Source organism: Labrus mixtus, chromosome 15 (assembly GCF_963584025.1).
Source record: "Labrus mixtus chromosome 15, fLabMix1.1, whole genome shotgun sequence".
Classification (NCBI taxonomy): domain Eukaryota; kingdom Metazoa; phylum Chordata; class Actinopteri; order Labriformes; family Labridae; genus Labrus; species Labrus mixtus.
This window is the reverse complement of record NC_083626.1, coordinates 21,164,935-21,451,097: the sequence shown is the minus strand read 5'-3', so window position 1 is coordinate 21,451,097 and position 286,163 is coordinate 21,164,935. Positions and strand designations below refer to the sequence as shown.

At 39.8% G+C, this 286,163-nt stretch overlaps 16 protein-coding genes and 1 long non-coding RNA gene across 34 annotated transcripts; 11 read left to right on the top strand and 6 right to left on the bottom strand.

Moving 5' to 3' along the window:
* The first annotated feature begins 23,273 nt into the window (after positions 1-23,273).
* LOC132990096 (immunoglobulin-like and fibronectin type III domain-containing protein 1) lies at positions 23,274-40,307 on the top strand. Its single transcript, XM_061058159.1, has 26 exons — positions 23,274-23,441; positions 24,622-24,692; positions 26,032-26,091; positions 27,264-27,386; positions 27,541-27,680; positions 27,863-27,962; positions 28,193-28,235; positions 28,581-28,758; positions 29,215-29,371; positions 29,552-29,824; positions 29,973-30,383; positions 30,977-31,078; positions 31,503-31,625; positions 31,716-31,835; positions 32,399-32,523; positions 33,189-33,330; positions 33,483-33,776; positions 34,389-34,685; positions 37,344-37,523; positions 37,607-37,735; positions 37,863-38,171; positions 38,850-38,935; positions 39,071-39,263; positions 39,372-39,668; positions 39,749-40,075; positions 40,174-40,307. The coding sequence occupies exons 2-26, from the start codon at positions 24,653-24,655 to the stop codon at positions 40,176-40,178; spliced, it is 4,254 nt and encodes a 1,417-aa protein (XP_060914142.1). The 5' UTR covers positions 23,274-23,441; positions 24,622-24,652; the 3' UTR covers positions 40,179-40,307.
* A 2,454-nt stretch (positions 40,308-42,761) lies between these two features.
* On the top strand, positions 42,762-48,997 carry LOC132989705 (surface protein-like). Of its 2 annotated transcripts, none has more exons than XM_061057480.1 (5): positions 42,762-43,292; positions 44,739-45,223; positions 45,705-45,867; positions 46,350-46,932; positions 47,049-48,997. In XM_061057480.1, coding segments are annotated over exons 1-5 (1,512 nt in total). In that variant the 5' UTR covers positions 42,762-43,013; the 3' UTR covers positions 47,051-48,997. The 2 variants fall into 2 exon arrangements, with proteins under 2 accessions (XP_060913463.1, XP_060913464.1); XM_061057481.1 differs by having other exon boundaries at positions 42,763-43,292; positions 45,705-45,771.
* A 1,388-nt stretch (positions 48,998-50,385) lies between these two features.
* Positions 50,386-53,614, top strand: LOC132989579 (protein phosphatase 1 regulatory subunit 12B-like). Its single transcript, XM_061057274.1, has 6 exons — positions 50,386-50,472; positions 52,278-52,368; positions 52,467-52,667; positions 52,769-52,883; positions 53,305-53,435; positions 53,606-53,614. Exons 1-6 carry the CDS (start codon positions 50,453-50,455, stop codon positions 53,612-53,614), a joined length of 567 nt encoding a protein of 188 aa, XP_060913257.1. The 5' UTR covers positions 50,386-50,452.
* A 3,656-nt stretch (positions 53,615-57,270) lies between these two features.
* Positions 57,271-73,299, top strand: LOC132989699 (protein phosphatase 1 regulatory subunit 12B-like). 5 transcript variants are annotated; one of them, XM_061057474.1, is made up of 8 exons: positions 57,275-57,911; positions 63,367-63,383; positions 63,502-63,631; positions 64,104-64,208; positions 64,411-64,461; positions 64,647-64,697; positions 65,480-65,548; positions 70,257-73,299. In XM_061057474.1, the coding sequence occupies exons 1-7, from the start codon at positions 57,810-57,812 to the stop codon at positions 65,516-65,518; spliced, it is 495 nt and encodes a 164-aa protein (XP_060913457.1). In that variant the 5' UTR covers positions 57,275-57,809; the 3' UTR covers positions 65,519-65,548; positions 70,257-73,299. The 5 variants fall into 5 exon arrangements, with proteins under 5 accessions (XP_060913453.1, XP_060913457.1, XP_060913455.1 ...); XM_061057472.1 differs by having other exon boundaries at positions 65,477-65,548; XM_061057473.1 differs by having other exon boundaries at positions 65,477-65,542; positions 70,257-70,337.
* A 92-nt stretch (positions 73,300-73,391) lies between these two features.
* On the bottom strand, positions 73,392-140,408 carry LOC132989698 (synaptotagmin-2-like). 4 transcript variants are annotated; one of them, XM_061057466.1, is made up of 11 exons: positions 140,252-140,407; positions 140,092-140,155; positions 110,049-110,115; positions 90,567-90,776; positions 90,071-90,231; positions 85,828-85,965; positions 84,517-84,684; positions 83,870-84,037; positions 81,912-82,029; positions 81,438-81,571; positions 73,392-79,700 (listed from the first exon to the last, which is right to left on the bottom strand). In XM_061057466.1, the coding sequence occupies exons 4-11, from the start codon at positions 90,754-90,756 to the stop codon at positions 79,485-79,487; spliced, it is 1,293 nt and encodes a 430-aa protein (XP_060913449.1). In that variant the 5' UTR covers positions 90,757-90,776; positions 110,049-110,115; positions 140,092-140,155; positions 140,252-140,407; the 3' UTR covers positions 73,392-79,484. The 4 variants fall into 4 exon arrangements, with proteins under 4 accessions (XP_060913449.1, XP_060913452.1, XP_060913451.1 ...); XM_061057469.1 differs by having other exon boundaries at positions 85,828-85,956; XM_061057468.1 differs by lacking the exon at positions 110,049-110,115 and having other exon boundaries at positions 140,252-140,408.
* A 1,491-nt stretch (positions 140,409-141,899) lies between these two features.
* Positions 141,900-143,610, bottom strand: oard1 (O-acyl-ADP-ribose deacylase 1). Of its 2 annotated transcripts, none has more exons than XM_061057452.1 (5): positions 143,367-143,610; positions 143,060-143,292; positions 142,509-142,567; positions 142,305-142,417; positions 141,900-142,168 (listed from the first exon to the last, which is right to left on the bottom strand). In XM_061057452.1, the coding sequence occupies exons 2-5, from the start codon at positions 143,244-143,246 to the stop codon at positions 142,021-142,023; spliced, it is 507 nt and encodes a 168-aa protein (XP_060913435.1). In that variant the 5' UTR covers positions 143,247-143,292; positions 143,367-143,610; the 3' UTR covers positions 141,900-142,020. The 2 variants fall into 2 exon arrangements, with proteins under 2 accessions (XP_060913435.1, XP_060913434.1); XM_061057451.1 differs by having other exon boundaries at positions 143,060-143,225; positions 143,367-143,608.
* Positions 143,611-144,007: 397 nt separating this feature from the next.
* Positions 144,008-146,605, bottom strand: guca1b (guanylate cyclase activator 1B). Of its 2 annotated transcripts, XM_061057450.1 has the most exons (5): positions 146,456-146,601; positions 146,136-146,371; positions 145,370-145,519; positions 144,868-144,982; positions 144,008-144,697 (listed from the first exon to the last, which is right to left on the bottom strand). In XM_061057450.1, the coding sequence occupies exons 2-5, from the start codon at positions 146,337-146,339 to the stop codon at positions 144,573-144,575; spliced, it is 594 nt and encodes a 197-aa protein (XP_060913433.1). In that variant the 5' UTR covers positions 146,340-146,371; positions 146,456-146,601; the 3' UTR covers positions 144,008-144,572. The 2 variants fall into 2 exon arrangements, with proteins under 2 accessions (XP_060913433.1, XP_060913432.1); XM_061057449.1 differs by having other exon boundaries at positions 144,009-144,697; positions 146,136-146,605.
* Positions 146,606-148,893: 2,288 nt separating this feature from the next.
* On the bottom strand, positions 148,894-155,684 carry ppp4r2a (protein phosphatase 4, regulatory subunit 2a). 2 transcript variants are annotated; one of them, XM_061057445.1, is made up of 9 exons: positions 155,277-155,682; positions 154,590-154,671; positions 154,132-154,302; positions 152,546-152,639; positions 152,382-152,419; positions 152,133-152,207; positions 151,768-151,917; positions 151,282-151,577; positions 148,894-150,057 (listed from the first exon to the last, which is right to left on the bottom strand). In XM_061057445.1, the coding sequence occupies exons 1-9, from the start codon at positions 155,308-155,310 to the stop codon at positions 149,759-149,761; spliced, it is 1,239 nt and encodes a 412-aa protein (XP_060913428.1). In that variant the 5' UTR covers positions 155,311-155,682; the 3' UTR covers positions 148,894-149,758. The 2 variants fall into 2 exon arrangements, with proteins under 2 accessions (XP_060913428.1, XP_060913429.1); XM_061057446.1 differs by lacking the exon at positions 152,133-152,207 and having other exon boundaries at positions 155,277-155,684.
* Positions 155,685-155,911: 227 nt separating this feature from the next.
* On the top strand, positions 155,912-160,957 carry eif4e3 (eukaryotic translation initiation factor 4E family member 3). The gene is made up of 7 exons (XM_061057447.1): positions 155,912-156,362; positions 157,285-157,357; positions 158,552-158,646; positions 158,734-158,794; positions 158,875-158,941; positions 159,063-159,218; positions 159,314-160,957. Exons 1-7 carry the CDS (start codon positions 156,202-156,204, stop codon positions 159,358-159,360), a joined length of 660 nt encoding a protein of 219 aa, XP_060913430.1. The 5' UTR covers positions 155,912-156,201; the 3' UTR covers positions 159,361-160,957.
* Positions 157,390-158,202, top strand: LOC132989688 (uncharacterized). The gene is made up of 2 exons (XR_009675934.1): positions 157,390-157,811; positions 158,091-158,202. It is a non-coding gene; the product is annotated as an uncharacterized LOC132989688 (long non-coding RNA).
* Positions 160,958-161,682: 725 nt separating the features above from the next.
* Positions 161,683-175,993, top strand: LOC132989685 (forkhead box protein P1-B-like). The gene is made up of 16 exons (XM_061057444.1): positions 161,683-161,792; positions 164,260-164,400; positions 168,649-168,780; positions 168,879-168,968; positions 170,142-170,262; positions 170,930-171,035; positions 171,172-171,279; positions 171,795-171,882; positions 172,279-172,356; positions 172,471-172,666; positions 172,762-172,838; positions 173,034-173,135; positions 173,292-173,419; positions 174,601-174,655; positions 174,840-175,006; positions 175,132-175,993. Exons 2-16 carry the CDS (start codon positions 164,275-164,277, stop codon positions 175,292-175,294), a joined length of 1,737 nt encoding a protein of 578 aa, XP_060913427.1. The 5' UTR covers positions 161,683-161,792; positions 164,260-164,274; the 3' UTR covers positions 175,295-175,993.
* Positions 175,994-178,048: 2,055 nt separating this feature from the next.
* LOC132989701 (myoD family inhibitor domain-containing protein 2-like) lies at positions 178,049-183,050 on the top strand. 2 transcript variants are annotated; one of them, XM_061057477.1, is made up of 4 exons: positions 178,049-178,116; positions 178,306-178,384; positions 178,795-179,040; positions 181,859-183,050. In XM_061057477.1, exons 2-4 carry the CDS (start codon positions 178,306-178,308, stop codon positions 182,122-182,124), a joined length of 591 nt encoding a protein of 196 aa, XP_060913460.1. In that variant the 5' UTR covers positions 178,049-178,116; the 3' UTR covers positions 182,125-183,050. The 2 variants fall into 2 exon arrangements, with proteins under 2 accessions (XP_060913460.1, XP_060913458.1); XM_061057475.1 differs by lacking the exon at positions 178,049-178,116 and having other exon boundaries at positions 178,161-178,384.
* Positions 183,051-187,396: 4,346 nt separating this feature from the next.
* On the bottom strand, positions 187,397-228,006 carry LOC132989697 (microphthalmia-associated transcription factor-like). 2 transcript variants are annotated; one of them, XM_061057464.1, is made up of 10 exons: positions 227,759-228,006; positions 208,171-208,414; positions 197,250-197,465; positions 197,042-197,137; positions 196,114-196,231; positions 195,029-195,121; positions 194,883-194,933; positions 194,651-194,726; positions 192,356-192,503; positions 187,397-191,345 (listed from the first exon to the last, which is right to left on the bottom strand). In XM_061057464.1, exons 1-10 carry the CDS (start codon positions 227,860-227,862, stop codon positions 190,950-190,952), a joined length of 1,542 nt encoding a protein of 513 aa, XP_060913447.1. In that variant the 5' UTR covers positions 227,863-228,006; the 3' UTR covers positions 187,397-190,949. The 2 variants fall into 2 exon arrangements, with proteins under 2 accessions (XP_060913447.1, XP_060913448.1); XM_061057465.1 differs by lacking the exon at positions 227,759-228,006 and adding an exon at positions 214,442-214,567.
* A 4,588-nt stretch (positions 228,007-232,594) lies between these two features.
* frmd4bb (FERM domain containing 4Bb) lies at positions 232,595-256,324 on the top strand. Of its 3 annotated transcripts, XM_061057432.1 has the most exons (24): positions 232,597-232,815; positions 241,334-241,399; positions 243,586-243,680; positions 243,832-243,924; positions 244,229-244,313; positions 244,667-244,723; positions 244,821-244,843; positions 245,848-245,931; positions 246,319-246,384; positions 246,701-246,758; positions 246,840-246,926; positions 248,487-248,563; positions 248,774-248,912; positions 249,002-249,143; positions 249,375-249,508; positions 249,702-249,818; positions 250,583-250,811; positions 250,903-250,956; positions 251,060-251,207; positions 251,465-251,632; positions 251,809-252,593; positions 253,955-254,081; positions 254,289-254,408; positions 255,484-256,324. In XM_061057432.1, exons 2-23 carry the CDS (start codon positions 241,334-241,336, stop codon positions 254,404-254,406), a joined length of 2,952 nt encoding a protein of 983 aa, XP_060913415.1. In that variant the 5' UTR covers positions 232,597-232,815; the 3' UTR covers positions 254,407-254,408; positions 255,484-256,324. The 3 variants fall into 3 exon arrangements, with proteins under 3 accessions (XP_060913417.1, XP_060913415.1, XP_060913416.1); XM_061057434.1 differs by lacking the exon at positions 251,465-251,632 and having other exon boundaries at positions 232,595-232,815; XM_061057433.1 differs by lacking the exon at positions 254,289-254,408.
* Positions 256,325-257,145: 821 nt separating this feature from the next.
* lmod3 (leiomodin 3 (fetal)) lies at positions 257,146-260,409 on the top strand. The gene is made up of 3 exons (XM_061057463.1): positions 257,146-257,657; positions 257,818-259,416; positions 260,150-260,409. The coding sequence occupies exons 1-3, from the start codon at positions 257,370-257,372 to the stop codon at positions 260,195-260,197; spliced, it is 1,935 nt and encodes a 644-aa protein (XP_060913446.1). The 5' UTR covers positions 257,146-257,369; the 3' UTR covers positions 260,198-260,409.
* A 424-nt stretch (positions 260,410-260,833) lies between these two features.
* LOC132989702 (PRA1 family protein 3-like) lies at positions 260,834-264,129 on the bottom strand. The gene is made up of 3 exons (XM_061057478.1): positions 263,859-264,129; positions 263,075-263,292; positions 260,834-261,963 (listed from the first exon to the last, which is right to left on the bottom strand). The coding sequence occupies exons 1-3, from the start codon at positions 264,038-264,040 to the stop codon at positions 261,788-261,790; spliced, it is 576 nt and encodes a 191-aa protein (XP_060913461.1). The 5' UTR covers positions 264,041-264,129; the 3' UTR covers positions 260,834-261,787.
* Positions 264,130-264,864: 735 nt separating this feature from the next.
* LOC132989672 (NEDD8-activating enzyme E1 catalytic subunit) lies at positions 264,865-270,795 on the top strand. 3 transcript variants are annotated; one of them, XM_061057421.1, is made up of 18 exons: positions 264,865-264,969; positions 265,072-265,110; positions 266,218-266,341; positions 266,502-266,582; positions 266,691-266,773; positions 267,050-267,130; positions 267,237-267,280; positions 267,362-267,426; positions 267,549-267,704; positions 268,206-268,308; positions 268,440-268,550; positions 268,696-268,749; positions 269,577-269,613; positions 269,715-269,796; positions 269,889-269,989; positions 270,091-270,154; positions 270,251-270,305; positions 270,406-270,795. In XM_061057421.1, exons 1-18 carry the CDS (start codon positions 264,950-264,952, stop codon positions 270,492-270,494), a joined length of 1,389 nt encoding a protein of 462 aa, XP_060913404.1. In that variant the 5' UTR covers positions 264,865-264,949; the 3' UTR covers positions 270,495-270,795. The 3 variants fall into 3 exon arrangements, with proteins under 3 accessions (XP_060913404.1, XP_060913405.1, XP_060913403.1); XM_061057420.1 differs by having other exon boundaries at positions 264,935-264,969; positions 266,209-266,341; XM_061057422.1 differs by lacking the exon at positions 265,072-265,110 and having other exon boundaries at positions 264,929-264,969.
* Positions 270,796-286,163: the final 15,368 nt, after the last annotated feature.

The following is a 286,163-nucleotide window of genomic DNA, read 5'->3' as shown; positions in this document are numbered from 1 at the left end:
CTCTCTCTTTCTCTCTCTCTCTTGTTCCAATAAACAGCCAATAATACTACACCATTCCTCAGCAGAGCATCTGCTGCCACGGCTGCCCATTTGTCTTTATGGATAGTAATTCATTTTCTGAGGGGAGCAGTGTATGGCTCAAACTTTCATCAGCAGAAGTGTGGTTTTTCATTTGAGAGTAAATGAAATGAACATAATGAAAAAGGCAAGAAATAAAATGGAACAAAAAGAAAAATGAAAAACTCCTGATGGCACACCACAGAAACTGCTCCCGGAGTGCTGTTGTAAACCAAAAGAATGGCTTCGAGGATGGAGCTGTTACTCACTGTCACGATGCAACAGCTTGAGTGGAAGTTGCGTGGCTGAGATCCAATGAAACAGTTTGCATTCCTGTCTACCACCTGTCCTTTCTGTGCTATGCTGACATATCTATTAGAAGAATATAACACTGCCCTGGAGATTATTTCTCAATGCAATTTGGAATCTACAGTGAGAGTAAAACTGCTGTAATCACCATGTTGTGTCAACACACAGAACACAGAGACTGGCCTTCATTCTGCTGACTAAACCACACTTTAAATCTCCTCAAAGAACTTACCTCTTGTCTAAATGCCATCCAGTTAAGGTTTGTATCTTGTTGTAGCTGTACAACAATTATGGTGAAAAAGAGCTTCAGGAGGGTGATCAGTAATGGTGGTATGATACAATGGAGACCTGCATTCTCTCTCTCTCTCTCTCTCTCTCTCTCTCTCTCTCTCTCTCTCTCTCTCTCTCTCTCTCTCTCTCTCTCTCTCTCTCTCTCTCTCTCTCTCTCTCTCTCTCTCTCTCTCTCTCTCTCTCTCTCTCTCTCTCTCTCTCTCTCTCTCTCTCTCTCTCTCTCTCTCTCTCTCTCATTTTATTTCAATTAATTTTACCCCAAACAATATTCACATTGCAGACAAGATAGTGCCAACAACAGTAACACACATCTTTAAAATATCTTTCAGCGACACCATACTGCCATTCACAGTCGCCCCCCCCCCTATCCCCGGCCCAGTGCAAGGCAACATCTGGATGTCACCACAATTCATGTAGACAAAAAAAATAATGAAATACAAAGAAAATAGAATAAATAAAGCACACACAACAACAATAAAAAAAACACACCAATAAAAAAAAAAAATAATAATAATAATAATAGTAACAATTAAATAAAATTAGGATTCTCTCCTCAGTCTCGGACTCTATCCACTGTCCTATCTCTAAAATAAAGGCCTAAAAAGCCCCACAATAAATCTTTAAAAAAAAGAACTACAAAGATTAAAAGAGAGGAAATATGACACAGATTGCTCTCGCAATCTGTCATCAGCAACTTTGCTTAAGCCTTTACTATCTAAGGAAACAGTACACCAGTTCTACACATTTGGTATCACATTTGGTAGGCTATAAAAAATAATCCTATTGTAATTAAAGATCGCTATTTCCGGCGTAAACTTCATCAACATGCAACGTGTCCAAATTTGACAGGCTGACCAGTATAGAGCTGTTAGTGGTTCCGACAATAAACCACTGTAGAAGTAGAGTTCATGGTGTCATTATGAGGTCTTTAGATACCTTTCTCAAATAAGGAGCTCTTCACTTATGAATAAGCCTATTTAATGTGATGAACCATCTATTTTTAGTGACTTCATTAGGGACATTTGAAAATAGTAATCTTCTCTACAGGCTTCACAAGCAGGAGAGATAAAGTGACATTATTCTGACGCTTCTCAGCACGACACAAGCTGCCAATGAGTAATGTGTGCTACCTCTTTATATTGGAACTGCACACATTGACAAAAGCAATCCTTGAGAAAAAGATCCATGTCCCTTTTCAATTTCATGCTGATAAACGCCAACCTAATCCTTTAAACAGTTGATAAAAGGAAAAATGACTTCTCATGGCAACATAACCTTCGACTCACAGCAGGATATGAGACATTTTCGAGGCTTTCAAATTGAAATATGTTGACAAAACAACTAAAATAAATATGAACTTCTCAATGACCTTCGTCTAAACTGTTTCCAAATTGCTACTTGGCTATTTCTTATTATTTGAACAACAAAATATTTGTTTCTTTAAGGTATAGTCCAAAGGTTAAGGGCTCTCAAAGATGGCCATGACAAAAGAGCAGGATTGTGAAAATGAGTGATGGGCTCCAGTTACAATTGATCATTTATTTTTATCATGATGATATGCCTGTAACAAATGTGTTAATAAGTAGGGCCAGATCAATATGGGATTTTACTGTCTGAAACTGATATTGATATTAGGGAGAGAAAAAATCCCATATATCGGCCGATATCTTTCTGAGATCATTCTTCGATCTGTAGAGATAAATACAGATAAATACATTTATAGTGTTGATCCCTTGAATGCGGTAATTAAACTCCTCGTAGAAAAGATATATAATGAATACGAGATGGTCACTCATGGTCATTCTTAAAGTATACATTTGCATTTCAATTCAATTCTAATTAGCTAGTCTTTTTAGATTCCGTGATTTAGTTTTCCTGGGTAAATTTATTGTGCCATAAGATGTATCCTGTGCAATAAAAGCTAAAGTCTACACTTCATATTCACTCAGCATCTAGTTGGAAACAATTCACCAATAAATCACACAACTTAATGTGGAAAGAAAAAAGGTGATTCTCCAGATGTTGCATGTAACAAGACAACCTGTTGATTAGAAATTAATTATTAAAAGAAAAATTAAGTGGAAATAAAAGCGGAGGTGTACTTGGTAGTTTTCAAGAATGCCATATCTGGACTGAGAGGGAACATGAATATTTATTGTTGTTCAAAAAGATATACGTATGAGGGATCAAGAGGCTTTATAATCCATTGTGTAGCTGCTGGTGGATTAGAGTGTGTTTGCAAAGACAGTCTTGGCCCTGAACTCCAGGAAAGAAGAGCAGATGAGATGTCTCACCACATGTAGCAAAATCAAATACAACTGACAACGGCACACAAGAGAACTCCCACCTGGGGCTTAAGACAGCACAGCAATAAATGAAGACACACATGCTACCTACAGCTAAGCACACAGCAGCTTGAAATCTACTGTTAAATCAACAGAGAATAGACTTGCTTGACACAGCTCATTTCACTGGTTAGAATCCTGCACACTAATCTATGTTAAAAATATATACATTTATTTTCATCTATGGCCTTCATTCATCCCTGACTACTCAAATTAACGTGATGTTGCTTTTTTTTACATTTTGGAAACTATGATTCAGCCTGACTGTTCTGATATTTTATGTATAGAAATGTAATCAGCAAAAATGACAAAAAACATGTCTAAGCATGTTCTAGCAGTACTGTTTCATTTCTTTAATGCATGATCAGGTCACAAATACTGTACTATTTTGAGCCAAATGAACATGTGAAGACTTAACCCAACATACCACAGTAGAAGTATTCCTTTTCATCAAAATGCATGAAGGGCAGGGTTAAATAAATGTACTACTTCATTTTTTTACACATGTGGTTTACGTTCGTTGGTTGGAGTGCTTAGGGCTTGTTTGGAGCAAGGTCTTCTTTTAGATTGAATAATGGTTTTCAGCACAGGGAAAGATTCCAAGTCCTGCCAATAAAGTGGGGGTGGTATATCATGGTCCTCATTAAGCCAAGCTATTATGAACCTGCTGGTGCACAGTGCAACAAGACAGGTTGAAAAACTGTCTCTCTGGGCTTCCATTTCTCTGCCCTGGGTGAACAATGCAGCTATCCTCTTCTCCCTTTGATATTTTTTCAGCAGCACCAATAATAAAAGGGTTGTATAGTCAAGCTGTGACATTGTTTAGCCATAAACCATCTGCTCCAGGTTTCTGTAGATTTATGTATTTAGAGAAGCACAAGGGAGGACTTCCTGCTTTTGAATTGATCTTCATTATCACATTTCAATGGAGGCACTTTATTTTCTCAATACACAGAGAAAACCACTGCATTTTGTTTTGTTTCCAATTTTTCAAACCAATGAAAGCATGTTATGTAAATTTTCATTTCTAAAATGTGCAAAATACAACTGGAATTGATTTTGATGTATTTGCCGCAGGTTGTATCTATTTTGTTCATTACATCCCAGTAAATAAAAAAATCTATTGAGCCATGCACTTAACTTAGCTTACATGCAATACATATAACTGAATAATGTGAAAGCTCATCCTCTTAGTTATATGTCTGGAGCAACTTAGAAAAAAAGGTACAGTACATACTTTACATTTTTCGGAAACTTTTGACATTTTTAGCCAGAGGCCCATATGGACACATGTATCTAAATAACTGTCCCTTGACATGCCAATGTATCTTAGTAACAAGCGATAATACACAATGATACACTTTATAATGATTCACAAAAGAGACTTGTGGAAAAAAACTCACTCTTTGGTTAAGACCGTGAATAAAGGTAGCAGAAACATCATAGATTGAAAAGGCTCATATAGCAGCTTACCACGGACGTTTGTTACTATTGTTTCATGAGGGTCAAGAATAGACTCATAACATTACTAGCCTGTCACACCACCCATTTCCCTTTGTATTTCTAGAAATAGAATCCTTTTATTCCTTATAATGTGTATCAATGCTCTCAGTCATCAACATCAACAGGGACTGATATGGTGGTGGATAACCAGATGGTGATGGAAGAGATAAGACGAAGCTCAACAGTGGTGGAGTAGAAGTGAACAATCATAATATTTGATAAGGATGATAGCCTGATAGGAACAAGTGGCACTGAGTTTTTATTAGTAATCCAACATAAGCTCTTTTAAGTGTTGAGTTATAAAAAACGTTCTCATTGAAGCAGCTTAATCTGCATAGATCTGATGATCCAAATGCTGCTGGTGTCATCTGCAAACTTGAATCTCAATGGGCTTATGAGGAGAAGAGGAAAAATAATGACACATGGCTTGAGGAGACCAAGTCTGAGATGTATTTTTCCCGGCTAAAATAGTTTGGTAAAGGATGCGGTGAAGTGCAATATTTCTGCAACTCAACAGACCTATGAATGTTGGTCTTCATGGCTCTGTGAAATGACCGCACGAGGGGTTCAAATTCAGGGCTCTGAGGTTAGTCCACATCATCATGTAGAACTCCAACAAGTCCAGTTACCTTATGATTAAACTTGTAATTAACATGACCTGTATGATTGAGAACCTACATAGACATCAAGGATAGACCTTATTCTGTGCAGTTTGGTATACAATATACTCTGTATATCTGAGTACTGATTTAGATGCCCTGCATTCCCAGATCTAATAATACCCTGTAGACGTGTCTCTGATATGTGGAACAGTCTATTTGTCATCTTTCTTTGGGTTGTGTAACAAAGCAGTCAGGAAGGAAAAATAGTTACACATTTTCATCACAAATATTGGTGACCTTTTGCTGCAGGGACCTGTCTTTGTGCGTGCGATACAAAAAAAGTCAAACAAGAATAGAATCTGTTTGTTTAACTCAATAATAAATAATTATTTTCACTGTCTCAGCTGTGAGTTTTTAAGCCTTTTCCAAATATTTGAAACCAAGAAATGATCAGTTAGTGTACAAGATTTTTTTTTGCCCTTGCATCTGCTCCCATAATCCCATTTTAGTAATGAAGCTGGGGTGTGTATATTTTTGTATAGCTCTATATAAATGCTGAGCACAAAATTCTCCTGTAATCAATATTTCAGGACATCAACATTGCTCTCTCTCTCGAGGTCACATTAATATGAATAATATTGTTGCATAATTTGGTTTCAAGTAAGGAAAAACAGAAAGAAATATCGTGTGCTGATGAGAGTTCAGCGCTGTTTGCAATCACTGCATTAAAACCGGCTGAGGTCCTGTAAAGTCACAGTAGTTAAAATGACAGAAAACTGTAGCCTCTGGTATCGGCATGACTTTGTCCCTTGTGACCTATTCCTAAATAGGACTTTCCCCCCATTTTGGCTTTATTCTCCTACCCTTTGAAAGTGCCACAGAAAGATTATGGCTTTTCTAGGTGTGTTTGCTTTGTCCAGCTCTCCAAGGTTTCACAGTCCACATCAGTTAATGTGTGACTGACAGACTGACTGAACCCACAGCATTTATTCTTCACATAACTATTCTCTGACAGAAAGCTCTATCCAGTCCATCCTTAGGAGGAATATAAGCTTTGATACTGAAAATGGAGAAGTCAAACAGCTTCATACTTTTTCTCCAGTTACCATACAATGGCACTGAGTAGCTAAACGTAAAAACAAGAGATTGCAAAATGTTCAGCAGTTCAAAGTCAAATATTTACAAGATCCATAGAGACACAAGTCAACAGCCAACAAATCTCTGTTAAAACGCACTTAGACTTAGTGGTACTTTGACACAAATGTTAATATCAACATTCTAGTATACTAGTTAATATCCTGTTTGGAGTACATAAACGTCATAACCACTTCCCACTGGCCCATGGTGAGTTTTCCGGAATATTAGCAGGTGTGTTCTCAGATCGGGTTACCTCGACCTCATACGGACAATTTTCTCTTGGGAGCAGAAAAATACTCTGGGTAAAGTCAGAGTGAAAAATGTGTCTGTTGCATTCACAAATGAATGCAACAGACACAAAAGCTCTGGAGTTTTGTGCAAATGTGAAAGCATCATGAGAGTTTACTATCAGGTCTACTATCCTGCAAAAAAATTCAATTTCCTCTACAAAGTAACTGCTGTAACAAGTGAGGATAAAAAAAAAGGAACAAAATGCATGCATCATTGTCAACATGGCTGACTGTAAAGAAATATTCTTATCTAAAATCCCTGTCGACATCAATGTTTGCTCTATAGCATGTCTAAATTAAAGTCTATACATTGTGGCTATAAACAGCCCCTATGATCTCCCAACCACTATGATATATGAGGATTAAAACACTCCATGCTCCTCACGGCCAATAAACTGCGAGGAGGAGCATGGCTGAAATGCAAATGAGGGTTTATCAACAGTTGCCATCATGCTTGATACAGATTCAAACAAGTCTGAAAAGGCAGATTACAGGGTTAAATGTATTTGTTACAATGCACTAAAGCCCAAACGAAATATCCAATTTAATATGGATCGACACTAGGGCTGGTTGATAATATCGATTCATCAATGCATTGTAATTATTATTCTGTCATCTTTGCGTATTATTAAATCGGTGTCGAGGCATATTGATCAATATTGAATCGAATCGTGACCCAAAGAATGGAAATTTTATTTAATTGTGAGGTTGTGGACAATACCCAGCTCTAATAGAAACATTTGTTTAATAAACTGTGCAGCCAATTCAATTAATTGAATGTTGTCCTCACATTGTTTTTTGGCTATAGCTACTTTCAATTCCGTACAAAGGCATGTGTATGTAAAAAAATTGATGCAACTTTCGGACTATAAGTTAGAAAATTGTTTATTTTTTGCAAGGTGATGATGTGTCTTCTTCTCCAATAAGCAATCAAAAGTATGGTTTCCCCTTTTTTCAGATTAAAGACACATGGATGCTACATCTCCCATGATAACTGTGCTTCACAAGTATGTATACTTGCACCACTTATTGTACTATATCATAGATTTACTTAATTATCATTCTGATACATTATTACTGATTTTATGTTGTTGTTGTTGGCTAGTTGAACCAGCACCAAATAAAAATTCAGTTAATTATTGGCCTCATTAAGATCAAGACAGAGCTTCCAGTCCAGAAAATATGAGTCATACCTCTGTCTGGATTTGAATCCATTGTGGGCAGAATAAAAAATTGGCATTTCTTTGCATAATATATTCAAGTGCATTCTCTTCAAATACAGTTATTAAACACTGGTAAAATAAAAAAGTCCCTGGTCTATTATTTTGCTCAGTAATATACCTGATAGCATTTTTTTTTTTTTTTTTTTACTAATTATTGTTTAATAAAAGAAATAAATCACAACTTGCATATCTCCAATATGACTCAAATCTATAAGCTCCTTTCCCTTTTCTACAAAAAACCTGAAGATTAAACAATTTACTATTAATTCACTTAGAGCAGAGGTTTGAAATGAAAGCATGAAGGGTGTCATGAATAGAAGGTAAGAAAGAAAAACCAACCAACAAACCATCATCTTCATGGATTCCACACACAGTGATAGTGAGTGCTGCTTTACTGGTATATTGAATTGTTGAGGAGACCACAGAGGACTCATCAGGGGAACGCAGTGAATTAACAAGCCATGGGACTGTAATAGCTGAGAGCACCATAGATAGATAGATAGATAGATTGATAGATAGATAGATACTTTATTGATCCTGAGGGAAATTCAAAATTTCAATGAAGTGGTAGACTGGTTAAAATGTCTCAAATTACTTGTTGGTAATCTAAGAATATTGATTGATTCAAGACTGGCCCCTATTGAATCATTTCAAATCAGTTTATGACGATCATATACATTTTTAATAAACTTCACTGGTACAGTACAGTACAAATGAGTCAGCATTAAACACAAAGGACTAAAGTTACTGATTCTGCTGAAACTAGGCCTGCAGTCAAACCCATCATACCAATATTAGGGGTAAATGGGCTGTAGAAGAGGCACAACTCTAAGTGACAGGGAGGCCACAAAACACTTTCTCCTGGTGCTTCTGAGATGCTCTCGCAGACTGGCAGCAGCATGTAATTTCTGTCGATTTATTCTGAAGGATGTGTTCTCCTGACCCACAGATGGGGGCATTTGTCTGCCGGTCAGAGGACTGCAATCAGAATTCATTCTACCTCCACTCGAGGAATCCAACGTGCCATATATTAAATGTGGAGAGAACTTACTGTTGAACTCAACTATGACTCACTGAGTCACAATTACTATTCTGTTCAATCCTGTCACAATCAACTCGCAGACTCATTCACTGTCTTTGAGCAGAGTTTTTTTTTTTTTTTTTTTAAATAAACCTCCTGTTTTGTGGCTGTGTTTGTTTAAAAGAAAGACACTCTGCTTACTCTGGCATACACTGAAAACAAAACAAACTTTTGAGGTTCTTTTGTTTTAGACAGTAAGCCGTCCAACAAGCATTCATTCATGTTTACTACTTTTTAAAACAAAGCTGAAATCTGGGCTAAGAGTTTCATCCTTGTTTTGATCATATTCCAGGTATGGCATTTACAGGGAACATAAGAAACCTACTTATTCATATCCCTGACATATATCAATCACTTTCTCACAAGCAGGGGTGCTTAAAGAGTAAACCTCTCATACGCTTTTCTAACAGCAGACCATGTTTAGACACCTGGATGAAGATATTATGTGCCAAAGTGTCCTAGTTTTCTTCAGGACACTAGCATATCAAGGTTTCTCAAAACCAGCATAAACATCTGTAAAGCAAATCCTGTCACTTGCAAAGTGGAGGTCATAAACAAAACCAATTGTGAGAGAGCTGTGGTGTAATCAGTGTAATCTGTAACTGGTGGATTCCACAGGATCTGTGTGCGCAGCACTAAGTCTATGGTGCGTTTTTTTCTCCATTCTGTGGTGCGCGCCCAACCCCATCAGGACCGTTTCTGGAGCCTGAGTGCAGACATAAGCAGCTGGACTAAAGGGCTCACAAGATCATATAGGAGAACTACAAGATCACAACGGAAAAGGGAGATCAACGTGCAAACAACAGGTTACTCTGACGTTCCAAGCTTGGTTTGCTCTACGTTTGATATAATGTTAATTAAGTGATGAAATATACAATCTGGACTCTGTGTATTGTGTTTTATTCTGAAATTAGCTGGATGTTTTGTGCATTCTCATATCTGACTTCCTGTCAGGGTTGATCTGATCTGTTCAGCTTGAGGCATGCTTGCAGCGGGCTCTATCGAAAATTGACTTGGTGCATATTTGGAGCGGAGCGGAGCGGTGTGGTGCTGCTGGCACGTGCAGGAGACAGGCTACGGTGCGTGCAATGGAAACAAGAGCATTTACTAGAGAGGAAGCACTCGGCTCCGTAGCTGACTGAATGTGACATATCCTGTGGAAACAAGCAGTAAGAATCCAAGCGTACCAGTATACTGCTCCACTATTTGTTCAGTATGAGGGTGGTAACTATGAGTTCTATTTAGATCCAATTTAAAACAATTATTGTCAATAAGCTATTATTATCTGAATATAAATGTCTTAATAAACAACCCGTTATGTGCCAATTCCTAATTGGTCTCCAGTTTGAAGGGAAAGACTTCAGAGACCTCCAGGAACACATCACCTTATGGGTACTTTTTCTCGTTTTTAATTTGCAACTGTGATCAGCAGTGCACACCAGAGGTGTCTCATGGGGTTAAAACCTGGGTATCCATTCAGTTCATAAATTGCTTTTCAACAGCAGGTAATCTGCTGGAGTGGTCCCAGATGATGGCCCCAGTCTTGTGAAAACGGTGTACAAACCACTTGAACTTAATGGCCTCTGGAAATTAATATTGAACAATACCTCTATTAGTCAACGAATGACTGACTGAATAGTATTGCTCTCATACAGGGACCCTGACAACAGAATGAGTACTTTGATTTCATGAAAAAGAAAATAACACAACAGTCAATACAGATTAAGCATTGACATCCGTCACCATTCTCAAAAGTTTTATGATCTCACAACCCCATGGGTAAGATTTTTTTATTTATTTTTTTTTGTGTGTTTTTTTGCTCACATTGTGTGTTTGGATAACCTGCTGCTGTAACGCCACAATTTCCCAGTTTGGGATCAATAAAGTAATTATATTCTATTCTATTTAAACACAGAGACAACTCTCCGAGCAGCTGGAAGTAACAGGGAACAAACAGTGGCCTTGAATATCTGGTGTTTTGTTTACCCAGCTTAACCTCCTCTCTTTGCAGACTTTATAACACTACAATTGTTCCTCCTTTGCTTCTCATGGACCAGAGTAATAGCTACAGTGCTGTTGTAGGGAGACATGAAAAGAAACTCTGAAATGACTGATGCTCTGTTTTTTCTTGGGAGGAAAATAAAGTTTTGTTCTTAATCTTTTCTCAGCTTGGATATCCTCATTTTTACCTGACCTTTACGATACCTGGTTTAAAAGCTGACAATAACCTAGCTGCTTGATTAGAGTTGCAAATTCTAATAGGGGGTCAACATAATGACCTCAAGTCTCTGAAAAATGAACCTGTGTTTATAATCACAGCAAAAGAAAACACTGTATGTACTGTATGACCAGCTGTTTCTGTGAAAGCAGGACTTGTGTAAAATCTCATGAAGGGTCAGCGGCTGTGGTGGGCCGATAGTTATGGTCTGTTTCAGAAACACCGCATTGTCACACAGTCGCCTTTACTGCACATCTGCTAAATGCACGTGCGTATTAGTTCAGTGTTGAGGAAAGGAGAGAAAAGGCGCTGGTTCGCCAAAGATCATTCCAAGCTTATCTTGTTCATTCTCATGCTGTGTTTCCCACCGGTCTGTACTACACTCAACCAAGCAACCTTTTGCAGTGTGACATATGGGGGATTGTAAAAATCAATGTAAATATATTAATTCCTGTATTATGAGAGTCATATTTGCACATTTCCTGGAATCCTGCACCAAACTTCAGGAGCTTCAGTATAAAGATTGTAATTAATGTAATTAGTTTTCATCAAGGACAGACATCATAATAATCCTCCTTACTGCCTGAAAAGTCAACTGTTTCCTCAAAACCCAGCTCTCAACAGCTCTCAACTGTGAGTACTGATCATAAGTGGCTCAATTATTTATTTCATTAATAAATCAAGTTAATTAAATCAACCAAAAAAATGAAAGCACTATTTATGGCCAGTCATTTTTCAGAACTACAGTTACAACCCGTACATCAAATATGACTTTCTAAGTACATATTGTATATGTAATAAAAAACTGTTCAGTCTTGTATAAGGTATTGTCTACAATGACTACATTTCTGCAGATTAAGCCCAAGCAGCGTGGGCTCTGTATTGGGCACAATTGGGCATTATTTTTGCAGACTTGTAAGCTATATGGAGAAACAGAGAGTGTGGGGTTGTGGAAGCTTCCTGGGTAATTGTGAATTAAAGTGAGGACTTTCTTGTATTTTTCTTCCCTGTTCTTGCAATGTTTGAATCTATGTAAGTCATGGCAGGAAACGTGAGGAAATGTCACTTCTTGGATCAGACTTTGTGGTGATCTGCATCATGGTGTACGTACTGTATGTGCTTAGTTAATTGCAAGCAATAAACATAAATTATGGGGGGGACAACAATGTGGTCGGGGAAATCATTGATTCACATTAGGATTGAAAACCTCTCTAATTTTCATTCTTCATTGATCCATGCAAAGTGGTGTTTTTGTACATTGATAATTCATGCTCAAAACATTGGAGGTATAACACCACAGGGTAGCACTTACCTTAATTTTAGCTTCATCAGTTTCTGTCTTTCTAAAATATTTGATGTTAGTATTTCGTAAATGCTTCTCTAAAAAATCTTCCTTTCATTCATTCATTAGTAGTTTTCTTGACTCTCACCCATGTCGTCCTAGAGGATTGGGGGCTCTAGGACAATGTGGCTGACTTGTTAATCATTGTTGGGCAAGTCGCTGAAAATGAGTAACTATTTACAGTTACTAGTTACATCTATCAACAAGTAACTGAGTTACTACTTTATAAAAGTAACAAGTTTCTTGGGAAACTAACTTTAATGTTACTGTTTTTGCTTCAGTTTACACACAATTGACCCTTTGTTGGCCCTCTGACCACCAATCAGAGAGCTCCCTCTTATAGCAACCACGACTTTATATCTCCACGCATGCTAATGTTATGACATTAGCGAAACCCCACCCACCGAAGCTGTGTCAATAAACCTTAGCCTTGTGTTGTTGTCGGGTGTTTCACTCAAGGAGTGACACATTCTTTTAAATGTCAGTATTTGTAACGCCGATATTGGATCTGAAAAGTAATTAGATAAACTACTAGTTACTGCAAATAGTAGTGGTGTTAGTCCCAACACTGATGAAGACAAGAACAACCTACATGCCACTCCATCTAGGAATAAGAATCACATTTCTAACAATCACGTCATTCTAAGTAACAGACAGATGATTGTAAAGAGTGCTTCTCACTATTTCTAGCAGTGTAAGTGGATAAAATGAAAGATTTGACAAGGCAAAAGATAAGCTACTTGCTAATAGTTAAACTTCAAGCTTTATTGTACATCAGCCTGGGCTCTGTTTCAGCCAGCCATTATGAGACGTGCAATTACCTATTCCCAGATTCACACCCGTGATTTATTCTGATGTCTGCAGATTTTACGTGGGATGAAAACGAGCAAGGAGTTTAATAGTCAATATAATTCTCAGCTGTGATTCTGCCACACAACATTTGAGAATAGTCCAAAGTTCCACGAAAGTTATTACTCTGCATTGTTTGACCCTTTTTCTTTTGAAGATGAATGACTATGGAGACTCTGTTAATATCTCACTGCCTCAAATTATGTGTGTATGTAGGTGGTGGTTTGGGTGATAATGATACATCATTTACCTGCATGGGATTGAAACCTCAAAACTAAAAATCAGGAGAATAGTATTCATATCCCACGGATATATCTCAAGTACGGTCGATAGTGACACATTAAACATAATTACATATTTTTTTCTGGCAGGCCAGAAATTTCCCACGGCGGCCCCACACAAAATAAATCCTTAGTTGCTAATGGAGGCTCTGTTGTTTAATAAAATGAAAGCTTAAAAAGGTATTTTTTTACGAGAGTTTTTTTCATTACCGTTGAGGAGAAAAGGCCCATTATTATCGCAGGATTATTTGTTGCCATCATTCCCCAGCATTGCCTACTTAAAGCACGGGTTGTAAAGAAGAGCTATGTTCTCTAAAGGGGGAGATATACCGCAAGCAGGGCCTCACATGACAAATGAGGAGCTTGGCCCACACTTATTTATGGCTACTTAAAGCTGTCAGTTGGAGATGATAAAGGGTGACCGCTTGATTAGAAACTGTTAGATCGGTCCAGTTCTTGTGACCCATGACAGGACCAGATGAGCAGGGGGAAAGGTGGTGATAGCACCGGGGAAAGTGTTTCATTCCTGACAGCTTCACGTGTTTGGGATTTTGGCAGACATGAAAAGAATGACTGAAGAGGATATGGATGTCAGGTTGTTTCTTTTTGAGAGGTGCGCCTGTGTCAGCTTTTTTATTCAATCTAACCTACTTTTACTTTGATTGACATCAACTGAGGTGCAGAATTGGGTTTCATTCTTTCAAAAGTCATTGTCAAGTTCAATGATTTTTTGGGGGGGGGAAGTTAAAAAAAACAGGAATTGTAAGATGAAAGGAAAGACAGCAGAGAGCAATGGCATTGTGACTGTAGCTCTCATGGGTGATAGGTGGAGAAATGGATCTGAAAAAGATCAATTTGCAATCACCTTTATTACTTTATCATGACCTTTACTTGGACATTCCAAGGTGGTCCTGTAAGCATGTGAGAGGTTAGGGTGGGGGTGAAGTTTCTCTAGCTTTTGTTTTCATCAAAATCAATGAAATAAGGTGAAAAATGGCAATCAAAAAATCTATTTTAAGTGCTTAATTCACAGTTAGTACCTTTTTATCGACATGCTTTTTCTCATCTTCCTCTACGTTTACAGAAGATTTAAATTTACAGGTCAATCCTTTCAAAAATGAATGCAATGCATTTTGTTATAACTTCAGTGACAAAAGATGGTCAAACAGTAGTGCTTTTAGATGTTCTACTTGCGGCCTCAGACTTCAGATTTCGTATCTGCCATCTTCTGTATTAAGCGAATCTTCTACTGCTATGCAGAAAAGCAGTAGTTCAAAGACTGGTGGGCCCTTTTTTTTTCTAAATTGCGTCTGCTGTGCCATCTTGTTAAGTGGGTGGTTAAGTACCACGGTCTCGCTGAAGCATGTTCTGTTGGGCGATGGACCAGAATTTGCTGAAAGATAGAGAGCCGAAATCAACTCCAACAATCTTACCAGTTTGATCACAACTCAAAATGCCATGGGTCTTCACTTAGGCCATAAAACGTGTTGTCTTTTCATCTTTTTGTTGTGGGGATACCCGTTCAAACTGATATTTTCAGAGTGTTAAAACAATTATATTTGACTTTGCCTGCAGTTGATTAGAAGTCTTGAAAAAACAACATCCCATGCTAACATTTAGGAACAGTAAAAAAGTCACAAGAGGAAAGTGGATGACTTTCTGCCCTCCTAATTAATAGGCTATTTAAATGGGTTGCATTTAATCATCATTTAAAGTTCATAGCCTTTTTCCTGATGAGCTTACATTAAATTGATAATGTGCCTTAATAGTTTTCATTAACCTAAAACAACCTCTACCATAAAAGACTTGTCTGTTTGTTTTATTTACCTACTTAGTGGACTCATGTTTAACTTTCCTTTCAAGATGATTGACAAGAGGGAACTAAGAGGTAAGAGGTAGATTAGTCAAGCCCCCTACAGGTCACCTTTGAAAAACATAAAGCTGTGAGTATTCATCAGGGAGGATTACTAGTGATAAACTACTTCTGTGGCTAGTATGAGGCAGATCATGTTTATGTGTACAGTGTTTTTTTTTTGCTTGTGGAACTGAAACTTCTCTGTCACTCCTGGTATCTGCAGATTTCATGGTGTTTCATATGCAATAATTTAACAGCGGTCCTGTTATTTTCTTACCGGATGTATCATTTTACCTCGACCGGCCACCATCACAGTGGTGGTATTCTTTATTACGGGACATAAAACATTCAAAATTATTCTATCTCTTTGAGCCTTTAGGATCTGTTGTTATTAATTAGGTCGCAATTTTAATTTTACTCAAAAATATAAAAATTTTGGTGAATACAATGTTAGAAAATAAAAGCTTATGCACGGCGTTTCCTTGCAGTCAACATTGTCACTTGTGTTGGTTTGTGCAGACAGAGGTGGATAGTAAAGCATGAAGAGACCTGATGTTTATATAATAGACGCCTGAAACTGTTTTGTTTTCTGCTGTCTTCTGTTTTTGCTTGATAAGACTAAAACTTTATCAAACCATTTCTCTTTATCTTTTGTAGTGAGACTATAATGTAATTTATCAAATGTACAGCATATCTCTTTTTTTTTGTCATTTACTCCAAAAATCTGTCAGAATGATGAACAACATCTGCTTGGGTGGGAATTTTAGGTAAAAGTTGGTTATGCTCATTGTCACAAAGCTGAAGCTGTTTAAACACAGAAGAAAGTCAATGTCAGTTTATATATGAATAATGCTAATCATGTTGACAACTGTGAGTTCAATGCTGGTGGTCATAAATACAATGCAGATGTCACAAAACCAGAGCTTTAAAATTAACACAAAGTGAAAGCCCCTTTATGCTAACTTCTAGGAATACATAATGTTTATTTGATTGGAGTTGACCCATTATGAGCCGGTTCCATCAGAAGACACTGGCAGTGTGACAATGACAGGGTCGTGATCAATCGTCTTGGAGCCTCATTACACTTTGCTGGGTAACAGTCATAGACTTAACAAACAAATGCTTCTCGATAAAGACAGATTTTGAGAATCTGATTGTAATGTCTTGCAGGTGTAACCATGAAGATTTCTTTATTATCTTTGGATTAGCTTAATTATTTACATTTACCTTTTTTGCATTTTCATTTCAGGTGGTACAGAGGGCAAAAACAAAGTCCTCCCAATTCTAATTGTCGCTGGCCATTTATCCACTCTTTTCAGTCATTCCCCAGCTTCTTTGGTGTTGTTGCAGCCCAATGTCAATGGACCTGCACTATGTTCATTTGGGCCGTTTACCCTTTGGATTTGATGGAAGGCAACTGTTGAAACTGCTGTAATTTCTATTCGGATCAATGTCCAAAACAGATCCACCTGTGTAATGCTGTATGCATTTTATCTCCGTGAGTGACTCTGAAAAGGTTGTAGGTGATGTTTGTCCAGAAGACGTTGGTTTTACTCACTTTTAATGTCTAAGTAAGTTCAAGCACTCTTGCCACAATAAAGGTGTTGTTGGTTAGAAACTGGTTTTCTATGAACAGGTGAAACAGTTGAAGAAATGTTCCCAACACTCTCAGGACAAATATATCATCTTTTAATATGAAATACTGAATATCTGAGGTGGTTTGAGGGTTTTTGGCCAGGTCTTTACATTTCCTGAGTCACAATAATGAATGACAGTCTAACTTTTCTACCAGGGGGCTTTTCATTTATCTCACTGAGATAGCCTTGCCATATCATCTTATACTGCCTATCTCACATCCAGCCAAATGAAAAAGCTGTTCAGTGGCTCAAACATTGCCTGAAATCCAATGAAGAAAATTACTGAATTAAATCTTCATTGAATTAAAGGTAATAAAATGTTTTTCTCCTTTTAACAACCTCCTTTTTTTGCAGTGGTCTTTTTCAATATACTTTCAGTTTCATCTGGTGAAGTAAAATGCACTGAACCTACTCGTGAAAGAAAATAGATTTTACTACAACACATACATCAAAAAAGCCTTCTGTCAGGAGAATTCTGAACGGTAAACGGATAACCACACAATACAATGTTCACCTAAGACATGCCCCCTCAGAAACTAATGTTGTAAAAAGTATCAGAGGGTTCATTTACATGTTGTCTTCTTAAATAGGTTGAAATCCCACTGAAACTGCAAATAAAGGAAATCTACTGCCACCTTGTGGAATCTTACGAGAAAGAACACCAATCTGGTTATGATGGTTCGAGTCTAACAGTATCATTCAAATGATTTATATTATAGGGCAAAAGTTATCTTGGAAACCAAAGGGAACATGCTGGAAGGATTTCATTTCTGCCGTGTGAGCTACACAGAGAAGTAACAGAGACTAAGCATTTTACAGAGTATCTTTAAATAGGTACAACAAATCTTGACGTTGTGCATGTCATAAAATGATCTCTTTCTGAACCATGTAAAATTCACATTAGTCACCAAATTTGCATATTCTGTTGCAGTCATGTAATATTTACAGGGCTCACAACATAGATTTAGAATGACGGCTGGTAAACAGATTGGACAGCAAGTTCTACTTTAGGAAAGTAATTTGTGAAGAGGCAGCTGCAGACATTTATAAAAGAAAACGCATGTCTAGAGATATTGTGAAAATCCAGACTGAATTGTGTTGTGAGAGTCCAAGATCAAAATTGTATGTGATGTTGAAGACTGTGCCATGATGTTATCAGTCCCTGGCTCTTTGATATCACTGTGGCATGGTGTTGATCCTGGCTGGATGAACAGCAAGGCCACTTCTTAGACAAGCCCCTTAAAAATGCTAACATGTTTGCAAAAGGGAATTGCACTGAAATGCCATTTAGCCTAATAAAAGCTCTCACTTAATGTTTTGCTGGTTGTGATTGGTCAGCTTTTGAGTACACTTTTCAAATGTAACTGTATCCAGGGAACATTCAGGCAACAATCAGAGGGTCGGACTCTGAGTGTTAAAAGCACACAGATTATTTGCCAGCGAGGAGAATTAATCATGCATGTAGCCTTAGGAGCTGTGAGTAATGAGGATGGAGATGGGCCACCAAGAGGATGTGATGTGGATTTAAAATGCAATTCACAACAGGGAAGGACCCTATCTCAAAGAGAAAGATGAATTTTTCTCTTTGCTTTCTTGCCAGTTGACAGAGACTTTTAAGTCATATCCCTTTACCCTCAGATTTATCAAAAAGAAGATCTTGAATGTTAAATGAGTTCTCTTACAATGCCTTTAAATGTGTTGAAAATAGAATATGACAGGAATAAAAACTATTTGGTGTTTATTATCAGTATGTATATGAAACACTGTATCTGATGTAATATATTTAAAAAAATGTTTATGTTCTGTGTACAATAACCACTTGTTAATAGAATCAAATGTAAAGAAACAAGGCTGGCTGTCATGTAGATTTAAACATTTTAAGTCAAGGCAAAAAGATTACAGAAATATTACATGATTTAACGCTGAATCAACTTATTAGCTGACATTACAGCCGTGCTTTTAACCATCTTCAGAGTGTTCTGACGTTAGCCATACATGAGCTTGTATGTGAAAAATTAGCTGAATGTTATATTGAAAGGTAAATATGTCATTGCTGTAACCTTTGTTTGTTTTTCAATAAAGGACTATCGTATTCAGGCAAAAGCAGAATATCCAGATTCTCTTTTTTTAATCTGGTACAATTTTTTCCAATCATTTCTAATTTGGAACCAAGCTTCTTCAACTACCAACCCCATTTTTAAAAACTAGAATCAAATTTGTGAATCCACAACTGATACATTATGCACAAGTCTTTGCATGTCAAATACCCATTCTCAACTACATGAGCCCTTCATTTCAAAGCAGCTTTGTACTGCCTTTAAAGTTGTAGATACCAGCTCACATCTGGTCATAGCAACTTCATTAAAAATGATTTTTCATCTGTGAGCACAGATGCCTGGCTTTTCTGGTCTGAAGCCAAGAATTCAGGGAACCACAATACCTGCATATTTCACCCACTGCCTTTCTAAGCTTACACCTAAAAATGGCATCCACCATCCATATAGCAATTCATATCTCAAGAAGTCTAAGTGTCACATCAAAGCACCTTCATCGCTTTTTGCAAGTGTTTTGCCATGAGTTCAATGTGATTTGTAGGCACCAGTGGTCCATCAGCATTGGCGTGGCCATCTGAGAGGCATCCGCTGTATGAAAGCAATCATAGCTCTTTGAGTGGACATGCTCTATTACCATGATGAAAGAGTGACAGCATAACAGTATAATATATGATGAAGTGTCAGGCAGCTGCAACAAGATCAGAGTGCTGAAACACTAATGAGACTCAAGACTGTGTAGATTGGACTGCACAGCAGTAAAATCATCTCAAACATTTATTTCTTAAGAGCTGGAAAAATGTCAGATCCCAATGAATCTGTTCACAGAAATTAGAATAAACAATCTGAAAACAAATTTCAAAACGTCAACTCACAAGCTCAGTCAGACATGTGCAGTCAGAACAGCAGCGCAGTAAAATAATTGCCTTTAAGTGATCCTTCAAAGTAGGCTTGGGCAGTATTAAGGTATACCACGGTATTTAGCGATCCCGATGGTATGACTTTTAATACCGTCGAAAATACAAACGCTTCTTTTTCCGTTACCATGGCCACTATCACTGCATTTACAAAGGGACAAAAAGGGAGGTCGAGACAGAGCTGATAGCCCTGGGAAGGTTAACGGGCCAAGCTAACATCAGAGTGTAGGAGGGAGACTTTTTCACATCTTTTCTTCCTCATGATGTCATAATCATGCATTTACAAAACACGCTGGTATATTGTTCCGTAAATAAACCTTGTCGAGTGCTCTTTTGATTGAAAGAGTCCTATATTAAAGTTAAAGAGTGACCAGCGCAGTCAGGCAGAGAGCTCGCAAGCTAGGGGTCTGTGCTTCACAACTTTCCCCACAGGCTGACAGCTCAACTAGCGTACTGCTGCTAGTAGGAGTGCAAAATAAAAGAGCGGCACAGCTGCACAGAAACTGCACAGAAACTGCACGTTGTTGACGTTACGGATCACTATAGAAATCGTCACGCAAGAAGACAGTTTAAACTGTGACAGATGTGACAGATCTGAGTAAAGTATGTTGTATGGGTGCCTGAATTTTTCCCTCAGGATCTAAAGGGGTCTGTTTGACCCAAATTCTTGATGTGAAACAAGAGGCGTTGAAATTACCTTTTCTCTCGTTCGTTATGTTCCTTATTTAATAAAGACAGATATCCCTGAATTCCTGGCTTTATGATTAACCCTGGAAAAAGCAGAGCATTCATGGTTTGGTTTGACTACTAGGAATTACGTTTTGTTTTAATGGCATGGCTGGAATTGCTTGATTTGTAGGTTAGAACTTCACTGATGTTACGGATTTTCCAGCACAGAAACTATGGAACAAAGCTTGAAAAAAAGAAAAAGGTAGGAGCACTTCAATGGCAATATCACATTGGACCATAAATTTAACTCCAACAGATTCTGAAACAAAGCCTTTGACAGGCAGTATTTCTTTTTTTTTTTGTCCTTCCTCTATTCAGAGACAATTAATCCTGTTTTTTGGAGGAATTGCATGCCTTACTTATATTCCTGTGTGTAGCAAGGATGTGTCCTTATGTGGTCTTTTTTGAAGAGCAACTGTGTCTCTGTTAGGAAGATTAGTTTGTTTACTCATCCAGTGTATGTGCATTTAAATGCCAACAAAAAACGCTGAAAACTATTGCATTGATATATTCATAAAGAAACCAAATCCCAAACAAAAATAGGCTTCCTCCTAAAAGTGTGAAACTGTAAAAATGTTTTCAACAAACCCTTCTTGACTATTTTTACTGCAAACCATGACCACAATCCTCACGGTGCTAAAAAAAAAAAAAAAAAAGCCAGGATTCTTTTTGAGGTAAGTTATTTTGACACATTTGTAGACAAGGCTTTACTCTTGAGTTCACCTAGTGTAGCCCAATTAAGAATATATTCACTCCTTGTTGAAGAGTGAGTGACAAGGCCTCACCTGATGTACTGTTGAGGTTTCCCTCAGAAGAGCAATCTACTCTACAGAGAGGCAGGCCAGGCTGTCTAGTTAGCACCTCAGCGGCTCTCTGTGGTTCCTCATGACTGGAATGAAAGCTATGCAGCATGACATTTCATCAATATAAGCAGGGTAGGCGGAGGGGGTTTAATTCCTAATCCAGCAGGTTTATGTGGGCTCAGGCCTACTCAAGAGTCTATTCACATGCATTAGAGGTACTGCACATGGAAGGACAAGCTTGATAGGACACTGGCATGACTTGGACCTTGGGCTTGTGGATACTATGAATGTCCTGGTGAGACCAACCAGTCCAAGGTGTTAGAAGTCTGTTTTTCCATGCATCATTCACTCGACAAGCAGTTTTTCAAAGTGTGCAATTGCACTGAAGAAAAATTGGAGGAACTGTCATGTATGTTTACTTAAAAATCAGGATAGAGTACAGTGATGTACTTTTAAATTGGGGTTTATCAAATGACACCAGACTAGAAGTGCACACAACCATGGACAAAGTTCTCCAGCATTTGAATTCTGGTACTATTAGTTTCTGCTGCACTTTAGTTTAAATGTAAATCAGCATGCTAGCTGGTTTATGTTGAGTGTTATGGTACCATGGTGACATGTTTTAAGAGTCCCATGGATGTCTGTTTCACACTTGGCAATTACATACATTTTGTAAGTTGTCTATCTAGAAGAAAAGGGGTGGACTGACAGAGGGACAGACTCAACAGCATTCCCATTTCTAGAGCCACGCTGCTAATGTGGCAAAAAAAAACAAATTGGTTTCCATGGAGAGAACATAACAGGAATTAAGTATGGAAGGAAATTAGATCAGCAACAAAAACAAAGTGTGTTAAAGTCAGCCGTTGATGTTTATCACCTGCTGTAGAGACATCTGTTTTGTCAATATTTTCTTCTAAAGGCAGAACATCCAGTACATACAGTTCAATCATCTGTTATGGACAGACTGTGATGGAGATTCTAGGATTTGACCTTCAGACAATTAATGCCTTGTTCTTAATTTGATCCTCCTTTTCCAAAAGGCACAACTGCCTCAAAGCCACGACAAGATGAGATTATACCTCATTAATGCCATAACCTTGATTATGTAAAGTATTGTAATACAAGAAGAACACAGCAGACAAGGGAAATGAGTACCCTCTTTACAATGTGGGACTGTTGATGAGCTTAACAGTCCAAATTAAATGCAATGCCTGTCTGTGTCAAGTTTCCTGCTGCACACCACCAAGGTCACCGTTAAATTAACATAGTTTAGGCAACATTTAAATGTGCATACTTAAAAAACAACCCAGCGTGACAGCTAAAAGTCTCATCTTAATCTTGTAAAAAACTAAGCCACTGGCCTATTATTATAGCAATTAACAAAAACTGAATGCCCTAAGGAACAAACTGTGGCCTCTATCTTTTCCCTATGATATTAAAATATGCATGCTATCTGTAATGTGGTATCAGTATGACAAAATGAGATACCACACAAACAAAATAAACACAGCAGTCACTTTCTTGTCAGCAACTGTCTGTGAAAGATGAGCATGCTGTCATCAGTAATTACTACACCAGGAGATAACTTCACCACTAACTTGTCATTGGTAGCCCTTCCCTCTCCTTCTATTTACCTCTCTTTACCTCATCCAGAACCCCACCACCCCACCCACTGTGCCCTCCCCCCTCCCCCTCCCAATAATACCCCACACACTTTGAGCATCCATCTGCTCCATCTGCTTTAACAGGGGAACCCTCTCCTTGACAGTCTCAGTCCAGGCACAAGCTTCCAGGCAGAAAAATCAGACATGTTTCCCCAAAGGATTTAATATCCAGTAAAATCCAGGAGGGTGCAAGTCCATACCACCTCCATAAACCATTCTCCGAGTCTCTGTGGGAGTAAGGACGGAGCTGTAGACAGGTAAACAACTCTTACCCTCTGTTTGTTTGTGACTGTGTAGTGACCAAGTCTATATCCTTACCAAAGGTCAGCCCCTATTTTGTTATATCCAAGTAGGGGTCTACAGGATGAAAGGAATGTGAAGTTTGTCCTTAAAGGAAGAGTTAGCCAACAGTGTTTTTTAAATCATAGATGGTCTAGTGGATTGCTTCTTTTAATTACCTAGAATATCAGTCTAAACTGGTTGACAATTATAGTCGTCACTTTAATAAAAAGGGATCAATTAAATGTTCTGTTATAGCATTAAATTGCCCCTATAAAGATATATTTTTCATTGTTATACTTAAACTCAAGTTTAGAAGTCAAACATAGAGTCAAAAACATTTAGTACATTGATGTACTGTATAAGGGGAATCTTATTCAAGGCATTTTACTATTTAAAAATGACATTTCATAGCAGCAGTAGCAAACAGTCCAGCTTCATCAAACTATATGAAGTAATACAGGGTCACAGCTAACTATAGCTTAGGAGCTTTGGAGCTGTGCACCATCAGTGTTTGTCCTCCACGTGATATTGACCTCTCACTGACCACTGTCTTTAAAGTTCTAAGCCTTCTAAGCAGTCCTGAATATAAATAAAATGAATCATCTTTCTTGTTAAATAAATATTTCCCCTACTTTGAAAAGAGTGTATTGGCATACACAGCTTTCCAGTAAAGGGCGAATTGCAGAAACTGGTTGAATCTCCCCAAAAATTGGACCCCTATGCATAGATAGGGTCTGTGTATTTCTTACTGTGTGTTATGCCCAAAAGAACTAATAAGCATAAAGTCACAATGAACACAACAGGTTGACATTCTGACTCTGCTGTACAAAGAATGCAGGTAGACACGGGTAGGTCAAGTTTTGTACAGATGTTTTTTGAAGTTATATATCAAAACAACTGAAGGCAACATACAAAGATCAGACTACAGAGTCAAATTTAAGCAGCATGAAGGTGTTGTGGATGAAAGTGGGTATATCTGGATAAGTGGCTTCTCAGTGTCGCCTCCTTTTATGATGTGAAAAAAGTTAGAAGTAAGTATACGTACTGCACAGCAAGAAAACCAAACCTATTAAGCAAATACTTTACATTGAAAAGACACACTTATGTTGGGTCTTACCATTGGTACTAATAGTTATTGTTGCATTCTGTTTACAGGTCTCTCTTTTGACAGTCATCCCTCGCCAAAATGTGGAAAAGTGGAAAAAGCCCGGGTTCTAGGAGACAATGTAAAGTACAATTCAAAAATTCCCTTATTTCACTAAATTATGGTCAAATGATGTGTTGGTTTCAATCTATTGCAAAAAATAATTAGAGACAAACAGACAGAATCAAAAAGACTAAGAGATGGTATTGAAAATGTTACATGTTTCCAGAGATTAGACAGTTTATAATGTTCTTTTTTTATTTTTAAATTACTTTTTTTATTTGACAAGATTCAGTCAAGTTTCTGATATTTATCATTTGAATAAGCAATCCTTTTATTTTCATTTATGTTAAAGATTTCTATTATTATAATTTATGTGGTCTCACTGTCATTTTGGTTCTGATTAAGTGTAATGTTAGACTGCATTTTTCTTTCGTACAGAAATTCTTTTTTTAGTTACTATCCTATGTACATTTGAACAATTTCACTGAGCTTTACGAAGAGTTCAGCTTGTTGTTTTGCTGCCAGGTGCAACATTAATGTACACTAAAGCTCTCATAGTCATGTACAACCTGAGACAGACTCTCTTGGCTACTATCTGGTGAATATTTAGCTGATAAAGAGCTAGCTATTTCTCTCAGGCAGCAGTGGAGTCTAAACACAGAGCGAAGCTTCATCAACTTAAAGGTGACAACATATCAATGTTGTTTTAAAAACTGAATTATGCTGCCCTCACGTGGCCAACAATCAGTTATTGCAGACTTAAAGATACTACTTTGATTTTCTCCAACAAATGAGTTCACATCGGGTCCTTCCGAGACAATAAAATGAGAAAACATTCACTCCCACAAGAGGGTATGCGATCTCTACTGTATGTTAAGTGTGCAAGTTGGAGTTTTGCCAAACTGGCAGGCCCTTTAACATCCAGTTGATTAAAGGTCTTTTCTCTCAGGCTTCAGTGTTAAAGTGAGGATGAGAAGAAAACATCCCTGGATTAAGGTTGCCTGCCTCCTGCCCTTCATGGTGACCCTCTCAGGGCTTTAGTTTATTCAGGCCTGTGTAAGCTTTCCTTTTCCACATTATGCCTGACTGACTCTTCACTTCTCCGCCCACTGTTTACTTTGGTCTTTGAACCTCTTACCCGCCATACTTCCCTATGTTTTATCAACGCTTCCATACATCATCTATCCACCCATGAGTCCATCCATCACTTATACCTAGAAGCATAGACAAATAAATGCTTCACCTGGTTTAGATAAACATTTCCACAAATACAAGACAATTCCTGCAACAACAACAAAAATGTATAATATATATATTCTATATACACAATCAAATATATAATGTTTAATATCTTACAGCAAAGGCTTAGCATTTACTCATGTGCTTGTAACTGATGTGATGTTGTTTCTTCCACCCAGGTTTCTCCATCGTTCATCAATACATTCAACATTTTAATGAGGTGTCTGGCAACAAGTCAGGTGAAATCAAAGAATGGTTGATGTAGAGTTTGAGTACAATGTTGATCTACATCCTTTCTTATAAATAACAGAAGATTATTGAATAATACATTAGGTATTATTGAAGAGTGTGTCTACCTGATCTGCCTGTCATTGTGGTGTTAACCTTAACTTAAATATCTATTTACTATCTTATCAAGTCAGGCGCCCTCTTTGACACGTTTGACTGGGGGACAGCTCTCCAAATTCAGCCCTTGACTTAATGATCATTAATCCCTGAATCAATTTTGTTCCTCATTGACTTTTGTTTTATCCTCTATCTTGGCATTTCAAAAGCCTGATAAGAAATACTCCACAAAACAGCAAAAAAAAGAAGATCATGGTGTGAATCTTGTGCACTGCTGTTTGAAGACTGAGTTATTTTGACTATAGACTTTTCATTAATCTTACCGGAACAACTAAAGTACAACTGAAATGACTAGTCAATTCTTCCAATAGTTCATCTACTGAAAATCAATCTGAAAATGTTTTGATAATCAATTTCATACCAATTTGTTGCATTTCAGAGCAAACTATCCAGACAATTGACTATTCAATATAAGCATTTGTTGATCGTAGCCCTTATGTGTAACTGTACATTCTCTACTGTGTAGTATTACAGTGTACATGATGATGAGCTTTTACTGGTCTTTGAGAAGATGTTGAAAGTACACTCTCAAACAGAGCGTTTATGAGCAACAGAAGGTTGCATAATAATAAACTGAGTGTTTAAAAATTTACAAAATAGATACAGGATCATCAGCAGATCATCTTTCATGTTTCAGTTGTACCTTCTGCTCTACGGATCTACTATACATTTAACAAATGTGTGGAGCACTTCATGTTTGTTTAACCATCATCAAGCTATTATGTCAGTAAAAATACAAACATGAGCAAGCTGTCTCCGTAAAAACACACACATCCACACAAGTCATCACTGTGAAAACTTTTGACATTCCTGACATCTGCTGGTGGAAAGGAAATCGGTTCAGTTCTACCAAATGCAACACTTTCCATTTGGTCTGACGATTTATTTTAAGTTACTGTGTTTACTTACTATGCTGAAGTGATTTTTGGTTTGTTTTTAATTTTAACCATCATAGTTAATTTATTTTTCATTTATTTTAAATAATGTTTTTGCTTACTTTGTTTAGCTGCCATCAGGAGAAGATCCAAGACTCCTGGAGTGATGATCACTCAGTATATAGTGAACCTGCCAGAAGGGAAAACCACCCCAGATTTCCAGTCTAAACCTATGCCAGTAGAAGTTAAAGAAGGTGGGTTACATTTTAACAAAGCCCTAAAATATACTTCTGCAATTCAGTCAAGTCAAATTAATTAGATGCACCAATGCACTGGTCAATGGAGACTACAGGAAACTAGAACGCTTACATTTTAAAGCACTCAACATCTATTCTATTCATCATTTAGGACAACTAGCTGTTTTCAAGGCCATAGTGACGGGGGATCCAAAACCAGAGGTTTCATGGAGAAGAACTAAAGGGAATATTTTAGACAAGAACAAATTTCTGAGTAAATATGATGAATCAACTGGAGAGCACATATTGGAGGTAAGTTACTAAATGATTAAAAAAACATAGCAGAAAACAAACCTTTGACTATTTACCGATCAGGCTGTGTTTTTATTAGTCAAGTAAAGCACATTACTATCTTGGCATAATTACAATATATTAGATAAACTCAATCTTGTCATCTAATAACTGAAAGTGCAGAATGTTATTTATATTTCGAGATTCGCAAAGTAACTACCGAGGAAGCAGATACATACAAGTGCTTGGCTGTGAATGAATTTGGCAAAGCTGTCTGCACGACAACGCTCAACCTGACTGAAGGTAAGAGTTGTTCCAATAACGCAGTCCCAGATGTGATTGGTCATTTTCTGTTGTGATTGTGCAAGTTACAGAGTTGATCAATCTGGCTGGTATTATCATTTCCATTATTTGACGTCTCATCAATTGCTGGTTCTTCTTGCTTTTAATTTAAAAAATAATAATAATTTTGTTCTCATAGTAGTTTATAGTTTTCATAACAACTCACTGTGATCTGCATTTGCTGCTTTCAGATTTGAAAAATCCAGCAGATTTCAGAAAATTGTTGAGGAGAAGGTAAGAATTAAAATACTATGGTATCAAAATCTTTAAATTATAATAAGGCTTGGGGGAGCATTAAGGGTGAGTGAATGTGAGTGTGTGTGTTTGTGGTGTGGGTGTCTCTGTGTTTAAATGTTTGGTATTATGTTTTGGATTTACCTTTTATTTTGATTTTGTATTATGATGATTAATTTATGTTTTGTAAGGACCCCCTTGAAAATGAGATGATGCATCTCAAGGGGCTATCCTTGAAATAAATTACAAAACATTACAAATAAGATATGTCTGCACATGGGTGGGATTTATCATCGATCCTTGTCTGGTCATATGTAGTGTTTAATATTTGCCTTGTACCATTAGCAAAGCAGGAAAGAAAACACCAAATGGGGAATCTGATGACAAATTCTGGGAAGCAATGCTGAATGCTGACAGGAGTGACTATGAGAGAATTTGTGCTGAGTTCGGCATTACAGACATACAGTCGATCGTCAAGCAACTGGCAGAGAAGAAGAAGGAGAGAAAGCAAAAAAACAGTACGGTACGAAATCTGTCAAGTAAAAACAATATCATCAGCTTGCTAACATACCTCTTAACAACTATGATGGATTCTCATCTGACTGTATTTATATTGGGCTCAATATATAGTACAACATATTACCACTATTTTGGACATCATGAGCCCAAATGCAATATTTTTACCCTGCCTTTTTATTTGCTCATCCGGACACTAGATGTGGATTTAAATACAGTATAGTTCCCTCAAATAATGCAAACAGTTTAAGTTATACATAGCTGAATGCTTAAACACAAGTGTATCAATGGACTTGATCTGTTAACAGATTGAAAGTGCAGATTTTGCAGAAAGTGTTATATCTGATGCCATCAGAGCTATCCATTGACATTTAAATATGCACAATTTACATCAGTGATGTTATCTTTCCCCAGTCAGAATATGACTTTTCTGTCTTGTTTTCAATCCCTTTGTCTTTGTTAGGATGGTGAGATACCATACGATGAAGATTTATCAGAGAAAAATGGCATTAAGAGTCGTAGGAGGACAAAGGATTATGGTATCAATGGCCCAATGCAAAAAGATGCATGGCAGAATAAAGTGGATGAAGAGGTCAACCGCCTGTTTTCAGAGTTAAAATGTAGGTATATTTAAATCATGTTAAAGATGACCATATTGGGTTTGAGATTATATGAATACATATAGATATAACTGGTTCAAAGGTGACACACTTCACATACAAAGACACAAACTTAACTGGAGTCCATTTGTGTAACAAACTGACGTCTGGTTCACTGACTTCATTGTGTTTCTTTTACAGTCGCCAAATTGGACTTTGTGATCAAAATTCAGGAGATTAAAGCTGAAGAAAACGATGATGCCCTCTTTGAGTGTGTCCTGACACACCCATTACCCAAGATATCATGGATGGGCAAGGGCAGCGAGCTGGAGGATGGGGAAAAATACAGCATAACCGTGTCAGACCACCAACTGATCCACAGCTTGCTGATCAAGGACTGCACTCTGTTGGACAAAGGCATCTATTCAGTTGTGGCTGGCAATGCGTCCTGCAGTGCCTGGCTGGTTGTAGAAGGTAGCCTTAATGTATATTGTACTTGAATTCAAATGTTGAATGTATGCTGAAGTGATCCTCATTGCTGCTAATGGAAATTATTTGTGATGACAATCACAAATAAATGGCTCATGTGTTATGTACGATGTATTTTGCATCTTTTAAACAGAGAGGGACCCTGCATCTACTGGGAAGAAGACAGTCCGTTCAGGTACCTTGAATGGTGGAGGACGGATCGACCTTGAAAAGCTGGCAAAAGAGCAGCAATTAAAAAACCAAGAAGAGATGGAGAAGATTTTAGCGGCTGTAAAAGAAAAGTACAAGGAAGAACTACTGAAAGATGAGAAGATATTAGCCGCTGGGAGTGACGGTGAAATAAGTGAGGACACTGGACCGGGCAAAAACAGCGAAGAGATAAAGTCTAAGTCAAAAGGGAAGAAAGGAAAAGTAAAGTTCAAAATCTCAGGAGAAAATGGCACAGAAACAGAATTAGATGATTCAGACGGGCAACTAACAGGAGATGACCCAAGGCACCAAAAATGCACCCGATCTGGTCAAATGGATTTTGACAAGGTAACAGGTAAAGTCGATCGATGCCTGACAATTCATTTTCACTACCACAACTGTTAAGTTTATGATGAAAACATGCTTCTACATAGTAAATATGACATTGGCGGAAAAAATGGGCATTGACATGTAATGCTTAGGTTAAATGTAACATACTGAAAAGTCGCCTTACTGTACTTCTAACAAAATGATTACCGGGCTTTTTTAAGCCCTAAATTTACTATGGTGCATCAAATAAGTTATTGCGGGACAACCACAATTTCGCATCTATTATACGCTTACTTTTTAGCACACCAAGTACAAAAAAAAATGGTTCACCTAAAAATATGATAACCGACCCCACCAGGTATCTGGTCAAAAAAAGTCTGAATAATTCAGCATAACTATAACAACAATAAAAAACTGATATAACAATGACAGTGGACAATTTCAATACAATGTTGTTGTGCTACTCTTATGGACTTCCATCTTTTTGTAAATCATTTTTTTTGTGCTTTAAAACTATTTTCCACACTTGATTCTTTTCAGTTGAAGTCTTTATTTATTTCGAGTCCATGTGCAAAAATGTTGAAGTAGAGTTTAATTGGGTTCAATTATTTTCCTAAGGTGAAAATGAAGATGCTGATTCAGAAGTAAATAAAGACTCTACTGGGTCTACAAGCCGTCCAGGGCACAAAAAGAAGGCCCAGCGGAAACAACGCACATCTGGTAAGAGACAAGAAGAAACATACTAACTCCTGAACTGAAACAAATGTACTGCAAGTTATCTTTTAAGATGTGTCATAGATATATTGTATTGTAAAGTATGGGTAGAGGAAATGTTAGTCGTGAAAATGACCAGGTAGAAGCTCTTGTTAGCACTTTGGATTCACAGTATATTCATTTTATCTGTTATGTAACATCATTGGCGTATTGTATGCAATACCTTAGTTGAAAGTTTTTAAATTATTGAAAGTGTGCAAGACAGTGTGATCATCTGGACCAATCCTTACATTTCAATGTCATTTTACACATTCATATATAAGTCACCCCAATGGTGGAGATGTTCTAAAATTACAAAACAAAAGTGTTCCGACAAAATAAAAAAACTCATTGAGTTTGTACTACCTTAAGTCTATGACTATTACACCAGATCAAAATGAACTTGAAAGTGAAAATGAAGAAAGTGATAGTGATGACTGCGAGGACTCTACTGGCCAAGTCAAGCATTCAAGCAGTTCGAAGAAACGTCAACGTTCAAAGAAAGCAATGAATGGTAAGAGACAATATGGGAAACTTTTGTAAAGGTAAAATAATTTCATCACCTTTGTGGTAAAAGTTCACCATTAACTACTATGCTTTTTAGAAGGTGAAAGTGTAGGTCCTGAAGACACAGAGTGTGAAGATACAGAAGATGCAACTGGCTCTGTTACAAAATCAAGGCGTAAAAAAAGACAGGGCCCACTGATAGAAGACACAGTAATTGGTAAGTAACCTTAAAGGGATCGTGTTTGTCCAGCAATCAAATAATTAGTTCATTCAATAATCATTAATGTAATACACAACAAAAGACCACGTTCCTTTTAGGAAGGAGTCAAGTGGATTATCACCTACATTAAAATAAGTTCCTCTGAAAATGATAATGGTATACTTTGGTACCTTTATCCGTCTTTGTCATATTAAGAGGCTCCACATGTTACTCTACATGTTTGTAATATTGACAGATAAGGGACACTCACCATTTGCATAACTAAGCTGCACAGAAAATTGTTTGGTTTTCATTTGCTTAATTTAAGGAGTTTTACTGACAGATCTGCATTCCCCCCTTTTAACAAACTATTTCAAACTGAATAATATGTCTTGAATAAGATTCGTTTAAAAAAAATATATATTTTAAGAGATGTTGAACCTGATTTAAAAGTAACTAAAATTGTGTACTATTAATATATTCAATGCACCGTATGTAAAAAGATTAAAAACATCAGGTTTGCTTTTGAATGCATATTACAATAATCGTGGTATCTAACAGTTTCCCTGTTTGCATGCTAGATCCAGGGGTTCATTTCGTCTGTGGTCTGTCTGATGTCAGCGCTATCATCCATGAAACTGCTGAGTTAACATGTAGGCTCAGCAGTGAAGACTGTGATGGAGTCTGGTACAGAGACGGCAAGAAGGTTAGTCATGAAGGTCAAACTCATCATTTCCTGGGGAACTCTGGTCATGTCAGTCAAGAGAGTCAAGAGAGTGTGTTACAGTGGCCTGGTGATCCAAAGTTGCTTTCCCAGCAGCAGACACCTTTTTGTCTTGCAGTCAGAATGCGTTTCATGCTTACACTGACTTTTAATGAGACAAGGCCATACCAGCATTGAATTGGAAGTATTGGAGCTGATTATGTTCTTTTTAATTTATTTAACCAATGTGTTTTTTTTTTATACTTAATTCAATATCCATCATGTGATCAAGTTACAAAATGTATAACATTATGTTATTTATAACACTACTTGATACTGTTTAACTTTGGAGACTGCATTCCTCAAACAGACACATTTCATATTACTTGGCAGTTTTGGTTTCTTGGCATTATGACCGTCATGAACCCATAAAATCAAATTCTGGTGGCTGAGAGAAAGAACTGCAGTTCCATATAGCTTAATGAGATTATGCATCTTTTCCGGTGTCATAAGGACCAACCAAGACAAAAAAACATCATGATTAGTATAAGTACCATGATACACCTGTGTTTGAACAGCAATCTCCCTAGTTGATAGTCAAAGAGCCTTTTTTGATAAACGTATGTTTTGTCATAGCTCTGTTTATTTTCTGTCTCTTCTCCCAACAGATTTCCCCAGATGACAATTTCACTATCAGTAAGGATGGTGCAATCCATAAATTAGTCATTATCAGCTGCACGGAAGAGCACTCTGGGAAATATCGTTTTGAGGCAGACGGTCGCAAAACAGAGGCGATGATCAACGTCAAAGGTTTAAGGATTCTAATGACGTCAATGATTGTTATTTTGATGATAAAGCTGAAGTGAAAAAGATTACAAATGTTTCTATAAACACATCTTAGAGACTGATCATAGTCAAATACAATATGAGTGCTGAAATGACCCAGATGTGTTTTGTTTAAGATCCCCCAAGGTTTGACCCTGAAGACCTCAGAGCATTCATTGAGCCATTGACAGTTAAAACAGGGCACAACGCCATCTTCAAGCTGCATTTCGTTGGCCACGAACCCATAAAAATTCAGTGGTACAAAGAGGGAGACGAGCTCCAAGGTGACAACAATACAAGGATAGAGAAATCTGCAAGTCACAGCCGCTTGCTGCTGAGCAGGTGCCAAAGGAAAGACACAGGAGAGATCAAGATCAAGCTGAAGAACGAACACGGCTTCATCGAGGCAATTTCACAGCTAACTGTGCTTGGTGAGTGAATGAAGGACAATGCAGAAAAACAGGAAATCTCTCATCGCTCTGTTTTTTTCTTAGCTCTTCATGTAACACGATAAAAAATGGCAGATGAATTAAAGAGACATCTTTGATATTCAAAGTCTTCAAGATAATTCTTATCTTTATGGATGCCAAAAGAAGTAATTTGGGAGGCAAGCTGTGCTTTCAAGATGTTTTCTCTTCCAAAGATCTTACAAACAGAAAGTAGAAGTGTCCTTAAATGAATCAAAACTACATCCACATTATCTTTAATTCCAGGCCAGTGTTTTCTCTGTGAGAAGAAGGGCTCAACTTTCACTGAGCCTATTTGTGACAGGACAGATTTAGATGTTTTTATTTTTTTTTGCTCTGTATTGAAAATATTGTATTTTGTTCCCTCTAGAAGAGAATGCCAGTTTCAGCTAACATTAGGGGTTATACGATGTGTTTTGCATACATTTCAGACAGGAGTTTTTTTTTTTTAAACCACTGCTTTATCTTAAACTACTGCACGAATTAAAACTTTAAAATGTTTTGTGACTATTTCTCAATCACAGACTTTTCAGGAAAGGGATTTCAAACGGGAAATTTTACTTTTTAATCTTTCAGACAAACCCACTCCACCTCAGGGTCCTGCGGAGGTCACAGAAAGTTCAGCTATGTGTATTGAATTTCGATGGAGACCTCCTAAGGATGATGGTGGCTCACCAGTGATAAACTACGTACTGGAACGACAGCAAGTGGGACGAAACACCTGGAAGAAGTTAGGGGAAATCCCAGGTGTGCCAAGCTATCGGGACAATGACGTGGACCATGGCCGGAAATACTGTTACCACATCCGAGCAGTAACTGCTGAGGGTTTAAGTGACATTATGGAGACTGATGACATGCAAGCCGGGACTCTAGGTGAGCCAATATGATATTTGTTTTTTATCTTTCAGATCAGTTTTTCCAACTAATTCAACTCAAGAACTAAACAAGAGATACACTGCAGCTACTTTTCAATTTTTAACTGCCAATTAATCTTTAACCCACCAATAATACCAAAATGATTACAGTGACTGAACCTTACTATTCCAGTTCAAACGGCCAAACATCCATTTGTCCATTTCATTCTGCTATCTAGGATAGGGTTGCAGTGACAGCAGGCTAAGAACTCTAAATAAGCTGACCCAGTTATACCTCTCCAGGGTACTGTATTCCAGCTCAACTGGCTCCTTTCATTGCAAAGGAGTAGGAGCTCTACTCTGTTCTCTATCCAGATGTCTGAGCTCCAAGGCTGAGACCAGCTATCCTTCAGAGCAACGTCATTTCGGCCGCTTACCAGCAATCTTGTTCTTTCGGTCATGGGTAAAACGGGTGAAGGTCAGCTCCCTCTTTGTCGTGATGGACCGGAACAACGCTTGCGTTATTTTGGATAACGCACCAAGTTGCCTGTCAATCTCATGATCCATTTTACATGTACTTGTACACGAGATACTGAGACACTTGAACTCACAGTCCTAAAACAACTTTTTGACTCACCAGGCAAGGTAGATGAAAAAATTAATCGGCCAAGCATCCCAACTATTTGGGACTCGGCTGCAAACCAGGTAATTCATCAAAGCAACCAGAAAAGGCACAGAGTTATATCAAGCATCACAACACAACAGCAGTAGCCCACAACACACAATGAGGAAACCATCAAGTATAACACAAGCACAATGTTAAAAAAAAAAAAAAAAGTTTTGCACTTACTTTTTGAGGTCTTCTTGAAAAAACACCACCCCCTGGTCTTTCTTTATGAAGTCTGCGTGTGGAACAAGGTTTTCATCCTACTGGTCTGTAAGGCTCCACGTAAATAGTGACTTGAGGTGAAGTCTGGAAAAAGTCCAATCCATGAAAGATGTAGTTCATTTCCAGAGCTGATGAAAAACAGTCGATTTATGTTTGGATGGAGTTAACCTCTATTTACGGCTGCTATATTTAACCACCCAACCCAACTACCTACTTAACCACATGTGTCTAAAGATAAACAAAAAAAAGTGTAGGTGTGTAAGTTAATTAGTAATTAATGCATTTTACAATCAAACATGTGGGAGACTAACTTTAGTAAAACTATTTTAAGACTTTACTTAACACTGCAAGAAATTCACACATATACTTCATACAGTAAATACGGTACTTCTGGTTTTCTATTCTGCCACCATTAACCCGATATATCTCATGGCATATTTCTACACGGTAGTAAAATTATATATTAGGGGTATTTTTGGACTGATAATATTGTAGCGTGCTTGAGTAACCAAGCGTCGACATGTTTTTACCGACATTTAAAGCTGGCGAACGTAACACAATGAATATGGTTTATATTTTTCTATCCTATTCCTGTCTTGTCACTTACCATTCTTGTTTCAACACATTTTCGATTCCTCAGAGACTGTATGCCCACTTTCATCGAAAATGACACTTTTGTTTTCAGTAAAGACGGGTTTTTTTCTTCAAAACTCCAAAACACGACTACACAACTTCAGTATTGGGTGGGCGGAGCTTATCAGTACCTAAAAGAAGAAATAAACAAGTGTGACGTAGGCCAATTAACTCAGGGCGTGTTCAGCAATAACTACAGAAAAAAAAATGCTTTCACATTGGTCTGATACCAATTTGGTTAAGTTGTGATTCTAAAATGTTAAAACTGTAAAAGCTTCTTAATAAAATTCACATTTACAGGCCAGGTAAGCCAATAAGACTTATTTCTATTTCCACTTAATTGGCCTTTTTTTTTACTGCAGATATTTGTCATATTAAAAAAATACAGGTGTTACTTATAACATTAAAGATGTTGCAATTCTATAATAGTAACCATGACAGTGGGACAATAAGTCACCAGGATTGTAAGTTCAGCCAGCATTAATTTGTTTTCTTTATTATGACATGAAAATATACTTAGGTTTAAATTAACATAACCTTTTGATCATCTCCACTCAACTCAGTTTTGTTTAAAAAGCACATTTCATACATATAAAAAAAACTTGCATCCTTCACAAAGGAACAGACACAACATGAAAGTGAAAGCAATGTTTCATTGCAATAAGCAAGATTATGAAGAGATTAAAAAGGAAGGTAATACAATAATTTAAAAAGATAAACATAAAAATACAGTGAAAAAAACAGCAATCAACACACATTTTTAAAGATGGTAAAAACGTTGATAAACATCGTTTCAAAAAACAGAGATAAAACAATGATAACATTTCTTGCACATGGTTGTAAAGTTACTCCTAATTAAAAGCAAGATTCAAAAGATAGGTCTTAAATTGACTTCATCATTTAAACCAATGTCCTTACTGCCCCCTGCTGTTCCCCAGTGTGTGTAAACCATAGGTCTAAACACACAGCATAGATCTGTTTACAAAGCGGTTGGCTTCATTTATAACATGACGACAATATTACTGAAAATAAAATGAAACATTAGCATTCATCTATGATGCCTTGTCTTTAACTGCAGAAGAACATTTCAGTCCCTCTCTCTGAGTTCAACCTTTTCTAACATTACCTACCATGTGCTTTTCTGCATTTCTTCAGCTTTTCCCGGCCCTCCTTCGCCTCCAAAAGTGATCAGCGCTTATGATGACTGCATCAACATTTCCTGGGATTCCCCAAGTAATAAAGGAGGTTCACGAATCCTTGGCTATATTTTGGAGAAACGGAAGAAGGGGAGTAATCTGTGGACTGTTGTTAATGCCTTGGATGAACTAATAAAAGGTCTGCATTTTTATTCCCATTTAGTTCAGTCTGGCATTGAAGCCCACAACACTGAAGTTTTGTCTTTCTGAAATTACTTCTAGAGAAGAAATATGCGGTGAAAGATGTAGTGGCAGGAATGGAGTATGAATTCAGGGTTACTGCCATAAACCTCTCGGGAGCCGGTGAAAACAGCAGCCCATCTGAGTTTGTTTTCGCAAGAGATCCCAAGAGTAAGTGTTGCAACAGATTTGTATGCTACACCCAAAAGTCTCCAGTAGTTTGCTGAATATAAATTCACATTTTGCATCTTTAAATTATGATTTTAAAACTTTTACTTTGACATTTTGTGAACCTCAGAGCCTCCCGGAAAAGTTTTAAACCTGAAGGTGACAGAAACTTCTTACTCACACATCGCTCTGACTTGGACCAAACCTGAGGATAAACCAGAAATACAGGACGAAGCAAAGGGGTATTTTGTTGAGATCCGTCCTGCTGAAGACATTGAATGGTCCCGCTGTAATACCACCATCCTCATCACGACTTCCTACAGTGTGAAAGGCCTGAAATCCATGGGCATGTATTGGCTGAGAGTGATTGCGACTAATGATGGTGGAGATAGCACTCCTGCCGAGCTGGCCAAATATGTCCTTGCTATGCCCTCGCCCGGTATGTAGTCTTGTTTGAAATTTAAAACGGAAGATGTTGCTGTTTAGTTGCACCTATGCATACAATGAGCAATCAGTCAATATTCATTTATAGTCTAGAGATCAATAAGAAGCACTTACTTTGACATACTATGTTGCTGTGACACTAACAAAAACCAATGAAAGAAAAACAACAAAAAGATGTAAGAAGTAGAGAACACAAAACGCTTAATGTGACAATCTAATGTAACTACATTTTCTGAAAAAGAGAAATAGTTGCATAGATGAATAAAGGAAATTTAATGTAAGATTAAATACAGGAATGTAAAAAAAAAACAATCAATCCCATCCAATATGATGAATGATTTAGTAGATTGAAAAAAGTAATTGAAATTTAAAAATGCAGTTTGTGTAAAACAATTCCTGAATGTAATTTATGAGGTAAAGCTTCCAAAATGTCTTCTCTTTCTTCTTGCGCGGTAAGAGCTCTATGCTTCTCTATATGATCTGTATCTCAGGGTACTGAACCACTGATCTGCTACTTCATCATAACTGTATAATGAAGAAAATGTATAACTCTGGGGAAGAATGCTATAGGAATCACAGCTGTGCATGTTTGACAAATGTGCCTTACGTAAAAAACCATCTTAAGTTAAATATTGTCCAAAGCACTTTTCATTGTTTTTGCTCAATATTCTAGTGAGGCCAAAGTTCACAAACCACAAGATGAAGAGTTTCATAGTGGTGAGGGCAGGAAACTCAGTCAGGATCACAGTCAACTTTGAGGTAAGATTTCAACTTCGGAGACTGGTGCTGTGCAAACAATGGCTTTACAAAATGAAACAACATGGAAACCCAAGTATATACTCTACTAGGCGCTGTGTGTTACACATGAAATAATACTCAAGATATCTTTTACAGGCCTCCCCGCAGCCTAAAATAATCTGGCTGAAGGACAATGTGCCTGTTACAAAGCGAGTTACAGTCAGTAACTCTGATGGCACATCACAGCTGCTGATCCCCTCCTCAGAGCGCTCCGATACTGGCATCTACTCCATTTTGGTGAAAAATCTTGCAGGACAGGAGACATTCAGTACAGAGGTCAGGGTCACAGGTAAAGCAGATATCAAGATAGACCTTTTTTTTTTTTTTTTTTGCAATATCGTTTTAAAAAAAGAAGACATGTTAAAGGTTCATCAATAAAATTAGATTGTGGTTACAGATGATCCAAAGCCTCCTGGGACTGTGGAACTGGAGGAAAACGTGCCAGGTACAATCACAGTGATCTGGGAGCCTTCTCCTGATGAGAAGCGCGACGATCGCCTCCACTACATAGTGTCCAAACTGGACTCCACCAAACGCACATGGACCACAGTGGCAGAGAGGCTTTTTAATAACAAGTTTACAGTTTGCAACATCATGCTTGGAAGGGAATATAATTTCCGGATCTACGCTAAAAACGACATGGGTGTGTCTGCACCGTCAGAGTCTCCTACCTGGGGGATGGAGCGGAAGAAAGGTGTGTTCATGCACAGTCAAGAAACTCAAAAGCCTCAAGGTGGAAAACTGTAATCTTACTGTTTTTTCCTTTCCTTGTAGAAAAGTTTGTGGTGAACATACCGACCAGAGAGGACCGTGATTTGCGTTGCGCTCCGACCTTCCTTGTGCCTCTGAAGCTTCACACTGCACCAAAAGGCTACGAGTGCTACATGAGCTGCGCAGTGAAGGGAGATCCCAAACCTCGCATCACGTGGTATCGGAATTACATCAGCCTGAACACAAACACCAACTATTACATCTCTGACACCTGCGGAGTCTGCTCCATGCTGATTCTCCGCGTAGGCCCCAAAGACATGGGCGAGTACACCATCAGTGCAGAGAACGCCCTCGGACGGGCTGAATGCTCCACCGTGCTCAGCGTCAGAGGTGAGGGAGGAACACACCCGCAATTGAAATCAGAGCATTCACTTTGCTTTAAAGGAACAGAGTTGATTAAACCATTCCCCTCTCTCTTTTCCACACAGAGTGAAGAAATGAAATGCATCATGAAGCAATATCTATTTGAATACTTGGTTGTGTCTGAAATCATTTACTACTCCCTATATCTCTACTACAGAGTTAAACTGTATGTACAGGACTCTGAAGTGATCTCTCATTGACAAAAATTTTCTGTGCTGTTTAAAGTATAAAGTGCTGTGTTAGTGGCTGTATACTACTTTTAACTATGCATTGTGGGATATTTGGGTTAACTATATATATATATTTAGATGTTCAGTAAACATTCAGAGATTATAACAGAGATATTCCTTATATAGTGGAATATATAGTCACACTGTATAGACAGTGATTTCAGGCAAAGCCAAAATGTTTGGAGTGAAGTGATGCTTGGATGTAATACACCAAATAGAAAAAAAATATTTGACATTATATCTAGTGGACTGACACTGAAATAAAGAATACACATACCTTCTCAAATACGTACCGTTATTATTGTTGTTTTAATGGTTATTTCACTGTGTCTTTTGGCTTCACGTCACAACATCAGTGTAGAACATGAACATCATCTTTGTCATCGCAGACATTTGGACTTTTGTCAGGACAGCACAGGTTTTACTGACAACATTAACAATGATCTCATCTGTTCAACTGGCTAACATGCACGGACAGAACAAGGATCCTGAAACCAAGGAAGGGAGCTAAAGGAAATTCAGCCGTCATTCATTGGATAATTCACACTGGTGCTTTTCATACTGGGACATGTCGTAATGTGTTCTGGAGGTAATGCCAATATCTAGGTGGAGGCTGGGTGGAGCAATACTGGAGTGATTCTGTCATGTAATTGACCTTCATGTGATACTTCAGGTACAGCTATATTACACTTCAGTATTGCAAATATTTGCTCTTTATTTTGGTTACATCAGTTGAGGCCCACCCAACTGTTTTCTGTGTGATCCCCAGAGCACTCAGGTACAGAGTTCACCTTTGTTTAAAATGTACAGGGAGGTTTTTCCAATCAGCGCATTTATACTGACGCAACTAGAAAAAGGAGAAGTTCATTATTTTACTGTTGTTTCACTTTATATAGTATAGAATTTCAGGGCTCAACTTTTACACAAAAGCTAGATCTGTGTGTGTGTGTGCGTGTGTGTGTAGGTGTGTGTGTGTGTGTGTGTGTGTGTGTGTGTGTGGACCATGAATAAGAATTATCATGCCAGACGTGCTTAATATCACTGTCAGTAGCCTGCAGGGCAGATTAGTTTAGTTTCAAAGCAGCGCTGTGGGACAGTGGTTAACACCATCATCTCACACCAAGGTTCTGGATCCTCCTCCTGCCTCTGCAGGTGTTATAGTCAGTCATGTGAAGCATTAGCAACTTGTCCTGTGTAATAGAATAGAATAGGACTTTATTTGTCCACAAAGTGGAAAATTGTCTTTGGCTTCACAAGAACAAGACAGAAAAAAAAAATTGGGTACTGTTAAATATCCAATGTCAGTTTGGATATGCTTCAGTAAGTGCTGTGACCTTTTAATTTGACAAACAAAGAGCCAATGCAGAGCTTTCTCAAACCTGCTACTTGTCTGATGGGAAAGGGGACACTGCACTGTTAATAATTAAGAAACAGAGCCTTAGTAAACATTTTCAAACGAGTTAATGGTCCAGATAGTTTGTTTAAAGTCTTCTTAAACACACCATAATGCTCATTTTGTTAATTGTGCTGCTGTTTAGAGCAAAATTGACAATAAAATATGTTGCTCTTCAGGATGCAGCTACGTGATTGACAAGTTGCTATAACAGCATCCTCGAAACCAGGACAGAGATGTGACGATGTCCATCCTAATGTCTAACTGTGGTTCCAAAAAAAAAAAGACTGCAATCATGTGAGTCTTCCTGCGGAGTAGTGCCTATTACTACAAGACACTCCTACCACAAGACACGCATCAAGACACGCCTCTGTAGAGAAAGGTTTTTTAGTGAAGTGGGGTTTTTTTTCCACTTTGAGTTTCAAAAAGGAAGCTCCAAAACAATAGGTTACATCACTGTGGCTACTTCCACTCTCTATAGTTAATGCCAACTACCATGGAAGAGAAAATATCCAAATTCTCCAAAATAAAACCACATTAAAACAGACAACCCAAGCGTAAGAATGAATGATTTGGTCTTTGTACAGGAGATTTAAGCTCAACACTTGATGGGATTTAGGGAATTAAGGTCAAAAATTAATATCTTAAAAGTTGAAAATAGGACTTTAAGAGACATGTGACCTTTTTACAGTGTGAGTGATCACGCACATTTTAAAGGGACGCTGCAATATGAGCACAACGGAGAAAGTTAAAGGGCTCATTGATTGATAAGGACAATAAAATCAGCCACATAGCTTTCTTAAGAGTCCGGCCTCGTCACGTCTTATAAAAAACCCCATGCTGGCTTGTGGCAGAGGTGTGTTAAAGCTGCAGGGTGCATGCAGCTCTGCACGGACCTCAGCAGCTGTTTTAAAAAAAATAGCAGCTCGGTCGTGTAGATTTTCCATTAGATGACAGCAGCGCACATGGTGTTGGAGGCTCAGCCCCTCACCCCGCTCACCCCTCCCTCCTCTTCCTGAATGGATGATCGCGCTGCTTGCGGTCCACGCCTCCCTGCCTCATCTTCTCCTCTCTACCTCTTCTCCACCAGGAACTCGCTGCTGCAGCTTCTCGGTACTTTATTGCGCGGTGATAGAATCCGGGTCGATTTTGTGCAGCGCCGATTAAAAAAAAAAAAAAAAGCCACCCGTGCACACTGTGATCCACGCGTTTGAGACCCGCCGGCTTCTTGAAAACCACCTCCCTGCCTTGCCAGAACATTGTGTCCTTTGCTGCTGAGAAAATGACTGCCAAGCATCGGAAAGGGAAGAACAACCACAAACATGAAGATAACTTTTTCAAAAGCGACAACACGGAGACAGAAGTTCGCGCAGGAGCCAGTAACAACGCTCTTGTCTTGGTTTTATTCCTGATGATCGTAATAGGCGGTGCTTCTGGCGCATGGTTCTGTTTCCAGCAGCACCAAACTTTAACCTACTTAACAGACAATCTCATGGGCATGCAGATGAAAATAGTAAAGCTTCAGTCCTCCCACGAAGAACTGCGGCAGTCAAGTAGCAAGGTAAGGCACACAAACCTTCCCTGTGAGGTTAGTATTCGTCTCCTGGGTTTGCACTGCACAAGACGCCCACCCCCCACCCCCCTTTTCGTGGCCTATCCCCTTTTTATGAATACCCTTTCAGAGCTTTTAACACTTTAAAAAAAATAAATAGTAAAGGCCTCACCCCACGCACACACAGTCCACGTTGCCACCTACAAGTAAGGAAAGTTGGGAGCTGCGGGCCTCTTATCAGATTTCCAAATGCCAAGAGCCTCACTGGAGTGAGCACAAAACGCTGCTATTTCTAACATCCACACAGACAGCTGCTGACACTTGTACCTAGGATTATTCTTGACCTGCTACAGCAGGGACACTGACTTTGTCATTATACCAAAAGTATTAAATCTTATCAGTATCAAAAGTTCTCTGCGGAAAAGTGTGTGTGTAGTATAATATTAGTGGAGAACATGCTTCCAGGGCTGTGGGGGAGGATGCTGCCAAAATAATAATACACAAGGCTGTGTAGTGTGCCAGGGCTAAATTTAGTCTGATACCTAACACTAGTTTAGAGGTTGTTTTCAGTCCATCCAAAGATTCTCATACAAATCAAAGCTATATGTCTAATCTGTATTTTTGCAATGGCTCTAAACTTGTAAATACTCTAGGCACTACTTTTTTTTTTTCAGAAAATCTCTGAAGTTTTGCGTCAGCTCGGATAAAGTAACCCTGTTATGTCACTGCCAAAACTGGCGTTCATGGCGACATTCATGGCCGCCTTGAGCACAGCCTTCTCTACCTGTGAAGCCCACAGAAATTTCAGCTATTTCTAAGTTGCTGCAGGCCACTCCAGGAAGACAAGCAGGATTTTTTTTTTTTCTTTTCTAACTTATCTAAAACAAAGACATGCCCTCGTCACTCCTCCTTTTCATGCAAGTCCACATTAGGTGCGGGCAAGCATGTAATGTGGCAGAAAACTCTGCATGGGAACAGCTCTGCCAGCTCAGTCTTGTTAACAGAAATATTTCCCGTTCAAGCAGTTAACTCATAAACTCGCCTTCTGCAGTTGCAAAAACATTTTATAGGTTGGTTGACTATCCCTGAGTCTGACTCCTGGTAAACACACAGTAAACATTGATTGAGTGGAATGCTTACTTAGGCAAATGGAATTTGTTTTTATGTAACATCACTGAGCTGTCCATGCATTATCAGATGTGCCCTGATATTAGTATGACTATGAAGACTCTGCTCCACAATAGGAGATCTTTTTTTTCCTTTACTGATATAGTTTGAACAAATTCTACTAAAATCATTAAAAAAATTAACATCCATGATCAAAACAAGCGATAAAAATTGTTTAGTTTTTTTACAATTTTAGGAGTTTGGCTTCCATTTAAACAGATTTTAAATAGAAGATGAAATCATTCAGCTCTATGAGAATGATCCCTGCTGTGTTTCTCGTTGCTGCAGCCTGTTTCAGAGGGGTTGGAGACCCGCCTGAATGCCCTGGAGGAGTCTTACACCCTGGCCCAGAAGCAGGTGGGAATGGCACTGGCTACTGCAGAACAGCTCAGGACGTCCGACCTCCCCGCTCAGGTGCTGTCGCTCCACACCGAGATGAAAACCCGCATGGCTGAGATGCAGCAAGCCACCGTGTCTCTGGAGCAGCTTGGCCAGCTGCAGAGCATGCTGAAGGGGAAGAGCGAGGAGTTTGAAGTCGTGAGGATTCAGGTGGAGGGCCTGGCCACGCTGCGCACCGAGCTGTCTGAGAAGGTCGAGGTCCTGACGGGCAGCCTGGGGGAGGCCGAGTCAAAGCTGGAGGACAAAGAGGAACAGGTCGGCGCGCTGAGTGCCACCCTGGACGGACAGGCGGCAGAGGTGCTCAGGTTGAAGGAGCAGCTGGTTGCCTATGAGGCTCGGCTGGTGGAAAGCACGCAAGAGATGGCTACTGTCAGGTAGGTCGTGGAAAAAGCAGCAGGTTTGGGAGCTTTGGAGGGAAATAGCTCACCTCCTCTGACCCATAACTTAATGTTGACTTTGCCAAAGCCGGACTGGCTGCCACTGTCTGTGTGTTACTCTGGGAGGGCGCTGGTAGGCCTCATATTCACATTGGAAGATTGCCCCGATCTGTGTAAACATTTCTATTGTACTGATGATTTTCAAAGCTTTCTTTGTCTGTAAGTCGGCACTCTTTCAAGCTTATACCAACATACAAATGTGGTTCACAGGCTATGTTGCATATCAGACTCAAAGAAGGCAAAGTAATGAGAACATTTCTTACAGTACTTTAACTGTAGGGGTCCAGGCTTCATGTTTCTACAGAATTGATGTTCCATTAAATTCCCTACACTTAATATCTGCAAAAAAAAAACAACTAGTTTTTAAACTAGGACTTTCAAAAAGAAACTCTCACCTTGATTGCCTCCTGTCTTTCAGAGAGCTGCTTGAGAGTGAGGAGGCCCGGCGGGTGCAGCAGGCCAGCGTGGAGGAGCAGCTCAATACGGTACGTCAGAGTCTGCAGGATCAGAACTCAGCGGCCCACAGTCTGCACTCTGGACTCGGGGCTCAGCTGGAGAACATAAAGGAGCAGGTTACCAAGGTAACCAACACACAAGGCGGATATAGAGTAGAGTACTAAATTGCTGTTTGGTTTCACTTCATTCATTGATCAAAGTCAAATTCACTTAACATATAACTAGACTTTATAAAAAAATAAATAAAGAGGTCACAGCATACAACAGACTCGATAGATATCCAAGTTTTAGGAGGTTTGTGTCATTAGATTATGCTTGAACTACAATGGCAGAACATGCCTGACATGCCTTATCACATAAAATCAGCACACATGATCTCATTACTATTTCTGTTCCCTGTGTGCCTTAAGGGAGCCGTAAGATTTTCTTGTCATTAATTTGAAGGAGCTAATTACCTCGCATGGATTTTCTGATGGATTTTCATGCACTCTCCCCTTACAATTATCCAGATACAGTAACTTATTGTTCCTTTTCTGTCGCATGGCAGACATATGGATGGTCTGCCTGCTATGAAATTATCTAAATTGTTTTATTGCTTTTATCTTAGTTGGTGGGAGAAGCTCAACCTCCCGCTGAGCCTGAGATACAGCCCGAGGAAGAAACGGCTCCAGCAGCTGATGAAGAGGCAGCTGCAGCAACAGAAGAAGAAACCGTAGAAACGGAAGGAGAAACCGTAGAGAAGGAGGCACTTCCTGCTGCTGAAACTGCTCCTTCTGAGGAGGTCGAGGCAGAGGGAGAACAAGAGGCAGCCAACCAAGACAAGGCAGAGGCAGATGAAGGAGCAGAAGCAGCTGCACAGGAAGAAGCTCCTGTCGCGCAGGAAGAAGCTCCTGTCGCGCAGGAAGAAGCTCCTGTCGCGCAGGAAGAAGCTCCTGTCGCGCAGGAGGACTCCGTGACAGATGAAACCGCTCCTTCAGAAGATGAGGCAGAGGATACGATACAGACAGGAGAAGAAGAACAAAGTGTAGAGGAGAAGGCAACTGAAGACGAGGAAGTTCAGGAGGAGGTAATACCTGAGGAGGAGAAACTTAATGTGGAGGAGAAAGTGTTAGAAGAGGAAGAAGATGTAGCAGCTGAAGAGGTGGAAGGTGATGAGCCATTAGAAAACAGTGATATACCAGAGGATGAATGTAAGTATGGATATATTGAGAACACAAATAAGGTTCATTTTTGAAATGATGCACTGGATAAACAAAATAAATGATAAGTCTCTCTCCTAATATTCTTGTTTTGTTGTGTTTCACAGAGCGCATTGGAATCTATCCCACCATGGACAAACTTTCACACACACAGAATGGGACATTTCTCCACCTAATGACACACTCTACAATAAGACAAACGCTTATTAGGGAGGCACTATTGATTGCTGTTGTTTCGGTGCAGTATTCATTATATGGTTGCTCTTTTGAAAGGCAGAAGAAATAGGTCACTATGCTGAAGTCTTTACCTCACATTACAAGATGGCTGTTATGTTGCTAAATAAGTACTTCAGGGTTCACCTGCCAATAACAACCTCAGAAGCCTTAACGCACAAACTGTCTTTCTACAGAGCCTTTTCCGCTCTTCATAAGTCTGTGCTAAACTGGAAAACTAAAGGCCAAGGACATGACAAGAAGCCAATGCATACACTGTTTTTTTTAATGCACTTGAAGCCATAAGTAATGCCTGTTTTGGTGACATTAAAATGTTTCTTTTTCTAACTGCCTGAAATGCATTTTGAGACTATTTCAGAAGAAAAGAAAACCGTAACTTAACGTGTCTGAGTTGTTTACACGGGCGAAACTGCCAACTGAAGAGCTAGCAAAAGAAACGGCTAATCTTTGAGATAAACAAGAGATTCCTGAATGTATAAGACAAACTGTAGTTGATAGTACTTTTTTATTTACTTTTCTAAGTACTTGCTGTGGTTCAGTACTTAAAATAATGAACGTTTGGTTGATGAAGTATGGCTTATTGTGTTTTTTTGCACTCGCTACAGGTGTAGTATTGTAAAATACAGTGGTCTAAAAGTCTGACATCTCTACCAAGAACTGTTTGATCAGCATTATCCTGCTGCATTCAATGCGTTTTGCCATTATCATCGAGTCCGATCAGACGTTGCCTCAACAACAATAGCGGAAATTCTAACTTGCATAACTTTAACTACTAACAATATCTTTGTCCCTAACTTCAAGAAAAGGCTTTTTGGAGAATCTCAGGGACAAATTATTCTTCAAGAGGGCAAAATATTAAAGCACTGAAGACCTGCAGTTCAATATTTTTGTTTTTTGGGAGGTATTTAAATGCTAGCTGAGGGATACTCATGGCCATGTAATCTCCATCCAAAGCATCAATTAGACCACCATTACAAATATGACACAATACTGACAAATAATGTTTGTTTTGTAGATCATCACAGCTTAAATCGTAAAACTAGTTTTTGACTTTTGTCAATCTCGGAAAAAAGTTGTGAATTCAAATAAATCAAGAAATTGAACTCTACAGTTCCAAATTTCAGCCAATTGAGAGTTTAGAGCAAGAGTTAATAAATCCAGATTGAATGCAAACATATAAATCAAATAGAAGGACAAATTCATGCTCATGTAAATTAGCATTATAGCTAACGCTGTCCCAGCAGATGTGTTTGTTGTGCATAGTCCCTGTCGAATGCTGCAGCCTAATGTCAGACTTCCTAGTTTTCTACTTTCCCGAGCAGGACACTGACCCTTAACAAAGGTGGAAGTCATGCCTGGACTGTGAAATCTGAAGGTGGAACGAAGAGTTGTTATCTCTACAGTCAGCAGATCTCAGCCCTCCTGGACATGTCTGGGAACATGAGAGAGAAAAAAGAAAAAAACACAGGGTCACATAATAAGTTTCCTTTTCTGAGATGCTCTTAAAACAACTGGAATAATGTGAATTATGAAACAAGGCTCTGCTATTCAGAGTGGAAGCTGTGATTAGAGCGTAGACTTAACATATCAAACATATTTATCTGAAAAAGGTCCCCCTTTGGGGAGATGACTAATATTTGTATGGTCAGTCTTCAAAATGTGAAATAATTTATGTTAGTTCTTGGTAGTAGGCTAAAGCAAGGCTTTTGGACATCACTGTACCTACATTTTTACTAAAATAGGAAAATGCACTGCCAAGGATTTGGTTACTGTCCACTTCTCACGTTGTCCTTTTTAAAATAAACTGCTTATTTCACTTATATTCTGCTGTGTCGTTATTCTATTGGATGACATTACATGATCAGTGCTTGGATATAATTAGCTGCCTCATTTCCTTTCTAATTGGATTCAGCAATCGGATAACTTGCCCATCCTATTTCCACATATTGTCAAAAGTTTTTCTTTTACTGTCAGCTGAATCGACTGTTTATAGAGTCTTATCATGCATGTCTTGTCAAGGATACATCTTTAATGTAGGCTACTTTATTACTCAGTCATCAAAAAAATACCAAGATTAAAATGAACATATTCAGTTTGAACTGATTCACTATATTCTCATTACAGCACTGTGAGGAGTAGCTCAGGGTGAGTAAATCAAATGCTGATAACATTTTTGCACATAGCCTACATGTTTGAATCTAATGACAAAAAGCAATCATAACACCACTTGTTTATGCACCTGAAAAGACCATGGATAGGGAACACCTGGAGGAATATCGTGTCAGAAAAAGGTAAAACACCTGACCACTTGTTAGCTGACCTAACACAACAGAGCTGTTGTTAGCATTTAACAAATTCCAAGCTAAATTTCGTTTTTTTGATACACTCCTTTGCAAGGAATTAGTTGGCCGAATGCTAACATTATTCTAGTTGTTGTGTTTTCATAACTTTTGGCACCTAGGCCTAATGGGTTTTCAAATTTGTTTTACCTCGAAATTTAACTTGAAGTAATTTAACTATCCTGTGGCACATTGGTGGCTGTTTCAAAACTTTAAAGAGACAATTATTTGTCAATTTCTGTAGATTCAAACGATTCAATACAAGCTTTTTTTTTTATTGAAGAGGCTTGCTTGATAAACGTATTCAATTATTATACATTGCTTCATAATATTTTATAGACTACCATATAGTTCGTTTCTGTGATAAGTAACACTATTCATATATCTTCAGGATAAAAAATGGAAATAAAAAAGTTTATAAGGTTTTTAGCTGTTCCCAAATAGAGTGTGACGTCAGAGGCGCTCTTGCCCAAGAGCCAAAGAAAGATATTTTTCTGCTTTAGTCATCTAAAGCAGTCCTGGTGTATGCAGGGACATATTTAATGCTATAGTTAATGAATGCATACATTTATTAATAGTTGGACACTGTTTAGGACTGCAGCATCCGGATAAAGATATATCCATACATTTGATCAGTAGGTTGTTCGTTGTGCTTTTAAAAAAGGATCCAGAAATGTGTTTGCTGCACACATGTTTAGCCGCAATGAAGCATGAATAGACTTGCTTACATCAGACTTAGGTAGACAGAAAGTCTGAATTGATTATTTGTACATCATCCACATGGGGCAAGCCTCTCTCTCTCTCTCTCTCTCTCTCGCTCCCTCTCTCTCCCCATCACTCCACTCTTGCCGGTAACAGAGTCATTTGGTCCAGCCTCTGCACTCAGCATCACTGCTGCAGTGTCTCAACGCCTCACTCTCTGACCTTTCACGGGGACCATGCAGGCATTTGTTCCCAGGTAAGTTTCACAGAGACTTAGCAGTGCTGTTCTATTCCTGGATTGTTGTTTCACCAATTATTTATTTTCACTCTGACAAGCCTCTAGTTTGGCAAAGCTCCTGGTCCTGTGTGTGATCTTAATGTGGTATAACTGTGCCCTGTTCAGGTGCTGCAGGCCCTGTTTGAACTAATGTAATGTGAGCTTTTAGTTTGTTGCTTTTGGGACTGAGAATGTGCTCTTTGATCTCAGGATTAGCTTTTTATGTAGGCTACATAATTATTTGCTGAAGGGTATTATTCTTAGCAAATGTTTTTGGTTGATTTATTATTTACATTGTTGTGTTGACTAAAGAGGATAATTCAGCTGCATGTGGTTTGCACATTTTGTGATTTTATGTTTGTTGGTGCATAAAGTCTAAACTAAACTCATGTCTGTGATTATTCAAGTTAATGCATACAGCTTGCACTAACTTGTTTTGTGGTTTGCTACCACACTGTTTCCTCTGTGGCATCAGCCTTTTAAAGTGTGCACAGTCATGGAGCCCATTTCCTATGCTTTGTTCACTATACAGTAGAGCGTGCTGCTACCCAGCCCACTAACTCTCAGTGAGGATTCAGGGTGACTCCACAACAGAGAGATCAATACCGGTAAAAGCGTAGCAAAGGAGGGGCAGCTCTCTGGGTAAAACATGAGCCTCTCCTCGGACGCTTGCTCAGCTCTTTCTGTGTCTCTGTAAATCAGTGGCAGAAATCATGCTCGGCTCTTAAAGTCATGATGCAAATGCAGGGATTTAATCCAATATTTAAATTATTTCTAGTGAAAGAGGAGGAAAATTTTAAGTTGTAAATCAGCGCAACGTTACACCTGCTGATGCAACCTGCAGGACCCCATGAGTAATGTAGCTTTGAACACATGTTTTATTAGATACAAAAAGGACAAATGTAATTACCATTTATTAATTGTTGCAATCCACAAAAGCTTAACTAACACCACGATATGATTGGAAACTGCTAAAAGACACTTACTAGTGTTTGGTACTTTTGAATACGATTGATTATTAGTATAACGGAGATTGTATCATTTTAAAACAGGTGGTGTAGAAAATGATCAAAGTATTGAAAGTGGTGTCAAAGTAATCAAGTCAACACAGACACACATTAGATGTAGACTCAGGTGTTTTTATAGCAGGTCACAGTATGTGTGTGTGACGGTTGGGCTGTGTGTGAATGGGAAGGGTTGTATTGAATGGGGGTCAAAGGTTGCCTTAAATGTTGATTCAACCAAACTGTTCACACTCGTAGAACTTGTACATGCCCTTTGCTATTTGTAGGATGTTTATAATTCAGTAGACGTCCTGTGTTTATACCACTCCTCCTATTACTATGGCAGCAGATGTGTATTTGTGGTTCTTTGTGTAAAATATAGAAATCATATCGACTGTAATTGTGAATAGACTGGTAAGATATCACTTGTGGATCTTTCTCTCCATCTAAAAGTCTAAACTCAAAATGGTGAAAAGAATGATAACTGATGAGTCTCTGCTGAGTTACAACCTTTGAAGCAGCAGAAGTGCACAAAATATAAACTCTACCATGTTTCAGATTGTGTTTGACTGTTGGCCTTTTTTATTCAGGTCTGACTGGTTTCTTTCAAAACCTTTTCTCTTGCCATTAGACTTGAAATCTGATATCCTTGAATAATTTCCATTGCCCTCAGTCTACATATCTGTGCCAATGTCCTGTTTTAGCCCCCTTATATCAAATTACTAATGTGTAATAATACTGTGTGTGCAGTTTATTTTTTTGTTCTTTCTACTGATCCAGGTCCTATCTGACCCCGGTCAGGGATGAAGAAGCAGAGTCTCAGAGGAAAGCAAAGTCTCGTCATGCCAGACAGACCCGCAGGTCGACACAGGTGACAGACGAACAGCTGACAGAATTTCAGATTTGATTTGATTGAGAGGTGACAGTTTGGCAGGTATGAAGCTGTATGGGCTGTATGTAATCCTGCAGGGTGTGACTCTGACAGACCTGAAAGAGGCTCAGAAGACCATCAGTCTGTCTCTTCAGGACAGACAGACAGAGGATGGAGACACTCCGGATGAAAGGTCCTGTCTGAGTAAAAGCTCGACGGATGACAGGAGAGTTAGAATTGGCCTGACAGAGTCGGAGGAATCATCAGAGATCAGTCCAAAGTGGAGCAAAATGGACGAGGTTAGGAAGACACATTTATCCAGAAATCCGATAATGCGGATGTTTCATCACAATGGAATATTTTGAATTCATCTGAAAATGTCTCTTTTCTGTATCTACAGCAGGGAAACATTGAACACAAGTTAGAAACCCTCACTGAGTGTCCGGTACAAAATCTTTCATTTTCTTCAACTGCTGGATCCTGTGGCCTTCTTTTCTGCAACAACACCTCACAAGGTCAGAGTGACATGAACACCTTTTGTGTGTGTGTGTGTGTGTGTGTGTGTGTGTGTGTGTGTCTGTTTGATTGGATGTTGTCTTTTCAACTTCGTCTTCAATTCCTCGTGTTTCAGGTCAAACTGACCCCACTGCATTAGTCATATTGTCCTCTCTTCTTGACCCAATTACAGCTCCATATGTAGAGAAATATAGACGTATTGAACCCTTCGCTTTGCCATTAAAGGGTTTACACACAACTTTATGATAATAGAGAAATTACAGTCAAGCAATTTATAACACCGAATAGGGTAACTAGCTAATGTTTAAACTTTCATTTAATTTTTGGTGGTGCAAGTGTGCCGAGTATGAATTTTGTGCTATTAGAAAAAAAGTTGTGACTAGATAAACTAACCTGAAATATTCCCTTTTTATGATGCAGTCGGGGAAAGATGGCGGAGAGATGAAAATGAGAACCCTGTTGAAGATACAGCTTGTTCCACCTTTACTACAAAGCAGCAACAGAGGCGACGCTGCTGTGATGTCGAAGGTTCACACTTTAATACTTCACAGGTAGGTGGAAAACTTCGACAATCATAACGGGGAAAAAATGATCAGAGACTCTTTACTTGATAAAAGTTTTTTTTATTTTTTTCCTGTTGTTTCATTTTGTTGCCACTAGATGGAGCCAAAAGATATTCATTTTGTGGTTTGTCATACCTTGTTGTTCCATGTGTTTACAGTTCATTTGATGAAAAGCGCTGACAAATGATTCAAATGAGTTCCCTTGAGAGTAATTGTAAACATTGAAGCGTGTAAAGGCCATACTTTGGTTATCGGGGGGGGAAAAAAAGGTAAAAAGGATGTTTATGAAAAATGCATCTAGATTTGAAGTATTTTACGAGTCAGACTCTTGTGCCACCATCATTTAACTGTTCAATCTTCAATAGCGTCATTATTTCATATTCACAGCCTGCTTCCCCCCTCGCCTAAAGCCTAAGTTATGCTTCAAAGGCAGCTGAGCTCAGATCTCTGATGCAATATTTTGAGCTGTACGGCAATCGTGGATGTGAAGCATGTGTTCGGGGATTCTTTTAAGTAGAAGTGCTGGTTAATGTCTCACAGAAAGGCGCTCCAGCCCCCTCACCCTCAACAACCCACCCTTCTTTTCTCCCTCTAAGTCGCTTTGCTTCTTCACATCACATGGCGGAGGTGTCTCAGCATTCCATACCTTATTGGGCAAAAGTGAGGCGCTCTCCGCTCAGTCTTAGCCTTGGATTCAGAGGGATTGACTTTCTTTCCCTCTTCCACTGATACTGCTCTCCCTCCACCTGCTTGCTGCATGTGAAAAACGACGACCCTGATCTTCTGCCCTAATTCCTCCTCCCATGTGCAACCTGACAATTCACACAGAGGATATTCAATTTGTTTGTGTCTCCAAAAATAAGATAAAAATAGAGGACACGCAGGATCAGGAAGCAGAGGTGACGCAGGGATGATAAGGCAGCCAGGGGTGACTTTTACAAGATAATACAATACAGTATGAAAGGAAATTGGTTTCCCTGTGAGCCGACTCAAGGCCATCGGTTCAGCTGTCCCCCCGTGGTGGAATCTGACACAGAGATCTGTTAGTAACATGAGAGTCTCTCAGAGTTACAGAGAGGACTATATCGGTCTGTGATAATCATACCAAGCAGCCAGGTTTCATCAGACTCATGACAGGCGGCACATCATGGAGGCCGACCTCTGCGTGACTCCATGATGATCGGAGCAGATTTTCCACGTCGATTCTCAGCGATGGAAAGAAAGACAGGTGTAGAGAAGAGCAGTTCAGACATTTTGTTACTTTTGAGGTGAATCAGAGTGAACAAGACTTTCTTAACAGCTGTTTTTTTTTTTTTTTTTTGACTGAGTGTCCTTTATCTAGAGCGGATCAGTATTTCAATTCTGCTCGTAAGGCATTCCTGCTTCACCAGATTTGCTGTCAAAATCAAATAAACTCACGAGTGTATTTTTATGTTTTCATGAAATGCATCCAAATAAAACAAGGAGGAAGGGTAAGACAGGGGAAACCCCGGCTTGGATCAACTCTAAATAAAATGCGCCAACAGAGCCAGAGAGGTTCAACTACAACAAGTCACACTCTGCAGATTGTCCCCAGAGAACATGTATTACAAATATATTTTGTAAACAAGATGGGTACTGTTACAGATTCCAGTTGATGTCAAACTGTAAGACAAAAGCCCTAACAGTAACAGACAAAAACAGTAGTTTGAATGTAAAATGAATGAAGTCAAACCTTTTATTTAATAGCTTAAGGGGCAGGTAAGGCACTTCAGAGTAAATTAACACATCTTTGTGATTGTTTGGATGGTGCAGAGGGTAGTCTAGTTGCACTAAAATGAATCTTTTATTAACAACCATCCTTCCCTTATTTCTGTTTCACTCTCTTTCATAACTGCTCCATCTTTCCTCTGTGTTTTTTGCTTAATTCTTCTCACTTCCATTTCTTTTTGGTGTCTTTTCGCCCTGGGCATGAATGAGGGAGTTTAGGAACACTAGGGCGCTGCAAACCTCACTATAAAAGGAAGATGGCATGAGCCAGCTTGTGCCGACAATGGCAAGAAAGTAAAAGTTGCAGAGTTGTTAAAAGGTTCATTTCAACAATTTGGGAATAATGCTTATTTTCTTGTTGAGAGTTAGATGACGCGATTTGCAATACTTTGTCAGGTCTGCATTAATATTATGAAATTACCCCCAGTATTGGGTGACCATATTTTCCAACCTCCAAATCGGGACACTTTAAATTGACCACAAACCCTCATGTATGGTCCTGCACTGCTGACACAAGGTGTCCTCCTTGAGCAGCCTGTTTAAGCTCGTTGTCAACTGCGTTTGCCTCACTGAAGAAGGTTGCAACAACGCTACTTCCAGCCGCTTCCCACCGTTTGTGTTTGCTCGTTTAATATGGCTTTGAATGTCGGCGTATGACTGAAAAAAAACACAGCTTATTATTCATTGCCTGGTACTTCATGAAGTAAGCTGTAACTCTCCTGGAGCTCTTTGGGAAAAGCTGACTTCCTTGTTGGCATGACAGCAAGCCTACCTGTGGTTACGCAACAGGTCCTGTTAGCATGATGAGCTAGGCTAGCTAAGCAACAGTCAACTGAATCAGTTTTTAACAGTCCCTTGCGGCGCATTATTTGTGTTTTCCTATTTGTTAAAACAGCATTGGCAACAACACTGTTAGACATATACACAGACAAATCAGCGTTGTAAGCATAGTGTATTATTTTTGGTTGTTCAACACCGGGACAGGGACTGTTCAAAACCAGGACATATTAGGGTTTAATAGATATAGATATCGATAACAAATGCCTGAAGTTGACCCCTTTACACACGAATTAAAGACCCTGTTTTTGCAGTATTGTGAACTTTCTTTCTGTGGCCACATTCCTCAGAGAAACAAACTTCATCCGACTTCCAGGTGAAGCTGCGTACTGCTTTTGACAGTCTGTGCTAGCTTTTCCAGAAAACGAACCTACCATGGACGAATGAACAGCGAAAAGATTGATGAATCCAGATGATTAAACTTCCACAACAATAAAAGAACTGGAAGGAAAACAACAAAAGACAAGTGGACGTTAGAGGACGTACAACTAACAACAAATGTCAAGATTGCTACTTTACTTTACGGTAACCTTCAGGTGTAAAAAGAAAAAAACTTGCTAGAGATTTATAGGTTATGTTCGATGCTATGCTTGGATTGGTACATTAAAAAAAAACCCTGTGAGTGTTTTCATACAAATTAAAAAGGCAAAATATATGTCAATATATCAGAACATCTGGACCTAATCATTAGTTTCCCACTGTTTTATGATGTGCATGTGTGGAATCCATCTCAGTGCCCCCAATATGTTCCCCTCTTTTAAAAGGCATTCAAAAAAAAAACATCTTTTGACAAACTCCATTAGGTTGCATAATGAGCTGGGAGGCTAAAATGAGATACTGATTCACCATCATTTTGTTCAGGGGAATAGTGGCACAAGTGCTCTGTGTTAGCACTGGCACTAACAGCACTCCTCTCCGTCACACTGCAGGGTGTACACAGTTACTTGACACCTCTCGGGTTGATGACGGCTCCTCAGGTAATACCGCGTGTTGACCTTTCACGACACAAACCGCTGCAGCTCTTCCCCTGCGCTCTGGCTTTGTGCTCCACCTCCCCTTATCCCCCGTCCACATCAGTGGACAATTTTAGCCCTCGGTGCCGAGTGCTGCCATAGCAGAGCCTCTGGCAGGTTGCCAGAGCTGAAGACAGGAGGGAGAAGAGAGCGTGTGAGGGGGAGGGGGGACTGCGAGGGCGACCAAGCAGTGAGAGGAGAGGGAGAGAGATGGAGAGAGAGAGAGAGAGGGAGAGAGAGAGAGAGAGAGAGAGTGTATAACTTTGGGAAACATTGGAAGAGGCAGCATCGGGAACAAACTTTTCTCTCTTGGCTGCTTGCTTTTGGACTTTTCACATTTCATCAGAGACTTGAGTGTTGACAGAGCGGAAAAAACAAGATGATCATGTGTTTGCTTTAGTTTCACAATCTTTTTCTCTGTTCTTGTGATCAACAGAACTAGTTTTTTTGTTTAGTTTTCTTTGCTCATTATTGCTCCTCTGTCTGAGCTTTGAAGAAAATCCTTCCAAACTTCGCTTTCCAAGAGTGCGAAGCTGGACTGAAGAACACACACATATACACACACACACACACACACACACACACACACACACTCTTTAACACACACCTGTTGTCGCTGAGGATTCCCCGGGAGTGCTGTCATGGGCATCTGCGTCACTCTTGCTTGAGGGAATCTGTGCGTCGGTGCAGCTGTCATCTGGCCGTGGCCTCGGTGAATGTTACAGTAGAAGTTGGCCTGCCAGGCGAGGGGTAGAGGAGGGAGATGTCAACGTACTACCCGCGCACCAAGGACCTGACTCGCACCAGGAAGTCACTGACAGAGTCCCCGCCGTCCTCTCCGTCCCCCACAGACAAAAACTACAGAGTAAGATCGGGATGTTTTCTTATACAGACTTTACAATTTCCAAATCTTTATCTCACTTTGTATGAATCATTTTAAAATGCTGTTTAAATCATCGATTCGCGTAGAATATATATTTGATTAAGTTAACAGTAATTGACTCTGTACTCTGTTCATTTAAGTTTAAGAGAACACCTTTTTCCCTAGAATAAAAGTGATCCATAAAGCAGATAACATTTTCTGGATTGAGACTGTTACTGCTATTCATTTACACATTGATTACCATTGATTCCATTGAATGCAGATTTATCTGTGGCTATTCAATTATTCTTTTTTAATTTCAAAGCACAAAAACAAAATATTCTTTCATTTCAGCCTCTTAAGCTTTAGAAACCGCCTCTAATATTTGTCACTTAGTTTCAGAAATGAAATATGTTTACAGTTTATGATAAAAAAAAACATCAAACAAAAGTAAAACTACACAATGCATTCTATCTCATGACATTATTCGACGTAGTTATGAATTGAGAAAATCCAGGCCGATGAATGTATACCTGAAATGATGTGTAAGCTGCAGCCTAACAAAGCATTTTTGTATTTGGACATGTTTAGATTTCTGTTTTACAAGCAGAAATTCAAACATTTAATTAACAACAATTACTTAACAGTTACATTAATAATATGCATTTTCTTAACTAGTCAACCTCTCCTGATTTACTCATTTAGTTTATCAAAGTGATCTAATAATCTGTGATCTATGTATCTTATTTGGTGACTTATTTGAAGCCCTGAGAGTCTGACTCAAGTTCCTGGAAAAAGATTTTTTTGGATTGAAAACATTCCTTCTGTAATTTCCTGTCATGTTTGTTTTTCTGTCTTAAGTGTTTTATTCTCATGGGCGTTGTTTGACTGTTGTGTTTATGTCCCACTGAGCTGACAGATACATTTAAAGGGACAGAAAAGAGTAGTAGTCATTTTGCTGCACACATTTTCTCATGTGATGTCATGCTGTCCTTCAGACAGTGAATGATACCAGTGGATGCTGTCATGTTTCTGTTATTTTCTTACTGACGCCTCAGTGCTCTGTATCCATGGTGAAACTCAGGAATTCATTTTTCCATGATTTCAGCCCAAATCAGATTGGGTTTGGTTTTTTTTTTCATGGGAGAGAAGATATGATGCAGAGGGGGCGTGGACTCAGATTGAGGGAGTATTTTTAGACTCACCACAATGTTTTGATGAGAGCAAACCTGGTCCTCTTTCGTGAAACACAATCTGTGTTACAGCTGTGAACCACAGGAGGAAGTATAAACAGGAACCAATCTGCATAATTGGACGACACTCATCTTTTGGCAGATTTTAAAAGTGATGGCGCTTCAACCAAGTCTATTCACTCAAGAACTGTAAAATTGAGGTTCTTGAACTCTACTTCCATCGGATGCTACTTTATACTCCTACATTGCCACCTTTTACTTTGAAATTATTTTTACCACAAGGACATGTGTGTAATATTGACAGCTAAAGCTAGTAGATAATTATCAAGTTTGTTAGCAGCCTCCAAAAACTACACTCTAAAACATAATTGTCAAAAGTAACACAACACGTGTTAATTTTTAGCACATCCGAGTGTTGAATTTGTGACAAATCTTGTTGTGTTACCTCTAACACAATCAATGTATAAGCAAATGAAACACACACACTGTGTTACATGTGCAAAGTGTGTTCACTTTAACGTGTCAGATGGTTTGATTTAGACTGTTTAAGTCCTAAACATAATCATAAAAAACAAAGATTAGAGAGAAATAATGAAAAAAAGGTATTTACCAAGGAGGTTTAATTAAGGGTTTTCTTCTTTTTGTGCCCGAATACTCATCTAACTACCATTCATATTTTGCTTGTGATTGGCAACCATGGACTACACCATCACTTCCACTCTGACTAGCCACAGCTGTAAAATGTACACATCTTAATTGAACTTAAATTGGATTTTATTTTTAAAGAACAGGGCAGTATAGTTTACCATTGTGGTATTAACACCTTTACATAAGCAAACAATCTCATTACTTCTTCCAAAGTGAGGCATGTTGAGTCTGTGCTCTTTAAAAAGAAGACGATGCTCACAGTGGCAGGTCAGCCTCAGACTTACAGTTAAGGGTTAACAGCAAAGGGAGGAGGGCTAAAGTGAGAGAAGGTGAGTGAATGTGGAAGAAACGTCTTTTATGGTCGTGATCCTTGTGTCAGTCCCAGTGGTTGGAGTGAAGTGTGTGTGTGTGAGAGAGAACGTTTTTTTGTGTTTGTGTATGTGGCTCAGATTTTCCGACTGCATAATCCAGTCAGCTCTAAAGCGGTGATGCTTTGACAGGAAGGGCAGGGAAGACACTCCAGAGATGAGAGAATGTGTTAAAAGTCTCCTAAGGATGATTTCAGCCGCAGCTCTTTCATTCTACTGTTAACATTATCAGGCAAGGATGCTGTATCTCTGAGCTCATGCAACCCCCCCCCCCCCCCCCCACCATCATGAAACCTAGAAGCCGCTGTGCTTACAGAGCGCCCGTGGTTCAAGCCTGCACCCGTTTGGAGGCTGTTTCCATCAGTCTGACACCCTGTTGTTTTTTCTCCCCCTCCAGTTGATATTCTCCTCCTGCGTCGGCTCTGCCTCACATACTTTGCTGAGCCTCAAAGGCCACACTGACTCCTCTGTTTTCTCCTAACAAGGGAATCACTCTGGTGCGGCTGCTATCAGACGTAGAATTTCAACTATGGTTCAGTTTCTGGCTTTGGCTGGATTTTGAATTAACATGACGCAGACATACATGTGAGAGCATGCGTGACAGTTTGCATCCCTTCTTTTAGTAAGCTCACTGTGGATTTCTCGGGGAGTATACGTTTTAATAAACGCATTTCACCGATTCGCTAATCCTGTAGTGTGAAATGGGTTTGGGAACTTGTAAACTTGAAAGAGTTTAGTGGGAGACGATTGAGTAACAGTTCCTCAAAAAAGCAGACTCTGTGATGATTTATTCATGAAAACTAGGCAGCCAATCAGCCCGGCTGATTAATGCATTTCTACCAAATCTTGCACAGGAATCTCCTCTGCATTGCCGAGAGGTTGGAGTAAGACAACTCCTCTTACCTCCATCCTTGGCCCTTTTTCTATCGAGGTCATGGAGGTCTGTTTTTTCCTGGATAGCTCTGCGAAAGCACATGACCACATAAGGACAAGCAGTGCTGGCTCAGTTATGTAAACACTTGCTCCTTTGCCGCTGCATGAAATATTCCCCCCAACTAGTCAAATAAGAGAGCACGAATAACTGTGAGCTCTTTTCCTTTTGACATCAATTGTCCTCGTATAAAGCGCATTACGCACCTACATCTGCTTCTTGTCTCCGACATCTTGGACAACCACACAAGATGTTTATTGCAAAGCTGTTTCCAAAAAAGGTGTTTAAAGCCCCGCTCCTCATGGCAGAAAGCAGCTCTTAGTATTGAAATTTATGAGAACAGTTTGTGAGACTGCATCAGATACTGCGAAGACATCATGGACCATTCTTTCCTCATATTACCATCATCTCTGTTTCTCTGTTCTGGTCTGTTCCTGATAGAAAATAGACACTTCAATCCATTGATTCCAAAACCTAGAAAAGAGTTGTGGTGGAAACTCTCTTTTACCTGTGCTTTTACAAAGGCCTAATAAAACAAATGAATTCTTCTTTTAAGACATTTACTATTTACCAAGTATGAATGTCGTCTGAAAGTTTTAATTGTTGTAAGGCCTGGCTTAGTAGCCGAGCTTGTTTCCAGTGAAACAAGATAACCAGCTAAGCTAACATATTCTGTAGCTCAGCTAGCATCCAGTCCCTTTGACTGCGTTCATCTGGAAAAAAGTGCGGGGAAAACTAAGATTTCATATTAGAAACTGCTTTGTTTTGGGATTTAAAGGTTTATTTATCGTGATTTCACTTTAAAAAAAAAAAATCTGGCTCAAAAACATGTGATTTGGGGGGGAAATTACTTACTTAGATAATTACTTATCTGGCTAAAGTAGTTGCTGGTGGTAGCCATAATCTATTATTACAATACAAGGATGCTTTTCTGGAGGAGCAGTTTCAAGTGCACTGCAAAAACTCAAATCTAAGCAAGTGTATTTTTTTAACTTAAAGAAATCTATAGTACACTTCTTTTAAAACACATTCAACTGACCTGCAGATAAAAAAATATATATTTCAAGACTTTTAAAGGAATACATTTGGCCTACATTTTTTATAATAAATAAATAAATAAAAATCCACCAATGTGGGACAAGATACCTTCACTTGTTGAGTGTCTTGAAGTAAGATGTACTGATTAATTTAGATGATTCATCTCATTTCAAGACACTCAACAAATACATTTTTCTTGCCCCATTGGCAGATTTAAAAGAAATCGTATTCCTATAAAAAGAAGCCTTATTATTTTTACTTTTCATATCTTGAGATAAGACGTTTATATGGACTTGGCAGATAAGTGTGGGTTATAATTAGCGTAATTCAGGGCTGTGTTTAAGATTGTTCTGATAATGGTGAACAGGGAGGATCTGTACTGGAGGACACTTTTATGTGTCATGCTCATATGCGCATCATTTATCAACCAGCAATAGTGAGTTATTTTTATTTGCAGAAACAGGTCTTGCAAAAGATCTTCATCAATACCTTTAGAATCAGAGAACCTTTTAAAACAACTTATTCAGTGTATGACAAATTTCCCCAAGTGGACAAGAAAGTGTATCGTGTCATGTGACTTGTTTTAGCATATCAAGGTCGTGGACGTACACTTTTGTACTACAAGTTCTGTGCCAATCATTTAATCACATCTATGAGTTAGTGGGATTTCTAAAAACACAGACGCTCGAAATACAAAAATAATCTCCTCCGATTTTAGCACAGACTCCTCGGTGAAATGGAAAACAAATTCTGATCACAACAGGCAGCTTGGCAGCCATGTATACTGGGCTAGTCATTGCAAAAAAAAAAAAAAAACCTGCCAGGACAGTCTGCTATCAGTCTGTTGTCTGGGGTCAGACGTCAACCAGCCACACAGGAGATACTTAGCTTCTGATGTCATGATGTCATCTTTATGCTGCAGGCTTTTGCGTGGCTGCCGCCTGTTCTGAGAGATTAACCGGGCTCACATGGAAGGTTTGACCTGTGTGAACCCTGTCGCTGCAGTGTTGGGGTGAATTATATCTCAGTTCTTCATGCAGTTCTTCCCTCTGGGACTTCAGGTCTCTGAGCACGCTGTGATAATTCACTTGGAAGTTTTGTTTTTGTTCTCTGTAGTCTCAAAATGGAAAATATTTCACTGCCAAGCCTCTGTTGGGTCTTATCAAGCAAATAAATCTTGATCCAACCGTCACAGAACATTTTTTTCCCACTGTGTTGTTCCCATGCTGTGGTGCAGAATGATCAAACTAACAAGGTTTTTGTCTTTGTTTTTTTTTCAGCATGAAAGATTGTCAAGGTAAGGATTTAGCATTGTTTTCGTTCTCCTGTGATACATACCTGTATTTCCTGACAACAACAAAAAAAACTGCTGCCCTTCATACAGCAGCATTGTGCGCTGAATGTGTTGCTCTTAGGTATGACTCCAGTGGTGAGAGTGCAACAGACAAACCACTGGGCCGCACCAGCTCTTACTCACGGAGAGAGACGAGGCTGGGTGCTTTGAACAGACAGGAGCAAGACGCCACCACCAAAGACTATAAGAAGGTAGTAACTTCTACCTGACTCTTAAACAAGCACAATACCTCTGGAAGGATTCATGTGATGGAGAAAACTTGGGTTCATGCCACAGTGTGCCTGTTGGATAACCAACCAGATCTTTCTATTTGTAACTGTTCAATAAGGGCAAGCACCTGGATATTTGAAATGACATTATTTAAAGGCTAATGTATATATATATATATATATATATAATAATATGCGACATTCTGAATATTAATACAGCAAAATCCAAAATACCCTATGTAAATATATTTTGGAGTAATGACTTCCTAAAAAGAGAGTAAAGTCAAACTCCCTCTGGATTTGTTGTTCTGAACTCTGTGTTCATGGACCGGATGGCGCTACCCTTCAATCATCGTATGTTTTTGGATGTTTTTTGGATGTTTTCGTATGTTTATGGATTTTTTTTCCCCCGAGTGAACCCTCTCCAAGCTCCAATATTTGTTTTAATTTTCAGATGTATGCAGAAGCTTTGCATGAGAATGAGAGGCTCAAATCCAGGTTGCAGGACAGTAAACAAGAACTTGTCAAGATACGCTCCCAGCTGGAGAAAGTTACCCAGGTACAGAGCAAAAAAAAAAAAAAAAAAAAAGAATGTGAAAATGGTTAATTCAGTCATATTTTTACCATAGTACCTTTTCCATTGAGGTGCCAACGGGAGGAGTTAGCTGATTTCTTAATGAAATCATGTTCATAAGATTATTATTATTTTTGCGATATTTTCTGCCAATACTTTGTAATAACATCCTCATTCTAACTCCTAGAGGCAAGACAGAATGTCAGAGAGATCTTCAGCACTTGTTTCGGAGAAAAGGGTAAGTGTCATGGCAACCTTTTGGCATTTTGGTCTTTGCTTTGTTCATGTTCTCCTGCGCTATCATAATGGATAAACACCCATTTCTATCTTGAGCTTTCTTGGTTGTTTTTTTTTTTTTGTTCACATTGGGTTTCCAAAGGACCATTGATGTATTTATTTTTAGTGTTTTATCTTCATTTACAGGAAAAACAAGCTCTTGAGAAAAGAGTATCAAACATGGAGGATGACTTAAAGGTCAGTGAATGCAAAATAAACTGTGCTAACACACCTTGGCAAGTTACATGTAGTTTATTCAGCAATGTTTTTGCAGACAACATAAAAACACTAACAGTTTTTGAAGATATACACCTTGCAGCCAGGCCCATCTCACTCGTGCTAAATCAAGCAGACTTAAAGTGTTTTCACAGAGCAAACACACACACACACACACACACACACACACACACACACACACACACACACACACACACACACACACACGTAGCCTAGTCCAGGGCTTTTGGTTAGCCAGGTGGATTTGGAGTCAAGGAGAGGGAAGGTTAATGCTTCAGGCTCATTACCCACACTGTTCTGCTGGGCCACTTCCTGCCAGGCTAAGGAGGAGCCTGTGCTGCTGCTCCTCTGCTCCACTTATCCCACTGTTGGGGTGAACATTGTGACCTAGTTCCAGCTGAATACCGGACCCCGTCCAAGAGCAAAAGACCTGCTTTTGTGAGACATTCCTGCACTGTGTGTTTTCTGCCTCACAGAGAAACACGGGGCAGAGCAGCAAAGAGACGTCAGGCCTGAGTAAACGTGAACTGTACTTTGTTTTCAGAAAGCAGTCACACATTAACAAGATTATAATTTGATTGTTAGAGGGAATTACAGCAACATTGTTGTACCGTAATCATGGCTCCGGTCTGAGAAAGCACAATATGCAGCCAATGATGACATCTTTAAAAATAGGACACATGAAGAAGTGTGGTGTGCCAGAAACAGATGTTTGTTGTTTGTTGTCGTGGTTCCCTCAGCAGGACGCCCCAATGCGGTTCCGCTGTGGGTACCAGCCCTGAGAGCAGGCTGTCTCAGGGGGAGGGGGGATGGTGAGTGCTCGCAAAGAAGTTTAGGAGTGATTGACACTTGCCTGTCACCCCACTATATTCTGTTCTGACAGAGATTCAGGCATGTGCACACGTGTGAACACATCACGGGATGAACTTAAAAATAGGAGTTTTAGATTCAAGGCACTCACTCACAAAGTCACTTATTCACAATAGCTAAGTTACAGATGCTCCACAAGGGGGAGCTGCTAAGTCAATGTCAGATTGTTGCTAGCACGCTATCTGCTAGAGAGGAAACTGGAAGACAATTTAAGACTCTCAGATGTGAAAATGTCAGTGTTGTCTTCTTTGGGCAAGCAGCCGTTGAGAGTGTGAAGTTATTCAGAATATGCACATTTGACATTCTGACGGTTACATAAGCATCAAAACTGCAGAAGCTTTTACTCATTAAGTTGACATTATCACCCGGGCGCAGGTTGTACTGTAACAACAAACTGTATCTAAGAAATGGAAATACACACATCACTGTGACGTCATCTGCTGGTTTGTAAGTACTGTTTGAAGCCTGAAGTCTGGCATTTCCATGTAGTCATCTTGATATTTTTGGAGCCAGATCTAATAATAGAGAATGAAGAGAGGAGCTCGGTTTTAGCATACAGGAGCTAATGCTTAAGCTAGCCTGGTTAGCAAATCGAAATGTGTTTTCTACAGAGGCTGTGATATCATCAGGACACTAGTTAAGGCAGGCAAAAACAAGAACAAGAAGAAATGAAGAAACAAGCAGCTGAATCGATGAGCTTTTTAAACGGAAGTGAAGAAGACATTTTAAGCTTACAGTGTTAGAAACATGTCAATCATGGTGGCTATGCCGTTAAGCACACCCACAATGATTGATCTTTTTCTCTAAAAAGAAAAATACTTTCATGTTCATACATCATGTTTATTTAAAGAACACTTAACCAAATACTTTTTTTTCTACTATATTGACTGTATAAAACATGGATGTAGTCTAAGTGACATCACCATTTCAGAAGGAGAGATGTGAAGCCAAAAGATGGTAATCGCCTATTGGACATGCTTTCTCCACCTAATTTACGATCAGTCTAGAAACAGGGAAAGAGTTGGAGCTGATGCGGGCCTTAAGCCTACTGGCAAACAGCTACAATCTCACCTGTCAGTCAACTCAGACACACCCCTAATAGTGCAAATATATCTTATGTTTAAAATCAGAATGAATGAGTGGTAACTTTACCCTCGTACAGTTTTATTTTTACCAATAAAGAAATGAGCTATAGAGTTTTTGCGCTTTCAGCTGGACATTTGAGTGACTGCTTTTTTTTTTGTTGCACTTCCTGATTGGCTTCATTTCAACTCTGGAGGTTGCTGCTTGTTTGCAACCAGTGAAGACATCCCTCTGTCCTTTAACAAGAATGAAGGTTTCAGTCACTTAAACACCGCTTTCCTTTTCTACGTCCATTCTTTTAAATACAGTCTATGAATAGTCGAAACCCTTCTGGCACTGCGCCTATATACTGCATAGCTGACTGGTTTCCAATGTAGGTGTTTCACATCACAAAGGCACTTTGTCTCCTGCTTTCTGCTTTGAAATATAATCGATTTACTAATGTGATATTACTTTGCAGGGCGTTACATTTCTTACAGAGACGCTGAATTATTCTCGACAGCCTCTGAAACGTAATTAATAGCAAACGTGTTGAATTATCTGCAGGACTTGAGAGTGCGGTCGGATCTAATTTCATATCAGAGGGCTCAATATTAAGAAAGTCTAATAAAGGATACTGATCATTATGTATTCTAGCCTCATTCTGCTGTTCTCTTCCTTCTAGACAAGGGCACCTCTCCAGAAACTGATCAGATTTATTCTGTATGCATGAACTGTCAAATCCAGAACACAGCCCGGCTTTAGTCAATGTTTTTAGTGTTGCGAGAACCAGCTGGATGTACTCCTTAAATCATATCCATGGCCATATTCAAATCTGTAAAAGTGTGTTTGGTTAGCCTGAAACACTACGAAATGTGTGTGTGAGTGTGTGTTCTGTGGTTTACCCTCAGGAATGGCGTCAAACCACAGATGTTTCAATCCAACCACATGGAGGTTTGCCTCAAAACGTTTGGCAAATAGGAGGGGGGAATGAATCTTTTCTTTTCCTTATTCCAAACCAGAGCTCTCTGCAAAGTCTGAAATAGTAGAGTGAATTCCTATGAATTTTATATACCCTCTATTTTGCAACTCTATGCATAAAATAGCATTTCATCAGCCCACCACTTTCCATATACTCCCAAACTCAAAGAGAAAAAGCTTCTTTATTTTCTTTGTCTGTTGCAGCTTTTGCTATTTCTTCTCAAAATCTCCCTCTTGTATAAATACTGGTTTATATAAGTTCCTCTGATCTGTTATTGTTTCATCTGTCTGTGTGGCTGTGTGGGCACTTGTATGAGTGGATATGTCTGAGTCTTTCTCTCTGCACATGGCCTGCCCCCCCAACACTCCCCCTGCATGCTTTATGTCTGCCCCTCTCTGTATCTCTCTCCTCCTCTGTGCAGGCTTTCCCTGCTCTGGCTCAGGTCCAGAGCTTGCGGAGGGTGAATGAGTGTCTCCTGGCTGAGAATAGAGCCATGCTGCGCGTCCTCGCCCGCCTCTCTGAGACGGCGTCCATGCCGGAGACGGAGGACCTCTGATCCTCTGACATCATCTGTCCTCCTTCCTCCTCCCCCCACCCCTCCCTCCTCTCCCCCTCCTCAGCCACATAACTTCTACACTCCTCTCTCCTCCTGGTGCCTCTTCAGCCCCCTCGTCCTCTGCTGTGTTCCTCTCAGGCAGGTCCTGCACCTTCCCCATGCTCACTCCCCCCAATTGCAATGCATCTCTTTCTGCACCCTTTTAACCCAGTCCTCTTTATGGCCATCATGGGCCAACACAGCTGACCCCTTCCCCTTTTAAAAAAAAATCATCATATGCTTCTTTTAAAGTGCATTTTTATTTATATTTTCCTTTCACAGGGCTTGACACAAACATTGCATTACATTTTTTTGGGGGTTCTCATCTAATTTAAACATTCACATGAGAAGTCGGCATCATCTAAAACAAATGTGTTTTTAATGTTAATAGAGTTAGCCTAATGTTTCGCATGGAAATAGCCATGCTAGTCAATTTCCCAGAGGAAATGAAATGTGTCGGCGCAATGGCCTCAAAATGAACAAGATGTGTGCCACCGACTGAGATGAAAATGTTGATATTACGTTTTGGTTTATGAACCTTGTCAGAGAAGAAAAAGACAAATACGATACTTAAAGGCTCTTATGTCTGTATGCTAAATATGAAGCTTTAGCCAGGAAACACTTCTCTTAGATTAGCATAAATGAAGATAGAAACAGTATGTAAAATGTAAAAGTATGCCCAAAAGCACATGTCAAGCTAACTCGTAAATTTGTTAAATAAAAAACGAAAACAATTTGGCAACCGCATGGTCATGACATAGCTTCAGGAGGTAAATACATCTGGCCTAGTAATAGCCCGAAGTTCCAGCACACAACCTCTCATAAACCATTTAAATCACTGTTGATTTCTTTGGCATGTTAAACATACTGTACATTGTGTTGATGAGTTCACCCCAGAGGCCCTGTTTAGAGAGATTTGTTAGATTTAAACACAGACTAGTTAGCTTTCCACTCCTGTTTCTAGCTTCATGCTAAGCTATGCTAACAAGCTGATGTCATTTCACATTGTTGTTTTTTTTATTCTTTACTTTTGTATTTGAACTGCAGTTTACATTACAGAGCACCTGTACTTTGACAAATCTATATTTTATTAAAAAAAAAAATAATGTGGTTAACTGCTAGTATGCCTTTTACTGATTTATGAGATTCTACCCAGAAGTGTTTTTTTCACTGGGAACTGTGAGATATGCTAGTGGTTAACCTGAAATATGCACTGTCTCCAACATTTAGCTTCCCTTTCTGCAAAAGAGTCCTTAAAACATGAAACATGAGAGTTGTATCAATAATCTCACCTGACTCCGATGAAGAGCTATAAAGCCATACGCCCCAAAATGTTTTGCTATTCCTTTTATTGCATTTAAAACCTGCATTAACATAATTACACATGAAATTAACTTTAATTTTGGGCTATGTAATCCTAGGGAGTGACAGAGTAAAAGAAAACAGAGAAGGGTCTCCAAACCTGTGATTTTCCACAGGTTCTGAACACGTTGATCCTCATTTGCTCCTTTGCTCACTCACCAGTTTTGGGTGATATGTCACAGCTAGCCTCGAGCTGAGGGTTATTGTTTGTCTCTAGTAGAGGGGAAATACTTTGGCAAAGAGGCTGGATATTTTTAGTCATTGCTCCTCATGAGAGACATGACCTAGATTTTAGAAATTGACCCTCTCTCTCAGTTTTCTCTCTTTCTGACGTTTTTCTGTTTCACCTTCCATATAAAGGCCATATCGTCAAAGTCACTCCTCACTTGCATGAAGTAACGTAAAGCATGTCATCATTGCTTGGCCTCAAACTTTACAGAGGGACAAGTTTCAGTGATTTTTTTTTTTGTGTAGTGACAGAACATATTTTATCATTTTAGTGGATATAGTCCTGGTGAATTGTGTCATCTTACCACCTGAAGCTAAAAACTTCACAGTATCCACAAACCATTTAACATATATCTCTGTGTGCATAACTGTGATGATGATATCATTTTCTAATTAAATTTCTTTCCCTCTGCTGTCCCAGATCTTAACAGAGCTCAAGTCAGACAATCAGCGGCTAAAGGATGAGAACGGGGCTCTCATTCGCGTCATCAGCAAACTGTCCAAATGAAAGCATGTCTGAAGCTCCTGTTCTGTGTTTGTGGACGCTCAATCCCTGATATGAACGTTTTAAGTACCCGTGATGTGACTCCTGTCATGTGAGCTACAGTGCCAGCCAGATTTAAATTCCTTTTGGGACGTGGTAAACATCTAAGGAGAAGTGTTTAGATGTTTCAGGCAAATTTGAGTCACTGCGTTGACAGAGTTACAACAGTTTGAACTTAAATATGTTACATCGTAAGGTTTTTCCACATGAACGAAACTGGGACCAATAATACTGTTTGAATGAGGCCCAGTTGAACAAATCCAGGGGGTTTGCATGAAGGTATTGTTTATAATATTATTATACATAATCATCACACTGAGACTTCACGTTTGCTGAGACATCATGCACTGCAGAAAAGTATTTTAATAGTTTTTCCTAGTTGTGAAAAGGTGAGAAGCTTATTACGTCAGTCATTTCTTGTCATAGCACTTACCGGTATGTCAATTTCTTGGCATGACAATAGATTTAAAATCTTTCTAAAGTTAACAAATTCATTAATGTATTCTTAATATATGCCTGTGCAGGTAAAATACAGTCTATCTTTACAACTTAAAGGTCACATATTATGCAAAATACACTTCACCATGTTTTCCTAACACTAATATGTGCCTCTATTTTCCTATAAAACCCCCCATTATGAGAAAAGTCCATCCTCTTCGTCTTTGGCCTGCTTCACTTTTCAGAAAATGTGTTCTCAAACAGACCGTTTGGAAAATGTTTCTTCATGACATCACAAAGGGCAGTAACCCCCGCCCCCAGGTGGGTGACACTGCCAAAGCTAGGTGTTTGCTCTGCCCTCTGAGTCTGCCTTCTCATCCCCCATTTGCATTTAAAGCTACAGACACAGAAACAGCCTGTTGTGAGCAGGGCTGAATATAGTCATGCTAAAATACAGGATTAGAGTGGATTTATAACGGGAAACTTCCCAGGCATGTTTAAGGGAGACTTATTTAAACTGGTTGAAAAGGAGGATAATACGTGACCTTTAAGGGCACCTGAGTAGCAACAAACATGGAACCAAGCTGCTATGAGGTGTACTTTTCAACTTTTCACTAAAAGAAAAATCTTCAGCCTCTACCACACATTTTGAAGCCTTCAGCTGTTTTCACAAATTACATTTTTACTTCATTATAACCATAAAATATGCCTCAGGTTTGTTAGTGAGCTGTTCCCACTCACTCCCCTGAACACTTGATGCAAAATTCTGAAATGTTTTTTTATCCAAATCAATAGAAAAAACATCCATATTATTTTTAAGCCGCCCAAGTGAGAGAGCCCTGGGATAATTCTTATGTATTACATAAATGAAGCAATTTGCAAAACATTTCCAGCTGTTTTTTCTATATTCCAGTCAAGTCTTGATGACTTCTAAAATTGCCTTCTTTTTAAATAAATTGATGTTATATATGATGTCCTCTGTGTATTTGGTAGCCAAAGAGGACCACATATTAGCCCAAAAAGCCAGGGCCAAGGTTATGCACTTCAATAGTACACATAGTCAGTGCTGCTCTTGGGCATCACTAGAAGAATGTCATGTAATTTAGTGTCAGCTGGATTCTCTTTATTAGTTGTTTGGGTAGCTTCCGCAGCCATTCTTCGGTCTCTTTAGCGTAGGACGTTATTGAAGATTCTTTTATCAACTGACCAAGCTTAAAAAACAAAACGACGACAGAGGAGGCCATCTGTGAGTGTGTGTGTGTGGGTGTGTGTGTGGGAAAGGAAATACCTGTGTTATGTTGTATTAAAGAGATCTATTTATTTATTTATGCATTTCTTAGTTAAAAATCTTTATACTTAGATATATTTCCTTTCATGCATATTTGTTTTTGAACTGTTGTCAATCTTTCTTTTAGGTGATGAAAACACAAATGCCAAAATCATCCACAAATAGATGCACAGGAAAAAAAATCACTGCTGACATCTTATCCTGCACAATATTGTGTGATCTTATTAAGCACAATCCAATGTTCTATGAAATACCCTGTTGCTGGCCCTTTATATTAAAAATGGTGCAGATTACTTACAGTTTTACTTGATGGTGTTAAGCTACTACAGCCACTCAATTAAATCCTAACTTCATTAAACCTATCAGCTTTCTGTTCAGATCCTTTTCAAGACCCCATGTAGCCTACATTAAATTCACTGTGCATGGTGCTGCATTTAATAGAAATCATTCGACAAAATATCTTGTCATGATAAATCAGAAAATAAATCCATGGAGCCTTATGGAGGTTCTTTATGAAGCTAGAGGAGTGCCCTCAACTGTACTATAGTCCTCATTTCAATATGTTCCACTTTTCTACTTTTGTTTCTTGAACTTGAATGAAACCTTAAGATGGCTAATTTGCTCCAGATTTTTTCCATTATATTTTTACTTCTCCTCCTGGTTCCCTTTTTTGTGTGCATTATCATGGTGTCGTGAAAGCCTGTTTTTGGCAGGGCACATTTCTTTTTTAAATGCGTGACACAATAATCTAAGTAATTTAATTAATCAAACAATCTATCTAATCCACAAAGAATTAGACGGATAAATGTATCTCTAGAACAAAATGTGCTTTTTTTCTGTATCTTATCTCATTGGATGCATTAGACAAAAAAAATAATTTGGCTGTAGATTTTATAAGTGATAAACGGTGTGATGGGAATGATTTTGGCATTTGTCTTTTCTTCACTTACAGGATGAAATGTTCCTATTGTTTTATGTGTTTCTTTGAAGACGTGATGCTTCTGGAGTCCAAACAGAGCAGCGTGCTGTAACATCAGTGTTATATTTGGTCACATTTACACTAAAGATAGAACACATTGTATGCTGCAGAAATCTTGAACTATGCAATATATTGTTTTGAACTGTGCTGATGATAGCTTAATACACATACAGCGGTTTACTCACTTTGCTTAATAAACTGTAAAGGAAAGATAATGTTTCTCTGTGTGGCATTAATGAATTATGAATCCAAAATGATTGGGAGCCAGCTGAGCTGAACACACTGCATATCAAACACAAACAAGTCATGGTAATTAAAAGGCCTTTATTTCCTATTTGTCTTTTTTTTACAGAACTGGTAACACATATGATAAATTTGTAATAAGTTATTTGGTTCCCTTGATAACTTTAGAAGGATCCCCAACGTTTGTCCACATAAGGGTCAAGAGGAGTTTGTGAGCAACGTTTGTGTCCAGTCAAGGGCTAAAGCATGCGATCCACAGTAGGCACAAGTACTGACATGAACACGCGCACCACAACACTAGACACGAAGAAACACAGCTAGAGGACACAACCTGACCGTCCTCCCACGCTTTTAAAAGATGATGAAGAAGAGAAAGAGGCGGGAGAAAAGAAAAGGAAAAAAGAGTCTTGAGAGTACAGTTGCATCAGGGATGAGGCATGGAGGACTAAGCGCTCAAGGGGGGAGTTTGGTACGGTCCTGCATGTTTGGCAGTATACAGTATGTCCATGTTGTAAACATGAAGGCCGGCTTTCTTTACGCTCAGCAGAAGCAGATTCCGTGGAGAAATCAGTGAGCCTGCTTCCTATCGACTCTGATGGAACATAGCTGGTTACATTTAAACAGGACACAGACGCAAACAGAAAGCAAATGTGACTCTTGCATTGATTCCAATACAGACCTACATTCTACATTAACAGCATACATCACAACGAAAAAAAAAAAAAAAAAGGACAGAAAGGAGTGATTACACACTAAGAATACAAAGAAGAAATACAGCGAGTAATAGAGGAGACAAGACAACATGTTCTTTTTTAAAGTGGTGGCTGAGAGGCTTCTCAACACATTTTGACAAGGTGGTAAAATGATCTAATGAACTTTTGGAAGCTTTCCCTTTTTAAATCCCAGCGTTTGTTCAAAATAAGACAAAAAAAAAAAGAAAGAACAGCGTGAACGGTGCTTATTGAACGGTCTGTGCACAGCTGAAACAGCAGTCAGTTTCAGATGCAGTTGTGCATAAGGTATTGTACATCTACACAGAGCAGAAAAAAACCTATATCTAAAACTTAACTGAGATCATTTGAGTGTTACGGTCATATACACACACACACATGTACATTTTAGGAATGAGTAATGGGTCCCATACATGCAGACCTGTACTGTATATTCTATTTGTATATTTGACTGTTGTTGTTTTTTTTGCACTGTTTCTGCTAGAGGGCCTTCACTTTAAATATTTATCTGACACATAGCCTACAAGCACACACAGCTCCCACTCCCAGTTTCTGTCCCCCATAGAACTCAGGTGGTCAAGTGACTGTGGTGACCCAAGCAGAAAAAGCAAGAAGTAAAGAAATCGATTGAATGTGCTATAAGTTTACCTGAAATCACAGTTGCCCCATCGGTCACTTGATGCGATCTGTTTGCCTCTGCATGAATTGTTATTTTGGCTTTGCCGATTCAAACATTGTTGACGAATGCTGGCAGCTGTGATCTAGTACTGGCAGTATTTCTGAAACACACTGAAATCTTATTTGTGAATTGTCCTCAGTGCATTATTTGGTCACAGTCAATAGCATTTACTGGACAGTGAATAACTATAATATTGCATTAGATAATGTGTCTTATAACACGACACATTGGCGATTGTTGCTAGAAGGGATCAATGGCAGTACTTCATAAAAAAATCAGCAAATGAGGTCAACCTAAAGGGACAGGAAAATGAATATTTTAGGAAATATTTGCCTTCTCACCTCTCAGAGTTTTTACGAGAAGAAGAGCGAGGATTGATACACCTGTTCCAGCTTTGAAGTAAAAGGCTGTAGCTAGGTGACTGCTAGCTTAGCTAAGCTTAGAGCGGAGGCTGGAAACAGGGAGGAAAAGCTTGTTCAGCTCTATACAAAGATAAAAAAGATACCTAACAGCACCTCAAACGCTCACTCTTTTACACATCTCATGTAGTTTGTCTGTACACTGTTAAACAACACTGGGTGATTTATCAGACTATTTCTTGACGCAGAGCAGTGACAATGGATTATTTTTTATTCTCCAGGAGGTTATAAAAAGTCCAGAGAGCTTTAAAAATTCTGACAGATGGATTTAGTTTCTTTTGGACTGAGCTAGGCTAACTTTTAGCTTCTGTTCTCAGCTTTTTTGCCTTAGCTAGTCTAAGCTAGGCTAAACTTGCATTCTGCTAGCTCTGGCTTTATATTTACTGCGCGAACACAAGAGGTATCACTTTTTTAATCTCTTGGCAAAGAAGATAATAATTTAATTTCAACAATTACGTCTTTGATTTCACGTCATGTGCTTGACATGATTTTCTTTTCTACGTAGGCTATTTCTGTTCATTAAAATCATAGCTCAGTGCATAGTTCTCTGGAAGTAATTCAGGCCTAAAACTTGGGTGCCACATTTGTAAGTTCCTTTTTGTTTGTTTGTTTGTTTCAGTTCTTTTGGATTTCCATATTGTTTTGTCACTTAAGAAATATGCTTAAGAAGCTAACAAAAAACAATCAGCGTGAGCAGTAAATAACCAGCAGTGTGTTATTGATTGTACATGTTTTTACGAGTACCTTCTGCAGCTAAACTGGAAGAAGAGAAACTGTGAAGAGTGGAATAGTTTGGTTCTTAAATTGCACTCAGCCCAAAGAATAGTACACACTCTCATATACTATATATCTATATATGTATATATAAATTTAGTTGTATTATTGAGAACCTATTGTGATATTAGATCTATTATTTATACTATCAAAACAAGGCATATACATTACTAATCACAATACTGTAAAATCAGCTACCTCTATGAAACAAGGACATCAACAGCTCAGAAAGTAGAAAAAGACACACTCACTCTACTAAACTCACAACTTTTCTCAATGCTCACATATACAGTAAAATGGATTTCGCCCTCTTGATGAACAAAAGACCTCTGAACGGAATGTAATTAAGAGAAACACTGGCCAAGGAAACCGAAGACATGTTGGGTTTTTTTTTCTTCATCATAAATAAACTCTAGCTACTCAGCTGAGCTCTAAAGAGTTAGTGCTTGAGTTTTATGGCTTTAGTTTTATCTTATTCATTTATCTTGTATACACATACACGTATTGTATAATAAACACAGTAAAAGAGACACAGCCGTGAAGGGTTTCAGGTCATTTAAATAGAAGTGGAAATAAAATAAAAAACTTCCAAGTGAAGAACGAGAGAAGAAGGGATTCCAAGTCATTTGTGTTCACTGGAATGGGAGGACTCATAATTTGGCCCCTGGAAATACATTTTCATACAAAGATATGGTCCAACAGACTTGATTCCGTATCAGAACTGGCATTAATATTGACTCCTACATCCACCTACAGATTGCTGAATTATTCAATCTACTTTAATGTGATTTTTCTGAATAAATCCATGCCAAATCTGTCACATAAAATTAAATGTTCTCTAGACTTGGAGGCCCCTCCATCCATCCCAAGCATTTAAAAATTCAACACATATCTTTTTAAAAAGTAATAAAATTCAGAAAAAACATTGGCCTTCAGATAAGTGCTGTAACAAAAAAAAAAAGTATGGCATAAAAATGGCATCAAAATAAGATTTTGGATCACAAGGAATTAGATAGCAAGCATGCGGCTACATTTTCATCCTACATGAACTCACACACAGTACTGGACGACACACTTGCTTAAGAATTTCAGGCGTGGAAAGGTTCTTATTAGCAGTAGTACTCTAATATTTGTATGACATTCTCTCCAATGACCCTCATGGAAAATAAATACACATTTGTTTCATTTAGAAAATATACAGTGCATCTTTTTTTTTTCCCTTCGTCGTGTTATTAAAATGACAAATGACACCCATTTACGTACACGAGATATTTTTGCTTCGTCTCTAAAACATGCTCTTATGTACAGTATTTTTGTATAAACATGCAGTATCAACGTGTATGAACTATGTATATAGGCAAAACTACACACCAATGGGTTGCTTGATTGCTTCCATGTTGCCATTTTCTTTAGTGCTGCTTCATTTAACAGAAGAACAAAACATCATGTGAGATGTGAAACATAAATCTAAACATGGTCTATGTTGGTTATACAAAAATAAAAAGTCACATTTTCCAACAGAGAAAGATACAAGAGCCAACATTCATCAAATTACCCCAAAGAATTGCGGTAATGTCTACATTGACTTTGCATTTTCTGGCACAGTCAACGGGCATTACTGATTTGAATAATTACCTTGGCACTGACTCATGTCAGGATTTTAATTATGCTTTTAACAATTTATTCAGAGCTGATTCATTTTAAATTTGTCTCGAGCTCATCCTTCATTTTTCTGTAACAGAATATTGATTAAAAAGGACGCAGCATTGAAACCTGTCTCTTTTTCATCTGAGGATTCCATTTACACGAGGAGAACCATCTGGCATGTTACATGAGCCACAGAAAACTTCCATCTCACAACATTTGATCAATAAATAAAAAAAACACAGATCAGAGAACAGCGTCAAATTACCACAGAACAGAATAATTAATACCCAGTAGTGCAATTAAATTCAACAGTTTGGTAAGCTGTGTAATATATACACATGGATCAGTGCCTCCTTCCAGACCGTGTCCTTGCAATCAAGTGAGAAATGTAATATTCAAACAATCCAAACACATACATTAAAAGCAACGGCGAAAAAAATAAAATAAAAATGCTTACAAAATGTACTCCCTTGCTCTTTATTTTAACCAGCAGTTATTCTTAAAATAAATAATTAAAGCTCTGGTTTCTGAGGGTACTTAAACACAACATTTGGATTTAAAGTGCTTGAGGAATAAAAGTGTTTGGAGTAAAAAATTAACAAAAAGGAGAAAAAAAAGCTAATGAGAACGGAAGAAATGAAGAGAACAACACCGCTTAACTGGAAGGCGTCCCTGGTAGTTGAAAATTGCTTATTTTGTTACTTTGAAGGCTTGTCTCCTTTATGACTGTAAGACGGTTATAGGGATCTTCTTTGAAGTAAAACCCTTGTGTCAAGTCCATGACTAATGGCAGTAGCACTGAACAAGTGAGATACAGAATCAGAGGCGTTGGGAGGGGAGGTGGTAGACTGCAGGCAGTACTCAACACCTTGTAAATATCATGTCATTGGTGGGTGGAATCAGTCTCTGTTGAACCTGCTCTGATATTTCCTCGCTTCTTTGTTGTTCGGATGACACTCGCAGTCAAAATATACACAAACGCTTTTTTATTTTTTCCTAACTGAAAATCCCTCCCTCCCTGTTCCCTGACATACCATTTCACGGATAAACTGAGCCTTACGTCAACCCAAAAAAAACAAGCGCTCAAGCTTTTTTTTTTTTTTTTTAGAATCCAACAATTTCCCATTTCTTGGAATATTTGAATGATAACAACCCATTTAGAGAAAAAAGGCATGGAGTTTCAGTTCCCTCTCAGTTTTCCTGAGACGACGGGTGGAAGGTTAACCAATCGAAAAAAGGCAGTGTGTTTGTGGGTAACCGGATATGTGCCTATCCCTACTCGCTACCCAACTCTAGGAATGTACGTCAAACTAACATAATCATCTAGAATGATTACTGGCAGGTGTGGAACATGGTGCACAATAAATACACCTAAGGAATGGACCTGCTTGTGTTATTTCTCTATCATATATGGCAGTATAAAGCATTTTATTATTATTATTATTATTAAGCACTATTTCTAAGCAAACTGTGTCACTAAAGGGAAAGGGTGAGAAGTACAACATGAGTGAATGTATGTGTTATCCCCTCTATCACCAGATCCCCATTTAAGACTCGTACTGTTCTTCATAGTCTACTCTGTATTCTTATTAATGGAACCACAACCCCAATACAAAAATAGATCTAAAGGAAATCAACGGAGTATCTGTCCATCCTGTGACTTGTCTTCTTTTTTCAATGACATGATTTCTTTTAACATGATGCTTTTTTTTTAAACTATATATCCCATCATGTTGAATGGTATTCATGGATCTTTTGAAAGGTGGCGGAGGGAGAGGAAGAGGAAGGAGGAGGGGGTGGAGGGAGCAGATGTACAGTTGGAGTGTTCTTCTGGAATATACACTGATATGTGGGACCCGGGGAAGATGGTGGGAAATGTATGGGTAGGTAAGGTGGAGGTGGGATTTTTACTTCTTGGCATTCAGGGCTGCGAGGGAAGCATCCACCTCCTCTTCTGGCTGCAGTGGATGCCACTGGGCGATGGGGCGACGGGGGTTGGCCAGCATGTCGGACCAGTGTTTCAGGCCAGCCCCTGTGGACTTGCTTCCCACCCAGATCTTCCCGATGGCGTCGTTCTTGCCAATCTTGTCATAATCCAGCACTGTGATCACAGCTTGGATTTTCTGAGGGAACGGAGCGAAAAACATTAGAACAACGATCTTAAAGGCACGATGGGTACATGAATAGGAGGGTGGAAAATAAGCGGTTTAATGTAAATTCCAACATCACTTCTACTGCTTTCTATGACACTCTTTTGATGCAGAACATTACTAAAGTAAAATGTTGTGTCTGAGTTGATGCTTTATATTGCCTCATGCATCAGTGTGCATTATGGTGGTTGGCGTCAGCGCCCTCAGGGATCTCTGCTTTACGGCGGTGTCATGATTTACCTTTCTTCTTGGTTGTTAGTTCCTTGTTTTGTTGCCTAACCGTGATTTCCTATTTGATTTATTTTCTCTATTTCCTGTGTGTATTTTTGCTGTTATATTCTTAAGTCCACTGTGTGTCTTAAGTGTTTCCTGTACTTTTTGTAGTTCTTGTCCCCAGTGTTTCTTCTCTTGCGTTACTTCCTCCCATTGTGGGTTTCCTTCCCTTTTGATTGCACTCAATCAGTTTCACCTGTGTCTTGTTTCTCACACCTGGTTTTGATTAGCTCCTGTGTATTTAGTCCCTGTGTACCTTCCCTCTTGTTGTCACTTCACACATCTTCTTAACTCCTGTGTGTATTTTTCCTGGTGGCTTTTGTTTGTTTTTTGTTGGACTTTTGATCAAGTTAAATGTAAGCCTTATTTTGCCTTTTGTCCTTTTTGTTTTGTACTTTTGTTACCTGCACTTGGGTCCTCCTCTTTGTGCACATTGTGACATAGGGAGACTGGAACTTGAAATAAACTTGGTATATGAAAATGTAAATGTTCAGTGTCCTTCTTGAAGATTTTTTTGTTAATTCATGTTTGATGTACTGTATGCCTAACACTGCAGGAAGTCCAACACAGGAGAGGAAAACAATGAATGCCTCTCTGTTGAATTAAGTGAAGGTGTCTACTTGTCGCTTTTATCTGCTAGTAATAAATAGCGGTTTGCCCAAAAGCTTTTGTGCATAAAGCATAAAGAACCAATTAGTCAGTTTTCATAAATATCAGAGAAGCCAATGTTGGTAAAACTGGCATTGACATAACTATTAGCACAGATGGAAATATGTCCATGAATCCAGCTGAACATTGGTAACATTGGCAGCTGGTTGGACCACCTCAAATGAGACTGTAGCAGCAAAACAGCTGGGTGTATATCAAACTTAGGACAGGTGTGTTTTGCTGCTAATGGATTCAACTTGTTCTCGGAGAGTTATTTTGTGTTTTTGTTTTAATTGTGGCCGCACTTGCTGATGTGATGCTAATGTGAGTAGCATGGGAAGTGTGTGTGTTAACGGCCATGAATTGAAGAGCTGGTCTATATTGTCCCCCCCAAGCACTTCCTAATTATCTAATTAGCGAGTGATGAGGTCACAACTGATTGCAAATGGCTCATAAATAAGTGATTATCCTTAGATTTACGTCTAAATGACCATCTGTTGTATAAACTTTGTCAGTGTGGTTCACTTAGAATGAAGGATTTAAAATAGTGTTTGTGTGTCTTTTCTGTGCATAAAATTACATCTCTGCCATAATTGAATGTTTCCCTGCCTGATTGCTTTGTTGATACTACAACTGAACAAGGCCTTTAAGCAGTAATTATTCATTTGTTTTCTTGATTGGATACAGTGCTTTCATACACTTGTATTTCTTCAGAACAACTGTTTTATTTCTTAATATACATGGTACTCTTTCTTCCTCTCAAAGAGCTTAAACAGTCCAAGACCATACCTGCATCTGCTCAAGAGGAATCTCAAAGCTGAAGGACTCGTTGTAGTACGGATTCAAAGTGTTCTTCTTCACTGTTGTCTTCTTCTTCTTCAGCCTCTTCCCATTCTGCAGCAGGTTAATTTTCACATAGGGATCTGAAAACAGAGGGAAGGCAAAATCACGGCGAGGCTGTTGAAATTGCCTTTGCACATGCATGTTTGGGGCTGCAATGCTGTGATGCACCAACAGATGGGGCCCATGCTGAAGCCAGAGGGAGCGTGAGCTGGTGCATGGTAAGCACTGCAGCGTCAGCACGTGAGCAGAGCAGGACCGACCTAATGGCTGTGCTCACAGGCACGCTGCTTTGTTCACCGCAGTCCCGCTGCAAGCATCCACATTTCACATGAAGCGCACCGAAAGGTCAGAAGAAACAGTGTCAGGCATAAGAGTGTGATAATAAAATGTAATATCTCATTCTCAGCTCCGCTTATATACCTGACAGTCCTCCCACGTCCATTTTCTTCAGGTTCTTGGCCTCCAGAATACAGATGGTAAGTTTTCCAGCAGTGGGGACGTAACGCAGAGAGATGCAAATGTCACCCAGCTTCTCCGGCTGTGAGGAGGTGGGACAGGGAGAAAGTTAAGGCAGGTCTGAGGGAGGTTTTTCATTATCTCTTATTCACAATACGTATTTATACACAAACTGCCCCTTTGAAGTTTAATTCTAGACAAAAACACCATTAGGAATAATTCCTGAGCCGTTCTTAATTAATTATAGTTGATCTTTTGAGAATAAATAATATATTTGAGCCCGCAGGCAACTGTAGAATCAGTAAGTCTTTGTACATGGCTCTTGGGAGGCTAAATTGATTACATACTGTTTTTCATATTCAGGTGGTGCACAATGATTAAAAAAACACATAACAGGCTGCACAAATACAGAGCATTTGGTAAGAAACACACACAACAGTGTTTCTTTCAGCCCTCTGAATCACACTGGTGCACAGACAAAGTTGACACCTTGGTTATTTTTGTACTATGTCATCAGCTGAGTCAGCTGGTCAGGTTGCTCGCTGTGGAAAAGTGTTTTCTGCTCCGAGTTTCTTTAAAATGTACTCCAGTTTACATAAAACTTCTCTTTTTAAGTTGCATTCGAAGTATTCTATCATCTATACTGCTTTTTCCTGTTGGGGGTTGAGTGGTGCTGGAGCTGATCCCAGCTGTCACTGAGTGAGAGGCAGGGTACATCCTGGACTGTTCGCCAGTCAATCCCAGGGCTGACATATAGAGAGGGACAACCGGCCACACTCACATTCACACCTACAGGCAATTTAGAGTCACCAATTGACCTAACATGCATGTCTTTGGACTTTGGGAGGAAGCCGGAGTATCTGGAGAGAACCCACACATGCACGGAGAGAACATGAAACTCTGCAAAGTGCAGCCTTCTGCAGTCTATATACCATATAATATGTTTGACAAAAGAATAACCAAAAAAGATATTCTCAAGATTGTGAAGTGTCGCCTTTATAAACAGAGAGCACTGACACATTTGCTTTAAAACTGTCGCTTACAGTTTCCATTTTGGAACTGAGCAGGTGGTGGACGGTGGATTTAAAACATTCTGAAAGCTGAACAAAGCTTCCTTTTGCATTTGAGATTTATGCTTAAAGGGGATGCAAAATCCACTTTTACAGTGTTTTTGAACATGTATTTGGGTAACCTGAGAGTCTACTGACCCACAAAGTGTGAAATAAATCCATCCAGTCCTTTGTTTGTGGTCTGCATAACTCTTACAACACAGGGAAAAATGCTCCATTTCAAATTTGCTCTCGTTGTGATGTCACAGTGGGATTCTGGTAAAAAGAAAATACCCTCCCCTCCCCTGGTATCGCCACCCATGGACTCCACCCCCAGCCTAGAGCAAACCTGGGCAGGTCCGCCATTTTTATTCTCGATAGTGAAGGAGTGATGTCTACCAGGAAAACTCAGGGGGAGGGGGGGCTCATTTCATTTAAAGAGACACACACATCTGAGAGAGCTGGTTTATACAGGGTCACAAACCTCCTCTGGTGCTTGATTCATATTATATTTTGAACCACAGCAGTAAAGCTGAAGGATGGACAGCTAAAAATGATCTGGAACGCACTACAGTATGAAGCTCCATAAAGCTGAGGGGAGTAGCGGAATCAGGTGAAAAAGAAAATGTTTTGCAGTAAAAATATCTAACGTAGCCTCTTCAGCTGGTTCTAATTATACATACGTGTTGATATGGGAGAATACGTACAGTATGTTGATAATGGATCCTTACATACATTCACAACTCTCAAATATCAATATCTTAACGGTTATCTGCCTCATCAATACAGCTCCTGAGCCCACATCAGAAAAAGTCATGGAGCAAAACAAAAGTGTGGAAAGAACAATTCAACTCTCCGCCGCATGACTCTTACCTCCTCTTGATCTGCGCTGTCCAGGTCTCTCCACTCTTCGACCGGCTTTGCCAGGTCAAGAGCCATCATGGGTATCTTAATCTCCCCGATGACATCATGTTTAGAGAAGCGGTCAAAGTCGTACACGCACATCACCAGAGTCTTTCCTCCCATCTCTTGGAACGGGATCTGGAAAACAGAAAACGGATCCTCTGTCACTCATCTGCAGGAGGCTTTGTGACATACGGTATCCAACACTTCAAGCACAGCTCACGTCAAAGAACACAGTAGTAGTGCAGGTTGTGACTTTGACCTGAAGCTTAAACATGCAGCTTCAGCAGAACGAGCCTGACTTTGAGCAGGGAAATCTGTTTGAATTGTGTTTTATAGAGCTGTGTCAGCAGGCGTGGTGCACCAGAGGTGGCCCTCTCCTTTAATTTGATTCTCTACCACTTTCTCCTTGTCAGACACCTTCAATATGTCTGCTCCTTTTTATCTCTGCTGGACTGAAGACTGTGTGAAAAAGATACAAGAATCTCAGGCGAGACAAAAGACAAGAGGGGAACGTTTCACCCTCTAACGAGCCCGTCTACAAATCAAACAGCATGACGTGCATGTTATTTTAATAAGTAATAACTAAAGGGTGTCTGAGAGTTGTTCCGGCTTACCTTGAAGGTAAAGGTCTCGTTGAAGACGGGATTGAGTGTTTTCTTGTGGACCTTTGTGTCGTACTTCTTCTTCTTGTCTGGGAGGACAAAGACCTTGACGTAGGGGTCAGAGGTGCCGCCGCTGTCCATGGAGAGGAGGTCAGCTGCTTGCAGGATCCCCACAGTCAGCTGGGGGAGAGAGCAGAGAGGCAGTACGAGATTAAATAGTGAGAGTTTCTCCAGCTCGGGTACTGCAATCCCTCAACAGATTTCAGGTCTTATCAGACCTTTTAACAGCTGTTATCAGGTGAAATCTGTAGCATAGATATGAGGTGGTAGTGCACTTCTCTACCTCCTGGTCTGCCGAATAGGCCTTTATCATAAATCATAAAGTGTAGTGTGTGATGCTGAATGTGTTAGTGGAGCTACTTTAGTGTTGTATGCAACCAGTAACTATGAATTATGCATCACAATAGGAGCTATATGTGCTTCAGATAGTAAAATGCCTCTGTGTTCTTTGTGTTCATGTCTTAAGCATTATTATCAAGCCACTAGAACCACTTTGTGCACAGCTTGTTGGTGCAGCCCAGCTTCGAGCTCTCAAACCCTCAACATGATTTCAGAGGAAACTGATTGCCATGTAAGTACGGTCAATACCAGCTCTGGTTTTGTATAATGAGTCCACTTGTCAAAAACCTGCATTCCAGAAACAAGGACTCAAGCTGTCACTGCTAGAATATTAAACAACAATGTAAATAGTTCAATCCACACTTTTACACCAACAAGTTTACGGTTGAAATTTCAGTTTTTTTTTTTTTAATTTTTTTTTAAAGATGTATTTTTGGGCTTTTTGGGTCTTTAATGGCGAGATAGGAGAGTGGATAGAGTTGGGAAGTCAGGGAGAGAGAGAGAGTGGGGAATGACATGTGGGAAAGGTGCCACAGGCGGGATTCGAACCTGGGCCGCCTGCTTGGAAGACCATAGCCTTAAAAAAAGAAGTTATTAAAAGAAGATTCCAAACTAATCAATCCTGTTTAACACGGACAGAGCTGCAATTTCTTCTGTTTTTGTTTTAAACACATCTGAATTCTCTACTACATGACCACAACTAAAACCACAAAGAAACTGTCACCTATTAAGGTTTATCCAATATGACCCAGTTTCCATTTGTAGTGTTTTCAGAGATTAACAACAAACAAAAAAAGGAAAAAGTCTGTAAACTACTTAAGCTTCTTTGCAAATATGGATGTATGTGAACTATACCTGCAAGCTGCTGCAAAATGACATTCAGCTAGTAGTTCTAAAATAATGTCAAATCTTTAAAGGGCTTGCCTTGTTCTCCTGGAAGTCATAGTCAATGGAGTACTGCAGCTTCCCGAGCTTCTCTTTCTCCTTCACTTCTTCCTCTTTCTCGTCTCCGGTCAGTCCGGGTTCCACGTCATCTTCTTCGTCATCGTCATCCTGTTGTTTCTGCAGGGACACAAAAAAGGGAGGCAGGCGGCAGGAGAAGGCGTAAGAGGACGAGTGTGAGCTGGTGGCTGTGCTGAACTCTAAACCCAGGGCATCAGCAGTCGGGTTAGTCACAGCACCTACCTGCCACTTACCCCACTCTCACCCCGGTGCTACTAGTGCAATCTGTTCATCGATGACCACGGTTGCAACCTGACTTGATTTCACTATTTCTTGGGTGACACCATTTGCTGTTTTCCTTTACTTAATTAAGTTTGACACGTGTATTCAAATCTGCCTTACACAGAGGGGGGGGTTTTCTCTTTGACTACAACATGCTGAAGAAATGTCTTTAGAACTGTTAGAATAGTTTATTGTGCAAAGAGTGGAGAGAGACAGAAAGAAAGAGTGAGGAAAAAGTGAGAAACAAGAGAATAAAAAAACGGTCAAAATACAAGGGGTGGACAGAAAAACAGGATCACCTTACAGTATATCGCAATCTAATACAACAGCCATGCAGAAACCTCTGGAAGCTCTTCTGACTGGTAAAAAAATAAAACCTGTGATTCTGAGACCTTTATTACATCATTACAGCTAACTGTTTTGTATTTTTTGCACATCAATATATGTGGCTTGTGTAGGTGCCTGTAATTGTGATATTACAGGGGATGGATAAAGTACTTGGAGCATAACAGGAAAAAAGGGATTTCAACTTTGAGGGGACTGCAATGCAGTTACACAAGCAACAACACAGGCAACTACACAAATCCCAGATATGACTAATCCCAAGTGAGTCATGTTAAGTTGGTTATAAAAAAAAGTCTAAAAAATCGTGACGGCATATCCCACACAGCAGAGAGCTGTATCAGCAAAGATGAGCCAATGTGACAAGTGAACAGGCTGAGGGATATTATGGGTTATATTCTCAGAAAAACACAGCAAAGTTCTCTCATTTTGAAGAGGAAGTGGACCGTTCCGACTGGTATGCTTTGCAGAGACATCGCAACGCATTGCGCTATAATGCAAGGTGTTCTTGTTTGTTTTCTCCACCTTGTGTGCAGGGTTTCAAGTACTGGGCTGTCGCGAGCAGCAGAGCGTCCTTACTGAGACGTACTGAAGGACGCAGCTACAGAGAGGGGATGTGATTTGATCAAACCACCGACGCAGTGATTCCTGACACTTTACTCTCCAACTGGCTAAAACTGCAGCTGAAAATCCTCACACTGATGTGTAAGCCGCTCTAAAAACTGGTCTACTTCAAGCCAGACAATACGAGTGTTTGCCTTTTTATCTCCTCCTGACATCCCAAAGTCTCATTAATGTGTTTACACTAGTATAGCTGATGGGATTTTGCCAGGATTAGTCTGCTGGCCTCATTGCTGAAGCTAACTGAATAACGGTTTTATTTAATGGTTTATTCCACACTCATACTCTAAGGCAAACTATTGCCCCTCTTTTTCTACCTTAGAACAAAATCCATCGGTTTACAGATGGCTAACTGCTCCTGAAAATGTGTTCTGCACGAAGAAGATAAATCAAGTGGTCTGCTATCGGCCATCTTTCTTTACCATCACACCCGATGACTCTTCAGTCTTTTGGTGCCGTTAGAGGAGGAGACGTCTAAGGGATCGAGAGCACTTTGCTCTGATGTGAATATTAAAGCAAAACTTTCATTCTGGACGTCATACAAAGCTGGATAATATCTTAGTATGGCCTACTTTCCTATGGCTGTCTTCTTGAAAAAACACTGATGTCTTCGTAAGACTGGAGGGTCCAGCTACTCACTGATGAGCTGGAAGAGGAACAAGGCACACACACACACACACAGATAATACACACTATCACACCCATCACACACCATACTGTACTGCACACCCCCGCATGTACTCGCACACACATTTTCTTCCATGCAGGCTCTCATGCATGCTTAAAATCTCACTCAAACTGTCTTACATTCTCACACAATATCCTTACAGTACATGTGGCATTCTCTATCTTTGTTGTGCTAAATGCTTTTCATTCAGGCATGCCAGGCCACACAATGCAGGGTCCGAGTTTCTTACTGATGGAAAATGTAAATGTATCACCTTACCTAAAAGTCTTTTAAACCTCTGGGACAAATTTTTTTGTGAACTCCAAAAATGTCTTTACAGATTTTCTGAGTGAAATGTACACATCCATGGAGGGGGTCATGCTAAATTGGAAATGTCTAGATGTTCTCAAACTTCCAGTGGGGGGGTTCAAAGATAAAGACCTGGTGTGTCTGAATGCGTTGCCCTTTGCTCAACTCAGTGGGCTGAACTGTGCCCTCAGGACCAATGTATTGTTCAGCAAAATACGTGTAAAAAAAATAAAAAAATAAAGCCAATTTATTGTTGGTTTAACTTTGGATTTATGGAGACTGCAAACGTAGGCAAACATTCTGGCCCACCATTTCTCCTCAGTGAGACCCGAGTGCTTCAAGGAGGAGAGGGCGTCAATGACTGTCACCTAGTATGTCAGCAGCATGGGTCATCCAGGAAAGTTACTCTCAAGTCAAGTTGTGGCCATTCAATGGTACCTACTGCAAGGGCATATGCTGGTCTTTGTCAAGAGATACAAACAGCTTTATCTGTTGTGGAACTTGGAGCGTGTTTGCACGGGGTGTCTCCGTATGGCTCAGTGTATGACTTTTAAACCCACGTTAATGTATCCCTTTAGAGAAAAATGTGTGCATGACGTCAATTGTTTTGGTTGTGTGTTCACAATGGAGGCCCGTCATGGTGGAAACATGCTCAAAGCTCTCAGTTAGGTAAAGTTCCAGCTATTATTTGACAAATACCCAGCTTACCCCTTGCACATGCATGTTAGTGATCTCTAGTGAGTTGCTGAGTGCACTCGTCATTCAAGGGCTCAACCATAGGATGAGTTTCATGTTCATTTCAAACCATAGACACTTAAACACATCTCTGCTTTGTTGTTCTTGTTTTTTTTTTTTTGTAAAACAAATAGCAAACTCTGATTTTCAAGACATAGCAGTTGGTGCGGCATATCATTTCAGTGGGGTTTGCGAAGCAGCTTAATCGCTCCCATAGATTCCTCAAGCACCCGCAGCACCTAAGCTTGCATAAAAAACTAAGGAAGCCATAGCACTCATTGTCATCAACATTGCAATCCAAAACCCTACCCCTCTCAAGCCCCGCCCCACCACCCACAATCCACCACCACCACCACCACCACCACCACCTCTCCCCCCACCCCGCCCTGGTCTGCGCTTACACAGAGCGGCCAGAGAGGGGCACCGCGTGCTGTCAGACCTACCGTAGGCAGAGAAGTCCACCACAGTCAAGATACACGGAGCACACATAAGACACAAAGCAGGAAGGAGGAGAGCAGAGACAAAGGCAGAGATTGAACTCACAGCAGACACCAAAAGAAGGGTCATCACAGCAAATGCAGTCAGCTACACTGTACGGGAGCGAGGAAAATGACAGATAGAGGGGCCTACTCATTAGCACAATCATATCTTGCGCAGCAAGGCGGCTGGGATTTAAAAATAGCTCCACTTTAAGATGCTTTCTTATTGTATTCGGCCAAATCATCAGTCATGTATGTGAAAAAATTATAATTATAGGACGAAAAAACAACCGCATTGTGCTATCCTCTAATTTTCATAATTACTCTTTCATGAATGGGGAAACAATAGTTGGGCTGAAGACATAAGAGTCCTGTCATTTTCCACTCAAATCCCAAAAAGCACTTGTGAGAGAAAGAGCAACAATAACATTAATGACAAATACTTTAAGTAATTGAAATAAAAGGAGAAAAAAGAACGGGTAAAGACTGTTATTAAAACCTGTGGAGAGTAAACGGCGTTAGAAAGCCATCAAAGAGTTAAACAGTAAACAGAAATGATATGTAATATAACACATACTGGACTAAAAAGGTGTTACTACAGTTTGTTATATAATTAGCTGAGTCAAATGTAGCTCTACATGCATGTTTTCTCTGTATTTCAGCACAGTGTGATACTGTAAGCCCCACAGCTGTTACATAATAGGCTCACAATCAGGCTCCTGATTCATCTACAGTGTACGTGTATAGATTCCCCCTTGGCCGGGATGCAACCTCCCGCGGTGGAACATACCTCTCCCCCTTTGAGATTCTTCATTCCCATGTCACCCTTCCCCTTCTTGCCCTTCTTGTTCTTCTTCTTCTTGCAGCAGCATTTCTTGATGATGCAGAAGCAGCATGTTAGAATGAGTAAAGCAGCGACCACAGCGATGGCAATGATGGCCCAGGACGGCACTGAAGAGGACATACAGATCAACACAGAGATCCAAAATCCACACATGGAAAGAGAAGAAAAAGAAGCAAATACTTTGACATTTAACCAAGCAATCATTTAGCCCTCTTCATGTCATGTCCTAGGCCAAACATATTTAGTGAGAGGTGCTAGGTTAGCAATTAGATTGGGTGTAAATTAGATTCCTTTGCCATTAGGAAGGGCAGCCAGTGATCAATAGTGAATAAAGACATTATGAGGCTGCCGATGCCTGAAGCTAAAGAGAGAATCTAATTCAAAAATCATTGCTCAGAGTCACATCAGTACAAAGTCGGCGGGGTCTTTGTCTGGCACTCACGTGGGATCTTGTCGATTTCATTCAGGAACTTGTTCTTGATCTCGTCGAAGGCATCGTTCTTGTCGACCGGCTCGGTGGAGTTATCAGCGGAGACTAATGCGACGGGGGCTGGAGTCACAGTCAAGGCACTGGCCCCCGTTGGCTTGGCAGCGACCATGGGCGTTGTCTGCTTTAACAAGTTCCACTTCATTTAGGCTGCACACACAGTCCCTGAGACACAGAATGAAAACAACCGTCATTAGGAGAGAGAGGAGGAAATGTGAGTATCCAACCATCATTGGCTTGTCTCCCCCCCCCCCCCCACTCATGCCCATTATGTTTAACTACTATGTCAAAATTCCCATGTAGCAAGTCAGAGGGGCTCATTTAACCAATTTTCACATTTTTGGAAACATTAAAATCAGAGGAACCCCATGCAGAGTTCCTGTTTGTTGTGCAATTTTGTATTTCACAAAATAATTCATGCATAAAGGTGATAACACACTAGCTTTTATAGTAATGTATTAAGTCAGCAGAAGAGAAATCAAAAGGGAATGTTTCTCAGCTATGGTTTAACTTGTCTCACTAAACAGATTGATAAGGTGCGATGCATAGAATGTTCTACAAGCTGTTTAAAGACATGATTCTTCACTGAACATCATGCAGTCTTCAGAAAATGTCCAAATAATGAAACAAGTGTTGCTATCTCTCAGGTGGAGAGGGCCAGTTGTTGAAAGATCAGTCGTTAAATCCCTGCCAACATGTAGAAGTGTCCTGTAGGAAAACTATGAAAACCAAATTAATGTGTATGCATGGGAGAAAAATCTAGCTGGATAAAATAACAAATAAACGCCCATGTCATATTATTTAGGAACACACTTGCATAACGTGAATGTCAGACTAGATAGGAAGGAATTGATTGAACTGTTTTTCCCTGCAGTTGCTGATAGGATTGAGAGAGAAGAGTGTCTTCAAAAGATCCACGCCTGAGCCTTTTTTTTCTTTTCTACATCTGCCACGAGAGCAAACACAAACTGGTTCTGCTGGATTTTCTGATGAGTTCAATGGATGCAGATGACAAATAGAATCATAAAAAGACAATCCATTCCCAACAAAGCAGCCCTCACATCGAGTCAACCTTATGAAATATTCAAAAGTATTCCTTTAAAGTATAACTTTAGGTATTTAAAAGTAAAATATTGTTGCTGTCCATTCACAAACTTTACTTTACTGTACACTTTATTTCAGACCCATAGATCCATGTGAAACCTTAAGTAAGCACAAGAAACATAAATACAGGGGCGCTGGTAGCCTAGTGGTTATTGTGCGTGCATGGAGGCTATAGTACTTAAGAGGCCCGGGTTCAAATCCTTTTCCCCCATGTCGTTCCCTACTCTCTCTCTCTCCAATCTCTGACTCTATCCACTGTCCTATCTCTATATAAAGGCCCAAAATAAACCTCCAATCACAAGGTTTTTGTTACATGAATGTGAATGAAATAATTTCCAAATCAAGTTGGTGCACATTGGCTCATCGTTTTTTTAGTTTAACAACAAAAGCACATTTAGTACCCAAGGATCAAATCATAATTATCACAATCAAGTTATATTTTTGTCTTTGCCAAAGGCCTCTTTGTCCATCAAATTAAAAGTATCCACGCCAAAACAAATTAAGAACAAAGGCAGCTGGAAGCACCTTGTGAAAAATTAAATGATCTATTTAAGCCCCTGATTGACACGTGTCACCCTTAAGCCCACAAAGTGTTTGGTTGAAAAAAAAAAAAAATGTAATAAGGCAATTCCAACCGAGTGCAAATAAATGAATTTGATGACTCTAGCCAGACTCATTATGCTCAGACTTGAAAAAGGTCATTTTACCTTCTTTACATTAAGGTCACATTGGTATGACACAGCAGTATAACTCCTAAATATACATCCAAATAATGACAACAATCTTTTGATTCATCAATCCATCCATCCATTATAATATAAGACTAAATAATACAGCGAGTGAAAAACAACTGGGACAACATTTCAAACATGTGACAACTTAACTGATCCAAGTTCTTAAGCTTTTGGCTTTCTAACATTCGATCCATTTTTTCTGAGAGGTAATTAACCTTTATTTTGTATAATGAATAACTATAACAGTCAACACCGTAGTCTCTCATTTCCCTTTATATCTGACAGTGTTATGCGGTCAGTGGACAACGACTTGAGACCATTTACCCACGATATATTCACAAGAAATAACTATCATTTCACATTTGTTTTGTCCTGTGTCTGCCCTGTAGTCAAGCCAACAGAGCCTGGCCAGGGGAGGTGTTTCACCAAAGAAACTAAATGAACATCTACAGGCTGTTGTAACTACAGGCCAAACAAATGTTCAATCAGAGCTCTTATCGGTTCCAGAAGTCACACTGTGACAAGTGCAGCTGAGAGCGGCCTGTCGCCAGAGTGATGAGTGATCGAGCAAGACCTGGATCCATAGAAAGATGACGAGCATAACAAGAGGTGACTTCTGACGTTGATTTTATTAACGTCATGGTGATACGGGCAAAAAGAGGAGGAATTTCCCATTTCTCGACTGTCACTTCTCCCAGTCGGTGCCTGAGATTCTGCTTCTATTTATTGCCACGTATAAATTATTCAAATTCAGACTGACAGCGGGAAGGATAAGCTCATATTATTCACAGGCCAAGAACCATTTATACATCTTAAAATATACGTCTCTGAAAAGATTGGTGCAGCCTTTATGTACGCTGAGGTACGAATAGCCGTCGTCTTGTTATAATATACTGAGATGGGAACTAGGTTATTGGGAAAATTGAGAAAATGACTCAGAATCACTATAACCCATCACATATTTGAAAATGAGAGTGTTGCTCAGTCAGACAGCAATCACAGGAATCACTTTCTCTTCTGTATCGTCCATTACTTTAGATATTGTGTTAAAAGCATCCACTTGCATCTGTGGTTTATGCTCATTTCACCCTGTTTGTCCCTCACATCCGACCAGTTAAATTAACATTCATGGATATGAGCTCAAGCTGTTTTATCTCCCACACTTTGAGGGCGACAGTGAAGAGAGACAGAGAGGACACAGACGTGCATGTTTCTGTTTTATGACCATTAGTCCAAGTTAAGTGAAGCTTTTAAGACTCAATCCATGACAATTTTTTTTTTACATGAATACGGATGTCATGTATCCTCTTTAATCTATAACAAGATTGTCGGGTTTAAGAAAGATAAGATTTGAGAAAGCCAATAAACTTCATCCGTTTAATAACAACTAGATCTGAATAATCCATCTGGCTGTTTTAACCCAGAGCAGCATCTCTTCATGCTAGCAGCTCTGTGAGACTGCACCTCAGCACAGCAGTGACCTGAGCTAAATGCTAATGACAGCATGTTGACATGCTCCCAATGACAGGGCTAACATGATGATAACTGATGTTAGCATGCTCACATTTGCTAACACTTGCGACAGACTGAGGAAAGCTAGGGCGTCGTAAAAGTCAGAAGTGTTTGGGTTTTGAAAAAATGATCAGACAAAAAGACATTTTCCTAAAGCATGTTTTTATTTTAATTGTTGTTATTCTTGTCTGTTACTTTTGAATGCTTTGTTTCTGCAATGTTCAGCACTTTGGATCAATCAATGTTGTGTTTAAAGTGCTATATAAATAAAGTTGATTTGATTGTGATTTGATTTGATGTTCACTGATCCTGTGGGAAGCACAAATTTATGCACCAAAACTCAAGGCAATCCATCAAACAGTTGTTGAGATATTTCGGTTTGGCCCCACGCAGTTCACCAGCTAACAGAAACAGTCAATCCTAAAGCCACTGTAGAGGCATGGCAAAATATCAGACAGACGTGGACTGCGCTACTCTAAATTACTAAGATGATAAATGGATGCAGCGGCAACAAACTTTAAGCAAAAATCTACAATTAAGTTATGTTTCCTTGAAAGAGGCACGTTGGAGATTCAATCTCTGGAGCAACTATTACATTTTGGAAAGGAAGTAATAGAGCACCACATGCCTCTTGCTCATTAACATCACTGAGATGCCCTTGAGTCAGGCTCTTAACCTCCACCTGCTCCAGTGGAGCCACACTGAGAGCAGATCAGACTATGGTTTTTCTGGGCAGCATCCAGGTGACAACCTGTGTTAACGAGTGAGCACGGAGCCGGCCGTTTTGTTGGATTCCTTCCCTGGATGAATAAAAAAGTTAAAAATAGACCTCTTATCCAATACGTATTCCATATTATTCTCAATTACTCAATCGTGTGGGAGTTTTTAGCTCCATCTCCCAATGTACGTCTCATTTCGTTAGCGTTTGAGTCATCAGAATTAGTGAAAACAAAATGGCTCTGCTCCACGGCCCAGAGCAGAGCAGCTACGGGCATGATCCGGCCCTTATCACTAAACACACTGCTCTGAGTTGGAGGGGGATCAAGCACTTTTATCTTTAGTACACAAACAAATACCGTGTAGAAAACCCACGTATGAACACGGCAGTAGAATTAAAAAGTGAAACTGTGTTACAACAAGGTTATATGTGTCTATTAAAATATAGCATCCTAAACATATGGGAAGGGGAAAAGGCTATGATAACTGTGGAAAACATGATTTCATACTGTGAGGGGTTGTATGGAATCTGGGGGAGCTGTGTGCTTGTTTCATTTCACAAGAAATAAAAAAACACATTTTTAACAAACACAACAAGTCTTCTTCTGTTATAGAAATAAAAAAGCTTTACATTTCCATTTAATAACAGACAACCAGAGTCTGAATAAGAATAACTTCATGCATTATAAGGATGCATCAGAAGAAGATTTGCTATAGCGTGGCTGACAGCGTCATAATGAATGTCACCTTTGTTGGTTATTGCATTATAGAGGACATCAGTGTAAAGAGCTTAATGTATTATTATATAACATTCTTTGCCTTCTCTGAACCGTCTTCTTCAGGATTTATAGTGCAGATAAAACAACAGAAATCCATAGAACATAATGACTTTGACCCTGAATGTTACATACAGGGAATATCTGGTTTTGATTTAAATGCACCTTTAAAAAAAAAAAATCAAGGCACTTCTATGCCAGAAAGGAAACAAATGGAAAAGGGTTAGGGTTAGGGTAAGGTGAAGCGATATGCAACGAAGTTCCCTAGCAAGACTTGTATCAGGCATCTTAACCCCCTTAAGCTACTGGGTTGCAACCCGAGGTATATTCAATGAGCCTCACTTTGTGTGTTTTAGGATTCTTAATAGTACAAGACATAAATATGTCTTATACTCTTATGAGTACAACACGATGAACACTAGAAGACTATCAAATCATACGCATCACATGTTGTCTTCATCAGCACTATGCGTCACTAAGAAACACTCAAAGACGCCTACAGGCTAAATGCTTTTACTTAATTACCTCCCACCCGGTAAACACACATCTCCTTATTTTCATGTATAGTATAAAAGCACATGACCAGGGAATGTCTTAGTTGATCTGACGTCATGCGTGTGATGACCTACTGACCACATAGTGTGACATCCTCCCAAGTGACAGGAAAGCCCAGCCTGGGGATAAGACAACTCGCGAGGGGAGATGGTTGTGTTTATGGAGGGCCTATTAGCACCCAGGTCAGATCTAGGAGAAAACAACCCAAGGAGAGCGGGCTAAAGTCAGGCAGCTGTTTCATTACACGAGAACAAGTAACCTGAAAAGCAATTAATTATTAACCCAGAGCCAGGCAGCCAAGTCCTTCATTTCCCAGTGGCCCTTACAACTCTCCTGTAGCGCAGCTAACACAGCTGTCTGCCAGTAACTGCTTTATATATATGTGTGTGTTTTTGAGTTACATTTCCATCCATATTTTCTTATTAAATGCAGCACATGTTTCAAATCCTTTCAAACGTCTTAAAATGGCTTCTGTTGTGAAAGCAGAAAAGAAATGGTCACGGGGTCATGAGACTCCAGCTCGGGGCAACAGTCAGAAGCAGTGGGGCGGCAAATTAAGTATTGAATATTAGGTGCTGTGAAAAGGTCGGCGAATTCAAAGAGAAACCAATGAGCAATGTCTGTTCGCTCGTCACATGCCCAACAGACGACCTGAGTCCTCAAAGACAGAATTATACGACACCAATGAAATGATTCAGCCCCCACCGAGGCCCTCTGCCATCTGTGACATTACGGGTTATGCGTGGGTGGGTGGAGTGCTTGGCCTCCAGCCGAAGTAGCTGAGCATCCTGTGCAGCTTCATTTCCTCTAAGTCTCAGTAATATGATTTCTACTGTAGGCTGGGTTGGGTTATTTAAAAATGTAGCAGAAGTAGTAGGGAGACTGTTAATTGGATAATTTCAGATTTAGGCTGATGCAACTTGCATGCAAATTGGAATTTCTTAAACAGCGGGGCAGATTATCTCCTACTGAGGAAATGCACGTATGTGTGTGAATGTGTGTGTGTGTGTGCGCGCGCGTGTGTGTGTGTGCTCCAACTCTCTATTTTCTACTGCTCATGCTGAGTGACTCTTTCATCTGATCCCACTGAGCTATTTTAGGTAGTGAGCCGACTTGCCAAGATATGGAGGATATTATTCAAAGGGTAATTGTTCAAAGACATGCATCTTGAATTTATGATAAACACACTTGAAGATACGGGGAAGCGAATATTGCCTCAACATCGACGGAGTCACGTCTGACCTCTGATCCGCCTGGACTCCATTTCAGCTAAAAAAAAAATGTGTACAGGAACATTTCGAGAAAAAGGGGCACGGTATTTTATTAGATCCATCAGACGGAGCATTACTACAGTCAGAGAGCTCAGCAGAGATGGTGGAGTTGTTTCAATTAGAGATAATGTGCAGCTTTGTTCCTGAACTCTTGCTACTCTATGGTAATTTACCCCTGCTGAAATGGACTTGTGGCTCCCGCAGTCATAATGGTCTCTTTTTGGCCAAGTTTTAATAGGATTACAGAGGGGATACTGATGGCTGCTTTGCTTGTTATTTACCACTGATGGATGAGACAGTGCGTGGAGCTTGGCCTGAGTCCAACCGACGAACAAAATAAGTTATATATGCGGAAACATTCATTATGAAGAAACAATCACAGCAAATGTTTTTGTACTACCGTAAATTTAATTGACTGGTTGAAACAGTTACCTCAGTGGAAATCAAAATATTGAGATTTTAGAAAACTTTTATTCGAAATTTTAAAGAGAAATTTAGAAAAAAAAAACCTTCCTTGGGAATTTTTTGTTGCATTGCGTCAGACATTTTCAAGAATTTGTCAGGAACTTTTGGTTGAAATTTTGGTGATTGTCAGATTTTTCCTTCTGAAATTTGATAGTTACTTCATGCTCCCTTCAGGTTTAACACTGTATTGCAAAAGTCTGGATAAACAATGAGAGAAACCTACAGTTGGACATTTGTTTAAAGGTCTTTCCAACTGTCTAGTCATGACACAACGGACCTTTTAGTAACTTAAAGGAAAAGCTTTTTTAGAATATTGTAACAATTTATCAAATATATCAAAAGTTATCTACCAAAATGTATCGATACTTGAGAATATGATGTAATGCATAAATATAATGTAACATAATTCAGCATCATTATACATACATTTGTGTGTGTGTAGATGTGTTGTTATTCTAAAAAAGCTTGATACATGTAATCCTGAAAACAGAGACACAGTTACTGCTCCTGCTACCCCTCTTTTAACAGCCAAAAATATCACTCACTATGAGTCTGTACCAGGAAACAGTGCAATGTAACTAACTTAGTCTGACACCTACCCAGCAAGAGCTGTTCGAGGGTTTAAAAATCGTTATTTAGAAATAGTCAGTCTTGTCAATTATTGTCTTTTAAGCTTTTGATGGTCATGTACAGATATGGGTCAAAATTTCAGGCTGCTTCATTACAGAGGCAAACTCCTAACAGGAGCCTTAAAGTAAAAAAAAAAAATATTGTTCACAGATATATTGAGAAAGACCGAATCTGTCAGAAAATAGCAATTACTTTTTCAAGTGACTTATTTTTTTCCATGGCTGTAAATTTTCCACTGGAAATACATTAGCTGAAAACTGCTAGGAAAGGTCGAGTAGTTGCATCCTGTACTCTTCCATTTCCCTTCCATTGCTCTTCTGAACCACTCAGCACAAAGCTGTCGCTTCTTCATCTTTTGTGCATGTTGGTCAGAGTACAGTCCTGCAGCTGAACACATCTCAGCTGGCTTGCCCAGTCAGACACTGTAAATGCCAAGTGGCTGGCAGCGACATATATCTGCAAGGTAGCTTTTAGTCGTTACAAAAACACTCGATCTTTTGTCATTTCATGGTGGAGAGCCAAGAGCCTGACAAAGGGCTCGGGCAAACCCAAAATCCCAGCTCGTGGTGTAAAACATATGCCAGAGCCAGATTCTGAAACTCGAAACCAAGAGCCTTCAATTCTCCTGCCACAATGCATAGATAGGAACGTGCCAAGCAACTGTCAGGACGTTGCAATGTGACTTAAACAGTAATTAAGCAATTACATTCAACTAACAAGGCAGTGATATTAATTATCAGCAATACCCTGCCAACTGTCCTGCTTTTCAAGTTGTGTATGTCCCTTTGTTTGGGTTCATTTTGGACAATTAGCATAAAACTATAATTAGCTAAGTGTTAATGGTGGCTTTAAGTTGTACCAAATCTTGCTATTTTAAAAGCTATTCATACATCAACATTGCTTTTTGTTTCTTCCTTAACTGATGAATGGGTGTTCTTTTAGGCCTACAGGCCTTAAACTGCCTCTAACCTTTAAATAATGAAGTGCCAAAGAGAAAAACAGGGCAAAAGACATACACACATTCACTCAGCAGCTCCTCTGCAAAAAAAAGGTCAGTAGAATTGCTTATGCAACCATCCAGGGCGGAAGTTTACAAAGGTATCAGACCCCTGTGTTTAGCCTTCAGGGCTGCACAAACGCTCTGAATACAAACATGCACAATACAAGCATCCACAAGAGAAGACCGTGACCATCAATCAGAGATGTCAACGGGGCAATTACACGTTTATGTCAACTAATCGCAAGTGCATCAGGAAATCCTGCCGGTTGCCACTGCTCATCTGAGGGCAGCTGCAGAGATAAGGATGTCAAAAAGCCTCGCGCATCATCTCAGAGAAGAGCCTCTCCCTCATATAACTCATTGTGTGCCGAACCCGAAAGACTGGTCCAGAGGGGCTTATTTACAAACCTGCTCGTGTAGATAAAACAATGCTTATTCTCACCTGCAGCTGAATGTGACTCAGCTATTATCAGGAGGGATGCTATAAAGGGAGGTGGGAGGCGCCAGGGTTTGAATGCAGAGCTTGGGAGCTGCAGGGATCATTTACACCCAGTTGCCATACATCCTCCCTCTCCGTCTCAGCACAGCCCCTTTCCCTGTCCCCTGATAGGTCGATTAATCATTCTGTCACGCAGAGAGTGACCCAATCTGCATGTAAAGCCGAGAGGAGAAAATGTGGAAGAGGAGAGGGCTTCTGCAGCACTGCAGATAGGCCTGATCTATTGACATTAAAAAAGGAAAATGTGTAGAAAGAGACTCAGGAAGTGCTTAACCTCATCCGATATAACTGCATTATGGGTATCTTTTTTTTTAGAAATCTACTTTGTAGCTTTCTAGTGGATAGTTCGATTAAAAGATTGACACCACTTGCATTCAAACTACCATTAAACATGAAGCTCTAACCAGTTAGCTTAGCAAAAAGATTGGAAACTTGGAAAACAGCTAGCCCGGCTCAGTCAAAAGGTAAGATTATAAATCTGCAAACCAGTACCTTTAAAATATACTTAATTACAAATGAAATACTATTTGTTTGATTCTTAATGATCAACGGTATTTGGATGAAAATAGCCAAGAACTTGTCGTTTTAACGTTCTAGTTTTTGTATTAATCAAACTGGTAGATTTTTCTTCTTTTTTAACGGGGCAACTACAGAAACATTCCCTCTGCTGCAAGTCTTTGTGCTGTGCTAAGCTAAGCTATCCAGTTGCTGTTTAATATCAAGCTGCAAGCTAAAAGATCCCAAACATGGGGAAACAAATAGCCTATCTGTCCAACAAAGGGAAAAAAGGAAAAAGTGTGTAGAAATGTGGACATATCACTGTTTTACGTGGGTCGTGTGCTGGCCTATTTCTTAGCTTTAATCATTTGCTTGGAAGTTGCTGTTGCTCGCCAGAAAATAGACTTGTCGTTTTAACACTACGTTTTTTTTTTTTTTTTTTTGTACAGATTTGAAAAAGAACAGATAAAAAAAAAGTGTTAGTTTCTGAGCTGAAGCTGGTTCATGAACTTTGTTTGAGTGTAACAGAGCTGCTTTTTGCATAATAATACACCCCTAATATGACAACTATCTGTTGTTGCAGTCGGGTATTTGGTTCAACTAAACAAGAAAAAAAAAGATTAATTTGCAAGCTTTGGTTGGCAGGCATTTTCATGTAATTTAACAGAGCAACTCTGGCAGATCCCCCCTACTTTTTTCGGCCTATGTGTGTGTTCATTTTCATTTAACAGAGTGTAAAACCGAATTCCCCCTGGCAGGATTAATAAAGTATAAATTACACTTCTAGAATCTGGGCTAAGCTAAGCTAACCACCTGCTTGTTGTACATTTATTAGAGCTGTAGCGATCTGCTCATCTTATTCTTCCACAAAAAACAAATAGATGAGTTTCCCCAAACTATTTTTTAAACAAACAACTGACTACTTGTGGTAAATTTTAAGGATGAATTTAAGATTTGACACCAACATTGCCTGTGTTACACAAACATCTCTCGTATGATGAAACACATAGCAATTGATTCCTCTTACTCTCCACAGCAAAGTGGTACCCTGCTCCACGGTACACTCTCTCTGACCGTCACAAATATTCTCTTCCAAGTGGAAAGAAAATGCTGCCAGAGGTCTCACAACAGAAATTGGCATATTTTCTTCCGTCTAAAGATTAAAGAGTGGTGAAAATGCTGCCATCAGCCCAGTAGGAGGTCGTGACTGGTGACAGCATCTGAACGTTTAACACCGAAGCTCTCTGCAATCGCCTGCCAGCAACACGCCATCAAATGGGCCAGGGCCAGGACTGGGAAGGCTCAGCTTCTCACCTGGAGTGAGAAACTGACAGCAGCAGAGCAATTGCAACGATAATGTGACAAAGAGAAAACCACTGACTCATCTCGCAGACCAATATGGGTGGCTTTTTTTTAATTTTATTTTGACCATGCTGGAATAGCCATCTAATGAATGGTAAATGGTAAATGGACTTGAGGTTGTGTAGTGCTTCTCTAGTCTTCTGACTATTTAAAGCACTTTAACACCGCAGGCCACACAAACCCATTCACACACTGAGGGCAGAGGCTGCCATGTAAAGTGGCAGCAACCAATCACATTCATACACATTTACAAGCCTCTGCTGAAGCAGCAGAAGCAACCTGGAGTTTCTTGCCCAGGAACACGTCGGATATGTGGCTAAAGGAGCTGGGGATCGAACCCCCGACCGTCCGGTTGATCGATGACCAACTCTACTAACTGAGCCACAGCTGCTCCCAGAATCAGCAGGAAACAGAAACACAAGAGTGAAGTGGGTGCAAGAGGGGACAGCCATTCAAGCAAATCACCCTACGTGGCTGAATAGTTAGAGTAAGCCTCTTCTCTTATTCCTCTTCTTTGAGCAGTTCCAGCTTTGGGCACCAGCTGCCTTCTTGGAGGGAGCACACAGAGAGAATGAAAAAGAAAAAAAAAGTAATAAGATTGGTGAACTTCAAAGCATCCTCTCATTTTTCTGGTTATGTATGAGAGTTTCAGAGAGTATTTCTCAGTGTGGGAGCCAATAGGAGCGGCCGCCTGAGGTACGGACTTAATGAGCCTGCATGAATGTTTCAGAGCCTGACAGAAAGAGAAAACCTTCAGAGCATGCTCGGCATCTTTTTGTCTCCTGTACTGTGGGTATTGGAGGAGTAAGCATGTACGCAGGTACAGTATACACCTAGCTGTAGATCCCTCAGATCCTGCTTTTGTGTTTGTTTACTACACTCCTGAAACCTGAGTGATCATGTGACCTCTCCCAATAAAAAAAACCCCACTGATAATTACAAATGTTAGACTCTGGAGGGGGAAATAAAAACCAGGTTTGTGTTTCAGGATGTTACTTCAGGACTCCAAGCGCTTTGAAGACAGAATAATAAATAATTCTCTTTGAGCATGATGTGAAAATTTGTAATATTTGTTTTGAAGTTGCAGAGGTTCAAACGTCTAAAAAAAAACAAAAAAAAAAACCACCTCAAAAACAAAACCCTATTTGCTCACAGTCAGTTTATTTTAATTAACTGTAATTAAATTACATCTAATGAAACTCGTGTTCTAATAAAGAGCCTGCTGCAGAAAGGCAGGGTAAAGAGGTACAAGAAGCCAGAGATAGGTTTTGTCCTTGGTTCTGTCACCTCAGTGCTGCCTGTGTTGTATGTCCCATGAGAGACAGCAGAAAAAAAAAAGCATCCTGCAGCACTTTATAAAAAATCCCCACCCTCTATTCTGTATACTCCTCAGCACAACTGTCAGCCCCTTTTTATGCCTGACTTCTCACTCTCCAAAGGTAAAGAGCACCCTGGCTTGTGTTTGTTTTGTTAGATTGAAGGTACAACACAACGGACCTGAATTATATCAGTGTGATGTTTTTTTTCTCTTTTAGCTCCACTTGTTTGTTTTTTTTTGTTTTTTTGCAGTGCTCAGGGAAGTCGTGAGAGAAGCCGGTGTGGCTACAGGGGTAAGCAAAGCATCTGTCAGCAGGGCAGCCTCCTGGACACTCTCCAGGAAAGAGGTACTACACCCACCAGGCTCAGCTAAATGAGGCATGATCAATGAGAATAATCTAGATCCAGAGCTGCAAACTGTTCCTGATGTGGAACCATAACAGATTGCACACATATTGCACGAAGACAAGATTCATCGTTGGATGCTTGGGGGAAGATTAGGACCCAAAGGATCTTCAGCATTTCCCACACAATGAATTATGAAAGTTTTGTAGCGCATGCATCAGGAAGTAACATGCACACACAGCACCTGCAAATACGGGAACAAAAAGGAAAGCAGATACAGTCTGTAAAATGCTCAACTACGGCAGCAACCCCCAGCTTTAGACGCCTCGAACTCTATTCCAGAAACATCAAAGGAAGTGTTGAAGCAAGGCTGAGAAGAGAGTCGAAATACACCCTTACCAGCACTACCGTAATTCCGTAATCCTGCTGTCCACAACTAGCTAACCCATTCACCAAACAGGCATTGAGGGTTAATGTTACAAAGCCTTAATAACGTCCCTCGACCGCTCTCCCATCAGCACCAGAAACTGCAGTCCTCTACGCACTGTTTCCACTGCAGCACTACTTGTTCTCCCATACACATGCACACACACGCTCACTCATTCTGTCGGTGACTACCCCCACCTCTGTTTCTCTCAATCCCCTCCTCCTCTTTCCCTTTCTATCTCTGTCACTGAAAGGATCCCCCTCCTCCCCTCCCCTCTCCTCTCTTTCCCCCCCCCCGCTTCGCTTTTTCTCCGTCTTCCATCTCTCCCCTCCACTCCAGCCCTCAGTACTCAGCCGGCTGATTTGCGATGCTGCTCACAAGGTGCCTTATGCAGCAATATGTGCCCCGGTCCAACGCGTGAGGGGCAATCCAAGAGTGTCCATATGCTCTATCGGCCGACAGGCACCCACCCACGCAAACCCCTCGTTTCAAACTGCAGCGCCGCTCAGGGACTCCATGGGTTTCAGCCGTCTTCCTGTGATTACAAGGCTGCGAGGCGTGGAAAAAAAAGAGTGATTGTAAATAAGTAAACAAGGGAAAAAAACAACATACTGTAGAAGAGACCTTTAGATAATCGGACAAAGACAAGCTGTCATTTGCTTACCGCAGCAGTAGTCTGCTGCTGAGTCTCTTTTTGCTCTTGCCATCTCTATCCATTTGTCCAAATTATGACTTTGGAATTGCACCACTCCCACAGCCATCAAGGAAAAATGTAATCCATGAAAAACAGCACAAAGACAAGCCTGGTATGGTGTATACAAACAAAGATATCTAAGAAGGGGTTTCTTTAGAGATTGAAAAACCTTTTGCAGGCCAACTGTTTTTTCCTTTCTCACTGTCTCATATGAACATTAAAAGTCCAATGGAGAGGGTTTTGGGTATACAGATCACAAAAAGGTTTGAAAATAAAAAAAATACTTATTTCCTCAATAATTAGCAATACCACCCAGCACCCTCAGCATGAGATGCGTCACAATCCCCTTAAATCTGCTGGTTTAATGACGAGATGTGACGCACCCTTTTCGCTTAACACCGACCCTGGACCAGACATTTTGGAGCCCTTCGGGTATTACTGTGTGTCACTGTGAATTATCATGGTCCCCCTAAGTGAATCACCCTCCTTATTGGCCGGCAATGGACGCTTGAACAAGAAATCAATACGGTCTCAATCTGTTAAAAATGGAAGGGGGAGAGAGATGGCTTCTTGTAATTTCAAAACATACAACTGGAGGGAGAGTGTAATTTGTTCGCTGTCTGTTGCAGTGCCATTTCTCAGCATTGGTTCAATGCAGTAATGTAGGGCTGCTGGTTTTGGAATTGGTAGTGATCAGGTATTTATAGGGAGGTAAAGCTGTCCCTGTAGTACTCACACAAAGAAAAATGACTCAGTCACAGCCTTGGAACTTGAATGGATATGGTCGGCTGTGTTCTATTTATTTTTCCCAACAAATCCCATGAAAGCATCAAAAACACATTTGTGACAAAACGTAACTCCATCCCTGTCAGTTCCATGAAGCATTAAGCTCATATCTACTTACTACTGACATAAGTCTATAAAAACTAGTCACTAGGACTGACTCAACCACCAGCTTGCCGACTAGCAATGTTTTGGCTCTCTGATGTGTTTTCTAAAGCTGATTTTTGGACAACAATGAAACTCTACCACACACAGAGGTTTGAGCTAGGCTTCACAGTCAGTACTTGTTTGCATGATCAATTCATTTTTGGGTTTGGTTTTTCTAATGGATTCTTGATAATTAGAAAAAAAAAACAAAAAAAAAGAAACTGCTTGAAGGTTAACAGACAACCAAACTTTGAAGATGGCTGCTTCAGCTCTCCTAGCTTACGTCTGCCTCCATATTGTTTTGTGTGTGAGGTGAGAGTAAAATGGCAGCTGCTCTGACTAAATAGAACCCGATAGTTTCTGTTTCCTCGCTTTCAATGATGTGGAATGACATTAAGGTCTTGTTATTGAATCTGTGAGAGCTGGTCGAGCCTGTATTCCTTTGTGCACTCTTTCTTTTTTTTCCACATTGGATGAGCTACCTTACAGCCCAGCGCCCTGAAACCCGGGCGGGGTCTGACTCAATGTCTGAGTGGGAACGGGATATTGATCCAACTGAGATTCATAGCATGCTGGGTAAGTCCATGATGAGCAACACTGGCACATGTCCCATGAGACATGGAACGCAGAGGCATATCACCAGAATGACGAGCATGAATGCTCTTACCATAGTATTTTTATACTACAAGTTTTCTGTCTGCTGCATGTCTACAGCAGACAGAAAATATGATAATAATCTAGTAATAATCAGCATAATTTCATTGAGGAGAAAAACTCCATCATCAGACCTTACTTTGAACTAAGCAGGCCAAGGCTCCAGAGAGATTCATTGCAACTTAGAATACATATTTAATAAGGCGTGCGTGTTGTGGAGACTAACTGCACGGAGCTCGCAGCCACACATTAAAGCCAGTGAGTCAATGACTATAGGAAGCCATTAAGATGCATTGCTTTACCCAGCTGCTACCATAAAATCACATGTAACAGCCTTACATGTTTGTTTTCTGTGCATTGATTTCAGTCACATGGCTGTTTTAACAAGGTGACTGTTTTCCAGAGACAGACACGACATTTACCAGAGCCTCGATGGAAATAAAAGGAAGTAGAAACGCTAGCATGAGATGTAAGAAAAAAAAAAAAAAAAAAAAAATACAACAAACGCAACAGCATACGACAACATCTTTTTCCTTCTATCACAAGGTTTTTGTTGGTGATAACTCTTAACATGAAGTAGAGAAGCAATGATCTCCAGATCTGTTTAAGTAAATGCTGCCTTCATGGATGTGTGGCAAATATGAAACTGTCAAGGATTAGATCTGGTTCTGTGCCTGTGCTGGGATGTGGTGCTGCAGATGTGAGGAGGTTGCAACAATGCGATTCTTTGTGTTTCATTGTGTTGGCCTATTTTAGATCTGGCAGAGTGAGAAAGAGAGAAACCATCCATAATGTGTCTTCGCACTGCTGTTTAGAAGCTGCAACAATATGTGTTTTTATAACTAAAGATGGCCAGGGTACTGCATATAAAACACAATTTTACAAAATGCACATTTTATTTTCACTCCACCTGTTTCTATAGCACCAGTCATTTCAAAGGGCTTAAACCACATGTGAATGCATTAGTGGATGAATAAAATATTTTCCTGTTAGTATAATGAAGACCATTGTCTTGTATGAGTATAAAATGGTGATGCCAGGAGCAAATTTTTGAATAAATCAGAAAGAAATTATTTCATATTTGAACAACGGTTTGTATCTTTATGAAGCAAACATACCAGACAATTTTCTGCCTTTTCCATTTCATATAGAGGAAACATTTACCTCAGTGGTTTGGATGTGCTCAGACTAAAATGCAATTGGTAGGTCCATTCGATCTCCGGAGTCCCTTTGCACCTTTAAGAAAAAGCTAAAGACCCAGCTCTTTCATGAACACCTATTTAATGATATTATTGATGATGATGATGATGGTTTTGATGTTGACTATATTTAGGATGATTTTGATCTGATTGGAACTCTCAGGAATAGCTGCTGATGTTGTTGATACATTAACTTAAAAAAACAAAGGAAGTGTTTTGCCTCTGTGCACTGCCTGTCAGCACCTGTGTGTCCGATCGGATTTAAAGCTGTTTGTTTGCACTCACTGACGTTGTTTCCTCCTTTCTAGACCCTTGCTTGTGTTGTAGTTATTCTCTGATTTATGTCGCTTTGGATAAAAGCATCTGCTAAATGACCTGTAGAATTGTAGCATGATAGAGGTCAGCATCGGCTCTAGGGAATTGTGATAGACATTTTCCAACTATGCAGGACATTGAAGACCAACATTTAGTGTAGAAAAAAATACATAGTTTATACTAGTTCATACTTTAGATGTGTACAAAGCAATGATAATGTATATTTAAAGTGATATTATTTGAAAATATGCTGTTGTGTGGATAGATTTTTTGAATTGTACTTTTTGTAATGTATAATTTCAGTTGTAATATGAATCTGCATCTGGATTGAACAATGAACAGATTTTTAATGGAATTAATTGAATCACTTTCGTCTTAAGGTTATTGGTTTGGTTGATTTTAATGCCTTCCTTTGGCATAGCAGTCAGTTGTTTTGGGTAATAATGTTTGAGAAAGCCACCAGGCTATACTACGTGAGCACACAACAGCGGCATGGTTAGCTACTTTCTGGTAAACTTAGGCAAGCGTTTAGCTACTTAAAGGGATACTTCACCCGTTGAAACATGAATCTGTATTGACATTGGGTCATATATGTAGTTGAAATGTGAAATAAATTCTTGGCAGACAGGCCGGTCTTGTTGGCCTGGCGGCAAGTGGCTAGCGGCCCCGGCGGCTAGTGGCTAGCGGCCCCGGCGGCCAGCAGCGGCGGCCCCGGCGGCCAGTAGCCGCAGCAGCCAAAACACAAGACCGGCCTGTCGGCAGCAGTCATCTCGCCGCTATATTTAGATTTGTTCGCCATTATCAGCTTTCTCCATAGAGCCTGTTAGCATAGCTTCCAAGCTATATGGCGGACGTTAAGTTTCGATTCTGGGAGTGAGTTCCCACCCACTGATCTGTGATTGGTCTGTAGCTTCAATGGTCGAAAATATGAGGAACTGGCGTTGTAGTTGCACCCCGCTAACCGCAACAGCTTCCAGTGATGCAAAAATCGTCATTTTGCGTCACTGGAAGCTCCTTTTCAAACTTAGAAATACAAAGATTTCCCATCTCAGGGGAAAATGAGGGCGGGATGCACGACCATTCAAAAATACTACCAGGTTTCTAATGATACAAAGCTTAATGCAAATGGGTGAAGTATCCCTTTAATCAGTAATTTCTTTCCCTCACGAGTTAAAGGGCAACCAAAAGCAAACGTTCCTTAAGTGACCAAAACACAACCGCAACTTCAAATCTGCTGTTGAATGTGTTCAAAGGCTGTCGTTTGTTAGGACATTCATCCATCAGAGGTGCCTTGCTCCAGGCTGAGAGATAAGGATGAATCTATGAGCGCTTCTCCACTTACTTTGGAAAAACATCACTCTTCAAAAAACGAATTTTCCCCCCACAGGTCCCTGGAGTATGAATTTTCATTCAGTAGATGTTGAGCTGATCAATGTTAATAACGATGAGGCTGACACAGGGCAGTGAGAGCTGAATAACGGCAGATGGCTTTAGAAACAGAGTCGGTGTAAAGGCAGCGGCCAGTAACCATCCCTCCAGGTGTGGCTATTGTCCGCTGGGCTTTATTAGCTTTCTGTAGCCCCTGAGGCACTGGAGCTTTCCATCACTCATGGAAATGACTCTGATTAATCAGCTGAGTGCTGGAGTGTGCAGGGTATGATGGAGACGGGCGCACAAGGAGCCAATCCTACAGTAAATCATGCTTGTTCACAGTGGGCTGCACCTTCATCCTCACCACGCCTTCCAGGCTCGCTACACACTGCAGCGGGCCCCCTCCTCCCTGGCACAGGCCAAGCTTTTCTAGGAACAGATGGGGGAGCAGGGAAAACCCAACACACAAGATTTCATGCTGACATCTAGTGGAGTCTAAACATGTGATTACGCAAGACTCACATGTATTTACACATTCTGTAACACTGCAGTGATTTTATTATTCAGTTCTACTATTTATACCCTGCTAAAATAATTTGGTATGAGGTAGAAATAACTCCGGCAGAATTCATATACCAAGCGATTAATGGTAATACACAGAATTCTCCTCCCTTCACCCCACAGCTCATCAGAGTGTTATATTAGCAGACAGTTTCAGAGAGCACCCAGCCATAGACAGGCCGCCATCTGGGCCATGCCTTCAGTGGACAGTACTGGAGCGGAGGCAGGGCTGCATTCCTCCAATGACGAGGAATGAGTGATATTCCAGAGGGGAGACGCAGAGGATGGAGGCATCTCGCAATGTGCAGTGATCTGTCTCCTCTAAAGAGGACGGTCACCGCAATGACACCGGACTGCTCTGATGAAGTGGAGATTCTCCTCCCCCCCCCCCCCCCCCCCCCCCTTCTCATTCTCTCTTTATCACACAACCTTTAAGTTCATGGTATCGGCTCGGAGCCTGGACTCCAGCTCATAATATCATCGTGGGAATGAGATACTTACAGCAAAATCTCGGATATCGAGAGTGTCGGGAGGTAATCACAGTGAGGATATTGTCAGTCAGAAACTCCTGAAAGAGAAAAATAAGGTGAATTCAGAGAGGCATAACTCACTCTTTTAGTCAAAGAAACATCTGTCTCGTTGTTTTTTTTTGGAAGCTTCATTGTCTTCATTACTGACTGGATTAAAATTCCTGTGTAAGATTTGGCAAATTTGAAGTTGACTTTAAAGTTTTGCTGCAGCCTTATCCTCACTTATTATGCAAATGACTGTTTGACTGCTGTGTGAGTACCATTTCAAGATAATCCACGCCATTAAATCCCCCTCCACGTACACCTGCTACGATTAGCATTCCTGAATTCAAAAGATAAAATAAGGCAAAACGAATGAAACTTTCAATTTAATCACTACATAATGTTATCGCAAAGAAAAAAGGATCGTGAGTGACAAGAGAGGAATATTGATAGCTGTCTCCCTCTCACAAAAACAAGCTGATATATGCCCTAGGCCGACCATTGGGATCCACAAAGCTGCAGGATGAATTAATTATCACTGACAGCTATCCATTGTACACCATGGTTTGCCAATTATTGAATTCATTTATTGTCATTACAGTAGTACCACTGTAATGAACGTCTCTGGGAAAACTGGCCGTGAATCAAAGAGAACAGCCTTTCTAACCTCTACACAGAGTTCAAAGAACTGTGAGTTGAATCAATCGAACCCTGAAATATGATAGATTTGGTCTCTCATTTGGAACAAATTCTATCACTGAGATGCTCTCTCTGTTGATACTCTCTCTCCACTGGATTTTTTTCAAGGATTATTTGATTAGGCATTTCAAAATATTTAAGCATATTGAGGGGTTTTATTGATTAATACATGCTGGACGTGCTAACAGAAAAGTTAAACCACAAGTAAGACTACTTTAGACAGATCCTAGAATCTAATCAAAATGCATGTTACAGAATCCTTAAGGTTGAAATAAATTCAGGAAGAACGAAATATTGTAAGTAAGAAGTTCAAGACATGGATTTAATGATCAATGTACCAATTTAGGACCAAGGCTTATTATTTGAAGACATATTTATAGTACAACTAATACACATTTTGGAATCCCATCAATGACAGTACAAAGATGTAATCAAATGCAAGAAGAGGTTCAACACTTTGGGAAATGACTTCTCCTAACATCAATGATGTCATAGTTCACAGGTGTCCAAAGCCCAAGAAGCCCCATTAACACCCATGTTAAAAATCCCCTTTCTACAGCAGACATTAACATGTTTACAGCCCAAAAGACCCCAAAATGTTAGATCTGAAGAGCTCATGTCTTTATTGGTTCACACTTGTGGGGGAAACATTTGTTTTGATTATCTTAAGAGATTTATGTAATTTTTATGGGCGCGTTGTCGCTATTTGCAAGGAGGCTAAATTCCTGCCTTAGCTTTACCTCTTTGCTAGTTTCTAGGTTGACCGAAAGGTAATTTGAGACAGAGTTTCCACGATAGTTAGTGCCACCATTGGGCTGACGTCACTGGGACCAAGTCCATGTTTTAGACTCTTTTAGACAGCTGATATGTTTTTAAACTTTGAAGCGACCTAAGCTAGCTGTTGTTCTCTGCTTAAAGTGCTTTTCCGATGACAAGTTAACCACAAGTTAAAAAAAAAAACCTTTAAGGACAACAGGGCGGTGATCCACTTGGTCCTTAAATAGTCAAAACTCTGACGAGATGATTAAAGAACTCCGTAATACTCAGTCAAAGTCTGTCCGTGTTCTTAGGCAGACCTTTGAGCATTTTCTTTTTGTGGACCAATTTCCTTCACCTATTTTGGCAAAACAATCCATTTCATGACTCACTGGACTTAATTGCTTTATTGTAATTGTATCATGAAAGAATCCACAGGGAGCGATAACAAACTTCAATTTGGGCTCTTCAGTGAAGGAAAATAGTTCATACAGTTTAAATATGCCATCACCAAAACAGCTTTTGAGGATTTCTTAACATTTTTAAAACAGTCATTTTCCTAATTTAAGCTGTTATTCAAGTGAGTAAACCCCTTGAGATCAACCCATTGTTGACCTAGTTAATTCCTATAATCCAAGATAATAACAAACACCAAAACAGCATGGAACAATTCAAACATCAGGGCGCTGAAGAACAATCTCACGGCATATTAAGGAGTATAAACCAGGAACCCTTGCGGTCCTGCATGTTGAAATACCTGCAGCTGTCATAGAAACACTATGAGACTGTCAAAGTGAGTTGTTTGCAGCGAGCTGAGGGGCCGCAGTGACAGGGAGGAGAAAAGCAGGGCTTCAAAGCCGCTTCACACTGCAGCACTCCAACAATACAAGTGGCATTTTCTCTTTTGAAAATGAAAGGTCACGCGACAAGGACTGAATCCAAAATCAAAGAACAAAAACACTCACGCAGACCTGATGCGAATCGCAAACCTTTTAGTTTTGGCCTGACAAATACTTAGAGAACAACATAATCTCACAGCAGAAATAAACATTTGTTTCCTGTAAGGACAAATCGAAGGTCAATGGAAAAAAATAAACACCCTGAATGATCATAAATTGGCAAGCCGACAGAGGCGTCAGGCCCTGATGTGCTGATTCTCAGATACAATCACGTTAAAGGGAATTGCCTCTTGGTGAACATAATTGGATCTTTCCCACACCTATTTATGTCCCCAGGGGAGCAAACTATGCAGAGGGAAAGGGACATTTAATGGCGACTCTGTCCTTTGGTTTCATTACAAGTCCACTTCAGTGATCTGTGCTGGCAGTGGAGTCATGTCAAAATGAACAGTGATGAGCTAAATTATTTAAAATCACATGGTGTGAAAAAAAATCACCAGGCTTTCAGCGGGCCTAACTGGTCTAAAACAGTTGAAACATCTCACAGCGTGGCTCTGAATTTAATGAGCCATTCATTAGCCTAAAGCCTGTTTGTGTCAGAGACCTAGTTTATGAGATAAACTGAAATAATATCTTTCTACAATACACATATATCAGTCTAAACAACATCATCATGGCTCTTAACCTATTGTGCCCTTGTGATTCAGCTAAAAGGATATCCAAATGTTTAAAAAGGCCCATATGATACGAAAACCCTGTTTTCCTACTTTACTGTGTTTTTCTCAGTTTGAAAAAAGGGCATTTCTTGTACTGTACTACACCTGTATAGAGCTTGAAATGAACATGAACTTGGTTAAACTCAGCTTTGTTTTCAGAAGCTTGAAGTTATTCAGTGACCTGATTGGCCTCGCAAAGACACCAGTAACAATAAAGACTCTTGTGAATCATCTCATTTATCGGTGCAGGGGAGGGGGAAGTCATAGGTTGACTTATGTGCTAGCTGCCACCGTCACCCGCCCTCGGATATGCAGAAGACAATGGCTGAATGGATGGATGGATGAATCATCTAAAACATCTCATAGCCATATCCAAATTATTGTCCCACCACCAATATCACCAATATTGCTGTTGCAAAACGTTTTTTTTTATTCTGTCAACACTGATTCAAGCTTTCAGTACTTTCACAGCATTTATAATAAAAAGTATTCCTAAACACTGCAGGTCTGTGCTGGCTGTTTGTTTGTATCCACTCTGTACATGAGCTTGATGAAACCAGATTGTGGTAAGAGCCTTCTAATATTTTAAACTTCTAAAATCACACGGAGAGCCCAGGGGGAAAAAGATTTGACTGATTTGGATTGCCTCTTTTGAACCCCGTTTGTCTTCTGTTTGATAGAGAGCAGCACACAGTGAAAACGACTGGAAAAGTCTTTCAACACCAAACTACTGCTTTCCCCATTCTTTAACAATGTTACTGTGCAGCTTCACAGACAGCACTTATATTACTGAGCCCCCGAAGGATACCATGTTTTTCTTCTGCTATCTCTGAGTCTCTCATTCTTTCCGTCTGAGGCTGTCTCCAAGACACGTGGCTCTCCATGACTGTTGGCCCATCACTCATACAGAGGAAGCTGAGGGGTGTGTGTGTGTGTGGGGGGGGGGGGGGGGGGGGGGGGGGGGGTCGGTCATATGGGGCAAACGGAGCCTACAGGAGATTTTTGGGGGCTCTCCGCTGCCCTGCGCTCTCTGGAGCATAGAGTATGAAGACTTGGAGACATGCATGTGTGTGCAAGGAGCTTTCCACGCAGGGGGAATCTGGTCCAAATGTAATCCCTCTATTGTGAGGATGGAGGGTTAGAGGGAAGAAAAAAAAGGGCCGTGCCTGCTGAAATCCCACTGGCAGTGCTGCAATGCAGGGGTTTAACATGGAGCCAGAAGGCAGGCAAACACATTAAAGAAGTTGCCCTCTGATGACACACAGTACACACATTTTCATACTAACACAAGTGCAAGCAGATGGGAGAATGCTTGCATGCACACCCACAAAAGTCCATTTGATCTAAGATGCCAACGCAGGAGTGTTAGACAGGCAGTAAGGCGGGATTTGTACACCACAAGGTGATGTGACTTCATCGTATGAGTCTCAGCTCGCCACGCACAACAGACCCAGGCTCCACCTATGCAAGCCAGCCCCAGAAGTCACATACACACCATATTCAAAAAAGTCATTATTTACAGTAGAAATTAACATGTTTACAGCCTGGTACGAAAATCTAAATAAGTCTGATTATTTATTTTCCTCATGGGTACATGTGTCCGCAGCCCTCTGCTTTGGGGGCGGCAGTAGCTCAGTCTGTATTGACTTGGGTGGGGAACTGGAGGGTCGCCGGTTCAAGTCCCAGTGCGGACCAAATATGGAAGTTGGTCTGGTAGCTGGAGAGGTGCCAGATCACCTCCCGAGCACTGCAGAGGTGCCCTTGAGCAAGGCACCAAAGCCCCTCCCCACCATCAGCTCAGGAGCGCCCGCTGTGGGCAGCTCCGTCACTCTGACATCTCTCCATTAGTGCATGTCCATAGGATCCTGTTTCTGCACGTGTGTATATATACTTCAGCCTATGTGTGTGTTGCATGACTTACAGAGTGTAAAAACTGAAATTTCCCCTTGCTTGGGATCAATAAAGGTTAATCTTAATCTTAACAGATGGGTGACGTCACTCAGGCTTTGACCATTAATATTCGCAGTCTATGCACCCATCCCACCACATGGACACCATCACTCCCCCCAAAACCAACTCATGTATGTAGGCCAATAGGCAGCAAGAGCCAGGACACCACCAATCTGGAACCCCCAACACCATGATGTTATTGCACAACGTTCTTTGAGAAACATTATTTAAAATAATGCATGTGGCATGACACACCAGTGAGAAGATCACCAAGAAAGAAGGACAGTTTTCAATTGAGAGAACCACGACTGGTATAAGTTGGCAGAAGAATATCGTCTTCAAGTTTATTCAAACGATTCGTGTTTTTAAAGTTTGCTTCAGTGGTGCTTACTGTACCATTTGTTTGAATATAAATAAAACCGGAGGCTGCCGTGGGCTTCGCTGTTTAGTCCATACAGTTTCCCAGAGTGTGAGAGGTGAAGAGCGTGATGGGTGGATGCTTACATGACAGATTGCTGACTGTGGGAGTCTTTTCCAGTCAGCAGAAAAAAAAAGCAATTGATGACACTTGGGCTTCTTCACGCTCTGATACAGCCGCTACAGAGACAACAGAGCGAAAGTGAAACACTGTTGGACGTGAAAAAAAAAAAAAACCTCTAAGTCAACAAAAGCTTCTAAGGATTTAAGGGATAATGTACATTTAAAATGGTATCAAGAACATATCAGCATATGTTGACTCACAAAGTTGTGATTAGAGATGACTTCCACAAATGTTCTGACACCAGCAGTTGGTTTCACTTAAACGCAATCAGAACATTTCTTTGGCAGCTTAATTGACAGTGTTGAATTGACCAATTTTGTCTCTGTCAACAAAAGTTGACAGGCATCGTTATCTACTCTCCAAATGCCCTGATTTAAGCATTAGTCACAGTTATTCTATTTATCACAACTGGTTTGTCATTTTGTTGTGATTCATTGCAAATGATGAGCAACCAACTCACAATGCTAGCAAGTAAACTGGCTATCTGGAGCTACGGTACGGCATACTGTCCCTCATAATATCAGATTTGCCTTGTTGGATGGGTTGCTGGGTTGGGGTCTCAGGCGGTGGGACATAACGTTAAAAGGACGCTGCAGAAGTGAAAATGTAATGTTTTTAACGTATGCAAGATGGCAGACAAAGACACAGAGTCCAGTGCCATGAATACAGTGTTTGCCTTCAAATCACTTAATTGGAATATATATATATATATATATATATATATATATATATATATATATATATATATATATAATATAATTGGATGTATTCACAATGCAGACGGAGGCGTGCATAAGAACATACTGGCAAGCAGAAAAGAGTACACAAAGCAGCCTCTTTACATGCAAGAAGATCCCTTTGGCTTCTCATCAGTCGCATGAAATAAACATCACCAGCCCTGCTAGTGGAGAATTCTCCTGACTATTACCAGATGTGTTCACACATCGGCTCACCCCAGCTTCTTGCAGACTCGGGGGTGGCCAGGAAATGTTAGCTCCCACCCCCCCGACAATTTCGAGACATTTTCAGGAGTGCAGTAAAGGTGAAAGTGGCTTCAATTTACTTTATTAAATGGCAAAATGGCAGCTAGTTTAACCACCTTTATGCAACAACAAAAAAAACCTGCAAACAAATGTTCTAAGACTAGAGGTATGATAAATTGGTAGTGGATTATCTGATAGATCGAAGTGTTTCATTGTGCAAGTTAATTAGAGTTCAATCCAGCACCTTGTTCTTTGTCAACCGCTTGATGCAAAATGAGCAGGTGGCTTGCATCAATCTTGAAATATCTGGAGGCAGTATTCAATGTTACAAGGTAATTAGGATTTACAGCGTTTTGTTAAGTTTATACACTATCATTCTGTGAAAGGTTGTGTAATATTTATTAAATGAAAACTATTAAATGAAACGTCAGATCTTTTTGCTGTAGGGACAGATTTCTCCCCACAGCGGTTATTTTCATACCACTGTGCATATAGGGATTCAATGTTTTTATTTTCGAGTAATGCTTTTCCTCTTCTCCACATGATGAGGCACCAAAGCAAGCTGATCTATGCCTTTAAAGAATCAAGTTGACTTTCACAGTAGCAATACTTTTTTTGATACAATATCTCTCGTCTGGCTTTTGGGTTTTTACAGTTTCACAAATGCTTCCAGTAAACCTTCAAAGGCCATCTCCTGGCTCCATCTTGTATTGGAAGTGACTCTAACAGCATTGTGTTATATCTACATGTGCAGTGAGACCAGAAGGAATGACAAAGGACTGTGATCCACCACCATTTAGCATTGATTTAGCCTTGATGATTCAGGACAATCTTGTGTTAAGCCTTCCAGGGAGAGATCCTCTTCAATTTCAATCTGAGCTAAATTCAAAATGTCTCCATAAAATCAATCCCAATGTCCTGCCTGGCAGCATTTAAAAAGTCACTGCTCCATCATCCACATGACACAGCATAAACACCAACAAGAACGATTTAGCATTGGCGCCAATTCTTTTTTTTTCTTTTTCCCAGTCTTCACAGCTTTTAGGAAAACAATGATCTTACTTCACTTATATCAAGCAAGGGCTATTTTTCATCGAGCTACTGTCCATAAATCCTGGTGGAAGGCGCCTACTTCCCTCCGGTTACCTGCTCCTGCTTCGAGACAAGACCTGTGTTTATGTGCAGAAATAAGGCCATTTATCATCACCAGTCCCACAGAAATGGTCAACAGCAGGAACCAAACTGTGCACTATTCCAGATTAATTGCTTCCCTCCTTGGCTGCACAGTGAATGAAACATAGCACGACGAACCACACTAGACAAAGAATGAGGGATTACATATTATGAAGGAAAACAATGAAATTTATAAACGTACTCTCTGTTTAATCTAATATTGCACACCGTATTATCTCAATGGAAATAACTGGTTAACAATCAAAGAAGAGGACAATCTGTGCAAAAACAGAGTATCAGAGAAGTACTGAAAAGCCTCCAGACCTCAATGTCTCTGAATTACATGCTTCCTGAAACTAGTGTGATGTGTTAAAAATAAAAATAAACCTTTCAGGGGAAGAGCAAAACTCTAGCATGCTCTGTAAGCAGCTTTTTCTTTTGGCCCGTTGACTTAATAAACCACATTACCTACCAAGGTCTCTATTGGGAGATGTTAGTCTGATCTACTGTAGCAGAGATGGCCACATATCTGTTGAAACTAATACAAAAATACATATTCCCTTCATCTAATGATAGTATATATTTCGTTTTTTCAAAGCCAGAAATGGCTCAGACGTAAGAGTGCAGTAGTTTAAACCACAGTACGGACTTCATCCAGTGGTCAGAGGAGTTACTGGTGTCCTTTTTTGCTCCGTGTAATGCGGTCAGAGGTATTGTAGGGCAAACGACAGACAAGCCGCAAGTGGCCGACAGAGTGGCTGCTCATGGGGATCAGTCACCTTCCCAGCGTCAGTGAACTCCATTACAAGTCAGGCCCAAATCTTGAAAACTGCTGCGTCATTAGTCAAACACAGATTGAGTGTGACAGCTAACCTCTCATGATGATCTCTGTGCGCACCACAGAATAACTCCCTCTGGTTTCTCAAATATGTCTGACTGTGTAGTCGTGCTTGTAAGAAAAAAAAACAGGGGTACTTTTATGCCAACACAACATGTTCTTCAAAAATGACGCCATCCAATGTTACCAATATGTGAAATAAAAGAGAAAGTGAGGAACAAAGTCATTAGAAGACATATCAAACAGTTGATCCATGCAATTCTTAACTTAAAGCTACTGTGATAAACTAAATGTCTGAGTTGAATTTGGCGCCCCCTGTGGATACACCGGTACGTCTTATTTCGTTGCTTATCCTGTCCTGTACATCTAAGTCACATCCGCCTCCCTTTAAGGAGTTAAATGTGTCCCTCACTGTTGATTTTTTTCTGTGGAAAAAGTTAAAAAAAAGCTTCATCCAAATCTGAAACTGTGGCAGCGGAAACAGAGATAAAGATAAAACTTTCAAGAAATGACCTTTTCCTGACAGTCTGGAAATAAATATCATAAATTATAAAATAAGCAGCCTGCTTTATAACCAGTTAAAAACTCTGCACACAAGCTTTAAGTAAACACTCTTCACAGGATTCCCATTGTTGTTTCCTTCTATGGAGAGTTATCTTTGTCTGGGTCCACACCTTCCAATCCACTCCAATCCAACAAGTTTATTAATGGTTCTGGGATTGTGAAATAAAACAGCTGTCATTGATGTTAAAGGTATTCTGTCTAATGAGTGCTGCGGGGGGAACTAACGATGAGCCAATCAGCACAGCAGGTGGGAATAACACCTTTGTCAAGCTGTCGGCAAGCATTGTCGACAACAATAGCGACCCCCTATATATATATATATATATATATATATATATATATGTACATTAAGAGATGCATATTTAACACTGACTGCATGTACCATCTGTTGGCATGGCAATGTAGCTGTGTGGACTTTGATTCCTTTGCAGAACATTTCATCCACCTCCTCCAAATTGTTTAAGTGAAGTAATGGACTGCAGATGAAAAGAGTGGATTTGCAGCCCCTCTGTCTGTAATCTGGCAAACAAAGATCTCTGATATACAGTCTTTTATCTATACATCTCCTACATGAGTGAAATTAAAAACAGCTGTTTTAACAGTTCACTCTTCTCCTTAAGAAATACACAATTCTGCAAAAGGAGTGGTGTTACTTACTTTTCAAAATGAATGACATTACCTTTGAGGAAGTCTCTCATGTATTCAAAAAGAAACCGCCTCCAGCTGAACGGCGGAGAGATCTGACCTAAGAACATTGCGATATTTAACTGAGATCATCTGTAAAGTAGACGGAGAGTCGTTTTCAATTAAGCCCTCATTAAAAACTAAATTAGGCACTGACCTTCGAAACATACTAGCACAGGGAAGAGGAGAGAAAGGTAGATGTGCACTTTAACACACCCATCTCTGATTAAAGAAGAGATTTCTCAACGTTACGTTGAAAGGGTCTCTTATAAGCCACCTTCTCTCAAAAGACAGCAATTTGAAATCATGTTGGTCATGTGTTAGTCGCTGTCGCTAACTGTGCTTTGCAAAATATGCACATAGTTTAAGTTTTCTCTAAAAGAGACGCATGAAGTAATCAATCACATCAAGTGTTCTTAGTTGAATGTTCAGATTCTGTTCAATAAATATGTGAAGCTTTTAACTGCACAGCACCGAACTGAATGACCCTCTATTTATGCTTGTTTGATGCATTCATTTATTAATATTTAATAATATTTATGAGCAAATCTATGAAAAGAAAAGTCCTACAGCCTCAGACACAAAGGAGAGACAAGAAAACGTGCATTAGGAATGCTTCTGCAGACAGACAGTGGTGTATTATCACCTGTCCTCACATAGCCCTGTAATCTGAGAGCAGCATCAAGAATCAATGGAAGGAGGGAAAGTGAAGACAAGAGCAATCGATGCCTGTTAGAAACACTGTGATAATTGTGCACTACTCAGGTTGCAGTAGCTGACTCCGGTGAACTTTAGGAGCCTAAATTAGATGACCGTTCCAAATATAACACCCATAGGTTCACTTTCAAAACAGCCACACATGCCGTAACATTTTCAGCATGATGACAGATTTATTTTGCATGGATATTGATTCCCATGAAGTTGGAATAATTCCCATTTCCTTTTTGGGGTTTAGCATTCAGTGTGGTAAGAACACTTTCAAGAGTGAACTGAATCAATGCCAACATCAATCTATATCTATATATATAAAAAGCTGACCTCTTTACCAGTCGCTCTGTGTTCCTGTAAGCTCATCTTTCATACATACGAGGTCCCAAAGAAGCACAGGGAAGTGAAAACTAAATCAATTGTAACACTAGCAGGTGTGCCACCAGGTGCAAGTGAACAAACCTCACAGCTGCTGGAGAAAGTGTGAACAACCAAATTGGAACAACATTTTGTTCTAATGCAAAAAAAAACTAAAAAGAAGTAGCCATCCTGAAAAATAGAAATGCATTCAGGCACAGCAAAGCTTGAAGCTACATGCTAATAATGTATGCTACAATATTTAAATGTTACTGTTGCCATGACAATCTTGAGCATGTGAGGCCCACCATACTGTATCACCGTAGCTTGTTAACATTTGCTTTTTTGAAATTTTGCAGTTTTTTTCTGTCGATTTTTGGTAAAATTTTTGTCACGCTGGATGAAAAGTTCAAAAGACCACCAAAGTTTTATGATCCAACTTGAGAATAAATTATTAAAAAAAAAAAACAATCCAATAGTTGTGAAGATATTTAACCTTCAAAGCCATACATCTGTCAAATTGGTGCAAGAGAGACAGTCACTGGATCACCAAATATAACGGTCTGGACTCTGTGGACAACTTCTTTGAAATGCGTCTAATAATTGTTTGCCTTTTTTCACCAGGACAAAAAAAACAGACAAATCAATTGGAAGATGCAGTGAAGGACAAACAATTGCATCCATGACACCAAAATGAACACTCTCGGTACACTGTGGCACAAAAGTAATTGAAGGGTTGGACCCAAATGTTGTGCAACAATGGAGCCATCAGACTTGTTGGCAGTCGGAGTCAGCTGGCTACAAAGTATAAACAGTTTTGTTGCTCGGCCAGTAAACTCACAATTTGTTGGCCAAAATGCACAGTGAACAATCCAACGGGCCAAACAACCAAACATGGCTCTGTTTTATGACCCATCAAATTATTCATGCATGATTCTGTACTGGTAACATGGGAAGCAACAGCAGGTTTTTATGGGAGCCTCATTCACCAAGGAGCTCAATAAAGAAACAAATATGACCACTTCATATTGTGTTCTGTCAGAATAAAAAAAAAGTATTTCCAAATGAGGCTTTTAACCATGCAGTGTTTATGCATCTGCTATTTCCTGAAGCTTTCATTCTGGTGGGCTTGTGGTGTTCCCACAGTTTTTGTGCTGTAAGGTCTTTTTAATGCTTCAATAAAGATGTTTCAAGAATTTGAAATTATATAATCATCTTGTTTTATATAAAAGGGCCAGGAAACATTTCCTGGGTACAGATGTGTTAAGGAAGAGAAGCTTCTTTGAAAATGTTGATGTGTTCTTCTGTCTAATTTTGAATTAGGAGGTTTGCCTCTATGAATATGATTATTATGGACTGGATTTTACTGAGTACTTGTTTTGTTTTTAATTTCCATTATAAGTTATCCAAAGGTTGAACCAGGCATCATGTGTGTTTGCAGAAATTAGAATACTGGAGAAATAGTTCAGTGATGTGGGTGAGTAGCTGCGAGCTGTTCTGCTAAGCTTTAACGGATAAGCCAGCAACACTGCAGGTGTTATTCAAACTGTAGTAATATTGTTGACATTCAGGGGGTTTTTTTGCTGGCTTTTACAGAGTAAAATACTGTTTGTTTATAATTCTGATTCGTGGCGTATACTTTTGTGGTGATGTAGTTGCCAATTGGCAAATCCTTGCCTTGCATGGCTCCCAGTCTGACTGCAGCACAGCTAATGGTAAAGGCTCGTCAATCTGAGCAGGGTGTGGTGGTCTTAATGCAGGAGTTTTATCAACATTAAGCTGAGGTCGACTCAGAGGCCCAGCAACAAGCACACTATTAGACAAAAAAACAAACACTTAATGTTCAGTAGCTACGAAATGCGTTAATAAATAGGATAAATAAAAAGATCTGGAATTTGGAACAGCACAAATTTAACAAGGAGAAAACACTACAGACAAACGTCATTATCAAGTACTTCTGCTATACAAAAAAGAGTGAAAATGTATAAATCACCAAACTATACCAAGAGGTCTAATCCTCTACAAGGATATTTTAAGAATGCAATAAACAGCTTAGAAATTACACTGATTTTTATGAGCCAGTAGGCATTTTTGTTTTACTGATTTTAGTCAAAATGGAGTGAATAATATCAAGAAAATATCCAAATGTTTTTGATGTTCAATGTAGTCGAAACAACTACATCCTTGAGACAGACCAAGTACTCCTGTTCTAAGAGCCATGCCGTCGGTGCCTACATGTACCAGGATGCATTGCAGCAGAGCCTCTGCCTCATGCTGCTCCATTTTTCCGCTCCTCTTGGAAGAATTCATGCTTCTGAATATTTGCTTCGTGCAAAAACACTGTCAAAGGTTTCCACATCCTTGGTGTACTTGTGCTGATATATTTCTGGATGCCCTTTTCACTGGTAATAACACGGTTTTGATTGTTAGTTTGCAAAACAAGCAAAATAAGCGAATAGAAAATTAAGCTACGATTCCTCCTCCAGTATAACAACAATGTCAAAGCCTTGAAGAACTGCAGAGAAACAGAAGTAAATCACCATCAGCAGCAACTGCAGGGACTTTTCATATTACACAATGACAGATTGAGATAAGTTAGAAAAATAGCTGATCACTTCCACTCTTCTACAGTACAATGGCAAACAACTACTGTATTTGACCTTGCAGTGGAAGCCATCAAATCCACTCATAATGTCACTGAGTAAACAAGCTGAACGGTTCTTTGTTATCACGTCTGAACAATTCCAGGTTTTACAGGTAGCCCTCAGTTTGCACATTTCATTTAATTAGGTTTCAGCATAAAAATCACAATAATTCCTTCCTCTCATTGCACCCTAACAGATGCAAGCTAATGCCCCAACAATTAAAAACCAGAGAGCGTTGAAGAAACACATAACACCAGCCAAATCTTTCCACTCGATCACCAATATGTGAAATCCTACACAGCCAGCTGACAGAATTCTATCAATTATTCAGGAGGAAAAAAGGCTCACAAAAAGTACTGCACCCCCGGCTGTGCAGCAGTAAATCACTGTATAGTGCACACCATCTGCTGCTTGTCCAGGCAATGGCTGATGTGTGCATGGGAGTAAAGGCCTGTGTGATATTTTTGCATCAATTTCTCCTGTTTCACCTGAGCTAAAATATGATACTGTAAAAAAAAAAAAAACCTTCATTAAATATTGAGCGCCCACATGACGGGATGTAGGGATGATTTATCCTCTCGACTTTGGGTCCTTCACCCTCGTTGGTGTTTCAAAGCGTTCCTCCTCCAGAGACAAAATGTCCCGTATTCAGACTTCAATAATGCAACGCCTTCGTTCTCAAGGGCTAAGGGCGGCTACGCCTGACATCTGACTAATCACTGACAAAGTCATGAATTCAGTTTGCAGGCTTACTGTGCACTCAATATTTCTGGAAAAATAAACAACACAATCCTGTATAATTTTCACTAATTTGATATAAAGCAGCACTGGTTTAACTATTTTATAACAGCAGAAGTAAATGACCTTTAAAAATGTTTAACCTTTCACCTTCAGGTTTTCAGACTTCAGATTTTTCAAGTCGACAGTCATGATGATGATAGTCGAGTTGATGTTGACTAGTGTTGATGAAGTTATCAATAAAACCATGGGAGAAGGAAACGCTTTGCATCCAGCAAAAATAAAAAAAACTAATGTTGCTGAAAGCACAATAACACGTGTGCTGAAAGAAAGTCATACTTGGGAAAGAAAAAGACTCAGGTCCACATATTGTTTTTGTTTATTCACTGTCATAGTCCTGCTCAGTGACACTTTTAGACTTTCTATCCTGATAAGCTATTCATCGACATCAGACATAAAGGGTCATCACACAGCTGTAAAGTCGACTAGACGACAAGTCTCTGCAACCCCTATTTCACTTTGTTTCTCATGGTTCCTGTTTTTGTGAGTGGAATAACCAAAATAAGATCAAACATCATCCATTTTGTTCCAATCATAACTCAGCCATTTAAAAAAACTCAGTTAGAAGTTAGAAAACATGCAAACGTCACTAGGAAAATACAGCATTTATCCTCAACTGCAGTAATGCCAGGAGAACCGACTCACTGCTGGCTCTCATTATGTAAGTGATTATCAGTTATTCCGCACGTCAAACTCAATATTGTGTCTTGTCATTCAACCACTCTGTGAAAAAAACATCTAATTATTTTCTGTGTTTACATTTTCCTGGGGTTTCTGTGTGAGTGAATTTGACTGCATTTCTCCCATTTTCTCTCTACAGCCCATCTGTTGGTAAATAACTCAAGCAAAAACAGCTTAAAAATACAACTTATCAGAGGTGTAGACAACACAGTTTTTCAACCCATGATCATCACTTTAACTGATTATTTTTTGTTCTTGCTTAGTCCAAGAAAAAGGTCATTTTCAAATTTGTAAAGGTTACACATTATTCTGCTGCTTAACCAGTTTAAATAAGTCTCAGAGGTCCCCAAAACATGTCTGTGAAGTTTCTTGTTATAAATCCACTCTGATCCTGTATTTCATCATGACTATAAACCCCTCCATTTCAGCCCTGCTCAGAACAGGCTGTTTCTGTGTCTGTACCTTTAAATGTAAATGAGCTGTTTCTGACCACGCCTCTCTGGAACAGCATGGGTACCTCTGGCTTTCTCACTCAATGCCCTTATGTTTGCGGTGAGAGGGCAGACTCAGAGGGCAGAACAAACACCTAGCTGTAGGGGTGTCATCTACCTGGGGGAGGGGTTGCTGCCCTTTGTGATGTCATGAAGGGAAAATCTCCAAATGGCCACACATTTTCTGAAAAGTGAGGCAGGCAAAAGACAGAGAATACGGACTTTTCTCATAAGTGACCTTTAAAAGAGAACCATACCTTGAAAAATGTATATCAAGTTTATATTCCACATGATGCACCAAATGCAATACACCATGCACCAAGACTCGCTCTTAAGGTCATTGCAGAGTCTCATGTCTTCTATTTATATTGTTCAATACATATAGATGATTTTAAAGGCTTACAAAGTTAAAAGAGAACAATACCAGCTAGTAGTAAAACGATAATGATGAATGGCACTTATCAAAACCTGAACTACAAAGTGCTGCACACAAACAAATACTCCTATGTGATACAGAGTTAGGTAATACATCTTAGAGGTTTAAAGGTTATAGTAGAATATTTAATCAATTCTTCAACAAATGGGTGGCCAATGTCAGGCCATGAAAATGGGAATAATGTGTTCTCTTTTGCTGCTTTTTGTCGTGAGTCTGCTGCATTTTGCACAATTAGGAGTCTATCGATTTCTTAATTAAATGTGTTAAAGTAGCAATATACTGTAACTGCCCAGCCGTTGGCAGAAGAAGCATTGATGTTTTGTAGATATTGATTGAAAATTGATATTTTCAGTGTCTTTAAAACTCATCATCAATCACACCAGACACAGCAATAATCCTCAGGTGGTTATGACACGACCGGGCGACCTTGTTAGTGTAGTTCTTGAAAGTGAGGTTAGTGTTAAGGAAACAGCCAGGCTGCTGACATCACATCATCACATATTACTCTCCTTTTCAAGAAGTTTAAATACGTCTCAGAGCTCCACAAAACATGTCAGTGAAGTTTCTAAAAATCCACTCTGATCATGTATTGTAGCATGCCTATAAACTCTTCTATGTCAGAACAGTGTGTTTCAGTGTCTGTAGCTTTAAATGCAAATGAGCTGTGTTTGGCCATGCCCCTCTCTGAAAGGGCTTGGGTGGGCTTTCAGGCTTTCTCGTTCCATGCCTGATTATTAACGGTGAGAAGGCAGACTCAGAGGGCAGATCAAACACCTAGCTGTGGGAGTGTCACCCTCACGGGGGAGGGGTTACTGCCCTTTGTGATGTCATGAAGGGAAAATCTCCAATCAGCCTGTTTGAAAACACATTTTCTGAAAAGTAAAGCAGGCAAAAGACAGATAGGATTTCTCATTATTGGGGGGTTTGTAGACAGACTAGTGGCACATATAAGAGTTAAAAAAAACATGGAAAAATGTAAGTTGCATAATATGGGACCTTTAAAAATGGTTAGGAGATGATTGGAAACTGGGAAACAAGGGTATCTGTTTAATCTGCATTTCATTTCTGGATGAATGACTTAAATCTTTTTTTTTTTACATCTGCTTGTCTGTTTATAAGAATGGACTGTTTTTAAAAACTGGCTGATTTGTGGGTGGATTTGTCTGTGTGGACAATAAACAGCAGCAGGCATTTTAAAAAGATCAATTAAAAAAGGGATTTTTCCTCTGGGGGGAAAAAAACAAAATAATTTTAAACTGCAGCCTAAATCTGTCACTTTGTATCAATTATGCAAACTCGACACAATGCCTATGCTGCATAAATTAAGGGATGAGTTTTGCATTCACTAAAAGCTCAAACATTATGTCTGAGAAACCCTACAAGAAGAGTCCGTTCAGCTGGCAACACAAGCTGTTTCAAATGCGCACCATCACACAGTGCACAGTTGGTTTAACTTCCATGGCAGCTTAACTTTCCAATTTGCAGTCATTTCTTTTTCATAATATGAAAATGGTGAGGCTACAAAACTATGAGGAGGAGAAAAAAGACGTTTGTTAAGAGATTCTTTAACTTTTCAGCTGTGTGCCAACAACTAGATAAGGACAGAATGTCGATTTGAATTTGACTTTGTTTGACGATTCTGTCATGGCTAAGAGGAGCACAATCGGCTTGTCCCCCATAAGTCCATTTATTTCTCATGGAGAGGAGGCACCAGGGAAACCCAGTAAACATGGCGTTGGACAACAAGCTTGCCAGCTGAGATAGAGCCAAGCTGAGAAGTTGTCCTCTCTTCACAAAAAAGCAGTCGATCCTTGTTTTCTGAGTTAAGTTTGAGTTCATTTTAATCACAACAGCTCTGTTTGGAAACTGCAAAACAAAAAAGGAAGACATTCCAAGGCTCTGATCCTACAACATTAATGTGAAAGACTTCTGTAGTTAGTGATTCAGTTACATCCTTTGTAAGAATACAAGCTTCTTTTTTGCTCTTTAACTGATTCTAAAAATACTTCATTAGTTGTTTGTAATAAAACTTAAATAAGAATGATAATTTCTCCCTGTTGATATGCTGCTGTGAGGCACTCTCACATATGTAAATCTAAATCTTTAAATGACCCATGTTAGACAGAAAACATTTCAGAGACGACGACAAATAATCCAGCCCTGACGAGTTCAAAAACAATATCCGATATCACAACTTGCATCTTGAAGTTGCATCACACTTGAACCTTTTCGCCGTGCAGAAAACAAATGCTTGCACTGTGATACAAGCTCGTGATATATCAAGAGAGAGAAAATATGTCTGGGTTTAAGGCTGAGTTTAATAAGGAGTTCATATATTTGTACAGAACTTTAAAGAAGCATTTAATGAAATATGAAGAGGCTAGACTTGTTGGTGTTTACTAAAGAGTCCCAGCAGTCTTATCTTTAGCAGTAAACACAGCAATGAGTATACTCAATTTGTTTTCAACAGTAAATACTTTCTACATCTACATAAATAAATAAAAGGTTGTTTTGAAATACATCACGTTATCAGAGGTTTCAGTGATGGTATGAAAGAAGCTATACTCAACATTATAAAATGCAACATCGGCATTGATGCATCAGTATATGTTTTACATTATATTAATTGCATATCACGTACATTGGACTTTATTCTGTAGAACTAACACTTTCCCACAAAGTACATTTTGTTGATGGTACTTAGATAGACTTAGATACATTGCAATTATAAAAGAAGTGTGTTTATGATGGGATTTTTGGGGCCGATAACGATATCAATATTGGGGAGAAAAAAACTCTGATACCGATATATCGGCCGATATCTTTCTTAGATCTACGTTCGTTCTGTAGAGATAGATCGATATAGATATACACATTTATTGCGTTGATCCCTCAAAAGCAGTTATAAAACACTTGTGGAAACAATCTTCAGTGCAACGTAGACAAGATTACTGTTTTAGTATAATTTGCACATTTCACTGTGGATGAATTTAATGCCGTTGCACAGTGGTTATGTATTGTTGTGTGGATTCTTTTAGTGTATGTTTTGTTTCTTAACACACACGTTGTCTCTGAGTCCTGCCCAGAGTCTACACATGTAAATTAGCTCAGAGCTAACTCTGGTAGAGCTAATAGGCTGTACACTGTCCCCGTCAAAATAAACAAAACAAAAATCTGCGCATGCCTTCAATAAAATTTGCCGCTACTTATAGTCACTGGATATCATCGGCTGGCCTATTAATCGGTCGGGCCCTGCAGAAATGGTCATTTCTTTCATCTGTTAACAAAGTCCCCTTTTCTCCTCCAGTCACTTCACTGAGGATGTTGTAAACAGCAAAGTGCCTCCTCCATTACACATGTCGTGTATTCCCTCCTAAATTAATGCTACTTTTTGATTTGGTTCAATCCACGATTCTTGTAATCATTGCTCTTGCTATCTTGCTACCCAGGCCTTGTTAACCCATGTCTGTGCAGATCCTTCAGAATCATGGATAAGGATTCTCATTAACAGAGCAGATGGAACATTTATAACAGATAAAAATAGTAATAGCAAGATGGCACATTGTGTTCAGCTTTTGTTCACTTAGTACAGATTTCTGATTTCGACTCAAATTCACATGCCTCCTTGTAGCATCATGTGTAGAGTTAACCTACACAATCTCATAAATCATACATTTGTATAAACATGTATAATTCTTTTTATACTCAATGTCCAGTACTTTTGTAGAAACGTTTTGTTTTTGGTTAAAATGTTAAGAACGGTGCAAAATAAGAAAACCTCGAACTATATCGGTTCATTGTTGGTAGAATAAGTACATTTATGTTAGACACCAAAATGTTTTTATATATTCTCCAGATCCCGCCACACCCAAAGCATTCACCTCAATGAGGCAGAAACAAGAACATCATCCCGCACTGGCTTCCCACACAACAACAATACCAGTTTTATATTTAGAATACAGTCAGGTCTCAATAGTGGCAGTGAGTGTTTTGCTCCCACATCACCCATGAAATTTCTTGAGGCAGAACAGCTAACTGAATGATTGCCCTATTTGTCAGGGACATTTTTGTGGAAAAAAAAAAATAAATAAACAGAAAATAAACATTAGACAGAGTAAAAAGAAAAAAGAAATATCAAGCTCATTTTCACAGCCCCTTTGACGCATTTCTGTGAGGGGGCACACACCAGCCATGTCCTAGATAAACGGTACCCTGCACAGCATTGAGAGTCTCTCTACAGCAGTCAGGTTTACATAACAGCAGACAATACACGGGGAAGCACATCACTTCAAGAGCTCTGTATGAATAAATACAGGCTGAAACGCTGCCTGTTCTTCCAAATTAGAAGACAGAGACTATACGTTTTTTTAAATAAATAGGCTTTAAATAAGTCACGGTCAGAATTTAGGAATATTTTTGAGAAATAAGAGCGTTGAAGAATGATCTGGTTTACTTACTGCATTTTAATTATCATTGGAGGACAGTGATGTTATTAATTTCTCAATTGCATTGCTCTTTGAGTTCTTTCCCCAAAGGAGATCAGGTGGATTATACGACACCTTAAACAAATTTCACAAACTTTAGGCAATTGTTCATAGATTTAGAAGAGGCATACTTAAACAACAAAGTGCTCTTTCCCTTCTTTTGAATAATGCCATTGTCGTGGCTGTTGGCGTAAAGCTGCTCAGTCTTGTCAGTGTCCGCAGTGTCAGCTCACTAGAGAGTCAAGTATGACAGACCAGTGCTTGTAACCAGCAGTCAGAAAAGTAGAATCTGAGCAAAGGTCAGCCTAAAATTGAGAGACATTGAGATTGAGAGAAAATCTAGGCGAGCAGAGACAGCAGAGGATAAGGCTGAACACTGGTTTGAGCGTTTAGAGAGAGATGAAGACGGACAAAGGATTCCCGAGAGGCACAGAGGTTACTTGTTTCCTTTTTGGTGAGACTTGTGTTGGAATTTTCTAAATTATTATGTAAGTCTAGTCCATATCAGCTGTTTTAGGCAGTGAGGAAGCAAGGTAACTGATGGAAGACGAGGTATAAACCAGACTCATGAGCAAAATGTGTCGGATGATTATTGTGGACTTGCTACAACAACATGAGGAGGAAAATTAAACCCGGCAACAGTCGTGATTCACTAATGCTACGAATTAGCGCACAGCTCCCTGCAGCATGCGAGGCAACCACAGAGGAATCTTGGTATCCCCCCCTCCCCTTTTTCTTTACCTATTTTTCCTCCCTAGCTGTCAGATATTATACAACCACTCTCATGCAAGCTCTGGGCGATTAACACAGCCATGCTCTAATTCAAAAAGCATTCTCATTCACACAAAAGGAACAGGGTTGGTAGGAAAGAGGATGTGCAGTGTGAGTCTCTGTATCATGAGGCTTTGCGGAATGATTCAGAAGAGCTCTCCAGATGAGAAAAAAGATTGAAAAAAAAACATATTTACTACAGCTTTCCAGATAACAATGCAGTGATTGGGCTTTAACTGTACATGCGGACAAAAGGTTGGGAGCAATTATTTTAATCGATATAGTACAATGAATGTCGTGTCCTCCTTGCAAGCCTGACTATTACCAGCCCTATCATGGATGAAATAGATTTTGCAACCCTATCACGCTCTTAGAGACATGAACCAATTTCCTGTTAAGTCAATAATCTCTTTGGGCAAGATAAAATCTAAAGGATTTTGACAACTTGCAGCTGAAAACATACAAAAAAAGGGGTAAAACTTTACTCTTTCTTTTAAAATCCAAGAAAAGTTTGACCAGCAGGTGTGTGTTTTTGTGTTTGATACTGCCACTTTCGTTCAATGCAGTCGCACTCAAAACCAGTTTGCTGAGCACAAACATACACCAGGTTTGTATTCTGGGAATGGCAGCAGCACAATGGCCCGAACAGAGAATGAGTGAAGAGGATGGCTCCTGACTCCGTGGAGCCACTTCAGCTTCACAAAGCAACATAAGTGACCTGCCACTCACACAACTTCAGTTGTTCCTTCGAAAAGAAAAAAACAACCTGTGGTACGGCGCTGGAGAGCAATCCTTTTTGATGCATCTCAGTCTGATTTAAAAGTGCTGAGTCAGTGTCATGAAAGTCACTAATCAGAACAGTCAAAAAGCTGTATTTTTATATCGTTTAAAAACAACAACAAAGATGACCCTTTAATATACACAAGTAATGCTTCTCAGTTGCCCTCAATTAAAATGTTAACAAATGAATTCACTGCTTAGCTCCGAGCTATGAGTTGTCTTCATGATTAAACAACCACCAATGAGATAAAAATCTATCTGACACGACTCAGACAGAAATCGTCTTGATGGATGAGGTCATGTATTCAGGTTGTATTCACATTATGTTATTTCATGCTCATGCAATAACCACGAGTAAAATTAGCTAATGTAAGGTCAACTAGCTAACTGCTACTTTAGCTACTGTCAGGCTTAGGTAGCTGTTAGCATACATGATATTCAAGACTCAGACAACTTTTTGAGGATGACATAAACAAAGTTTTTTTTCACATTATGTAACTTCAGTATAAATAGCCACAAATATCGATAGCTAACAGCTACTTTAGCTTCTGTTGTGCTGTGTGTTCTGAGTTTGGGGCAGTGCAGACCTATTTTTCCTCAAACCCATTATTCGTAAATATCTACGAACATGTTGAAGGTTATTATTTTGCTCCATCACAAGACGGTTGAGATGAATGGTAACAGTTTGCAAAAATTCCTTCCTCACCCTCTGGGATTACTACAACATACATTGACCTCATGATCTGAAACTGTGCCCATGTTAAATGTGGCCATCTAGCATTGTAATAGTACAGCAGAGTTTTAAAATGGGGATCAGCATTATAGGTCGACGTTAAGGACAATAGGCTAAATAACAACTAGGCTTTACAAATAATTGCAAGACATTTTGATGAGGACATAAATGCTATAGGCCTACATGTAAAGGGGCTGACAAAGAAAACATGCTTAAACGCTCGTGAAACTAATTTGAATGTGACCATGCCCAGAACGAGCGTGAGAGCTTACAGGGGTTTTATTGTTTCTGAATCCTGTGTCCTTCGCCTGAACACCTGCTTCACAAAAACTCAAAGCGAAAAGAAGCGGCCTTCACGCTGAGCACCTACTCACAGAGCTATAAAGTCCTCACCCTCCTCCTCTCTTTCTCCCTTCCCCTTCTTTTCTCTTTCTCTGGCTGATATTGCTTTGCACAGTGTTCCTCTAATGAAAAACATATGTCCTCGTACCCCTCTGGTTTGTCAACAAACAAGTAGCATAGACCATAAAGGCTTGCAGCTTGCACTGAACGAATCTAAAAGGTAAGCCTGTCCCTGTAATTTCACAATATCATATCGTATGAAACACACTCGACAATCTCAAATCCTGACTATATTTTCCACCAGAGAGAAATGAAGCATTTTTTTCAAGGTTTTTGTTGATGTTTGCACTGCCCTGGGCGTTCTGAATGTCAGATGGGCAGATTCTCACTTGGCAGCGCTGAGAAATGGCAACTCAGCTCTCCAACTGCAAAACCCCATGAGACTGGAGAAAGAGAACCAAAACTGTCTTCTTGTTTCTTAGATTTCAGGGGACAGGAGAAAATATATTTAATGAGGCCCTGTGTTGTTTTTCTAACGCAAAAAAAAACCCATCAGATTCTGCTGCCAGATGCCTTTCGAAAAAGAATAAATACGAAACTCTTGAAGCACATTTTCCACACACTGAGACCCTGCAGGCATGTTTCTGAAGACAACTGTAGGCAGGCTATCACCTCAAGTAAATCACTGTTATTCAGACAAATTAAATCACTGCTTCTAAACAAGCTGGGTATTGCAGCTATAGGATGCACCTTACACCTCTTGGGGGCTTCTACCTTCAAGGTTCAATTGCATCTGCCTCTACCTGCACTTGATAATGTCGGGGGTTGTAATTTAAGTTTGATTTTTGTGGCTCTTCGGGGACCAGAATGAAACTGCAGTCATTACCGGCTTCCTCGCTGTGTATTGAGAGGCTCGGAGCCGACACAGGGTGCATTTCAAAAGCCTCTGTGCGATCCCTCAGCCCTTTCTGACAAGGACAGATCCCCACAGAAGCTTTTTTGGCAGACGCATCCCAACAAAGGCTGGCTCTGCTTTGAGTTAAAAATAAAAAAGGAAATAGAATAGATTCAATGCAGCATATGGATGGGACAGAAAAACACTTTGGTTCCATTTCACAAGCATGCAAAAGCTTTGGTGTTGAGCAGTGAGGGCATAAAGGATGGGCATGTTGCAGCAGAATAAATGTCAAGAACTCAGAATAGCTAAAATGACGATAAGGATTTATGACAGAGGTGCAAGCGGAGCAGTGTGGTAAGGATGTTATCACTGTCGGTAAACAGGCTCCTTGCTTACACATATATAAAGATATAGAAATAATAATCTACGTACATATACGTATTTAAGACTGCATGCATTTAAACATGCCTCCATAATCATTTATCTTTATCCAAGAGTGATCACCACACACCCTGACAGCATCTTCATCAGACACATGTGCATGCATGTGCACACCTTGTGCACAGTGCTTGTATGTGAGGCTGAGCAGGCAGACGCCTCTAATGCAGGGGAACCGTGTTTAAAAATAAAACAGAGCAGAGAATAAAAGAGATTGTCTCAGAAGAAAAAGAGGTTGAACACACAGCTAATCTCCGTTTTATCAGCAGTCACACAATCTCACCGCGCAGACAACAACCCAGATGACTAAATATAACAGCATCCTGCAGAATAAAAAAGCCACTCCTCCTCACTACTTCCTCATGGTCCAATTCAGACAGACCAGATGAGAGTTACACCAGATGTGTCATATAGGAAGCTGCTTTGCTACAAATTGGATGATTAACAGAGCCGTGCAGCCAGCAGTGAGACATTTGGCTGTGGTGCGCAGCTCGCTGGAGAGTGATTGGCTTTCAGGGCCGAGGGAGCAGATGGGACGGGGACACAGAGTTGGACCGGTGTGCCTCCTTGGTTTTGCATCAAAAGATCCCCTCCATATTCCCCAATCTTCAGCGATCGCCCACACACACACACACAGCAATGTAGCTCTATTTCAAGCAGCATGGCAGCGGGTTTCTTCTTCATGGCAAGTTATCTCCGCCTTTAGCTCCTCCCCCTCAACATTAATTATGCAGCTCAATGCAGCACTCCGAATCCCTGCTGCACCTCACCCACACTACAATACTCGTCCGCTCTCTCCCACTCTCTCTCCCACACACACAGACAAACACACGTGCCCAAGTATACTCAAAGACAGCATTTTCCTCCAAGCACCGCCTTTGAATAGTGTGCTCTTGCAAGGAAAAGAGAGAAGACTATTTTTCAGCAATGCACACAGGAATGAATATTCTCTTTCTTATTTCTCGAAACATCACCGCACATGTAAAATGTGGGTACCCAAGTAATAAATATGGACAGTTTCATCTAAGACTGCCATGCTACAACCACATTAGTTCAGAACATCTGATACATTTTATCTGAATGGATACATTTACAATGATTGCAGGTTGGATTACTATCTTTAGTTGCAGGGTGACTCACTATACCAGCACATACACTATGTGTGCCTTATCGTTATCAAAGCCTGCTGCTGATTTCTTTGCAAATCAGAAAGCACACACACAGTCTGATGTGCCGAGGCAAACACACTCTTAACAGCTCAAACACCTGTCTGGCGAGGTGTAATTGACTCGACTCCTCCTGAACACAGCCAGAGACACAATCAGAACTTGTCACCAGGAGCAGGGAGAGACCACACACACACACACACATACACACACACACACTATATGGAATGTGAATCAGCTACATCAGCAAAGAAGAGGAAGGGAAACGAAGGAACATACAAAGAGGGACACTCTCACGCTTCAGCCGTGCAGCCCCCGCAGGCAGGTAGTGGGATGGAAACTTAGCAACTGTTTACGGAAGCAGAAACAAGCTTTCTCTTTCTTTTCCTAGAGCAGTGAAATTAGTTTCACATCTGCATGCATGTGTTTATATCCTTCAGTGTTTGAGTGTGACACAGGGGGAAAGTATTTTGCATGCCTGGCCAAAAGCTGTATAATTAATCCAACGGAAGTGAAGTGTTAATCTACCATGTGGGAGTCATTCACACGTGCGTTACACTGCCTGACTTCGAGTCAAATAAATAGTGTTTTTCTTCAGCGTTAGCACACATCAAATGACGATCTTAGCAGCTATTTATGGGATCATTATTTCTTAGTAAGCGAACAGCATCATCAGCAAAATGTCAGACTATAGAAGCCATTTATGGTTATGTGTTTGTCTCCCTTTTGTTGCCTTTTCAATAGGTGCAATAAAGTCTGTGTGTGTTTGCAAAGATGCTAGCTGTGGAACAAAAGCAAACACAGAGGCAGATGTCCCTAATGAGGAAACCGCGGCTAGGGAAGGTGCTATCACCCAGCCGCTATTGGGTAAAGTGAATGTGTGTTGTGCTTACATAATCCAGGGGGAGCGTGAATTGGCTACTCCCCCTCTCTCTCACTCTCAACATGACAATGCGCTTGCAGGCGCAGGTCGCAATTTTTTCACATTAACACCGTGATTCCGTCCCTCTTTTTTTTTTTTTTAAATCTGTGCAGCGTCAGAAGTCCAAGATGCACAACAGCAGGTCAAAAAAAAAGAAGCTCTTTGTGAGGTTGCTGTTTGTCAGCAGGCAGCCCTCTGCACTGTGCAGCTCGGCTGCTGCAGGGGTCTTTTCAGTGCATGGAACCGGATGGTGAGCAGAGCACACAGCGGGGGCTGGGCACCGCAATGTACTGCAGTGCTCGTAGCTCTGCTATGCACACCCACTCTCTTCCATTCTTACTCTGCCTCTGACAATCTCTCAATCTCTCCCCACTATATCTCGCCCTCTCTCGCCCGTACTTATATCATTTGTCATGCCTTCCTGTCCTCACTTTCTCCTCATTAGTTTTGTCCTTTTCCTGCACATTCTTCTCCACACTTACAACTGGCTGCAACCCAAGTGCCTAACACATTCTCCTGTATTCTTCATTTCCTCTCCTGTCCTCTTTCACTCACATGCACACTCACATGCACATCGAGGAGCACGTTTACACAAACACATAACGCCGATCACATCCTGTACCCTTTCCCTGCAGAGTGTGATTAAGTGTTTGCTTCCTGGTTTCGGAGTAGGCACACTTAGACACTTAGTAACACGCTGTCCTTCGACACTTCACTGTATTCATCCCCGTGTCATTCCAGCATCCCCACGAGGGTCTCCTCAGCTTCAACATCTGCACTGTTACCATCTGTGCAACCCGAACCCCTACTGCTGCTTGTTTGGAGCTACTGCTGCTTCCTCCAGCACCTCTTCTCGTCCTGACACGGGGAGTTTGAGGACTGTTTGTAACTGTATTCTGTCACGGTGACAGCCGTTGTTGCTCCGCTATGTTGCCTACACCATCAGTTATGGGGGCACACTAAACGCCCGTGTAACACAGCCCGAGACAGAGGGTGTCATACACAGAGGATGAGCAATGACAAGACCAAACTGCTGCTCTCTTCCTCTTAAACCCCCAACTAGTCTTAGAAAGAGTTACAGTGCATACTTCATATATATATATATATATACAGTATATACTTGGGAATTCATACCTTGATAAACAACTTGCCTTTTCCCATAGGAATCCCCACCTGACATTGCACATGACCAGAGTGTTTATCATGTGATGCTGAAAAGCCTGATTCAAAAACAGCTATTACATCAAATTAGACTCAAGTTGATTCAGGTATCTGCCTTTAAACCAGCCATTCTATCTAATGACAATTTGCTCAATCTCCTCTATCTCTCGCTCTCTGCCTCTATCTCAAATTGAGATGCTGGCTAATTCCTACGAGCAGCGAGGGGTCTCATTTCCTCTTCCCATTAAGGAGCCGAGGTCTCTGATCATTGCTATTCGAATGAGATTCTCAGTTTGCCGGCTGCATCCTGCAGAGACACTTTCCTTGTTGCTCTCAACCATGACATGAAACAAAGCTCGGTGTGACAGCAGGTGCTGGAACTGTCCGGGTCGCGGTCATTACATGATTTCACGTTCACGGTGTTTTTAACATCCCCTTGATTATTTCTACATTGATTCATTGGAAACATAATGAGATACTAGTAACTTTTGGCAGACAAATCATGCAATTTATCCTATTCTAATAATTTCTTTTTTGAATGTGTGCTATTACCCAAACAGATTCTTACTACTTTAAAAAAAGATGATTAAACATTTGTGCTTTTGCAGCTGTATTCAGTTTCATCCCTCCGTTTGAGTTTTCTATTGTTTCAGTGAGAATAAAGGTCGAACAAAAGCTCAGTAGTGACACTCCCACCTGGAGAACACAGTTTAAACACAGATAGAGAACTACAATGAGGCTTTACATAGGAAACAGATGGAGAGGAGTTGTCAGCACATCTGCAGGAACATAGTTCTCTTTAAGATGGACTGTGTTCTAAAAAAAGACGAGGTGCATGAATAATGAAAAGTGTTTTCCCCATGCTTGAAGTGTAAAAGCAAGAAATGGTTGAGCATAGCGAACTGAAACGTGGAATAGAGCATTTGTTGTGAGGCGTTTCACGAGTTCATCTGAAAAGACACTCTTAAGATTAGCTTAGCCTTAAACTATCATCCAGTCCTCACAACTAATCACTGGTGTGCTTCAAACTATCTGAGAGAAGGGCTTATCGAAAGCCTGAGCTCTGAGCTCTATCCATGGTGCTGAAATGAGTTACATCTCCTCCCCAGCTCCCTCCTTATCCCTGCATATAACTCAGCGCTAAATAATTTAAGACGTAATTTAATACCAGTTACTGGGATCAGATATTCTGGTGGGGCTCGTGCATATTGTAGGCTTTTATCTACAATCTGAAGGTGAAATGTGTTAACCTTTTTTTGTTTGGTCTAAACATCAGTACATGCTGTACTCAGCATCCTGCTTTTCAGCGTGCCCACACAAAATACACTAAGTCCTTCCATATTTCCTCCCATGCTGCAGCAGGCCAGTGTCTCAGAGACATTATCAGCAGAGAAAACACACACTGCCCACTGCTGGACGGTATCATATCTCCATTCACAAATGATGAAGGTCAGACTTCCATGAAAAGGCAGTGGGTTGTAATGAATTAACTGTGAAAGCTGATAATGAATTCATACGGAGAAAACAAAACAAAGCTGTGTTAGGATGAATCACCTGTCCTTCACTATCATAACAAACAAAAACACCACTTTCATCTGTTGTTTGAGATTATTTTAAAACGATCAAATATACCTTTTTGTGAATAAAAAACGCTCCAGCGAAAACATATGAACCTGACAATACTATTTCTTTATGCTTTTTTAGTGCGCCTTAGTCACTAAGCCGAAATCACCCAATCAGAGAGCCTACTTTTGCTGCAGGCTCAGACTCAAAGGAAGTCCCAGAACAGCAGATAAACAACGCACAAAACTCATCACGAGGCTCAAACGCTATGAGGGGCCAATTCAATCTGTTATCTAAGCAGCCCCAATAGATACCCTGAACACAAAATGAGAGCACGCTCGACAAAACTAAAATGGTCTGCAGCCATCTCATTGCCACACTGAGCTTATCAGCTTGAATTTACAGTATCAGGGGCACAACTTTACTCTTATCCCAAGTAGGGATGATAAATAAGTTAAAAGATGGAGATTTGAGAAAAAGCTGGGAGATGATTTCACTCGCTCTGGCTGGATGCTGAGGCAGCTCCACTCAGGGATGTAATGGGATACTGCAGCACTAGAGAACCGTGTGCACAGAAACTTGCCTAGAAGCATCAGGGAGTCCCGCACTAACCTTCCCCCTCCCTCCCGTCCTCACTCTCTCTCTCCCATTGCCTCTCCCGCTGCTTTTCTGTCAAATCTTTCTAATGTGAGAAAACACACTAAAGTGTAATTACATTTGTCAATTTCAAGAGGTAATTTCATTAGAAAGATCAAAACGAGGGCAAGAAAAGCAAGAGCAGACACACACAAAAAACACACAAAAACAACTTCAGAAGTAAGAAAAAGCAAGCATGCCCGGAGTGTAGTAGCTTACCTTTAGTGCAGGTCGTTCTCCTCTGGAAGCAGAGCTCTCCCCGGTCTCCTCAGGCTCCGAGACACTTTGAGATAGAGAGAAAAAGAATAAAGCTTCTTTTACTTATTTCCAGTTTCAGAATGAACAAGTCAGGAGTCTAACACAGCCCTTCTAGACACACCTTCAACTCTGTCCTCCTGTAAACTCTGCCACATGTACACACACAGACACCCATTCAAATGCACCCCAAGACTGGAGTACACAAATTGATACAGATCTGCTCAGGGGAGGGATGAAAACTACACACACTCACACACACTGCAGTTTTTTTTTTTCCCCTTCCTCTTGCCCACTCGCTCTGCTGCTTTTTTCCTGCTGCCTCTGCCTGCACTGTGTCCTGATTGGCCGAGATGCTCTTCAATAACATAAGCTCTCTTCTTTAATTGGAAGGGGTGCCAGTTATGTGGTGCATCAGAAACCATCCCGCCCAGCTCATCCCTCTCCTTTTTTTCTTCTTCTTTTTTTTCCCTAAGTGCCTGTGGAGAATAATGCTGAGCTCTGCAATTTCATACGCATCAAAGAAAAAAAAAAGGGAATGGAGGACAGAGGGAGGAGGGTGGGAGGAGGATGTATGTAGGAGAAAAGAGGAGTGAGTGGGAATGGGGGAGAGCATCGGCGGAGAAACAGTGGACCGCAGTGGGACAAGCTGAAGCTGGAAGGGAACAAAGACAGCGACGGGGGGGAGGGGGGGGGGGTTATTCGGTGGAATGGAGGCAGATTTTGGAAGCAGCATGTTGAGGTGTGACAGCAGGTCAGCTGAAGGGAGATTTCCCTGCACTCACTGCAGCGCGGCTAGGTGGCTCTGCTGCAGTGTGGAGTCTAATTGCCAAGCAAGAAGGGGGGATGGGAAGGGAGTTGGAGGCAGAGGAGGAGGAGAGTGGGGGTTGGTTGCAGTGATGCTGAAGTACAGTTTTCCAGCAGCCAGCCAGGATATATGGGGGGGGGGGGGGGGGGCACTGGCAGGCGGCTGCAGCGTACAGCGGTTAATGCCTTTTCCTCATGAATTATTGAAGGTGCCCCAGAGCAGAGAGGGAGGGTCACAAACTACTGAGGTTATTCAGACTGTCTCGCTGCTGAGGTTTATGATAATTACACACACCTGAAGTACATGTCATCAATTTATTTAAAAGAGCCCCCTGTAACTTGGAGTATTTAATCCAGCTAATAAAACAGACCGCTTTAAACGAAGCAAATTGAGAGGTATTAGATCATTTCCTTCCCACTTTCAGTTTCATGATTTGTTCAAATGATCCCCCATCCAGGAGAAAAATGGATTTACTTGGTAGTGGTGTCAGGTTCTCTGTCCGCTCCTTTCTTTGACTTACATCTGGTCCGTCCTGGCTGCATTTGTTTCGGGGCTGCACAGAAGCACAATATCCGAGCAGATCAATAATAGATCATACAATGCCCCTACCATCTGCAGAGGCTACAATGAGCAATTTGGGAAGTTATATGATGCCCGGAGAGAAATGCAAATACGCTTTCTGCTAAGTCAACATAGTGACTAATTGATGGAGGAAAAGACAAATAGAGAGATACCTGATATTTAAAGCTCAATTTGTAAAACACCACATGATGCAAAACCAAAGGGAACAGGTGGTAAAACCCCAGTAAGCTCTAGATGTAATACTAAGTCTTGATTAGCATGTTTTGAAAGTAGCTATCATCTTGTCAAGTCGTTGAAAAGTAATGATTTCTATTAATTACCATAATAGACAATGGTGTGGTGTGTCATATGTGCATTACTTCAGGAAGGTTTTGTTGAGTGCAAAAAAGGGACATTTATTTCAGTGTAATGTAAAAACACAACATGTTTTTATCATTGAAAAAAAGGTTATCATCATTGTCATGTTTTGTGAAAAGACAGAAAAGTGCATTAACTAGTATTAGTCATCTGTGCGCGTGTTCCTTCATCACTTTGGTCTCTGCTTTCTCAGGAAGGCTGTAGACTGTGATGGAGATGTCTGTGCCTTCGAAGACCTGTTCCAGTATCTCTGACACTTTGTCCCACGCCAGTCGATCCAGGCCACAACCGATACTGTCAGAGAGAGGGAGAACAACAGGCTGTTTAACGGTTACCGAAAAAGAACCAAACCAAGTGTTATCTGTCTTTAAGAATTGTTGCTTCTAATTGATGTAGTGTAACTGCATGACTAGAATTTACTCGAACACACCGAGGCATTGATATTCTTGTTACTCCGTTCAGTACACAGTGTGACTTCATGTCCTCCAGGCTCTGTCTCAGGCTGTCATAGGTTGGTTTCTGGCTTGCCTTCTTCTTTGTTATCTAAAGGATTAAAACAGGGAGGCAACATAAAAAATATTAACTACTTTGTGCTTTTATTGCATAGGAAATTAATCAAAATTAACATCTTTACCAGATAATAGACGAAACGTCTGTCTCGTTTCAGTACAGCACACTGTCCCACGGTCTTTTCTGTTTAGATATAAAAAGATAACATAAATGATATTTAATAATGTTTTTAAAGATCTTTTAGATTTGCTGAACCATGGATGATCTTGAAGATGAAATTCATGCCTTGCAGAAAAAGTATTATTCCAGCCAAGAGATGTTTTTTTTTTATATATATTCTAGTGAAGAGAAGGTTTCCTAAGTGGCCCTATGTGCGGATTGAGGATAACTATATACACATGTATGCAAAGCACATCAAGAATGTTTAATTGCAATGATGGTGAAGCCATTGAGGTGTTACATTTTTGTATGAATTGGTACAGATTGTATGTCACACTGTCAGTGAGAGTAGAATAAGAATTGTTTTTCAATGTAAAGCTTAATTTCTTGTTGACTTCAGCTTTAAAAAAAAAAAAAAAAGGAATAACAAGCTGTTGAACAAAATGACCACCAGGGAATCAAAAAGATAGGACATTTTTCACTGCTTGTGAATTTTTAATGAAACGTCTGACTCACTCTGCTCCTTTAACTCCCCTATCCCTTTGAACTTTTGCTTGAACATCACTGCTATGCCTGCCCCCATGCGGCAGTCCTCGCTGATGCAGTGTGCCAAAGCCTCGTCTTCAGGGCAGGAGAACAGGTTCCCAGTCACATAGTTCAGGCTCCAGCTGTCTTCTGCAGGCTGACCAGGAGGGGGCAGCATTACACCGTGTAAAGAAGAGGCATGATGCCAGAACAAGACATTAACACTGGTTCATGGGAAGAAAACTAAGATAGAAACATTACTTTAAACGAAATTCCCCACTTAATGTGTAAGCTTTACCTCAAATTGGTGAGTGCTGACTGGTTCCTCGGGTTTGGACGACATTGAAAACAGTGCGGTGAGTTGAAGTGTGTGACGTTACAGTCATGGACCCAAACGAGGAATACTCTACTCTGCTCGGCTAAAATGACTTGTTAGCTCGTATATTATTCGATACTAAAATAGAGCTTATCATTGAAATATAAGTGGCTGTTACAATGCAGAAGAAAAAGACTACCGGGATGGTGTTTGACAGCTCAGTAAAAAGCTAGGTTGGTACGCAGCCACGTGAAATGTGTTCAAGCTCTCGCGAGAACAACTGAGACTATAATATGGCTGGGCCACAGGACAATCAGAAAATACATTTTACTGACGTCAGTAAATATATAAACGTCAGCGTTTCCAAAAATGTTCTGCCTCTGTGTAAACCTAATACGTTTTAATCTACAATCTATGGTTTTAATAAGTATTTAAGCAAATATGTGCACAATCACTTTCTGGTTTTCAGTTGACAACAGCAAAATATCCTAAATAACCTTTGTCACTAAGATTTAGTTTTGTATTGTATATTGTAGGCTATATGAACACAAAAACATTAAAAACACATTGCATTGTTAAACTTAATTGAATTAAGTGTCGAAAAATTATAAACTGGTGGTGTTAAAATGTTTTTATTTATTGTTTGTGTGGTTTAAAAAGACCCCACAAATACGCAGGTGGTCTATATATTATACAATGTCTCAATTCAGGATAAGCTGTGAGTGTAGTGTACCAATGAGAAAATGGTTAGTTATATGTTTTCTTACAGCTGCCACATTTAAATTGTAAAATGGGTGAGGAAAAATGTATAAACTCTTGCCCACATAGTCTTGATAATCGTCCTAAATAAGCAACAAAAGGAAGGAAAAAGTATTTTCTTTGTGGTGGAACGTAGTTGAGAAGAGATTTCAAGTAAGTGTGTTTAATATCTTTAATGCAAGTAATTCATGTCTGCAGCATCTGTAAAAAAAAAAATGCATATAAAAAGAGCAAGAGCAGCAATGGCAATACATGACAACCTAATTCTGCTCATTTACGTTAATGCCGTAAAGGTTTACTCTTAACAAGCAAAATAGTGTGGCACAATGCAAGGATGACTGTAGTTCTGTCTACTTTTTACAATCATACAAACTGATATAGATACAAAGCAGGGTGATTGGTTACACATGGAGGATCTGACTGATCTGACTAGAAGTTAGCACTGCGTCTTCTCTCATTCATCCAGTCCCCTGGGTTGACGTCCATCTGCAGCATCTTCATCACCCACTTGTCCCTCCTTGCTCCATCAATGAACTCGTCCAGTGAGAGCTCCCCTAAATGACAAGGGAGTTTAATAATCAGAGGTTATTTCTCATTTAACAACAATGACCACGAGCATGCTCTGCAGAGCTGTTACAGCAGATGGACAGAGACTTGAATTATGGCCCTTTGAATGATTCATGAAGCATTTTAATTTGCCAAATAAACTGCTGAATACACTCACCGTCTCCATTTTCATCAACCAGCTCAAATATGCGGTCGACCACTTGGTCTGGGGTCAGCAGATTGCACTCTTCATCAAGCTCTCCATGGCAGGCTTTCTTCAGTCGATAAATAGACTGAGAGTGACAGGAAATGTTAAAGCTACTCTGTCATTGATCCCATTTCATTACAGACCATTTGAACATTATTTTAAGTGTTTTGAATATTTTGCAGATGAAATGTTGCTTATAGTTCGTAGTTTACAGTTTATTTTACAGCTGCTGCAATCACAGTCAAGACATAAAAACACTGGACAAGAGCATTTAGGCAAAAACAAGACATCAAAAATACTAAAATCAGTTTTCAAAATAAGACTTAAATTACAAATGATTAATTTAAAATATATATTTTTTAATTTTATTGACATATTCACTCTGCAAAAGTATCCAGTGTGCAACATTTTAAAATCTCAAAACCCCAATGTAAATACATATTTATGCAATATATTTTATTGCGATTTTTACCTGAACAATTTCTAGAAGCTCTGTTTTATCGATGCATCCGCTTCCATCTTTATCGTACATTTTAAATGTCCATTTCAGCTTGTGCTCCAGTTTACCCCTCAGCACTAAGTTCAAGGCCGCCACGTACTCCAGAAAATCAATGGTGTTGTCCTGTGAGCATGAAATGAAGGTTCAAATGTTATGAAGGGCCATTTAGATGCAATGTTCAAGCAAGAAAAATATTTCTTAACTTTGACAAAAAGCAAAATGTCTGAACTGTGTTTACTTGATAGAATATAAAGACTCTCCTTACTAGATTCAGTAATACAATTTATTGCTGCAACTTGTAACTATTGATTTATTGATCAGTTATTCTCCGAATGAATTTAAGACTACAAACTGTGGGAAAATAAGGCTCTGTAATAATTCAACTATCAACATGTTGAACTGATTTTTGAAAGATTATTTTTGGGACTTTTTGTAAAGGATAACTGGAGAGTGACATGGGGGGGTTGAAAGAGAGAGTGGGGGACAACATGCACCAAATAGGTTCAGGATCAGGAGCCGATATATGTGGCCACGGCTCTAATAAGTGAGCTAATGTAGCCCTCTATTTACTGATTTATTTACACTAATTATCAAATTATTCCAGCTCTTAAAATATGACCATAATAATGGACACAGGAGACACCGGTATTGTCACAAATGCTGCCAGAACAACAAACCTCCATCTGTCGTGTCCTTAGTATATTGAGACTAATAACTCTTAACAGACGTTTGTACTTACGCCGTTCTTGTCGAAGGCTCGAAACATGTTCTCAATGTAATCTGCAGCCTCCTTGTTTTCCGTTACACCGAAGAAGCTCTTGAACTCGTGCCTGAAGAGAGTTCCACTTGGGCACTCCACGACAAATTTCTTATACCACTCCTGCAGCTCTGCGACATCAATCTCCTTGTCTGGATCACTTTCTTCACTCAGGCGCTGACCCATGGCGGAGACTTTTAACTTCAAACCCCTGATGACTGAAACAATGTCTTACATTACACGAAACTCTTTGACCTTTAAAATATTCCCTCTACAGTCCACAGAAAAGAATCCTTAGTTACCACCAGTTACTGCAACAAACCGTGCGAATCAGGAAACACCAAAAATGATGAAAATGACCCGACAGTTCATTGAAAGCTGAACTGTTATTGAGCTCTCTATTATGGCAAATCCCCTGTGAAAGGTGAGGGTAAGACACAGAGTGACATGGATCACATGATTAAGGATTACAAATGGACACTTGTCAATATCTATTAGTTCACAGACAGATTATAAGACGATTTCCGTGAAGCTATGTATCTACCACACCCACACACACACACGCACAGGACAGGCAGGACTAAAGCTAAAACACGCAATGGTTGACTCAGAATAAGGGCCTGTTATCTATAGACAATTGCCAGTAGTGTTTCCTGTTCACAGAGCAGATATTGAACTTTCTCCAAGTGCCATCTCTGTGTTTGAAATGACTTTTTATACCAGTCATGAGGTCAACTATACAATCATCCAGCTTTCTTTGCGCAGAAATTCCAGTAATATAGCCTACCACTGATTTAATAATGAATTGATCAAACAAAAACACTGTTAAGAGACCATTTTGGTCAATTACATACATGTCAAAGAAGGTCTAAATTCACAAATTGATTAAATGAATTAATGATAAGGGACTCAACATTTCTGATAGAGCTTCACCAATTGTAGCCAAGAAATACGATTCAGGATATCTCAGGCACTGGTGGCTAAGCTTGGATGATTCCTTGTTGATCTCTCATCTGAATCTTTATGGAAATGTGAAGCTGAATCACTGAAGACCTCCTTAGGTTACAAAAAAATCAGTTTGATGACTCACACAGATGAAGCGTTTTGTTATCCCTGAAAGCTCAGACCTTTAGGTGCCAGGTTATTTGTTTTGAGCCTAATCACTGTTTACATGCCTGAATCAGTCTTACTGAATCCTTTGATAAATATTCTGTGGCATTGAGATTGCAACATCACGAGAGAGAGCAGTCATATTCGGTAAATAAGTGGAAACAACTATGAGGTTTTGGTTTTTCATGAGCACTGGGCAGCGGAGAGGTCCTTGGAAGAGTGGAAATAACAAAAAAAAAAAATCACGGTTAGTGGTGTAACCATGTCCATTGTTTACAGGTGTAAGCTTAGCCTGGCCCAATACCTTCCTGGCCGATGAAATGTGCTGACAACAGGGTGAGTGATAATCTTAGCTTAGAGGTGTCAAGGCCACTTTTAGCATCACAGCATGCTTACTTCATATGATGAACATGTTCAACAGTCTCCTGCTCTTTCTCTTGTTTGTTTTTTTTGTTCCTTATAATCATTACATATAATAATTTTCCTTTTTAGTTAAATGCTTACATCAGCATGCTAACGAGCAAGCAGTGGTAATGTTGACATCTTAATATTCAGGTGTTTTTATGTTTAACAAACACATTTGATCAGCATGCAAGCAGGAACATTTGTATTTTAGCCCTTTGGTTCAGCTAAGCAGTTTGGGAAGTGAGTTTTGCAAATATTTGGTCATGAACAAAAATAATTGGACTGAATGAAAAAAACTCAATTTGAACCTATGATTTGAACTGGAAGAGAGATAGAGGTTATTAAAGTTCATCGTCCTTGATCATGCTTGTAATTGTTTTGCAGATATTAATTTAATCTCATGCTTTCAAGGTATTTCACTATGAATCAATAAATGTCTAACTCATGGAGACACTTGAGGGAAAGTGCTTCACCATTTTGTATGATTCATCCGCTGTGGGCAGTCAAAGTATGTCTAAAAATATATATACAATATGCATGTCCTTGCTACAGGCATTTCTATCCATACATAATTCTTTTACCATTTTGGGGTCGCGGAAGGGCTGGAGCCCATCACAGCTGTCATTGGCCAATGGGCAGGGTACACCCTGGACTGGTCACCAGTCTGACATATAGAGAGTGACAACCAGCCACACTCACATTCACACCTACGGGCAATTTAGAGTCACCAAGCATGTCTTAGAACTGTGGGAGGAAGCCGCAGAACGTACGCATGTACAAGGAGAACATGCAAACTCTACGCAGAGAGGCTCTGACCAAAAGGGGTTCGAACCAGGAACCTTCTCAGCGCTAACCACTGGCCATAACTAGACATAGACGATCAAAACAATCATGCTAACACACAGACAACAGAGGAGCACTAATTAAATGGATAATAAATAAGGCAGCATTGATTGGTTAAGACAAGTGTGTTTCATGGCAGGTGAGTTTATGGTGCATAAGCAGCATGTTAGCATATAGTAACAACCTTAAAATTAATTGTGTTGTCAGGAACCTTTGTTTGGCAAGATGACTTTTTGTATCCACAAATCCAAAAGTAAAACCTCCAATGTGACTGATATAATAAAATCTTCTGATTCACGTCTTGTTGTTCTAAAGGTACAAAAAGTGACTCAATTTGCAAATCAAAATAACAACTCCCATAATATTAACAGAGCAAACTATGTTTTCAATTTGAGCATTTATTGCTTTCCATGAATACTATGATACAACCTCAAGCATTCCATTTCAGCGGACTGATCTACGAAGGCAGTGGACAAGTATTACAAGTCTACAAAAACTGATTTACAGATACATACTGTAGAAATCCAAGCTATCAAAAGAGACAGTTGTACAACAAAGGTATGACATACAGAAAGTGTAAAAGTACCTTACGTTCTGTTGATGGATCAGAAAGCAGAAAGGGTTTCCTTTAGGCCAAAAACTATCCAACCAAACTGGGAACTACTGGCAATAGTTTGTGTTAATATTGGCTCAATACCTCGACTACTCCAAACTGTAGCTGTATCTGTCAAGTGGTCAATGCAAAGAAATGTACTATAATAATATTTAAAAGAAATACATTTTCTGGTATGTGCTTTATAGAGAAAGCAAACCGTGTGTTTTTCATTCAACTGAGACGTATTCTTCAAAAACATAGTCCAATCAACTCGTCTTAGGCCAAAATCAAACTTCAAGCTTCAAATGTATCTTTTGGAAATGCATGCCAAATAAGTAAAGAGTAATCAAGGTTAAATTATGAATCACATTATAAAAATCAGGAAACACAGATTAGAAAAACTATTAGTCAACGCTGAAAAAAGCTGAGTCCACATAATCTCATTTAAATCATTTCCTTCCAGTTTAAAGACCAGGGGATGTGTAGCCGTGTGTAGTTCAAACTGAAGAGGACGAAAAGATCCACTCGTGAGGAATCTTGTGGTCCACATCGCTCCTGGTCCTGGTGTCTTGAGGTCCACAGTGCTACAGATATACCCTTGGTGTGGTGAAATACAGTGTAAAAAGAGTCAGTTGGCAGACTGGGCTTCATGTTAGTCATGTTCTCCGGGCTCTGTCGCAGTGTTTGTGCTGTCTGAATTGTCGGCATCGCCCTCTGTTGACAAGTCAGGGGAATCGCTGGAAGAGGGTACCTGCTTGTCGCTGGACGCGCCCTCTCCGTCGCTGCTGCTGCTGCTGCTGCTGTTCTCTCCGTCAAAGGTTGCGCTCTTCTCTGACGGAGCAGGCGGCTCAGGTTGTTCCGGGCTGCCGTCTTTCTCGAGACTGCAGCTGTCCTCTCTGTCCAATGGGTCTTCATCCCTTTCTGAAGGTTCAAGGTCAGAGCTGCTGGGCTCTGAGGACCAAAGGAGACCATATTAGCTGCAGCGTACAATTATTTTCATGTTAATTATTTTATAAATAACTGATGAATCATTTGTTCATAAGCTCTTAGAAATTGTGAAATGTATCCATCACAAATTTACAAAGCCCAAAGTGACGTCTTCAAATTTCTAAGATGTTGGACTAGCTGTTTGAAATAGATATTTAATATTCTTATATGAGATATATATACACATTTAACTATCACAGAGGTATGACACCAACAACTATTTACATCACTCTCCTCCTCAAATACAAACATTATCATAGAGATATTAGGCATGGAGACATGACCATATATGGAGTCTACTCAGCAGGCTATCCATCCTGCTGCTGATTGGACTCAGAGCAGCTGCAGCCTCGTTAACAAAACACCTGTGCAGTGTGTTGTCTGGCAAACCTAATGAAGCCATGGGTGAAACACATTGTTTAAAAACAAAGACTATAGAAGCAATTCAGCCTTCTTGTGTTTGGTGAATGCATTTATTTTCTATTTTCTAACTGTGTTTAAAATCTCCTTATGATTGAATTGGAAGGAGGGGGGGATGCTTCAACTCTTTCTCTTGGGTACTCTTACGTCTCACAACAACTCCTGTCACTTTAAGATAAGATAAGATATACTGTATTATCCCCAAAGATGAAATCTGAGTCGGACTCTGTCCTGCGGTTACAATAGGATTGCAGGATTTAAGATACAGGAAACAGCAAACTGTGCCAGCAGTCTCTCTGAACGTTTACGCACTAACCCACAATTATTAACTATCACACTTCTACTTGGAATGGGATCAGGACGGCAGAGCCAGGAGGAGACTCTGATGGCAGGAGTTTGGCAAGCATGGCCATTCAGCATTTTGAATAACCATTTTGGCCTTTAGATGATGCTCGATGTCAAATCTCACAACCCAATTATTTTCAAGCATGGTGAGCCATTTAAGGAATCTCTTTTTTTTCTTTTTTACAAATAGCACTAAACTATTGTAACTATGATCATTGTTAACGGTTTTAAAAACAATGATGAAGTCAAGCTTTTTTTTTCCACCTCTACACATTTTTCTTCCTTTAAAAGGCACAGTATGTAGATTCTCTCAATCAATACATTAATAGATGACGTTGATGTTGGCAGGGAATCATGGGAGTTCTCTCTGAAACACCTAATACTTAGGTCACACCTCAGAAAAAGAGACGAGTTCAAACCTACCACTATCCTTTGAAGTAGTCGGTGTGTCACTAGATGTTCCACTTTTGACCACCAGCTCTTGACCACAGGAGTCTTTTGAGGACTTGGGTGTCTCTGGCGAGCTCTCTGCCGTGCCTTTACAACACGATGACTCCTTCTCTTCACTTTCTGTTTCGTCCTCTTCTTTTTCATCAAACTTGAGCCTCTTGACCTCACGTTTGTCTGCATCGGAAGTCTCCTCCTCTTCCTCCTCGTCAGAGTGTTTCTTCTTTATCCCAGTGTTTGGTGCAATGTCACCTTCTGAGGGTGAAGAATCGCTGCAGGAAGGACAGAAACACAAGGAATCAGTCGATCTAATGTTACACTCAACGTTATAGCAATGAGTAGCTCATGAGAAGATCGATGTGTGGAGGGAGTTTGTGAGCTTGACAGCTATTTTAGATGTCCTGGACAGTTAAATGAACTTCACACACGACAGTACACACCATACATGAGTACTCAAATCACCTGATATGGTGTTCCTCCACATCCTCTGTGGTCGGCTCTGGCTCTTTACTGACTGGACAGTCAGGGAGGCCGTTGGTGGAAAGTGAAGTTGACAATGACAGTTTTGATCTGAAGTGGGGTTTCGGTGTGCCTGGTCCATTTACATTTCGACTGTAAAAAAGAAAAGTAGCGTAACTATATTTAAGAAACACATAACACAAGGTGGGAAATCAGCAGAACCACTAAAACCAAAAGTGACTGGAAAGACTTAACAACTACTAATATATCCTTAATTTGTTCTCATATTTGGGTCCAAACTAGTTCAACTTTCCACTTGCTGCTTTATAAGGAAATGACTCAATCACTGACAAGTGTGTGGCTCCCACCTGTCTGAGTACAGAGAAGAGTTACCAGGAAACATCACTCCATTCATTCTGTTTACACTGGAGGCCCCATTTTTCCTTCAAAAAGAAGCAGAAAGGCACAAAATCAACTGTGTGCTAAATGGAACTTTGGAAGTTTGACTAAATAAACACATTCAAGGGAGATGTCATTTTGCATCTGAAGCAATGAACGGGAAAATACTGCAGCGAGCAGAGCAAGGGGACGAAAAGCTTAACAGCTAAAGTACTTACTCTGATGAGGGGTGTACACAGCTGACCACCATCACATTCTGCAACAACAAACATTTTTTTTGTTTTTTTTTTAAATAAGAAGACATTTTGAAGCTACACTAAGTGTTTTTAAACATTGATTCATCTTTTTTTTTTTTACAGTTTGTGGGCAGTGCAGTTCTCACCTTCTCTAACCCCATGAGAAACTTGTCTGTTCCAGTATAGTTACGCTTTGGATCCGTAAGGAGCTCACATAGACGCTGGATGGTGAATGGGATTCTGGGAAAATAAAATAATCAACAGGCATATTGAGGTTAATACTGCATAAAAAACGGAACCAACCTGGTCAACTCCAGTCGTACCTGATCAAACACAATGAACATAAATGATTCATCTGGTCAACATACTTCTATTCTGGAGGAAAGTTCACTCAGTCAAATGCTTTGATGAGGAACTTGATTTTTTCATATCTGACTGACACACCAAGGAACATAGCAGTTGTTCGCAATTAATTTAGTTTTTTAAGCTTTTTTTTTAACTCAGTACTTTTACTATGCGGATATTCAGAATGAGAATTCCAGGTGTGACGATTAAAGATGCAAATATGTTATTGGAATAGCATGCAAAACATTGAGCAAAGAAACTTCCATTCAGTTTAACACATGAGAGGAAATCACCAATGATGGTGTGCACATGCACTGATTGACATGCTACTTTGTTCAGTTTTCTATGAGGGTTTGTGGGGGATGGTTTTTGTGTGGAATTTCTTAGTAGTAGTGGTGAAACAGACCACCGTTGATCTGTTTGTATCACCCCTCCCCCCTTACCGTTCGGGCTGCATATGATGGATGGAAGGTTTATTAACACTGTACAATAAATGTACTGCCGCTAAATCTTTGTGCAGATTCCCGGTGAGTAAAAGGAACACATTTAGAAACGTATTTTCACGCAAGTTTTTCACAGAATTTTACGCAGAAGTGGGTCATAAAGCGTTGATATTTCAGTGAGGATGGTATCAAACGCTGCTTCAACTTTTCTCTGTTTGATCTCACCCTGTCTGTGTTCATCATGCAGGCATCAGCTAGTGGCTGCGTGTTAATAAAAAAAAAAAAAAAAAAAAAAAAAACACCTGGTAGCTTCACGTCAGTAACGTTACAGCCTGCTGTAGTCTATAGATGAAAATTTAGCCAAACAAAATCAGTTACAGAGCGCTGTGTGCGTTCCAAGTATGGTCCCTGCACGCTCCCTTTTTTCTCACACAGTACACGCTAAAAGTGAAGCCAGAGCAGACACACACACACACACACACACACACATCTGCTAAATGAACGGTGTGTGTATGTTACAGGTTCAACTCTCTCTCTCTCTCTCTCGTCAAAGCTTAAAGAAAAACAGATTAAGAAAATTAAATCACAAAAATAAAATCTGTAGATTACAGCAAATTTGTATTCACAGAATTATTCAGGATTTGTTACGTTCAAATATTACAGTTTTATTATTAAAGACTGTTGTAGTCAGACTTTTAAAATCACTTTCTTAATAAAAGGGAGTTCTGGTTTATCTAACTGCTAGTATTGGAATTGGATTATTATTATTATAGGAAACAATGTATAGCTTATAGTGAAAAAAAATTGATTGAGAATTGTTGATTGTTGAACATTGTTGATGTTAAAAGGCACAATGAGAGTAGAAAAGTTATATTATTCTCTAAATCTGTGTTTGGATACGAACTGGGATGCACCACTAGTGGATTGTTATGAGCTCTACTCACCCATTATAACCATCCACTATTTTTAAGATCCTCTTCTTCATGTCTTCAAAAGGAACATAGTCGACGTTGGGATTGTGTGCTCCTCTCTGTTCTGGTGTTGAAGCATGGAAATCTTCCATGACTTTTTCCAACTTGAACATGAAGTACATTTTGAACTGTGACCACGGGATCCTGGAAGAAATTGGATACGAAGACCGTAAGCATGTAGTTGTTTGTACGAAGGCTAAATGTGTGTCTTATCTGTATCCTAGTGTACAACTCTTTCTTTCTCCTTTTGAACTGTTTTTATATTTGATTTACACAAAAGCCCTTCTGGGGACAAGTGTTGTACATTAGCACCAGCTATAAACACTAGGATACTTGCATTGGATTGCTGTTTTCAGTTTGTCTACGCATCCCTATCAAATAAACCATAAATAAAAAAATAAAATAATAATAAGCCTTTGAGGAAAACTTACAGTGGCTGCCCTGTCTTGGCAATATGACACAAGAATTGCTCCAGAGCCGGACAGGTTTCTTTCTTGCCTTTTTTCTCATAATCTGTGAAAACCCACATGAAACAGACAAAAAAATAAAACACAAAATCAGCCAAAAATATAGCTGCAAACTAACAAACCAAACAATGATTACACTACTTAATAATAATAACTCCCCTCCCTCCTTCCTCATTTTATCTCTTCAAAAAAGCCCAAAGCAGAAGACACACATTAGATAATAATGTATATAATGTACTGTTTCTTAAAAACTGTTCAGAGGAGGTTTCAGGCATGATGGACCATAATATAATGTAAACAACTAACTGGAAAGTTTCTGAAGAAGTTATTATGTTAGCGGATTTATTGTGACGCTATACCAAGCTAGCTCTGTATATGATCTCTAACAATTAGAATAAACGTGAAATGAATGTAGAAACACCACAAATGTCTTTCTTGTAGACCACAAGATCGAACTAGCTTGGTCAATCAGATACTAAATTAGTTTGTCCCCAAGTGCCTCCACAGCACGTTTGTTAATCGTTTCAGTAAGCTAAGTTACAGTACGTAACGTACTTAGCAAGCATTACATGTTTTGCCGGGGAACATAACAAAATATATACATTCCTAACTCATAATCAATCGCTCTTTTTAAATAAATGTAAACATTGCCTTGAAACGCTTCCAATAACGCGTCGATGTCCATAGCTGTGTCCAGAAAGAGGCAGGAAATACTTGCTAGTTAGCAGTAGCAGGTAGCAACCCAACAAAGCTGGTGGCAGTGAAGTCTGCGCATGCCTCAACCGTGCGTCCTCACGGCATCGGAATAATCGGAAAAATAAGTGTTTGACTGGGAAACTGAACGTGAAATGACGAAACAACGAAACATTAGTTTGGTAAAATTGGTGAACAAAACGGTATCCAATTTGATAATTTAGTAGAAGCTATGTCAAATCACGCATAGGTTTAAAACGTATTTAGTATCTATCATCACGCAGCGTATTAGTTAGCTATGTGGTAAAAAATATAGGGCAGTTCGTTGATGTCCATGTAGTTACCTGATATGGTTCTTGAAAAAAAACCACAGAACATATATACTTTACATCAATACGTTTTAATAATTTGATAAGAAGTGAGAACACTTTAAATATGGGAAACGAGTTGTAAAATTGGTAACTTCGAGCATCCAAGAGGCACCTGAACGCAGCTTCAAGTTACATACTACCTTTTACGGAAGATGCGTTCCAAATAAGCGAAAGAACAACAAAGTACTTGTGACGGGATAACACGTTAGTTAATTTTTTTTCCGTTCTTGTGCTTTGAAAAAATAAAAATAATTTAGTATAGCTATGTTCAGACCCCAGTTTACTGAAACTTCGGGACCTTTCTGGCGCGCTGTAGCTGCCGCAGGCTGTCAGCGGGCGTCATCGTTTTTTCTGTTGTTGTGACGGCGCAAACCGGGAAAGAGACCAATGAGTCAGCTGCTGATAGGGGTTAATTTTACCTAACGAACCTATATATACATCGATAACAGTCCTGCTGGAAACAAGTATAGGGAAGATCTGCTAGTTTTGACGACGGTTTTTAAGAGGTAACAATGGCAGTTCCGGTAGCTGCATTTCCACTGAACACATCACCCAGCCCGGGTTTGCTGGAGCACAACATTCACATCAGCGACAGAGATTTGGAGAGGATTTCAAGTGACAACGATAACGACACTCTGCCTTTGCATTCTCCGTGGACTTTTTGGCTCGATCGGTAAGAAACTTCGTGATTATTTCCACCCCCCACCCACCCACCCCCTATTCTCTCCACAGCTGTAAGTAGGTGAACTCTTTGTTGCTGACCTTTTTAATGAGAACAAAGAAAGGAGATGACGAACATATCAGGCCTGCTACAAGTCAACCTAGATAACATTATTGGTTGCGTTTATCAGACACAGAAGGACATGTCTGAATAAATCACAGCAAAAAACAACGTTATACAAACCCTGCCTTGAAGCTTTTCAAACCGACTTGTTTTCTCTCTGACCTACATACGCAAGTGCTCCACTTTGTGGGAATCTTAAAATAAACAAAAGGGCCCAATTATGACAAGCTGACTAAACATAACAACACGAGCTGATCTCATACAAGGTCAGTTTGAGTTCATCCATAGTCTGTTCTTATTCCATTTATGAGCACTGGTGTTATTGTTAAAACTTGTTGAGTCACTGCTCATATGCCTGTTGCCATTTTGTCCAGTACATCACTTTCTTTCTTTTAGATTGAAATTCATTATGCTCCCTGTTTCATTTTCTTAAAACAAATGTTTCCCCCCATCTTTTTTTTTTTTTTTTTTTTTTTAAATATGGACATTTTTATTAGAACTACATAACATAGAAATATGACAACAGAGCTGAACACAAGTGACCCTGAGTAAGACAAGCCTCATCATCCACAGTGTGTACAAATCAAACGGGGTCAGTGTTGTTTACTGTTTACTGGCTTATTTGTCATCTGATCCCCTCTAACCTGTCTGCTCAGAGGGCAGCTCAGTGGAACATGTCTGAGTTACATAGCCCCGGCAGTTATGCACGTATAGGAAATGTCAAGTTAGCACACCCGAGGTCCCTTCAGGCTTTTCCTTTTTGTTTAGAGGCAAATAAAACCAATGGCATTTAAATATATCTACATTTCAGGTCTCTACCTGGAACTACAGCAGCTGAATGCGAGTCAAACCTGAAGAAAATCTACACGGTTGAGACCGTCCAGGTAAGATGTTTTTAAAGTCTTGGTACATGAGTATATCTCCAGCAGGCGATATAAATGTAAGTGGTTTTAAAACATGTGCATCTTTTACATTCAGATCAGAACATATGCAGAAATGACACTGCTTTTGGAGTTTCTCCCCCCCCCCCCCCCAAAAAAAAAAAAAAAATAGCCAAGGTCCCAGACAAACTTTGATTTAAGGCACGTATCAGAAGTGAAACAGAATGCAGATTTCAGTAGCAGCAATAACAGGCAGCCACTAAAATGTTGGCAGCATCTCTGCCTGCCTGTGATAGAGGTCAAACTGCATATAGTCAGTCTTGGGTAGTTAGATAACACAAAGCAGTTTCAATCTGACTCTGAATCTTTTTTTTTTTTGGGTGTTCCCTTTATTATTATTTTATTGTTTTCTGCTGAAATCTGCCGTCACATTGTGTGGAAAGCGAACTTGACTAAGGTCCAGAGGGGCCGAAACGTTGTGTTTTAAAAAAAAAAAAAAAAAAACAGCGATCCTTAGCACAAGTAGTGTGCAGGATTTTCTCATTTCAAGGCTTTAGTTTTACGAACACATGCCTACTTTAGATAGTTGGATGTGCGAACCCTTCCTTTAAAACATTCATGATAATATCATAGTTCTTTGCAGGCCCGGTTCTAGAACAAAATGACTTGGGGTGCATCTGAGATTAATAGGGGGTGCAGCTACAATGACTGGCAACAGCAATGAAAAATAGCATAGGTGTAATGGGTCCTGCGTGTGGCCCCCCAGTGAACAGACAGGTCACGTGCACCTGTCATAAACATGAGAGTCACTGTTGTCATTTGAAAGCCTTGATTACTTATTGTTAAAACATTTTTTTTTGCGTCCATTCAATTGAGTGTGCAGAAATTTAAAATGAGGGTGGAATGCATGCTTTTGCACCCTGGTAGAACCTGGTTATTTGGAAAGATGTTAAAGAGCTTAAGTAAACTGTAAAACATTTTTAATTGCAGCTGTGTTGGAAAATTCATTATTGCATTTTGTATGTGTGACCCGCCAGGGCAATCGAGAAACAAGCTGTGGTAGAGATTTTCTAGCACATAACACATGTGAAATATTTACAAAGTCAGCTGTGAGTCTGTACACCCTGTGCCAGTAAATCATTCAATAAAAAAAATAAAGGAACCTGTTTTACTCTTTTCATCTCTGCACCTGAGTAGAACTTCTGGAGAGTTTACAACAACATACCCGGAGTCTCCAGTCTGCCGCTGAGATGTAGCTACCATCTGATGCGAGGAGAGAGAAAACCCCTCTGGTGAGTGTGAATTTAAAGATGCATGTTTTCAGAGGATTCTTCTGGAATAGTTTGTGTTATATAATTTTGTGTGCATTTTGAATCCAGGGAAGAAGAGAGCAATGCTAAAGGTGGTGTTTGGAAAATGAAAGTGCCCAAAGAATGCACTGTAAGTATCATAATCTATGCAAGTCTTTCTTTATTATGATGATTTTGCCATTCATTTACACATTTGTCTCACATTTACAGTCTGCAGTGTGGAAAGAGTTGCTGTTGGCGACCATTGGAGAACAGTTCAGTGATTATTGTGCCTCAGGTAAAGTTCTGGATCATGTAGGGGGGGGGGGGGGGGGGTAGGGTTGCTGTAGGTAGAGGAAGATAATAATTTAGCATGTTGTTTTATTGCTGTGACTTTAATTCTTTTGCTGTTCTTGCAGATGATGAAGTTGTCGGGGTCAGCGTCAGTGTAAGAGACAGAGAGGATGTCTTTCAGGTGTGGAACGGAAATGCTTCATGTGCTAATGAGTCAAAGATCTTAGGGAGGATCAATGAGCTCCTCCCACAAATACCCTTTAAAGCTGTCTTTTACAAACGTGAGTATCATCTTGGATTGTTAACATTCATCATGGAATAACGATAACACCGGAAAAAACAGGTGATGATGTTTTTATTTTCTTTAATCTTTCAGCACACGAGGAGCACCATGCATTTGAAGGAGGTCGACCAAGACATTAGCACAGCTCGAACAGCAGAAGCACCTTTAGATGTACTTGTTAATCGCTTATTTTGGATAATGTTTGGGCAAAATTTTGATGCAGTTGAGTTTAACGTTGCTGTATTTGTGTCATCTAAATTACCTCAAAATGTAGCCGATGTATTATTAATCTTAGTGGACGGGGTTTTTCATCTTCTGAGCACATCTGTCATCCATCACGTGACCCAGAATACTTTTATTATTGTCACTTTTATTAAGTAGAAAACCCCTTTTAGTTTGATTTTATCTACGACAGTGTTTGTATGTTTTTATACTGAAACATTTTGCAGAACCAAAAACAGCAGATCATGTACAGTCAGGTTGTTTTTAGATGTATTATAGCATAGTTGTTGTTTCCTGAGAACAGAAATAGCTTGGTTGGTCTTTAAATTGAATCTAGTTTTTGGAAGAGCAGGAGGTTCGGTTCCACAAATTGAACCTGTATTATCACTTTACATTACAAGGCTTTTCTAGTCGCCTCTTTTCCCTGTTTTGTTTGTTACAGCCAAAACACTGCTGCCTATACTGGAGAACATACAGATTAAGTATGCTGTAATGCTACTATTCGAGCAGACAATTGCACATTTGTCTTTGTTTTTTTTCCGTTTCTTTCTTTAGGATAGTCGTGATTTGTGGAAAGGTTATGTTCACGTTGCAATTTCAAGACCCCAGTGCACAAAAATCGTAGGTAGACGCTGAGAAAGATATGCAATCATTTTTTATTCTGTAGAATATGTAGTGTCATGGTTGTTAGTTTGTTCAAGCTCTGCCCTAAATCAAGCACTTTGTTTTCTTACTGTTTGTGTTAAGTCACCAGATAGTCCTTCTAGGGTTACATGGAGTTATGATGACTGAGACCAAATCCAGCTTGGTTTTGTGTCGTCACCTTTTCTGATCAATCGTATAGCTGTTTTGGTTCACGTTGGGTTTTTCTTTTTTTTTTTCTGCTTTAGTGTAGACGACGAGGTTATTCGATGTGTTTTTATGTATTCAACTGACTTGTGTTCAAATTAAATTTGTGAAAACAACCATTTTGGATTATGCTGCCTAAAGAATAATCAAAACCCCCTAAACCTTAACAAAAACAAGATGTATATGCATTGATCAAAATCTAATTAAGGATTGAGCAGTTATTACACATCTCAGCCAGCACTTTTATGGTCCGTTTCTGTGCAGATTATTCTGAGTTCTACATATAGCACATGGGTAGAAGAGTCATTTCTTTGTAGTCATGAAGTATTCTTTGAAACCCACAGAGAGACTGTTCATGCTAAAACATTCATTTGAGGAGGTGCCAAAAAAAAGCAGAATTTTACCCTTCACCCTTAATCTTCATGTAATAATGTTTAAAGCACATAGTAGTGGGATAATGACATTTCAATACTATACCATTGAACATACACAGTTGACCACTCACTTACGATCTCAGACTTTGTAAATGATTGTTGATCTTGGATGGTGCCTTGTGTTCACCAGCAGTTTAGAATGTCACACGTGTTCAGCATGTTGGACTTATAAAGACTCATGTTTCTCGATTAGTTTTACACATGTTTGACAAATAAAGAAGAATCAACTTCACTCTTTGGCATTTTGAATACTTTCTTCATGTTTAATGAGAATATCAACGGCAAAAGAAAGATATTCATCTGCAGTATATCCTGTTTGCTCTGATGTCAGATTCCAAGTTGTGTATGGAATTGTGTTTTCTTCCTTTCTACCAAATAGGTTTTTTTGCAGTATGTTTGTGTGTAATAGAAATGGGCTAATTTTCATAAGAATAAATCTCATTTTACAACTGAAATGATTGCAAGTTATTGAATGACCTTTGGGACAAAGATACTGTACATTTTTACAACAATTTATGTCTGATGCAAAGACACAAGGCTCACATCTTACAGGAGTCAAGGCACCATTTCATGACTGCAAGAAGGGAAAATGTGACCCCTTGTGGTTGCATCAAAGCATTGACATAAACGTAGTTCATAAAAATCCGACACTAACACTGACCACATTTTCACCTGAAAATAGGCTTGTATGGATTAAATGCCTTATAAATCCAGGAAATTCATTCATATTAAGTAATTGTCAGAAGTTATTTTTTAAGAACACAAATGTTTCCGTATGCACGCTATACATGTTTAAATGTTCTACAAATATGATACAGCAAAATCAAAAAAAAATCCGTAGGCTCTCTTTGGGGACATAAAGTCTTTTCTTACTGTCTTGGGTCTGTAAGGTCCGTAACAGTCTCTCGTGTGGACGTGACGTCACCATTGTTTACTTTTACATTAGCCACGCCCACTGTTAGCAACTTGTGGCTAGCTCGCTACCAAGGAAGGTACTGGTGCTGCTTCGAGGTTCATTCTCCAGACACCACCCCGAGTCAAAAGACTGTCTGCCCCCTCACATTTCGGTGAGTACGCGTTTGTTCAATATCGCGATGACACTCGTTAAATGGATATTAAACTAAAATTATGAGTTAATTGTGTATTATTTTTTATTTTTTTCGGCAAAACGAAGAGGGGGGAGATTAACGTTTCTTAAACCTGCTAGCAGCATAGGAGCAGGCTAGCTTTTGTTGAAACCTTACTGTTAGAATACCACCCGCAAGGTTGGTCGAAATATGTTTACCAGTGTAACTAACATGTTATGTACAACATAATATGATAAGGTCGGTTTAAAAACAAACTTGAAACCTCATATGTTGTCCGTATTGATACCTACCGTCTGTATGCGAGCAGAACTCCTCCACGCCAACGTGAGACCGCAATGGTTGCTGTTAACGGATATCGATTCCATTCATATCGCGCTAAGCTAAATTTACGACATTTCAACTACTCTAACAAACATGGTAAAATGTAACAGATAACCTCCGTTCAATACTTAAATTATAACGTTGACTGTGTTGATTTCTGGGTTGAATTGTCGGGCTGTGCACTGTATTCTGGAGGTAACAACATGAAACCAGCTCCCTCAATCTGCCACATGTTGAATTTGGAAAAAGGAAATAGGTGGTAACAACGGTATCGATCTGACGTATATGGGCCGAATCAGCTCCAGATAATAATAATAATAATAATAATAATAATAAGTATTTATATGTCTGCAGATGTGTAGTGTTCCCTTGGACGATGTATCAGACTATACCGAATAAGAGAGTGCATCACAAACTTAAATATTAATCAACTATGAAAGCGGTCAAATCCTAATAATTGTAGCTGTAGGTAATATTCATACATGGCCTGATAATGAGGAACTTAAGTAACAGTGTTAGTGATGTCCTGTTAGTTTTTTTTATCCGCCTTTGTTTGTCTATTAAATGGTGATGTTATTTTACTGTTGATTTAATAATTGGGGGTATTTATTACATAAATTCAAAAAAAAAAAGAAAATCAGCAATGTTTCCATCTGTAACACACGTATTTAAACATCACTGATTTAAATTGAAATTGCTTCACCCGAGGGGATTTGATGATTTACATTTCTTGTCTTTTGTCGTTGGCAACCTAAGGTGCGGGTGTATATTGTTTACTCCTTCACAAGGAAAGGCCTCTTTGCAGGGTTTCCTTTACATTCTTTTGAAGAGGGGTGGCCCCCACTCCTTGAGAGTTTCCCCCGTGGTGAGAATAGTTTAAATGAAGTCAAAATTCACTGTGCTCTTTTTACACAGCTCACCTCAAAAAGAGTTGCTTTGACGCACAACTACTCGAGTATATCTAATCCCGCAGTATCTGGATGAAATGTGTTTTTTTTTTTTTTTTTTTTTTAATAATGTTTGAGGGTAACCTATGTTGAACGGACCAAGCAGTCAGTCATCCTGGTTCATGTGTCCAAAATCACCCCTGACATCTTCAGAAATGTCTACAGGAAACACTGCCCTTTGTCTGCAGATCTAATCCTGCTCCTGAAAGCAAAAGCAAACAGAGTGGAAACCTGTTTTGATAAGATAGGGTTAGTTTAAGATTGCAGGAATTACATCAGTTTTACCCATCTGTGATATGCCTGGCATATGAATATGTTGCGGCACCTAGACATAACTTTCCACTTGTAGTTATCTATTTGTCCTGCCCAATAGAAGGCCACGAGTAGAGCTTTTTTCTTCCTCTATTACTAATTTTTATCTGACTGCTGGAACAGTTTTGGTCGAGAGTTCTTCTGAATGTACACAGTCTAATCAGATCATCTTACAGATGTTGTTTAAGTGAGGCCTTGCTGTTTGATTTCAGCTTGTGAATTTGATAGTCGAGTAACCCTAAACATAATCATATTATCCTGGAGGCAATGTGGCCTGATTCGTTTGAGGCTTGCTGTGTAGGTTTCCATCTGCTCACATTATTTGTTTGCCTACTTTTATTTACCTTTGTTTATGCTGCCAAGCGTTTGACTCAAACACTCCCAAGCTGTATACATAAAAGCCTACTTGTGCATTGTACTACCTGCCACAGCCGTTTATCGCACCACCTGGTTAATGGTAAATTGTTCCAGAAGGAAGATATGTTTGCACATAAACACGGACCCAGGGCCCCTGTGTTTACAGTAGTCATGGCAGCACTCGCTTATTCAACAAATAGACCTAGCATGTTCCTCTCTCACTTGTAGAAGAGAATGTTTGTCTTGGACGATCGAGCTATAACAGGGTAGTTCTTAACTTTTAGTGCGTCAGCTTTTTCTTTCAGCACAAGCAAAAAGAGAAGTCTTTGAAATTATAAGGCCTTTTTCAGACTCTATTAAATAACATTTTGAACAGAATGGACCACTAATCACTTGTGACTAAAAGTCCAAAACACCCAGAAATGAGTGTTTTCTGTTTTCTGCTTTCTGCGTTTCTTTTTGCTCTTCTTTAGCCAGCTGTTTTCATTAATAATCGTTTCCTCTCTCAGGTCACTGAAGTCCAGATGCATGAGTCTGGGTCAGAACCAACAAGCCACACCATTCCAGCGAGTCACACAGAGAACGGGAACAACTCTGAGAATGAGAGTCGACTGAGGAGCAGCCAGACTCCTCCTCCAGAGGCACCCAGGGTCAGTCACTTCCAGCTGCATTCATGCAACACACCAGCATTAGTCTTAAAAGCCTCGCTTATTTTACTACGCATGTAGAAATAACGTAAGAGTCTTTGTATATTCTATATGTGTTGACACAATAAGGTATTTTAACCTGTAATGATTAGTCCATTCACTAAGGAGTAGTGTGATAGAAATGAATGTACTGCTTTAATGACAGCTGATTGGTTGATTACTCTATAAGCAAAAATGGTAAACATAACCTTACTTCATCTTTACACATATGATGAATTTCTCCTGTAAAAAAAAAACTCATACAGGAAAGTAACCAGGAGACTTACGCACTTTGGACTGTTGGTGTTAAAAAATAAGGACCAGAAAATAAAAAATCTAGAATTATTCCACACTTTATTGACAAGATGATGAATTGGTTAATAAAAATTAAATAAAATGTAGTTTTAGTGATGCTTAAAAAATAGTGCTTAGTTGCATCTTGCGTTGTTACTGCTCTGAAGGAAGTTTGTTCTGTTATTCTTTCTCAGCATAATGCTGATATGACAGAATGACTTAAGACTGAAGATCCTAAGAATATGTTGTGAAATAAATAACTAGAAGAACCTAGGTTTGTGTAGTCGGGTCATGAACAGATTTGTACAGATGTTCTGACTATTTTTGATTTTTAGAATCTGTACATACACAGGCAAGCTATTCTAGACTAAAGCTACATGCTGTAGTAAGACCATTATTCAGGATTTTGGAACAAAATGCTCTGAAGCGAATCACGGTGTTTTCATAAAAAGTGCTCTTTTTGTTGTTCAGGGAGGTTCTGTTATTTTGTTACATCTTCTGGGAAGCATATTTGTTATATTTTCCCTCAATGGAACAAAAAAATTTTTTGCAGCTGATGCAACCTTTAAAAAAAAAAAAAAGCTGAAGTGTGAATCACTGTAAGTTATGCTAAATTTAGGTTTATGGTGTGGTTATCAAACATCATTATTCTTCTTCGGATTATTTATACCCTTACGCAGGTAGATGATAAAAGTGACACAGGGCGAGCAGCATACTCCCACATGACCAAGTTGAGTTTTTATTTGTAAAGGTATCCATGAACCTCTCACTTTGAAACTCCCTGTGCCTCCAAACTCTCCAGCGTTGTATATTTATTATGCTGAGGGGGAGCACAGGGATGGGGGAGGTTTGCGCTGAGGTTTAGAAGGGGAGGGAGAGCACAGCTCCTGCTGGGCGGAGGGATCAGTGTTATATTGTTAGTTTTGTTTATGCTCACATCATGTAGGTTAGCGAGGCTCAGTTAGACTTTCAGGCAGAACCTCACTGCTGAGCACCATTTGTTTTTTCAGCAGCCACGCAGACTTTCAATGGAGGCTATCAGGTTTGTTTAACTCTCTCTGTATTTGTTCTGTGAGATGAGGAGGCTATTTTTAATCATTTTTTAATATTGTGCTTACTTGTATAGGGTGTTTGTCAATGGGAGTGAAGTCATTTTAAGGTTGTGCTTTTTGGATCTCATCTTATCAAATCTTCAACTGAGTTAATAACCAAATATTTTTTGTTTTAGCAAATGTCAATCTTCTCTCGCACCGCACCCATCGGGGTATTTTAGAAATAAATCTCCTGAAAGAAAGCACATTGTGTTTGTTTTTCTGCAAGTTTTTCAGCGTTCGTACTGGCTGTCAGTCATCTCAAAGTTCACAAGACCAGTCTTGCGGGAACAGATCTGTGTTTACACTCAGCTTCTCACTGGTATGACTTTCAACAATAACAACAACAGAAGATGTTTGGACTTGCTGGCTGCCATGGCAACAGGGATTAGTCAAAGGCTGTTGTTGTGTTGATGGTGTCCACAGAAAAATAGAGGGGGCCAACTGGCTCTGTTTGTGGGATAGACCTGTTTTCATTGCTTTGGTGGCCACCTCTGCAGCATTGAATTTCATAAGAAAGGACAAACCAGGAGGCAGGCGTCTGTTATTGTTAGCCCAAAGCCTGTGTGAAATTCACTGTCAGTTTGTTTACCCGATTCGAAACAGACCCTGCCTCAGAGAGAGAGATGTTTGTTTGTGGTTCAGACCTTAATTAAAATACGAATCTCAAGTTCTGTTTTCATAAACAGGCTCTGTATGCTTTTTTATTCATTATTTATTTCTCTATGCAATTTTGATGACTCTGTTTATGTTTACTGTAAACATCCCTTGAGCTGTGGGGCTTGACAGAGAGAGAGAGGGGGATGGTGCGGTAATTGCTGCATGCCAAGCGGAGGATGTTGTTGTTGTTGTTGTTGTTGTTTTCGCGGTACTGGTTGTTGTTGTTGTTGTTTTGATGGAGTTCTAATTCCCCCGAGACATCTGATGGTGTTGTTTTTGTTTGCTTCTATTTTCGCTGCAGTGGCAGTAGAGCCAAGTTCAGCTTGCTAGATTGACCACTGAACTGAGAATAACAAATAAGCAGAACTGCAAGTAGCCATGATCTTTTTCTTTTTTTCAAACTTGAGAAAGAGGCTTTGTGCTGCAATGATTTTGTGAGTGATAAAGAAAGAATAGTTACTTTTATTTAATAGCATATTTAAAAAACGAGTCTGAAAGGTGCTTTGACACACAAACCAAGGCGGCATAAACAGAACACAAAAGGAACACAAACAGTAAGGACAAAGAAGGAAGACTAAATGAAGGTTAAATAAGATTTGATTAAAGCAAGAGGACAAATAATGTGGGAAAAAAAATCATGACAGAGAAAAGATTACTGTTGACTCAAGGAGACCAAAATGAAAAAAAATATTAAATGTATTTAATTCAGTAAAAAGATAGAAAATACAACGATAATGTCATACACATGCTGGTTCCACTTTTTCAAATGTGAGAATTTAAAGCTCTTCTATTTCTTCCAAACAGTTTGTATTGATTTTTCACATAAAGAAATGCAACACATACATTTTTACTATGATTACCTAAAGGCGCCTTTAGGGTTAAAACGAACATTAAATAGAGGTCAATGTATATGTGATACAGTGATACATGAATCAGAACTAAATTGAGTTAAATTATTCACACACAGCAAGATTTAAGCAAAAGTGTTTGTGGGCCATTGTATGGAGTTCTGGCCCCTCACCACCTGCTGAGTCAATTCTTCAGGTCAAAGACAAATTAAAGGAGACCACCACATTTCTCCCTTTATCGTAATGTCAACAGCCGATGGCTTATCCTCCATCCAGTTCATCAAAACACATTTTCTGGCCGGCAGCAGTTAGCGTTTTCTATTTCATAATCCATATTTGAAACTGTTTTCTGACATTTACAGACAGAGCAGGTAGACAGGGAAAACAAAAGACGGATGAGTCAATACTGAAAATAATGGTTAACCTGCAGCTGTGCATAGACATGTAATAGACACAACATGTGTTTGTATATCAGAACAAGTCATTGGCCATGTACTGGAGTCTAAAGTACACCAGCTACATCTGCATGAACACAGAACATGAAGGGGAAATGGATCATTTGCAGCATTTGTTGTTTTTTACAGTTTCATAAACCTTTATTTCTTTATCTTTTATGGGTGTAGTGATACGACCAAGATTGGTCAGCTATGTTTTATAAATACTTACTACCATATTTTAAACAACTGGCTTATTATTAGGCTTGTCATTATGACACTGCATCCCCAAAACGTTTACTTAAGCTTCAGATGTTTCAATTCAGTAAGATAGCAGCGTCTGCACAGAGAGAGAGCGCATGATTTTTCTCTGTTGACGTGTTTGAATGTTACAAATAACCTACTGTGCAGCTGTGGGGACAGATTTAGACCTCTTTATCTCAGTTTCAGGTTGAGTGGAGCTTTTGTTTCAATTATTTTTGAATTAAAGGGTGAATTGTTACATGTAATGTTGCTCCTTTTTATACCTTTTTCTTTTTGTTCTGAGGCCTTCATGCTGAAGTCAATGTTAAACGCTCTATTAAATATAAACATTGTTTCTCAAAGTCAGGTCACTACAGGAGAAAAAAGGCGGTGTCTTTTAATCCTTTTAGCCTGATACAAAGATATGGATTCTTATTTACATGTAAACAGTGAATGGACTGATTGTCCACAATGGAAAGAAGTCTGTAAAGATTACATTCAAGAAGCTTCAGAGCACATGCAAAATACCTATTTGTTACTGATCCCAGAACAGTTCATTGTTCTTGAACTTTTTTTTGTTTGTGTTTGGGGGTGATTTAAACTTTTAACCATTCTTTTTACGTGTTGTTTTCAACAATGCAGGTTCCAGTGTCAATGATGACCCCACCCGTAGAGGCCCCACAACAATTGCAGCCGACCTCACAGCAGCAGATCCTCAGTCCACAGCAGCTCCAAGCCCTGCTCCAGCAGCAGAAAGCACTCATGTTACACCAGGTAATGTATTTTATCTTAGAAGAGTCGTGTGTTTGTCATTCACCACAAGGTTTTTTTTTTACATTTTCTTAACCCGAGTTTCTTCCACATTTCTGCAGCAACAAATTCAAGAGGTTTTCAAGAACCAGCAAGAGCAGCTAAACATTCAGCTGCTGCAGCAGAAGAATGCTGGGATTGTTAGCCAAGAGGTAACTTTAATTCATGATTTTCTTAGTGAATACTGTAAAATCACAGCAATAATTATTACACAACAGGGATGATATTTCAGAGACAGATAGGGGTCAACAGTTCTGAAACAGTGAAAACATTCTGTAGTAAATTCTAACAATAAGAATATCCAGCTCCTTGTACTGCACACCCTGGAATCGCCTTCAAAATGCCAAGTTTTCAGTTGTTTTCTCGGATGACAACATGTAACCAGTTCTTGGATCGACATAGTGTGTCACTAACACAAAAAATAGCACATGAGGGTGCAATTGTAACATCTACCGTCTTGGATTACACACAAGGTGTTTTTAGCTGTGGAAGGCGCTAATGAGTGAAGTTTTTCCAATTAGGCCTAAGAAGTTGTGTTCAGTTTTTTCCTCTTGTAGTACCCTGACTTTATCCATTCAAGATGTGCCACATGTTCAGAAAGATTTCCCCAACCCAGGAACCAAACTTGTCTCGTAGACTTGAATGCATGAGTAAAACAAAACAAAAAAAGGCCAAAACACAGTCCAGTTAAGTCACAATAAGTTGTTTACAAGTATTTATGGTGGACAGTATGACATCATTAATCCCTGCTAGCCCAGTGGTGTTCAAAAACACCACCGTCAGTAAGCGGAGTTTCTAAAGGAGGCAGCTTTGGGTGTTTTAAATAATTTATTATCTTACATTTTTGTCCAGTTAGATGCGAGCAGAAGGGCATTTCTTCTGATGGCGTCTGTTGGATGCTACCAAAATAGCATGACAAAATGTCTTCTACTGCTTCCCATGAGTGTTGGACCTGCAGAGACTATCGTGATAATAAACTAGCAGAATCAGAGTTTCAGATGGTTTGTCTTCTTTGAATAGCTAACAACATTATCCGCTGTCATTAAATTTGTAAGCTTAGGGATCGGCAGCTTCTGACTTTGTAATTGCTCAATGAGGTGGGACATTGTGCGTGTCACATTTTCACCCTTTCCAAGCGTGTCCAGTGTGATCTCAATTGGTCCTTAACAGCTTTCTCTATTACTTCTTTGTAGAAAGAAAACAACTTAGCTGATGTTTTCTTAACTGAATGTCACTCTACACTTAACCTAGAACAATGTATGGTATCTCCTGTATTCAAAGAGGGATATTTACTGAAAGACATTGCTTTATCTCTCTCCTCTCAGCTGACAGCTCAGCAGATTTCAATCCAGCAGCAGCTCCTTCAGGTGCAGCAGCAACACCTCTTCAACCTACAGAGGCAAGGACTGCTGTCTGTGCTTCCCACCAGCCCTGCAAACGCCCCAGGTATGCTGCGTGACAGTCCTTTTTCTGTGTGTGTGTGTGTGTTTGACAGTATTTTCATTTTTAGGTCAACGTTGTGGCGAGGCAACAAGCCATGAATAGATGATATTGTCCAAGTCGTACGGATGAGAAGTTGGTTAAATAAAAGAAGCACACTGCAAACTACATTCTCCAAAGATTTCCATTAAAATGAATGAATATTTTAGATCTTTAGAACAACCTTCATGAATTTAGAATTTATTGCACTGATTATTTTATTAAACAGAATTTTGTATTTTTTATAGAAGTCCCCTTAATTCCCAAGCAACTTTGATTTCAGTTTTTTTATCGTAAGCTAAAGGGGGGGGGGCAGCTGTAGCTTAGTCTGTAGGCTTGGGAAGCCAAGGTGCCCTTGAGCAAGGCACCGACCCCCACCACCAGCTCAGGAGCGCCCGCTGTGGGCGGCCCCCTCACTCTGACATCTCTCCTTTAGTGCGTGTCCACAGGATCCTGTTTGTGCATGTGTGTGTATTTCAGCCTATGTGTGTGTAGCATGTTCAACAACAGAGGGTAAAATTGAATTTCCCCTCTCGGGATTAATAAAATATATCTTAATTTGGGTTAACATTACAGAGTGACTCGTGCAAACAAAAAATGAATTTGTTGTGTGCATGTTTGTGTGTGACTTCAGGCTGTGAGAACGGCAGCATCCTGTCTGTGGGTGTAGACACCAGAGAGTCTTCTGGTCAACTATCGAGCACCAACGGTCATCACAACCTCCTGAAGAGGAAAGAAAGGTGCTTTAGCTGTTCATACTTCGTTCGTTTTTGGTGCACTATTCCTTTACTACTACAAAAATGCTGACTGAGATATTTCATTAATGATTGACTTTTTTTTTTTTTCTTTTCTTTTTTTTTTTTTTACATGTTGCAGTGGTTCATATGATGAAAGCACGCAGAACAGCCATCCTCTGTATGGAAATGGCATGTGTAAATGGCCCGGCTGTGAGACGGTCTTTGGAGACTTTCAGGCATTTCTCAAGTGAGTGGTGAATCTTTGCATACCTCTAAAGCCAGTGTCATATTTAATGTTCACTCACAGGTACCATGCTCGGCAGGTTGCACAGATTTAGCAAATATTGAGAAAATAAATGTTTTTATTGTATTTCCTCTTTTAATGTCCTCTTGTAGTCCTATTTTATTTCCTATTTCTGTGTCTTAAAACTGTGTGGTGAAAACAAACAAGTATTAAATACATTTTGGGCTTTTTATTGTAGAGATAAGACAGAGGATAGAGTCAGAAACTGGGGAGAGAGAGAGTGGGGAATGACATGCGGGAAGATGGGCCACTGGTCAGATTCAAACCCTGGCCACCTGCTCACGAGGACTTAAGCCTCTGTACATTGGGCGCACGCACTAACCGTTATGCCACCGGCGCCCCATCTTTGTGGTTTTTAAGCCACTATAAAAATGTTGATGATGTCTACTCTCAGCCTGTAGCCCACATAGCCTTCCTGAAGCACGTCCTGATTTTGATTGTTGTTGTTTTTTCTGCAGACATTTGAACAGTGAACACATTCTGGACGACAAGAGTACAGCTCAGTGTCGTGTGCAGATGCAAGTGGTTCAGCAGCTGGAGCTCCAGGTACACATTCAATTTATTTTCTATGTCCAGGTCTTTTAAGTTTCTTTTCTAAATCAGAAACATGAAAGGGACAACAGCTGCTTACCTTCACAATTATAACTAAACCGTTGCTCAGAGCAGTGGCATCAAGTGATGTTTTAAAACGAATAAACCGAAAAGAAAAGGAACAACTTACAAATAAAAGACCTTGAGTGACGTCTTTTTCAGTGTTAGCTGCGGTGATGTGTTTTCACAGCCAAAACCCAAAAACAGAAGTGATGGGTCTTAAGATAATTGCACTTTTCAGGATCCCAGAAAAGAAGCATTTCCAACACCAAATGTCATTTCATCGTGTAACACAAGCTGTGAATTCACCCAACTCTCAACTTCTATTTCCGTCCTCTCGTCTGAACACAGCTGAAAAAGGACAAAGAACGACTGCAAGCTATGATGGCTCATCTTAAGTCCTCTGAACCCAAACCCGCAGCTCAGCCTGTAAGTACCTGCTTTAGCTGCTTCCTTCAATTAAAGTAAATATTGTTTTGGCCCATAGCTGCACTGATACTTTCCTGACTTAAGTGCTTTGTTGTTGTTGTTGTTGTTTTTCAGGTGAATCTGGTATCTAATGTATCCTTCTCCCAGGCAACATTGCCCAAAGGCCCTCCTCCTATGAGCCTCTCTCAGAGTGCCACAGCACCGTCAACACCCCTGACGCCGCTCTCTGAATCCCCTTCAGTCCTCACTCCCAACAGCATGTTCACGGGAACACCCGTACGGAGGCGGTACAGCCGCTCTGTGAGCCAAGGTAACAATGACATAAGTGACCTCATGTATAAAGCTGAATTCTGTTTATGCTCATTTAAATGTATATATTTATATGTTCCTCATGTCTTCCTACAGACATTATTGATAACAAGGAGTTCTACTTGGGCACAGAAGTTAGACCTCCGTTTACTTACGCTTCTCTCATAAGACAGGTAATGTGTACATCCCTCCTTTTTTAAAAAAAACATCCACAGACATATTCATGTATGGTTGAGAAGAGAAATTCACATGTTTTGCATGAGAATGGATGGAAGCATGTCACTTTCACTGAAATGGAGCAGAGCCACTTTTTCAATTGCTTAACTTCTAGTTTCTCTAACACTCTCCTGGACTTCTTTTTTTTTTAGGCAATATTTGAATCACCTCGCAATCAGCTGACGCTAAATGAAATCTACAACTGGTTCACAAGAAACTTTGCATACTTCAGACGCAACGCAGCTACATGGAAGGTATGTACTCTTTGAAATAATCCATGTCTTTTGATTATTTCTACATGGAAGAGAAAAGGTCTTTACTTTACACCTGTGGAAACTAACAAATGTCACTAATTTGCATTTAACAAAGTGTGTAAATTAAGCCTAACTTTATTCTTTGTCATCTTTCAGAATGCCGTCAGACACAACCTCAGCCTCCATAAATGCTTTGTACGTTTGGAGAATGTTAAGGGGGCTGTGTGGACGGTAGACGAGATCGAGTTCCACAGAAGAAGACCCCAGAAGACGGCTGGTAACGGGTAAGCGTGCCTTGTACATGTAGTCAGAATCACGTGCAGGTATCACCAGATCTCGGAAGAAGTCTGCCATTTCTGACCTTTTAGCTCCACCTGATAAGTAAACACAATGTTTACTGTAAGCAAGTAAAGAGCTGCTAAGGCTGAGTCTCAGCGTGTTTATGTGGCATGTTGACACTAGCAAAAGGACGTCTTTGGGAACAAAGTGAAGCACCGAGTTTAAAATATTTATTTTTTAAAGAAGTGCAAAACTGCAAGGCAAAAACCTAGAAATACCACACCGCCCTGAACTGTAAAACCTCGCTCTAAGCCTGTGGTCAAAAAGCCCTCATCATTGTTTCTTATTCCTTTGTCATGTCTAACCATGATGACTCAAACGTCTAAACTGTGTGTATCTTATTAAACAAACAGAATAAGAGGTGCAGTGTTTATGTTGGCAGCTGCTTGTGCCGGGTATTTAAGGGCATCCGGCTGTTTGCTAAACCCCACCCACCCACCCCCGATAAATTTCACATTCTTAGGCATGTTAAGTGAACAATGATCAAATTTGCCATTGGAAATTATTTTTCTATTTTTCAAGATTTCAGTCAGAAGAATCAAAACGCAGGGTGTTTTCATGTTTGTTTTTAACATTGATGACTGATGATTTTTCAGCTGAAATGAGGCTGGCATACGTTTACAGCTGTAGCTAATGAACTGGTGAAACATATGTTAGCTCAAAGAATTGTATAAAAACACAATCTCGTGCAAACTTTTAAAGGTTTGTGTCTGACCTGCTGGGAAAGAGTGCCCTGTAAACCCAATGACTGCATCATGTACAGTATATGCATCTCTGAAGGCTAAACAACAGCACCTTTTTTAGGTTTATTTTTCTTCAGCTTTTTTAAGCCTTTATTAGATAGAGTAGGGAATCAGGAAAGGAGAGATTGGGGAATGACATGCAGGAAAGGAGCCAAGTGTCTGAGTCGAACCTTGGCCACCTGCTTTGAGGACTACTGCCTCTGTACGTGTGGCGCACAACCTAACCGCTAGTCCAACCTGCACATTAGAAAAGAAAGCATTTAGAACAGTTGATGATCCATTTAGAAGATATGGACACAAAGTTACAACATTGTCGTGAGGTATAGAGCTTCTATCAGGTCTTTCAGGTATTTATTTTCTAATCTGGCTTTTTTCCCTCATAGATCTCTTCTGAAGAACTCACAGAACCGCCAGAGCTTAGCCGGGTCTGCCCATCAGGTAAGGCTCACCTGATATTTGTTGTTTTCATTCAATTGAAATGATGAATGCTGTTGTTGCAGTGTAGACACAGAGCTATGGGATGCTCCTGTGTTATGTATAGCAGTAATCAGAAATGTGCCACAGCTGCTGTTATGTGTTTATGCATAATAATAAATAGAATAACCGAGAATGAATTTTGCAGAGTGGTGGTCTAGACGGCAACAACTCTCTGTACAGCCCGGCCTCCATGGGCTGCATCTCGCTGCACTCCCTGCCTCATGTTCTCCAAGAGCAGATGAACGGCGCCCTCGCTAATGGATCAGGATACCAAAGTGATAGCAGCGCAACACAGTCCCCTCCGCAAGCTTTGTGAGTGTTCGCTCCAGAGCTTATATGTTCCCTTTTTCAATATGAGCCTCAGCTGTGATTCATGTAGTTATGCGATCAATAATCCTAATAATGTTTTTTTTTTTTTCTTCCTGCATATTCATCAGCATTAAAGAGGAGCAGGAGGACGAGGAGATATGTGAGAATTACCCGTACGAGTCTCCAGAGAGCATGGACGAGCACGGCCACAGTCCGGACATGAGCCGAGATGAAGAAGACGGCAGCCCGCAGAGGCCCAGCCTTCATTTCGACCGCGTGCCTTCTCTCTGACCGTGAGGTCTGAGCTCTCCACTGACAGGCCGCTTCACTCACATTCTGTGTGACTTTATATTCCCAAAAAACAAACAAAAAAAAAAAACTGCTTCATCTACGTAACCAAACACTCTTCCTAGGGAATTTTTTTCACTGTATTTATCTGAATTTCTTTTTTTTTTTTGTTTTGTTCTTAATCTAGCTCTAAATTCTGTCTGTACAGTAGAGTGAAATCACAGAAACACATTGATGAAACTGTCTGTTAATTTTTTTATATATATATATATATATATCTGTACACAAAAGGACCATGATGAGCAGAGAAGCCAAAGGAAAGGGAACACGGATAGTTAGCACTTCACAATGAGACAGTTTCCTCCATTCAAAAAGCTCCTTTTTGCTATGTTGGGGCCACATGAGTTGATTTTATTATAGTTGTCAAATTATTTTAAAAACAAATTTAGTGGGGAAAAAAAAGGATATTGCTTTAAAAAATGAAATTTTCACTGCCAACATGATCTGATATATTTGTATTGAAGGTATAACCATTTGATCGAAAGAATACGTCGTTTCTATAAAGCTGTCGGTCTTTTTCACCCTTACATGAACATCGCTGAATCTGCTCTTAAACGAGCTCGTAAGAGTAGATAATACAGATTTACCATTATTGTAAACCAATGCATCTCTATGACAAATAAATTCCTCATGATAAATGTGTACACTGTGTGTGTCATTGATTTCAAGATTCAAAGATTTAAAAAAAAAAACTGTACTGTCTATCACATAAGGGCTTTTTTTCAGACCACAGGAACTTTCTAGAAGCTGTTTGAACTTTTCCCCCCCTTTTTTATTGATTCTGCACCGCATGAACTATGAACTATTTCAGTTCCCAGAACCCTGTTTAGAGGAACCTTTTAGCTCCTGCTTCAGAGTTGGTACCTTAGTGGTGCGAATGCAGACAGAAAAAACAAGTCCCCATGGTGTGTAGTTCTGAGTGAGCTCCATAGTGGATAGTTCCTGAGAACAGTTTGGTCTGAAAGCACCTTTTGTGACAGAAAATGACCCGAGGTTAAAGGCTGAAGTGACACAAATATTCACACCCATTAGACTCACATAAAAATCAAATGTATTTATTCATGGTTTATTTCTTAGGATCAGATATAGTATACATAGACAAACTAAAAACAACAATCCAATGCAAGTATCATAGTGACACTCGTCCCTAGAAGGGCTTTTGTGTTAATGAGATTAAAACAGTTAAAAGGGCAAAATAAAGATTAAACTGGGTACAGAAAGATACAATACGGCACACATTTAACTGTAATATAGCAACAAACAATTTAAACATGAGTACAAGTCTGTTGCTGAACTGACCAGGGTTTGGTGGATCTCTTAAAAGTGGTGAAGTTCGCAGTAAGCTTCAAGCAATCAGGTAGCGACTTCCAGGATTTTACTCAAAACTCTGTTTGAGCAAAAAGTGTTTTGCAAAATGAAACTTTAAAGTTGCCACTAGAAGCTGCTCTGCTGCAGCCCTGTAGTCTCTGTATGTAATTGCAGAAGGCTTTAGACCAGTAGTCAATCAAATTTGTAAAAAGTACCAAAAGTTCCATAAAGAGGTAAAAGCAAATGTTAAAACGTAGTGTTTATCTGTCCTTGTGTAAAATGTATATTTCAGTGGGAATAAAAGAGTTTCTGTACGTTTTCTTTTTTCGTCAATAGTAGGCCTACTCCAAGGGGGAAGGGGATGTTAAAGGTCCTCAGTGATGCAGACTGCTTTCCTTTCTGCTGCATGTCAAGTTCTGACAGTTGGGTTCAGGTGCTCGTGGTGGTTTTAGCTGCATGTTCCAGTGAGTTGTTTTTTTTCTTGCATTTTTCAGTGAGAAAGTTGTACCAGGAAACAATGTTAAATGTGAGGAGTGATGTAATAAGTGACCGGTTTTACTGTTATTAAAATGTCCTGTCTGGTGTTTAAACTTTTCATCCTCCTAAATCAGCATACTTCTAGTGATGAAAGATACAACAGCAAACTCAAAGTACTTGGTCTTTTTTTTTCGATTCTCTGATTTTTTGAAATGTTCAAAATCCAAAACAAAAAACACCAACAAGAATTTACATTTTTAGACACTTCAAATCCATTATTACCCCTTTACCTTTTCTGAAGATTATTTCCTTTTTAATATAGATGGAAATGGAAATAACAGGAGCAAAATGTACTGTTTCATAGCCAAAATACAGTAACCGGTATTCCCAGGATAAAGTGCAATAAAAAAGGAGACGAGACATTTTAGGAGAGCGTTGCTCTGCTGTTGGGCTTTCTTGTAGATGCATTCTAAATGCTGTGTGATTTAGTCAAATTACCATTTATCACTGTTTCATAAGAAGGAATTGTCTGGGTGCAGTTTGGACTTATTTCTTAATGGAATGAAACAAATGGACTCGGTGGCAGATGTCCCACTGTGGAATTGCGGCATGTCCATTTTAGAAATCTGATAAATTCACCCTTGTACTGTCTGAGATGTGTGGTGTGCCAAACTAACCACTGCTGCGTTAGGATCCCTATTTGAGTAGTCTGTCATGCCATCTCCAGGTGTTTGATAAGAGGCCTGGCTTGACCTTTTCCATTGATATAATGCCATAATTGAATGAATCTTCCATGCATTATGCCAGCACAGATTTGTAGTTGTGCTTCCTGAGTGGCGAGTATTGATCGATGTGGAGTGTGCTCACAGTGTGGCTGGGTGTGTGCATGACGATGGGAGGTGCTGAGGCTCCGGCTCAGAGGGCATCACAGCTGCGGATGCTACGGATTACTCTGTTGGATATTGAACAAGTACACACAGGTAATCTTCAAAGTGCATTACTTGGCAGAATTCATGAGAGAATAAGTGTTTTGTAAGAACGGAAGAAACTTGCATGACTCTTAAACTTAGCACGAAAAAAAAAGGGCTGCTTCTAAAAATATGCATCGTTCTTGAATTCAGTTATTATTATCTGACTGTGTGTGTTTTATCCATTTTATTTTGCATAAGATGACAACTCCCAAAAAGCCCCCTGTCGATGATGAGGATTGTGTCGAGCTTGAGAAGACAGAGAACCATGTGTCAGATGGTAGGTAGTTGTTGTTTACTTCATGTCAGTTCTGGCTAAAAGCTGCTTTGACAGAGTTATTGTTAGTAGCACCTAGAATAGAAGTGAGAAAGTCAAAACTTGGGGTTGATTTATAGATGTGCTGCATGCCAAATGTAAGTGGGAGAGTGTATTTTCACACAGTATATATTTTCCTCAGGCCAGATTCAATTCAGGAAACGAGATCCAAATAAAAGCTTGCAAATCAATAATCTCTCCTCCATTATACACTCCAAGTCTCACCTCCCTGACATTCTGCATGTTAATGGTGCACTGAATAATTAACACTGGTTCAAACTTGTCTGTTAGAGACTTAGTGCTGAAACAGCAATTCATTTCTGTAACAGTAACTCTGTGCACCAAAAAAATCGTGGGATGTTGTTCTTTCAAAGGAAGCACCCCCGAGCCAGTGACGGGCGGTCCGTCTCGAAAGATGAGGGGCAAGTCTGTCAGCGGGGTCCGCAGACTGAGCACCATCTCAGAGCAAGAGCTGGAGAAGCCGGACACAGTTTCCAGCTCCCATGATCCCCTGGGGGGCAGTGAATGGGGTGGATCCAGCTTCTCCACGTGCTCTGACAAGTTTAAAAACAGCAGCAGCCCTTTTTCCTCGGATGATTCCTACCTGCCGGACTCTGCAGGTATTGTTTGACACATCTGAAAGTAGAAGTGTTGATGTGATGTGAAACACAGAAGCCCTGAAACTGTAATATTAGTCACTGAAAAACATGTTTACCAGAGTTTGAATATATGTCTGGTGTGGTGCAGAGTGTTATAATTCAAGGTTTTAGTTAGTTATGCTAAGCTACGGAATGTCTCTGTGGTCGCTGTGATAATTTAGACTCTTTTTGTTTGTGTTTTGTGTCTTTGTGATCATCATTTTTTGTCTCTTTATGGTTGTTGTTTTTCTTAACCCTCTGGTATCATTCAAATGTACGACCCGCTTTTAGGGACATAAATGTCCAGTTCCAAAACTATTCATAAAAATATTAAATATATAAATATCTTTCCTCACTTATTGGGGTTAAATCCACCTTGGTCCGGATCAAGACTACCATATATTTAAACATTTGGGGGATTTTAACCCTTTAAATGCCAGTTTGACTGCATGATGTCACTGAGAAAAAACCCCACAAAAAAGTTATTTTCCATATGCTCAATGATGTGGGGCTGGGGGATTTTTTTTTATATCACAGTCTTGAATATGTCAAAGATTAGCAACAGCATTATTGTTGATGCATTATTAGTTTTTGTGCAGTGTCAGATTTAAAATTGACCACCCTAATAGGCCATCTGAGGACAAAAATGTCCCATTTAAACACTTTTTACAGAATATTAAAATACATTTTATGATGTCAGTGTTTCCTTTTGGGGAACAAACGCTAACTGTGTCATTATCACATGTATACCACCCCATGGTGCCATTATCCCATTATAAGCCTACGCATGAAATTCTTGTTCATTTCTTGGTGGTAAGACAACTATAAGAAATATTTTCCACTTTCACTGAAACAATTATTCTCAACATTTATTTAGCATTTAGCAAAAAATGTGAGCAGCAGTGAACACTCAAAGTCTCTGGATAACACTGAGAAGCATCCAACTACAAATATTTATAATCACTCTTACTAATTGGTTTTAGGGGTCCATAAAACCTACAAAATGGAATGGGTCTCTGCATGATTTCCGCAGACACCAGGGATTTCCCCAACTCATCCAAGTAAAGTAAAGCCTCCTCCTGTATGACTGGGCTTTCTTCCAGTAGGGATCGACAGCAGTGAGAAGCACAAACCAGCGTAAGGCTGAGACATCGACCATTATTATAGCTTTGGCTTTGGCCAGGTGCATAAACACACTAACCCTTGTTTTTGTTTTCTCCGCCGTCACCTCTTTGAAGTGCAGCATGAGCAGGGGCCCATGTTTTTATTTACTTGGAGGAGTGCATGTATGGCTGTGTAAGGCAGAGTGCTAAAGCGATGTTATCAAAGGACTTTGAAGTTCCACAATAAGATCAAGCTGGGTCAAGCTCACTTATTATCTGTCGACTTCAAAGACACATGAAACAGCACGAATGAAAAAAAGAAAATGCCACAAGAACACGCCTGCAACCTGGTCTCATGCTTACATGAATGAATGAATGAAGGAGTGAAAGTGTGTGTGTTTGTGTGTGTGAGAGAGAGAGAGAGAGAGAGGATGTGAAAATTGCGACTTGCAGTAAACTAAATATATATTTCTGTCCCTGCACACACACACACACACACACACACACACACACACACACACACACACACACACACACTGTACATACATGCACAGTAACATAAAAACACAAACAGACACATTACTCAGCTGACACAACACCGACACCCCTGCAATCATTTGAGTTACATACATTTATTCCAGCGCCTGTCAGGGTCATAATACAGCAGGCACAGAAACGATGAAATGACAAGCACTTCATGTACAGGCTAACAATGGCACCATGTGGTGGTATACAGTAAAAGTGACTAATTTATCTCAAATGACATTACAGATTGCATTATTATTTTCTGTAATGGCTGTGAGATTGAACAATGTGGGTTTTAATGGGACTAAATGAGACATTTTGTCCTCGAATGGCGTACTAGCATGGATTCATCAACATCAATGTTGTTGCTAATCTTTGACACTTCCAAGGCTGTGATTTAAAAAAACAATCCACTAGCCGATCAGTGAGTATACGAAAATGACTTTTTTGTGTGTGTTTGCTTTTTTTTCCCCATAAAAACCAACAGTGACATCATGTAGTCAAACTGGAATTTGAAGGGTTAAAATACAAAAAAATGTAAAAAATATTTGGTTGTTTTGATCAGGAATGAAGTTGATTAAAAGATTTAACCTCAATACGTGGGGGAAAATGGCTAAAATGCGTAAAAAAAAAAAAAGCATCTTACAAAAATTCATGCCATATGCAGCAAAACAACCAAAATGATTGACGAATAAAAGTGAAAACTGCTCCCTCCCAAAAATGTCCAGCGTGATACCAGAGGGTTAGTATTTTTTGGTTGTTCCTTGTCTCCATGTGGTCATTTAGAGTCTTTTTGTTGTTGTATCGAGTCTTTTTGATGGCATTTTGTGTATTTTGGGTTGTTCTGTGTCTCTGTGTGGTTGTTGTATATTGTTCTTGGGTTATTCTGTGTCAGCCGTAAGTCTCTTTGTTTCTTTTAGTTGTCATTTTTCTTACCTTTGTCTTTGTTGTCGTTCTATTTATTTATATATATCTATCTATGTTGGTTTTTTTGTTTCTTTCTAGTCGGATCTAGTTTTTATGAATTAAGAGTCACTTAACCTTTACCCACTGAACTGTTCGGTAATCTTTCAAGGCTTAGTAAGTTCTTTACTTTGTGTAATTTGCATAATCATTTGTGTTTTCTTCTTGTGATGTGCTCCTCCTTTCTTCCACGTCGTCAATGCCACCAGATGACTGCGCCGCGCTTCTCCTCGCCTGTCTGCACTGTCGTTTCCACGAGTTAATAATGGTCCTGTTACCGGATACATGTGAGAGGGCCGTGAGCCGCTGTTTCCCCTCATACAAATACATCAAGGCGTCCAGTGAGCGCGACCAGCAGGGGAGCGATTGCTGCGCTTGTAAGATGGAGCTGGACTGTAACTTCTGTGGCTGCTGCCAGGATGCAGGAGAACTCATAGAGCTGGCCATGGAGATATCAGAGGTGTGCTACCGCTGACAAATCCCCTTTCTGTCTTCCAACTCTGACCTGAAAACACAATGAGTTCCCTTTAAAAAAACAAAAAAAAAACAACTTAAAGACTTGAATGCTCCACAAACAGCATTACTTTTTCATCTTATTCACATGTGTGTGATAAGTTTCCTGCATTACAAAGGTTTTTTATCAAGGCCTCATGTTGAAATTCACATGATCAATAGCTTGTGCTATTAAAGCAGATTAACCACGCCCCGCCCCCTTTGAAACAGTCTAGAGTTGCTTGTTATCATGTGTCAGCTACATTTACCCTACCAGAGAAGTGAAAACTTTCTGTTCTCTAAGCGGGCGAAGATGGGACAGCAATGCATTGTGGTGATGGCCATGTCATTGTGAGAACACCATTACCTCTCCACGAGCATCCTGTACTGGTATCACTTCCAAACGCATAATTTAGAAGGCTGTGAACATTTAGGAAATCTCACCCAATGCTACCAAATAACAAAGTTGTCTGGTCCTCCTAAAGGCGAACTGATTACGACGTAAACCTTATCTGATGCTCAGATGAAAAAAAGAGTAATGTAATGCATGTGAGGCTTTTTTTTTATGAGAAACTATTCTATTGCTTCTATTTAACATATTCAAATCATTTTGATACGGCTGTTACATTATGTCTAATAAAAATGAATGTGATGTTAAGTGCAGTTATCCCAGAGTTGCCTGTTGTGGAGATGGTCAACATCAACATTTCACTCATGGTGTATTTCAACCACCAGAGGGCGCTGCTGACAGTAGACCAGCTGCTCCCTGAGCGGCCTGATAGAGGCTGCACTCTGCCTGGTCTCTGAGGACTAGTCTTATCACAAAACCACAAAACAGGGGCAAGAAGATTTTATAAGACAATAAAAACGTCCGTCAACACTCTTTAACCCAATAAAGCTACCTTTAAAACAAAAGATTTATCATTGGGCTTTTTGCCTTTATTTAGAAAGGACAGTAGATAGAGTAGGAACGTGTGAGTAGTTAAGACATGGGGGGAAAGGAGCCAAAGGTCGGACCTGAACCTGGGCCGCCTGCTTGGAGGACTATAGCCTCAGTAACAGTAACCATAGCGTCAGGCAATCGGCGCCCCCGAGCTTCCTTGAAACAGATAAAAGACTAAGTTTACTTCAGACTGTGGTTATATGTCAGTTGCATACAAAGGCTGCAAATTTAATCGCATTATCATCCAGAGCTCGACCGATAATATCTGCAGATGTTAGCATATCCAGTGACTGCTCAGAACAGGCCGTTTCTGTGTCTGTAGCTTTAAATGTAAATGAGCTGTGTCTGACCCTGCCCCCGTCTCTGAAAGAGGATGTGGCTCTTTGTGTGGACTTTCTCTCTCCATGCCCAATTTTTTACTCTGAGAAGGCAGACTCCGAGATCAGAACAAACACATAGCTGCAGTAACGCCTGTGGAGCAGGCAAAAGAAGAGGATTTACTTTTCTAATAACTGATGGTTTGTAGACAGACTAGGGACACATATTAGAGTAAGAAAATCAGGGTAAAGTGTATTTTGCATAATATGTGACCTTCAAGTTATAGACACAGAGCTGGCCCTAACCATTTTGGTGCCCTAGGCTTATATTGCAGACAGTTTGACCACCAAAGACAATATTCATAGACTTAAAGAAAACTGGCATACATCTTTATATTTAATCAGAATTTCTTTATTTTAAAAATAAACAAGAACTTCTAAACAAACATGAATTAAATGGTAATAACTCTAATATTTGTTGTAAATAAATCCAAATAACTAGTAACAGAACAAACAATACCAAACAGTGCAGGGAGCAGAAGTGGCCCAGGGTTGGCAGGGGATGGTTTTAAATGTTTTAGGATTGCATCTGGAGAGAAAAGATGAACATTTGTGAAACAATGGGCATTTTATAATATAGTGTGAACACAAAATATGATTTTCTCTTCAGAGCAGTACAGAATCCTCAGCATAGTATTTCATGTGAGCCCAAACGTTTTCCTTACAACCAGACCTACAGCATGCACAACTGTATATACAGTCAGGACTTCTAGCACAAAATACATTGATGCTCGACAGCAATACTCTAAAGGTAAGAGCTTAAAACTATTAATGACAACAGGTGATGGAAAATAAACATTTCAACTAGGGTGAAAGTTAACTAAGTACACAAAGATGTCAATAAATATAAAAGTAGGTTTTGTGTCCCAAACAACATACAGCCTACTTCACCAAAGAAGAAGTGTATTTCTTACACTGGTTATTTTCTTAACCTGAATAATCTTCAAATGAAAGTAGAGTGGAAATAACTGATGTTAACTCGAGCTATTGATTAGGAATTAGGAAACACTGACGTTACTATCATCCATCCATAAAAAGCAGTGGAGGATTGGGGTACTTATACTCTGTATGCAAAGAGGAGGTAGGGCAGCCATTGATCCCAGTCTGTACCAGTGTGGTTTACAAACTTCTTTTTTCAGGGTCTGGTTAAAGCGCTCTGTTAACCCATCCATTTGAGGATAATATGATGTGGTCCTGAGGCTCCTGATACCCAGTAACTGGTACATCTGTTTCAGCAGAGTAGACATAAAGTTAGTTCCCTTGTGTCATAACCTGGCTCCATGGCCATGACAAATATGAGAAAGAACAACTTAAATTGAGGTAACAATGATTTATTAGCACAACAACCAACAACCATATAGCACAAAAAACCATGGAATGAATGTGAATGTGTGGCAAGAGAGAGAGAGAGAGAGGGAAGATCCACCCTGGGGTCGGGCTTTTATGCCCTGCAAGCAACAGGCCCAGGTTCTCTAGATTGGACCATCCAACTCCTCAAGAACCAGGGGGACAGAATCAATTTAGTAATAGCCTGACTAAGGCAGTGACTATCACATTTCCTGGGTATTCCTTTGTACCTTCCACTTTTCCCGCCACGATGCATTTTTCCTATTTTCAGGGGGGAACAGGGTAGAAAACAAACAAAAAAAAAATCCAAAAGTTGAAGAGAAACAAAAATCCTGTCTTCCACTGAATGATCCCACCACTGCCACCAATTGTTAGGGACCAAGCAATAAGGCACAAGAGACAGGAATAAGTTTAAAGAAAAGGTTGTTTTTTTTTTCACCAAAAAAAAATAGAAAACCAAGTTTACAAACCAAATTACAAGAACTAGGCCTATAAAAGAGGTCAACTTAATATAAACTAAAAAAACAGACCTAACACAATGAGATAACAGGGGAACTTATATAGTGGTTATAATAATACAATAAATCAAACTAAGTGTGTAAGCTGTTTGTATTGTAGACTGCTAAATAAACATGTGCTGGTGAACAACTAATGAGGTGAGTGATATTTCCCCTGTGAGGCTCTGGCCATCACAGGGATATAGAAGATCAAATGAAGGTTTCCATTTCTTTCACAGACCACCAAAAACTGTCCGTCCAGGCAAATATCAATGACATCCACATCAGTTTCTGAAATGCAAAGTATGTGACTCAGTCATCGTTAACAGAATCCTATAGAATCAGTTCAATTAATGAATACAAATATTTGTTCAATAGGTATACAGGGGAGTAGAGATTGCCATATCTGCTTAAATTGTCTGCTTTGTGTATTTATTTTCTCTTGAAGATAGCCGTTGCTGTCAGTCTTATCAATCTTTGACCTGGTGCTTTGCATTGTGGGAAACAGTCAGTGAGAAGACTGGTCTGATAAAACTACTGATTTTTTGGCCAGAGAGATCAGTACGTCAAGTATAGTAGATGTTTCAAAAACAGCTTGTTCAGAGACGAGGGGAACTTACTGAGATGACCAAAGTGAAGAAGCAGCAGGATGGTTTGATAACTCTGATCAAAACAGGATAACAGTCTTATCAGCAACAACAATACTACAGTTTGAACCACTGGAGGAGGAGAGACTGGGATCTGCCTGTACCTGTACAGCATTTCCACAATTACAAATCGGCACACTAGTGTTCACATTGATCGATTGCTCTTTATTGTCAGACAAAGTCTGAGTCCCTGCAAACCAAAGCTTGGAATATTGGAGAGGTGCCATGTCACTTCCTGAGTACTGCCGAGGTGTCTCTGAGCAAGGCATCAACCCTCCCAACAACATCGAGACGGACAGTGTTGGTATCCTCGTTGGTGAGAAGCTCGACGTTGCTCCACTTCGCCATTTTCACGGAGCTAGATACATGGAAAGAAATGTCAATCTCAATGTTTGTGTCTAGGAAGGTGGTAGAAAGGCAACTCAGCAGATGACATTTTTCCAAGAGGTGAGTATTTATTTACAGTGATCAAACCAACATGTGTTAGCTTAACAAAACAACAAAAGTTCAATGTAAATAAGGCAACTTAATTCATAATTAAATCAGACTAAAAAACATGTTAAAGGCAGCACGTCCTCACCTCTCCTCATGCAAGAACAAATGTCTCCCGGCTTTATAGACAAAATGGCTTAATTAATACTTTGATGTGAATTGTAACTTGCAAATGCAAACGAACCCGAGATAGTAAGTTCCTGCAATGTTACACAAGCAACTACACAACTGTAATTAATAATGTGATTTGATTCAAATGATTATGTTAAGTTTTCTATGCGCTGATTCAGCTGACTGTAAACTTCCCTTAGTGTTACGATAGGGCTAATAATGCATCAAATTCAGCCGAGAGTTACGTTACTAACACGATTAGCTGCTTATGTCTATGGAAACATTTATGACTTGGAAGACTAGAATGTAGATAACAGCGTGAGATAATACAAAGTGTGTGGTATAAACCTCTATAGAAACCTTATAAACTCATAAACCAACACACAAACGGTCATTTTTCTGAACCGTTAAAACGGAGTGTTTTATTTAGAAAATTACCCGGATGTTTTAATGTTGTTTTGGTGTCTGACTTTCGGTCCCGCTTGTTCTTTCCTGTGCTAAATTGATGCGTCGGGCTCCGGCATCCAGCAAAAATATAAACCAGACATGAGAAAAAATGGTGGCATTGTGGAAGTGTTGAACCGAAAGAAGTCATGAAACAAACTAAATATTCTTTCAAACATCTGTATCGGTATGGGCAGTGATTTTCCCAATCGGTGCGTCTGTATAATAAACATTAAAATGTTCCTTTCATAACTGAATTAAAGATTGTTCTGAAACATTCATTGAATATATGTGTAGTGATTGTAAAGGCTACACAGGGGGGTATTAGTTTTAGATTTGATTTTAAGTCCTGAGAATTAAGATTTTGAGGGAGAAAAAAAAATACACAAGCTCTTCAAACATTCAAATAAAACTTTTAATATTTCTCACATGACAGTTCCACATTTTTGAGTACCAACAAGTTCCAACTCACTAATCTGAAACCAGTGCGTACAGTAACTATTGCTACATTCATGTCATACAAAGTGTAACAATAAGAACAGTAGCAACATCAGCAGAGGACGACTTCAGTGTGAACCGCAGGAATGAGAGTGGGCACGAGAGATAGTTCTTCATTAGTGGTTTACCCATAATGTGATGCTGATGTTCCCTCCGATCTGTCACATTTCAAGGTTGATCTATTCAGTAAATAAAAGAAAGAAAGCTGATCTGGGGTTCAGTCAAATGGCAGTGCTGTAGACCTGTCTTTATTGCTCTGTTAAGGCTCAGTATGTTGGATTGGTGTCGCTAGAAGGGCCACTATTACCTATAACAAAAAAATCTCCATTTAAGGTCCACTTTCTATCTTTTTACAGACTTTCAACCACAACTCATGGTTTTCATGTAATCCATGCTGTCTCCATGGTGAGAGGCAGTTGAAAGTTTTTCGAAATACCAGCAGATCTTGAGTTCATTTTTTTTTTTTTTTTAGTCAATCGTCTTTTACTAAGAACAGGATTGATCTTTCACAGTGAAAGCAACCCGTGTGTAGTATGTATGACCTGATTGCCATCATGTTCCAGGTATGGTAACTCTAGGAGGGGTAACACCAGTAACAGAAGAGGTGGTGCGTTAGTTACACTGTAAAAAAAAACTGCAATTCATAATGTTAAATAAAGTCACTGTGTCTGATTTCTTTTTGGCAACAACACATTTTGGCAGTCATCACTTTGAGCTACATTCATGCTAGTCTAAAGAGAGTGAGAAATATTCAGTTCAACTTTGAAAACACTGCCTTCATAACAATAAAAAAACACACACACAAAAAAAACCCAGAATGCACAGCCATCCCAAAGTGTTCAATATCAAATGAAGATATGTGAAATAAATAATCACGAGTACATAAGTCAAATGTAAAAAGAGTATTTCTATGAATTATTAAATAACATTGAATAATTATCATCAATAATTTATCAAATTCATTGGTTAACTTATACAATCTACCGTATCAACATCTTTGATTAGTAATTAAATAATGAGCGATTTAATACTGAACACTTTAGGAGTCCTTCATAACGAACCCATCCTCGTGGTTCTTGAGTCTGCGAGGCTTTAAGCGTTATCTTGTTCTTACAAAAGGCCCTTTCCTTGACTTTCTAAGGTGCCTCTTCGGTGTAACCATGAAGCACCAAACACCGGTTTAAACATCAACAAAATGTTGCATCATTGTCTAAAACTCCTCCTCCTCCACCACCAACAGGTTAACATAATACACGACTGTAAGGCACTTAAATCAATTGAAAAAGGTAATTACTTTGACGTCTTTTTTTCTTCTAGGCTTATTCATAAGGAGATCACATTGTCTACCACCGTTGCATAGTTACAAAAAAAATGGAGGCTGTGCTTTTAACAGGGCTCGCGATGTATGGCAGGTAGGTTTTAACAAAGGCATACATATTATGCATTGTGCTACAACTGCTGAAAACAAACTGCTGAAATAGAAGAACAACGGCACACTGAAAGAGTCTACAGTCTGCATTTAAAGAGCCAGTACAATAGTAAGTTTATGCTTCGATAAAAAAAAAAGAAAAGGCGTACAAACCACATTACAAAGAGGACATTCCAGTGTTTTGACAATGTCATGCATTTCATACAAAAGCAGTCTCCTTATACTCCTTGGCAATACAAATGTTCACATAATGGAAAAAAGAAAAGCATACTGGATGTGAAATGTCACCGCAGTGCTGTAAAAAAAATAATTTAGGAAATGGATGGACAAGTATAAAAAGTGAGCACTTGTTTCAAAACATGGCTGAAGTGTTACACCGGGTGCAGCAGTTCAGTTCAGTCCGATCACTGCAGACAACAATACAATAAAAAAAAAGTGCCAAAAAAAACTGAAGTGATTCATCTTTCTGGCATTAATCAGATTATTATAAGAATTACTGGATTATGTAACAATCAGATCTATGGAGTGAAATCAGCTTTGTGTGCATGTGTTCTAACTTTGATTTGAGACACGATTTTCATAGTTTGCAGACTTAAATATACACAAAAAAAAAAAATCATTTATTGCATTCTTTGCTTAATTCAGTGTTTTGGTTGTTTTGCAGTAAGAATTATATTATTAAAAAGTCACGTACAAACTGCGGAATAATCAGCACTGGTGGTCAAAGGATTTATCCATCATTGTGCTGCTTCTTGCTCATAAAGCCTGAAATATGCCTTCATCAAAATTTAATTCCTAATGTTAAGAGTACAGCCTGACCGATTAATTGGCCAGCCGATAATATCGGCTGATAATAGCATATCAAGTGACTATCGGTATCGGCTAATTTAATCGCAGATATGCGCCGATATTACGAGATTTATTCCCCAGTCAGATCGCATTTCATTTGAGTATCTTGGTATTACACTAGACACGGTGATGCACACACATGTACAGTAACTTTCCAGTTGAGTGACCATCTTGTCTTCGTTATATATCTTTTCCACAAGTGCTTGATAACTGCATTTGAGGGATCACCGCAATAAATGTGTATATCTATATCTATCTATCTATCTATCTCTACAGGTCGAAGATGGATCTAAGAAAGATATCGGCCAATATATCGGTATCAGACTTTTTCTTTCCCCAATAACGATATCGGCCCCAAAAATCTCATATCGGTCGGGCCCTAGTTAAGCGTGTTTAAAGAGACATTTAAACGTCTCATTTGTATTCATTATTCTCTCACAAGGTTCTTTGAAATGCCTTGTTATACTTTCAACTTTTTTGTTTCAGGGAATGTGTACATAAAGTCCTGTTCATATAGATACATAAATAAGATCAAATCTAAAAACGATTAATGTTTTTCAGGGGAGAGATTTCAACTGGAAGCGTGACAAAGACGCAGCTAACAGCAGAAACGTGTGCATAGCAAGACAACATGGATGTATACACATCGTAATAAGGCATCGACACATTCAAGTTTAATCTAAGACACAGGAAGTGTAAAGCACTAAAGTAATAAATAGATTTTTGTCTGTCATCTATTATTGCTAGTGATTTAAAAAGCATTCATCTCACCATTTAATATCTACACATCTGACCATGATTTATCACTTCCCTAGATTCTTTGGAATCAATAGAAATAAACATAATCTAGCCTCTATCCAAAGATAAATGTACTTTTTTTTTTTAAATATAAAAACTTATATTTTTGTATCTCATTGTCATCATAGTATTGATTAAAGCAAAATTACTTCATAATCAGTCCTTGAAAGCAAGGTTAAGGGCTTGAAAAGATAAAAGATATTGTAAAAAAAACAAACAAAAAAAAAAAATCAAAACATGTAAACAAAAGGAAACAAAACAATAAAAACGAACTAAAAGAAACCTCTCCAGCAGCTGGGAGTGTAGTAGCTGCTGACAGAAACAGCAAGATGGAGGCGGTTGCAGATGCAGGCGAGGTGTCCTCCAGTAGGGGGTGCTAACAGCCCTGATCATTCTCATCCATGCTTACACTGCTCTTGCGACTGCTGTCCTTGGAGGCGTCCGGGGAGACGGACGAGAGCAAAGGGTCCCCCCCTCTCACCGGGGATAAGGTGTCTTCCATGAGGATGTCGTTGAGTTTGGAGCCCGGCTTGCCGTGGACGCTGTAGTGGCCCTCGGGGAAGTTTGAGTGACCTTCGTTTAGATCCAATGTGCCGGGCGGCTCTGGAGTGCAGGCTGGGTGGTGTTGGTGATGGGGGTGGAGTGTGTACAGGTCCTGGTGACAGTCCTCCAGAGCGGTCTCCTGCTTAATGGTCCGGGCCCCGAGTTCAGCGGAGCAGAGGGCTGAGGATGCGATGGCCAGACCGTGAGCACGCGCCTGCATCTCTAACTCCTAAAAAAAAAAACACATGGACACACTCACAGGTTAAGGTTTTGAAAATGTAACATGACCTCAATAGCAGGTTTGATATCCAGCAGAAAGTCTGACATCAATGCACATTATGACTCACACTATGGCTGATTATAAATAGGTACACCATAGAGATGTTCCAATATGCGAGTATCTGTATCATCATACTTCCTGACCATGGTATCAGGTATCTGGGGTGGGGCAGGTACGCCAGTCAATGCACAGATATGATAGATATATCAATTAGCACAAAGAAAATCAGCGGGTTTTAGGGGAATTATTGCATGAGAATTACAAAAACAACAACACTTGGGTGTAGGGTGTCAAACAAAATATCAACATTAAGCGTTTTTCCACCAATATTATAAATATTCATTTATCGCACTAGTATAGGAGGGTTATCGCTACTGGCCAACTCTCAAGGCTCTGTATCAGAAACAGTATTGGGAAGGAGCGTATTGGTATGGAGCATGTCTGGTGGACAGAGTTTACTCCGGAAAATTGGTTATTGACTGTCTGACTGTGAATGAATGACTGCTTTACTTCTTATAATCCCATGCGTAAACAATCAAAGATTTTTTTTCTTCTTCAGATAATCACCATGGATGCACATTGTGTTCAATCAATGGCAGCTGAGCAGAATAACAAAGATCCTGAAGCCTCTCGCCTTGTGATCCATTATCTACACATTATGGTGTGAACAGTCGACTCGCTAGTCAAACAGCTGCATCAAATAGTGATTCTGCTCGTTTTCCATCAATAAAACAGTTGTAATTTCCTCTGAGGTCGGCTGAGGCTAACTTGCCCTGCATTCAGAATACTTGGAAAAATAGATTTGACTTGTAAATGAATGTGAGTTCCCCCTCAGGATTGAACAACAACACAGAAAATTGTAGAAATATCAAAACATCACATTTCAGTTTTTTTTATTTTACTGGTACTTTATGGTATCAAGGTCTACAGCTCTATATGTATAATGAAAATGTGTGTACCTGTATCCTCAACATCAGGTGTCGATTGGCGTGCTCTAGCTTCTTCTGGCGAGTCTCCAGCTCCTTGGTCCTAAGCTGCTCTCGCTGCAGCTTCCTGATGTAGTCCACCGAGGCCTTCAGGATGGTGCCTTTGTTCCAGCGCATGTCCCTTAAAACCACAGACAAGCCATTTGTTTGAACCCTCTATATTCTCTAAGATCCTTTCATGAAAGAAAAGCAGCAATATCTACTCGGAGAGATCCGTTTTTTACCCCTTCTGATATCACAGAAAAGCTCTCAGACATGGGTTTTCTCTGTTCAGTCAAAAAAACACGAGACAGAGGAGAATAATGAGGTCACAGAGGTGAACAGCTGATCAAGGGCCCGAGGTCTTCGCAGGACTGAACGCTGTACCGGGCGTTTGTGCAAGCGGGATCACAAGCAGCCATAAGGATGACCCCGAACGTCAAACAACCGTGAACCCCCGAACAAGATGAAGAATTAAAGGTGGTGGTGGGAGTGAGCGGGGCGTGAAAACTATCTTAAATAGACTGAAAACTTTCAATCCAAACATCTCCATTGTCTCTGGCTGAAATTGGTCATGGGTAAGGTTTTTACTAAAGAAAAATAATAATATTAAATGCTCACAAGAACATGTATGTTTGATTTGTGAAATGAACCACCTAAAAAAAAATACTTTTCTAGAAAATGTGAGACAGCTTGCCCCGGAAATCCTACGGAGTTTCTTGTTCACATTTATTCACAAATATTGTACCAGTCACAGGATTTAAACGTCATCACCCCCTCTCTCGCACTCACTCACAGTGAATTTTCCTGAATATAACCTACTGTGTTCACACATCAGCTCGCCCCCCGACTTCTTGTGCAAGTTTATGAGCGGGCTGGCAACAAAGACACCGGGTGAAGTCGTGGCGAGAATTTAAGCTTTACTGCTTGTGTGCACACATGCAGAACACATTAAAAAAAAAGTTTTGAGCATGTGTGAATAAGTCTGTGAACGAGTCTGTGTGTTAGTGTGGGCGTGTGTGTGTGTGTGTGTGTGTAGGTGGAGCACCCAGCTGGGGTTTGGCAAAACAACCACAGGGGGGAGGACATAACAAAAGAGGGGCCGCTGGGGCCTTCCCAGAATCAGCGGCAGGGTCAGGACTGAGCGTTTAACCCTATAACGTGTGTGTCAGAACACACAGAAATCATGATTGACAATAATCTGCAAATAAAATCTTTACAAATTTGTTCGTAACCCTTTTCGATGTAGCTGCCCTAAATGTGTATACCAGAGTTTATCTCTTATGCATTTAATGAAGAATCTCTTCGTAACATAAACAGATGAGCATGTCAAAATAATCCCATTGATTAAAGGTGCACTTTGGAGTTTTGGTAGAGAAATGTGCAAGTTGGGGAATTTTACAGATTCTGTGGTATATGTTCATATCTCTATCACAAACTGCACTGAGAGGAAAATTTGGTCCCTGTAACACTGTTTGAAGATAAAATGCTCCTGGAGAAGTTATGGTGGGGGGCTCGCAACAGTGAAACCGTAACTCTCCTGGGTAGCTTTATAGCTCCAAACAGTGTTCCAGGGACCAATTTTTTCCTTTGAATGAAGTACGTGTTTTTAGTTCAGAAAATATAGCACCTAATTGTTTCACGTCTCCAACTTTCAAATTTCACCACCAAATCTTCATAGTCCACCTTTAAAGTTCACTTTTTTGATTTGGAGTCTGTCAAAAACAACGTTCATATGTAGGGAGAGGAGGGCTAAAATGTTTTTTAAAGGTCATCTGAAGCTAATGTCAGGACTTATTATGAGATACACAAATCTTATGGTTATCTTCAGGCATTCCACAGTCTTTTTGGTACAACATTCCCTCTGTGTGCTTTTTTTTCCCTCCACTCAAACAGTGATTCCTTCAGATGCTGAAGGAACACAAAGACGGGGTTTTTACAGTTGTTGACTTGATTTGACTTTAGGATAGGATAGGATAATACTTGATTGAGTCCCAGAGGGGAAATACGGGCATTGCAGCAGCAAAATAGCGAGTCAGAGCTGCTGCAACAGGCTGCCGACTCTCAGCGCCCAGGGGCACTTAGATAAGAAAATCTCAAATTATTTTGGATACATTTTAGCACAGAAGACAGTCTGTGTTTTACGATAAAATCACATAAGGACAGGCTATTATCCCCGCTGTTTATGGTTGTCTCTGTTTTTTTCCCTGCAATTTATTTCCATGCCTTTGCCTTTAAATATACAAAAATAATAAACGCAAATTAAAATTTAAGTTATTAGGTACTTACGGATCATTGGATTTTGGAATTAAAGTTCCCAGTTCTTTGATTCTGTCATTGATGTTGAACCGTCTTCTTCTTTCAACTACAGAGCAGAAACAGAAGAGATGAAAAAAACCAAAAATGATTAAAGTCTAAATCTTTACATTTATTTTCTTCAAGTCAAAAGTGAAACAAATGATATGACACTACAGCAACCATAATCACAGTTTAGCATTTTTAAAGTGGAGTCAAAACTCACTCAGATTGTGGTTATCTTTCTTCTGCCTCTCCTTTGCCATTGCTCTCACCTCTGCTTTTGGAAGAAACATTGAGATCAATACACCACATCACACACAACAGTGCGGTGAAAGTAACGAGACTGTGTAGCATATTAACCACACGTACCCACGGGGAATCCTTCAGGCCTCTGATAGTTGTCAAACTTGCCACAGGATCCTGACTTATCCAGCATATGCATGATGGCAGGGGACTGTGACACTGTGTGAGAAAGGATTTCAACATTAAATGAGAAGAATGATTTCGTATTCATTGGAAAAAGAAACAGTGTCAGTAATGGGGACAACATCCCCACACAGAGGAGGATTACAGGGACCGGACTGTACAAAAAAAAAAGAGCTACATGTGGGCTGCACAGAGGCCTGGGGACGTATTCAAGTAGGCTACTAAGAGTTACTCCTGGTGACAAAATTCTAAGAAAACTCTTGACAGTTTTCGAAGAATCTCCCCTCAAAGTTGAGACTAGATCCTTGTAAAGACGAAAGTTATTCACAAAGCCCTTAAAAGACTTCCTACATTGTAAAACTGTTAGGAGTAGTGAGGAGGACTTCGAACAGGCTAAAGAGATTCTCAAGCTGAGGAGGAAAATGGAGGAATGTTCTCCAAACACTACGTGAAGAATAATTTTTGACTCACAGTTGGGAAGAACAGACAAGAAATATTTGTGCAGACATTTCAATCCGTCTATGACTTTCTTCAGTACAAAGTGAACAATGCACGTTGAGTTCTCCTCCACAGGTGCATCCAAACCCTTATGAAGGCCCTTCATGCTGATATCATGATCAGCGTGTGAAGAAGCATCTGATTTCAAACATCTATATACTTTTAAAGTACGTCTTGCAAATGGTCACCCAGGTGCTAATGTCACAGTGTTCATAATTTCACAACGTCTGACCTGTTAGTAGATAAAGGTTTCTGTCTCTTCCTCGCTCAGAGTTGCCCTGAGATTGTTCCTAAATCGCTCCTAGGCTAAAATTCCTTGCTAGGATTTTTTAAGCTGAGTTCGGAGCTCTCTGAGAGGATTCTCAGAATGTTTGTGAATAGCGGCCTTTGAGAGTAGAGCGTCACAAGTATTGTTGAATATATCCCATGAAACAGACACATTTTAATGATTGTATGTGTTGATAGCTGACAGATACAGAGTTGATAGTGGATGCCAGGATATTTGAAGTGTTTGTGTCTCTCTTGCTTACCGGAGTATTCCCTTTTGATGTTGGGCAGGTTGGCGGGGCACGAGTTGCTGATGGGCAGACCTTGCTGGGACATACCCTGATTACCATACATGTCCATGAGGTTAGCAGGAACAGCGATCTGAGGACACACAGCACGGACATTCAGTTAGAATCAAACCACCACTGTACAGATGACAATCAAGTGTCACAGAAAAAAGCATGACGGAAAATGTGGCGACAAAAGGAACGCCTATCCTACAGTGAAGTTTGACTGTAAAAGCAATAGATGCAAATAAGATGGATTTCACCATTAAAGGAAAAGTACAACATTTTGGAATTTTCCCTCTGGCTCTCATGCAACGCTTCAGCCAAGAGAATTCATCTTAGCTTAACATAGCTTAGCATAAAGACTGAAAATATGTCGCAATCCTAGCACTAAATCTTATTTATTGTAGTTGACACATTATATGTCAATTATTGAATCATCACACACACATACATGCATACACAACATGCATTTAATTTGTGGTTTAGGCTGGGTTGTGTTTGGTTCTACTTCTTAGCGAGATGCAGCGATTTCTTCCCGTCTCTGCGTGTATAAAAAAGAAATGCGAGGAAGACTTCAGGAAGTATTCCCCCAAAGTCATCCGGATGTTCCCTTCATTCAGGCAAACAGCTGGAAGTTGTTGACCCTCCTGGGGATGCAGCAGAGCTAACTCTAACATTAAGATCAGTGCAGCAACATTGCTTACAGCTAAGGCAAAGCACAGGGTTGACATTTTGTTTTGTCAATAGTTTCATTCAGTATGAAAAAAATAAAAGTTGACTTTTTTTTTCTCTCTTGACATATCAAAGGCGCAGCCTTGTGTGCTGACCTTTCAGACAGTGAAGTGCTTTCACTGTTTATAGGCTGAGCGCTGACAAAGATTTGACGTTCGCACACACATACCGTGTTAGCCATCTGAAGCCCAGGGTCCATGAGGCCGAGGATGTCATCACTGTAACTGGACTCCAGGCTAATAATGTCATCAATGACATCATCCATCTAAAGTAGAAGAAGAAGAAGAGGAAAAGACATACAGATTAGAATGAATAAATCAGTGCTGGATGACTAAAAAAAAAGACACGTGAGCTGGTAAGCGTGACTAAAAGCTCACCTCTTTCTCGCAGTTAGAGTTCAGGGTCAGTAAGGCCATAGGGCTGTTGGGGGCGCTGTTGCCCGGCCCTGGCGGCATGCCCCCGTGGTCAGAGGACTGGTTGTGGCAGGGCAAGCTCAATGCCTGAGAGCCAAGTTTTCCCAGGTACCTCTTGACCTGCTGCTGCTGGGAGCGCTGGATGTGGTACTTGGTCGGGTTCTCCAGGTGAGTCTGGACCTTAAGGTGCGGAACGAACAGAAAAAGGGCGAGAGAAAAGGAAAGGGAGGGTGGGAAATAAAAAATATATTACAGAAATGTTATGTGATTGGAGAAAATTGCCTAACATATGCACCTTAGTCAATGCTGCAAACGAAAAGTCCATTTCAATAAATCCCACTTTAATCTGCAACTGCGTCACATTTGAGGAGTTTTCGCTTTATGTAGTCTTTTATTAGATTAAAAGACTCTAAATATACCTCAAAGTCTTGCCTGTCCCCAGCATTGCAAAGTTGTGACTTTAATATTAAAATAAACCCCGGCACAGATTTCAAAGCTTTCGATGCATTATGCATTTTTTCTTTTTTTTTTTTGGGAGAAGCTGTCAAGTGTTGTTATCTCAAAGAGTCTCGGTGGAAAACAGTTCTACTTTCTGCTTTTCCGCACAATCAGTCCACATATTTTCAGCGAAGAAAAAAAATCAACATGCACACCCCTGGCTTTGCAATCCACGGTCATAGATAGATTTGATTGCCGTGGATCATTAAATCCTTCACGTGGCATTAATGAGCCAGTAAAGCTTCTAACACACAGTTATTCAGGATGAAATGGAGCAGTGCTGCTGCCCTCCAGCACACACCTGGAGTCTATATTTACACTTTTAAGGCGATTGAAGGCATTCTTTAATGCCACGACTAACACATACTTAATTAAGGCATAATAGAAAGGGCAACACTAAGTGTAGATACAAGAAATGGTCTACATTGGCCTAAATAAAGTAAAGAAGTTGTATAATTAGTCAGAATTTATTAGCATGCTCTTTTATGATGTCCATGTAGAATAAAAAAAACCCACTTTCTACAAAAGATAACTTTGATTTGAAACATACCTCATAATGGTGGTATCCAAGCATCTCAAGCATCATTGAAAATAAAAGCGACTTTTCCAATACCAACAAAAAAAAAAAATCCCACTCTGTGTTCAACCCTTAAACTAAACTAAGAGGAGCAGCCGCTGCTTCCTTCTTGGATGCATCAGGAGACTGAGCCTGCTCGTATGAGGACACACATCTCAGGCTCATCTCTTTAAAGGCAAGAAAAGTCATTAGTTATGCATGTCAGGGAATCTCAGTGAAGCACAATGAGCTTGTTCAAATTTGTGTTGTTATATGTAAAATCAGAATTTATTCCTTTATGGCGTATCACTTGATGTCAGGATGTGGGGCTAACACTGGGAGCCTTTGTTTGGCAAGGCCACCCCTTTTACTGAAACCTGCCCGAGGCTACCACTTAGCAGCATCCACTTCTTTCTTGTCTTTTCTTTTTTTTTTTAACCCTGTGGATTCTAGGCGTATGCTCCCAGTTTATTGCTGCACATTAAACAGTGATAATGCTTTGGAAAAATAACTTCATGCACATAAAGCGTTTTGAATTGATTTGAATAAGGCCTGTTACATCCTTTTTTGGCTGCAGGTTGCGTCTCTAAATGACATTTCTAACCGGCAACTCGCTATGTTTCAAAATCAATGAATAAGTTCATTTTTTTTTAACTTGATGTATTTGTTCGGCTTAAGTCCAGAGGATTTAGCTTCATTAACAGCGCTGAGGAGGTCACCGGCGGTAGACCAGCTCTAAGCTACCTCGAATATTCCCTCTGCTTCTGTGTAAAGTGCCTTTAGTCTGCACACTGCACTAGACAGTTGAAAGGTCCTGGTTATTGAACCGATGCATAAGAAAACGGGCAGACTCCCACTCTCAGCAGCCGCTTGAACAAGAAGTAGAGCTTAATGAGAAGAGGGTAAAAAAAAAAAAATGCACTGACTTGTTTTATTGCCAAGCATGGATATTCAATATTTCTGCAAATTGATTGCAAATTAAACATGGAGATTAACACGGTGACATAATCAGACTGAACACAAGTGCAAGTTTGTGATCATGCAACATGACATTTGAACAGTTTTGGAGTGTAAAATGCCACTTAAACCTGGATATGCATGTCTTTGTGATTATTCTTGTAATGAATATTAAAACCATGTCAGGCTGCACGGCTCTCTTTCTGTGACAGTCAAATTTCTCCCCCCCCCCTCCCCAGCAGAACAGAAACTCTTTCAGAGAGTCTCCTCTGTGCTCAGAGACACGATCATTGTTCTGCAGGAGATGCTCATGTGAGAGCAACATTAACATATATCCCTCAGGTACGAGTGTGATCACCTGAGGCTGTAAATTGTCATTATAGGGCTGTAAAGCTGACGCCACCGAGGGGGATGAACACATACTATACACAGAACGTAAATGACGCTTTGGGCTAAAGCGCAGAACAATGACGCATTAGTGTTGGTCACTGATAGAACCGTTAAGTCTCCACTTTGTTCTCGTAATGGTGTATAACTGGTGAAGTGCAACATAAAAACACGAGAATCATTTCCACTCTTATCAGATCATCAGTCCCCACCAGCACACAAACAAAACTTTATCCAAATCCAGAAAAAAAATCAAATGGAATGCTTTATACGTAATAGACCACAGTGACGCTGATCCTGAAAATAGACTGAAGGCGTGTAAAGGGCAGCAGCAGAGTATTTAGTACCCTAATCCAGAAGGAAATACTTGAGCCACAAATAAGCAATCCAATTATTATGTTGTTATTGTGTTGAAATGGGTAAACAACCGTGAATGCTACTTAACTGTTTCATTCATCAAACTTAACTGGAATGATTTCAACTTGATTCTGACACAAAAGTTGGCACATTACTCCGAGTATAACTAATCTCCTTAAATATCCTTCAGTGTTTCCCCTACCATTATATTAGGGGGGGCGGCCCTTTTTTTCTTTTTTTTTTTTGATTTATTTTTGGGCTTTTTGTGCCTTTATTGTAGAGATGGGATAGTGGACAGAGTCGGAAATCAGGGAAAGAAGTCATTTAAGGATACCTTTCCGATAGAACAGGGCAGCTGTCATTAAAAGTAACACATGAACACCAAGATTCCTTCAAGTGTTTGTGTCGTCGTGTCGACTTGTCCCCACCCCCCCAACGCTGTAAACCTAGGGGTAACACTGATTTGTATTGTCATTTTTATCTGTCTCTCTATGTAGGTACTTAGGTCCTTGCCTCGTCTATATCTTTGTCTGGTGTACACTGCAGGGGTGGGAGGTGGGAGGTGGCAGGCAGGTACTGAGGTATCATGCCTTGTTCTGTTTAATGTAACTCAGGTCATTGTTTTGCTGCCTCATCATATTGAAAAATATCCAATTAATATTTGACCACAAAAAGTATAAAGGTTTGAAGTGACGATTTGAATGCTGAAGTGTAGACATACATTAAATGTTGTTCTGCTGTGAACCTGTCTGGTAAAGACTCTGAATGACAAGAATGGACTGTTTTTTGTCAAAATGTCATTTTTTACTTGCAGTCCTTCAGCTGTTGTCATAATCTAGAGCATTCACATTAGCTTGTGTGAAACATATATAAAAAAGTTAATCCGGTCTGTCCCTTCAGTTGGTTCCCGCCATCGTCCCCTCTGACCTCGGGGATTACAGGGTATGCTTTCCTTCTCTATGTGGGAACTATCTTCACTTAATTACTATAGTGGGACAAGAGCTGCCTTCTATCTGTTACTTTAGTTAATTAGCCTGAAGGTGAGGTTTACAACACATGCAGTACAGTATATATGCGTATATTTTAGTGTGTTTTTTTGCCTTGTTTCCTGGCTGTTTCATGTGTTTTGGAGCCTTTTTAGTATCATGACACACATTCATTTTGTCTGTCAGTTCAATCAACTTCTTCTCAGAGGTTCATGCCATGATCATTATCATGATATCACTTGTGAAATAAGTAAGTACGATGAATTTAAATTATTTTAAAAAATGCAACCTGCTGCATCTTTGAACGTCTCATTTCACCTTTGACGGGTCAAAAGTATCCACCTAATGTCACCAACAGTTCACTTTTATAACATCACTTTTAGCCGTTGATATTCAGCTTTTGATCCGTTTCTTTTTCCGTGGTTAAGTTAGTGTCCTAATGTAATGCCTTTGATCTACCAGAAGGTCTTTACTTTATGTCAAAATAAAAGCAGGGTTGAATTCAAACAGCAAGTAAAGAACTCTCAGCTAAAGATAACGTCAAAACATTTCAACAGTTTAAACATTTTTAAATACGGAATAATTACATTTTAAGCATACGTTTAAAAGTGAATTGTGATGAATGAACTGAAATGTTGCGATTATTGGAGATTACTTTTTAACGTTTGACAGCCCTACTATTAAGCACATCTGCACAAACTAAACATTGAAATCTACAGAGACATTCAAACATAGTTCATTATTTACAAAGAATATTTTGACCCTTCTCTCCTATCCCGCTGATCATCTCACAGCCCCTCAGATTTGAACATGTGTCCTCTTTTGGGTACCATACCATCCGGTAGGAAACCACTGCTGTTGGTCTGCATGACGCACACAAGTACAGAAACCCAAGTGACTCAGAGTCTCTTCATGTGTGTCCAAGTCAGTTGTAAATTCACACATCCTCAGTGCTGATAGCTGTTACCGTCTAAAAATAGAAACAAAGGATTACTACAGGAGCCTCATACACTGTCTCTCTCTCTCTCTCTGTTTTGCACTAAGAATAGAATCAAAGAGGTAATTAAGAGTGATTTAAACGCACAAGACAGATAGTAAGAAAAGAAGCAAACCAGCGCAACTATCGTTGAATCAAAATATCACAGTAAATGCAACAGTTTGATCTAAGACTGTAAAAGTATTTATTTTTCTTGAATAAAAAAACGTTAACGGTAAAAATATTAGTCAATCAATGAGCGAGTTTATTTACAGAAAATGATCTAAAATTGCATCAATAATTAATAAAAAAAATATTTTTTGCTTGGCTGCTTCTTTAAAAACTTTTTTTTTTAAAGTTATTTTTGGGGGCTTCTTTCCTTTATTAGATAGGACAGCTGAAAATAGAGACAGGAAATGTTGGGAGGAGTGGGGGGGGGGGGGGGGGGGGGGGGTGACATGCAGCAAAGGGCCGAGGTCGGGTTTGAGCCCACGACCACTGCGACGAGGACTATAGCCTTTAGTACATCGGGCGTGCAAAATAACTGCTACTGGACTCGCCAGTTTTTTTTAGAATACTTAACTGAGTATCTTTGTGTTTCAGTCGGGTGAAACAAGCAAATTATACGAGGTCATTTGAGGCTTTAGGAAATGTCAAATATGTCACAAATGTCAAAACATTTTACAAACTTGTGTGATAAATTGATTTCTACAGTAAACACTCAGCAGAATAATCAATTATGAAAAATGTTGGTGTCAGCCGTAACTGGATGATTCTTTGTGAAATGTTTTTCTTCAGTAATGTCAAACGTGTCTTATTTAATCACCTGAATGTGTACTGAAGGATAGAAAACGAGCCATTATACATCACATTTGGTGCTTGAATGTGCTTTTTTTCTGGAATTATAGATTTATGTAGAGATTTATTGTTCGTTAGTGTATAAATAATAATCAGTCATGAATCAGTCTCGGTGCTCCATTCGAAGATGGGTTATTTACTGAACGCGCTGATGTCCATAATCTTAACATGACAAAAAGAGCATCTTTTTATCAAGTCTGTTTTTTTGTCCTCCGGGATTTCCTAAATTATCACACATAATTAGATGATCTCACTGCTCTGAGGTCATTGAAGGCCCCCAGGGGGTGCCGGCAGGCCTCGGGGTGGAACGTCTTGATCTTGTCAGAACATAATGCAGCTTTTATTGTGATGAACTGGTCCTGAGGTAGAAAAGTATCTGTTTTTAAAGAGCCGGGACGATGAAACAGATTCCTTTTCATAGTGAGTACACAGAGTGGACACATTAACACAGACTGGACTTGTACAGGCTCTTTGTCTCTGACTGCAACATATGTTTGAGAAGCCTGAACATGTCAGGGCATTGGTCTTAAATCTACAAGAGTCCTCTGTGATGAACCTCTAATAAAAGAGATGGAAAATTCAAAAGAGCGATTCCAGACTTGACCTTTTTCTTTCACCATCTTCACTTAACGGACTCTAAAATACACTATTTGGAAATGTGACTACTGCCAACTCACAGCATCTTGCACCCACAGAAGACAACACAGCTTCTTGTTTATGCACTTGTTTTTTTTTAGCCGTCAACAGCCCCACGGGCATTAGCAACAAGCCCCCCCCCCACCCAAAAGACTCTCAAACCCTGCACAAAGCGTCCTGCTGTACTTGGAGAGGACACTCATTGGTATTTTTTTTTTTAAACTAGCATGCTTTGGGCATTCCATGATAGTCCAGCCAGGATACATTAACAAGAATGCCCTCATTTGCAACGCGAGGCTAGAAGAATAGGCCACTTTGTCTCCCAGTTAAGCAGCTAACGTGCTCTGTGGAGGCGGCAGACAACAACTGTGATGCTAATGTGAGCAGCTACTTCAGAGCAGACCTGCCGCAGCCCTCTCCACCTCGGAGTCGCTGTCATGCCTTTATGCAAAAGGGTTGGCTGATTGCAGACTAAAAACAAACCGTGTGCAGTGTTTCCCCTAGGTTTAGAGCTCTGGGGGGGGGGGGGCGGGGGGGGGGGGGGGGTCCTGCGAGTTGTTCCTGCAACTCCCGTTTCTGAGCGCACCTGAATGCATCTCTCATTGTCTGAGCACCTCTGAATGCAGCATGCTAACAGCGCATCCCCTGAGTAACGGCAGAGAGAGAGAGAGACATGCCCAGAAAAGTCCGAAGTAAGCTAAGCAGACTTCTTTCTTTTCTGATGCTTCTTACGGACTTTTTATTATTGCGTGTGCGTCCGTGAGACACAACCACACACACACACACACACACACACACACACACACACACACACACACACACACACACACACACACACACACACACACACACACACACACACACACACACACACACACACACACACACACACACACACACACCCCCCCCCCCCCCCCTCAGGTCTCCGCTGGTGAGAGTGTGCTCACCTGTGTGCGCGCAAGTGTCTGTGTGTTTCACAGAGAGCAGAGGAGAATTGTAAACGCGTGTTAGTACGAATTTTCATGAAATTCATTCATCTTGGTAACTTTGTGAAATGTATTATTCAAGTCTGTCTACCACCTGTTAGCACTCCTACTTTTGGGTGTCTGAAGCTGTAACCTTATATGGGTGAAACACCTCAATTGTAGCAGATCTTTATTTGTGTAAGAGACAAACATATGTTGTCAACAACTGTTTGTTAGACAAAGAGTCTACATCTGTTATGTAAACAAATCAGTGTCATGTCATCGTTATTGTTTTATAGTGATGTACCCAAGTAGAAAGGAATTTGTGGGTTGCACCTTTTAACAGAATATAAGCAGCACTGTGAACACTGACACTGTCAGCGATTTGTAAGCATGCGTGTTTGGTTGTCTGACCTCGGCTGATTAAATGGCGTTATAATCTTCAGTCTGTTTCACGGTTTCTTCATTGGATTTACACAGCAGAAACAACCCCCACCTAACAACGCGCGACCATGTAGAGACAGAAATGACATGCCGTCGTGTAAATAAGATAAATAACATGAGGCTGTTAAGTTTGTTTAATAAAAGGAGGAGGTATAGACCTGTTCTATAGGGAAGGCATCCTTTTGACTTCTGTTGTGATGTGGCGCTAAATAGAAAATAAAATGAACTTGACCATCAAGGCGGGGCGGGGGGTGCCGTTGGGGGGGGGGGGGGGGGGGGGGGGGTTGGGGTGGGCCGTCCCCCTAATATAATGGTAGGGGAAACACTGGTGTGTCCTTAAATGATTAATGCTGTGCTCAAATTTGCATTAGCTAAATAACAGGCTTTGCGTGTGCAGCTGGCAAACAATAAGAGAGCTAATGAAAGTAAAGAACTGTGACTAAAGTTGAATAGAGCAATATTGTAAAGCCACAGGTTATACAGTGCAGGGAGCAATGCAACAATCTTATAAAGGATAATAAAGAATAAAAAGATGAATTCCCACTGCTCTTTCTACCTTTTGTTTGTTTTGCAAAGGATGAATGTACACAGTAACACTTTTTTTGCTGCTGTGTTTGTTTGCAGTATATTTGTAGTCCTACATTTATTACTTTTATTTTTCAACCACTGTGGGTTTTTTCATCGAATTTCTGAATTCATCCTCAAACTATTCATATCTGTTGAGGTCATGCTTTTGTCCAATTGTTGTGAGAAAACCTATAAAATGTCAATCATAATCAATAATCAGTAACATGCATTATATAAGTGTTCCATGGCATATATTGAAATTGTAAATGTGAAGCTCATTTATTAAGTTAAGAGATTAAAAAATATGCAATTTTATCAAATGTCTTCTTGCACTGATTGAAATATCTTTGCACACTTTCTGATGCATTATGGTCACGAGCTACACTCATTGTATAATCCAATAGAATCGTACAATTTGTACTTTGGGGGGTTGACGAGTACTTTGTTCTTTTCATGGCACCATAATTCCTTTGGAGGAAAAAAAAAAAATTGTACAAATCATTTTTTAACCCTTTTAGGAAGTCATCCTACACAAATTTTCAAAGCCGTGTTTTTTTTTTCTCCTTCTCTTAAATATGCCGTGGAATGAAAGCAGTGGGCGCTAATTACGAGCATTCTTCACTGAATTAGCGTTCGGTGTGTGGTAAGGCTGTGCTCGCCTTTGTCTTGATCCCTAAACTGATCCCTTACTTATTCCCCAGAAGGTCAGAGGTCACTTGGTTAATTAAGGGTCCAATCAGTCTTTAGATAAACTCATCTGAGCTTAATGTTTGCACTTTTTGAGGTCCAGCAGCTCTGCCTGGTACCCCTGAGCTGTGTGTGCGGACTGCGCTAATCTACCCACAGACAGGGGAGCAGGTTAACCCAGCTCAACAGCGCCAAGCTGGAACGGCCTTTTCATTTGAGGGCTTCAGTCAATGAAGAATGTCTGTAAGCTCCGGCCAAAGCAGAGAAATTACTCTAACTTGATGTATTGTACGCAGGCCCAGGGTTTGGGCTGGGGGGCGTCCTAAACCTCTCAAAGAGCTGCAGATTATGGGGAGTAAGTAATGTTTACGCTGCATGAGGAGGGAAGTGTTTTCAATGGATATACTGTATTTGTCTTGGGCCTGCTGGCCCATGCCACACACATCCAGGGTGCTGAAAACACGGCTGAGCAAAGTAGCCATGAAATCTCCGCATGTATTGTTGATGGGATTTAGTTCAAAAAAAGATTATTCACCAGCTCCCACAAATCATTACTTTATACTAAACCTAATGTGATGTTAGAACTTATATAGACGTATCCTTCAGGAGAGATCTCCATTGAGGAAACTTCACGGTCCATATTATTTCAGCTACATATATGTTTTCTTAACAGCAATGTCTGAGATGACTTTACTCTTTAATGACTCCACATCAAATGCATTATTACATGAATATGAATATTTGATGTTAATTAAAGGCAGATAGCGTTGGCACCTAGATTTTTTAATTTCGAGTCATTTTTGAAAGTCTAAACACACACATTCACACTACTGACCTTACTGACGGACACACTCACTCACACATGTTTGCAGTTCTCATTTCATTAGTTTACTTTCTTACAATAAATCATTCACTGGTTTCTTTCTCATATTTGTCATGGCCCTTGAGCCAGGCTATGACAAGTTGCACAACACTTTCCTGTCTCACACATTTTCTTTAAAAAAAAAAAAAACAACTATATTATAATTGACGGCGACACCACAAGCTCATATCAAGAGCATATAAAAAACGCACACACGCATATACAAGTACACACATGTGTCGCCATGTCAAACTTTTCCATTATCTTCTCAACAAAAATATACAGTAAATATCACATTTTCCAAAGAACAAATACAAAACTGTAGTTTAGCGACTTATTGAGTTTTTCAGGAAAAGAAAAAAAGAGAAATAAATAAAATCTTTCTACTTTGCTGAACTTGCCAAATAACACAAACAACAATCACAAACCCACTTTTTTTTTTTTACACCTTTAAGCACTAAATTAGAGGAAAATGCTCAAGACACAAAGAATACATGTGACCACAAAACTTCTGAATAACAGCTGCACATGTTCACCAGTGCACGACTCAGCACAAAAAAAAAAAGAAAAAAAAAAGTTCTTAACGCTATTTCCTGGAAAATGATAAAACTCTTTTGGAATCGCACATAGAAGAGAAACCAGAGAAAACTTACCAAACTGTGTGGTTATAACGTGCCCTCCTACGCAACGCTCTCTACTCGTACAGAAAATCTCAACAGTGTCCCGTCCCTTTGGACTGCCAGCGAATCAAAGCTATGAAAAGATGTGAATCTAGCTGAGCAAATAGGATTAAAGATGGCTAAACCCAAATGGCTGGAAGCACAGCATGCATTAAAGAGGAATTCTCTCAGGAAAGATAATCCCCATATACGCATTTTAACACACTTCACTCACTCCCCGTTTTTTCCCTTTTTTTTTCACACACAGTTGTAGTAAAACCACAATTGCTTGACTGTCCACACACACGCACGCATGGCTCAATAAACTCTATAAATACAGCTCTGCATGGGGCGTTCTGACTACTACAGTGACACATGCAGCTTCTAAATCCAGAGGTGGAAAACTTTACACTGTAAAAAACATTGACAAATGACATATGTTGTGCGCAATTTCCCAAATTCCACACATACTGGAACCACAGATTCTTACCTTTAATACCTCCATCGGCACCTGTGCAGAAGGTGGCAAACTGGCCGGCACGCTGACATTGATAGCGGGGGTCTGTGCCGCAGTGCTTTGTGGGTACTGAGAGGCCTGTTGTCTCTGCTGCTCCCGCCGCTCCTGCTCTTGAAGCTGCTCCCGCATCAGCTGTTGGCGCAGGAGGATGCGTGATGTCATGGCCGAGGAGCTCAGCGGGGGCTTGGACGAGCTGTGCTGGTCCGACGGGCTGTTGCTGGAGGGAGAGAGAGATGGGGGGGGGGGGGGGGAAGAAAAGAAAAAGATATCAGAACGGGAGAGAGACAGAGAAGGAAAAGAAAAGGGGGTGATAACAGAGAGAGGGTAGAGTGAGGTCAGAGGAGGAAGGAGAGGTCAAGCAAGAGAGACGAGAGAGGAGGGAGATTAGGGGGAGAGGTGAGAGGAAGAAAAGAAGACGAAGGGAAGGCAGGCTTTTTTTTTTTTAACGTGAAGGTGGATAGGGCCGGAGATCAAAAGAAAAGATCGGAATTTTGGAGCAGCAACGATTAACCGAGCAATTGACTTGTGAATAAATAGACAGACAGACAGACAGATATTTAAACTCTGATATAGAAGTCCTAGGCACCCAGTATTGGGACATTTCTTAGTCCCTTCTTTGCAGCAGCTTTTCAGTTAAAAATATGTCGAAAGATCTGTAGTAAAAAGAAAAGAAAACTTCAGTAGTTATTAATATTATTTATCATTAAAATAATGGAAATTGTATCATTTGAAAAACACAGGGCATCAAAAAGTATTGACAATCAAAAATATGACAGTCTTAATAGATGTTCAGATATTGTTTTTTTTCCCATTCCCGATACCAGTTCTGACCATGAGTCCTGAGTAAGAGCCAACACTGAGCCCCCCTCCATCAACAATGTGATAAAATAAATGTATAAAAAAAAAAGGATTGCTGAAATTTGCTACCTTTGACTGACAGTAAACTATCACTGCAATATTGTCGTCTGTTATTGTCACAAAATAATTTACATGAAGCTTAGCAGATATTTTTGACCCGATACATTTTGTAATTTGATAGATGCATCGATCATTACTGATTCTATATTTGAGGCTGGACCGAGGCCGATACCAGTATTTGTTTCAGAATCCGGACTTCTCTAGTCTCTTTCGCATTGGCAGTTTGAGCCAGGACTTTTCAGCCCCTGTTGTGTAAATGTAGCAGAGGCTTATTGGTGGGACCAAGTCGTTTCACTGCTGAGCTAGCATCAGAGGTGGTGGCAGAATCATAACTGCGGATAAAAAAGGCGTCACTGTAAACATCGGGCAGAACAACGACGCGTGTGTTTGTGTGTGTGAATCTCCTACTGTTTGTATACACATCCTGCCTCGGGTGCTTTCGCAGCACTGTTACCAAATGTGATATCACACACTGACTTTTTGATAATTTAATGTTGAACTACAAAGACGCAGTGACGGCTGACCTTTTTTTAATGGAGCTGCTGAAAACCTGCAATCAAAAAGGGCTCCTGATTGGTAGATGCACTTCAATGATTTCCTGCCTGGGGAATTATGGTGCTATAGCAGCAAAATGCTCTCAAAGCAATTCAGAGGACAAGTAAATGTAAAGATTTGTAGGGATTTGCTTTTTGTTGCTTTTCTTCATCATATATAAAAGCAAAAAAACATGTCTTTTGGTTTTGGACTCTTAACTTGCACTTTGTAGAAATCCTTTTGATGAGCAGTTTTTACTATTAAAAAAAATAAGTAATTAATACAGCCTTACTTCTCTGAAAGTAGTTTTATTTTTCTTAGAAAATATAAATATTTCAATTAGAAGATTAGAAAAAGCAATTTTTTCAACAGCTGAACTATCTGATTAGGACGGTTTTGGAGAGCAGCTGCACTCACAGAAGGCTTTTTGTTGTATTAGAGACACTATAACAGAAAGAGGAAGAGTTTACATAAAAGGTTGCTTCAGTTTTCCCACTCTCTTAAATTTAGACGGCTGCTCCCCAGACAGCGTCCTGCACTCCTAAAATAGAGAGACTCTGCTGAAGCAGAAGTCGTGGGTATGCAGCCTTCGTCGAGTGAGTGATCTCTTTGACAAAACTCAGTAAAACGTCTGGCCAATCCAGCTGTGCAGTAATCGCACTAATTAGCCAGTCCAGTCAAACAAAGCTTCGCTCTACAGCGTATTCAGCCCCCGACATACCATAATTCTCCCCCCAGTGCTGCATATAATCTCATTGTCTGATGCCACACCCGCTGAACCCTGCACAAATACACTACAATATCCAATAAAAGCACATTTTCTGTCCATTATAGCAAGTCAAATTAGATAAAAACCCAGTGCTTTCATTTTTTTAGATGAATATAAACGGCCCCATTCATTCCTCAGGACAATGCTGATCCCATTAAACTGATTATTGATCCTGGATAAATCAATAGTAGATTAAACCACTGAATTGTAGTCAAACAAAGGCCGTAGCTTGTTCTCTGAAAGTACTGCGGCGGTTTGGGACCCTCAATCCGACAGCTCCTTTTTTTTTTTGTTCCTTTGTACTTATTCCAATACATAGAATCAGATTTAGCGTTCATATGCATAATTCCTTTGTCTATGAGACTTTAGGCGATTGTGTGTTTCCTTTCATCCTGTGAGTTTCATAGAAAAGTCACTGGAACTACTGTTGCATTTTTTTTTTTTTTTTTGTTCAATTCCAACGCCAGAGCTGAATGCTTTGATTTCCTTTTTTCTTATTTAATCTGCTTCACTGCAGAGGGTTTGAATTTTGAGACAACAGAAGTTCCTTTTTATTCCCCTTCTGGTTTCCAGTTGGAATAAATTGAAAGGTAAATTTATTTTAAAAAATTAGAAATAAAAGAACAGCCAACACGACGTGAGAATTATTTCAACAGATGCTTATCAGCCCTTTTATCTTAACCGTATTACGATACAAAAAGTGTCCTTTTAATTTACGTAATGATACAGTTAGAACATAATTTCTTCGATTTGAAATACTTAATTATTTTATCGGATACATTACAACAACAAACACACACAACTGTACAATTAAAGGGCTTTGACACTTGCAGAAAACTCCTGATATTTCCAGGAGGAACTGTATATGTGAACGCAAACAGCCACATTTTTCTCCAAGTCTCTCCTACCAGACCCTTAGTATTTTTTCCGCTGTAAGTCCTAGCGAGCTGATGTGAGAACACCGCAGGATATTCTCTGGAGAATTTACCTCGTGCCAATAGGAGGGTGAGTGACGCAAACTGTTTTGTTGACATTGTGGTTTTGCTGAACTACACGTGGCATTGATAAAAAGGCTAATATTCTCATTTTAGCATCGTATAGCGGACTCTGTCGCTTCGACCTCTAAGTCCACGTCGTTTATTTTTTTTCGTTATGTATTATGACAGGAGACCCCTCCCCCCTCGCGTCTGACAGGGATAGTCTCCCGCTGTGAGGAGCATATGTGAACAGCCAGGTCAGGAGAATATCGGGAGCAGTCCTCCTGAAATGATCTATCTTATTTTTAGGAGGCTCAAGAAATAGAAGAGGTATAGTAAGAACATTTACTCCAGTATGGTTCTGATAGAAAGTAGATCTTTTTGAGGAATATTTAGGACCTGTTTCCTCTAACAGTTCAGCGTTTTCAGCGCTCAGCAATCCTGGGCGTGAAAACACCTTTATCTTCACCTTTAACAACTTTTGGAACACCACCTTGCTCAAGGATGTCACATCTCCCTCACCGACAAGTCCAAAATAAAGAGGGTGTGGAATCTGATAGGACCAGGACTCGTCCTTATAGGGTACACTTTCCAGGTCTCAAGCAACTGCTTATGCCCGGACATGATTCCTTTTCATTTTTTTTTAAATGTTTCTTCGTCAAATTTCCTTGAATGAAAGCAAACATTGAGCATACAAAACAGTTTTAAACAGATTTTAATGATGACTACCAAGGGAAGCGGAAGCGCTGCGAGGAAACCTTTGTGACTTAGCAGAAGTGATACCGGGGAGAAGCGCGCTGAAATTGATGTTTGCCAGCGCAAAAACTAGATATTTTCTCTCGTACCTTCTCTTTGCACACCACAGATAAAGCATTTAGTGGAGAGTTTAAACAATGCTGACAACATATTGGCAGATATGATTTTTCTTCAACATGAACAGCTAAATGTTGTTGTTGTTGATGAAAGTCCCTTACATTAGGTTATAAAGACTGATGACCATGAAATGAAGCATAGACACCGATATATCAAAAAGATCATTTCTAAAGCTGTCTGTAATTTTGAAGTAAATGAGGAAGTTTAAAATATAAACTCTATCAAGTTGTGGAGTTTAATAACAGGATTGAATACCAAAGATTTTCCAAACAGAGGAGAATGGTCTCCAGACTATCTGGACACTGCCTCATTTAGTAGTGTGAAAAGTGAAGCCAATGCACAAATGCCATAAACCTCAATTATCTTTAATGGCCACTAGGGGGAAACTCTCTGTTTGCAAAGGGAAGTCTGATTGTATAAAGGTTCAATACCAGAGTTAACAGTTACCTTATGAGTTTAAAGTCTCCTTTAAAAAAAAAAAAAAAAAAGTCCAAAAACTTTGTGTCCCATTTAGAATAAGAAATCGACCTCTGATGGTTTTGTGAGGGTGCTGTGGGTTTGTCTTTATCTCACTGTACAGTTTTGTGTTTTTTGTGTTGGACCCCCTCGAAAAACCAGACGGTTCATCTCAAGGGGCTATCCATCAATCAACTGAATTTTCTGAATAAAATAAACAGTAAAACAGTGAAAGCTTAACTTCTTGGCTAACTTTGATCAAGGCAGTCTGTCAATTAGGATATGGACTGCAATGCAATCAATGACAGTATGTGTATTAACCAGCCAGCTTAGGATCGATAGAACATTTACTGAACATGGCAACAGATATTTGAATATTGCTGTTAAAAGCAATAGTTTGAAGTCATGACTCAGATTATATATTGTTTGTTTTTTGACCGATCCACAAAACCAATCCGATCTGTGACCAAAATCCGTGATCCGATCTGAACCGTGACATTGGAGAGACTTGTAATTCGTTGCACCACTATTATATTGTGTTTATTTTTAGCTCAAAAGAAACACAAGATAGGGACGTCCAAAATGCCAAACTCAGTGCTCTAAGTAACAGTTAACAAAGCAATGTTTGAAGTCACAGTGGTTACTTCTCCTTCTTTTATAGTCTTTAGGTTACACAATGCCAGCCATGGAGAGTTGTAGCATCTCGTGATTTTCTTTCATACATTTCTGATAATCAGATTGACTTTTGTGTGTTTGTGTGTGAGTGTGTTTATAAAGACCAGAAGTCTCTCTCTCTCTCTTTCTCTTTCTCTCTCTGTCAGTTTCTTCCTCTCCACTGTATGGTGGCTTTTTGCCAAACAGTCCACTGAAACACATAAAAAGCTCTTTTGTCCTTTTTAAATTTTACACTTGTGTGTGTTTGTGTGTGTGTGTGTGTGTGTGTGTGCGTGTGTGTGTACACACCTCCTTGCATGTTTGTGTGTATCTCAAAGGAAGAAAAAAAACCCACAAAAAACAATGGATGTTCAGTGTTGCAGAGCCCCACCCACCCAACCCATGATGCCTCTGATTCTGCTCACTATGCTGCTCCATCAAACTCATTATTCGTCCAACAATCAGAGCTGAGTGCTGGGTTGAGTTTCTCTATTCCTGACAGCAGTCAGTCAGAGAGATAAAGAAGCTTTGCATCCAGACAGAAGAGATAGTAAGCTGAGGATGTGAGTCACGGCTCTGAGCTGTTGATGGAAACAGACACATCTGCACCACCAACACTGCTGCTGTTAATCACTGAAGGTAAGAGCTCTGCCTAATGGACAGTAAGGGTATAACAATAACCCCATTTAAAAACAATTGCCATGACATCATAACTTCACGTTTCAAACTAAAAATCTTTTGAACATATTAAGTAAGGTGAATATTCTTCATCAAAATGGCACACAATCTTCACATTTTTATACATTTTGGCTCAAAAATCAACTAATTGCAATCGAGTCAAGGCTTTTGAACAACGATGAATTATGTTTTTGTTTTTTAAGCGGAACAGTTGAAGACAAAGATATCGAACACCAAACAATCTGCACAAGAAGAAAGTTGCTTGCTGTTCATACTTCTCACTCGCAGCTCTGTAATCAAACACTGTTAAAAAGTCGTGTTAATCTTCCACAATCTGCTTTAACACAGGTCAACAATGCCACCGCTGCCGAGGCTCAATACTCACAGAGTGTCAAATAAGCAGGGTCTGTACACTTGCACTCCTACGGCCTCCATGTTTGTTTGTTTTCTCCTGAAGGTGCACTACCCGCCCTTGGAGAGCACTGAAAGTCATGCCGGTGGAGCAGCGCTGAAAGTGTGTCAGAGGGGGGAGTCTCCGGGACCGGCCTGGAGTCTCCAATCGCTGCTCAGAGTCATGAGACGGAGGACCGGCCTTGTCCAGTGAGAGGGGCCGAGCAGAGCAGAGGGCAACACACTGCCCATCAACACGCTGCTTTAGAAGCACACAGATACTGTTTCACTGACATGTGTTGCTGCTCAGTTCACTGGACAGCATGTAATAACGTTTTAGTAGCCTACATGGTAAAACCCCCCCACCATCTCCAAAATAAATGCCAGCTATTCGGGAGCTAAGGCAGTAGTTCCCCAAAGTGGGGGTCCAATATGCCTTCTAAAATATAATAAAAATATAAAATAATTTAAAATTTTATATTTTACTCATTATTATAAAAATAGATACAAAAAGTAGTTAAATTCCAAATTAAATCAAATCATTAAGTGAGATCAAAATGAAATGGATGTGTATAAATACTTAAGATGTTATGTTTGCACATGACATAATAAATGTAGGTGTAAAGATGAACACACTTTTTTTTATGTCCACTCAGTTCTAATGCCGACATGGAAATGCTTCTGGCCTGTCTTACAATAAATGACTACATTAAATCATTTCATGGTTTTTAAGGCTGCTGTATTCTTTTGTGTTGTTCTTGTTACCAGTGTTTGGAAAGGCTGATTAGTGTGCAGTGGGGGTCTCTGGCACCCTCATTTTGGGAGTCAGGAGCTGAAAAGTTTGGAAACCTGTGAGCTCTGTTTTCATTCTTAACAATGCATTTTTAAGAAAATGTGTTTTTTTAAAATGTTTAGTAGACTTCGATCGCTGACTCTTACTCATCATTACTTTCTTTGGATGTCTGAGCGTTACTGTCAAGAACGTAGAATGTCATAGTTGAATAGAAGTAAGGATTCATAATATCCTCTGTCATTATGTTCTTATGACTTTCTTTATAGATTACACTGATGACTCATCGATGTTCTGTGGGGAAAAGGCAGGCCAAGAAAGTTTTCACAGTCAACACAAACGGTTTAGTTGCCTCGGAGTCGAGTACAGAATTTGCTTTTATTAAGATTTTATGGCTCAAAAAACGCCTTGTTGTGCAACCCTGATGTTATCATTATAAATACACTACTGTTAAGATGTGCTGTTACCTTTAAGTACCATGGCATTGCAGGAATTAAAGCCAAGATGTTTGTTCAGGCACTGTGCTAATGTTTCCACCCTTCCTTAAAGCCACAATGTAATACAAACAAGACAGCTAGCCCAGAGCTGATGTCATCTTTCTGTCTCTCCTCCTCTATTATGACCTTTTGAAAAGTTACATGTTGCTATGAACTGAAGATCTTTGGGACAGTCGGACAGAAACATGACATTTGAAATCATCACATTGGGACGACTCCGGGAAACGGTGATGGACATTCTTCGAGCAGACAAACCCGTGGATCAGATACACAAACAACTCTTTATTTTAGCTTCTCTTTTTGCAGCAGGTTATCCTGATGAAAATGAGACGTGTCTAAGTATAAAGAGATTCTTGTGTTTTTTTACGAGGAACAATGAGCACATGTGAAGACTGTTCTAAACCTTTCTCTAGAGAAACTGGGCTGCAGGGATCTTAAAGAAGTCAGGGAAATGTCCCAAGGTATTACAGGTGATGCTTCATGTATGTAAAAGAAAAATCTAACCGTGATACTTCCGTAGCCCGGACTATAAAACGACCCTGCCTTTATTTGGGACAGGCGTGGCTCAGTTGGTAGAGTTGTCGCCTCTCAACCGAAAGGTCGAGGGTTCGATCCCCAGCTGAGCAACATGTCCGATGTGTCCTTGGGCAAGACACTTAACCCTGCATTGCTCCTGCTGCTTCGGTGGCGGTGTATGAATGGATTAGTGTTGTACTTACTCTGTACTGATGTACGTCGCTTTGGATAAAAGCGTCTGCTAAGTGAATTGTAACATTGTAATACGAGACGGGCCTTTAACTGAAGAGAGAGTAAATGTGTACAAAATGAGGATATCAAAAGCCAAAAATTGACCGACAAATCGCTGATTTGATCTGACTTTGTAAGGCAGCTCATCCAAAACAAACCTATCGCTCTGTCGGGGAGAGAAGGAGACACGGTTGTTGATAGATTTTCGCTCCAGGCTACAAGCATAGAGGGGCCCTCTAAATGAGACCGGCCCTTATTTGTCCAAACTTACAGCCAGACCAGCAGGCTAAAGAGACTGGCCCTTAAATTGGGTTGGGCTTTTATTTGAAGTTTTACGGTAACTTGATTTCTCAGAGGACAGTGTTCTGCTTATTTTAACATTTATACTTCTTATTATAAGAATGCATTTTTGAAGTGTCATATGGTTCTTTTTAGTGTAATACACAACTACACTAAACAAAGCTTTAACACAAAGAACCATAGCCACCTGAACACACCATTGTTGTTTCTTACATCTTAACATTTAGTGTTAATATTTGAGATTATCGTAACCCAAATCCCAGCAGGGAAACAACCACAAAAATCCAAGCACAACAACAACAAGTTCTTAAATGTTCCCCCACCAGGGGCTGCTCTTTCAGCTTTGAGCTCAGTGCACATTTTAACTTCACAATGTTGATTTAATTACTGGAGTAAATTGTGTAATATATTGACTTATTAATAACACATAGCTATAAAAGAAGATTAGTGTAATGGCAGTGACAAAGCACAAAGGAGTGTGATCTCTTGATAAGAATCTGCACCACAAAAACACAGTGGATGATCCGGTCTGCTGCAGGTGTCATCTACACAGAAGAGCCGAACAGGCTCCTCCTATCAGGCGACACAACCTCACAGCTGGAATACAGCTCAATAACCATGACCCTACATGACAGCACAATGATCCACTCCCCTGCTGATCACAACGGCCAGCGTGCTGCAGCTGGCATCTCCTCAGGAAAGAGACACCAGCAAGCAAAGCAGTGATAACGTGAAGCAGCCGTGTTGAGTCTGGAATGATGTAGACTTTCCACATCATGGAGATTAAAACATGTTTGAATGAGAAAGAGAAGTAAAGAGGGAAGGCAAGGGAAGACGCTGTATTTACTTTGGTCTGACTAGTTAAATAAATGCACACTATAGACTATAGGTGGTTTAGTAAAAGCAGTCAACATCTGTGCATCACTAAAAGAAAACCAACAAAGCATCATTTCAATGTAAAACATCCCACAAGCCAACACATGTATCTCTGAGACTATAGGAATGCACTAATGGGACATTTTCAGTCACTATACCGATAATAATATCGGAGCTTTTGGTATCAGGTGAAAAACAATACTGATTTGATACCAGTGATAAGCTGTATGCTTTGTGTGTGTGTTGGAGCTTGGTGGAGGAAATGTATAAACTTTGTTGAGATTAGCTTGTAGGATTTTTTTGTAGGAAGCTGGAAACACCTCCAAGAAGGTGGCGCACACACACACACACACACACACACACACACACACACACACACACACACACACACACACACACACACACACACACACACACACACACACACACACACACACACACACACACACACACACACACACACACAGGAAAAGCTCCTTCCATCTGACTTTAGCACTCTGCTGACGAGGGTGGGAAAATATTTTAATACAGCAAATTTATCGTCGTCCTGACTCGTGGGATACAATTATCAAATCACATCAAAAATCACATTCGAAAACCGACCTGTGGCTCCTTTCCCGCATGTCATTCCCCACTATCACTCTCCCCCCGATTTCTGACTTTTTCCACTAAATAAAATCATAAAAACGGAATGATAATGTTGCATACAGGCGGCAGGCAGCAAACTCAGATGTTGAAAAATTTAATAAAATGGGCAAAAAAAACAAAACGATGTTGCTTGAGTGACTGCTTGAGGCTGGCTGCAAGAGACCTGAAAGTCAAATACACACCGCAGTTAAAAAAAAAGCCTGAACAAAAGTATGAACTTGGCTCTCAGTCACTCATTTTCAGTTTTTTTATCTGCAGTCTTTTTATTGACTTGTGTTAAGTTTAACAGCAAACTGAAACTTTCCTGACTTACACAATGATCCTTCTAATTAAAAATAACATGCATGTAAATAAAAAAAACTAAATTGAAATATTATTTGTCTCTTGCCTTTGACAACATGATGTTTCCTAAATAAGGGCCCAACTAAACTGGGAGTGACTCCGCCTTTCATTACAGTTCATTTCTTAATTGTCTTCCAGTATAAAGTGTAAGAAACACTACAGTCAGACTCATGTTTGAAAAGGGAGAATTCACATCAAAATAAACGGCCATCTGTTTCATATCATTTGCACTGTAAAATACATCACACAGCATTCAAACAGTTGCAAAAAGTAGGGCAGACACTGACAGTCCCTTTCATTTCTGATGAATCTGCCGATTATTTTCCGGATTATAAAATGCAAGAAAACTGTGTTAAAAGCTCATCACAGTTTCCTTTAACTCCAGATAGCACCGTATAATGTCTTTTTATTTCCTCACAAAGGGCCTAAACATCTCAATATCTAAATATAGACACATTCAACCCAGCATGAAATCAATTGGACAAATTCACATTTTCATGCTTTCACACTATCTTCCAAGGAACATTGCTGCTAAACCCGCCCCTCTGGTAAACTAGCTGTTTGTAATTCAGCTTACAATGCCTGAAGACCCCTCTTCATTAAAATGAAGGCAAATAAATATCAGACATATATAATTGGTTTACATTTCTGATGTTGTAAACCCTTCAGGTCAGCTGTGCAAACATCCAAAATGATAATGGAGTTCTTTGCCTGGTGTTTCCTGGAAGCTAGGAGTAGTTTGGATAACTTGAACTTGCCTGGTCTTATTTGTTTAATTAGACTCTGTGTCCTTTATTATATCCTTCACTTGTTTTCAGCTGGATGACCCCTTCCCTCCGCCCCCCCCCCCCCCCGTTCTCCTCCTCCCTCTGCTCTTAAACAAGGAGAAAAGCAGACCATCCAAGGACAGTACAGTACAGTACAGTAAAAGATTTCAGACACTTTCCTAAATCAAGTTGACTGAGTCCATGAAGCTTTCAAGTTCAGCTCAGAAGCACAACAAAGCAGCTCTCTCTGTGACTGTACAGGGCTGATTTGTTCTTGATTTTCTGCAAAGGTGGTCAAAAAAACCAACATGTTCTCATCTGAAGAAAGGGGGCTCGATCCTTAATTATTTTTTTTTCACTGTAAAACCACAAATAAATCTTTACTCACTGAGCTGTTTTGTGTTGACCTCATGTGAAAATTGCCAACGTACATCTGAATCACTTTTATTGAGTCGTTGAGCATCTTTTATAAGCTTTGCAGGCTCTTTTTCACACACGGAGCCACAGTCAATGTAGTTCTATAAAAAAAATTAAAAAGGGCCAAAACAGTCATTTGTCATTTCTTCATTAAAGTCATTTATTAGGCAAACATAATCAATCAGACATGAACCGTCACATCTGATAAGAAGCTACTTTCCTTTTTTCTTATGTGAAAGTAAACTGTGCGGAGTCCCTGAAGTCCAAAAAAGTAGGAGGATAGGATAGGATAGGATAGGATAGGATAATACTTTATTGATCCCCAGAGGGGAAATTCGGACGTTGCAGCAGCACAGACAAGTAAGCTCAAAATACAAAATACACATTAAACAGAATAAATTAGATAAGATTAGATATGTAAAAATAAATAAATAAATTGTGTGCACAAGGGTTAGGGTTAGGTTAGGTTAATGATCTTGTTCCCACAAGTTATTAAGTTATGCACATGAGTTAATATCTTGAGCGTGCAAGATTTTTTTATTTTTTAAATTTTTTTACTTTTTGGGCTCTGTTAAACTGCGTCTTTAAGCTTTGTTCTCGGTAGAAAAAAAAAGACAAGATAACAATCTGAAGGTGATGATGGGCTTTGGAATTCCTCCTCAGGCATCATTATGGAGCAACTGCTTCTTTTTTACAGTGCAGGTTGATCATTTCAAATCTAAACGCTGTACTATAAAGCAACATTTTAAATACTCATATTTTTCAGTGAACTGGCCTCACAAACAAAACAAAAAAAATCATGTTTTATAGAAAGCTAATTCCTAATTAGTTGGTCCATTCAGGGTCTCCAGATCAAGCTAAGAGTGTTTTCACTTTAAGGGGCCTCCTTTTCCAAATATGACCAATCAAAATTATGGTCAAATCTACGGCACCTGAGCAGAACATCTGACAGATCAAGGGCAATTTATGAAACCAGAAAATACAGGAAGGTTCAACAAACAAGTCCAGGCTAAAGGCAACACAGCTGCAGCTTGTACTATTTGATTCAATAAATGCTGCTTTGATGTGTTCTTGTGGCTAATATGACAGATAAACCCTCATCCTGTCATCGTAATTAAAAAAATCTAAATGAGAAGCAGTGAGTGTTGGCTTACTTTCATATCTAACAAGGCTTTAGTGCTTTATGAGTCCCAGTTGTAAGATGATAAAGCACATTAAACATCTATCTAAATGACTACTAAATGATGATGTATGATTGGTCAGTAGGGGGAGCTTTCATTCAGGTTGACCTGTGACTGATTGTGTTACTTCCCTTATCCCAAATCTTGCTTCACACTAGGCCTTATGGGCAGTTTCCTGCTGTGTAGGAAGTACTCTGTTGAATGTGTTGCTGCAGTCCCTGCTGGTCACCAATAGAGGATGACAAAAGGCACATGTTACTATAATAACCACTCAAAAAACAAAGTTAATGAGGCTAGAAATGTGAATCACCCATGAGCTTCAAAGACGCTGCAGAGGGAATCAAAACAAGTGGTCATAACTGCGGAGCGTCTTTTACTCCAGTCACAACACCTGTCCGTGTCGTTTAGCTCTGCAGATCAACTCTCCGGCCTCTCGTACATTTCAGTCTGGGATTCCCCACAGGAACAGGCCGTTCTAAACACCGAGTAACCTCCAACCTCAGACTCAGGTTACTGTGACACTCAGATAACAATTACCTTTTTGGGCGCATTTAAAAGGTATTCTTAGTTCTCATAATCTCAAATCATACACACAAATGAAAACACTAGACTAAAGCCAATCTGCATCATACACTAAAACTAGATACACAATCATGTATACAGATCATTACAATAACTTGGAACTGTGTCATATATATAAATCCAGATACAAGGACACTCATATTGAGATATTTCAACTCAGTCAAGTTTTTATGTTTTCATCAAATATTTTAAATAATATATTTTTTTAAATGTTTTTTTTAATTGTTTAATTTCATTTAGAGACAGGGCTGTTGATAGAGTCAGAAATCAGGGAGAGAGAGAGAGAGAGAGAGAGAGAGAGTGGGGAATGACACAGGTCGGATTCGAACCCGGGAAACCCGCTTGGAGGACAATAGCCTCAGTACATGGGGCGCACGTACGAGCGCACTAACCACTGGCGCCCCAAATAATAATATCTAAATGAAATCTTTCTCAACTTTAAGGACCAGGATTAAATATTGAATTGCATTGTAGTTCAGGATTGTTTTCACACACAGGAATCTGATACAGGGTACTTTTAAAAAGTAAAGTGAACATCCAAACAAAAAAAAACCAAAAAAAAAACCAGATCTGAGCAATACATTCAAATGAAGCATTAAGGCTAACATTATCAACGTAGCCTTTTTTTTTAGCCAATGTTACCTTGTAAGTATCTAAGGTAGCTATTTTCCTGTTTCTAGTCTGTAAGATATGCAATGCTAACTTATACCTTTACTTCATATTCAGTGGACAGACAGCCTTTATGGTATTGTTATAGTATCTGTATTGAGGTTGCAGATTTAACTATTGTCCCTTTCTAAACATGTAAAAGAACCTAGAGTCAAAGACAAAATCTTGAAAAACACAGAAAATGCTACAGGACCTCTCTAAATCAAGTGCTTGGTTCGTCTCACAACATGCTGATACAGTAGATACATAGAGGAGGATCTGAAAACTGTGAATATCGAATCATTAATTGCTGATGAAATCTATATGAGTATAAATACAATTATTGGCAAATTGATCTCCCTGAAGTCACTAGTCCTTTAAAATCAGAGACTGTAAATATTGTTTAAAACATTTATTTTACATCAAATTGAGAGTTTATTAGCAAAGCTCTTTCACAACTACGTTTTTTTATATTTAAATATTTTTGGCATGGTAGGTAAATGTCTGTGAAGAAAATAACACATTTGCACTCAGCAAATATTCAGTGAGGCTTATTTTGATGCTTATACAACAACTGTATCAGCGATGCAACACCTTAGATTCTGTTGTGTATCCATTAATATGCAGATTTAGGAAATATCCAGAAACTCAGCTCAAATATACTTCATGCATTAGAAAGCAAAAGTAAAACATCTTTGACTTTAAGTCTAAATGTGACTTTGCGATCAGCATTTTTTTTAGTTTTTTGATGCCAAGATTGCAGCGAAAAGCGATCCCCTCCCTCTCAGTTGAGGATATAACACATCCCCTGCTAAATTTAAACAGCTTATTTACACTGCATACAGACTAGCTGCAGCGCCTGTCTCACATCTATATTAGGTACAAGAAGTCTGCCACATCGTCTGCAGCTGTCTGAGCGCTCTGTCGAACTTCCATGAGGACAGCGAAAACTGAAATGACACTGTGCTTTGTCACACTTCAGATTTTGAAAACTGTGTGGGGGTCAACATGGCAAGACATCACACACCAGTCGAAAATAAATCACGCTAATTATATCCAATTTGCGCAACAATGTCTCATCGCGCAGTCCTCGTGACGGTTATTATGCTGGGTCATCCTCATGTGACGGGAAGAGGAAGTGGGATATCTTCGATCGACAACAACTCTTCACACAAATTTCACGTATTCCAAATGAAACGGCATGAAATGAAATAGTCTGCGACCATCCAGAAACCTGAGAGTGCTTTTTTCTGCTCTGCTCTGCCACAACACCACACAGCTCAGATTCAGGCAACATACATGTGTGACAGCGTAATGACATTTCACTAATGAAGAAATTGGTTTAAAAAAAAAAAAAAAAAATGCAGAACTGGGTTAAAGGTTAAGGCTGCACAAGACAAACCGTTTTCCTCCCCCCTTCCTAAAGTGGTTGAATTTAGAGGAGGAAAAAAACATAAACTACAAATCTGATACAGAAATGTCAAGAGCCAGAGGGGGAAGAAATAACAGGAATCCACTGAGCGCTGCAATGAGAGCTCTGTTTGCACACAGTGGTGTACTGTCCTCTGTGTGTCTCAGCCTCACAATGAAGCTACTGCTAAACAACTTTAGACATTTAGACACCAAATACAGATAACCAGACACCATCCTGTTAATAGATTTTATTGTCGTCATCGCCGTCGTCATCATCATCACAGAGGAGAAGTGGTGAGTTTGACAACTTCGCTGTTATATCACAGCTTTAATGTGATTTTATGGTGCATTAAAACCCCCCAGACAACATATCCTGAAATAAACCTGGTAATATATTGTTTAACAATAGCTCTTAAAAGACTCTTAAAAGTTTATCATCTATGTTCAGCATGCATTAAGCAACCAATGTCAAAACATAGATTAACTAATGAGGATGGTAAGTTTACACGTTTCCTTTTCATTATTTGTAGAAATAAATCTATTAAGACAAACTTTTTCTTGCTACGTCAGCTGCAGATTGATGCCACTCTCATTTCTGTGCGCTCAAATGAAGCTACAGATAGCAGCTAGTTAGCTTAGTATGCCTAAGGCCAGGTTCTGGCTCAGTGATGTCATCCATCGATGGCGGTTGACGAATTGAAAATGCTATCTGAACCACACGTTCAGTTAACCTATAGTTACAGGCAAAGAGGAGCAGTTGTGGCGTGCCTTGAGCCTCCGGACAAACAGTTACAGCGCACCCGCTTGCAGTCTGTTCAGTCATGCCCCTTATTATGCGTAACTCTTAACCCTTCATTAACTCAAAAAAGGATGAGCATACCATGTGTTGATAATGACATGAGCTAATTAGCGCTAAATCATTTTTTGCACAAGGCTGTAAACACATCTATTTCTGCTCTTTAACGTGCATGGTGTGTATGGAGCTTCCAGGTCTACTGGAGCCAGCCTTAAGCAGACCCTCGAGTGACTGCAGTTCTTTTTCTTTTTTGCACTTCTGCGTTGGTTTCATTTTTCAGGAGGTTGCTGCTTGGTCCGACTGTCCAAAATGTGAATAAATAATTCTCCTACTGCGACCTCTAAGCTCTGCAGTAAATCAAAACCAATGATATCTAGATACTGCAGGAGTCATGTTATCAGTGTGAGGTGCTAGAAGAAGCATTTTGGCTTTGTTTACACTGCAGGCAAATGTGACCCAAATCCCAATTGTTTGCTCATGTGTGACTAAGATTAGATCATTTTTACGACAGTTTGAAAAAGTCACATGGTATCTGATCTTAAATCACATTTGGGCCACTTTTCTATGTGATCCTAATTCACCTCAGTCTGAAGGGCCAGATCGGAAAAACATGCGACTTTGACATCGCCGTCATCACAGCTCTGCGTTGGCCAGACGGGCGGGAGAAGGGGTGAAGGTAGTCGGTGGCGGGTCAGTCTCCCTGTATCCACGGCAACGATCACATGAAGCAACAGACAACTCTCCTTTCAGTCATGACTGATTTAATATCCCTCTGCCGTGTCTCATGAAAAACAAAGTTTTTATATTCGTAATCATGTTATTCCAGCGTGGTAAGAAATGGTTTTTTGAGCTGTGTTCACAAAAATTCAGATGTTGTCCGAACCTTTTCAGTGAGGAGGACTTCATTTCATTTGTTAATAGGCTACGGGACAATCCCGAATTGAGGAGAGAAGAGTAGGAGAAGACAAAAGTAAACAATGTGATCAACGTGTAGTTTATCACATAATAAAGCAAGCAGTGAGAATAAGTTTAAAGTTAGTGACAAACATAATAATAACTCTGATCTGTCTCTCTTACTGCATTAACAGTGTGATCCTTCCAATATTTTGGCGTTCACTCTGATATTGATTATTCTGACTGGCCGTGGTGGCTATGGGCTAACCTCGTTAGCTGGGATCAGCTCTGCTACAAGCTAACTGCTATCATCAGCATCTATATGAAACTACTCTACTGTCATAAACGAAGAGGCCAAAAACGTTCAATAGCCAACACGACAAAGGACAAGAGAAATGTCTACAATCATATAATAGCATCACTATGTTGCACACATGTTGTCAATTAAGACAAGAAAAATGTACAGAAGGCGGTTAAAGGCTTTATATGCGATTTTTTGATCCAGCAGATGTCACCCTTGAGCACCAGCATGAAACCAAAACAACTCACGCTGTATTGTTGTGTTAGCATGCTAATGCTAGCAATCTTTATTATGCTTGTATCTTCACACTGCATGTAAATTTACCCGAAATGAGCGTGATCTAGAAACGCTTACGTGACATTTAAATAAGCAGTGAGTACAGTATGTCGTTCTTCTTTTCTCTAGTCCCTCAATTAAACAACTTTTATACGCGAGGGGAGGAGTCAGCCGGCCGTCCGGGCGATGTAAACACACTGAAGTTAGGACTCGGGAAAACTCGGAAAGAATCACAGACAGTAGGACTCAGGTGTTACACCCATTGTAGACAGTCATGACTCACAGAGTTATTTTCAGAGGATATACTTGATTTCTATTATATTACAAGTGTGAAAAATCACATATAAAGCCTTTAATGTCATTAAGCAAGTCCACTGGTATTAATTTACAGATGCATCATGATGGTGGATGATGGGCGATTCTGGAGTGAGTACATGGCACTGCATGGCTCCCTGCCGGCATGCCATCAGAAAAAGTAGGCAAGGCTGCTGAACTTATGGTGCCATGTCGCTAAACCAAGCTCACATGTAGCTGGGAAACTGGCATGCAACAAACTCCACCGGCAGGCCGATGCTCCTGAAGTGGCATGCCACGGGCTGTAACCAGTTCACACAGTTCACACATCCGACACAGGCCATATTTAAAAAGTAATGTGAACAGCCAAACAAAAAGTAGGATCTGAGCAATAACAAAATTGAGCATGGAGGCTTGAAATGTAAACATATAACGTTTGTTACCTTTTTAGGGAACTGCTGTTTCCCCATTTCTAGTCTCTATGCTCTGCTAAGCTAACTTATGCCTTAGAATCATATTCCTGCAGACAGTCTTTATGGTAATGTTAGCCTAATGTTGCTCCTGCATCCTATTTAACAGACTGAAAGCTTGGTGGTTACTTACTCAACCAACACATAGCAAAGAAAGCACAAAAGTGTGTTGTTCCAAAAGTGTGAAACATCCTTCAATTACTCCCTGAGCAGATACTTTAGCAATCTGGCTGCAGGGACGGCATCTGAATATGACATCATGCTTCCCAGAAACAGGATAAAAGGTCATATCAAACCACAGACCTGACTCAACTCAATAATGATTATTTTTGGGAAGCCTTCCAAGGCTCAAAATAGCATTATTATAAGTCATCCTTTGTGTTTATGTTCTAAAACATCACCAGAAGGCGGTCGATCGCACAGCATGAATTCTTTTCACATGGGTTGTTTTGTAAGGATTTGGAGGATTGTATGCTAAATGTAGCTGGAAAGTCTGACATGAGAGCTTTACATTTCTTTCACCTGTGGACTGCTTGTTGTGTATTTTAGCAACCCTCCACAATAAGATGCATTTGTATTATTTGATATGCAGATGGCTATAATAAAAATAAATTAACTTAACAGCAACACAACTTTATTCAACATGTCATACAAGTAATTGCAGAACACATTGTAAGATTTTTTTTCTAGGAATATTAAGAAAGAGATTTAAGAAGAATCCTTGTAAAAACAAACCCGCCCATCAGCTTTATCAGATACAACCATCGACACAAGTGAGGCAGAGCAGCAGCATCTCAGCCTGACCTGTCTGCTCCTCTCAGAGCTAATATTTGAAGTTGATGTTGACAAGACAACACCCAAGTGTTGCATAACTTCATGCCAGCAGGATAACCATAAGGAATGGGAGGCAAGTTGAATCCCACTGCAGAGGTGTAGCTCCAGAAATATGAGTGAAGCAGCCGCACACATGCACAGACTCTGAACAACACTCTGAAAGTCTGCCGCTTAATTATCACCTAAACACCAAAACCGCTGCAGCGTGGGAAATAACTGTCCTCAGCTGAACAACTGACCTGTTTTTCAAGGGCTGACTCTTCAGTTCGTAATACGTTTTCGGCTCCTCTTGAAACTCCTCTCCGACCTCGAAGTCGGGAACTATTCCCGATTCGGACTGCATGCTTGCAGGTGTTAACTTTTACAAGCGTTAAAGCACTTTTTTTTTTAAAACACGCAGACAGACCGATATTTGTGCCGCCGTACTTCGCTCAGTCAGTACCAACAACCGCTGTCAACGCAAGCCGCCTCTGTCCAGGACCCGGAGCTCTGTAGTCCAACACAGCAGCCAGCTGCAGCGCTGCTGTCGGGCTGCACGCGGCGCGCGAACTACAGCTCCCGGTATGCATCTCGGCTCTGTGGTGTCAGCGTGGTTTTCATTGGCTGCAACGTCCACGGGGGGGGGGGGGGGGACTACACTCAGCCTCGTTTGTGCCCAACGTGAAACTCAAGTGTCAAAAAGTTATATCTCCTTCATTTAGAATCACAAAAAAGATGAGAACAGCTGTTCATCGTCTTAAGATATTGTCAGGATTTTCGTCAACATATGTAAACAAGGATTTTGACTTGCAATAGGGGGCAGATAGAATGCATTAGCCTATGAGATAGATCTTTAAGCTTCATAACCCTTTCATTCATTTTTTTTACCTTATTTATTTGTTGTTTATATTTTATGTCATCATTATTATTATTATTATTATTATTATTATTATTATTATTATTATTAGGCTATTTCTCACTAAAGCTCCATAAAACCCCTGTTCAGTTTTCTAATAAATGCAGGCTACATTACAACGCAATGAAAGCTGGTTCAGTGTGAGGAAGAAGAGTTAGTGTTGCACGAGAGGGCACGATCAATAAATGGTCGAGCATGACATCGAAGATCTGCTGCATGGCATGAACCAGCCAGTGATGGTGTCATATTAAACGAGGGGGGGGGGGGAAGATTTCTATCAGCATGTTGCATATCTATTAACAATTCAATTTAGGTCTCTTTACCGCTGTATCTAATCTGTTGCTTTGAAAATATACTGTACATCAAACCCTGTACACCCATTTCACACCAGACTAATCACAAAAGCACACCTGTGCAGCATGCACTGCAATTATAAATAATCGAAAAATAAAATGTTGTATTTAACCCAGCAGATCAGACTGTTATTTGTGAATGCAGCAGGTATTATAGTCCGTTAACTAACCTTTATCGACCCTCATTGTCGGGCTTCTGTGCAGAGGAGCCTGACTCTGACTCTGCTGCTCTTCTCTTCCTCTCCCCCTCTCCCTCTGCTGCTCTCTGCTCACCAAGTTTGGGCTCCTCGTCTGACTCCTACGCACCACTTGGGGGCAGTATAAAGCCAGGAATATTTGTGTTGCGAGCCCGGGGGGGGGGGGACACTTTCTATTACAAAATGGAAATTCAAGTTCAATATTTGCATTTGCCTCATCCTGCTGGACTAGTTTAAGTCTGCTTTTTACCAATGCAAATAAGGCAAGTGTGCTACTGGAAAGCACAGACTTCAAAGCGACCTATGAAAATGAAGCCTCTAATGATATGATAACTGACGGCAGACATTCATACGATAGGGAACATAATCAAATTGATTTCTAGTATTTGTCCACTCAGTTACATTGAGAGCAGGAGACGTGATGCAGGACCTGCAGAGCTTCACATTCCTCCGAAGAGGACAGAATCGGACGAACAATAGACTAGACAACACATATTATTCTGGGTGTTGTTGTGGGGTGAATGGCAGCACTGATTACCCAGGGCATCCAGCTGAGTGAGGCCCCAAGAGTTTGCAGACTACAATGTCCTTTGTCATTCCTTCACGTGGGTGTAATGTATAGGCAACATATTTCATACTTGAGTGAAAATTGTTCCGCCCGATTAGGATGGAAGTAACAAATGTACCACCTTTTTTTTTTTTAAATCAATCTAAAAGCATAAAAGTGCTTTCTGTGTGTGTGTGTGTTTTTTTTTTGAAAATCTAGCAAAAAAATAGAAGTGGATATTCTCAAAAATCTCCAAGACTTTACCCAGTTACTGTTAACAGAAAACTATTGTGACTTTTCAACTCATGAACCAAAGTGTCTGACATCCCCCCCTTTCACACACACAACATTTGCATGAACGCTGCGCATATACCGACAGACACACACTTACAAATAAACACACACACACACACGCTTGTGTTGAAAACTGACGGCACAAGTCCAGTGACACACTGGCGGTTGGCCATGCGATAACACATGGGACATAATTACACAAGAGAATACAGCAGAGTTGACACAGTGTTGTGCAGATTTAATAAGCTGTGACAGTCAATGCAAACATGGCTGGCAAATAGTACACAGCATGAACTGTTGGTAACGAGGGCCAACAATAGCAGAGAAACGCCTCAGCCCAGGTGTGAACACACAGTTGTTTTATTGTTTTCACTTTGTTTTCTATTTCATGGAATACACCTGTCGGCCAATCAGCAGTGATCTGCAGCCATTTAGCACACAGCACATCCTGTTCGCTGGAGACAGAGGTGTCCTGATGTTCCAACATATTTATTCAATTTCATTTTGACTCTCATCTTCCAATAGGTTTTGTTTTACTGAAAGAAAAAAGAAAGTAAGTAAGATAGTTCTGTTTCCCTTGGTTTATAATAAGATGTTTAGAATGATCCGTGTTTAAAAAAGGATGCTTCTTTTTATTGTTTGAGAAATGTTAAACCAGGGGCCTTCATTTAAATCTCTCTTATAATGAAAACATTGAACGTATTTCTAGTTGAGGTTGTTGTTCAGCTCCCTCAAATTCTATTGTTGTTATGGGTGTGAGTGCATTTGCATAAAGCATCTGCCATGTAGCATTTGACTATGCTTAAATGGACACTGACAAGTAATTGCACGCAAATTAAAGTAGGGCCGACGCATAAAATATACACATCATTGCATGTCGCAGTTGTAAAGTAGATATTGCTTTTTTTTTATATAATTGTGCCAATCAAGATCAAAGTCCCCTAAAATGAATCACATTAAACTTGTGTAAAAAAAAAAAATGTTGACAGTTGATGTTTCTAGATCTGGTAAGAGTTTAACTAAGAAAAAAAAACAACAACATTGTTTGAGATGTATCCCAGTCCCCTGAATGGATTAAAAGTCCAAGCCTGCCATTGAAGGAGGAATTAAAGTACAGACAGTAACGAGGGTAATGAGGGATTCCCACTCTTTTGTCTATGAGAGCATCATCCTGCAAGGAGGAGACTCACTGGGCAGATGGTTTTGGGGGGATCTTAATGAGATACTTATTCATGTCTGATGTCAGAAATCCAAGAGCATGGAGGAAGAGGGGTGGGGGTTGGGAAGCCTGGCTTGTCTTACAGGGTGCAGCATTTACTGTAGATTGTGAGGACATTCAGAAGCAGAAAACTGTTCCTTCATGAATCATTTAATCGTGGAAATGCAGTTTGTACGCTTTTCCATGATCAAGTGCCTCATTGTTGTATGTATCCAAATGTATTTTTGGGATATTAAAGAGGCAGCTGCATGTGCGTGATTCTTTTGAAAATGTTCCAGTGGAGCACATGTAAAGACAGTTATGAATATTTCAGAGGCACCGTCACTCCTGAGCAGAGTGGATGTCACATGTGAAACACACACCAGTAATCTGGTTACACAGTTTGTATACAGTATGTCCTGTGCAACACTGAACACACTGTGAAAAAAAAAGTTTACTGTAACAAGTGCAGGTATGGCATTCGGTTTCTTGTTCCTCGCTGCTGTAAACACTCATTGTAATAAAAGAAAAAAGAAAGATGTTTAAACTGTGCTTTGTCAGTTGTCTCATATGCTAACAAGGTGCTAAGCATGTTAGTTTTCATGACTTAGATCCTGCCTGAAAAAAAAAATCCTTTGTGCAAATACAGAGCATCCCAGCAGGCTTACAAATACACAAAACAAACTGTTGACAGGCTGTTTGTGAATTCACTTTAGTCTAATTTACGAACTGAATAATCTTTTACAAGAAAGGTGCTAAAACAAAAATACTTCATGTTAAACAAATGAGGTTATATTCTTCTCTGAAGTACAACAGTTATTGAAAAAGGCAGATGAGGAGAGGTCTTATTATAATGCCTCAACTAAAGACTGATGCAATGAATAATACAGTCATGCATAGTCTGTATAAGTTTGTAGAGGGACACACTTTCCATTTAACTAGAACACAATTACACTGTTACTGTTCATGTTTGGTTATTATAATATTGTACCAATAACATTATTCAAATGTAGCCGTATGAGTACACTGAAAACACTCAAATATTCATATTTTAACACATTTTTAAAAACATATTATAGCCTACAACTTGTAAAAACTCTGTTATCCAAAGTAGTCATCATCTCCTTTTCTAAAGTGAATGTCTGGTTTCTATATCACCATTGGTATAAGACTCATGGTGACACTTGAAGAAGTGTTTTGTAGCCCAGTGAAGTCTAACTTTTTGTTGCTTATTCAATTACCGACCCCAGAAACAGTAGTCTGGTTGTTGTCATCAGAGCAGGGAACAAATACATCCCCAATGAGGCATAACATAAAACGTCTCACATAAAGTAGGCTATGTATGATGCAAATCATATAATATGATATAAAGATAAATTCGCAATTTTGAATGCTGAGGACAGCGAGAGATGCAGCACACGGCCTCCAGGCTATCACACCTCATTATTGTGGAGACTCGGTGTGAAGCAGGCCGGCCGGCAGCTGCTGGATGAGAGAGAGGGAGAGAGAGAGAGGAGGCAGCAGAGGAGGGAGGAGGAGGAGAGAGGAGGGAGGGGATGCGGGGCTTGTTCACATAATAGCCGGCGGGTGAAGGCGTGGTGAGTGTGGCTCGATACGAGGCGGGTGTGTGCGCTCCAGTTGTACCGGAGGATGAACGCGGACAGCGGCTGCACGGCGGCTCTCCTCCCTGGTGAAAGCAGCCGGGGAGAAAGCTGAACGGGCAGGATCGATATGCAGGGGACGAAATTGCCTTATTCATAAAAAAAATAAATAAAAAAAAGAACTAACGCGGGATATATCAGGAGTGCAAAGGTAAGGCTGTGTATGATACGATGGAGCTGATGGAAGCCGGTTCATGGTAGCTGTGTGTAGACAAAGTAGACCGAGCCATGGTCGCGTGTGATCCAAGGAGAGAGAGCATCAATGAAATTACAGCAGCATGGGTTTGTCTGTGCGTGTGTGCAGCGTGTTTCCTCACTGGGAAAAAAAAGGGAGCAGAGTGGATGTATTTGACACATTAGTGTAGTCATGGGGCTCAGGTGGAAACCACCCATGTTCAGTATACAGTGTAGCCCCACAGTAGCTCATTCATTGTTCTCCCTGCACTGTGGAAACTGGCCCTGAGGTGGGCTAGTCTCATTGTGGGCAACTGTGCCAAAATAAGAGAGGCTATTTTAATACGTGTTATTTATGTATTTTAAAGTAGTTTAGAAGATATGCATGCCACTGATTAGATGTGATCTGAAGAAGCAAGGCTGATTTAGCCAGTGTGACTTGATAGGCTGAATCTTAAAAATGCTGGATGAATCATCATCTTCACCCTTTTGCAGCTCTGTCAATCCTGTCTGTCCAAATAAAATTACCAAGTGGGCTCATTTTAATGTTTTTTCTGGAAGGGGAGGGTGTGTGTGCATTTTGTTTGTGATTTGTGCATGTGTTGTTGATTGAAAGCATTTTTATAAATGTAGTATGAGGACATAGTTGTATCTTTGGTGCAGGTAGGCCTATACCCACCTTGCCACCTCCTGATTTTCTTCTTTTAAGCTAATCGTTCTGGCACCTTCCCTGCTTTTAGACCGCTGGTAACAACCTGCTGGCTTTATCTCAGCGTTAAAAGGAAGAGACAGGCCTTGGGTGTATTTAAAGCCTCATGATATTGTAAACAGGAATTGTTGTTGTGATGCCTGCGTCTGTATGACACACGTGTGCAGCGTGAAACTTTGTCGCTCTTCCCTCTGTGTTGGAAAGGAGGATGTCCTGTGTCATTAATCACACATGTCAGCTTTATGAAGGCTTTTCAAACTCTTTTACAGAGCGCCCGGGTTTGGTTTTTATCCCCCGATTCATTAGAGTGAAAACTCGACACAGAATTCAATATATTTCTCCATGTCCATTCTCACTTGTCAGTGAGAGAGCCTAACAAGGCGGAGATGTTTCTCTCTCTGCTTGATGCGGCTGAGAAATGTCTCAGCGCTCGGTTGGAGACCTTCCATTTAGGAATCAAAGCTTCTGAGACTTTCTGAGAAATGTGCTAAAGACAGAGAGAGAGGATCTATTTTTGGACGAGTAATCTTATAGTCATACACTCTCCACAGTGGGATTAAGGCTGATATAATAAAGTGAAAGCTGAAGCAGCTGCACTGAAGTGAAACAGGTTGGCACGTGAGGATTTGGGGGTTAGACCCACATATTCATATGCAACTGTCCAGAAAAAAACCAAAACCTAATATATTCCAGCCCCAACATGTCAGCTGATCCACGCTGGATTAAGGTAAAGACAGTAAATCTAATATGATTGCATCCCTGTAAGTGTTGCAGTGAGGGTTTCCACTCGCTGCAGACACTCTGGTCGTTGGTCCACATCAAGCAATTTGGTCATGTTCCATTTTTCTCCACCCCTTCACGTCCGTGCCTCAGTGCTTCGTCCCTGAGCTCTGCAGAAAGTCACTGCAGTTCTCTCCAACAAAACTCTGCAGTTTGATATCAGGAGTGCCAGTGGGGACAGCTGGAAGCACATGCAGAGAATGAGGGCAACTGGTGGCAAAGCTTTCAGAACAAGAGCTTACTGCTTTTAGAGAAGTCTGTCGGTGTGTGTGTGTGTGTGTTTGTGTGTGTGTGTGTGTTGAATCAGTTTTATGCTTTAATTCCTGGATTTAGTGGACACATTTAACCTAGACCAAGAGGTTAAAACAGAAAAATAGGCACCTAAATTTTCAATCATTTTCTTTTTGAAAGCCATACCGTTGATCCAACTTTGTCCATCCAGCACTTGATTTGGGGGAAGGCCATCTTGAGACTTCACCCCAAAGAAGTTTGAGTGTATTTGAAGTTCAAGATGTCTCAACAGATATCAACATAATGCTTTCCAGATTATCACAATGTGATATTTAGTCATGGCATGTCATTGTTTCCTCTCTACTTTCAGCTAGAAAAATTACACAATGTGCATTAGTAATTATTATGTGTATATGTGCCCATGACATATCACACAAAGGGTGTGTTTTTGTTTAATGATCCCATCCCCAGATAATAAGCTATGTGAAGGCCACGATTGGTTGTGCAGGCAGGAAGGTATAGGAGCCGAGTGCAGAGGATTAGAGAGTGCTTCAATTATTGTGAATTTGCTTATTTAAGTATAGATTAGGCAAGGAAACGCAGGTAAACAAACTGGTAAGGAGACAAATGAAAAATAAGTTTATCTGGCAAACAAACAATGGCAATAGTCCAGTTTATATGGAGTGAGACTAAAAAGTGAATTGGAGACAGGTGAGCAGGTGGGTGGGGAGTCCAGTGGCATCTAGTGGCGAGTTGGAGAATGGCAGGGGGGCTTTTAAGGTGGGTTCCCATAGAGGCTGTATCCAAATAATGCATTGTTCACCTGACCGCCTCTCTTCTCAACAACTTGACAACTATCGGATGAAACCATACAGATATTTTGGTCCCTCTGAGGATAAGTTAATGACTTTGGTGACCCTTGGACATTTACTCTAGAGACATCATCTACTTGTATTGACATTTGTCCCAAACATTTGTTTGAATTACTTTAATGGATTCTCAAGAGCCTCTGCTCTGCTTTGTTTTTAGCTGATTCACATATTTAGGCATGCACATAGGCTTAACCAAGATCGCTAACATGGTAAAAATGTTCCCTGATACTACTGTCAATGTGAGCATGTTAGCACTCTGGATTTAGCGATTAGCTCAAAATATTGCTGTGCCCACATGGATCCTTCAGGTAGCCTGTGCACTCTCTATATATATTTTTTTCAAAATCAGATAACCCCCTTTTTTTTACTATTTGAACTATTGGTATTACCACATTCAATTTATTTGCGTATGATTTGTTGGGAAGCCACATCAATGAAGAAGGATTGAAATGAATATTTGACCCGAACAGGTTAAATGAAATTGCAGATCCCTTTGTTTGGGTTGTTAGCTTTTCTTCTTTTTAAAAGTCTAACAATCACTCAAGGTCAGTTCTTACGACAGCAGCTGAAAGTGTGTGCGTTCAAACACTGGAGCTCTGGAGAAAAGACATAAAAATGTGTGGGTATTCAACAAAACTATTGCTTGCATTACAATCCCACAGGGACTGATGGAAGCAGATTCAGCCACTCCTATCGCAATGACCGCTAGTAAAAATGTCACATGGTTCTATTTGTATTTGAAGGACAGCCACAAGAAAATATATCCCAATGTCCAGACGTCCTTTTCGGGCTGGGAATAGGAATAGGAACTTGTACTGCATGATGACATCATTCACATGAATCACTCCTCTGTGATGCAGTCTGCTCTTGTTAAATCAAAGAGACACTGTTTCAGACGACCAGCATTAATATTTCTTTTAGCGTCTAATTTTTCTGTAATATCCTGAGCTTCATTGTGTTCATGAATTTCCCGGATATCACGAAGAGCCAGACTGGTTCTCTTTGGGAGATGATGTAGACAGATACCTTTTGACCGCTGACAAAATGAGTCATGATGAGATAGATCGGATGATGTTTGAGATAGTCCTGTGCTGTAGCCTGCAGCCACTAAAACCAGGGCTTCTTTCTGTTTACTCAGACTGTCTGGAGTAATTTTACCTGGAGTGTTTAATTCATCATTTTGTATCGTGCCAACGCATGTAGTTGGTCTTATTCTGAAGGGCTTAGCCATTATCGACTTCATTTAAAACCAATCCCCCATCCAGAAAAAAATAAACCATCAAAAATAACCTTTTGAATCAGAGTGAAGTCACCATTTATATTGCAGGCCATTGTGTCATTACCAGTCGGGGTCAGGGGTCAGAGGCCTGGTACATCAGCTACAGAGAATTTAATGAATAAAAATTCAATTTTTATGAAGTTTTATGAAGGACTTTAGTGGCAGATCCAGTCAATAGTCAATATTTTTGACTGAACCTTGTTGTTATTGATTTATACACATTTGAACCTAGAACAGAGTATGTGAAAACAATGATCATTTTTGGTGTTATTTGGCTGTAGCAGGTGACTTCAAGAGTAAGCACAGAGATCAGACAGAGTCTTATGTGATAACCAGCCTTCATCAATAATGCATGAAAACGGGAAACCGAGATAAGACGGGCGTCAGTCTGGACATGACATTTAACCAGCGTGACGTATTTAACTCTGACAGCCAGTTTACTCAGGAGACACCGAATTTATTCTGGTAGTGTATCATACAAATTGGAAGCAAGGCATGGAGTTATTTGTCACAGTAAAACAAGTACATCAGCTCATCATGAAATACTTACATTCTCTACACAGTTGTTCTTTGTTTCTGTTACAGAGGCAACATCTGCAGCCTTCCAGAGTCTCCACTGGGATGTTTCACAGTAGCACACTATAACAAGCTGAAGCTGTCTATATGCTAACCTCAGGCTTCAAACTATAGAGACAAACCTAAACCCTGCAGCTCAATACTCAGCCAGCGCCTGTCCAGTCTCTAGAGAGACTAACACTAAGACTGATTGTTCTTTTATCTCTTCCCTCTGTCTTTCTTTGCATAACGGTTCCACACTTGTTTTAAGCCCACAGAGACTCAGGTTGGGCCTTTATACAGGTTGTGTTTGGCTGACTAGACAGAGCTGTCTGCTGCACTGTGAACAATACAGGTACATCATGAGACATAGATTTCTAATATTAGGTTTCTAGTAGCAATGTGCAAATCCAGCTATTTCACTCTTTTTCAAGGTTTTATTTTAACTTTGGAAACCAGTTACTCAGGGATGAACTGATGGGTTAAACATCAGTATCAGCTGACGTTGGCCCTGTTGATAGACATCAGGAAGCAATGTGGAATGTGTATCTTTTGTGTTGCATCAATGTCATGCTGCCAAGCAAGTATACCTCACTGCTGGTTCATGGAAGAGTTTTTATTAATCGGCAGAAGAGTTACCTGTTGGACCAGCTCGGATTTGTTTTTCATGGACACATGTGAAAGAAAATGGAGAGTGGGAGTCTTACAGCGTCTCTGGGAGAGATCAGCGACATGCAGTTTGTAAGTCATGTTCCAGTGACATTTCGAGAGGAGGGACTACCAGCAACATTTGAACCCCATCAAATCTAAACCTAAAATCTAGCTCGACACAAAAAATTATAAAATGGCTGTAACAGACCTAATCAGATATTAGATATGTCAAGGTTATCCTAAGGTGCTTCAATGATTGAGCCATTGATCAACTGACAGAAAATTAATCTTCAACTATTTTGACAATGATATAAGTCACTTTCCAAGCAAAAAAGCCAAATATTAGCTGGTTTCAGATTCTACAAAATGAGGATAGGCTGCTCTTCTTTGTCTTATGGGAGTGTAAACTCAAATATCTGAAGAGGTTTGGACTGTTAGCCAGTGACGATAAGGTTTAGAGTTGGATTCCAGCAGATCATAAGATGAGGATTTTCAACTCAAATTTTCTTGAAAATAATTGTTCATCACTGCAGTTTCTAGAATCAAAATGAGAACCAAAGTCTGGGTTTATTGCCAATTAGGTTGGTTCATGAAAGGGATTTCTTTTGCTGTACAATGACTCCCATGGTGATAGTGAACGACTTTACTTTAATGAAACCTCAGCTTTTTATTGTGCGACAGCATTCTGATCTGGAACTTGACATTTCCTTGCTATTTATTCCTTCATGTATTCATTCCTTCTACATGTGGGAGCTTTGTCTGTGTGTTTACATCTCTAGATCCTGTTAAAAGCACAATTAATACCGTATGCCAGAGTGTAGGCCTGGCCGATAAAACGACAACGATCTTGAGGATCCTTTAATTTTTATGTACCAACCAGGAGTGGTTCTCTTAATGTGGTATTTTTTCATACAGTGATAATAGAGGCTTTCAATTTAAAGACACAGAACATTTCAAATAAAAAAAAACTTGTAGTACTCCATCTGTTGAGAAACTAAACAAAAATCAACTAAAACTAAAAATCATTATTATATAAATTCTTAGAAACAGCTAGAATGTATTGGCATGTGATCTAAAATGTTCAACTTGTTGTCAGTTGTGCTTGAGGAGTCTCTTCTGTGTGTTGTGACACAGATACTGCCGGGTTCTTCAGGGTTGCTGGGTTGCTCCGTCAGATATAAATAGCAGCTCTCGTAGTGATTACAGCTCTCAGATGATTTATGGTTTGGATTCCTAAAAAACCTGGGCTCCTCCTCCTCTCGCTCACTTCATCTATATTGCATTAAGACGAGCGATCCCGGCTGAATTGCAACTGTGAGCTAATAACTGCCTCGGAAAAAAATTCCTCAAGAGGCCATTTTCTCCACATGAACTACTTCTGCACACAGATGAAAAAGAAATGCACCATCTAGTGGCCGATGCTTTTACTGTACATGCCAACCAGGAGAAATGTCATGCTATACTGTAGTCACCGAGACAAATTGTATGACCTCAGCATGATGCAGTCATAACTATCTCGAGCTCAGATCAATGGAATGATACTCCTGCTGGTTGTCACAAGCAGCCACATTGAGATCGAATTGACTTTATTGAATGTGCACTTTTAATTTGGATCATGAGAGAGGATTTATGTCTGAAAGACGCATTATTCAGAGGCTGTAATTGACAAAGTGCTCGTCTGAACGGTACAGATGGTGTAATTTACAGCAGAAGCTGTGTGCGTCACCCCATTCAGGAAGCGGGGCCATTTGTTTAATCATTTATTAGTGCAACGTGAGAAAAGAAGAGCGTGTGAGGTAATGCCTTTACATGTGAGCTGTGTTAGTCTCTCAGCTGGGGAATCTCCACTGCATCCATTTATCAAATAGAATAAAACAGTTAAAATGTAAAGGAAAAGGAAGACAGAGCAACGTGTTATTGACATTTAAACTCATTCATCCACAGAAAGGCAATTCAACATTATTAGCAGACTTAATCAACATGCTTAACCACCTTGATCGACCACTTGTGCGTTCTGTTTGACCCTCCATTGTTTGTATTAAGAGGCAGTAATACTTGAAGTGTGGTCAGGAGTCTGATCCAGCCTGATCTCTCGCTCAGTCAACTGTTGATTTCTCATAAACTAGCTGCACACTGTAAGCCATCACCGCACAGTTAAGGCATCGGTCAGTCACGTGGATGGAACACGTTTCCGGTTCGATTCAATAGTCTGTTGCATGCTGCTCTGGAGGAGCTAACAGTTTGAATGGTCTGCATCCAAGAGGAGACTCTTATTATGAAAGGATGGGGTCCGGTCAAGGGATGCATCTACACCTGCGCTCTCTCCGGAGAGGTTTACCAGGTACTTCAAGCGTAAGCTTTGTTCACGCACAGTGTTAGAAGTTCAGCCTCATTCTGTCAGACAAAGAGACTCGTCTGAAATGTGATTTTTTTTTTTTTTTTAGGTTTTTTTTCAACCCCAATCTGTCATTTTTACTGGCTATTTGATTTATCAAGTGTTCAGCGCGTTCTGTGTCTCTTTGTAGGTCAGCCTGATTTAGTGATCAGGAGCATTGTTTGAGGGGCAAATGATCTTGATCAAGCAAACATGACTTTCTTTTTTTAAGATGTGGGACTAAGAACCAGAGGGCTGGATTTAAAAGGGTGCAGAGTTGAATCAGAATCTGATACGAGTCTGTGGTTGCATGTTGGCTGGAACTTGATGCTAGCTGTTTAATTAACCAGGGTGAAAAGTTTTATAAGAAATTAGAGGAGGTGCAAGAAGTAACATTACAGCACTTTTACGAGGGTGTTTTTGTGGCACATTTCCTTAAAGTGTTTTAAGCAATTACTCATGCAGGAAATGGAAAATGGGTTGCCACATTACAACATTTAATATCATTTTGTTCTCATTATACGCTCGCTTTTATATCTGAAATGCATTTTACGTTCGCAGCTAGTATTTATTGACACCAACTTTATATTTTGATAAAAGAAAAGAAAGTCTTAATCGCACTCAAGTAGAGTCCCTGCCCTGTTTCACATTTCACGACTGGATATTTCTTTACTCGTGTTCTGAAAAGGCTGAAAGATAATTGAAAGGTTCAAAACGGGACTTCAAATCCTTCTTCTGGTTGCTATGGCAACAAATCCTTGAGACAATGGTTTTATTGTAAATCACAGCGTGAGTTGTTTTTTTTTCCTCCTCCCCCCTGTGTTTACTTGTAAGGCCTTTGTGGAGTTTGGCCACACATAGTAAAACATGATTTAAACACAGCTTTGTCTCCACTGTCTTCATTTTAAATTCATAGATGTTTAATTGTCCTGCCAGAATTGTGAAAGTATTTCCAATGAAACGATACATCATTGTGCCTTGTGATGATGAATAGCTTGCTATCTTTGCCACAGCCTTGAAACTCCTGCCTTGTTCTCCCTGCAGATGACTGAGGGCAGACTGTGCCAAGTGCAGCTGCTGGATGACAGGAAGCTGGAGCTGCTGGTTCAGGTATGAATACTCTTCACTTCAATTGGCCATAATAATCAATAGATTTTATTACAGACTTGGATGAAATGTCTTTGTGTAACGCAAAGCATGTTTCTGGTGATGATGAACCCACAGCGCCTGACTGATCACTATCTGTTTGTCTGAAGGTGCGGCCGTCCACATTGAGAAACTATTGTTTGGTTAGGATAAGGGACCAAAACTTTTCGTTTATAAGCCAAGAAAAAATCTTGGGGTCTCGGTTTAAAGACAGTGATTCAGGAAAACGATATAAAAGAAGGTACATGAACTATCTTCAGTCAGTTTTCATAATTCAACTTTGATGCTCAACCTTGATGAAAATCCACGATTTAAATGACCCATCTGTCAGCCTTGACCTCCACTCCATGCAGGATTTTTTGTTCTTAACTGTCCTGATTTACCAAATGCTTTTGTGCAGACAAGAAATCACTGATTGACAGTTAAATGTAGGGTTGGTCATTTTACCCAGATTACACTATTTGTTACATATTCTACATTAAATGGTCTTTAAACCCTGACAGCAATCGATAACTTGTGCACTGAAAGAGGACTGAGACAGAGCCGTCATCTCTAGCTGCTGTAATCCTGTACCTATCACTGCTGTGAGGTCTGGATGGTAATTACCAATCAAATGCCCCGCAGGCTCCCTGTACGTACTCTACCCTTGCTGTGCACCAGCACTCAAAGTGCTTCACTGCCGCTGGAGGTATTCCACATCAGAATCAGAATCAGAATCTGGGTTTATTGCCAAGTACATTTACACATACAAGGAATTTGGCTCAGTGTATTGGTGCTAAACAATTAACAGGGAAATAAAGCAGAACTAGCTTAAATAATACAGTATAAGAAGCTATTACAATATATAAAATAGAATTTAAAAATGTAAAATATACAAAATAAAAAAACACAAAATGTAGGAGCTGTGCAGTGGACTATGAGAACAAATCTTAGTGTGTGTAACTACTCACAGAGTGCATGTATGAAAGATACATTTCTAAAGTCCAGTGGGCGTTAATGTAACGCATAAAGAACAGTTCAGCATTCACATTACTTTGATCTACCAGAGGATGGCAGAGAAAGCTCAGCTCAAATGACTTAGGCCACAGTTCCTTGTAATCGCTCGTCCCGCTGAACAGGGCAAGACAAAGAAAGATGGAAGCAGAGAAGGCATGCGATGAAAAAGAGTTTAGATGAAGAGCGAGATCAAACCAGACTCAGCAATCATAAAGCTATCAGCGATGGCGACAAGTGAGGGCAGGAGTCATCCAGCGGAGCTCCTGCATGTGTTTGAGGGGGGGGCATGGCCTTTGAAGGAGCCCTGAGGGGAGGGGCTGGGTTTGGATGGAGCCCTTAGGCTTAGTGGATGTTACTTTCTAAATTCCCTAGCTTTCCAGGATTACCTACCCTGCCTTCAAAGAATGGGAAATCACGTAAATAAATCTTGAACAGACCCAGGCTTCTTACATGCGAGCTCCAGGTAGTGACAGTGCCAACAGTATCTACCCTACCACATGGTGATCAATGAACCCCACAACTCTACCATGAAAATTGATGGACAGCGAGAGCCAACACATAACTGTGTATAAAAGTCGGCATCCTCTACTCTACTGGTGTTTCGTCAAGTTGGGCCCACATCACCTCAGGAAGGCTCAAGACTTAGCTCCGGCCCCCGAGAGTCACCCCCCTCTATTCTACCTTTTACTGCCCATCATGGGTACTCGCAGAACTATTCCTGTTTCCAACGTTACATATGAAAAAGCAAAAAGAACACAGAAGAGTAAAAGAAGAGAGAAGAGTCTGTGGAGAGACGAGATGAGAGGTGAGAAGCCTGTTAGGGTTAAAGCTCGTCTCTTCTTGGTGAGGCCGGATGGACTGTACAGAGTCTTGGGACCATGATAATTTATTGAGAAGAAAGATGACCCATGGTTACATGACCTGGATTTAGTTCCTGAGTATCTGTACCCTGGAGCCCATTACTAAATCCTCACTCCAGTGTTTCTCTCTGCTCTTTTTTGTTGACCTGTCAGTCTTACTCTCTTTGGAGAGCAAAAAAAAAAGTGACTTCCAGAAATACTTGTTACACATTACACAAGTGAATTGTTTGAATCGTTTCAATTTGGTTTTGAATTAAAGTAGTGATGGAACTGAATGTAAATCGTCTTCCACAGCCCAAGCTGCTGTCGTATGAACTCCTCGACTTGGTTTCCTCTCACTTCAACCTCAAAGAGAAGGAATTCTTCGGTCTCGCATTTTTCGACGACAAGTATGTAAATCGTTAAGTTTATTACCTTTGAGTGATTTAAATATTTACAGATGTTTAAACATGTGTGTCTTTGTGTGTGTGTGTGTGTGTGTGTGTATGTGAATTAACAAAAAAACAGCATTGTGAAGCTTCAGTCTGCTTGCTTTCGCAGTGGTCAACGTAAATGGTTGCAGATGGACCGCAGGGTTCTCGAACACGACTTTTCCAAGAAGTCCGGGACCGTTGCTCTGAACTTCCTGGTCAGGTAATAATTCATATTTTTTCCCATGCAAATCACAGGCTTGTCCAGCAGGGAGTGCTACGTTGTTGACATGGAGTATAGCAGCTGGCTGTCAAAAAAAAAAAATGTCAGAGGGTAGCAATTAGTTTGTTTTCAACATATGACAGTTCTTTGTGAGGTGTTTTTTTTTCTCTCAGGCTTTTACATTATAAACTTGTCAATCTCAAACACACATTGCTTCTAAAACCCTGAGAAAAGAGCAAAATAAAGATTCCCAATAAGTACTTTAACCCGTAAATTGTTTTGTGCATCTGCTTTCATCCTCCAGGTTTTATGTAGAAAACATAACACAGCTGAAGGACATCATAACGGTGGAGTTATTCTTCCTAAATGCCAAATCTGCTGTCTATAATGTAAGTGTTCTTCTCCTGCATTCCCAAGGTTTGAAGCAGTATATCATTTTCTCGAGCTGTAGTTGTGTTTTCTTCTGAGCAGCTTGCTGATGATTCACTGTCTCTAGACCCTCCGATCGGTAGACAGTGGCTGCAGGGCACGGTTTTGTCACTCTGTTGGCTGGAATGCAAAGTAGACAAGTCGAAGAGTGTCGGGAAAAAAACAAAAACAACATGGGTTCATTTTGAGAATAAGCAGAGGTTATTGAAGGGCAACACGGGAGAAGATTCTATGTTTGGATCCTGAACGCCTTCTCCACACATTTTCTGCATCCTGATTTCTTTTTCATCCTTGTTGGTCTCGTGTGTCTCAGGAGGTTATAGAAGTGGAAAGCGAGAACGTCTTCAAATTGGCTGCGAATGCCTTACAGGTTAGTGCTTTTAATAGTCTCATTTACATGCATTAATTGCTGCCCTTTAAATATTTACAGCATGTAATCTGATAAGATGTATTTTTTTATTCTCTAGGAGGCAAAGGGAGACTACACAAGGTGAGTGCAAATTATCAGCTGGGTAAGAAGTATTTAACAGCAGCAGGACAAGTTAATAGTGAGCTTTTAGCGAAGACATTCAATAGGTCACTTGTTTCTCCGGAGTGCAGACAACAAAAATCCATAGCAGTGTTATGTGAGGCTTACCACAGAGTGCAGAGGAGCTTGCACCAGGCAGCTAATGAATCTCATAGAGACGATAGAGTGTTGCAGAGCGCAGGCATCTATGCATCGCAGAGAGTTATAGCAAGTGTGTTGAACAAAGCGGCCTTTTTATAATATATGTATGGTGATCAGGGGGAATGCTGCAGGTCTTGGTGCAGGTTTCTATCTGGATTTATAAAGGAAGATGGTTAAGGAGGAGTTAATGTTGGAATAAGATGTTTTTAGAATTAGATTTCTGGCTATCTTTGGGTTAGACGTTTAGATGTGTCAGGAGCACTAAGGGTAAATGTTGCAGCTACAGAAGCTACATCTCATCGTACTACTCACTTCTACTAATATACTGTTAGACAGTTGTTCATTACTATTTCTTTAACTGATATTTTAAAATGTTACATAAATAAAACAATCTTCTTCCATCCAAATGCACAGATGTAAAAATTTCTAAATTTAAAAAACAACATTTTTTTGCTAGCCGAGAGTAGAGCTACCTCAAAATTGTAGGCCTATCTACTTGAGTGAGTGTACAACAAGGTAAGGCTAAAGTCCAACATTTGTACGAACTTGGGAAATTATGAAAAATCCCCAAAACAGTGCAGCTGACTATTGACATGCTTTTATATTAACGGAAATACATTTTTGTTTTGTTGAGTCTTGGGTTTGGGTGGGAAAATTAGGGAGACTACTCGGATTCATATTGTCAGAGCATCTTTAATCCAGACCTGGTCCTGCCAGCGGGAGATGTGACGGTTTACACAAAGAAGGAGCTCAGTAATAAGCAATTTCATTAAATGTCACCGCTTCACACCTAAAACTCACACGATTTGTCTGCTCTGTGCCAGTGATGAAAGCACCCGAGCTGATCTGAAGAAACTACCGACTCTTCCCACCAAAGTGCTAAAGGAGCACCCGTCTCTTGCTTACTGGTAAGATTACAGAGCTATTTCTTTTACATGCTACAACGTTTTAAACACAGAGAGCTGCTCAAACACAAAAAGTATGATTAGATTTTTTAAATTTAAATATCATTCAAACAGCTGATATAAAGCTGGTTATAATCCCAGACTGTTTGGCTTTAAACTTTAGGTTTTTGTATCACATTGATTGGATGTCAAAAGTAGGACGATAGCTACGTTTTCCCTTTTTAACCAACAGTACTTTTATGGATATATTTGGTTATAATTTATATAAACTTGTTCTACATTTACTTATTTGGTAGGACTACATAAACTGACACGCCAACACACAGAAATTTTTTTTTCTAATTCTGTTTAAAGTGTTAAAAAAAGTGTCTTCTGTTGGTGACATTGCAGTGAGGATCGAGTTATTGAATATTACAAACAGCTGAAAGGAGTCTCCCGAGGACAGGCCATTGTGCAGTAAGTATGAAAAGAAAAATGTGGAGGCCTATTTGCTGTAATTGGTTTAACATTAGTAATCAGCCAATGAATGATATAACGCTTTAGATCCATTAATCTTCCTCTCACCTCTATTAGCCCTCCCTTCTCTCTCTCTCTCTCTCTCTGGCACGCCTTTTCTCATCATCTGATAGAAATCAATATCCCGTCTTCAGTTGCAGTTCCAGTGAATCACACTGATCAAATTCCCAGTTATCTTTTTTCATGTTTCCAAGGCCAAACCACATGCAGCTGTGGTAGCAGCCGGTGGTTTTAATAAAAACTGTTTTTGTTCTAGGTATTTGACGTTGGTGGAATCCTTGCCCACGTATGGCGTGCATTATTATGAAGTCAAGGTGGGTCTTCTGCTGTGATTTATTGGAAATGACAGCTGTTGTACATGAAAGTGAGTCAACCATTTTTTTCTTGCTCCACAGGACAAGCAAGGGATCCCGTGGTGGCTTGGGCTCAGCTATAAGGGCATCGGCCAGTATGACCTGCAGGACAAATTAAAACCCAGAAAGGTAAAGACTTCCTACTACTCACTCTCTAAAATAGCCTCTCTAATCAGACTGTGGATATTATAGCACAAGCTCTTGGTATGGATTACTGCTGCTGCACACGTAGCACGGTGATTCACCAGCTCGTAGTCATGTATCATCCATTTCACCTCAACAAAGGCCGGGCTTCAGCTGCTGCAGACGAGGCCAGACTTGACGAGTTTGAGCGAAATCAGCTCTGCAGCAGAGCAGAAGAAAGCTCTCAGAGTTTTTCTTAATGAGACTATTGAGTTGTGTCCTTGAGAATGAAACATACTGTACACTTTGAACCTGCTCTTCTTGTTCCATTGCTGTTGTTTTGGCTCGTGAGTTGATAGGAGAAACACCCATATGAGTGATCTGTCAGCTATGTCATCCAGTGTCTGCCTCTACAGTTGGGTGCAAACGCTGCAGTGCACTGCTGATACTGAAGAGGAGGGAAAGTTCAGAACAATGCACATTTAATTACTGGCACAGTCATCCTGTTCAAGTCTGGTAATCTCTCGACATGGTGCAATCCATCTTTGTCCTCTGCACTTCCAAAGTTGTGCAAGAAAAGCAGCTGGTTGTGTGTGTTTTGGAGAGGAGAGGAGAAGAAGGAGGGAGCTGCTGATGTCAAAGGCAGAGGGGCTGGATTTGGGGCATTATCATGCGTGTTCTCAGAATACCTGAGGAGACAAGTCAAGAGCTGACAGGAGAAGGAACCGAGTGCGTGTTTGTGTTGACAGCAGAGCCAGGAAGGAATTAAACTTAGGAAACCTGAATCGAGACGATCCATCATACTGGTAAGACTGGATGCTACATGTCTTTGTCTGGTCAAATGTAAGAAAATCTGTAAGTTTACAAAGCTTTGGTTCTTATGATAACTAACTCATTGGCATGTTAATCATTCTTTACCATCTGATTTTTAATGAAGAACAACTCGATGGGTTTTTGTTACAAAATGTTATCCGAGTAGCAGCTTTGTGATAGAAAATACTCCCAAGAGGAACCACATGCGATGCCGTTTTCTGTGTCTGTGTGAGTCCGTGTCTCATCGCGATAGTGTCCCAGACACACAGTGAGTCACTGACCCAAATAGATTGTTCATATATTCCTGCTGTCAGCGAGCACCTGGACCTGATATGTGGAGAGACGTGATGAGCCATGGAGAGTGTTGTAGGCAGCGATGAGTCTTGGTGTAATGTCCCCTCGTGGCGTTCCTTCATTTTTTTTTTTTTTAACACCTGCATTATTGCAGACTTGGCATGCTTGGGGGCTTTACACTGTAATGATAGTTCACATTTCAGTCTGGCTTTTTTTTTTTTAATGACAGTGGTTGAAAGAGACAAGCCAAAACACCTGCAGTTTAAATGTTCTTAACAGTTTATGGCCGTGGTGACGTAGACAAATTAATTATTTTTCCCGGCCTTAAACTCTTTGCTTTTATGACGTTATGAGTGATAGAACTTAATAAGATAAGATAAGATAACACTTTATTGTCCATTTGCAGAGAAAGTTGTCTAATGTCCAATTACTATTGTTATCTCTTGTTTTTATCCACAGCTTTACCAGTGGAAGCAGCTGGAAAACTTGTACTTCCGTGAGAAGAAATTTGCTGTGGAAGTGAATGATCCACACAGGTGAGCAGCAGGAGAGTTTCATCTTTGTAAAATGGTAAAAGCTCACTGTTTTTACCTCATCGCGCTTACTCTCGCTAAGCCTTTTAATTCTCTGGTATGTTTCTCTCCTACGCTTTCATCTCAAGAAAGCGTTCAGAAAACTGCCGTTCACTGTGAAGGTTATCTCTATCTCAACTTCTGCTTTGTTTTCTGCTGCGTTTCCTGCAACAGGCGAGCAGTAACCAAGCGCACATTCGGACAGACGGGCCTACTCATACACACGTGGTATGCCAGCCATTCTCTGATCAAAACCATTTGGGTCATGGCGATCAGCCAGCACCAGTTCTACTTGGACAGAAAGCAAAGCAAAGTAAGTTCCACTATCCGACTCTCCTGCAATATTTTTAACCCAGAGTTCTCCGTTTAGTATCTTATACTTTTGTACGTTTTCCCTCTTAGGTTAAGATAGGAACATCGAGAAGTTTGGAGGAAATAGCCATGGATCTCACAGAGCATGGAGGAGCAAAAATAAACCGACTGGGAGATGCAGGGCTGAAGAATAACTTAATAACAGCCAGCAATGGGAGCCTGGTGTCTACAGGTTAGTTATAAATATTCACTTTAAGAAGATAACTGTTCAGTACATGTTTCTTGGTTCCACTTACTAAGCTATGTGGGATAAACAATGACCTGTTTGTGATTAAAAAGTCAAGGTGACATGTTGAACTTTTGTCTCACGACAATATCACATCATGACATCAAGATGTAACTTTTAGATATATGAGTATTCTGTGCTCGTGTGGAAACAATAGTCTGGATTTTGTTTGTGCAGGCTCTGCAGACTCTGAAATGAGTGAGGAGCAGAAGAAAGAGAAACTTTTTGAGCTGAGGAAAAAAGAGCAAGAGATCCAAGATATCTTGGCAAAGAAAACAAAAGAGCTGAAGAAAATTTGCCTTAGAGAGGCGGTAAGAAATCCATTATGTTCTACTTCTTCTTGCACTAGAAGTCTATGTTGCATGCCTTTTCTTAAAAAACGGCCATATGCGGCGTGCTGAACTCCCGTTATTTCACCGCGTTGCCGGGCAGCAGGTAGATTATTGTTTTTCTTCTGTGCAGTTCGACAATGTGTTTAGGGGCCCTGTTGTTTTGTATTCTCAGGAGCTTATTGGCAAGCTGCCAAAAGAGTATCCCCTCTCATCAGGTGAGAGACCGCCACAGGTCAGGCGACGAGTTGGCACCGCTTTCAAGCTGGATGAACTTTTCCCCTACAACGAGGTTTGTATTCAACACGGAGAAGTGTCTTGTGTTTGGACAGTTAAAAGTCACATTTTTGATTTTTTTGAAGTTTAAGAATAGATTAGTTGATAGAGTATTTTAATCTCGCCAACAATGAACTGGTCCTATTAACAGGCCTTCTTGTTTGCAACATGCATCTGATTATCTTGCAACGGTGCTCTGATGTTTTCTAAAAGCTTTTACAACTGCAAAAATGAGCCACACCATTGCACTCAGTGATGTTCATTCACTACAATTAGCAGTTGCATTGTAATTCATTTCGAAACCACCCCACATGTAACGCTTTGCTGCTGCCAAAATTCTTTGCTGGCGCACCATGGCCACAGCTGAAAATTGTCACCAACAAATGCACTAGCCTTCTCCCACCTGGGAAACATTATATTTATGACACAAAGATTTACAGCCTCGGAGGAAACCGACTGGTTTTGAGGCTGAGTTTCACACTGCAGGGAAGTCTAAAAGTATCGGTTTGGCTTTTTCAAGGTTGTTGACAATAACACGATAGAGAACTGGCAGCTATCTCCGCTAAAACACAGGACATGGAATGAATACGTTTGCAGATCATTCAAAAGTATTATTCTTCATGATTTTAACTCAACTTGAAATCCTTATTTTCATCACCATTTCTGAATGGATGAGGAAAACAATTTGAGATACTAGTTTTGATTTGATGAAGCTCCTTGCAGCTGAAGTCTTGTCACTTATTGTTTCCTCTGTCGATGTGCTGCTTGTGTTTGGTGCAGGATCCCTTCCTGAGGAACCTGGAGAGCAGGTTCGCCCTGCAGCAAAAGATTGTGGAGGCGGCCAAGAAGCTGGCGAATGAGCCAGAGCTGTGCAAAACGGTGAAGAAGAAGAGGAGGAGAAACTGTCTGGATGCCATGCACAAACTCCAGCTGATAGAGGATGAGATGAACCAGTACAGAATCAAGAAGGGCAAAAAGCCAACTCAGCGGGCGTCAGTCATTATTGCAGGTATGGTGCAGGTGAATCTGAGTTACTGGACAATCATTTGACAAAATTCTCTTTCAGAAAAAAAACATGGTTTTATTTTCTTTTAACCTAGATGAGCTCATCCGTTCAGACTGCAGCTCTCTGTCTAGTCTCCCACTGGATGATGGTGAGTCTTAAAAAACACATTCTGGTGCATTAAAACCATATGAGCCGCACTTTCAACTACTTTTTTAAAGAGCCAGTGTCAGTATTGTTACCTTTGTGTTCAGATGACTCAGACACTGCGAGTCAGAGGCCTCGGTCCCGGTCGGTCCAAGGTTCCCCTCAGCTCAGCCCGATGCGGACGCTGGGGACAGAATATGACGTGGAGAGGCCGGGATGTCCAAGGGAAAATCACCATAACAAGAACCACAGCAGGTTGGAAAGCAGATTTACCGCTCCCTGTCTTAACGTAACCACAAAGTCTCTTGTTGTGCAACTCGTTTCACAACTTTTGATTTCATTAAAAAGCCAAACTGTTCTTGGAATGAAGCAATGATATCATGTTTTAGCAGAGGCCATAATAATTGCTGTGTCACGTTTGCAGCCTCATTCCTTTCCTCACATCCCAACCTTTTTCTTTTCTTTTCTTTTCTGTTTTTTTGTGATCCTCTCCTAATACCACACCCTTTTAGACTAGCTTTTGAAAGCCAGGAGGCTTCCCACTGCTACCAGAATCCAAGAGAGATTTCCTCCACCCACAGTAGTCCCTATAAAACACTCCCCAGACCTCCTCGAGATCCGCGCAGCATGCCGCCCACCCCGGTTATGACCCGCAATGCCTACAGCAGCAGCCAGCTCAGGTGTGATTCCTGTGTTGTCAACCCTTTTCTTTTCTTTAGCGAAATCCCTGCTCCTCTCCAACCCACTAACCTTTTACTGATTCTAATACAAATAACCTACTAATAAATCCAGAAATATAATCGAAGGACTGCATTTGTTTCTTTGGAGATAGTATAAAAGTTGCTGTTGTTCACAGGTCGGAGGGCTCCCCTCACTGCTTCAGGCATCGCAGTGGAAGTCTGGAGTCTCAGCCCCACATTAGAAAAGACACAGACCCAGAGAAGCCCATCTTTATCTTATCTCCAGCCCATCGCAGCAACAGCACAGAGGTGTTAGAGGACTGCTCCTCCTACACCAGCCAGTCCAGTCTGGACTACTGCGGGGCGGCCAACTCCCACTACAGTACTCTGGACTCCCGGAACTCCACCATGCATCGTCTACACAGGAAGGTGGAGGTCTATGGAAATACTGGGAGTATGCCCAACTTGGTCCAACACCATTCTGGTTGTAATTTCTCATGTGAGACCCCAGCACACTATACACCCAGTGCCTACTACGTCTCCGGATACCCCTGCCCGGACATGGAGCCTTACGCTAACGGTGCCTACGTGTATGAGAATGACGTAGAAGGCCACTACAACGTCAACCCTTCCTACCAGGTTAACGGGTACCACGGACATGACAGATTCAGGCATTACAGCAGTGACCGGGCAGATGGTCTTTCCCAGAATCCCTACGCAACAGTGAGGCCGCCGCGAAACAGAGAGGGGCCCAGGAATGAGCTGCTGGCCAAAAACATGCAGAAGGCCCTGGTGGCAGAGCACTTGAAGGGCTGGTATCACAGAAATAAGAGCCCCAGGGAGGGAGGGAGGGGGATGCTGGCTGGATATGACTTTGACAACGGCTCTCAACTCAGCCTGGGCTATCAGACCATGCCGGCTGCTTTCAGCCACTCCAGCAGGACGACCTCCTTTTCTTCAGGTAAGAAGACAACGGACAACAGTGAAATTAAACATATATGCATCGGAGAGAAAATCTCTGAAGATAATATCTTATAATCAATCGCGGTAGATGGGTATATTTACATATATTTATACTGTAAGTTGTTTAACACATAAAATATATCAAACTGGAACTCCTCCTTTGGGCGGCAGTAGCTCAGACTGTAGGGACTTTGGTTGGAAACCGAAGGGTAAGCGGTTCAAATCCCGGTACGGACCAAGAGTATGGAAGTTGGTCTGGTTGCTGTAGAGGTGCCAGGTCACTTCTCCAGTACTGCCGAGGTGCCCATGAGCAGGGCCAAAAAAACAATCCCCAAAAGCTCTGTTGCGCTCCCTTTGTAGCAGCCCCGCTCTGACTCTCCCTCCATTAATACATGTCCACAAGTCCTGTTTGTGCATGTGTGTATTTCAGGCCTATGTGTGTGAATAGTGTGTCTCTCAATAACAAAGTGTAAACCAGAATGTCCCCTCAGGGAGTAATAAAGTATATGCATTAATATTAAATTAGAAAATCAATAAAGGGCTGCTTATCCCCTCAACACAATTTGATTGATGCGGGTGTCAGTGGAGAGCTTCACATGCTGTGTCAAAACTTTTGCAGACTGCCAAGAAAATTACTCTGTGAGAAAACTGCTCCAGTCTTTGCCTTTAATGTATTAATATCAGCAAGTAAAGCATTCTTGTTCTATGAAAAAAAAAAGAAAGAAAGGCCTCTAACAGCTGTTATCACTGCTTCTAAAAGTAGTTTCAACATCTGCAAAGACTTGCTAAAACATCTGGTTCTGAAAATGATGTCTGCTGTTCATTTAAAATGATCCTGAACCAATTTTCCAAGTCTGTGAGAAGTTGCATTTTCCCTTCTCAAAGTTTGTCAACTTCAAACGGAGATGCGTGAGTTTAATGGTTGAATTGAAAGTGATACGAACCGTTCAAATTTGTGGTTCACGTTTCTTGAATTCAGCAGTGACTGAAGTCATTTGTGCCGATCAGTAGTGATTGTACAAGGGACTGAGAAGACAATTTAAGGAAAGGAAGTCCTTTTAGTTTAATGTAATGGTGATAAACAGGAGTCACAAACTGGTTCTTGTATTGCATTGGGAATGTATTAAAGGGTATAGTTTAATTTTAAGAAATATGTCTAGAGAAATTAAGCAGTCTGTATTTTTGTGTGAAGATTCATTGTGAAGTGGCACTAACAGTACGTTGCCATACAATCCAAAGGGTATAGTCGTATGTTTTGACATGTTGCGATAAAGCTGGATTTATGAGTGTTTTAACAAAACTGTTATTTCTGAGCACCGCTCCAATTGAATCTGACTCGATTGCTTTTGTCTGCTGCAGTGTCTTCGGTGGAAAGCTCAGGTAACTGGCGCAACCAGTTGGCAGTTGGCCTGACAGAATACGATTCACCCGACACACCTCATTACCCACACCCTGGAGCTCCGTACAACCGCAGTCCTACACACAGGTGAGGCCTTCATTTCAATGAATCTCCATACTGAGCTCTGGATGCACCAGGACTGGAGTAGATCAAAGACCAATGGTGGTTGTTCTTTAGTTTTAAATATGAGAGTTGTTTTTAAAAAATGGTGGTTGATATCTTGAAATCTTTATCTCTTTTTCTTCCTGCCTTTTCTTCTTCCTGCCTTGACTTTTGTAATGCTTATGTGTGCAGATGTTCTCCAGACAACAAAGTGTCTGACAAATTGCCTAAAAAATCTGAGTCAGTTGAGGTGGTTGGCTCTGAAGCCACTAGTACAGATGAACCATCAGACAACCATTCTAGCACTTAAGGGTGAGACCACAGCAGACATCTTTGTGTCGTGTTGCAAGTCATCTCCATTTTGACTCTACATTTCCATTCGTGTGTCGCTCCAATGTAGCCGATTTAATCAAATCATCAACACTTTCATTTGTGGTTTGTCGTTTTTTTTTCTCCCCCTCGGGCACAAAAATGTCACTCATTACCTTGTCTACCTGACACCTGACAAGGCAGGGGCATGTCTGCGAGATGTTTATCATTATTATAAAGACTGTTATAAACTGTGTAAACACTTTGACAGCACAATCAGTCAATGGATGTGTAATTCCATAAGGCAGAGATTTGAGCTAAATGCTGGTGTCAAAATGCTAAGATGCTCACAATAGCAATGTTAACACGCTGACGCAGTTTAGATATACAGTTTACCATTTTTCACCATCACGGTTTTGCTTGTTATTACGCTAAAAATGGCTGATTAACACTAACTAAACATTAAGTACATTTGAGGCTGACAGGAATTTAGTTCATTTTGTAGGAATTGGGCAATAAACCGAACTACCGGAGGAATCAACTTGTGTTTTACCCCAAGTTGTAACCTGGTAAAAAGTCAGGGAATCACCATAGTTTGAAAAATAAATAACCTGAGGGGAGAGTGAATACTCAAAATGTATGCTTATCCATATTTTAGCTGTCATGACATTTGACATTTGACATTTGACTAAAAACTGACGATTTCATTTATGTCAGTGTTCCTAAACAGTGGCATATCAGGAAAAGTCAGGGCATCAGCCAGATGTTAATCTTCCAGGTACAATGAATCAGGTGGATGTGAAAAATGACAAATATGGGAAACTATGTGTAAATAGAGTTATTTTAGTTTGGACTTAAGTGGTGGACTGGCTCAATGACATTGCCAACCTAAGACGTTTCCATTTACGCCATGAAGCAGAAATATCTTTGTATGCCTTCACAAAGTGATGTGGACTTTTTGGTTTATTACACTTCCATTCCCACTCATTGTTCCTGCATGTTTGTGTAGTGTGTTCCTTGTTCTAAAACTGTTCAACTACAGTTGATTTGATATTTTCTTGGGTCGCTTCCTTTGCAGATTTCACCTGGATGGAAGCTACATGAGCATTCGCTGAAGAGGACCAAACCAAACTCTGGCAGAACTAAAGCCATGGCCAGCAGCACATGAAGGGGATGGAGTTGATACATGGGCAGTACACAAACTTTTATTCTGTTTGGGTTTTGGCAGTCTGTGTGTACACTGTCCTCATGTTGACGTAACCTCCGAAAACAGTGATGACACTCATGAATGACTTTTTCCATGTGCCTTGGATTGGATTAATTGTACATTGTACAGGGCAGATGAGAATGTTGTCAAGAAACTTGAAGGTGTTGCACAACCACACTGGAATCAAACCGCTCTTGTGTTTTAAAGATGGAAAAAGAGGCAACATTTGTTTTTGAACAAAATCCAACTCCATGTATTTGAACTGGAACTAGCTACTGCCTTATATAAAACAGTAGGTTATTGAATAAAAGTCATTGTCACCACTTTCATCTCAGTTAAGTATGATACAATATAAAGTCTTGATGAAAACAGCGTTTGAACATGTCCAAAATGTGGCATACAAAGAACATTCATTAGAGCAGACTGTGTGTATGATGAATTTCCATTTCTTCCTTTCTTTAAACTTTGAATCAGAATGTACTTTGTCAATATTGTTTATTGAACCATTTTTCTTTGTTGGTGCCGTAATGTGTTTTTAAAATGCATGGTAATGATTTTAATTTTTTGATAAGAACTTCTTTTTTATATCAACAAAGGACCACTGCCGTAAGACGCATATTCATATCTTGCTGTTTGTTTTCTCACACATTTGTACAGTCAGTGTGTAGTTCTATGTTAGATGTTGTCATTAAATATTTTCCACTGGGAACAAGGATGTGAATAAATACATGTGTGAAGCATAGAAATCTGTTGTCAATGTCTTTGAGAGGCATGGTAAACAACTGGTTCAGGTTGTGTTATTGAGTAAGAGAGGAAATCTTAAAGGAGTAGTTCGCCATTTTTGAAAATATGGTAACAGGTAGGTGAGTTATAAATCACTCCTATAACCAGCCATATATTACAGTGCCCCAGCTAGCAAATGTGGGAGAAGTACACACATTACTCAAATGGGAGAGCAGCTGTTAGTGTAAAAAAAAAGATTGACACTTTCTTTTAATCAAAAAAAGATTCAAGTTGGCCTTTTAAAGAAATGTCTGTCTTTATGAAAAGCTAATTGGACCTCATGTCAAGAAATGTTTACTTGGCAATATTGGTACAGTAACACAGAAAGTAAAGATTTGTGTCGAAAGTAAATCCTCAACCTAAGGACAGATACCCAGAACTCTAGTAAAGACAGAAACAAAGCAAATGTACTTCAATATTTCCAACCTCTGGCAGCCAGTCAGCTTAGCTCAGCATTAAAACCATGAAAAAAGGGAGCATTGGCATCCCTTCCCTTAAGGACATATCACCTCTTCTGGCTCCATCCCATGTTTATTGTTTATTGCAACAGTTGTGTCTTCCAAAGAGCACTGGTAGACTGGGAGGAGCTCAGTGTGCAGTACAGATTTTAGCCTCCTCCCTGCCCCCCCCCCCCCAATCACCACAGTGAAAATGTTTCACCTGCTGCTGTCAGTCCTACACGTTCCTTTGCCTGAAGCAACTGTCATCCCAAAGGATCCCTGATGGCAGGGCCAGCTGGGAGCAGGGGCTGAGAGAAGAATGCTAGCATGTCTTTCCCCCCTGCTAGCCCCTAAAATATCTTCCATACAGTTCACAAGGTTTAATTTTAGACTCCACATGAGGCAGGAGGTTTGTAGCTGTGGCTCAAAGTCAGAGGCTCCCTACTTTGCTCTGTCCTGAGTCATAGACTGGACAGAAGTTATCCTTCCTACAATATTTTGAAGAAGAAAGACGCAAAATAGCACAGCGCAAACATGTCAGACAATGGAGACATTGAGGATCTCAATGAGGAGGAAATTGATGAGGATGAAATCCTTGCAATGCTTTCACCCGAGGAGCTTCAGGAGCTCCAGAGTGAGATGGATATTATGATTGCCCCAGATGAGAGAGTACCAGTCGGACAAAGACAGAAGGACCAGACAGAGAAGCCTCCAACAGGGACGTTTGACCATAGATCCCTGGTTGATTACCTCTACTGGGAGAAAGAATCCAAACGAATGCATGAAGAGGAAAGAGTCCCTGCTACTTTGCTACCAAGTGAGGTAAGAAGTTTAATTCTCAAAAGATCATAACAAATCATTTAGGAAGGAAGTATTTCATTCAAAACTATAAATCAAATAGCTGTGAAGTGGTATGGGCAGGATGAAACACATTGTGTCTGGACAAGTACACTAACTCTGGTATGTTTGGTTGTTTTATCAGAAAACGTTGAGGGAGGAAGCTGAAAGCAAAGAAAAAGAACAAAATACAGAAGATGGGGAATATGAAGTGATAGAAGAAGTTATTGAGGAAGAAGCCACAGATGGTGCAGATGGAGAGGAGATCATAGAAGAGATCATCGAGGAAATTGTTGAAGAGGTTGAGGAGGCTGAGGAGAGTGATGAACGGGAGGAAAGGCGAGATGAGAAAGACGAAAAATCTCCTGATGAACATGAAAATACAGACAAACAAGTCGATCCTCCAGTCAGCAACACAGAAAAAGTACAAGAAAACAAAACAGATGACTATCAGTCTTGTTCGGACTCAAAGGAGAAGACTGAGAGCTTGGTTACAGAACTTAGCACACCACAGGTTGAAGAGGGAGCGAAAAGTAAAACTCCGGACTCTTTGCCTCCCAATGAGGCTGAAGATCCGCCAGAGGTAAAAGAAACTATTGATAAGCTCCCGCAGAAGGAAGAGAGGAAAATTAACAAATTAAACATCCCAAAGTTGGCCTTTAACAACATAAAAATGACTTCAAGACCATCAGGAAATGAGACAAACCTGGACTCTACACTTGACAGAATCCGCAAAAACAACCCCTCTGTCACCGAGGTAAACCTCAACAACATTGAGAACATTCCCAAAGAAATGCTCTTGGACTATGTCAATGGCTTGAAGAAGAACAAGCATGTAAAAACTTTCAGTATCGCCAACACGGGTGTTGATGAAAACATCGCTTTCAACCTGGCCAACATGTTGCGAGAGAACCGCAGCATTACCACTTTGAATATCGAGTCCAACTTTATCACTGGAAAGGGAATAGTCGCAATCATCCGTTGCCTCCAATTCAACGAGACTCTGACGGAGCTGCGATTCCACAACCAGAGGCACATGCTGGGCCACCACTCAGAGATGGAGATCTCACGTCTGCTCAAAGCCAACAACACACTCCTGAAGATGGGCTACCACTTTGAGCTGCCAGGGCCCAGGATGGTGGTGACCAACATTTTGACCAGGAACCTTGACCGTCAGAGGCAGGTGAGGAAGGAGGAGCAGAGGCAGCAGCAGGTGAAGGAGCAGAGGGAGATGATGCAAATGTATGAGAACAGTCTAAACCTGCCGCCTGGTTTGCTTGAGATGCTTGGGTACATACCATCCCTGGAGCTCCTGCAGCAGAATGGGTTCATTCCACCCTCATCAGATCTGAGCGCCGTACCTCAAACACAGAACCAGACCCATCAGCCAGAGTCTCAGAAGGAGCCCAAGCACAAAAGCACGCCTGAACCACAAAGGGTCGAACCATCAAACTCGTTAAGAGACGTCCAGCTGAAGAGGACTCCTAAGAAACGGGACCCTTTTCTGGACCTGGACCCGAGGGATAACTCGAGACCAGAGAGGGCAAGTTTCCAATTGAGGAAGACTCCCAAAGTGAAAGATACTGGCAGCGAAGGGGTAACGGATGAAAGAGCAAACCTGACGGACGTCATTAAAACTTTGAAGCCTGTCCCACGCAGACGATTGGCACCGAAAGTCGACCTCACACCTCGTGATCAGCTCCTAACTGAGATCAAGAAGAGCAGTGTGGCCTATCTCAAATCTGTGAGTATCAAAGGGTTTGTACTGGGAATTGAATCAAATTTTAATAGTGCACTGAGAAGGATTTTGTTCTTTATAAAAAAAGGGTTGCTGATGACAGTTAAAAGTTCTTATTTCTTATGTGAATCTATTTATTTAAGTTAACACAGTCACCAGTCACCAAATTCTTTCGAAAATCCAGTTTTAACGCTTCTGGTTCAGCATTTTGGTTATCGTCATCTTTGTGATTTGGACCCAGAAGTGACCACATTTGGACACCGGGATATATATTGCTTTATCTTTATCCTGGTTGACAGGTCGCCCTTGTTGTGACTTGTCAATCACAGATATTTATGTAGAGGTTTCGTCTACCCGTTAGTGTTAATTTACTGCTCTGTGTGCATCTGAATTGCCCCCCGGGGACAAATAAAGTTCTTTGAATTGAATTGAATTGAGACACGCCCCAAAAGCATTCCCTGTTTCAGATTTTCAATACAATGGCACAAAAATGTGCAAAATAACCCCCCCCCCCCCCCCCCCCCCCCGGAAACTAGCAATTGAAACCATAAAATTCATAACCAAAATCTTTAGAGGGGTGATAAGTAAAATTACATAGATACATTTTCTCAGATGGTTTCACACAAGCTGGTTTCATGGACTTCATTCACCATGTGGCTACATCCACTTTAAAAAAACATTTTATGGTTTCTGTCACTCAAAGTGATCACTACACTCTTTCCTTTGTCCCCGCCTGCAGGTGCCGCTCCCTAAGGTCCTGGAATCAAGTGAAACCAGTCTCCTGTAAGGCGCCAACTTCAGCTGTTCATTTTATTCACTATACTGTTTGTTTTTATTATACACATTTGGTATTAGTCATGCTACATTTATTCAAATGAACTATACTAATAAGAGTGAACTCTAGTTTCATAACAAATTAGAGATATTGGCTGGTTGTTCTTCCACTTGTTTTGATCCTCATTAATGATGTGTAAAAATAAAAGCATACTCAAGACCAGAGTTCAATATCAAAACAGTCTGTCTTCAATTTCCATTGAAATGTTGGATCATTTTCATGAATTGCTATCTCCAAAACACTTTTTCAGTTCAGTTATTTTATACATGAGCTATATTTAACTTGAAGTTATGTGTTCAATAATCACTTTTTTTTAGAATTAAAGTCACATAAAAACATGGATCAAAAGTCATGTAGCATCCACATGAGAGACAATCTCTCTGAACTGCTATTTGCGAGGGTAACACACACAAACTGCACTCCTGATTGCGTGAGAGGCAACAGTTTCCTGTCGCTTTACTGCAGGGATAAGTAGATGAAAGAGTGGTTTAAAGGCAGAAAAAATGAATCACCAACAAAGAACTTGAAGATATGAAACGACTATGTCCCCGGTATCCTTCAAAAAAAAAAAGAGCTAACAATGAGAAATTAAAGTTAATCAATTTATTATTTTTTGTCGCATTGCCAAAATGACGTCCGTTGTGTGGTGCAGATGTTTTATACATATCTGCATGCTATATATTTTTTATAAAGAAAAAACACGTCAAAAACAACAACAAGCATATATATATATATATATGCCATGACACAACTTTTCAACAGTAAAGCTTCACTTGCCATTCATTTTTCAATATTGCATAGCTGTGATCAGAAGGGATACACTCAGGCCAGCCTTTATGGTCAGGAGCTGTAAATCTCTTGAGAACAAGGAACATTTAAGTTCCAGTAATATTAGTCAAGTAACAGCCAGTGTCTCTGCAAAACACAAACTGACCACGGATCAGTTTTCCTACAGCTCCTGGAGTGACACGATGGGAGTTATTGCTGTTTAATAAGCAGTTCACTGGGTGTTACAGTCAGATATGTTAATGTGGTTTTATTCAGGGAAAACAAAATCAAGCATGCTTGTTTTGAGGTAGCAAACTAAAAGGATCTTATACTTTTATCAGAACAATACTATTGGTATCTCATAACTGCGTTTGATATTGTGTTCAAGCATTCTACTTTCAATTTGGTAAGATACATAGACTGCTGAGATGTGGATCAAAGTGCATTGTTGACTAGGTATATCAATGGTTGTTGATCTTTTTTTTTTTTTGACGCAGGAATGCTCAAGCCTTTGGTAAACGTGGGTGCCCTTTGACTTTCTACATCCTATCCACACTGTGATTGTGCAAAACATGAAATGGTGTTATTATCCATATTCAGACAGTGGAAACTAACACAAAAGTAGAGGCTGATCAGGTAAACCGAAATGGATAAAAAAGATGGGAATGCTAACATCAGTAACTTTACAAATTTGACACTTGGGATACAAATTTGACGTGGAAATTGAAATCCGTAATCTATGACATTTCCCTTAGCACACCTTTGGCTGGCTCCTTATTCCTTCAGTTTGCTCTCAATAAAATCCTGAATCTTGTTCATTCTCTCCTCCTGCTGATCCAGGAGGTCCATGATGATGCCCATGGGGGTTTTCTTCAGCCCGACACCCTCAATCTTGTTCTCCAGTCTGTTCTTCATGTTGCGCAGTCTCAGCGAGGCATGGATCAGAATTACTGGAGGGGATATACAACAGCCAGTTATTTAGACGCGTGTGCAATGGGGAATATAAATAAATACATGACGGAAGATAAGAAAACAAAACGTGATACTGCTGCATCTCAGATATTAAGCAGGCATTGGGCTCAACGTGTCTTTTATTTTCGATGTCAGACGGATACTGAATGCATGACATCAGCCAGTAAATGTGGTTCTCTCCCAATCAACAAACCATAGCAACCCGTCAACACAGGCAGCAGTGGGCAAGCCTCCTGGGAAGCCATCAAACTGTCTCATCTATCCGCCGTGATGTTAGAGCGGTAACATTTGTTCTAACGATCCCACCCATCAATTATCTAAAGCATTCTGCTGACGGTCTGACTCTGAGAGTATTTAGAGAGCTCAAACAAATCCAAAGCAATACTTCTTAGCTGCTGTATCACTCTTCACACAACACCGACTTTATTTCACAATCTGTGCCTGTGACTGAATACATTTCAGTATAACTGTGTCAATGCCGTGTCCAAGCCCTACAGTGAGTCACAATGAGAGTGTGCCGCTTGGAAAAACTCGTTCACCCGCAGAAAAAAAACTCAGTTATGAATTTCTGTGTGACTCAGAAGCCCCTTGAAAAGTTTTCATGGTTTAGCGTTTGTTTACAGTATATTGATGGGGAACACATGATGATGGTCTTTGAAGAAAAATACAAAGTCTAATTACAGTGTAGTTTCTGTTGAGTACAAATGCTGTTAAACTACATATGCAAATGAGAGCTGCTGTTTACGAGGGAATGTGTTTGATGCTCAAATGAAAAAAAGGATCTATTTGTGTCAAACCTCAAAAATCCTTCAATAAATGTGGGTGTTAAGTCTTTAAAGTCAAGTTGGAGTGTCACAAGCTAGAAGAACCAAAAGGAAACTAAAATGAGTGACAGGTCAATCTTCACTCTGTAAACTCCACCCTTTAGTCGAAGCTGCATCTGAAATTCCAAACTGGAATGCTCCCGTTAAGACGGCTACAGCAGCACATCAAAAACCTTCTGTATCCAAGGATTTGTTTTTTTTAACAGTATACAACATCTGATTATTGAAGTACAAATAACAGCTTCTGGGAAGCACTGAGACTTACACAGCAAAGGGAAGGTGATTCCAAAAATGAAGACCATGACGCCACCACACAGTGACAGGAGAAAGTAACTCGTGACCATGATGCCGAGGACAAACAGAGTGGGGTTCTTCTTTTTAAAGTTCTTGACCACGGCTTTGTTCTCTCCCGCCCACACTGAACCCGTGAAGACCAGCGTCACCACAAGTCCTCCCAGAAACATGCCAAATGGGTTCAGGAACCTGAGTATAAAAAAAACAAAAAAAAACATAATAATCACAACATAATGAGTCTTCAACTGATTGAATGCATTTTTAATTGACAAATAGCACAACCTGCTGGTGATAGGAACAATTGCTTACATCCTGGACAGCTGGTGTAACCCACATGAGGGCATATGCCTGCAGTAAGGCCTCATCATTTCCACTACATCATCCTCTATTCAAAGAAAACTATCAAACCACATTAAGATATTTAAAATAACAGACACTTATTTCAAGTGATATGTGGCAAAATGAGATACTGAGAAAATCCTGTATCATGGAATCTCAACACACTTTAATCTCTATAAGTAACATTACTTTTTAGATGCATCTTGCGTATAGTTTCCACTGGATGAAAGTCAATGCGTAACTGCTTATAGGCCTAGAAAATACCAAAGGCTAGAAATTAATTAGAGTAAAGGTGCATTAAAGGTTTTCACAACAACGCTGTAAGTCACAGAAATAGCATGTGTGGTCATGAAGGGTGTGGATAGAAGGCATGCAGGCCAGAGAAGCTAGTCTGCCTCATAGCTAACAGGACTTACCCTACAATAATGAAAACGACCAGAACCACGGCGAAATAATTCGTCTGGTAGTACAGAAGATTACTGATCACTCTGTTGTTCCACTTCGTCAAATCTCCGAACTCCGGTTTGGCGAACCGGTCCGCTCCGGGGAAGAAATCATCCCACGGTCTGAGGGGTGCGAGCTCCATCTTGGCTGCCATGACTTCAACGTGTACACACACACAAACACAAACACCACCACCACCACACGCCGCGCTGCGTAATATTTTGACGGGTCAGCTGATCGTCGACTGTGTTCGTGGAGAAGGGGGGGGCGAACGAGAAGCTGTAATCTCGCTCAAGGTCTCACGAGAGTTAGATCCTCGATGGTGTTCGGAGTTGGACTTGCGTTCTTAATGCGCAGAAATATGAATACAAAAACAAGAAACAGTACACTGGGGTTACTTAGTTATAAAAAAATGTTATTATTATGTTGCACACAGGATATATTTTTTTTAAAGATTCGACGTCTTTAAAAAAAAATAAGAAAAAACGTGCAAATTGTACTGTATTTAATGACAATAATCTGTTTAAAACATTATACAGTATATGTTTATTGCCTGTTCAGCTAGTATCACATTTGCAAATTAAAATGTTAATCCTGAATTGAATGCAACAAAAACAAATCACAACATCCAAACATTGCAATGGGAAACCTGACTTTTAATGGCGAGGTGTAAATAAATCCACATTTATTAAAGTCACTTTGAATATGTTGCAGTACAAACATAAACAACATTTCTATCGTGAGAAAAAAAAAAAAAGGGCAATAAATGTAGACATTTTTCACACAATGGTTTCCCATACCTTTAAAACTCGCTTTCACACAATGCTTAGCTGGGTTTCGGTTACATTTGAGCTCTATATGTAATCTCATGGCAATATTTTTTTATGGGGAAATATATACTCATATACTGTTCTACAAACAGTTCCAACATACCGGGTGGTTTGGTGAGGAACATGGATATTTTTTTTGCAGATTTCTCTCCATGGCTCGTTGCAGCTGCAGAGCGCAGCTTTGACACCCGCAAACGCATCAGTTACAATCGAGGACATGGGACCGTGAAAGTATGGCGGATGCCGAGGAGCCGTAAGTCTGAATGGACGAAAATACATAATTTTAACGTAGTTGAACTCTCGCCTTTGTTGTTACCCCGGCATGTTTAAGCCCCGTTTTATTTTCTTCTTCCAGGGAGAAGAAAAGAAGGCGAATAGAGGACCTGACTGAGAAGTTAGTGACGAACGCTAAATAAAGGTCTCAGACTGGCAGCAGGTTTGCGTTGCACTGTTAGCGGCGACTGCTGGGCCAGGAGACGTGAAAATCATTTTTTTTTTTATACCACATTTGGACGGGCAACAATTGACAGCTCATTAATTTGAAAACTGTGTTGATTTACTTGTATCCATTCACAGTGTGAAACATCCAATAAACCAATCCTGTCTCCTCCTTGCAAGATAAACCCGTTTCTGAATTCACAACACATCTTTTGTACCACACTACATACTGATCCTTAAATGGTTTTGTGTATGTAGTTTCAGTACTGCATTGTATTTAACACTTAAACAATGAGATTTAAGAGTATTCTGTACACTTGTGTCACAAAATGTAATTGGCTAAATGAAAATGGAGGACGATCCCTGCAGAAAAAAAATACACAAATATTAATAAAACGGCACCTAAAAACATGAACTTGTCAGTGAAATTCTATACTTCCCAGATGTCTGACGGGGCATGTGTTGTACATTTTCCTGTTGCATTAAAACAGTAAAATGTATTTCTTGTAAAGCATGACATTTCAGCTATTTTGTTATGACATGATACATGTGCTGCACTGACCATCAATGAGTCTCTTCTTTTAGTGCAGTGGCTCTCAGTTCATGTGACCACTAGAACATCATTTCTACTGTCCGACCTCTGAGTGCACAGTAAAGACATTTTCCTTTTTTCACTGATTCTTTGGGTTAAATTTCCAGAGAAAACTCAAGAACAAAATACCAGAAAAGTCAGTGAAAAATAGGACCTCATTCTCAAGCAGAGAGAGATCAAAAAGTGCAGAGTAATGTTAGAGTCGTGGTCGACTGCAGTTAAAAAGGCTAGTTTAAGTTAATTCTACTGTGTACTGAATATACAGGACAATTTATTATCATTTCATCTTTAATGCCAAAAGAGAAAGCATCTAAACTGATTGCTTTCATTGCCCTTTGCATTCATCTTTTGAGGAAATGTCCCCTGCATGCATTAGAAGAACATGGCATTTGTATTATTTTGTATTGGAAGAAGGAGGAAATGTACCAGTTGAAGTTCGTTTACAAATTCAGTGGTGTGTTGTGTGTCCAGAATGGCTGTAGATGGTGGACAGATGGACGGTGGTTGCGACTGGGATGGCCGTTGGAATCATGTAAGGAAGTTTTTGGAGAGACCTGGCCCGTTCACCCATCCTGACTTTGAGCCAAGTACTGAGGTGAATATAAAACGGTTCCATGGAAACTAAAATGAACATTTTCACATTGATTTTGAACCATCATTGTGTGATAAAGATGTAGCTTGACACTCTTCGTTGATGCTAATATTTCACATCTCAACATTTTCATTCTTATTGACGTGGTTTCCTTTATCTCAAGTCTCTACAGTTCTTGTTGGAGACATGCAAGATTCTGGTCATCGGTGCAGGAGGACTTGGATGTGAACTTCTCAAAGATCTGGTAGGGCAAAAATGTAGTCTACGTTAAATTGTGCTCGTGTAAGCTGAGCAGTGTCTTCACTGGTTGCATCTTTGGATACATTCTTACAGTGTTCTTGTTCTCGTGTAGGCCCTGTCTGGCTTTCGCCTTATTCATGTCGTTGACATGGACACAATCGACATCTCCAACCTCAACAGACAGTTTCTTTTCAGGTATGTTTTTGCTTCATTCTCCTCCTCAAAATTTTGAAAAGTAATGTTTTAGTTAGTAGTAGTGTGTAATTAAAACTACTTGCCAGCATGGTGTGAGACACTCGTGTACATATTTACTACATCTGATGTTGTCGTCTGATATAAGACATAACATCTATGAAAAAAGGGGGCATATATTTTCCTGTAGGTGACTGTGCTATTGTTACAATTCCAGCGTGTAAATCAGATTACAACATCTCCTAAGTTGCATATTAAAAGTCATATACATCTATTCAGGCCCAAAGATGTTGGACGACCAAAGGCCGAGGTAGCCGCCGACTTTGTCAACAGCCGAATCCCCGGATGTAAAGTTGTTCCGTATCCTTTGCAGCAATGTTTTTTTTGAACAGTTGACTTTACTTGACCTTTATCATATATATCTTTTTTACTAACAATGATTCTATTCCTTATCAATAACATGCAGTCACTTCAAAAAAATACAAGACTTTGATGACTCGTTTTACAGGCGTGAGTATTTTTCTGATGAGATGTAGCAGAGCGTATAAAGTCAGGACTCTGTTGAGGTTTAACACAGCCATGTCTCTGTAGAGTTCCACATCATCGTCTGTGGACTGGACTCCATCATCGCCAGACGCTGGATGAACGGGATGCTGGTAGGAAAGAAGTTTTTTTTATTTTATTTTTTTACTTTGCCTGATTTGCCCATGTACGTATATCAGAGGCCTGCAGGTGTATTCTGTGGTGAGTTGTGACTTATGCTACCTTCCTTCTCTAGATATCCCTCCTGACCTATGAAGACGGAGTCCTGGATCCCAGCTCCATCATCCCCCTCATCGATGGAGGGACCGAGGGCTTTAAAGGAAACGCTCGTGTCATTCTGCCCGGCATGACTGCATGCATCGACTGCACATTGGAGCTCTATCCTCCACAGGTCACTTACCTACAGATATGCACCTTATTGTTTATAGATACAATTTATTCATTTGTTATGAGTGATCCAATACAATTATCACATTATTACATATCACGTCACAATGATAACATAATAAACCTCTGAACATGAAGCAAATCGGTCATATCCGTTCTTCATCTTCTTTTTAATCGTCAAAAAAAACATCTGTGATGCACAAGGGCTGCTCTTTTACAAAGTTGTGTTTCCATCTGGAACAGCTGTTTGTTAGGAAAAAAAAAACATCGTTCATGAAAAATAGGCAGTGTTAAAAAAAACAGCCTCATTAATTGGAGAGAAACAGAACAAATACAGACCAGACACACACCAGCACAACAGTCAAATTTGAACCAAAGGTCTCACCAAAGCGCAGAGAAAAGTAGTTACTAGACTAGAATAGATTTAATTTTTCAATAACCTCTGCATGTGGTGCTCTTCAGATACGTTCACTGTATGCTTAACTTTCCGTTTCACCATCCGCAGATTAATTTCCCCATGTGCACCATTGCGTCAATGCCTCGGCTACCAGAGCATTGCATTGAATATGCCAGAATCTTGCAGTGGCCCAAAGAAAAGCCATTTGGAGGTAAGCTCAAATAAGTACATTCTGTTTATTTGTTCTTAAAACAAATGCCATCACATAAATTACATATCATCTGCCAGTGTATGCATGTTATCAGTACAAAGACTAACTAGCAGGGTCGTTTTCTCATCTAGATAACAGCCTGGATGGGGACAATCCCGAGCACATCCAGTGGGTGTTTGACAGAGCCCAAGAAAGAGCTGCAGAGTTCAACATAACAGGAGTGACATACAGACTCACTCAAGGTGAACCAGTTTTTTTTTTAAAACACAGTTATTCATTCACAGATGAAGTGGACCATGAGTGAGTTCTTTTCTCATCAAATGCTTTTGTTGTCTTTTTCTAATAACGGTGAGCTGAATTGAACTCTGTGACTGTTTTGTGCCACAGGAGTTGTGAAAAGAATCATCCCCGCTGTGGCATCAACTAATGCTGTTATTGCTGGTATGAAACTCAAGTGTGTTTTTAAACAGTTCTATTTAGAATGTGTTTTTATTTTCTCCAAAAATCAATAGAAATAGATGTTTGACTAACCTGCCTGTAGTAGCCTATGAGGACATTTTTCAGTGCAACCTATAATTTATAAATATAACTACCCAGTTGATAGACAGGTTGCTTTTTGCTGAGCATTTTAATGTTTGTGACACACACACCAGAAATGGGCACAAGTCCAAGTCAAGTCAAAAGTCCAGATCCAAGTCCAAAAGTCCAGATCAATTCCCGGGCCTTTAAGGACACGTCCAAGTCAAGTATCTTATGGTTTAATAGCAATTATAACAACAAGAAAGCATGTTATAGTCATAGCAAGGCCAATCCAGCACGTGCAACGAGCATCCCTCTACTGAAAACACTGACATTCTTCACCCTATTTATATGACGTTATATTATATATTGATAATACGTTAATTTATTCATTAGGCCTAATAGTGCCATGTTGTTCTATTATCCACACACACCAAGCTTTCCCTTCCTTCCTTCCTTACTCCACCTCCCACCATTTCTCTTTACCCTCCTCTATGTCTGATCTTTTGACAATACTCATCAGCAGATGACGTAGCGAATCACAACTATCAGAAGCTAATACGTATAGGGAGAATCACATCGGCAGTAACCAGCTGCACGACAATATTAAAGCATTTTATCCATCACTTGCTTTTGGGTTTTCAGGTGTTGAGGGCAAAGAACAAACAAGAAAACAAATCAAGGCCAGCCTTTTCCTTTTTTATGACAGCACCATGCATGAGACTGAATCTTGTCTTTGTTCTCCATAGCTGCCTGTGCCACTGAAGTTTTTAAAATTGCTACAAGGTGAGAAGCAAAGAGGGGGGGAGGGAGAATCTCCAATCCCTTATTTTATCATCTTATGTCTCAATAAAACATTACCTAACATTATGTATTTTTTTTTGCAGTGCATATATCCCGTTAAATAATTACCTGGTGTTCAATGACGTGGATGGATTGTACACCTACACTTTTGAAGCTGAACGAAAGGTCTGTTGTGTGTGCTTAATGTCACCAGTGAACATGTTCTGTTTTTCTAGTCTGGACCAAGAATAACAAGTCTTTCTCTTTTTGTTGAGCAGGAAAACTGTTCAGCTTGCAGCCAGGTGCCTCAGGATCTCCAGTTTTCTCCTTCTGCCAAATTACAGGAGGTATTGGAGTACCTCACAGAAAACGCCTCTTTGTGAGTATTCAGAATTTTAAATTTTAGTAATGCTCCTTTAAAAAAAAAAAAAAAAAAAATACAAGGTCATAATGTTAAAAGTGTTTATAAATAATTTGCAGACAAATGAAATCCCCAGCTATCACCACCACTCTGGAAGGGAAGAATAAGACACTGTATTTGCAGGTAATATACTGAATTTAAACTACGAGAATCTGGCATGATGTTTGGTCACCTGTCATTGTACACTACCATGAAACTATGGATACAATTTTATTCCAGTCAGTGAAATCCATAGAAGAGCGAACCAGGCCAAACCTCTGCAAAACTTTGAAAGGTAAGAAGAAAAAGTCACTCTGATCATTCTGTGTCCGGTCAAGGTGACCTGCTGACATTCACCATAACCTACTCGCTATACCTTGTCCTCTCTGATGCAGAGCTGGGTCTGTCAGATGGACAGGAACTAGCCGTTGCTGATGTCACAACGCCCCAGACGGTCCTCTTCAAGCTCAATTTCACCACCTGATCACGATCATTACAACACAGCGCTGATCAGACCGACTGCATCGGAAAGCAAACGGGGTCTTGCACCACAAGGTTACTGTGATGCTGCAGTAGCACATTTGATGAGACAATGTAAATAAGACGGGTAAGGTCTCCCATGCGGGCTAGGATTGGCTGTCATATAAATATGGCTTCATTTAAAAACATAGTTTTTTCTATTAGTAACATTGTTTACCTCTTTGTGTATTTGTCCTGTGTTGGTTTATCCTGTAGTTATGAGAATAATGACGTGCACTGTGCTCTAATAAAGTTTCTATATCATGTTGTAGAGGAAGCGTCTTTCACCAGATTAGTTTGTCATAATTATTCAATAAGAAGAAACGGGTCGTCTTCACTGTTTAACATTAAGTCCATCAAAAGCACCAGGGCTTTCTCTCTATGTCAACCCCCCCCCCCCCACGCCCCCTCCCCACCGGATTGTTGATGGGCGGTTTGCCTCCCCACACCCCATTGCTCCCTATCCCTCTTCCTGCATCTTATCCCATCTCTCCCCCTATCCCTTTCCAAGCCCGGCGCAGTCTAGGCCTGTGAAGACTGTTTCGTCATGAGCCGGGGATCCGGCCAAAGATTTCTGCCTTTTAATAAGACAGTTTTTTCTTACCACTGTAACTTTTGCTGCTTTGCTAAAGTGCTCATGATGGATAGGCCGGATCTTTGCAACATAGCAATAAGTAAGGTCTTTTACCTGCTTTTTGTAACATAACAATGAGTAAGGTCTTTTTACCTGCTCTTTTGTAATGTTAACAGACAATGAGTAAGGTATTTTACCTGCTTTTTGTAAAGTGTCTCGAGATAACACTTGTTATGAGTTGACGCTATACAAATAAAAATTGACTGATTGATTGATTGATGTCCTAATGTTTACAGTGAGAAGGCGGACTCAGATAGCAGATCAAACACCTAACTGTGGGAGTGTCAGCCTCTGGGGGAGGGTTTGCCTCCCTTTGTGATGTCATGATGTTTGTGCACACATTTCACGAACAACTGAGCAAGCAAAATATAGAGAAGAGGAACTTTTCTCATAATTGCGGGGTTTGTAGACAGGCCTTTAAGTGTTAGTAAACCATGGTTATGTTCTTTTTGCATATGTGACCTTTAAAATGAACTGAAAGCAGAAATAGTGTTTTCACATACGGTCTTGTTTGACTTAAAGTTAAGATAAAATTCAGTATGTTCCATTTCCAGCTAAAAGCTTGAACTTCAAGTAGATTAGGTTTGATTTTGATGGAGACACATTTCATTTTGTTATGTAGTCATGCAAATAAAATGAAATGTGTTGTAATATTCTCCTTACTTTCAAGATGATTGATGAGATTATACATATAAGTCTGTTAATAATAAAGCAAGAGACAAGTCAGTCTACAGCCAATTAGCCTAGCTTAGCATAAAGACTTAGAGCAGGGTTAACTGGTAGCTTGCTCGTAAAAAAAAAGCTGCAGTTTGAGGACTACCTGCCCAAAAGTAATTAAAGAAAATTAATTTCAACTTGACTCTTTACACAGATTATTAAGTGTGAATGCTATGGCCTTTTGAATATTTATACACGATTTGTTACACTTGAGTTTTTGGATAGGTTTAATTATTGGATACCAGTATGTAGTCTGTTATTCAGCAGCAGTAATTGAAGTTGTACATCGCCTATGATGGAGCAAAGTAACACCTGAAGCCCACCTGTGCTGTTAGGCAGAGTGACAGCATCAATAAAAAAGGCTGTTTCCAAGTTTTTCCTTGAATAAAATATCTCGTGAGAACAGAACAAACAGCACTTGGCCTTCAGAGGCGCTTTATCCTCCATGTGACAGGATGTCAATACTCACTTTAAGCTTCTTATGGCGCTAATGAAAGTGGCCGCATATTGTCCGCGAGACAGATGGTTTCTGTCTTGATTAAGTTTTAATTTTCCCGACGGGGAAAAGCTGACAGGCTTTGCTCCCAACCGTGTTCACAGACCAACACATCTCTCTCTGAAAGGAACAGTAGCTCCAGGGAGAGGAGCTGATGTGTCTTTGAACTGACTGTCATGTCGATCAGCTCGGCTTGTTATTAAGCAGCACGCAGGGAGGGGGGGCGGTCTCGCGATTTCTGTTTTTTCCTCGTTCAAATTGAGTCAAAAAAAAAAAAAAAAACTGGAAAACTGTTGGATCTTAACTATTCCACACTTTTGCATCTTTGCTGAAACTTTCGTTGGGCTTTGTAGTTTTCTTAGTATTATCCCAAACACTGCAGGTTGATGCTCCAGCGGTGGTTCATGATGTAGCCTACATCAATAACCTGAGCAGAGGTAAGTGGTGGAAATGCTTCAAAGCTAAACTTCAATGTGTTGAGGGCATTCTGTGCCTCTTTATTCTGTTGATGCTGTGATTTTGATGATAAAGCTCTCTTTTAGTGTGTGTATATAAATGATAAAATGCAGCTCCCATACATCTACTGTTTAACCCAAATATTCATGAAACAACAACAAAAAAAAAACTTCATGGGAGAACAAAAATGATGTGTATATGAACGATCCATTCATGACTGAATATAAATATTTGTCGCACTTGAGAGTAGGACTGAAAATGTTTTAGGCTGCTGGACAGAATGTGCTGCCTACATTTCAATAACACATTAATCACCCGTTTTGTTCATTTCTGTCTTTATCATCTCTGTAGTTCCTTAAAGCTGAGACATGCTGCTTCTTCATAGTTTAACATGATTGTAAATTCAAATATGTTTTCAAGTGTTGCCCTGGGAAATTCACATGATGGATATGGTTGTTGAGTATGATTACAAAGTTTAGATTAACACAGAAAGGAAAATGTATTCAGTTAAATTGCTTTAATTTGTCCACGCACACCTCCACAAGGACTTTTATAGGTGTAAGGGAAAATATTAATAGTGAGTGATACTTTACTTCAGATAATCTTTGTCATATTAGTAATTGAAGTAATTTATGATGAAAAAGTGCATTTACAAGGTTTTGTGCCTCCTGCAAATAAATGTAATGGTCTTGTGAAAACGATCTAATGTGCATGAACTCTTATGTTTGAACAGGTAAAATGAAGCTGATCATATTGGCTCAACCATTACACTGGGGCCTTCTGCTTCTATTTGTAGCAGGCGTCTGCAGCCAGATAGTGTCCTCTGGCAACCGAAGCTCCCGAGGACAGACAGGTAGGTGTCAGACCAAACTAGGCCAGTCTTAACCCTCTGAGGGACTCATTATGGCTCCTGGTCACCAGCATAGTCCCCAGGTAGAGAGAAATGTAAAGACACAAGAAGAACGAAACTCACAGTGCTTCTCATTAGAAAAACAGACATTCATGTGGAGGATAAAGCTTTAAATCCTCTTAAAAACCCTTGTAATAAAACAGATTAATCCTAAAGATACAGTACATATCAATATTTCTACTGTGAAAGGAATATGGCAATGGTAATGTACTTATACTGTTGCCACTCAAACAGCTAAATCTATCTATACTAGCTTGTTGCTACAGTATAAAACAAACTAAACATTTACAATTAACCAAATAAAAGGTTTGGGGGCAGGATGTTTTATCACAGAAGTATTCAGACAATTAACTTCGAAAGAGTAACAACTAAACTACGTTTCATCACAAGATAGAATAACTGATTTAAAATATCCTGCTTAACTTGATGCACAGAAGTGAAATCAGCCAAATTGCCTTTAAGTTTCAAAAGAGTGAAAAATTAGCTCATCATCTGTACTCATTATTCTACATCTGTCGCTCATTCGTTATTATGTAGATATTGTAGTTCTGGTAAATCAGTGCATCATAGGGCTGCTCGATGATGGCAAAAATCCTCATCTCGACTATTTTGATTGATATTGAGATCACGATTATTAAACACGATGAATCTTTGACTTTGCAAAATCAGGATCACAAGCATTTATCGACTTAAAAAGTCTTGTCATTTCAACATAAGTAACACAAACAAGTAGAAAATTCAAATAAATAAGTGAAAAAGTATCTTTAAAAAAACAATATGGTAAATAATAAATAAATAAAAATAGACTAACTTGATTGATTGCCCAACGCTAGTTCATAAGAGGCATTTGAAGTACATTTGATATCTATTGACAGTTTAAAACAATTGTTTGCATGATATAGGTCAGTGTGTCTCTAAGGAAGGATTGAAACATAAATTCAGTTGCTTATTTACTGTATGGCGTCAAAATGTTTTTAATCACTGGTTTTATCATATCATCATTTTTGTTGTTTTGTTTTATTTCCACAATAAATCCTAATCTGAATAAATGGAAACACAAGTACCCCAAAATAGTATTTGCATTTCTGAGCTCTGCTTTAATTGCAGGCAGCCTGAAATAAACTTAAATTATGAATTTACCTTCCAGTCCGGCAAAGGCTCAAGTAGCCATGCAGGCCCCTTGGATCTTTACCAGGTATACACAGGCCTGTAAATGAAATGTCAACGATGCAGATGTGGGACAGATAGTTCTGCTCACATCTTGCTCATTCTGCTTTACATCCACTTGGTGGTGCTGCAGTATCAGAAACCTCAAAAATCAGGACTGAGGTTATTTCTCTGGTTTCTTTGTCATCTAAATGTATTGTAGCGTCTAATTAAGCCAAGAAATAATTACAATTTGATCATAACGCTGCCATTTGTGAAGGTTGCAGAACCTCTAACTGCCAGTTCTTGCGCGCAAAATAGAGTTCAAGAAAATCTTTTCACCCTAAATTCTTTCCACAGGGTCGTCACAGGAGAGGACAGGGACTTGTGAAGTGGTTGCAGCTCATCGTTGCTGCAATAGGAACAAGATTGAAGAACGCTCTCAAACAGTGAAGTGCTCTTGCTTTCCAGGACAGGTGGCGGGGACAACAAGGGCTCTGCCCTCTTGTGTTGAAGGTAAAATTACATGGACCCTCTTCTAACTCTCTTATCATGGGCATATTCAGCTGTGATATGAATACTAATCATTAACGTAGAGTCTAGTGAGTAAGTTTTTACCAGCATCCGCTATCAACAAATACTGAGGCTTTCAAGGACCAGAAAGTGTGACATCTGAATGGGGCCTTTTTTCCCCCAAAACAAGTACTTTTTCTGAGTGCTTCCGTCTAAAAAGTGACCTTCTGCTGTGGTGTGTTTTTCTGCAGCCTCCATTGTGCGCCAGAAGTGGTGGTGTAAAATGGAGCCTTGTCTTGAGGGGGAGGAGTGCCGAGTTCTCCCTGACCTCACCGGCTGGTCATGCATCTCCGGGAACAAAGTGAAGACCACTAAGGTGAGGAGGGGGGCCTGCGTCACTGCGGCACCTGCACTGTACAAAGGACATAACACAAAATGGATTTAGTTCAAGACATGGTATTTATAGACCCTTATGTGCAGCCGTACAGTAAATCTCCTCCTCTTTTATTGCATTTCTCTTATGCAAACAGGGGCCGACAGACTTGTGAATGCTCATCATAAAGCTTTCTTTCAGTAAGCCCTCCTTTGATGCTGAAGGATTTCACAATCAAGTATAATCACTGCTCCCATTGGCCATATCAGCCCTCTTGCTCTCCACCAGGCACAGTGGGCTCAGAAAACCTAATTCTATAAGCTGTTGAATGATGGGGCCAAGAGGACAAACATGAAATAAGCTGTAAACTAATTCTGAACACTAAAACCCATGTAATTAAATCTGACGGCCGAAGGAGACCCCTCTGCATCAAGAAATGCACTATCTCATAAGAAGCTGTTTTGTTGAGCTGTGTTCTGTGTGTGGATCCCAAGGGAAACGTTTAACAGTTAAACAGGGGGAAGCGTGCAGCCAGTGATCAAAAGATACCCAGAAGTCATGTGGTCCATCAGATTATACTATCAAACAATAAAATTAAGAGAACAGCTGTTGAAGTAAAAAGATCTTTTAATCAGAAGTAAAAGAAGCAATACCACAGAGTATGAATAAATAATCTCTTACAAGCAAAGGTCATGCCTTCAAAAATGTTTCCTTTACAAGAACTACAAAAGCATGAATATCAAAATAAACCTAAAGGAAATACTCATCCTGCTGAATGATCAACTTCAGAATAGCTAATTTTAATTACTGCGTATACTGCCTAATAGCTTGTCATCTTATAAGATTTACTTTCATTGATCCCCGCAAGGGGAAATTTCAGTTTTTACACTCTGTAGGTCATGAACACACACATAGGCTGAAATATACGCACACATGCACAAACAGGATCCTATGGACATGCACTAATGGAGGGATGTCAGAGTGACGGAGGTGCTGGTGGTGGGGAGGGGGTTTGGTGCCTGGCTCAAGGGCACCTTGGCAGTGCTCAGGAAGTGATCTGGTACCTCTCTAGCTACCAGACCAACTTCCATATTTGGTCCGCACCGGGACTTGAAGTCCCTACAGACTGAGCTACTGCCGCCCCTTATTGAACTAATAGTTAATGATTCTTTACATTTTACTTCTTAATTATATCTTCAGTGTCAAGGAAAATCTGCAAATAACTTATTCTATCAAATACATGTTATTGATTTGTATTTGTAGTGGTGTAGAGGAATATTATAATAGAAACTGTTAATGCTTGATGAAGTTTAACTACTTCACAAATGTCCTGGAGTTGTCAACAGTTCCTGATAAAAATGTGTAGTTATTTTCACAGGAAAGTTAAACCTTTACCTCTTGCTTGTCTAGCTTTCTGTTCTCACCTGGTACACCTGCTATTATATGTTTACAGTAAAACAAGGTTAGATTAACAATCTGACTAATATTTTAGGACAGTAGATATTTGATTAAAGTGATTAAACAGCACTTTTATTTCTAGACAGCACCAGTGAATTTTGTCTGCTGAAACTACAAAATGCCCTACTGCATAGGCTAGCAGCTGTTAGCTAGCAAGATTAGCACAAGTAGCATTTACAATTCTGTCACTGGCTGACTATGATGTTTCTGGCTGACTTTATGATGTCACTGGCTGACTTTACAGGTACTCTGTAACAGTCCTTTGTGTACATATTAGCTAAACAATACATGACATATTGCTAACTCTAAGGCTAACGCTACGTTTACTATGTGACGTATCGGCCTGTAGAACATGTAAATACGAGTGCAGCATAGTGTTCTACTGCAGGGCTTTTGTTTTTCAAAAAAATATATTGAGATGATAGTTAATAGAAGTGTAGTCGAAGGTCTGTAGATAAAACTGTAAAAACTAAATGTTTGCTCGCTCATAAATGTCACAGTCAGCCCCACTTGTGATTGAGTTTATAATCAATTAAAATAGATATTCATTTTTATAATGTCCAAGGAAAAAGGCTTGGAACTGCCTTGACCTAGATAGAGTTTTACCGTTCAGGATTGCTTTGAATTTTGCAGTAAAGAAATCTTTCATTTTCTTCTTGGACCACAGTTATATAAAAAAACTGATTGACATCTTAAATTGAAAAACAAGGTCAACTATGACTCTTGTTACTTTCACAAAGTTTTGATGTATGGAGGTTCTGTCACTGTTAAAATCTCTTGAAAACAAATTCCTATTGGACTGAATAGGTGCCAACCTTTGGGTATATTGGTATAAAGGTCTGAATAATACATGCATGGTTGTGACATAACTCTTGATGGTTTGGATTTACACTATACTGTAGAAAAAAAGAAATACAATGGTTCAAACATATTGAAAAACTTGTGATGGAAATGAAGGAACTACAGTTCGTCAATGTTGTAATTTAAGTGTTCTTTTTTCAAGGTTGCTCGGTAACAATACGAAAGTCCCATCTAATCAGAACCGGACTGTCAAAGCCTGCAGCAGTCACCTCAACTAACACCGGACTCTGAGGACAGCGAACGCCTCATCTGATAGAGCAAAGAACAATATAGATTTAATTAGCTATCTCCTGAAACTGCAGAAACTCATTATTTTAATTTCATTTGGCTGCAACACAATTTTGTTGGGGTTAATCCCGTGGAGTGGACAATCTATTAACAATTGACTCAGGATAAAATGAGGCAGCTCTGTTCTCCCAGTCCAAACAGGCAGCTCCTGCAAAAGTGTGTATCATTGTCGCAGTGCTTGATATGCTGGGCACATTGTGATGCACTCAATCAAAGTTTGGATGGGCCTGCTGGCAGACACTTAAAAAGAGATTTTGTGGGTTTTCAGGAGGCAGAATGTGAACCCAGTTGGTGACTTGTGACTCTCTGTGCCGATCAAAGCAGAAAAGCACAAATACTGAGAAATTTATGATTATGTAGCATTTGTCAACAATGCTGTCCCTTAGACTCACTGTGAGCTTTGTTAAGAGGTCACATCCCTTTGGACTACTCCTTACCACGAAGAGGCACTCAAACAAACAAGCCAACAGACACACACACACAGACACATAAAGGCTGCTTTTTCGGTTGGACAGGCCACCACCTGCAAGGCTGCGATGGCACGCACACATGCATGAAGCTCTGATGCAAAACAAGGACTGTTTGAAATGCTAATCATGAGGAGAAAGGAGAGAGAGAAGAGAAGAGGCGCTCCTTCACTGTGGAGAGTATTTACATCATGCTTTTGTTTGTCTCTCTAAACTGAGTGCTCCTGTGGAGGGAACTCCGCTCATTGTAATGATGGGAAACATTGGAAATTCTCTGCCTGGAAGCAAGTGGTAACCACTAACAGAACAGAATGTTTACTGTCGTTACCACTTCATCAGTTGTCTTCTTTATATGAATAATATTTCCCGTGGAGCCCTCCTGAGTCCCTCTCTTTTATCTCCTGAGCGCAGTCTTTTGCATTTTACCTTCCCGGTGAAGAGACATTTTGAAATAATACAAATACAGGGACTGAGAATCATCCCGTCAGATTTTGTATGAACGCCACATGCTGTGCTGCTTGAAAGCAGCTGAATTTTGAGCAGTGCACTCAACATTGACTTAATGCAATTATGCATCCTGATTTTTTTTTTTTCTTTTCTGTTTTTGTACTGACAAGATTCTTCACTGAGCTGTCGTGTAGTCCAAGGCAGCTCATGCATGGCTTTGCAAACATTCAAGTTCGTATTATACTTTAATGTTAGCAGTGCTGTGAATGTAGTCAAAATGGCCAAATCGTGTAATTTCAAGATTCATATAAAAATAATTCTAATGAAAAAAAAAGAGGATGAAGAACCTCCTTGTGTAGACTCACTGAATGCTGATCACATAACTTATTGTTAGTCTTTGTAAACAGCAGCGTCTCCTTCACATCTTTACATCAAACTGTATCCACTGTTATTAATCAAGCTGACAGCAGTATTATTAACACAATCTGACACAGTCACAAAAAGTAGGGAGTTGTTAATGACCTCATATTGCAAGCTGAGCTTAAAAAACACACAATTACTCAGTATTATTAGAGAACAAATAGCGCTTATTATAAGTATTTAAAATGTCTTTCAGTCTTTCTTCAGTTAGGATTTTCAGCTTTTCTGTCGTCTGTCAATTTTCATCTCAATATCTCGTTTAGCGAGTGCCAGGCAGTTTGGAAACGTCACCTTGGACGTCAGGAGAGTATCATTTTTCATTATTCCCTGAAAGTGTCTGTACATCACGACTATCAAGACTCCCAGATTCATCCATAATGAGTACAACTGTTCAGTACAGCCATACAATTTTAATGATTTGACTATTTTACATGGAGTAAAGCAAAAAACAATTTGGTGCAATTTAATTGAGATGTAGTTGAAGAGGCTTATTTAAAGAAACGTCATGAAATATGAAAAAAAGGTTGTCGTTTTGGTACTTTGTGCCCCTACAATTCTCTACAATCTGCTTTTTCACTGATGATTTAAAATCAAGTATGAATGTCGGTCTTTCCCTGTCTCTGGCTTGGTCCCTTTCTCTTTTTCTCCTCTTATCCTCCTTTTGAAACACACTCTTCATTATCTCTGCCTTTGCCTGAATGTCCATACTGAGAATAGATAGCTAAGGCTCGTAACATTAGAAGTTTGCCTGACACTACCTATAGCGAGATCATATGCACTTTGAAGATGATAGGAATCCTACTGTGGCAAAGCTATTAAACACCACCCCCCATAATGCCTCTGATGTACTCGTTGGCTTTTCTGGGTTGGGCTTAGTAGGTTTGAATACAGTAATAAGATTGCTGAGGGTTAAGGTGAGAGTAGCAGGATGAGCCAATCAGAGGCAGAGAAGGGCAGGTCATGCATTCAAGATAGTAGGAAGAAAAATACCCCGACAATTGGAGTGGGAATGAAAGGTTTGGCAATTGCCGAGATAGTGTACCATCAAATCATTTTGAAGCTTGTGTTATAAGTTAAAGTAGCCACAGAATGCTGCTTTAACTTGTTTGATGTAAATCAGGTTCACAAACTGGATTTTTTTTATGAAAAAGTTATTGCAATTTAGAGGCAGAGGACAGTTTGTGTTCTCCAGAAGTCCAACATTTGTCTTTCTTATTTGTACAGACACGTAAAGGCCGTGAAATTAAAGATCCCGTGATCATCAGGCTGCTCTTGAAGTTTGAGCAGACCTGCACAGGAAAGATTTAGAAAGATCAGGAACTCGAGGAGCTACTTTTTCTCACGACTCAACAGAAGCTGCAGGAAAAAAAAGAAGATGAACCCACAGGGGATTGAACTGAGAAAGTTGATGTGTGACTTCCATATTATAACCAACCGTAGACTCTCTCCTGTGTTAACTCTGCCACAAGAATACTGAGATGTATATATTTTATCTGTGTACTGTATATTTTACTGTCATGGCTGTATATTTTCCCCCAACTTAATGTGCTTCATCTTTATGTGCAAAATATTAACACACGTGATATTTTTTTAAAATTTCTAACGTGAACCTACTTTTTGGAATAAAACGTGAAATAAGGTAAAATCTTTTTACATCCCAGTGGGGTTTATGTCAATGATGACAGCATGCCGCCTCAGATTTGTGCCTGTATTCCTAAAAATATCTCCAGCACTCACAACTCACTTCTTGTGATTAATTTTCAAAGGAGCTGCTGCTGTGACATTCATTAGGGGACTTATGGATGTGTCTTAGATTAACTCTGTGATTCACTCTGGCAGGTTCTCACCAAAGTTTAGGGAAATCTGCGCAGAACATCATGATTATTTTTTATCTGTGGAATCACAGTAAACCCAGTCAAAAGAGCTTCATCTGTTTTTCAGTGCAAATTGAGAGGAAGCCCTTGGAGTGCCTGTCATAATGCATGGCTTTTAAAAAGGTAAATCATATCCGGAATTCTAAATGAAAGCAGCCAAATGAATGTAATTAAGGTAGGAGTTACAGGATCCTGAATCTTCTACATCGAGTCAAGACAGATTAACATAACATTACGTAAACTCACAATATTCTTCATTTCAGGCACAAGATTAGACAGAAATAACCTCAAGTTGTAGATATTTTAAAAGGTGTGAACATCTCTTGTGGCCTGAACCTTATACTTCAAACCAAAGTAACAAATAACCCATTCCTGGCAGCTTATTTGGTATCAGTTTGCAGGTGATATGTGGCAGGAAACCTTCCCTCTCTTGTGATTGTCTACTGGGGACAGTAGTTCATGTTCACTAACAGAAAAATACACTGTCCTGGGGCACATGAAAACATAATGGAAATGCTGTTCTGTTCCCCTTTAACAACTTTTTCTCATCTGGAGTTGACACTTGTAATAAAAAATGTAAACACAATTCTTCTTGTCGCTCCCTTTGTGTGTATACTGTGTGTGTGTGTGTGTGTGTGTGTGTGTGTGTGTGTGTGTGTGTGTGTGTGTGTGTGTGTGTCTGTGTGAGTGTGAACTAAATTAGACTCCTTTTACTGCAGGCAACTATATAGGTGACTCAGAGCAATACACTGAAAGTAGTTTGGTTATGGCTGACAGGTTTCATCTATTTGCTTTGTCATTATGCATACATACTGTCTGTAATAGAGATTACTTTTTTGCTTAATTAAAACAGAGAGCTGTACAATTATAATTTAGTGAACAAACTTTAATTGGACAATATTAATGTTATCAGCTGTGTGTAATTCACTAATATGCAGTTATGTCTCATTGCTGCATTCTAGATTAATCAGACACTATTTAATGACCAAACAAGGATTGAGACATTTAAAAAGACAAAAAATAAATTGTTATATATTCCACAGGATGAAAGAAATTTAATAGATCTCACACTGCCATTATTATCCATAACTAATAGGTTAAATTTCTGTGGTTTTGGTGTAAATAAATCTGTTTTTTTTAGTGTCATGTTGTGACCTCCTGGAGTTAAGTTAATGCCTTGAAGTTGTCAGGCAGGCACGCAAACAGTGGAAACTGTAGGAAAATCACTACACCCCTCCAAGAAAGAAAGTCTTGCCAACACACCCTGTGAAAAAGAGGTAACCTTGGAAACTGAGTGAAAGTCAAACGTAAGGGTAAGGGTCACTTTAACAGATGACACTCATATTGTGTCATTGTCTGCTATAAAACAAACAAAAAGTAAGATGTCAGGCATGTAGTCTCTTAAAAACAGACACTACTGTTTCATTGATCTAATAAAAATGTCAAAGATAGTTATTTCACTGCCATTTTTATTAATTTATTTCTCAGGCTAAGGCATTGGAAACCTAACTGGCAGTCCAGTTTAAGTTGTCAGTGTTGATAAGTACATCAACTTCACATCATTTTCAGGCTTTTTGGAACAAGATTTTCAGCCTGCTATTCCAGTATACCAATATACCAATAACAAGAGCACACAGCCCCTTTACTCTGCCTGGGGCGCCTCCATGTCACAGCAAGTCTGTTCAGCTTCTCCACAAAGCTGAACTATTACACCAAACCGATTTCTGCATACCTGTGTGCTATGCCCATCGTTTTTACAGCAGCCCAACAAAAGGCAAAAGAAGGAGCCCATCTTTAATTCATGGCAGACGTACTAACACACAGATAAATCCTGTTCCCACTTAGAAGGGGGTAAAAAGCCTCCAAGTATTCATCTCTGTATGCAACATTGTTTAGTCTACCTGTATCGTTCTGCAATTTCAGAGAAGGGTTCTATTTTATGTTTCAGTGAGGCATTTATGTGATTCTCTGAGAGGACACGGCCCTGCTTAAACAGTGCCAGTGTTTCATCCGAGATATTGCACACACAGACACACACACACACACACACACACACACACACACACACTCACACTCACAAACTTGTCACATTCATTTCCAAACAATCACTTCAGGTTCTCAGCAGGTCACACCTTATTCAGATTACCACACCTGGAAACTTTTTTGTTTCAAACAAATTTTTGTTGTATTTTAGCACCATGATGCCATGTAATTGGATTCAGGGTAATTAGAAAGCCATTTTTAGCCCTCTTATTTGATTTGCTCCCTTACAGTTGTCAGCATGAATATCTGTTAAATTGCTCCTACTAAGATACAAGATGTCAGCTGAGTGCCTTGGCATCGCTCTGACATAACTTGATATAAGCTGGTGCAACAGAAACTGTGCCGGTGTCATTGTAAATCTGTCCGTTTGCTTTGTGCGATAGAGTTGTTATTCCTTTGTGAGGACCTAACGACATGAAAGGCTTGGAGTTCTCTGCATGAATCATTTAGATGAAAGCCTGAGGAGGAGGGAGAAAGGAGCATGAGGCACCTGATGTCAACTTTAATTAGAATCCAGTTTAGTCCACGTTACCTTGACTTTGAAATCCTAGAATCCTGCAGGGGCAGTGCAGACAGATCTCAGTTACAGGATGTGATTAGACTCGGTAATCTCGCCAATTGCTTGATACTAGAAAACAACTGCAGTGAGAATATAGGAACTTTTACCTCAGGAAAGTCTTTGTACCGTATATGTGCAGCTTCTTGGAAGTGTTCTGATCTCTGGCAAAAAGCCATGCAGCAGATATTAAACATTTTTAATAAAAAAGGCTTCTTGAGCATTGATCTACTCTCAAGCAGGTAATTATTGGTGTGTGTGGGGATTTTGTCTCGACGGGAGTTATTTTACACTTATTTTACACACCCTATCATCATATCCATTTGCTGTAATGCACACCTTGATATTCATGGAAACACAGCAGTGACTTCCAAGTGCAGAGAATGGAGCCTGCCTAGACTGTCTGAGTGTTTTGAATGAAAAGTGTCTTAAAAATAAACCCAAGGGAGCCTCAATTCCCAGGACGTCCCTGGTGCATCATAAAAAGAAGTCAGGGCACATCATCATCACTTGTGTCTTATTTCTCGCTGTTCTGGAGCCTGACGTGAGACATCAGCGCCTACAGCAGCAGCCCAAAGAGCCAGTCTGAAGACTGACAGAAAATGGGATGCTGCTTGCTACCATCTTGCACATATTATGCCCACTTAGCAATCCCATGTTGGATAGGGAACATCTTTCAAATGCTACTAGTTAAATGTGCGATTGCCTGAGGCAAATAAACGAAATCCTAAAGAGCACTTTCATGTATTCATATAGCCGTGCATGACAGTCGCTGCTGCTGCGAAAAGTACTGTAATTTCACGACAATGGACGGTGGACAGTGTGCTGTAATTAAGCATCTGTGTTTGTGCTGTACCATCCACAGCACAGATGGACCAAACAGACAACATGTGCAAAGCAGAATCTCAGCAGGGCATCACTGAATACAAGCCATTCAGATGCAGATTAATTCACAAGTGATCGCTTACAAAACCACACCTGGATTTTCAGAAAGTATAATGTCCACAGTTTATTACAGCTAAACATGGTTGTCTCTCCTCATTACAGCTCTTAATTGGCTGGAATTAACACTGTGTGTGTTCATGAATTGGGGTGACAACTGCTGGTATGACAAGTCAGTTGAATGTAGTTGGTATGCGCATAAAAATTAGCATGTGGTTTTTACTCAGAGCCACCATCCCTGCCCATTAGAGTCAAGATAAGACTGTTCAACTTTATGTTGCATCAAATATATGACATTTTAATTGGGTTTGGGGTTTGATGGCCCTATTTGTAATGTTAGCACTCCATAATTCACTCTTTGATACTGTCACTTACCCTAAAATAACTGAAGACTCTGTAGAAGAAGTAGACTGAGCTCCTGACATCGCTCACTGGTTTAATCAACAACCATTTTGAAACCCTGAGTTTGATATCTGAACTTTCTTTTCTTTTCTTCTGAGCTTGAAGTTGGAATATTTTATAGGTGGGTTGATGAAATTGCTTCATTTGTATCCCGGTACATACAGCAAGTTGTTATGTTGACAACTTGTCAACATAGTCGCCGTACCCTACCACTAGCAATGGAGAGCTTAAACTAAACAGGAAAGGTTATTTAGATTACAAAACCAATGACAAGTAGGTTGATTTTTGAAGCTGGTTCCACATAAATAGGCTTTTTTTGCAACAAAGTATCTCCCTAATGGCCGTTAGTGAGAGTGCAGGTTTTAGACACGTTCACATTGCCTGAACATTTGAATCCTGGGGCAGTGTCTCCTTATACCATCTATGATGCTATCTCATGGGAAAAGCCCAATAAATTGTTTTCCTGTTCAACTCCAACACCTTGCCTGAAGTGAAGCCAAAATATTTACAGGTACCCCTACTGACTGACTGCAGTATTTGTCATAAACTACCTCCTTCATGTTAACAGATGGGACCTGGGTGGAGAAAGAAACTCAAAATACATGTCAAATACACAGTGTTTGTCATGATA

Coding starts and splice junctions, on each gene's coding strand:
- LOC132990096 (XM_061058159.1), top strand. CDS start 24,653: ATGTGGAAAAGTGGAAAAAGCCCGGGTTCTAGGAGACAAT. Junction 28,236..28,580: donor AGAAAATTGTTGAGGAGAAG/GTAAGAATTAAA, acceptor TTGTACCATTAG/CAAAGCAGGAAAGAAAACAC. Junction 37,524..37,606: donor CTTGGATGAACTAATAAAAG/GTCTGCATTTTT, acceptor AATTACTTCTAG/AGAAGAAATATGCGGTGAAA.
- LOC132989705 (XM_061057480.1), top strand. CDS start 43,014: ATGACTGCCAAGCATCGGAAAGGGAAGAACAACCACAAACATGAAGAT. Junction 45,224..45,704: donor CAAGAGATGGCTACTGTCAG/GTAGGTCGTGGA, acceptor CCTGTCTTTCAG/AGAGCTGCTTGAGAGTGAGG. Junction 45,868..46,349: donor TAAAGGAGCAGGTTACCAAG/GTAACCAACACA, acceptor CTTTTATCTTAG/TTGGTGGGAGAAGCTCAACC.
- LOC132989579 (XM_061057274.1), top strand. CDS start 50,453: ATGCAGGCATTTGTTCCCAG. Junction 52,369..52,466: donor AGACCCGCAGGTCGACACAG/GTGACAGACGAA, acceptor GTAATCCTGCAG/GGTGTGACTCTGACAGACCT. Junction 52,668..52,768: donor AGTGGAGCAAAATGGACGAG/GTTAGGAAGACA, acceptor CTGTATCTACAG/CAGGGAAACATTGAACACAA.
- LOC132989699 (XM_061057470.1), top strand. CDS start 57,810: ATGTCAACGTACTACCCGCGCACCAAGGACCTGACTCGCACCAGGAAG. Junction 63,632..64,103: donor CCACCAAAGACTATAAGAAG/GTAGTAACTTCT, acceptor TTTAATTTTCAG/ATGTATGCAGAAGCTTTGCA. Junction 64,698..68,071: donor ACATGGAGGATGACTTAAAG/GTCAGTGAATGC, acceptor TCCTCTGTGCAG/GCTTTCCCTGCTCTGGCTCA.
- LOC132989698 (XM_061057468.1), bottom strand. CDS start 90,756: ATGAAGTGGAACTTGTTAAAGCAGACAACGCCCATGGTCGCTGCCAAG. Junction 85,966..90,070: donor AGAATCTCAAAGGGGGAGAG/GTATGTTCCACC, acceptor GTGTCCCTGCAG/AAACAACAGGATGACGATGA. Junction 84,038..84,516: donor ACGAGACCTTTACCTTCAAG/GTAAGCCGGAAC, acceptor TCTGTTTTCCAG/ATCCCGTTCCAAGAGATGGG.
- oard1 (XM_061057451.1), bottom strand. CDS start 143,411: ATGTCGTCCAAACCCGAGGAACCAGTCAGCACTCACCAATTTGAG. Junction 142,568..143,059: donor AGGGGAGTTAAAGGAGCAGA/GTGAGTCAGACG, acceptor ATATCTAAACAG/AAAAGACCGTGGGACAGTGT. Junction 142,418..142,508: donor GACGTTTCGTCTATTATCTG/GTAAAGATGTTA, acceptor TTAATCCTTTAG/ATAACAAAGAAGAAGGCAAG.
- guca1b (XM_061057449.1), bottom strand. CDS start 146,339: ATGGGTCAGCGCCTGAGTGAAGAAAGTGATCCAGACAAGGAGATTGAT. Junction 144,983..145,369: donor AGCTTCTAGAAATTGTTCAG/GTAAAAATCGCA, acceptor TGTCACTCTCAG/TCTATTTATCGACTGAAGAA. Junction 144,698..144,867: donor GGTTGATGAAAATGGAGACG/GTGAGTGTATTC, acceptor CTTGTCATTTAG/GGGAGCTCTCACTGGACGAG.
- ppp4r2a (XM_061057445.1), bottom strand. CDS start 155,310: ATGGACATCGACGCGTTATTGGAAGCGTTTCAAG. Junction 152,640..154,131: donor ATAGTGGATGGTTATAATGG/GTGAGTAGAGCT, acceptor TTATTTTCCCAG/AATCCCATTCACCATCCAGC. Junction 152,420..152,545: donor TTCTCATGGGGTTAGAGAAG/GTGAGAACTGCA, acceptor TTGTTGTTGCAG/AATGTGATGGTGGTCAGCTG.
- eif4e3 (XM_061057447.1), top strand. CDS start 156,202: ATGGCAGTTCCGGTAGCTGCATTTCCACTGAACACATCACCCAGCCCG. Junction 158,795..158,874: donor AAGTGCCCAAAGAATGCACT/GTAAGTATCATA, acceptor TCACATTTACAG/TCTGCAGTGTGGAAAGAGTT. Junction 159,219..159,313: donor TAAAGCTGTCTTTTACAAAC/GTGAGTATCATC, acceptor TTAATCTTTCAG/CACACGAGGAGCACCATGCA.
- LOC132989685 (XM_061057444.1), top strand. CDS start 164,275: ATGCATGAGTCTGGGTCAGAACCAACAAGCCACACCATTCCAGCGAGT. Junction 168,781..168,878: donor AAGCACTCATGTTACACCAG/GTAATGTATTTT, acceptor ACATTTCTGCAG/CAACAAATTCAAGAGGTTTT. Junction 174,656..174,839: donor TAGCCGGGTCTGCCCATCAG/GTAAGGCTCACC, acceptor TGAATTTTGCAG/AGTGGTGGTCTAGACGGCAA.
- LOC132989701 (XM_061057477.1), top strand. CDS start 178,306: ATGACAACTCCCAAAAAGCCCCCTGTCGATGATGAGGATTGTGTCGAG. Junction 178,385..178,794: donor AGAGAACCATGTGTCAGATG/GTAGGTAGTTGT, acceptor GTTCTTTCAAAG/GAAGCACCCCCGAGCCAGTG. Junction 179,041..181,858: donor CTACCTGCCGGACTCTGCAG/GTATTGTTTGAC, acceptor CAATGCCACCAG/ATGACTGCGCCGCGCTTCTC.
- LOC132989697 (XM_061057464.1), bottom strand. CDS start 227,862: ATGCAGTCCGAATCGGGAATAGTTCCCGACTTCGAGGTCGGAGAGGAG. Junction 208,415..227,758: donor AGTCAGCCCTTGAAAAACAG/GTCAGTTGTTCA, acceptor CTCTCCCTCCAG/CAACAGCCCGTCGGACCAGC. Junction 195,122..196,113: donor CATCAAAAGGGAATACTCCG/GTAAGCAAGAGA, acceptor TTTCTCACACAG/TGTCACAGTCCCCTGCCATC.
- frmd4bb (XM_061057432.1), top strand. CDS start 241,334: ATGACTGAGGGCAGACTGTGCCAAGTGCAGCTGCTGGATGACAGGAAG. Junction 249,509..249,701: donor AAATTTGCCTTAGAGAGGCG/GTAAGAAATCCA, acceptor TTGTATTCTCAG/GAGCTTATTGGCAAGCTGCC. Junction 250,812..250,902: donor GGCGTCAGTCATTATTGCAG/GTATGGTGCAGG, acceptor CTTTTAACCTAG/ATGAGCTCATCCGTTCAGAC.
- lmod3 (XM_061057463.1), top strand. CDS start 257,370: ATGTCAGACAATGGAGACATTGAGGATCTCAATGAGGAGGAAATTGAT. Junction 257,658..257,817: donor CTACTTTGCTACCAAGTGAG/GTAAGAAGTTTA, acceptor TTGTTTTATCAG/AAAACGTTGAGGGAGGAAGC. Junction 259,417..260,149: donor GTGTGGCCTATCTCAAATCT/GTGAGTATCAAA, acceptor CCCCGCCTGCAG/GTGCCGCTCCCTAAGGTCCT.
- LOC132989702 (XM_061057478.1), bottom strand. CDS start 264,040: ATGGCAGCCAAGATGGAGCTCGCACCCCTCAGACCGTGGGATGATTTC. Junction 263,293..263,858: donor GTCGTTTTCATTATTGTAGG/GTAAGTCCTGTT, acceptor TTTTATACTCAG/GTTCCTGAACCCATTTGGCA. Junction 261,964..263,074: donor AATCACCTTCCCTTTGCTGT/GTAAGTCTCAGT, acceptor TATCCCCTCCAG/TAATTCTGATCCATGCCTCG.
- LOC132989672 (XM_061057420.1), top strand. CDS start 264,950: ATGGCGGATGCCGAGGAGCC. Junction 266,774..267,049: donor AACAGACAGTTTCTTTTCAG/GTATGTTTTTGC, acceptor ACATCTATTCAG/GCCCAAAGATGTTGGACGAC. Junction 268,750..269,576: donor AACTAATGCTGTTATTGCTG/GTATGAAACTCA, acceptor TGTTCTCCATAG/CTGCCTGTGCCACTGAAGTT.